Here is a 288,358-nt window from a genome sequence, read left to right on the forward strand (position 1 = left end):
GCTATGGATTTTGAAAGATATCAAAAAAAAAAAAAATAAAACGGGCAAAAAAACTTTAAAAGCGATTTTCTTAGGTTTTTAATTGGAAAAAAAGGACGACCAGAATTCAAATCTGTATATCGTTACAACCATTCAAGGTATGACCAAGGTATCATTTGAAAGCTTACAGTGTCCTCTTTCCATTAATATCAAAATCTCAATTTTTAAATTTGGGTCACTGTGACTAATTTTGCTGGATCAGTTCGGTCACAAATGTGTTTTTTATTGTAGTATTATTTTATACAGAAATACATTATAATTATATATAATATACAAAATATAACCGTGGGCGCGATTAAACAGTGTTACAATAAAACTCAACATTGTGTTTTTTAAAAATAAATTCAAATAATACAAATCCCGAAATTGAGCTAATTTTAAAATCAAACTAAAACTCATGGCTGCACAAGCATTCATAACTGTGCGCGCCAACAGCGAGGAACCAGCAGAACAGAGTGAACGTTCATTCTGTTTAGTTCAATCCTACTTAATAGGAATTTATTTAAAATGCTCGCTCTACTCCACAACATTAATGTCTTGTGCGGATATCTGTATTTTGACTTTCGGTTTTAAGTAAGCGATTTAAAAGTTCCCGAGTCCCAGCGGAGTCACACGTTGATTAACCGGTGGGAATATACACAATAGGCCTAACTGATATTGAACACAAGAGGGCAGTATAGCACTACGTATGACTCAGATTATTTTTTCTTCTTCTGAATTTTAAAACCATTCTGGCTGTTTTTGAACGTAAACATAATTCTTAAATGAAAAAAGGGAAAAACTGGTTTAATTATAATATTTGTATAATTTAATTTAGAAACAAATGATGTATAATTACATTTTTAGAAGATATGAGGCTTTTAGTGTTTACTGTTTACTTTTTTGACATTACTTTAATCTTTTGCCAAAGTTGCACATGCCTACTGGCTAATAAATGTGATGTATCTGTCGAGCTATCTGTATCTATCTATTTCAAGCAATTTCAAGCATGCTAAGAGTCCCAAAAGTATCAAAAAAGAATGTTAAAGTTTGATTTGTTGCCACAGCAACAGTATCAAAGATATCAAGAATCCATTCACAGGTCTACATCTGCTGTATTTTTACATTATACAGATGAAGTTTGAAGCAAATCGGTTAAAAATAAGAGGATGATATCAAAGCAGTTTGAAAGTGACACACTTCCTGCTGCCAGTTGGTGGCGCTATAACTCTGACTCACAATAGTCACATCCATGTGATCGTCCTCTTACAGCGAACACACTGCTGAAGTTTCATCCAGATCAGTTAATCTATGCTGAAGTTATAACACACTTCCTGTTTCACGTTTCTCGCCATAATTTTGTTTCCTCGCCACGGCCAAACCGTTCGAGATATCAAAAATCCCCTCGCAAACTTTCATCCTCAATGCCTTGACTTCATGCTGACCGAGTTTCGTGCCGTGTGTTTGAATTCTCTAGGAGGAGTATTGCACATTCCATTGCGAGCGTTTTACAAACAAACCTCAATAGCCGACTTCCTGTTTGGCTGGGGTAAAAAGTAAGAGCGTGAGGTATAGATGAAACGATGAGATCAACATGTGTACCGAGTTTCATATTATTACATGCAAGCGTGTTTGATTTATGGACCAAGTGTTCGAACCCCGTTCCAGGGGGCGCTGTCTAGCCCCCCTGCCACACCCAGGTACCATCTTCAGCCCGGCTCTGATGGCTGTGGGATCTGACCTGTGTGCAAAGTTTCAAGAGTTTTCAAACCCGTTAAGGGCCCCAAAAGCCGCTAAGAGTCTCAAAATCATAAAAAAAAAGAATTTTAAAGTTTGATGCGTTGCCACGGCAACAGTATCAAAGATATCAAGAATCCATTCACAGGTCTTCTTCTGCTATGTATTTACATTATACAGATTAAGTTTGAAGCACATCGGGTAAAAATAAAAGGGTGAGTTCAAAGCATTTTGAAAGTGACACACTTCCTGCTACCAGTTGGTGGCGCTATAACTCTGACTCACAATAGTCACATCCATGTGATCGTCCTCTTACAGCGAACATACTGCTGAAGTTTCATCAAGATCAGTTAATGTATGCTGAAGTTATAACACACTTCCTGTTTCACGTTTCTCGCCATAATTTCGTTTCCTCGCCATGGCCAAACCGTTCGAGATATCAAAAATCCCCTCGCAAACTTTCATCGTCAATGCCTTGACTTCATGCTGACCGAGTTTCGTGCCGTGTGTTTGAATTCTCTAGGAGTAGTACTTCAAATTCCATTGCGAGTGTTTTATGAACAACCCTAAGTAACCGACTTCCTGTTGGGCTGGGGTAAAAAGTAATAGTATGAGGTATATATGAACGATGAGATCTATATGTGCACCGAGTTTCATATTATTACATGCAAGCGTGTTTGATTTATGGACCAAGTTTTCGGACCCCGTTCCAGGGGGCGCTGTCTAGCCCCCCTGCCACGCCCGGGTACCATCTTCAGCCCGGCCCTGATGGCCGCGGGTTCTGACCCGTGTGCTAAGTTTCAAGAGTTTTTGAGCATGTTAAGGGCCCCAAAAGTGCCCGAATAGTCGTATAAATAATAATAATAATAATAATAATAATAATAATCCTAAGGAAAACAATAGGGCCTTCGCCCTTTCAGGGCTTGGGCCCTAATAATAATAATCCTAAGGAAAACAATAGGGCCTTCGCCCTTTCAGGGCTTGGGCCCTAATAATCCTTAGGAAAACAATAGGGCCTTCGCCCTTTCAGGGCTTGGGCCCTAATAATCGGAAGGAAAACAATAGGGCCTTCGCCCTTTCAGGGCTTGGGCCCTAATAATCGTTAGGAAAACAATAGGGCCTTCGCCCTTTCAGGGCTTGGGCCCTAATAATAATAATAATCCTAAGGAAAACAATAGGGCCTTCGCCCTTTCAGGGCTTGGGCCCTAATAATAATAATCCTAAGGAAAACAATAGGGCCTTCGCCCTTTCAGGGCTTGGGCCCTAATAATCCTAAGGAAAACAATAGGGCCTTCGCCCTTTCAGGGCTTGGGCCCTAATAATAATCCTAAGGAAAACAATAGGGCCTTCGCCCTTTCAGGGCTTGGGCCCTAATAATAATCCTTAGGAAAACAATAGGGCCTTCGCCCTTTCAGGGCTTGGGCCCTAATAATCCTAAGGAAAACAATAGGGCCTTCGCCCTTTCAGGGCTTGGGCCCTAATAATCCCAAGGAAAACAATAGGGCCTTCGCCCCTTCAGGGCTTGGGCCCTAATAATCCTAAGGAAAACAATAGGGCCTTCGCCCTTTCAGGGCTTGGGCCCTAATTATGTGCGTCATTCATCCGCTCCCATTCATAAATACCTCTGTCGTCGTCATGACAGAGCTCGACCAAACAATTGCTTTCAGCTCAAAAATATGCAGATTCTGAGAAATATTTATTGATTATCATAGGTTTCTGTCAGATTTCTGTATAACGTTAGAGAAATTATATTTATTGAATACACCAAAATGGGCCGATGTAATCATAGCGCTGGATACTCCTCGGATGTAGTGTGTTTTCAATACACACTGGCAGCCGGCGGGCGTCGTGTGCACATAATTTATAACGCTAGTACATAATATATCACGAAGAAGAGCCACATGACCTGTGACACCTGAAACCACAACGAAGTTTCCAAAGATCGCTGAATACTTGCAGATAACATGATTGCAACGATATATGACGCATTATTTGTGTTCTTCAAGCCATGCAGATAACTTCATAATATATTACATTTGTAAGTTAATGTTAATCGATATAATCTTGATAGTCCAGAATACTATAAAATACAATATTTTATGTCCGTTTTTTTATCCGAAGCCAAGTCAGATCACAGAAGGTTATTTAAAGCAATCGACATGCATTATAAAGTAATTTTGGAGCAAAAACATGGTTTTATAATCTCATAAATTGCAGTGTATTGATGTGTGCTAAGCTAACATGCTACCTAACCCTCAGTATGCACCTGCCATCTATAGCTGTTATATTTATGTTTTTTTTTTTAAATAGGATGTTTACTGAAATGTTTCTTTTTTTAATTTACAGTTGATAGCCTACAGTGTCAACAGAAGTGAAAACGGATCAAAGAAATTGAAGTGGTCAGCCTCAGCCCCTCTGTGGGTGTGTTTATTCTAAAGTGGCCAGCATTATTCACTGAAGCTCAGGTGAGAATTTCTTGTAATTTTTACTTACCACTAGTATACATTCATGTGAATACTAGTATACATTCATGTGAATACTATGAGAGCTGGTCTTTAATTTAAAATGTAAATTTTGGTCATTTAACTTCCTAGATCAAGGAGGAGTTTAGACGCATCACAACATATTCCTTGGAGGAGACATTCACACGGAAGCTTGATGAGTACTCACGAGGTCTTTTGCGGCTAATGCGCGCCAAAGGAGAAGTAGCTGGTTGCAAGATGTGTCCTCTGCTGGACACTTTAAATGACGTGTGTAATTTTATTTTTTCACAAATATGTAATTATTGATATGAGTGAATTAAAACTAAAGTAATTTGTAAACAATTGATTTGTTGTGCGCAAAGTTGAGCTCCTTACCAACTTAAACCTTTTAACATCAATGTTTGAATTCGGTCTTATCCATCTATTTTCTTTACTGCTTTGTCCGTTCGGGTCACAAGATTTTTGAGCCAACCCAGCATTTATCAGGTGAAGGGGCAGTGTTCATTCTGGATAGGTCGCCAGTCTGTTGCAGGGCCGTAATTCGGTTTTAGTATATGTAAATCACTCCCCACTTCGCTAACATTCTAACATCACTAAATTGTATCTCCCTACAGACACAGAACATTGAGAAACATGAGATGCTGTTGTCTGCTGCCTCATTAAAGACAAGACTACCTTGGTGAAAATCAAGAAGATCTTTTCCATTACTACCAGGTATGTCATATTCATAACAGATTTTTGATTAACTCAAAGGATCCTCCTCTCTTCTTGTATCCACCTTCTCTTTTTGCCTTCCACTCCCCCTCTGCTCTCCTTTTAGATAAACTGAAATATATTGAAACAGCATCTTACATTAAATAAAAATGTGCATGCTTTTTGTTTGTTTTTTACATGTAGGAATGTGAGGACTACACAGACAAAAACATGAAGGTGATTGTGAAGCACAATGTCATGGCTGAGGAGGATCCAGATTTGTCTATTGTGATCGAGGGAAACCAAGTAATGGAATCACAGAGTTTAGATACAACAAAATGTGATTGGACTTCTTCCAGTACTGCTCTGATCTCCTCGCTTCTAGTTTCATTTTCTACTCTCTCCTCCTCCTAAAACAGCAATGTTTTATTATCCAACATTATTGAAACAACATTTGATAGTCCAGTGAGTTAACATGTTCATTACTTGAAATGTTGTGTAAAGTTATTGTGCTGCACTGTATTTTAAGTGTTTCATATGAATTTTTGGATTAAAAACATTGATCTGATGAACCATGTGAATGTCTTTATTGTGGGGGGTACATTTTACCTTCTCTGAATAAGTAATTAGCTTTGATTTGAATAGATAATTTTTACCTAATTTTAATGAGTAAGTATAGCTGTTGATAAATGGAGGTAATTGTTACCCAATTTATGCAAGTATTTAATAGCTTTTTACTTCAGATAGTTTATACTCACTAATATGGATTAATTTTACCCCACCAAAGTCAATGCAAATTGTTACCTCACATTTTTTGGGTAAATTCTATAGATTAGTTTTTACAGTGTGGCAGAAATCAGATCTTGATGACATTCATAATAAGGGAAGAAAACTAGTTGATGACATGAAAGCAGAGTCTAATGGAGACTGTCAGTTTATTTATCATTTTACTAGGCAATATAATGTTTTCAATAAAACATGCAATGTAAAAGTAGGAAAGGCATTGGATGGATCAAAGCACGAGCTGTATGAGAAAATTCAAGAGATGCTGTTCAGTCATGAATATTGTTTAATGACCATAAATGGAGACACTATCGTGAGACATAACGATTTCTATGTCGTTGTAGACTGGAATGTCCGTAACGCATGTGGTTTAGGCTCTGACATTGGTACATCAGTTCTTGTTTTTAACACAAACTGGCAAGACCTAGTTTTTCACATGGATAATTTAATGACGAGCTTGATCGCAGAGAAGTTTAGCATTTGTGGTATTAATATAGACATCATCTCATCAGATATACAATCTTTTGACATTAGTGAAGTCCTTGGAGAATGTACAGTCAAAGATACTGAACAAAGCCTGCCATCTACATCAAATGAAACAGGAAGTGTTCATTGCATTCGTGGATCATTTCATCAGGCTGATGAGCAGTTCCAATGGGGAGGAAAACAGTGTGTTGCAGTTAGTTTGGCTGCAATGGCAAAGCACAGTGTACGTAGTGTGTTCTCATGGGGAAAAAAAGATTTAGATAATGTTGTGATTGATGGTGACAGCTTGTATACCAGTTTACGTCAAAATGGTTCAATCAGTGATCCAACAGAGCACAAATTGTTGTGCATTCAAGATCTTCCTCAACAATACTCTTTTAATTCAAATGGATTTCAATTTGAGTATGGTGACTTTGTTTCTAGATTTGTAGATGTGGTTGACAAAGAATTTATTTTGTCTGGTGCATGTGTAACATTACGTGATGGTTTACAAACAATGTTTTTGAAAAATATGATACATGCTTTTTAACTTTAAATGGTTACACCTGTGGTATCATTAAGCAAAATGGGCAGTTTGCTATAGTAGATTCTCATGCACGTAGTAACACTGGGATGGTTGATAGTGATGGTTTTAGTGTGGTTGTATATTACAATACACTGAGCTGTATTTTAAGGCACATTGAAAATTTGTCTGCTTGTATTGGAGGAAACCAAAAACTGTTTGAATTAAGTGGTATTTGTGTACATCAAGTTAAAAGCAGTAAAGCAACTGTCTGTGAATCACAAAAACAGCATCGTGTTGATAAGAAGAGGAAATTGCAGACTTCGAAAGAGACTTTGGAAGAAAATAAATTTGGAAGTGTGGTTGTGAAAAAACAGAAACAATGTTTCAAGGACAGCACTGAGGTTAGCAACTCAAATTTTGACATTTTTGACAATTCAGATGTAGTTTGCTTAGGAAATGGATTGAAAAGAAGGTATTCGTTTTGCTCATGTTACATTTTTTATCATTAGTTTGAATTAATTTGACAGACAGCATTCCCTGATGTGGACCAAGCTAGCGCCTTTCAGAGCTGCCAACTCTCACAAATTCACCGTGAGACACACAACTTTTCACACACTCTCACGCCACATCCATTTTGTCATGCACAGAAAAGGACACAGAGACCGATCTCAGCTCTCAGATTCTGTTCATTTTATTACGCAATTCAAACAGTTTTGATGCTTGTAAATGTTAGACGACAGATCCCTAGCGCACGTGAACGTGAACGTGATCATCTCTACTAGCTAATGGTAAAAGAACACGAACACTGTTGAAAGATATGTTACAACTTACCAAAATGTATTCCTCATGCATAATATCGACCAATCATTTATTTAACTCATCCCTGAACTGAAATTTAGTAGTGGGCTGTATTTCCACACGACATCACGACATGACATCAGGTTCAAGTACACACAAGCCGGCGCGACTTACTCGTGGTTACTGCAGTTTGGCTGGCGGTAAGGTTGCCCGCCCGCATACCACCTCCCATGGCCGAAACTGGTATTACGACACCTGCCGGGCCGGGGCTAATAATTTAGCATGCTAATTTAGGTTATATCTCGGCAGCACTATACTTGTCAGTTTTTTAATGACATCATTGCACTTATTTCTTCTCATTCTTTTGATGTGTGTAGCTCATTTTTTGGATATGTTTACCTCAATTATTCCATATGGCACCTTTAATAGACAACATGTTTTCAAAAAATGAGCTTTACAACGTTGTCAGAGCTAATGATAATATTATTAAAATTTAGCACGTTTTAAGCCCCATTTAAAATGTGGCTAGTAAAAGTACTGTGTGGCTAGTAATTTTGGAAAACCACTAGCCACATTGGCTAGTGAGCAAAAAAGTTTATGTCAAGCGCTGGTTGTAACCGATGATCAATTGATCTTCACAGACCACATTGCTAGAACTTGAAATATTTACTACTTTTTAAGTACTGGATGGATCTTTCTTTGTAAGGAACTGAGGAAAGAAAATGTCCATGCTACGGAAATTACTACGGTTATAGTAGACCATTTGGGGACTTTTGTCATCTTTCAACACACCATGCTTTGGGACACAATTATTGTAATTGCACCATGTCAGGATGAACATTGATGACATCCTGAACTGATATCAATCAATGGCAGTGATTTACATCAGATAATAGTAATTCTTTCTAAAAATAAAATTTTCATTTGGCCAAAATGTATACATTGAAACCTAAACATTACAGTTTTCATAATCCTCAGTTTCATGTGAGTTACAGGTTGCTGGAAGGGGATAACTGAAATAACTGAGGTCAGCCCTCACACCCCTAAATGCATCATTAAAGAAGAGACACATTAACGTTAAAGATTACGACATGATTTTTTATTACTTTTATTATTTTAACTAAATATATATATATATATATATATATATATATATATATATATATATATATTAAAATAATAATAATAATATGTGCAAAGATGCATAATTTATAATAAACACTGCAACATTCCATAAACAAAAACAATTGCCAATTTTAATTTTGTGGTGACTTTAAAGTGGTGGGTATTGTTGGGGATTACTACAGGGATTGAGTGCACTTGGAGATCTAAGAAATTAATTATTGACACTTGTCACTGACATGCTTTGAAGATTTAATAATACAGATAAAAAAAAAGTACTTTAAGTGTGGTAGATTTTTTTTAATTAACAGTTTTTGTGTGTAAATTAACCTGTAGGCCTTTGCCAAAACGGATGTAGGCCTATTTGTGTTCATAATGTGTTAAAAAAAATTAGTAAAGCGTGGATATGTTCATAAAAGGTACAACATGCATCAAGCTGCATAAATCTACAAATTTGGTAAACGAGGTTTAGTCATTGTTGTTACACTGAATGTAGGCTATTAAATAGTATCTTACATAAAGTAAACAATTACATAAAACATTGGATTAATGTTGGGTCTTCATATCATGTTCAAGCTAGTCACACGAGCCAATTATTTATGAATGTCCTCAAACCTTTTTGGTTTTCGAATGCCATAGAATCAAAATATCATAACATTATCAAAAAGCCCTTTTTTAAGAGTATGAACCTATCTCCTATTTTCTACATAGCTGTCCCTTTTAGGTTATACAACCGTCATATATTGAATTGAATCATTATATAAGTGCGCTATATAACACACCAATAGGACCTCAATCCTGACGTCACGTGCTTCTTACGTGAATGAGAGCGAGACAGACGGACAGACAGACGGTAATCTTTCCCGTGTTAGTGCGAACTAAATGTAACATCGCAACTGTCTCCGTTTTGTTAAAACAAGTTATTCATATTTCCAGTGGCTCGTAAAAGACATGGACATTCTCTAGAAGTATCAGAACAAAAGAGTCCCGGAGAAGGACTGCTTCGAAAGGTAACGATATTCCGATCGAAGTGTTCTCGAGGATTACCCAGAGTGCCGCTACCGGAGACATCGGGTCTTACATAAAACGAATGGGTCATCTAAACGTCGGCCATGAAAATGGTTATATATACTTTGCTATTTTTATCGTTTTCCTAAATAACAATTAGCATTTCATGTGGAGTAGCAGAAAATGGATTCTGGGATTCAAAATCACACCGAACATTATGTGCACGACCTCTCTAACCCGACCGCACCGGGTTTGTGTGCAGAAATGCTCGGGGTGGCGGACGAGGCATGCCGGGCTGGAGACTTCGATCTGGCCGCGGATATCTATTCCTCTCAGCTAGCCGAGCTCGAGCACACCGACCGTGGTCTCTGTCTGCGGAAAGCTGATGCCCTGGCCCGTGGGGGACGCATAGGCGATGCGTTGGATTCGTACTGCATCGCTGCAAACCTTCAGGCACTGAGTCCCAATGAACTGCAGGTTTTAGTTGAAGTCATAGCGCATAAGATACGTACGAAAGAGCAGTGTGACAGTAATACAATAAACGTGGATTGTAACACCGAAAACAGATGTTTTGAGAGTGACGAGTTAGAGGAAGAGCAGAACTTAGATTTGTTTTCATGTCGCCTTTGCAAGTGCTTGTTAACGGAGCCGACGTCTTTGGTGTGTGGACACACTTTCTGTAAGCGCTGTGTGGAAGATGATTTAGCTAAAGAGTGCAGAAGCTGTCGTTTAAAAACGAACAAAACACCAAGAGAATTAAATGTGGACGGACTCAGAATAAATGTTATTGTCAGTGGTTTGATTGACAAATGGTTCAAATCAGAAAGCAAAGCGAGACGATACTGGTTGGAGGGGGAATGTCTTTGGAAAAAACAGGACTTATCCAACGCCATATCGAAGTTCAACAAGGCGATGGAACTAGGTAAGACTATTTTATTCTTATGTATAAGCGGCCTTTCACCCATTTATTGCAGCGAGTATTTTATAAAGAACTGACCTACTTTCCGAGAGACGGAAGAAACAGCCACAGGGGGCGACATTGTGCACCGTGCGCTCTCAAAGATGTTTTGTAACAACGTGACTAATATAATTTAAATATATTGAATTGGGGTTCATTGAGCTGTCAGTATGGTAAAAGGTAGGTACACTAATGTCTTGTTGATTACAATTACCAAACAACAACCATTATCGTTGATTTTGTTGCATGTTATTATCAGCCCATCCCAAAGTCTTCCAAACAGTATGTCTACACATTTAATTATGCACAATAATGATTATTAGTGAATTAATGCTGACATTTTGTTTACAAATTAATTTTGTTCAGGTTGCTGTGTTAGGCTAGCCTGGCTCGCCCCAGACATATCATTGAGAATGAGACGTGGTCTGGAAACCACATGTTCATTTGCTCGTATTTGAGACGTGTGCTGTGTCTGAAATCACCCATTACTCCTATATAGTGGACTATATAGTGAGCTCGCCATTTTGTTGTGCTGTCCGAATGTATAGTGATGATTATTATACCATATATAGTCCACTCAATGTATCCCAGAATGCATTTTGAAAAGTAGTGTACAACCGATGGTCACTAACCTAAGCCCTACATACCATCATGCATTGCGCTGATCGTAAAAATAAGTTGTAACTTATTTTTACCATCAGCGCAATGCATGATGGTATCATGTATGTGTGGAGTAGCGCATTATAACAAAAACGGCCAGAAATCACCTTTTAAATTTTTGAGAAATGAGCTCAATATAATGTAATGTATTTTAGGGCTGCAAGTAACGATTATTTTGATAATCGATTAATCGGACGATTATTTTTTCGATTAATCGGATAAAAATTATATTTCATTTTTTTGTTTATTATAACTAAATAAAACCCTAAATCAGGGTTGTGACGAGCAGGGTGAGGCCTCATTGATCTGATAATCACTAATTTGTGTATTAAAATCTACTTAATACAGACAACTTCATTATAAAGAAAAACAACAAATAAAATATATATGACCATAACCAAAATATATGACAAAAATGCTATTGTAAACTAGATTAGTGGATAACTCAGCAAAACTTAGCCTAGAAAAATCACAAGTGCACAATAATTGTATAAAATCTGAACATTTAGTGAAAAAAACATTCCTTAGTGGGGAACAAATAAGAGAGACAAGAAGTGTACCACTAAATTGGTAAAACGTTACACATTGCTCTTTGTATTGTTGTAAAATAACAACGTAAAAATAAGATGCACAGCTGTTTTAAATGTAAAGCACAGCTGTTTAGTGAGGCAGCAACATATAATAGATAGGACAGAACAAGAAAGGCTATTAATAAGCTTTCATTGCGCAAAAGTATTATGACATGATTGTGAAAGACTCCAAAACAGTGCTGAACACAGCGTGAATGATGCGCTTGAAGCAACACGGAGTCACAGGGCGGCGCGCAGCTCTTCGAGTCCGCCGCTTTGAAAAGTTAAAAGCACCAAGGAAAGAGAAAGACCTATCAATGCATAGTGTATTATACAGTATCTATGCAATAGTTTATTCAGCATTTTCTTTTAACAGTTTTAAATTTAGGCTACTGCATGTGCGCGTGAAGAACAATTATAGTGTGCTGACTCTACTCTAGTGTTGTGATCTAACCAGTGACGGCTGGTGAAAAATATTGTAGGTGGGGCTGTGTGTTGTGGGGGGGTGGGGGGTCTTGGGGTTGTCAAAAAAATCTTGCGAGCGCAAGGCGCACCTGTCGGATTCTGCAATCGCGCGCAGTTGCTCTCCACAACTGCGCTGATCAAAAGCACGATGGGAAAATGACTTGCTGACGACACAGCTTAAAGGGCATATTGCAGGTTAGAGGACCCAACGAGTCAATGCATAGAAAAACAATGTAGGAACTAGATTTTCTTTAAAATATACAGTGCCCTCCACAATTATTGGCACCCCTGTTTAAGATGTGGTTGAGGACTTTTAAAAATTCTCCCTTTTTTTAAACAACATAGAACCCAAATGCAAAAAAAGAGAAAAATCCAACCTTTTATTCAAGTACATTACTTTGGTGGTAAAAAAAAATGTAAAAATTTAGAAAATAAAAACTTCAAATCCTGTGTCCCACAATTATTGGCACCCCTAACAATTCCGCTGAAAAATGTAATTGATTTTTAAAAAAAAAAATATTTTCTGTAGTTGCTAATGTTGGTCAGGATATCTAGGAACTTTTAATTAGTAATTCATGACTTCCTATTTCCCTGGGGTATAAATATGACATGACACAGAGGCCTAATTCTCTTACCCATTTGTCAACATGGCAAAGACAAGAGAACACACCATTCAAGTAAGGCAGATGTGTGATGACCTTTATAAGTCAGGCAATGGCTACAAGAAAATAGCCACTCACCTTATATTGCCCATATCTAAAGTTAGAGGAATCATTAAGAAGTTTAAAACAACAGGAACAGTGACAAACAAGGCTGAAAGAGGTCCCAAGTTTATCTTGCCACAACGCACTGTGAGGAGGATGCTAAGAAAAGTAAAAAAAAAGTCCTAAGCTCACTGTCACAGAATTGCATCAAATAGTGGCATCTTGGGGTCACAAAATCTCCAAAACAACCATCAGACGCTCTCTACATGCCAACAAGATGTTTGGGAGGCATGCTAGGAAAAAGCCTTTTCTCACTAACACTGACAAACGTAAACGTCTGGAGTTTGCCAAGCGGCACTGGGACTTCATCTGGGATCGTGTGCTTTGGTCGGATGAGACTAAGATTGAGCTTTTTGGCAACAAACACTCTAAGTGGATCTGGTGTAAAACAAAAGATGTGTATGCCGAAAAGTACCTCATGCCCACCGTGAAGTATGGTGGAGGATCTGTGATGCTGTGGGCCTGTTTCTCTTCCAAAGGCCCTGGGAACCTTGTTAGGGTGCATGGCATTATGAACGCTTTGAACTACCAGGACATTTTAAATAAAAACCTGATGGCCTCTGCCAGAAAGCTGAAGATGGGTCGTCATTGGGTCTTTCAGCAGGATAATGATCCAAAACGTGTGGCAAAATCTACACAAAAATGGTTCAGTCACAAACTCAAGGTCCTCCCATGGCCATCTCAGTCCCCAGACCTCAATCCAATCGAAAACCTGTGGGGTGAGCAAAAGAGGAGAGTGCACAAGAGAGGGCCCAGGATACTGGATGATCTAGAAAGATTTTGCAAAGAAGAATGGTCAAAGATCCCTCTCTCTGTGTTCTTCAATCTTGTGAAATGTTATAGGAGGAGATTAAGTGCTGTCTTGTTGGCAAAAGGGGGTTGTACAAAGTATTAACATCAGGGGTGCCAATAATTGTGGGACACATGATTTGAAGTTTTTATTTTTTTAAATTTTTAATTTTTTTTTACCACCAAAGTAATGTACTTAAATAAAAGGTTGGATTTTTCTCTTTTTTTTGCATTTGGATTCTATGTTGTTTAAAAAAAAGGGAGAATTTTTAAAAGTCCTCGACCACATCTTAAACAGGGGTGCCAATAATTGTGGAGGGCACTGTACGTATAAACACGCTACAGAAGCTTCTGCAGTCGTTTTTCGTGAGAGAATTTTACTTCCTCGTCTGAAAATGGGCGTGGCGGGCGTGACGCAATGAGCGGGAGATCCGTCGATTCACACAACAGGAAAACAATGAATCGCATGACATTTCGGACGCTGAGGAAAATACTCATGACGGATCAAGCCATAAAGTTATGAGCCTGCTATGCTAAAGAGATCAGGGACAGGCCAGGATAATGTCAGACAGAATGGTCAGAGAAAAATTGAGCTGTGATGTGAGGAGAACCAGTGGAGAACAGGACAGGTGCCTTTTAGGTGAGAGACGTGCTTATAGGCTATACACGTTCGCTAACGATATACACTGTGCTCACAATATTGTACAGATTATTATGATCCTATAACAGGCCAGCAGACATTAGTATGTTTAGGGTAGATTTATATACTATTAAATGTATAAAAACTTTACTTGAGTATATTTCTATACTAAAAGCATAGGCTATACTCAGGTACATTTTTAATACATATTTTTCACCTAGGTTATAACATAAACAGAACATTAAAGATTTGAGTATTTAAACAACCAATTTTGTTTTTCAATTATAAGTTCTATTTAGGGCATGACATGACTAAGTTACCTATATACCACTATTTGATGCCATTGGTAGTATACGACGATCAATATTCTTGCTTCGGCATACCATGATGTTGAACTCCATCATATCGCCGGGATGCTATAGTCATTTGATCTGAAGTGAACGCTACACACGACCGCGTTTTCCGAGCCGATGCAGAAGAGAAATCCCGTCTCTTCACCTGCTCAAACCGCACCAGGAACGAAAGATAGGCTATATAGCACCGTCACTTTTATTGTAATGGAAACTTGTGGACTCGATCTTGAAGTCCTGACAGGCTGGAGTTTTTGCAATCTCCACAAACACAATAATTTACCATGACGGTGATAAATTAAAATCCAAAAACTAACGAAAGCACACTGACTGACGAGCGCTCTCACTGAACACCAGCCTACTCTGCACTGAGCCGAGGCTGCGGCTCCCTGATATGACGTCAAATGACGCGATGTTGAAAAAAAAGCCGTTTTTACTAGCAGTCCAAGAAACGCTCACTTTATCTTCTAAATTAGTGCCCTTATGTTGTTTTAAAACATTTTAAATCCTGCATTAACTTTTCATATGGTATTTTCATACAAGGTTATCTATAAATTAAAAAAAAAAAATTTACCTGCAATATGCTCTTTAATGCTCATTGGTTTAAACAACAGTAATGAATTGTTCTCTTTTAAAATGTTTGATTTTAAAACTGATATCATGTTTTATGTGTATACATATGGGTGAATAAACTCTCTGACAAGTGCCATATGGATTATTATGTGATGTAATTTTTATTAAAACAATATATAAAAACATGTCTGTATTAAAGAAAAAATGATAACACATATTTGGAATGTAATTAAATAACAAGTACTTTGGGTGTCTTGTTCATTATATTTATTTTCATATAAAAGCAACAGAACTTAAATCACATCCAGTTTATTAGCATCACGTGCATGAGTGTGAATCCTGTGAATCCCGCGATATCAGACTTTGATCTCACAGGTGTCTGATCCACTGTGAGAACCAAGATCTGCCCGGATTGACTGCGCTTTTTTCACTTCTCCCCTCACTGCAGCCGTCTACTCTCGCATGCATTTTAGGCGAGGCAAGGCGCATCTCAAACAAGCCTAATGTCAAGGATACTTCCTTTTGCAGGACGGGTCTTTCCAAGTCATTCCTTCAGAGGCTAGCCGAGGCTCCTCCTTTCTTTTACTTTCTATCGGCTCCTCTTTAGCATTGGGAAAACATGTAAATGGAACAGGCTAGAAAGTGCACGTCATTGCGTCATTAGATCAGTGAAAGGTCTGCTTTCGGTGCTGCAAAAATGGTAGTGCAACTGGTTTGGTTGCTGTACCGCACTGTTAAAACACACTTGACAGTCCTTATTTTGTCTTGTCAGCCCTCATTGAAATAAATAAATAAAAATAAGAGATAATGTATAGCGAGACAGTTATAGCGAATGCAACCCCGCTAACGCGAAGCTGTAAAAACCGTATCCGCTGTAAAAACCGCCTCGCAACACATTTTCCCTCCAATAACATGACTACCTACCAAATAAATCACTAATTTGACCAAATAAATCAATAACACAAAATATTGATTTAAAAAGGAGTTTATTCATTTAAAAACGTTTATATTAATGTTACCGGAGTGAACAATAGGGGTGGGAATCTCTAGGCAATCTCTCGATTCAGAGGGCTGCGATTCGATGCTAAATCAATTATCTGAATCTTTTTGTGTGTGTGTGACTATAACTACTTTGCTTTAAAAGTACAAAGTAATGACCCATAAAGAATTAATGTACAATATGTTTTATTAACATTGCAAAGAACCAACAGGAAAATAAATGTGTACCTGACCTAGCAACATACTTGTTGTAGTAAATTAATAATATAACAACAACCGGTACAGTCGAGTGTTTTTCCTCTGGGTGGAAACGCGTCATATGGCTTCTCCTATTTGTCGTGTTTCCGAAATATTTTAGTTTTATTCTACAAAGCTTACAACTAGTGTGGCTCTTGTCCAGCTCCTTTCCCCCTTCAACTTCAGAAGCCAAAATATTTCCACACGTCAGCTTTTAACGAGGGTGTTTGGAATGGATCTCGTGTTTTATCAGCCATCGAGTCTCTGTTATGTGCACGCCACAGACGGTCCGGCCTCTGCACTTCCGTGCTTCAGAGTTCCGTCTTTTGCATTCTTTCAATATTACATTATTATAAACGTATCTAAAAAAGACATTTGTGAATCGATTCAGAATCATCCAAGTCTGCATCGCGATGCATCTAAAAATCGTTTTTTTCCCCCCACCCCTAGTGAACAACTGCGTCCATAGCAACATGATCTAGTTGTTAAAACACATGAAATGGTAAAATATGTGATCAACAAAAAAGGCTAACGTTATGTGAAGTAAAAATTAAAAAAAGGTATCAAAAGGTAACTTCGCGTCCGCTGCCAAGATGGATCCATAGATAGTGTTCGACACATAGACAGTAAAAGAAATGGACACAACGACCCCCTAGATTTCAATGGAGAGAATTGAAGCACAATAGGAGCACTCACTTCCTGATAGCCAAGTGTTCTGCGCAGACTCAAACTGAGCTTGACGACTTAGATGTCACGTGAGCAACCTGACTGACAGTTGTAAATCTTCTAGTAGCTGTGCCAAGACAAATCTGAATCACCGAATGTTGATCTTGCAGAGACGGCGAAGTTGTATTGAATAGATACGAAAATGACTCGAGGGGATAGTATTTTATAGTATGGTTCATAGGCTCATACTAAAGTCTTTTTTGGATGTAATTACAATATGACATGATAAAAGAAGTGCCTAAAATCATCTTTAAAATAGCTACTTTAGGATTGTAATCGTTTGAGTAGCTTATCTGCAGTTCTAGTAATTTTAGTTAATTAGTTTAGCTTATTTTGAACATGTTTATTATGTATATATCCATTAGATTAAAATATTTGGCTAGTACTAGGCTACACACACAGACACACACACACACACATATATATATATATATATATATATATATATATAATACAATCAAAAATAACTGATAAATAAATACATGGCTACATCTCAGCACAGTCTTACAAAATTATTAAAAATTATTTCAAACATAGGCACATATGCACACATACATGCATAAACGGACACATTTACAATTTTTTCCCTTCTTTTTCGTTTCCCTCTACATCAAACAGAATAATAACCCATCCAAAAAAGACTTATTAGTATGAGCCCAGGAACCATACAATAAAATACTATCCCCTCGCCTCGAGTCATTTTCGTATCCATTCAATATTACATGTTACCATATAATATTCCAATATATAAAGAATTGTGAGCTAGGTGTTAAATCATGTTAGCCTGGCTGCGCCCTCCTACGCACTTCCGCTCAATTTAATTTTCCTTCAGTACTACGTCTGTGTCACGGGGTGTGGTGGAGTGCAGGCTGAGGAAGACAGACTGAAGAGGCAGATGCTCCAATACAAATACTTTACTAAATAATTCAACACGGGTACAGGTTCAGGAAGACGGGCAGGACACTCACACAACACAGTGTAACATTAACATCGACCGACAAAGACTGAAGGAAACTGAGGGAACTAAATAGACAGGGGAATCAAACATAACAAGGTGGAAAACAGGTGTAACAGATGAACAGGACGCTGAACGGGAGGCTGATGAGGGAGTGAGTTCAGGTGTGCAGACGAGAGGATCATGGGAAGTGTAGTGCTGAAGACAAGACAGACTGGTGCAGACGGAGGACTGTGACAGTCTGGGACTGCTGTATATTATTAGGTTTCCGAAATCAACTTTTTGTAGGACCAATCAGCGAATAGAGGGAGTGGCTGAAAACAATGGCAGTGTTCAAATAAATAAAAGTTCAAAATAAGCCTATAATCAATGACGTGGAGAGTCAACATTTTTTTAACCCTCAGGTGCTCTTCGGTCATTTCTGAGCGAAGGTCATGATCCGAGCAGGCTAAGTGGTCGTAAAAAAATAGTCACACTTGTGCTCTTCAGTCAAAAATGACCGACCATAGGAAATGAATGGGAAATTGACAAAAACACAAAAACTTTGAGAATTTTTGTGTGTACAATCTACAAATCGGCCACGATGCAGAAAAAAAGTGCTCAGCATTGAAGGGGTGACACTGTAAAACATCAAGAGTGCAAAACAGACATACCCACCCCTACGCACACACATACACACACACTTTTATACACAAAAACACCAATAAATTGTGATTAAAGAAATCTGTTTTGAATATTTAAAAATCACAGCTTCTTCAGAAAATTACGAAACTTGGTGACTTTTATGGCATTGGGTATGTGAACACACAAAAAAATTGAGGTCACGATTCGAGCAATTTAAGTGGTCGTAAAAAAATGAGCCACACTTTTGCTCTTCTGTCAAAAATGACAACCCATAGGAAATGAATGGGAAATTGATACAAAAAAAAAATTCTCTGATTTTTTTTGTATGTACAATCTACAAATCGGCCACAATTCTAAAAAAAAAAAAAGTACACCGCAAGAAAGGGGTGACACTCTACAACATCTAGAGTGCAAAACAGACACACCCACCAACACACACACATACAAACACACGTTTATACACATACACACCAATAAATTTTGATTACAAAAAGTATGTTTTGAATTTTTTAAAATCACAGCTTCATCGCGATGTTACGAAACTTGGTGACTTTTATGGCATTATGTATGTGAACACACAAAAAAATTGAGGTCATGATCTGAGCATGCTAAGTGGTCTTAAAAAAAAATAGTCACACTTGTGGTCTTTGGTCAAAAATGACCCCATAGGAAATGAATGGGAAATTGTAAAAAAAAAAAAAAATTGTGAATATTTGTTTTTTGTCATTTTTTTAAATAAGAAATAGTTTTTGAGATTGTTTCAACTATATATACAAATCCACCACCAACAACAAAAATGTGTTCATAAACAGCTGGGGAATTCACATGCCTCTCAATAGAGAGCTGTACATGCCATCAAGTGGTTACACCATGATTCTACGCTTTTTCTCTATACTGTAACCAGATGGTGCTAATTTTCTTCAAAAAATATTTTTTTTCTGAAGGCCTAGACTCTATATTAAACTAAAATACTGCATTAATATTTTTTTGAAGAAAATAATATATATATAGAAAATAATATATATTTTTCTATGGCAAAAATAAACCATAAATATTGCATAAATATTAATAAATTCATTTAAATTGTCTCAAAATACTAAATTAAAAAGAATAAATATTATAGAACAAAAATAAATTGCATTGGTTTTACTGGGATGGAGAAAGTTTCATTTTTAGGTGTCCGGTCACTTTTGACCGGGAAGATAACAAGTGTGACTCCGAAACGAAGAGCACCTGAGGGTTAATCAGTTTTATTTTGATAAACATGATAAACATGACACAATATAACATCACGAATACATGAAAAGATTGTTTACTGTTATAAAAACTGTTCCCTTTCGTAGTCACTTCGAGTTACGTCAGAAGTGACGGAGATTGGGGGATTTCGCATAGAAAGCCAATCCTCTTCGAGTATTTAAACACAAGCCAATGGCATGCAATGCCTTGGGGCTGCGGAAATTTGCATAGCGTACTCCGCCCTACTCCGTGAGTATAAAATGAGGAAGTGAACGCAACCGCAGTATGTTTTCGCTTCGGAGCCAAGAGAACCTCTTCACTCCTCAAAGCTGATTCAAGACTCTTCGAGACGAGCGTCCTCTTCAGTGTTGGTGTGACGGCGGTACCCAGCGAGATTCTGCATTGCCTGCGATCTGTGCAGTGGTTTGCCAGACTTTGCGCTTCTCCCTGGTAGCCTCAGCGCTGAAAGAGTGAATTTCTCTCCTCTCTGTAAAAGAGCTGCACGCGGCACGTCTTTTTAAAGATGGTTCGCCCGTGCCCTTCTGGATGTGGTAGATTTCTATCGTCATCTGATGGTCACGAACGCTGCTTTGTTTGCTTGGGCATTCAGCATGCAGCAGCAGCGTTTGTGGATGACTCATGTTCCTTCTGTGGGACCATGACCATCTCCACACTGAGGTCGCGGCTCAATGATCTCACTAGAGTGAGAGCCCCGGTCCCCCCTACTCGATCGGCTTCCTTCACGAAAGGGGGCCCGTCGACCCGGGGACCGGGCGATCTAACGGTGACGGTGTGGGATAAAGCCCCGACGATTCCTCGGGCCACACCTCCCGCCTCAGTGCGTGAGCCAGCGGGCGCTAGTTCGACTCGGTCGGTTGTCTCTTCGGCGGCACCGGCTGCTTCGAGCAGCGCCCCAGATGATGATGCGATGTCTATCACAGCATCACTAGGCGGGCTTGATTCCTCGGGAGAGGAAGATCCGGCTGCGTTGCCTCCTTCGGGAGTCCCAGCGTTGTCCGCGTCAGATCCCGAGATGACGGCCATGCTGTCTCGAGCCGCTGGGAGTATCGGGCTAGAATGGAAACCTCCATCCTGCCCCGACCTCTCACGGATGGATAATTGGTTTTTGGACAAGGCTGCCGCTGCAAAGCCACGGCCGACTCCAATACCTTTTTTCCCCGAGCTGCATGCGGAGTTATCGCGCTCTTGGGGGGCTCCTTTGTCCACTCGAGAGCGCGATCTCTCCCCCGCCTTTCCCCCCCTCGACGGCGGGGCCGCCCGTGGGTACACTGGGATGCCCCCGGTGGAGCGCTCTGTTGCGATGCAGCTGTGTCCACAGAGCGCTTCCACCCGTGGTCCTCCTAAGCACCCATCCAAAGCCTGTGGGTTCTCGTCTGCTATGGCGGCGCGATCCTACAGAGCGGCGGGACAGGCGGCCTCCGCTCTGCATGCTATGACCACTTTGCAGGTCTTCCAAGCGAAGTTGCTCAGAGACATGCACGAGGGCGGGACTGATCCGACGGCATTCAAAGAACTGCGGTCCGCCACTGACCTTGCTCTCCGGGCAACGAAAGTGGCTGCTCGCGCCGTTGGTCAGGTGATGGCCACTAGCGTGGTTCAGGAGCGTCATCTGTGGCTCAACCTGGCGGATACGCGGAGCGCTGAGCGGACTCGTCTGCTCGACGCTCCGCTATCCCAGGTTGGCCTTTTCGGCGGTGCGGTCGAGGACTTCGCCCAACAGTTCTCCACTGCCCAGAAGCAGACGGAGGCCATCAAACACATCCTGCCCCGACGACCAGCTGCTGCCTCCACCCAGTCGTCGGCACAGGTGCCTCCCCCTGCTCGCCGCCGAGGACGCCCCCCTGTGGCTCCCCTCCCTCCCGCCCGGCCCCAGCAGCAGCCTTCACCCGGGCCCCGGCGTTGAGGAGGCCGCAGGCCGGCGTCACAGCCCCCTCAGGCCGCTCGCCCCGCTAAACGCCAGGCCAAGCGAAGATCCTGACACGGGCGGCTCAGTGTCGATCTCGAGTCTTTCCCAGGAGGCGGTAGCAGGCCCCCTCCTTCCCCCGGTGGAGGGCCGGGGGAGAATCTTTTGTTCTCAGCTCCCCGCTGCTCACCCACGGGTGGGCAGCACCCTGAACTGGTTAAAGAAAGACTTGACATCCTCACTGAGCTCACAGACTGGAGTGAGTGCCCCCGATGCCCCAGTGTGTCGGCCCACTCACTCCTCTCTGTCTCGGAGGGCGCGGAAGGGTGCGTGTGTCGTCCCCGGGCTACACCAATCCCTTCCCCCTCTCTCGCCAGACCCCCGGCAGAACGGACCCCCGTGGAACGCTCCGCTTTCCCTGGTCCCTTCTGTCGGGGAGCGGGCTTCGACGCATCCGAGCGGGGTAATCCCTGCACGCGTGCCAGTCGACCCGCCACGCTGCCCCTCCGGGGGGACGTCTGTAGTTCACATGACCCCGTTGGCTCACTTCCTGGAAGCCTGGCTAGCGCTTCCCGGGGTATCCCGCTGGGTCATCAGAACGATCAGATTCGGCTACGCGATTCAGTTCGCACGGTCTCCTCCCCGCTTCAGGGGAGTTCGCTCCACGATAGTCGGTGGCAATGCCCCAGTCCTGAGAGCGGAGATTGCGACCCTGCTGGCGAAGGGTGCAATCGAGACGGTCCCTCCAGCCGAGGTGAGGTCCGGGTTTTACAGCCCCTACTTCATTGTCCCCAAGAAGACCGGTGGGTTACGACCGATCTTGGACCTGCGCATTTTGAACCGTTCTCTCCATCGACCACCGTTCAAAATGCTCACGGCCAAACGCATTTTCGAATGTGTTCTGTATCAGGATTGGTTTGCAGCGATCGACCTGAAGGACGCGTACTTCCATGTGTCCATCTTACCTCGACACAGACCGTTTCTTCGGTTTGCCTTCGAGGGCCAGGCATATCAGTACGCCGTTCTCCCATTCGGGTTAGCTCTGTCCCCTCGCGTCTTCACGAAGATCGTCGAGGCAGCCCTTGTTCCCCTTCGCGAACACGGGGTTCGCATCCTGAATTATCTCGACGACTGGCTGATACTAGCACACTCTCGAGCTCAGCTTTGCGAACACAGAGACTTGGTGCTCCGGCACCTAGCCCGTCTGGGCCTTCGGGTCAACCGAGAGAAGAGCAAACTTTGCCCCGTGCAGAGGATCTCTTTTCTCGGCGTGGAGATAGACTCGGTCGCCATGTCCGCGCAGCTCACGAACGAGCGCGCACACTCACTGCTGACTTGTCTTCGTCAGTTCGAGGGCAAGAGTGCGGTTCCACTGAAACTTTTTCAGAGGCTCCTGGGGCATATGGCATCCGCGGCCGCGGCAACGCCGCTCGGTTTGCTTCATATGAGACCGCTTCAGCTGTGGCTTCGCGATCGAGTCCCGAGGTGGGAATGGCATCGCGGCTCGCTCCGAGTCCCAGTGACTCCGGCATGCCGGCGAACCTTCTTCCCGTGGTCGAACCTCAGCTTTTTACGGACGGGCGTCCCTATTCAGCGAGTTTCCAGGCATCTCATCGTCTCCACGGATGCATCTACCACGGGTTGGGGTGCCATGTGCAATGGGCATGCAGCCGCCGGCTCCTGGACGGGGGCCCAGCGCCTCATGCACATCAATTGCCTCGAGCTGCTGGCAGTACGGCTCGCCCTGCACCGCTTCAGAGCGTTGCTCAAGGGCCAGCATGTGCTTGTCCGTTCAGACAACACTACGGCTGTAGCGTACATCAACCACCAGGGGGGTCTACGCTCGCGCCAGTTGTCGCAGCTCGCCCGCCACCTCTTGATATGGAGTCAGAAGCACCTGAGGTCCCTTCGTGCAGTTCACATTCCTGGAGACCGGAACTGGGCAGCCGACGAGCTGTTTCGGGTCCGCCCTATCTCCGGCGAGTGGCGACTCCATCCCCAGTCGGTCCAGCTGATCTGGAGAGAGTTCGGGGAGGCACAGATAGATCTGTTCGCCTCCCGGGACTCAGCCCACTGCGCCCAGTTTTATTCTCTGACCTGGGGCACTCTCGGTTCGGATGCGCTGGCGCACAGCTGGCCACGGGGCCCACGCAAGTATGCGTTTCCCCCAGTGAGCCTCCTTGCACGGGTGTTGTGCAAGATCAAGGAGGACGAGGAGCAGGTCTTGCTGGTAGCCCCCTATTGGCCCACCAAGACATGGTTCTCCGATCTCATGCTCCTCGCGACAGCACCTCCTTGGCCTATTCCTCTGAGACAAGACCTACTCTCTCAGAGACGGGGCACTCTGTGGCACCCTCGTCCCGATCTTTGGAGGCTGCACGTGTGGCTCCTGGACGGGACGAGGCAGGTTTGAGTTCGCTGCCACCTGCGGTGGCGGCAACCATCACTTCCGCAAGAGCGTCGTCCACGAGACACCTTTATGCGTTGAAGTGGAACCTCTTCGTCAATTGGTGCTCTTCTCGCGGAGAAGACCCCTGGAGATGTCCGATCAGTGTCGTGCTTTCCTTTCTGCAAGAAGGATTGGAGCGCAGGCTGTCGCCCTCCACTCTTAAGGTCTATGTCGCGGCCATTGCCGCTTCTCATGAAGCAGTGGAAGGTAAGTCCTTAGGGAAGCACGACCTGGTCATCAGGTTCCTGAGGGGAGCGAGGAGGCTGCATCCGCCTCGTCCTCCCCTCGTACCCTCTTGGGACCTCTCAGTAGTTTTAAGTGCTCTGCAGAGGCATCCCTTTGAGCCTTTGCATTCAGTAGAGCTTAAGTTTCTGTCCATGAAGACAGCACTCCTGGTTGCATTGGCCTCCATCAAGAGGGTAGGGGACCTGCACGCATTCTCCGTTGACGAAGCGTGCCTGGAGTTCGGGCCGGCTTACTCTCACGTGATCCTGAGACCCCGGCCTGGATATGTGCCCAAGGTTCCCACCACTCCCTTCCGGGACCAGGTGGTGAACCTGCAAGCGCTGCCCCCGGAGGAGGCAGACCCAGTCTTGGCACTGCTCTGTCCGGTACGTGCTCTCCGCACCTATGTCGACAGGACGCAGTGTTTCAGGACCTCAGACCAGCTCTTTGTCTGTTATGGAGGGAGCCAGAAGGGAAGGGCTCTCTCAAAGCAACGGCTGTCCCACTGGTTAGTGGATGCCATTGCTTTGTCTTACCAGCAGCAAGGCCTTCCGTGCCCCCTTGGTGTGACGGCCCATTCCACTCAGAGTGTAGCCTCCTCTTGGGCTTTAGCGCACGGCGCCTCGCTAACAGACATCTGCAGAGCTGCAGGCTGGGCGACACCCAACACCTTCGCCAGATTCTATAATCTGCGAATTGAGCCAGTGTCCTCTCTCGTACTCGTTCCGGCCGGTACTGGACCCGCTCAGGTGTCTTCGCTTGCTCGCCACTCCACTCCCCGGACTGGATAAGTGCGATATCTCCTCAGTTCTTCCATTGAAGTCTCGAGTCCTCCAGCACCGACGATGCGGGCACCACTGCTGTTGCTCTGGATGCTAGCTAGGTGCCTCCATGCGCACGGTTCCCCTTGGTAACCGTCTCATGTGTATTATCCACTGTAAGCCTCCCTGAGCATGTGTCTTCCCTTGGCAAGCCATCTGCCACCCCTGGAGTTTAAATTTTAGCCACCTGCGGTTGGTACTCCAGTGTTTCATATGCGTTCCTATGTGGCCATATGTGTTCTTAAGTCCTCCCTTCGGTAGGCAACTGGTAGCATGTCCCCTTCGGGATATGTTTCCCAGTGTACCTTGGTAATCCTGTGTCAAAGTCGGATCCCCCCCAAAAAAAAAAAAAAAAGAGATAAAGCTCGGGGGTTCAGTCTTTCGCAGGGCACTGGAAGACAGCTTGAAGATGGCGTGATGGCACAGACCCCCAATCTCCGTCACTTCTGACGTAACTCGAAGTGACTACGAAAGGGAACGTCTCGGTTACGTATGTAACCCTCGTTCCCTGAGTGGGAACGGAGACGTTACGTCTCCCTGCCACTTCTGCTGTATCGCTGGGTAGATGCCGAGTTCAGTCTTGGCTCCTCAGCGAAGACATACTGCGGTTGCGTTCACTTCCTCCTTTTATACTCACGGAGTAGGGCGGAGTACGCTATGCAAATTTCCGCAGCCCCAAGGCATTGCATGCCATTGGCTCGTGTTTAAATACTCGAAGAGGATTGGCTTTCTATGCGAAATCCCCCAATCTCCGTCACTTCTGACGTAACGTCTCCGTTCCCACTCAGGGAACGAGGGTTACATACGTAACCGAGACGATTTGTGTGCTTTAGTATAACTAAAGGTGTGAGAATAAACAAGAAACGCACGTGATCGTTGTCATGCGGTGAATCCGGTGTTACGGTTTCTGATGACCGTGTTAACTGGTGACCAACTTCCTATCAGGTCATCCGCTGCAGCAGATTAGTCGATTCTGAAAGCACAAACTAACGTGATATTAAGCGAATTCTAGTCTAATTAACGCAGACTTGCTCGTTACATGCCTTTCGTATTCTTGTAAAGATGACAAAGTATTGCTATGATCTAAAAAAGAAAAAGGAAAAAAAAAAGTCATATTTGCATGGGTTTCGAACGTGTGCAGTAAAGAGATCGCTCCGTGAAAACACCGTGATAAACATGTTGAGCCGTCTCACTATATACTATCTGTTATTTGCAGAACGTTGGACTCAATTGACCTATGGCTAAGCCACGCCCTCAAACGCGATGAGCCAATCACAGTGCGCAGCTAACCCAATACACTCGGACATTCTCTGCCTCCACTTCCATTGAAATGCATTGGAGTTAGTCAGAGACTAACTCCATTGCAGTGAAATTTCCATTTCCATTGAAATTTCCATTTCCATTGAAATGCATTGGAGTTTCATTCGTTTTTTCTTGTTATTTTAAGTTTAAAATGGTCAAACGGTGTGCATGGGGTACATGCAACTCCGACACTAGGTTCCCGAGAGGCTGGGCGACGGTGTGTATTTCTTTTACCCTTTCCCGAGCCACATCTCAACCGAGATAAGTGTCTGCTCTGGATTAAGTTATGCGATTAAGTTATGCGGTAGACCACAACACCAACTAAACGTGGATAAATTAAACAAGGATGTCTACATCTGATCTAAGTTAAGTCAACAAAGTATTTGAACGTTATCTTTAAAATCTCTAACGTAACGTTAGTCTATATAAGTCTATATTAGAAAACATTAACGTTAGCTTCTAGCTGCGTTGTACATCATGTCACTTAGCTTAATTAACGTAACTTGGAACTCAAACATGTTAATATGTGGTTTAAACAAAACAAATTATCACTAAATTTGAGTAAAAGTAAAATGATGATATTTGGCAACAGTAACACTGAGGCTCAGGAAGCAATCCAGATAGAGGGTGTTGTTATAGAGCGGGTGCATGAAATCAAATTTCTTGGAGTTATTATAGATGATAGAATTTCTTGGAACTCTCACATTAAATATATTGCTACTAAAATATCAAGAAGTATTTCTGTAATTGCAAAAGTAAAGCACATTTTAAATATTAAAGCACTGCATACGTTATATAATTCTTTGATCTTGCCTTATTTATATTATTGTTCTATGATATGGGGAAACACTTATAAAAGCACACTAAGACCAATAGTAATGTTGCAAAAAAGAGTTATTCGCTTAATCCATAAAGTGGGGTTTTTGGCCCACACAAACCCACTATTTTTAAAATCTAAGATCATGAAGTTTTATGACATTGTTGAGTTCCAATCAGTACAGATGTTATTCAAAGCAAGGCACAAATTATTACCAAGCCAAATACAAAAAAGGTTCCATGAACGTACTGGTTGTTATGAATTACGTGATGAATTAAACTTTAGGACGCAGAAACATTGTACAACTTTGAAAAGTTTTAGCCTTACAGTCAAGGGGGTACAATTATGGAATAATTTGGAGATAGTTATAAAAAGAAGTTCAAATATTAATCTTTTTAAATACAAATATAAACAAAAGATCTTTGCAAAGTATAGAGACGAAGAAATGTTTTGTCAGTAGGGGTACTTTTACCATGACCAGATTCTTGTTGTCGCTTTGTTGTTTAATCAGGACCAGATATTTGTTGTCTTTTTGTTGTTGTTTTGCACTTTGTTCCCTTGAACGATTGTGAAATGTGAAATTGTCTTGTATGAAATTTTGGAGGGGGAGGGGGGGAGGGGGGGGCGCTAATAAGCTCTGTTGCTTCGGCCCTCTCCTTTTGAGCTGAATGGTTACAGCTCAAATAAAACAAATAAATAAATAAATAAAAATAAAAAAAACGTATCTGTAAATAACCGAGATAACAAATGTTAACAATGTTGTGTTGAATGATTCATTTAAATACTGTAGCACCAAACGGTGATGGCAACGATATGCGGTTTATCACGTTTACACTGTGACCTGTACATTTTTGCCTGGAGCTGAAGCTTTTCGTCGACCTTCTCAACAATAAAATTATTAATATAACCCTCCAATGCATAGTTAAGGCCCTTTAGGTGACTTCAAGATGATATATAATCTTTCTGTCTCCAAAAATGCCATAGCGCCCGTGCCCGAATGTTGACTGTTTGTCCGAGTGAGTGGAGGGGGCGTGGCATAGCCATCAAATCACGATTTCATTCTCAGCGTCACTTTATGCAGCTCCCCAAATCAAAACAATTTGCCTGTAGGGCTGGGCGATATGACGATATATATCGTTACCGCGGTAGAAAACGTCGTAACAGATTTTTTTATTCTGTGTATACCGCGAAATGTAAATAAGTGGGCGTGGTTAACTCCCGTGCAGCGCGCGTGAGACTGATGCTGAGATTTGTCAAAGAAACCTGGAGAACGCAGATCAAGAGGATCCACAAAGGAATTACGTTTTCTAAAGGGTTGTTGTTAACGTGGTATGTTCGGGGGAAAGGCCGCCGTCAACTAGAGCAGAGCAGCAGCACCCAGGCTATAGTCTAGAGCAGTGCTTCTCAAAGTGGGGTCCGCGGACCCCTGGTGGTCCGCGAGCTAAAGCCAGGGGGTCCGCGAAATAATTTACAACCTAACGTTTTTTTCCATGCTATGAGTCATGTTTTCTTTATCATCTGAAAACATGCTGTTTATTCCTAAGTAACTTATATAAAGCATTTAACATAAAACAATACAAAGTAGACACTTAAAGTTTTCTATAGATAGATAATCTATGTCTTTGCGTCAAGTAGATTCGCTGCTGTTGATTTTGCGGGACGTGCGCCAGAAAGGAGACAGAGAGACGGCATGAACCCGCATCCGGTTCTTTTCTGTATTTTTAAAAGGCATGACATTTTGTAGTCATTTATAATGTAGCCTATACACAAATAAAAAATGGACACTTTACCGTTTCGGATGATGCACTCTTGTCTTATCTATGACCATAAATAAGAGTATTCCTGTTTCCACTGCTGAGGAAAAATTCCCATGTAATTGCGCGCCGGCGTCTCGCGTGCGCGCACAATAGTCAGTTCTAGCACTGCTACTGTAGATTTGACATTAGAAGTCTGATTATTATCAAAATAAAAGTGCATTGTTACGAACCGTTGTGGGTCTAGGGTTGGTACCGCAACATTTATATATTGAACATACTGCTGAAAGTGGAGTGTGGTGGACAAACACATGTCAGACTCATTTTAAAGAGAAAAAATAACTGGAATTTATTTCTGTAAGCCGAAGCCATTGAGTCCAGTCAATAATAATCATAATAATAATAAGTGCCACATACAATAAATGATAGGGTGAATAAAACCAACAAACAATAAAAAGGAAAAGAACAAAAGTGGCGCCAAAAGAAAGAACACAAGATAACAAAACACTCCTTACATCTAACCTAATCTAACCAAAGAAAAATGTAGAAAATAAACCGAAATCTTCGGTGCATCCGGCACCCTAACTCACTATCTAATAAAACAAAAATACAACGGGTGGCGCTCACTTCTTACCTGGTGTTTCTAACAATTATCTGCTACGGGTACAATGTATATCGCGCTATACTTGCCTATGTTCTTTTCCCCGAAAAGCAAACAAAAGCTAACAACACGAATGAATATCACCCATTCAAAAATAGATAAACATGTCGCATAAAGCACATAATGCAACTCTCATTCCGCTAGTGACCTCAAATCACTTTACAAAGAGAGAACAGAGTTTTCTACCATAAGCTACAACAAAGGAGAGACACTGGGACAATGAACGCAACATCCTTTTAACCAGCTGGGACGATCTCCAATTAGTCACCAAGCCCCGCCTTACGGATGAATGGCGTCCGACTCGGCCAATCCCAGCAACCTATAGGCAGAGATCAGGCGATAGAGACAGAGAGAGAGTAATGGGCAGCATAACGACTAACAGGTGATAAACACATCAATATACACAGAATAACAAAACGCCACACACACACGTGGAACGTAACACTTCCCCCCTTAAGAATCAACTATATGAGAAAAAAAAAAAACAACAACAAAAAAAAACAACAACAAAACATATAGTTGTTCAGATAATTATTACAGGCCGCAATAAGCAACTCTAGATAGTGCATCAGCTATCACATTTTCGATGCCTTTCTTGTGTTTAATCACCAGATCATAACCTTGTACAATCAGAGACCAACGCATCAAGCGTTGATTCTGATTATGCATACGTGACAAAAATACCAGAGGGTTATGGTCGGTAAACACAGTGACAGGGATATTGCTCGATCCTACATACACGTCGAAATATTGGAGAGCCATTAAAAGTGCTAATGCTTCTTTCTCGATCGTCGAGTAATTCAACTGATGTCTGTTGAATTTCCGTGAAAAGTAACAGATAGGATGCTCAATACCATCTTTACCTTCTTGAATTAAGACAGCTCCAGCACCAACGGCACTGGCATCCACATCGAGCTTAAAAGCAGAATCACAGTCTGGTGCAGCTAAAACGGGTGCATTACATAATAAACTTTTGATGGATTCAAAAGCATACTGACAATCATCAGACCATACAAACTTCCTCGATGGACTAAGCAGCGAAGTTAGCGGGTGTGCGATCGTCGAAAAGTTTTTACAAAAGCCACGATAGTAGCCAGCCATCCCTAGAAATCGACGAAGTTCACGTCGGGTGGCTGGAGTAGGAAACTCATCTATCGCAAGAACTTTTGCTTCTACAGGGCGCACTTGACCCTGACCGACTTCCTTCCCCAGATATGTGATAGTAGCTTGCCCGAATTCGCATTTGGCCAAATTCAACGTCCACGAAGCTTTTTCAAGACGGTCAAAAACAGTTCGCAATGACGACACATGTTCTGACCAATTGAGAGAATACACTACTAAGTCGTCTAAATATGCGTTGCAGTTGGGCACTCCAGCCAGCACAATATTGACTAAACGCTGAAAAGTGGCAGGTGCGTTTCGCATGCCGAACGCCATCACGTACTGCATAAAACTGTCAGGTGTTACAAATGCTGAAACATCAGAAGCACGAGAAGTAAGAGGAACTTGCCAGTAACCTTTTAACAAATCTAATTTACTGACATATCGAGCTGAACCAAGGTTGTCTACGCAGTCTTCCATGCGCGGTAATGGAAAACAGTCCGGTACCGTTACCGCATTTACTTTTCGATAGTCCGTACAAAATCGCATCGTACCATCGCTCTTCGGCACTAGTACGCAAGGAGAACTCCAGGGACTACAACTGGAATAAGCCAGTCCATGCTCCAACAAATACTCAACCTCTTTCCGCATCAGAGCTCTCTTCACAGTATTCACACGATACGCGTGCTGTTTGATCGGAACAGCCTCACCCACATTAATATCGTGCTTTAACACTGTAGTACAGGAAGGAACATCATTAAATAGAGCAGGAAAATCATCAATCAACTGCACAATATCACATCTTTGTTGTTCAGGTAGATGAAATAATCGAGATGCAAAATTAGATAATACCTCTGAATTCTTCAGTCGAGCACACTGTTGATGCGAATGACGCAGAATTACCCCATCATCCTCCGGATCAGCCATCTCCACAGCAGCGCAGGCAACTAACGCCGCAGGTGACGCAGGAGTGGGAATTTCCTCTGTAGATGACACATTCTGACCAACTTCTCGATTATGAAAAGTCTTCAACATATTCACATGACACACACGAGTCTTTCTCCTTCTATCAGGAGTTCCAATAACGTAATCTGTATCACTAATTTTTCTTAACACCTCATAAGGTCCAGAAAATCGTGCTGATAAAGCAGAACCTACCATAGGCAGCAACACCAACACCTGATCACCTTTGTTAAAGGTACGAGATACAGATTTACGATCATGATGACACTTCATTTTTTTCTGAGCAACTTCCAGTGACTCTCTCGCCACCGAGCATGCCTTGCGTAAACGTTCACGGAACTTGCTCACATAATCGGTCACACTCACTTTAGGGTTAGACTCAAGAGACAACAGATTTTCCTTGAGCATTTTCAAGGGTCCTCTGACAGTGTGTCCAAATACCAATTCAGCAGGGCTGAAACCAAGGCTTTCCTGAACTGCCTCTCTGATCGCAAACAAAAGTAACGGGACACCCTCATCCCACTCTTTACCCGTATCCATGCAGTACTTCCTAAGCATTGCCTTCAGCGTTTGATGGAAACGCTCGAGCGCCCCCTGGCTCTCAGCGTGATAAGCACTAGCAACTCTGTGAGATATATTCAAACTAGACAACACCTGGGAAAAAATTCTTGACAGAAAATTAGTGCCTTGATCTGTCTGCACAATTTTTGGTAGCCCAAAGGTAGAAAAAAACTTCACAAGTGCTCTAGTTATCACAGGTGCAGTGATCTTCCGCAACGGAATTGCTTCTGGAAATCTAGTCGCAGTACACATGATAGTCAATAAAAACTGACTGCCAGTCTTCGACTTAGGCAACGGACCAACACAATCAACGATAACGTGCTCAAACGGTTCTCCCATCACTGGAATAGGTACAAGAGGAGCCCGTGGGATTACCTGGTTCGGTTTACCAGTAATCTGACATGTTCGACAAGTGCGACAAAATTGTGTGACGTGAGCTTTTAATCTCGGCCAAAAGAAATGCCTTAAAATGCGGTGATAAGTTTTCTTTACTCCCAGATGCCCTGACAAATCATGATCATGAGCTAACGTTAAAACATGTTGTCGGTAACAGGAGGGAACCACAATCTGATACACACTACTCCAGTCAGCATCATCTGTAGTACTGGAGCACCACTTACGCATCAATAAATCGTTCTCAACATAATATGCAGTTTTTCTTTCTTGCACTTTATCTGGGGGAACAGTAGCTGCAAAACACATCTGAAGACTTTCATCCTCCTTTTGGGCAGTAATAACCATCTCCCGTGTCACACGCATTGTTATTTCCGAAAGCTTCGGAACAGAGAGTCGCTCGATCTTACTCTCATCAGCTAAAACATCACTGATAAAACTAGGTGCCATAAAAGATGTAGCTAAATCACCAACTGAATTTAACTCTTTCGCTTGAGATCGCGTAACCACACAAGCGGGAAAAGTCTCAGGATAAAACTTCGCCAACTCATCAGGCTGATCGGACACACCTGGGTTATCACAAACTTCAAGCAAAGGCATAACTTTTCCACCGGCCAGATCATTGCCAAGAATAAATTGCACTCCCTTCACAGGCAAACGCACGCGGACGGCTACCTTAACAAAACCCGTGCACAGTTCTGATTCCAAATGAACTTGATGCAACGGAACTTGTACAAGACCCATCTCTATGCCCTGAATTAAGACATTACTCCCACATGAAGTCTGATCAGAAAATGGGAGTACATCTGCACTGATGAAAGACTGCATTGCTCCAGTGTCACGCAACATTTTTACTCTAATCTGCTCATCTGACTTTCCCGTAACAGAAATCAATCCTTCTAGCAGAAACGGTGCATAACTAGAATCAGGTTTATCACTAACTTCGACCTTAACAGAATCGACCAGTTTAACAAAACCAGCGCTCTTAGGTACAGAATTCGGTTGCTTTCGTTTCAACACAACACAATCAGCGATTACATGACCAACTTTGTGGCAATAAAAACATTCTCGATCCTCTTTTGATTTCACAGTAACTTTCGGTCGAAAAGAATTACCCTGATTCACATGAGACGGAACGTTAACTCTCTCAGAACGTGCAGGAATAAACACATTTTTATGCGTCAATACAAATTCATCCGCAAGAACTGAAGCTTGCGACAAAGACGACACTTTTTGTTCATTCAGATAAACAACTACACGCTCAGATACGCAGTTCTTAAAGTCTTCTAAAAGAATTAACTCTCGCATCTCTTTAACATCATTCACCTTACTTGACGTGCACCACTTATCAAACAAAAGGCTTTTCTCTCTCGCAAATTCAACAAATGACTGATTAGAATTTTTCTTGTGACATCTAAACTGTTGCCTATAGGCCTCTGGCACTAGCTCATAGGCACGCAAAATCGCAAGTTTCACAACCTCATATTTCACGCTATCCTCTAAGGACAACGTAGCGCAAACATCTTGAGCCTTACCAGTAAGCTTGCACTGCAACAGCAAAGGCCAAACCTCTTTAGGCCAGTGGAGTGTAGACGCAATTCGCTCAAATACACTAAAATAGGAATCAACTTCTGTTTCCCGAAACTGCGGCACAAGAGAAATATGTCTACTGACCTCAAAGTTGGTTCCCACTGAGTCAGACCCCGCAGAAGCATCAGCGGGCGGTAATGGTGGTACCACTGGAACAGGTGTCCCTTTGTCTGCATTCAACTCAAGTTCACGCAGCTTAATCTGCGTCTCTGCATCAATTTCAAGTCTGCGGACTTCAAGTCGAAACTCCAAATCCGCTCGACGGACTTCTGCCCGTTCGCGTGTCTCCATCTGAAGTCGCGCTATACGAACCTTCAGTCGTGCATCACCGCCTGTAAACTCATCGGAGTTTGGCGAAAAAGGATCGAAGGGCGGCAGAACGGATTTCCCTTCAGAACCCTCCAGCTCAGCCGTATCGCTCTGCTCCTCCCCCTCCGAATACCTGGTAGCACCAGGAACGCCTTCCCCTACACCTGTAGGCAACACTAAAACACCCAGTTCCACCAACCTTTGAGATACAGTAGACCTAATCTCTTTTTTAAGCCGCTGCTTCGAAACAGCAATCTGAAAATGAGCAGCGATACACAGCAAATCATCTTTTCTACATTTATCTAACTGCCCCACTGTAGGTGCACTCACAAAGGTCTCTAAATCAAAATCAGCCATACTAACCTATGTAGCTTAGGTATTAGAACTCACACCTTACTGTCTCCCTCATACAGTACAAACTCTTCAAAACAAACAAAAGAAACGAAACCTGCACATGGATCCTCCACCAACCACACCAGCAGTAGTCAATATCTCGGGAAAATAATTAAATTATCCCGGACGAGCCCCCATTTAATGTTACGAACCGTTGTGGGTCTAGGGTTGGTACCGCAACATTTATATATTGAACATACTGCTGAAAGTGGAGTGTGGTGGACAAACACATGTCAGACTCATTTTAAAGAGAAAAAATAACTGGAATTTATTTCTGTAAGCCGAAGCCATTGAGTCCAGTCAATAATAATCATAATAATAATAAGTGCCACATACAATAAATGATAGGGTGAATAAAACCAACAAACAATAAAAAGGAAAAGAACAAAAGTGGCGCCAAAAGAAAGAACACAAGATAACAAAACACTCCTTACATCTAACCTAATCTAACCAAAGAAAAATTTAGAAAATAAACCGAAATCTTCGGTGCATCCGGCACCCTAACTCACTATCTAATAAAACAAAAATACAACGGGTGGCGCTCACTTCTTACCTGGTGTTTCTAACAATTATCTGCTACGGGTACAATGTATATCGCGATATACTTGCCTATGTTCTTTTCCCCGAAAAGCAAACAAAAGCTAACAACACGAATGAATATCACCCATTCAAAAATAGATAAACATGTCGCATAAAGCACATAATGCAACTCTCATTCCGCTAGTGACCTCAAATCACTTTACAAAGAGAGAACAGAGTTTTCTACCATAAGCTACAACAAAGGAGAGACACTGGGACAATGAACGCAACATCCTTTTAACCAGCTGGGACGATTTCCAATTAGTCAATTAGTCCGACTCGGCCAATCCCAGCAACCTATAGGCAGAGATCAGGCGATAGAGACAGAGAGAGAGTAATGAGCAGCATAACGACTAACAGGTGATAAACACATCAATATACACAGAATAACAAAACGCCACACACACACGTGGAACGTAACATGCATAGTGACAGGGCCGTACCCACAACTGAGGTTGCAAGGATGCACATCGCGATGATACTGACCTTCTCGTCTGAGGTGCTTCAGCAGACTAACAACGATAGCTCGTCAATGTCAAAATGTTTGAGTCGGAGTGAACTAGGGTTGCAACGGTATGAGATTTTCACGGTATGATAATCGTCTCAGAAAATATCACGGTTTCACGGTTTCACGGTATACGATATTAAAACTATCATTATTATAATCAGCATCAGCTACAATGGCCCTTAAATGAATAAAAACAGATATTGTTTTTGGTTGAACATGGTTTATTGTAACAAAGGTTTTTTCAATAGAGTCTTTATGAAATGTATATTTATTTCCTCAGAAATTCTGGGTTGTCTGAAATAACTGATCTGGATTCTGTGATTGAATACAAAATGTATTTTTGAGAATGCAATCAGATAAAATGTAACAACTTTAGTTTGTCTACACAAGAGAAGTTTAATAAATTAAAACATGGACAAAAAAACTATACACAATAGTAATATATTTTAATCATAGGCTAAACCAAACTTTTTTTTTCCAGGTTGTAGGGGAGAGCGGGGCACAACCTAACGCTTTTTGCTTTTGGCTCAATTAATTAAAAAATAATTAGGTTAGATTAATACTTTTTTTTACACAAGCAACATGCACATCTCTGCTACAAATGAACACTTAAAGTTTTTTTTCTAGGACCTACCATTTTCGTACAGTTGGACTGAAAGTGACAGAAGTGCAAATGTTACAACTTACCCCATATGCGGGGTTAATAATTGTAACAGAGAGAGGGGTTAGTTGTAACACTTGTGTGTAACACACATAATTCAGTACTATTTTATTTGTATAGTTTGATATTGTTTGTGCATCTGTATAGACAGATATCCATACATATCCCTCATCCAATCATCCTTCTATTATGGATCAATATCATGGATAGAGACATAGAAAAGGGCTGCATAGTTTTGCAATAAATAATAATAAATAAAATTATAAATATTGTAATTGCAATTAGATTAGATTTGTGTGTGGCAGCTGCATGATGTACAATTATTATTATTAATAATAACAGTAATGATAATAGAAATTAGCTTAAAATAAAAATTTAAAGGGTTTATTGCATTAATAACAGGCCATATTTTTAATAAATAAACAAGATATCATTCATAGAACTCTAAATTTTAAACATTTTAAATCCCAACATTGTTTGTGAACGTCTAACAAAGTTAAATGTATACTCAAACCTGAAAAGTTGTGTGGCTCCATTTTCATTTGATTATCATTGTACACTTGGAGGCTTAGTTGTACCACTCTGTTAGAATTAACCCCGCTGTGTATTACATATTTTAAACCTAGCTAACAGTCGCTAGGAATTGCTGACATTTCAAAACGGTGCTATGTGTTTGAGCCAACAAGACGGTGATTAAGGCAATATAAAGTCAGATTTGGAAACGTATACACCCAACTCAGAAACCGATAAAAACCTATGATGAAAAAAATTACTTTCATGGTGTCAAAACACTCTTTGTCCAGTATCTTCACGAAATATAATCAAAACTTTCCGCAAATTCGCGGGAGACCGTCTTCTGGCAGCAAGAGAAAAATAGCGGAAAGACAGCCTGCTTGATCCTGACGAACTGTGTAAACGGTCCGTGTTACATTTAACCCCGCGTTAACACCTACTGAACACCTATGAGTTTCAGTCAGTGTATTTGATGATTATTCTTTAAAAAAATAATTATAAAGTGCACATTAAGTGTTCTCTGTCTAGATATGTTCATGTGTTCACGTCTTCGTAGTGGCTGAGACAGCTTTAAAAACCATGAGCGTCATGCGTACTTGAGTGTGTACTAGATCTACTAGACGAAACGGCGCTGCTCATTCAGAGACACGCTGAAGGGGCTTGCACACCAGTCTTTTTGCGTTGTATATTCACAGACACGCACATCGCGATTTGATTTAGGCTACTGCATAGCTATATTTTGCTTTATTTATCCATCTATCTTTTTAAATCGCACATTTTACGTGGCATCTGTTTTGTAACGCAAAAAGACGCATGTGTGCGTCTTTTTGACAGACCGGGATTCCCTCAGCATGACAGAAATAATATGGCCTTAAGTTATAAAAGTTATGAATAACCTTTATCTTCACGGAGGGATGGTGTTCCTAAATATGGGAGAACATGTTTGACGTGTTTACTCCTTTTGCAGCCACTCTTCGTCCACATATCTTGCAAACTGGATATCCATCTTCAAGGACAACATCACGATCGTTTTTCGGATATAAGTTACAAAATATTCCCATACTGCAGATTTTATTTTTATTTTTTGGCGGGAGATAGAGATTCGCAGCCTCTGTCTCGGACATTTTCAGCGCTGTACGGATATGGAGTAAGCAGTCAAGCTGAAAGAAGTTGCATGCGGCAGTGCAGGTGAATTCTGTTTTTTTTTTTTACCGCGGATAAGCAAATGTGCACGATATGATAATCGTACATGTCAATATCGCGATAAACCGTCATACCGGTATACCGTTACAACCCTAGAGTGAACTCAAAGTTCCCCGCACGACGTTTCAGTCAACGGTCATAAAGTGCGAGATAAGATGTAGGCCTTAATTAACATAAACTAAACAGCTGTTTTAGATAAAAGTTTAAAAAAACGACTGAAACAATCAGTTTGCAAAGTATTAATCAAGCTTAACTTTAACAAAGAAAAAAGCAGGTCAATAGAAACATACTGTGCCCATGAGATTAACATTATGGATTCATATATTTAACATATACTGTATGTTTTTTTTAGCTAATTACAGTAGCTCAAATTAACAACGCACGCACCTATTAAACATAATGCCATTATCATTGTATTTATAGGCTTATGGGCTTTATTTGTGTGCAGAATAGGCCTAATTATTGAAACATTTCTCTTTTAAGGCCATTCCTGATTGGAATATGTGATTGTGTTTCGTGACATCTTGACAAAAAAAAAAATGTATGCCACTGACTGACATGCTTCTACTAAATCTATAGTTATCCAATTGTGGGGCCTTAAAACACCTTAAAATGCACATGTGTAGATCAAGAACATCAAAAATTCCTAAGTGAGGGATCCTAACTAAGTGATTCCTAGCAAGATCACTTTCGTTACCTCAGTAGGCTATTTAGAAATTCCTGCATAGTACCCTGGGTGGAGACCATTCATTTTGTGCAAAAATATTTCATTTGCCCCTCACACATTAACTTTGTGCTCAATAACTGTTATAAATATGAGGGGGGTCCTTGGAATTTTTTTTCCCCTGAAAGGGGTCCCTGGCACCAAAATGTTTGAGAACCCCTGGTCTAGAGGAATGCACGTTCGCAACGGGGAAAGCATGAAGTTACTTGATAACATTCCATAGGCTCAGGCACGTGGGGGGGGGGGGGGGGCGTTGAGCACCTGCCCTTTTGCCCCTTGGTGCCCAAACTGTTTTGTGAACAAGGGTCAATTCAAAGCAGGTCTTGCTTCAAAGTTAATCCTCAACTCTGGATCATCATCTACTGTTTGCGATCCAACGTCACCTCCAGTAAGTGTATTTTATGATTTTTGAGCAAATCGTCATTTCAGTCGATGTCAGCCAATTCAACAACAAATGCGTCTAAAGTTGTTGTCGTTGTAGGATGTCACTTACAATTATTAGACATTTTTCATGGCCTTTAATGTTGTTTTTAATGGCCTTTAGAACATACAATTGGAACCCACAGTGTAAAATATTTGCATTATACATGTAGTATTGGATACATACCAACATGTAAGAACACCCTTAACAATGTACCGCTACATCACAACTAGTGTTGTTTTTGGCAGCCTGTTTTAATCAGGGGCGCAACTACCCAGTTTCAGAGGGGTATGCAGCAACAATTTTAGCCCCTTTTAGACTTTTTTTGACCAATGCATTACAACAGCACAGCGCCGCCAATTAAGCAAAAAACAAAAGAAACAACAAACAAATGGGCCGCCGATGTATGAGTTTTGTGGGCCGTTAAGACAAATAAATTAAAAAAGGATGAAATGTATTGGCTGAAAAGCACGTCGGCCCAGCGGGAATCTCCCGGTAGTCCCGGTGGCCACCGAGATATAGATAGCCTGGATGTCACATTTTAAATCCTACCTGTTGGCTTTCAGCAATGCATGCAGTTATTTAGCTGCTGTCGTATCAATTGACATGCCATCTCCTTTTCTCTCTTTCTTTTTCTATTTTTAGCCCCACAGCATTTTGTTTTATCCATCTTTTTCGACGACAACTCACTACTCGTACCTGCTCGCTCAGCGCTCACGGCGTCCCCGCCCGCTCGCGATATTACCCGCCCCCCTTCTCCATGAGGGCGCCTACTCTAGCCTGGCTGTTAGTCCTCTACAATTTTATATAACAATGAAGGAATGCAGAAATGATTTAGAAACGCACAACGGCAGCTACATATAGATATACAATATAGCCTATATATAATTTTTTTATTTTTATTTTTTTTAACCATCGATTTGGCGCCCCCCATTGTGCTGCGCCCCTATGTGCCGCATATAGCGCATACCCACTTTTTGCGCCACTGGTTTTAATTTTAGTTTTAGTCTAGTCTTTGTGTCAAGCTGACATTTTAGTTAGGGCCCAAGCCCTGAAAGGGCGAAGGTCCTATTGTTTTCCTTAGGATTATTTATTATTATTCTTTATTATTATTTTTAACATGCCCTTAACATGGCCGAAAACTCTTAAAACTTTGCACACGGGTCAGAACCCGCGGCCATCAGAGCCGGGCTGAAGCTGGTACCCGGGCGTGGCAGGGGGGCTCGTCAGCGCCCCCTGGAACAGGGTCCGAACACTAGGTCCATAACTCAAACACGCTTGCATGTAATAATATGAAACTCGGTACACATGTAGATCTCATCGTTTCATCTATACTTCGCTGTCTTACTTTTTACCCCAGCTCAACAGGAAGTCGGCTATTGAGGGTTGTTTGTGACGTGTCTTGTGTGTGTGACTACGTTTGTTGCAGTGATAAGAGTTGCACCCCTGTTAAAGTTTAAGGCCTTGTCTTTCTGGATATATATCTTCTTTTTTTTTTTTTTACAAAATATGCATACAACCCATACATTTTAGAATTATTATTTGCTTTAAATTAAATTAAGATTGTATTTTTGGTAATTGAACCTGAATGAATTTAAAATGAATGTGCTATATTTCAGATCATATATTTGTTTTTCTTAAAATTTGAACTAACCTTAACTTTATTCTCAGCTGAATTATAAATAATTTATTTCTGTATAAAATAAAAACACATTCGATTTATCTTTTTTAATCAATGTAGAATGTGTAACTGAAAAATTAACAGATTAGGGCTCTGTTCGAGGACAAGAAATTAAAACCAATGTGACATGATGAATGTCAAAAAGATGGCAGAGAGAGAGAGAGAGAGAGAGAGAGAGAGATTTTGGTTGCTTGACAGTTGTAGGTTGCAGTTTGAGTTTATAGTTTGACACAAGCACAATGTTGTGTTATATTGCAAGCGTACACAAATATATTCCAGTTTGAATAATTTCCTGTATGAACAAAAGGACAGAGTACAGTATGTTTTTATGTCTCCATTGTTCAATCACGCCTCACACAACCAGACATTATTGTTCTAATCACATCAGGCAAGTAATATCCTGTCTTTTCCCTTAAAAAATAAAAATAAAATATATATACAAGCTATATATATATATATATATAGCTGCGAGCAGCGATGAAAGGGCCAAAGCTGGTGGCACCGCCACCCCGGTGCCTTTAGGTAACTAAAGGAACCGGGGTTGCGGTGCCACCGGCTTGGGCCCGTCATCGCTGCTCGCAGCTATATTTAGGGCCCAAGCCCTGAAAGGGCGAAGGCCCTATTGTTTTCCTTAGGATTATTATTAGGGCCCAAGCCCTGAAAGGGCGAAGGCCCTATTGTTTTCCTTAGGGTTATTATTTTCTATTATTATTAGGGCCCAAGCCCTGAAAGGGCGAAGGCCCTATTGTTTTCCTTGGGATTATTTATCAGGGCCCAAGCCCTGAAAGGGCGAAGGCCCTATTGTTAGGGCCCAAGCCCTGAAAGGGCGAAGCGCCACCAACTGGCAGCAGGAAGTGTGTCACTTTCAAAATGCTTTGATATCACCCTTTTATTTTTACCCGATTTGCTTAAGACTTCATCTGTATAATGTAAACATACGGCAGATGTAGACCTGTAAATGGATTCTTGATATCTTTGAAACTGTTGCCATGGCAACGCATCAAACTTTACCATTCTTTTAGAATGCTTTTGAGGCCTTTAGCATGCTTCAAATTGCATGAAACTCATTAGACACATCACATTTATTAGCCAGTAGACGTGCAAAGTTTCAGAAACGGGCGTGGTGAGGGCTCAGTAGCGCCACCTTTTGACAAAAGTGGGGTTGTTAGTTTTATCTACAGTTACAAAAATCAGTATGTATATTGTACTCCTCGAGCCGGACAACTTTCTAATTGACACTCATTAGCTAGGACCCACAGAAAGTCAGATATGTTTGTTTGAATGTGGTCATGCTCTCTCTGAGCTTAAGTCTCTGTCTCTGTCTTTGCCTGTCTGTGTGTGTGTTTGTTTGTGTGTGTGTTTGTAGGGGGAGGGGGCTTAACCATTTCACTGCTGTGTGTCTGGCCTGTAGAAAAAGAAAATACATTTCTTAAGCCTGGTATGTTTTAAATAAGTTTTTATTTTAATTTTTTATAAGTAAAGGCATAATATAACCAGTTTAATTGTAGTGCATTGACAATAGTTTTATATAATTAGTTTATTAATTAAATTAACTTGGTCCATAAACTTGATCTGTAAATTTGGTCCATAAATCAAACACACTTGCATGTAATAATATGAAACTTGGTACACTTATAGATCACATCAGGCCAAACAACTTTCGTGCTCTAAGTTTTACGACAGTTCAAATGCAAGTCGGGAATTATGGGTTGTTTGAGAGAGACAGAGAGAGAGAGAGAGAGATAGAGAGAGAGAGAGAGAGAGAGAGAGAGAGAGAGATTTTGGTTGCTTGACAGTTGTAGGTTGCAGTTTGAGTTTATAGTTTGACACAAGCACAATGTTGTGTTATATTGCAAGCGTACACAAATATATTCCAGTTTGAATAATTTCCTGTATGAACAAAAGGACAGAGTACAGTATGTTTTTATGTCTCCATTGTTCAATCACGCCTCACACAACCAGACATTATTGTTCTAATTACATCAGGCAAGTAATATCCTGTCTTTTCCCTTAAAAAATAAAAATAAAATATATATACAAGCTATATATATATATATATATATATATATATATATATATATATAGCTGCGAGCAGCGATGAAAGGGCCAAAGCTGGTGGCACCGCCACCCCAGTGCCTTTAGGTAACTAAAGGAACCGGGGTTGTGGTGCCACCGGCTTGGGCCCGTCATCGCTGCTCGCAGCTATATTTAGGGCCCAAGCCCTGAAAGGGCGAAGGCCCTATTGTTTTCCTTAGGATTATTATTAGGGCCCAAGCCCTGAAAGGGCGAAGGCCCTATTGTTTTCCTTAGGGTTATTCTTTTCTATTATTATTAGGGCCCAAGCCCTGAAAGGGCGAAGGCCCTATTGTTTTCCTTGGGATTATTTATTAGGGCCCAAGCCCTGAAAGGGCGAAGGCCCTATTGTTAGGGCCCAAGCCCTGAAAGGGCGAAGCGCCACCAACTGGCAGCAGGAAGTGTGTCACTTTCAAAATGCTTTGATATCACCCTTTTATTTTTACCCGATTTGCTTAAGACTTCATCTGTATAATGTAAACATACGGCAGATGTAGACCTGTAAATGGATTCTTGATATCTTTGAAACTGTTGCCATGGCAACGCATCAAACTTTACCATTCTTTTAGAATGCTTTTGAGGCCTTTAGCATGCTTCAAATTGCATGAAACTCATTAGACACATCACATTTATTAGCCAGTAGACGTGCAAAGTTTCAGAAACGGGCGTGGTGAGGGCTCAGTAGCGCCACCTTTTGACAAAAGTGGGGTTGTTAGTTTTATCTACAGTTACAAAAATCAGTATGTATATTGTACTCCTCGAGCCGGACAACTTTCTAATTGACACTCATTAGCTAGGACCCACAGAAAGTCAGATATGTTTGTTTGAATGTGGTCATGCTCTCTCTGAGCTTAAGTCTCTGTCTCTGTCTTTGCCTGTCTGTGTGTGTGTTTGTTTGTGTGTGTGTTTGTAGGGGGAGGGGGCTTAACCATTTCACTGCTGTGTGTCTGGCCTGTAGAAAAAGAAAATACATTTCTTAAGCCTGGTATGTTTTAAATAAGTTTTTATTTTAATTTTTTATAAGTAAAGGCATAATATAACCAGTTTAATTGTAGTGCATTGACAATAGTTTTATATAATTAGTTTATTAATTAAATTAACTTGGTCCATAAACTTGATCTGTAAATTTGGTCCATAAATCAAACACACTTGCATGTAATAATATGAAACTTGGTACACTTATAGATCACATCAGGCCAAACAACTTTCGTGCTCTAAGTTTTACGACAGTTCAAAGGCAAGTCGGGAATTATGGGTTGTTTGAATAAATCTCCTAGGAGAAATACATCAAATTACAACACATGTGTTTACCAATCACCACCAAACTCGGTGTGCATGAAGTCAAGACATTGAGAATGCTCAATTCTGGACGGATGTTTGATATCTCGAACGGTTTGGCCGTGGCGAGGAAATTAATTTTTTGACTAAAAAAGGACACATAAAATGTGTTATAACTTTGCTCGTTTTACCTACAGTTACAAAACTTGCCACTGTACGTCCTCCATTGTTTCAACGACAGCCGGTAATGTCTCTTGGAAACATAAATGTTCTGTCGTGGACTCGTGGGTTAATCCTGTTGTTGCAGCTTAAAAGTTAATCCTCAACTGTAGATCGTCATCTACTGTTTGCGATCCACCGTCACATCCAGTAACAGTAAGTGTATTTTATGATTTTTGAGCAAATAGTCTTTTCAGTCAATGTCAGCCAATTCAACAACAAATGCGTCTAAAGTTGTTGTCGTCGTAGGATGTCTGTGTAGGCTATATAATTTAAACCTTGTTTGTATAGTGTGTAACCACACGTTTATATATATTTAAAGATATTGTATTAAAAACTGGATATATGTTGTTGTTCTGTAAGTTAGCCATCTCGTCACATTTGCCACAGAAGCACCTGTATGACAAGTAAACATGACGCCACAGGTCCCTCGCATAAATGTAATTTCGCTTGTAGTTGCAAACTTCACAGTATGTGTATGTAATTTCAGAAAAATTGCGTCAGCATTAGTGTTTGTGTGTCTGTGTGTGTGTGTTGCACATGCCCATCATTTCAAAGGGGACGCGATTACAACGCTATAAGTACATAAATGTATCAAATAACCATACCGAGACGTACTGGTCCATTCTCATTTGTGTTTATTCTGCCGGAGTCTCTTCGTACTATTTATATATTCCGATTCAAAGGTACGCTGAATGACATTCAAAACAGCGGTTTCTCACACTCTCTTAGTACCGACTGCCATTGGTATCAAGTTACGCCCTCATCCAAAGGCTGGGCGGGCATATGCAGCTCATTTGCATTTAAAGCCGTATACTCCCGAAACAGCTCATTTTTAAGAAGGCCCCAAAATGACATTTTCAAATGGTTATTATAATAAATTAACTGTGGGGTATTTTGAGCTGAAACTTCACAAATACATTCTAGGGACACCAGAGACCAATATTACATCTTGTAAAAAGGGGCATAATAAGTGCCCTTTAAATGATAGATAAAAAAATATGACCGTCTTGTTTTGTGCTCTACACAATTATGTACATATATATTTGCAACTATGTTGTTTATTGAAACGTTTTTAAAAATCGCTACTTTGCTACGCTAGGCTATGCTAACGTTACATTGCTGATTTGCACAATCAGTCCCACATTTCAAGATCACCCAAAATGTCTGGGATTCAGCTTTTGCTTTCTACAGTCGCCATTCATTATGAGTACATTATTTGGTCACTGACACGTATGTGATCAGCTTCTCAGATGATGCATTCAGCTTCAAACGGATCCCGACTGAGACGAAAACACGGGCTGAATATTATGTTGAATACTATTGTTGAATATTAGATCAACAATAGATTCAGATTCACCGATTTAAATGCATGAATTCAGTCCGATTGAAACAACACCTTGTGCATATAAACATAATGAATAGTGAAGGCAGAAAGCAAAAGCCTAATCCTGGACATTTTGACGGCATCTTGAAAGTTTCGAGAAGTTTGTGATCAACACTTGTTGCCCCAGGTGACACATACGCCAGTTAAGGACGATGTAAGATGACGTAACCGAGTGGTGTCTCATTTCATAGGGGTATTCTCTTGATTGGCGTTACATCACTAATCATGTGACCTGCATAGCAACCGTCCACGAAGGGTAAAACAAACCGAAGTCAATGCCCGAGGCAAATCAAAAAGTTATCTATTCACAGAAGTTTTATTGTGGATTATGTCAGTTATGGATACTAACGGACTACTTTGAGAATTACTGGTATACACAGATATCATTCATCATTAATACAAAGTGTGGTCCGCGGTCCGCCATCGCCCCCTAGTGGTCCGTGAAAAGATGACCTAAACTAGGCAAGTGTTTACAAAATTGTCACTTTTTCGCACGTACCAGTGTGATCAGTCTTCTTGGCTGATCCCTGGAGCGTACGATCACACCGGTGTGATTAGAACGGTCAGTGCATCACATGATCAACTGCTAAATTCAAATGTGCTTCCCCGCGTTGGCTGGCGCTGAGCCAGAGACGGGCGCACTCAGTGCTGCTGTCATATTCACGGATGCAATTTCCTATGGCAGTGGTCGGCCGGCCCCCTAAACTTCTGCCTAGCCCCCCTAAAAATTTGTGATTAATGTAGGCTAGGAATTCATGTTCGCTTCAGTCTTGTTATAATCATATTCGGCGCGTTCTTCACCCTCAATCCGCAGCGGTGCAGAGCAGAGAGCACGTCAGAAACAGAGGACAGTGTGTGTGTATGTGTGTGTGTGCGTGCGTGTTCATCTCGACACACGGTCAAGTGCGATGTAAGATGTAAGTAGCTAAACTTAACATTTCATATTTGACATTTTTTAGGTCATAAATGTTAAACGAATGACAAAAAATAATCAGGCAAACTAATATAGTTTTGTCTAATTTCGCCATTTTGAACTGAAAATTAGTAAATAAAAAATAGTAACGTGACATGTAATGTAATATTTAGTTTACTGTCATTGTTGTGAGGGGACAAGAAACATTAACAAAGCCATTTTCATCATTTTAGGCACATGAGTAATAATGAATGTATACATATTGAGAATATTTTTCAAATTGTAGCCTTTAGTACAAAGCTAAGCCTTCGGAGGGGAAGAGAAAGTGATGAAGAGACTGAGGAAAAAAGAAAGAGTGATGGAGATGAGGAGAGATTTTGACAAATAATCTACTGCCCACTGACATGGTTTTAAAGCAATTTCCTATCCTTTTTTTGGTCTTCAAACGTCTTGAAAATGCAAATATCAAAAAATGTGAAGCCCCTACCAACCTCAAATTTAGGACCTCTTTGATTATAAAGCCCTGTCTACGGCCCTGTCAGGGCCGTAGCCAGCTATGAGGTCACCGAGGTCCGGACCTCGGTCATTTTTTCACATTCAAAAATAAAATGCCATGCTCTGTGAATGATTATTTAGCCATGTTTAAACCACCTCATATGAGTGTTCGCAATTCATGTTGCTGCGAGAAGCTAGCTCAGTGAACGGGGCTCGACCTGGGCTCGACAGCCACAGCGCGTTGTGAATGAGGGTGCGAGTGCAGTCTCCGTGTTGCCAGATCCTCCTAATGGAAAGGTGCAGTAATCTCCTGGACCTGTTTTTCTGATTTCATGTGACACTTTAGGAAGTTATTAAAGTGGAAAGTTGAATATTAGGGTTAGTGATATATTCATCTTATTTCCAAAACACAAGCTTTGAACTAATTTCGTATTATTATTATAATAATTATTTTGTTTTGCTTGTTTTAGTAGCAATATCTGGCAACATTACTGTCGGTGTAAAAAAAAAAAAGAAAAGCTTAGCCTATAGACAAACTGCAATTGCATAAAGCTACCACATTCAGTAAGACAAACACAATGGTCATCGTGATTATCTGTAAGAAATGTAGGCTATAACACTATCAAAAACAATAGCATAACACAGATCTGTATGTTACAGAATGAAATTTGCCAAATAACCTTATTGGCCAGCTGGAAGACGGCTCATGCTGTTTCGGAAAGTCATCATAAATAGGTTTGTTTATGTGGTATTGTGTTATTTTAGTGTTTCACTACAATGATTAAAGCAGTGTTTCTCAACTAGCAATCTATTCAGCCAGTATAATTGTGTTTGATCTGTGTGAATTACAGAAATATAAGACTTTGCTAGACCTACTTTTATTCTATATTTCTTTGCACAAAACTCTCCAGAAAGTGCCATTTAATGGTTTATTTTTCAAAAAAAAAAAACCTGGACCCCCCTTGAGAGACTACCCCACACATAATTAAAAAAAATTAACAATTAACCCGTGTGTGTGTATATATATATATATATATATATATATATACATATAAAATGTGGGTCCTTAGCCTAACAATTATTATAGCACAATTCTTTACAGAACACCCGCAAACATTCATTATTCAAAACACCCACGTCATGTGACTACGGCTAAATGAAGCTTCTAAGTGTTTCATCAGGTGGAGTGCTCCGCTGAATCAGGGTTTGGCTGGTAGGTCGTTCGGGAAAGATCACACATAACCTTACTGATCGCGTGAGCAGTGCACACAGAATGTCTATTCTTAAAGTGCTGTTTTATGAAGGCAAAAGCCATATAATGGTTTCGATTTTAGTTAATTGGCAAAATATAATGCTAGAGACCATGTTAGTTTATGCTTTTTACATCTCATATGTTCGGCAAAAGGCGGATTCGAATTCGGGTCTGAGCGCATCAATAGCTCTTTCATGAACTACACGCTCTACGATCTACGCTACTGTATCTGTTCGTACTAGGCGTGTTTTTGATAAAAAGACCCTCCCCCTATATATATATATATATATATATATATATTAATCTGTCATATATATATATATATATATATATATATATATATGACAGATTAATAGAAAGAACAGCAGAGAAATTAATATTTTTAAATAAAAATCTATAAGAAAGTGAGACATTGTGGCTTGATTTGTTTTATTAATATTAATGTTTCATGACCAAAATAACATTATGCAATGTGAAGAGACTACAGGTTTCAAGCATCATATATTAAAAAAATACAATAATAAAAAAAACAACACATTTTTTAATGGCTCGTTGTAAAGGTTGTTTCAGATCAACACCTGCAATTGACCACTAGGTGTCGCCATGGAGACGGGTGTCGGATTGATTCGAAGCCTCGAAACAATATAGCACATTTGCTTCAACGGTTTCATTGCTTCACGAAGCCTCGACCTGCCCATCACTATGTCCTTGTCGATAAAGGCAATAAAGACATCATCAAAGTAGTCCATTTGACATGAGTGGGTTAGTTCAAATTTTTTGAAGCATCGAAAATACTTTTTGTTCCAAACATAGCAAAAACAACGACTTTATTCAGTATTGTATACGCACACCGGCACATCCGGGAACTTAACTGTCAATTTTGTCCCCGCCCCCTTTTGGGGGAAACAAACTAGACTCCCCATAGACTTCAATACAAAATAACGGCAAAAACCGTTAAAATAAGCCTATAATCAATGACGTGGAGTCAACGTTTTTTTAATCAGTTTTATTTTGATAAACATGATAAACATGACACAATATAACATCGCGACTACATGAAAAGACTGTTTACTGTTATAGAAAATTGATTTGTGAGCTTTAGTGGAACTAAATGTGCGAGAATAAACACGAAACGCACATGATCATTGTCATGCGTTGAATCCGGCGAATCGTGGAACAGCTATGACATCATCAGAGCTCATGCAGCCGCTCTTGAGAAGCTGCGCTATAGGGGATTAGGCTTGTTCGACTTCATACAGCTCTGCGCAGACCGATCGAGAGTGGCTGCATGAGCTCTGATGATGTCATAGCTGTTCCACGATTCGCCGGATTCAACCTGGATTCAACGCATGACAACGATCACGTGCGTTTCGTGTTTATTCTCGCACATTTAGTTCCACTAAAGCTCACAAATCAGTTTTCTATAACAGTAAACAGTCTTTTCATGTAGTCGTGATGTTATATTGTGTCATGTTTATCATGTTTATTAAAATAAAACTGATTAAAAAACGTTGACTCCACGTCATTGATTATAGGCTTATTTTGAAATTTATTCTAGTTCAAACAGATGCTGTATGAAGCAGTAAAGTGTTGAATGAAAATGTGTCTGAAATATCTGTTTATTTGGCAAATGTTGCATTTATTTCACTTAAGCTGTGGTAAAGCATGCAAACACCACGTGAGAAGTCACTACGGGAACCAGAAATTGTCCGACTTCACGTCTCCGTTTGCAGCTCCTCCCCGCCTGCACGCGGCTATTCTCGCCGATCGGTTGCATCCAGCCGCAGGCGATGTCGAACACACCTAGTATCACGCTGATACGTAGTACTTCCGGATTCTGTGATCTTTGTGCACTGCCACTTCCGTTGAATCACCGATCTCGCTGGCGAACTGATGAAGGACTACACTAAGTTTATTTATACGGCATCCCTGGTAAATTAATCTGATTCACTAAAGTGCCGGCTGCAAACAAACGTGCTACCTTGTTTTATTTTAAAGTTTTAATCCACTTCTTCCTTATACCAGAGAATGTCTAATTGAAGAGAATTGGCACTGGCTGGTAACTTCTGGGTTCTGGACTGGCTGCAGTAACGCGTCTCTGTCCATGCGGGGGCGCTCGCGGTCGAGTGCAGAATGAATGGGAGTCAATGGGGTTTCACCCCCAGAAATCCACTTTTCTCCAGATGTAATTTTTTGGCAAGTAATTTGAAAGTTGCATTCAAAAAGGAAGGGCTAAGAAAATACATTCAGCTGAAAATTGCTTTTTTAAGTTCACTTATTTGTTCTAAAAATCCGTTCAAAAATGTGATGACGTCACACAATAGCAAAATGCTAGCGTGTTCCGGCCAACAACAGCCTAACCTGTAAGAAATCAAAAGGACATAATTACTCGTTCATTCGACTTTTGGCCTATAATCTATATTGAACTTGTGGAATCAACAATAAAATCTATTTTGATTTAACGACAAGCAGGTGAAGGAGACACATTTAGCCGTTTAGCCCCATAGACTCCCATTCATTCTGCACTCGCCCGCGATCACCTCCAATGGAATTCTAATGGAACTGCAACCAAGGTGATGCACAATGGGGCTAATAGGAAGTGCCAAGGCTCTCCGTTGGACCGGCTCTGCTTATACTCAATTCAGTCGGGAATCCATGAAAACTTAAGTAGGGTTGGCGTTGTTGGTTAGATTTACAAGGTGGAACAGAGCAGTGACATATATAGCATTCGTCTCAGGCATTGTTGAACTGTGTCGGAAGTGGACATGCACAAAGTTGACAAATCCCGCCCATGAAACCCGGAAGCGTGATAATCCCCTATTCTCTGGCTGCGCTGGCTGAGTCCTGCGGGTACTCTCGTATCGCTCTCGCGGTACTTTGATGGCATTCATCACAGTCACGTGGAGTCAGCGCTGCATCAAGTCGGACAAAATTTCTAACCGGCATGCACTGTTTCAAGTCAGCCGCAGATCGGTTTGCGCAGAGCTGCATGAAGTCGAACAAGCCTATTCTATGACGCAGCGCCGGTTGTGCGTATTCTCTTCCGGCTCTATTGTCATTGCTCGTTCACGCTTCCGCAATGACGCTGCTGTGCTGACGTGTTATCTTGTGCGCCCGAGCCTCGTTTACAGTCTGAGCGAGATGCATGCTGTAAACAAAACAATCTTTGCAAACATGTCTAAGGATTTCGACACAGAGGAAGACTTGCATTTTTTTGCCCAGCCATATTTATTTGAACCCAAATACATGGACGCACCAGATAACACGTCAGCACAGCAGCGTCATTGCGGAATCGTGAACGAGCATTGACAACAGAACCGGAAGACAATACAATGCTGAATAAAGTCTTTGTTTTTGCTATGTTTGGACCAAAAAGTATTTTTGATGCTTCAAAAAATTCAAACTAACCCACTCATGTCACATGGACTACTTTGATGTCTTTATTGCCTTTATCGACAAGGACAGTATAAGGTACATTTGGAACAGAAAGCTTAAACTGTGTTCCGAAGATGAACGGAGGTCTTACGGGCTTGGAACGACATTTGGGTGAACTAACCCTTTAAATAATGACACAGTTACAAGGTGTGTATAATATAGGTGTGTAACTGCTTAGTCAACATTAACAGTAGCTGCTGTACGGTTTTCATACTGCTGCTCTCCTTCTAGTTACTTCTGAACTTGACACAACTGATTCTGAACGTCTCTTGATTAAAGCTCCAGGTGACCGGTTGCCAGATATCACAAAAAGAGTTGAACAAGCTCCTTAAAAAACGAAGTATAATAAGCAGACATGGCAAAAAAATGTACCGGGAAACACATTTAAACATAATAGTATTGCTAATATTATCCTACCAAATTAAAAGTAAGTTACTAAATTATTATGAATAGAATAGTTCAAAATAAAATATATAGATATTATAAACTGATTGATAAGGTAAAGCAATAACATGAGATTGAAAAATTATTCAGCAACACATTATTTAAAGTTTAATTGCACCTATGAGTTGTATTTAATATCAGTCAGTTGGGGGAAGTTCTTCTAAAAGTTGATATGTTTTTTTCACTATATTTAGCTATCAAAATAGTTTGTCAAATAAATTATTTGCCAAATAAAAGTCAAACAAGAAGAAGAACTTTTCATTTCTGAAGTATTTGGGTTTATTTAGTATACAAAGCCCTTTATGATGATTTTTGGAGAATAACTACATGTAAAAATAACTATATCGTGAAATATATCGTTACCGTGAAATAAAATTAATCATACCGTGAAACTGAATTTCTGCTATTACGACACACAATTTTGCCTGTTTATTTCATACTATCTCTTTTAATGTGGAAAAAACGCAAAATAATAATTTTTTTTTACTATGTATTGGTTTGTAATTTACGGTGGATAAGGTCCTGGACCTTAAAATGGACCTTGAAAGTGCTTAAAGTGCTTGAATTTGACCTTGGAAAAGGTATACGAACCCTGGATGGAATCTGAACTTTGATCCCGACACATCCTTGTGGTCACAGCCTGGGAATTTACAAGTTCGCACCATTGTTAATTTAATACTTTTTACCTAGTTGTCAATCGATTGTTTAAACACTTTGGAACAGCTGATCGTAATGTGCGCACTGTTGACGTTGCGGTAGTGCGGATTGATAGGAATGGATAGAAAATAGTGCCACATTAAAACACATTAGGTATAAATTTTGACCGGCGTGTTTTTTGTGTGGTAAATTAATCAAGCTTTGAAACGCAAATCATTTTTTCACGTCAAAACGCACAGTTTTGTGGCCCCGGAAAATAGCCGGGAGTACTTCCAGCGGACAGAACTCTGACCAGGGGGGTGACAACAGAGTGGGTCAGTGTGTATGCACTATAGTGCTGGTAAGGATTGCATACAACTTCATATCTTAAATGGGCGAACTAACCCTTTAAAGCTCATAACCATATTTTGTTGTTACTTGAAGAGTGCAGTGTTATGTTGCATCATGCAGTATTTGTCCTGAAAAGGCTATGAGTAAATGTCTGTATTACCTCAATAAATTTAAAGTCATTCCTATTTTTTTTGTATTTTTTATTACACTTTAATCATTAACTTTAAAAGCACATTCTTTTTACGACTAAAATAACAGTCAAGGGTTTAACGGACGCGTCAAACATGTACACGCGCATACCGTTCCACAAAGCTGGTGAACGATCTCAGCTTCAGTACGGATTAGGGCTGCACGTTTTCAAGTTTTTCATTAACCGTTAACCGAGGCCCTTATCGGTTAATACTCGGTTAACCATAGTGTGCGCGCCACAACCTCGAGATAGAGTTAATTAATTTTTAACACCTTTAATAACTGGTTGGACCCCATTTGAAACGAAATTAATTTATAGAAATAAAACGCAGTGGTAAGTTCAGAGCAGTTAAAGTAGGCACGTTTCCATCACCCTTCAAACTGAAATTGCCAATTGAAAATACGCACATTGGCAACACGTCCATTTCGCAAAAACTCCGTGTCCGCAAATAATAATAATAATAATCATCATTAATTGTAACATTTTATAGGCTGCATATGTAGAAGACGCTTTTATCCAAAAAAGGAACAAAGCACAAATAAACACAATATTTTGACGCATATCCAGTGTGTGTGCTTAGTGTGGAGGCTGCGAGACGCCCATGTGAACACTTGCAGTTTCATTGCACTTCTTTCAGTGGAAAGAACTTAAAATACTCTTTCATTTCTGGTCATACAGAAAATAATAATACATTATTCGTATTATATGTATTATATAATACATTTATTTGCGTAAACTCACAGTAACAAGAAAACATTGTGCTTTAACAAACAGGCGCGCTTCATGATCTCCGTGAACTGAAGCGCGAGAACTGAAACAGCCACAGCATTCGAATTTGTTCGTTTTAAATTTGACATTTAAAGCATTAGTCTGAGTAGACTAAAGCTTTAAATGTCCAATTTAAAATGAACAAATTCGAATCAAAAGCCAATATCTTCTGACTATGTAATTATGTAGCCTAGCTAATTATGTATTTCTCTCTAAAGGTGCATCCGGGGATGGAGATTTGTTTTTAGCAGAAACTGATTTAGAAAACAATAGTTTATTAATAAACAATTAATGCCTCGTTATTTTATATTATTTTTATTATCAGACACATTTATTATATCTTATAAATAATCTATAAATCCCCTTTCTGTAGGCTGTGGTTACGGCTCTTCTCATTCAGCACTGTGGGGAAAATATAATTTCCAGGTTCTAATTTGGCCTCAGAAAACCAGTAAAATCTTTTTTTTTTTTTCCATATTCATTTGTCAAATATTTTAAATGTTTAAAGGGGCAAAAAATCAAACAAATATCTGAAAATTCGTCGCTATATAGCCTATATATTTTTGCGCAGCATTTGACGTAGTACAGTTCAAATGAACATTTTGGTGTTCAACTCTGCGTTTTACAAAATACAACAACCGTTCATTTTTCGTTTTGCAATTAGGCCTACGAATTAAATAAGGGGAAACGAATGAACACAAAAGTACACTGACCGTTTGGATATATACGAGGCAGAGTTCTTTTTTAAAATTCATAAAAGATACAAGGAATAGCCTACTAGACAAAACCTCAAAGAAATGCCACAATCAAGACCGCGGAGCAGAAATGAGGGAGAAACACACAGAAACTCTGTGACTTTCCCTGCCATTAATGCTTGGATGACACACCACGTCTCATAAATAATAATAATGTCTAGTGCGGTGGCTGTGATATACCAACGTCCGTTGCCATTATTTTTGGAATGGCTTATCGCGAAAGGAAAAAAAAATGTTTTAGTCGCATAACACCGTTAATAGAAACGCTGTCATTTCACAATATTTTTTTATCGACAATCAGAAAAAAAAAACGCAATATGTATTGACGCCACTTAACCGAGCAAAAACGGTTAATCGGTTAACCGGTTAACCATGGACACCCCTAACGGATAGTGAGGAGCTCCTGGTCTCTGCTTCGCTCCAGTTTGCAGGTATTTGTTCGTCCTTTCTTTGTTGATGACGAACACAAACTTTCTTCTAGAGCAACAGAGTCGCGCGATGGCACGAGCGTAATCACTATGACTAGTGATGTGACATTTGAAGCGAGGCGTCGGAGCTTGTGTCGAGCAAAAAGGGGCGTGCCAGATGAAGCCGCGATTCGAGGCTTGTGTTGTTAACGTGAAAATCACGTGACTGATGACAAACGAGGCCTCGGTTTGTGTGAAAACGTCATCGGTTCGGTCTGAGTGTCGTTTGTTCGAATCTCGCGCCACCTTGTGGGTGTTGTCAGGAGTAATTGAATCAGTTGAAGTAGCGTCAGGGAGTCAGAGTTAGAGAGATGTTTCATCGTCGTTATTGTGCAATATATGTGTTAGGGCTGTATATTATTACATTATTAGGTTAGATTAGTTATAGTTTATTGTTAGTATTAATTATAGCTATATTATAGTATTGTTATATTAATTAGATAAGATTATTTTGATTGCTTTGGATTTGGACTGGACTGGTTTTTGATTTGGATTGTCCTTTTGGAATTGTTTGCTTTTTGTGACCTAATCCTTTTTTCTTGTAATGGAGCCAGCAAGAAAGAGCTTATTATTATTTTACTGTCTTGATATAGCTAATAATCCTCACTATATGGCTGTATAATTTAATGTCTAAGCCTGAACACACTTGAAAAAATTCTGTTCCTCAATAAAAATAATTTCTAATCCTTCCTTCGGTCCTCTACGTCCCCAGTCCCATAAGCACAACACAGCACAAAAATAGTAACATTTCAATACACAAAATCACCAGAAACAATTCTTAACCTTTACCACACCACACTTTTTTCTGTTGCACTTTACTTTATTACACTCCCTCCACCATAAGCACTGCACTCAACAGTGTAACTTTTATTTTTCATACTGTCACTATCCAAATCATTTATGAATAATTAATTAACTCTGTGTGTGTGAGAGAGAGAGAGAGAGAGAGAGAGAGAGAGAGAGAGAGAGAGACAAAAATTTAAAACATTGTCCAGTCAATTAACACCTTGTTTACTTTTTGTTCTTGTTAAAAAAAAACAACAAAAAAACACTACAGCACAGACAAGACTAAATTATTTTAAAAGGGGTGCAAAACACAGGTTGTCATCAATAATCTCACACAAAGCCCCCTTTGTACACCAAATCGGGTCAAAAGATACAAGATCTTTCATGGCTTTAAAGAGAGAGAGAGAGAGTTGTCTCTGTAGAAGTAAGTTCAGACAGAATATACATATTTTATTTTATTCCCAGGCAATGGACAAAAGTCTGCTCAGGTATTTGTATTATTGCAAATGAAAGGTTACAGACATTAACAGTGAGAAGAAAAAAAATAAATAAAACAGGACAGGGGACATCATAAGTCTGCTCAGGTCATCGCTTCAGAATTAAATAATTTGTTTGCTATTTCTTTGCACAGTAGCTAGGTGTCACTAGTGAGCAATACTGAATGAAGCTTCGAGTAATGAACCTTTGAGTGAAGCAATGGGCTGCGAGGTCTCAGTGGTTCAGGAAGCCTCATTTTGCCATCACTAACTATGACACACCCTTTGGTCCTGGCTTTTGTTCACACAGCGCGCGTTCTGGGACTGATTACGGCAATGTTACTAGGTCCCCAACCCGGGATCAATCCCAGGTCGTGTTTGCGTTCACACAGAAGGCGTTCTGGCAATTTCCCGGCAAGTTCCTGGGATCAACTCGCTGTGTGAAAGGGGCTATAATACTGACACAGACAGGGAATAAATACACACAGATCTAACAAGACTAACAATGAACAGCTGAGACAATGATAAAGGAAACAGCTGAGTGCAATGAACAGCTAAGTAACAGTGACAGACAGAATGCTGGGAAATGCAGTTCCAGAAGTACATGACACCGAGGGGAAGGAGGATATCTAGTGGACAAACAAGGGAACACAACCAGACACTGTGACAATTAGACTTTTTAATGAAATTATCAATGATTATACTGAAAATAATACAAGCCAATAAAGTAAAATAACCATACTTTTATATAACGCGCAAAAATTGGACAGAAATCCTCACCATGTTACAGCACAGTAGGGCTACTGCAAACAGAAATAAGTCCAGAGAAATTTCATGTTGACATTTTATTTGAGCGGATTTACGGTGATCGTGACTGCATGAGTGGAGTGTTTGGGCCGTGAATGACAAAGAGAGCACAGTGCACGTAGTGAGCGGAAACGCACAGCGCTGCCGTTTGAACGCTGGCGAGCGGATCCATGGCGTGGTTCAAATGGCGTGAATAAATGATGTGGTTCAAATGAGTAGCGTTCCACATTAGCGCATAAACATTACATTGAACAGTTATTGAACTCTTGGTGTTGTTTTATCAAGAAAAAGTACATCGTTTTAATTTTACCATATCGTTTTATCTCCCAGCCCTACTTTTAAGTTAAACCCATTCTTCTCTCTACAGAGCCCTCTATATGTTGGCTTCTTGCTCGGCGGGCAGAGCTGCTTTTGGAAATGAAGAATTTCAGTCAAGCAATCAAGGATGCAGACACCTTGTGCCAACTCCGTCCCTTGTGGCCAAAGGTAGGAATCTGTGTAAAGATGAATCTATACAAAGCATTGTTTTAAAACCTCATAAGATTAAGAACCTTTCACACAAGTGAAAATATTCAAACAAGATTTTGAATAGAAACAATGCTTTCCTATTGTGATATTCAAACCAGGGAGATTTAACCAATGGTAAACCAATTTTGTTTGTAGTGTCTTTCATTTAAAGGAACACTCCGACTTTTTGGGACTTTAGCCTATTCACCTTACCCCCCAGAGTTAGATAAGTCCATACATACCTTTTTCATGCTATAATTGCGTGCTATAAGTCTGTTTGGCGCACCCACCGCTAGCCTAGCTTAGCACAAAGACTGGATGTGAATGGTTGCAGCTTTCATACTAATCCAAATGAGTGACAAAATAACGCAAACGTTTTCCTATTTACATGTTGTGATTTGTATAGTCACATAATGTACAAATAACAAAGTCAAATGAGACAAAGACATCTTTTAACCGTATAAAACCTGGGAACTATTTTCTGAAGGCGAAGCACTGCTACTTTGGCTACTTTGAGTAATAACCGCATCACCTGAGACACGCCGTGGTGAGGAGCAGAGAGTTCGCTCAGTGTTTGGGTAACAGAGTCAGCAATTTATAAATAGTAAAAGCGTAGTTTAGAGTCATGGGTTTTCGCTCTATTGTAAATAGCTGCGACAGTAAACAGGGGAGGTAATACCATGTTTCACAGAATTCCAACTAAAAACGCTGACTGGATGAAGAAATGGCTAACTTACTCTGGATATTGATCCAAACACACCCAAGATTATCAAGGGACATTATGTTTGCTCGGTACATTTCAATGGACGACTATTCTGAAAAATGGAATTTGCCACACGGACCATAATGTGCTGAAGGATACGGCTATCCCATCGATAGCACAGACAGGACAAGTGGATCACCTGCGGCTGAGGTAAGTGTTCCGTTATGTTTTTAGATGATGACCTACTGTAACAGTGCCATTAGCCAGAGCTAATGTAACGTTAGTGACACTATTATATGACTAGGGTATGAATATGTTTTTATCTTGATGCGGTGCGGACGCGCTTGGAAAAAAACGAGCGCGTTCACCGCGTTGAACTTGCACCCTGCGCGCGGCGCGCCTAGTAGCCTAAATTTGAAATAACCATGGAAATAACGAACTTGAGCGTGCAAAAGGGTACGATAGGCTGTGAGTTCATTGTGCAAAAACAATTTGTGCTATTACTTTCCCCTTATTCTATCCTATAGTAATGCAATACTGTATTATATAGGCTAATGTTGAATACATTTGGTTCAGCTAATAAATTGCATTTAAAATATATTGATTCCTGTAATAATAATTATTTATTCATGTGATATTTATAAATCTGGGTGCGTTTTTGGTTGGAAATCAATGAAACATGGTACTGTATTACCTGGTCTCCCCTGTTTATTGTCACAGCTCATACAATAAAGCAAACACCCATGATAAACTATGCTTTTCTATCTAACGCCAACACTGAGCGAAGTCTCTGCTCCTCGTCACGGTGCGTCTCAGGTGATTGTTATCACTCTGCCCAAGTAGCAGTGCTTCGCCTTCAGAAAATATAGTATTTATACGGTTAAAAGATGTCTGTGTCTCATATGGCCTTGATATTTGCACACTCTGTGACTATACAAATCACAACATGTAAATAAGAAAACGTTTGCGTTATTTTGTCACTCGGATTAGTATGAAAGCTGCAACCATTCACATCCAGTCTTTGTGCTAAGCTAGGCTAGCGGTGAGTGCGTCAAACAGACTTATAGCACGCACGGAGATGAAAAAGGTATGTATGAACTTATCTAACTCTGGGGGGTAAGGTGAATGGGCTAAAGTCCCAAAAAGTCGGAGTGTTCCTTTAAAGGTACAATATGTAGGATTTTTCACCACCAGGGGTCGCTAACCTCGGTAACACTTTATTTGAAAGGGTGTGCATAAGACTGACATGACACTGTCATAAACATGACATAACACCTGTCATGAACATGGAGTCTTTATGAATGTTTATAATAATAATAATAATTCGTTACATTTATATAGCGCTTTTCTGGACACTCAAAGCGCTTCACATAGAAGGGGGGGATCTCCTCAACCACCACCAATGTGCAGCATCCACCTGGATGATGCGACGGCAGCCATAGTGCGCCAGAACGCTCACCACACACCAGCTTACTGGTGGAGAGGAGACAGTGATGAAGCCAATTGGTGTATATGGGGATGATTAGGAGGCCATGATGGACAGAGGCCACTGGGCAAATTTGGCCAGGATGCCGGGGTTACACCCCTACTCTTTCGAAAGACATCCTGGGATTTTTTATGACCACAGAGAGTCAGGACCTCGGTTTAACGTCTCATCCGAAGGACGGAATGACTTTTGTCATTAAGTGTAATTCGGTAAATTATGAAACTTTTAATGCAAAGTTGACATTGTTTAAAATGTATTTGTTATGACAACTTGACATTAACCAAGAAATCATAACCTGTCACAAATATGTCATAACAGGTCTTATTATCAAACTTAAAGAAGTTATTTAGCTTTGCGTTAACATTACATTACCCTGTCATATGTGGTTGGTTTGACTTTGGCCGTCATGAAACCATTATAACTGTGTCATGAATATTTTACTTGTCCTCAAGTAAAGTGGAACACATTGTACTAGTTATAAAGATGTCATTAAGGGTTATTACACTGTCAAATGCTTTAACAACAGTGTCATTAATATTTCCCCTTACCTCAAGTAAAGTGGAACATGTTGGACTAGTTATAAAGATGTCAGGTTGACAGGTTATGATTTCTCTGTTAATGTCAAGTTGTCATAATCAAGTCTTTTTTTGTCTTTGATAATGTCAAGTTGTCATAACAAAGACATTTTAAACCATGTCAACTTTGCATTAAATGTGTCATAATTTACCGAATGACACTTAATGACAAAAGTCATAAACATTCATAAAGACTCCTTCATGTTCATGACAGGTGTTATGTCATGTTTATGACAGTGTCATGTCAGTCTTATGCACACCCCTTCAAATAAAGTGTTACCCTAACCTCTTATAATAACAAAGGCATATATTGATGACGCAAAGCAATAAGCGGAATTATGGATCTTGTCGTCAAGTCGAAGTTAGTCGCGGATGTGGAGCTCTTGGCATCTCGAAATATTTTGATCTCCGTTCTACTCCTCTTTTTGTATCAAAGTCTGCTTCCCATGGTCCATAATGTTTGTACAAAACAGCATGAGCGTCCTGCTAAGCATAACCCAGTTGTCCATGTCTGTCGCCATGGTTATTATGGCAGTATGAGCGAAAACCGCGGATATAACACCATTGACTGGCGACTCCTCACCCCTGCTCACACATCCCGTTTCATTTTCCTTTCCCGATTTACAAATAGTTGTAAACATTGGGGATATTGTAAGTAATCAACTAAACAAAATATATAACATTGGCATAGTGTTTTTTGGATATTTTACTGCCAAAATCCTACATATTATAACTTTAATTAATAGATTATTCAGAAAGTACTTCATATATACGGGTGAACCAAAAATAGTCAAAAACATACTTCAATTTAAGGTCATGACACACCAAACCAACATCATAGAACTAGTGGCAACGAAAGCCAAGTGTGTTGTCACCTCATCAGTGTTGAGGTTACTCAACTCAGTGTTACTCAGAAAATGTAATTAAATTACTGATAACTGACTACTCCTTTTAAAATTGCTTTTAAATTAATTATTGCTCTGATTACTTTATTTTGAAAGGAATAAGTTACATTATTAGTTATGTTAATAGCCCCCCGTCCCCTCAAAAAACAACAACAACAACAAATAATAATAATAAAAAAAACATAATAACCTCTTTAGCCTGCTCATGAATTAACTTTATTGGGAAGTGCATACTCTCGCATAAAAAAAAAAAAAAAACATCTTAATTTTACAATATTTTTACTTGCTTTTTTGAATTTTCCACTTAGAAAATAAACAAAGCCAGTCTCTCCCGACTTTTTTAGCCCTGTAACTCATATATTTTAACATTCTTTCTGCATTTTCCATAATATAAAATAAAACCTGACATTTTAACTTAAAACATTTTAATGTTAACTGTATTATTTGTAATATTATCTGGATTAAAGGTGTTCTAAGCGATGTCGGGTGACGTCACTTCTTGTTGACGTTCAAAGTATCCACAAGTTTCCTACGCCCCATGAGGCCTTGCGTCAAAAGTGGGCGCGTCTTAACCTGCAAAATCGGCAGTGTATCAAATATTTGTCCTCTTCCTACGGTATCATGGTACAGTTCAGCCTATTATTGATTTCTATTTCCACTTCACTTTTATCCAAAGAGACGGAACTATTTGCACTGTATTCATCAATGGGACATGTAGGCCTACTACATCATACAATGCTAAAATAAATCTGTCAGCATTTAGCTCACATTAAAGGGGTTGCTTATAAGTCACAACAACATTAAATTATTTGACCAGCAACATATTTCTGCTTAAAATATTATGCGTTGTTAACATTGAGTGGTGGCTTCAGACATTAACCGTCGTGGTTTGACCAATCAGATTAAAGGGGCATTTCAGCGCCGCCCACATGAAATCTCGAACCCCTAAACCACAAACAAAAAATGAGAAATCGAACCAAAATCTCATTTTATGTTTTAAAAAAAAAAATGAATAAATAAGCTGTCTTTTCATTTCTCGTTATTCCATTCCAAACAGGAAATGAAATGATCAAAACGTACACGGTCTGTGTACTTTTTCGTTCATTCATTATTCTATTTCGGAATGAAAGATGAAATTTAAAAAAACTGTGCAACTTGGTTTTTTGTTTAAAAGAAAAAAATCAGAAATGGCTGCATTTTGTTTTCCAAATGTATTGTTGTCATCAAATAATATTATTAGAAAATTGGACGACATTTCCGATCGTTTTTTAATCTGTAATATTTATTTGTACGTTTATTGTATTTCAAATGACTCAGAGACGGTGTTGTGCCTATTTTCGACCCTCCGCCAAATTGTGCCAGCAATTGATGAGGGGGCGTTCACATTAACACATGTCACCACGGTCACCACTCTTTTGCCATGTTCAATATTATCCCCGATACTTTTTAAAACATCTTTGCGGCAAGGATGTACCAATACAAATTAATAAAACATCTCCAGTTAACTTTCAGACCATTCAATTTGTTCGTTTGTCAAGTGCTCATTGCCGAAGTAATGATTATGAATATATCAAATATAACAAGGAGACATTTGAATTGTTTTTATGTGTCCGTGTTGCCTGCAAAGATGAAGTCGACAATGCTGATCGTGATCTTCGCAGTAGTGAACGTGCCAGAGAGAAATGCACATTTCATATGGATTACATAAACAGAGAGCAGTCAGTTTTCTTTCGTTTTGAAATGTTCTTTTTAGAAGTTAACATTTTAGATATATTTATCAGGTCTGGTGCCGCTTTCAGAGCACTCACGCCCATAACAGGTTCCCCAATTAAGAATTTAGCCCATCTATTATCCACTTATCAAATGGCTATAGCACATAATAAAATATTTAATTGATGCAAACCAACAGGAATGCTTGCCTTTTCTGCAGAGGCTTCAATCACTTTTTGGCAGGTAAAATACTGCATTATAATAATTGTTGGGCCTTTACAGGTATTTTAATAGGTCAAAAGTACTGGGTGAGTAATAATCAGTCAGATTTAACCCATGGATATATAAGCAACACATTTCAGGGAAGAAATATCCTTTCAATCAATAAGTAGAGGCTTCAATCACTTTTTGGCAGTGAAATACTGCATTATAATGGTTGTATTGGCCCTTTACAGGTATTTTAAAGGGGGGGTTGACTGCTTTTTTTCTTTGCATGATTGTGTTTATGGGGTGCAATATAACATGTATTCATGGTTTTTAGTTTTTAAGAAGTCTTATTTTTCATAAACTTCACTTTTATTGTCAGCCGCGCTCTCCTCTGTCCTCGAACGAGCGGTTCAATTCCTGAGTCTATGAAACCACTCCCTCAGAAACACGTAGTGGGCTCAGATTGGTTAGCTTGGCCCGGTGTGTTGTGATTGCCTGAACTGTCGCTCACGTTGTCCGGAAAGTTAACGCTCATTACCTTTACGGGCGAAACACGCACGTCATGAGCTCTGGTCCAGATGTAAATATGCGTCGAACTGCAGTATCGGTTTGAGGCAGAATCAGACCGAGAAAGCCGTGATGAAGAGAGTCAAACAGAAACTCACCACACACGGCTCTTAATAAACGTTTCTGAATGATAATTTGCTACATTTTTTTTTTACTTTATACACGTTTAACACAATAGCATCTGACTGGCAACAATAGCAACTGACTGGCTACTAATGTTATACTCATACAGCGTTGGACTTAGTTTACGTTCTTGATCAAATCGAAAATAACGTCATAAAACATATATACATGAAAAATACATTTACAACATTAGTACTTATACAAAATTCATGTTTGTACACGTTTGTCGTAGACAGAAAATAGCATAACTAATATAGCCTTGTGGCAATAAAGCCAGCGCTGGCATTTGAAAAAAATAAAACACAAGGCTACGTCTGGAATTATACATGCAAATAGATTTAAAATGATTAAGTCTTAGCCTACTTACTGGTTGTGGCCCAACAACTGCTGTCTCTGGTTTTAAAGCTGGAACTGCTTCATGTTTTAGTAACAGTTTCTTGTTGAATCCGGTGTTGAAATCGTGGAGATTCTGGAAGCTGTCTTCTGTAAAATGCGCAGCACAGAGAGCTAGATTACGATCGCCATTTTCAGGAACATAATCAAACATAAATTGTATCCATTGTTGACGAAGTACAGCGTCCGTAGGAAGATCGAAGACATAAGACCTGACAGCTGCGTGAACAACACACTTGACGAACTGGAGCTGCTGAAATATGTGCATGCCCTTTTCTGCATATTCTGGAGGGAGTGGTTGATGCAAATGTGTAGGTTAGTGACGTACCATAACCTAGCTGTAGTCCCAATCGAGTCGTTTTTGTAGGCAATGTAGGCAAAGTAGGCGCCATTTTCGGGGCCACAACATGCTCAAAAACTCACCAAATTTGGCACTCATGTCAGGACTGGTGAAAAATTTCGTATTTTGTGGGTTTCGCGGATGGGCGGGGCAAAATGGCTCGCTAGCGCCACCTAGAAAATTGGAAATAATTAGCCCCTCGTCCATGTTCAACCTACATGCACGAAATTTGGTGGGGACGTGTATCATATCAAGACGCACAAAAAAGCCTCAAGAACCCATACCCTAAACTCGACACATTTTTGGCCATTTTTGGACGATTTACACACTCCGTACTTTAACGAACTCCTCCTAGGGATTTAGTCAGATCGACTTCAAATTTCTGCTGTGCCTTCTAAAGGCATTGACGATGTAAAGTTGTGCTATCTGCGCGTTTTCGTCGATGGGCGTGTCCGTGGCGTCGAAGATTCGCCATAAAACAGGAAGTTGTAGTAACTTGGCTGTAAATGCTCAGATCTGCACGAAATTTTACACATTTGACAAGAGTCCCGCCATGAACAAATCTACATGCCGATATTCACCCACAGTCATAGCGCCATCTGCTGGCAACAGGAAGTGACCTTTAATGAAGCAGCCCCCGCCGCTTGTTTGACCGACATGTACGAAATTTCTGTGGTGCATCTACCATGACCAGACGCACAAAAAAGCCTCAAGAACCCATACCCTAAACTCGACAGGAAGTCCGCCATTTTGAATTTGGCGACCGATTTGGGAAGATTTACACACTCCGTACTTTAACGAACTCCTCCTAGGGATTTAGTCAGATCGACTTCAAATTTCTGCTGTGCCTTCTAAAGGCATTGACGATGTAAAGTTGTGCTATCTGCGCTTCGTCAATGGGTGTGTCCGTGGCGTCGATGATTCGCCATGAAACAGGAAGATGTAGTAACTTGGCTGTAAATGCCCAGATCTGCACGAAATTTTACACATTTGACAAGAGTTCCGCCCTGAACAAATCTACATGCCGACTTTCACCCACAGTCATAGCGCCATCTGCGGGCAACAGGAAGTGACCTTTAATGAAGCAGCCCCCGCCGCATGTTTGACCGACATGCACAAAATTTCTGTGGTACATCTACCATGTCCAGACGCACAGAAAAGCCTCTTGGAGCAATGCCCTAAACTCGACAGGAAGTCGGCCATTTCTAATTTTACCGCCATTTTTGGATGATTTACTCATTACGTACTTTAACGAACTCCTCCTAGGGATTTAGTCGGATCGACTTCAAATTTCTGCGGTGCCTTCTAAAGCCATTGATGATGTAAAGTTGGGCTATCTGCGCATTTTCGTCGATGGGCGTGTCCGTGGCGTCGATGATTCGCCATGAAACAGGAAGTTGTGTTAACTTGGCTGTAAATGCCCAGATCTGCACGAAATTTTACACATTTCACAAGAGTCCTGCCCTGAACAAATCTACATGCCGACATTCACCAACAGTCATAGCGCCACCTGCTGGCAACAAGAATTGACCTTTAGTGAAGCGTTGCAAATTCACAGCCGCACCGGCTGAGCTCCAGAATATGCAACGCGGCCGCCTCACAACCCGACGCGCTACAGGTGCGAGGGCCCGTCCATCGCTGCTTGCAGCTTTAATTTTATTTTTAGGGCCCGAGCACTAACAGTGCGAGGACCCTATTGAAACTGTTAGGGTTATTAGGGCCCGAGCACTAACAGTGCGAGGACCCTATTGAAACTGTTAGGGTTATTAAGGCCCGAGCACTAACAGTGTGAGGACCCTATTGAAACTGTTAGGGTTATTTTTAGGGCCCGAGCACTAACATTGCGAGGCCCTATTGAAACTGTTAGGATTATTTTTATTTTTAGGGCCCGAGCACTAACAGTGCGAGGACCCTATTGAAACTATTAGGATTATATTTAGGGCCCAAGCCCTGAAAGGGCGAAGGCACTATTGTTTTCCTCGGGATTATTTATTATTCTTTATTATTTTTCTGCTACCTTTTGGGCATTTTTGGGGCCCTTAAAGCTGCAATACCTAAGATTTAGATGCCGCTATAGGGGGGCTACATTCAAAACAACAACAATGGCTTTGCTTGATGACGACGTGGAGGAATGCGTAATGATGGGTACTGTTGTTTTCAACTCCACCGTGGATAAATCAGTCAGACGGGAATCGAAAATTAGTTGTCATGGATGAGGTAAAGTTCGATTTCTATAAACATTGCGTTTATAAATTTTCTATAAACATTGCGTTTAATGACATGCTTGTTTTCATTAAACTGAAATAACCGCAAGAAAAGTAAGGTTTAAAAGTAAATTAGTTATCACAGATGTTACTGTACGAGTCACTGGACGAAGCTATGGTGGAGAGGGTTTGAAGGGGCAGGTCTCTTGCAAGGATTTGACGTGGCTGGTCCTCCTTGGTAACCTTATAAAAATAAAAAATCAATTTAATGTACATTTGACACATCTTTTCATGTCGTGTAAGTATTCAACCACAGCTACAGTTTCACAAAATTAACGTTAAGGGGGTCGCACACCGGACGAGAAGCTGCAGCGCTGCGTCGCACCACATAATTATTCGAACACATTATTATCTATAAGTGTACACATACCGGCGGCGCCATTCGGCGTCTGTCCGCGGCGCCCAGCAACGCCTCAATCAGGACCGTGTTCAAAATCCTGCTGCGCCACAGAGCGCCATTTACACAGTTTTATATAAAATTAGGGCCCAAGCCCTGAAAGGGCGAAGGCCCTATTGTTTTCCTTGGGATTATTATTCTTCTTTAGTATTATTAGGGCCCAAGCCCTGAAAGGGCGAAGGCCCTATTGTTTTCCTTGGGATTATTATTAGGGCCCAAGCCCTGAAGGGGCGAAGGCCCTATTGTTTTCCTTGGGATTATTTATTAGGGCCCAAGCCCTGAAAGGGCGAAGGCCCTATTGTTTTCCTAACGATTATTAGGGCCCAAGCCCTGAAAGGGCGAATTATTTTATTATATAATTAGGGCCCAAGCCCTGAAAGGGCGAAGGCCCTATTGTTTTCCTTAGGATTATTCTTTTCTATTATTATTATTATTATTTTTCTTACGACTATTCGGGCACTTTTGGGGCCCTTAACGTGCTCGAAAACTCTTGAAACTTTGCACACGGGTCAGAACCCGCGGCCATCAGAGCCGGGCTGAAGATGGTACCCGGGCGTGGCAGGGGGGCTCGTCAGCGCCCCCTGGAATGGGGTCCGAACACTTGGTCCATAACTCAAACACGCTTGCATGTAATAATATGAAACTCGGTACGCATGTTGATCTCATCGTTTCATCTATACCTCGCGCTTTTACTTTTTACCCCAGCCCAACAGGAAGTCGGCTATTGAGGTTTGTTTGTAAAACGCTCGCAATGTTATTTGAAATACTCCTCCTAGAGCTTTGATCCAAATTCGACGATACTCGGTCAGCGTAAAGTGAAGACATTGAGGATGAAAGCTTGTGTGGGGATTTTTGATATCTCGAACGGTTTGGCCGTGGCGAGGAAACGAAATCATGGCGAGAAACGTGAAACAGGAAGTTTGTTATAACTTCAGCATACATTAACTGATCTTGATGAAACTTCAGCAGTATGTTCGCTGTAAGAGGACGATCACATGGATGTGACTATTGTGAGTCAAAGTTATAGCGCCACCAACTGGCAGCAGGAAGTGTGTCACTTTCAAAATGCTTTGATATCACCCTTTTATTTTTACCTGATTTGCTTCAAACTTCATATGTATAATGTAAACATACGGCAGATGTAGACCTGTGAATGGATTCTTGATATCTTTGAAACTGTTGCCGTGGCGACGCATCAAACTTTACCCTTCTTTTAGGATGCTTTTAGGATGCTTTTGAGACCCTTAGCATGCTTCAAAATGCATGAAACTCGACAGACACATCACATTTATTAGCCAGTAGACACGTGCAATGTTTCAGAAACGGGCGTGGTGAGGGCTCAGTAGCGCCACCTTTTGACAAAAGTAGGGTTGTTAGTTTTATCTACAGTTACAAAAATCGGTATGTATATTGTACTCCTCGAGCCGGACAACTTTCTAATTGACACTCATTAGCTAGGACCCACAGAAAGTCAGATATGTTTGTTTGAATGTGGTCTTGCTTAATCTGAGCCTACATCTCTGTCTTTGCCTGTCTGTGTATGTGTGTGTGTTTGTAGGGGGAGGGGTCTTAACCATTTCACTCCTGTGTGTATGGCCTGCATAAAAAATAAATGCCTTAAGCCTGGTATTTTTTTAAATAAGTTTTTTATTTTTTATAAGTAAAGGCATATAACCAGTTTAATTGTAGTGCATTAATAGTTTTATATAATTAGTTTATTAATTAAATTAACTTGGTCCATAAACTTGATCTGAAAATTTGGTCCATAAATCAAACACACTTGCATGTAATAATATGACTTGAGTGTTAATCACATCATGTTTTCAGTTTGAATATAAAATATATAAATTATGTAAAAAAAATAAAGTTGATCCAGCTGGAGCGCAGGCTGAGAATAGCGCTGTCATGACTGGATCACGAGATCATCAGTCATGCCCTCTCATACCTTACGCACACCACGCCCACTTACATCAGATCACATCAACATGTCAGCCGGAGGGATAACGAGGGTCGTCGTCGCTTTTGGATTCAAGAATTTCTTACAACAAGATGGCAAAAGAACAGCGCTTTGCAAGACATGCAACGTTAAGATCGCGGACAGTCAGATGACAACCTCCAATTTCGTCCGTCATTTGAAGAGCCATTCTGCCCACTGTGCCCAGTAAGTGCTTGTCAATTTGTTAATGTTATCTGGTTAGCTCGTTCGTAGTTAGCTAGCTAATGTAAGTTAAAGGAGAACTCCGGCGCAAAATTACACATTGTTACCTAGTCAACCGTTATCTGAGATTTGTTTTCATGACTGCCGAATGTAAATAGTTTTATCTATAAAAACAGTTTAGCCTATAAGTGACGTCCGACATTCTGCATATTGTGTTATTTTGTTAAGCCCCACTAAAGGCATAAAAAACTGTAAAGCACAATCAAGTTTTCACACTATATTCCAAGACTTCTAAAGTCATTCAATAGCTTAATGTGTGGTAAAATTAATATTTTAGTCTCTAAGTTAAAGTTAACGGAAAGTCATCTCGCCTCAGTCATTCTCCATGCATCAGCATAGCGCGTCGCGTTCGGTTGCGACAGTAACACGACGACACTCTCTTCAAGATCAATGTTCCCAATATTATACTTTATTTGTAGATAAGGCATAAAGGTCTATGATTTGCATAAAATGACTATCTTGCTGGAGTGGAGTTTATTGCCCTTTAGAATACACTAAGCATTAGTGCTGCACGATTAATTATATCGCAGTCGTAATAGCGATCTCAAACCTATGCAATTATATAACGCAAAATGCCGCGATTTTATATGAAATAAACAAAGTAGGGCTATTAGCGCAGCATCTCTTCTTTTTTGTCATCCTTTGACTAGTGTTACAAGATCCCCCTCTTATTGGTTCAAATGCCTTTTCGCATTTTGCACGACAAGAAGTGAAAAGCTGCCTGTGAGTGCCCTAGATTAGAATAGATGAGACTCGCATAATGCGCATGCACTGACCGTGTGCCAGCCCAGAATAAACAGTTCTCTTTCGAGCTTGAACGAACAATAGCACACACAATTATGCCAAAATGTGATTTTGTCTAGTATCTTCATAACATAAGAAAAGTCTATGGATGAAAAGAGTTGTGCTATGAGGCGCGTGTGAGATCCGCGTCTCGGCAACGGGTGCTCTTAAAGGGCCAGCAGCGAATAAAGCGTTCTTTCAGTAAAGTTAAAAGAACAAAGGGAAATTAGAAAATTACTCACTGATCTTGAGTAAAGAACTTTTGTAGCTTTAATAAGGATTATTATATATATAATTTATGATTCAGGCAGCGCAGACTGTTTGATAACTTTATTCAATTTCTGTACCTGTTAAGACAGGAAGGGCACAGGTAAATATGTTTTTTATTATGGGTTTATGTGGGGATTGTTTGAAGTTCACTTAATTTAAAAGCTGTTATATATTTATTTTAAGCGTAATAATTTTTTAAAAAGTTGATGGCTTTCAATTGATGGAATCACTGTAATGTTGGTTTGGTTGATGGTTTATTGATCATTATAGGTGTTATCAATCATTTATTGTTGTTGTTGTTTTTAGTTTGAGTTGAGAAATAAACATTAATCTGTGTGTGCATTTTACTTTAGAACCAAGCAAGTTGGACTCATGAAACCATTTTATTATATCGGAGTCGCAAATCGCAATTGCAATATTGGCTCAATAATGGCAATATGACATTTTCCCAAATCGTGCAGCCCTACTAAGCATGGATTATAGATACCATCCCTTCGCTATGTTCTTTTCAATGTGAAGCGTTGCGTGCTGTGACTTGGTGTTGCTTCAAGTGCATCATTCTGCACACGGGATGCGCATGATTGCTTATAATACTTTGGGGAGACAAGGGGGCGTGGCCTAAGGGAATAGCACTCGTGATGTTAAGTGATGTTACCCCGCCATCGCTGATACAACCTTTAGCAGTCATGTTTTTGCTTCTTGAGAGAGAGAGAAAGTGTGTGTGTGTGTGTGTGTGTGAGCAATGGCGGTTCTAGGCGGGGGCCTGGGGGGGCCAGTGCCCCTGCGACAACAAGCTTGGACCCCCTTGTGGCCCCCTAAATGTGGAGTCAGTGTGAAATATTTTTTTATAGTGTGTCACGCATTGAGCATGACAGTCACTCGTTTCAGTCTTTTGTCTCACACTTCCGTCACACATTGTATTTCTCATGCGGAAAAACTATTAATAATATATTTAATATACGCAATTTCTCTGGCCGCGCCGCTCTCACGTGAGAATCAAGCGCGTTTCGCCTGGAGTTCAGCAGTCGACCCTGCTACGCATCAGCCAATCAAAAAAAGAGAAGTGCTACTACATTGGTTGTTAGTTTTATCTACAGTTACAAAAATCGGTATATTGTACTCCTCAAGCCGTACAACTTTCTAATACATAGTCATTAGCTCGGACCAAGAGGAAGTCAGATATTTTGGTCTGAATATGGTGAGCCTCTCTCTGAGCCTACGTCCCTGTATGGCAAGCCCTTTTAACATTTAAAAGCTAAGTTTGCCTGTCCGGAATTAACATTGTAGATATCAACAACGTCTTTCTGTCTAGTCGTTACACTTTGGATAGTTTGTATTATCATTTAAGATATCTGTAACATAATTGTGACTAGTCGAAATGACAGAGTATGGCAAGCCGCTTTAACATTTAATCATGAAAGGGCCAAAGCCTTCGGCACCGCCACCCGGGTGCCTTTAGGTAACTAAAGGAACCGGGGTTGCGGTGCCTCCGGCTTGGGCCCGCCATCGCTGCTCGCAGCTATATTTATGATTATTTTTCTTTAGTATTATTATTATTGTATGAGTCATACGTATGAGTCATACGTAGTGCTATACTGCCCTCTTGTGTTCAATATCAGGTAGGCTTATTGTGTATATTCCCACCGGTTAATCAACGTGTGACTCCGCTGGGACTTGGGAGCTTTTAAATCGCTTACTTAAAACCGAATGTCAAAATACGGATGTCCGCACAGGACATTAATGGTGTGGAGTAGAGCGAGCATTTTAAATAAATTCCTATTAAGTAGGATTGAACTAAACAGAAAGAATGTTCACTCTGTTCTGCTGGTTCCTCGCTGGTGGATCATATGATTACTTTGTCATAATCTATGACAAAAATGCTATTATAAACCATATTAATAATAGATAATACACATTGCTCTTATTTTTGAAAAATACATTCATGAAAAACAAGATAACAAAAATCATAAAAAAATATAGCCATGGCTGCTATAAATGTTTGAAATGCATAGGGCAGATGTTTAATGACGCAGAAACATATAATTGAAAGGCAATTAATAATCTGTCATTACGTCACTGCATTATGATATTACGGCTCCAATACGGTGCAGCACAAAGCACTTATGTGCATCCCGAGCGGAGAATGATGTGCTTGAAGCCACATGAAGTTACAGCGCAGTGAGTCCGTATTGAAAAGTTCAAAGCACAAAGGAAATACATATTTATGAACAGTGTATTATACATTATCTATCTATGCAATAGTTTATTGAGCCTTTTCTTTTAAAGGTTTTAAATTTCAGTTACTGTGTGCGTGAAGAACAATTATAGTGCTCTGACTCTAGTGTTGTGATCTAACCGACAGCGTCCGACACCCGGTAGAAAGTAACACGGTTAAGTTACAGCAATAAAGTCCAGCAAGAAAAAGTTTCTTCATTCGAAAATATAGACCTTTAGACCTTTATCTTAAAGATCCAGTATAATAGGATTAACATTCAATCATCTTGAAGATCGTTTCATCATTGACTGTAACCGAATGTGACGTGCTGTTTGAATGCTGAATGGAGAATGACTGACAGGCGCAGAGAGGGAAAAGTTTGTGTTCTTGAATTTATTGACTTAAATATTAAATTCTATATCACATAATAGCTTCAGAACACTAATAATACAGTACACAAACACTTTATGGTACTTTAGAAAGTTTTTGTGCCTTTGTGCCTAACATAGAATAGTATATATGCACAATATAGAATTTGAATCAGCCTCGTCAAAGATGGCAGTGTCAGAGCCGATACCGATCCTGAGTATCTAATCGGCGCACTTCTTTTCAACAGTCAAATTGAAATTGAAATTGAAATTGCTTGAAACTCAACAGATACATCACATTTATTAGCCAGTAGACATGTGCAAAGTTTCAGAAACGGGCATAGTGCAAGGACTAAATAGCGCCACCTTTTAACAAAAGTGGGGTTGTTAGTTTTATCTACAGTTACAAAAATCGCTATATACATTGTACTCCTCAAGCCGGACAACTTTCTAATACATAGTCATTAGCTCGGACCAAGAGGAAGTCAGATATTTTGGTTTGAATATGGTGAGCCTCTCTCTGAGCCTACGTCCCTGTATGGCAAGCCCTTTTAACATTTAAAAGCTAAGTTTTCCTGTCCGGAATTAACATTGTAGATATCAACAACGTCTTTCTGTCTATTCGTAATTACATTTTGGATAGTTTGTATTATCATTTAAGATATCTGTAACATAATTGTGACTAGTCGAAATGACAGAGTATGGCAAGCCGTTTTAACATTTAATCATAAAAGGGCCAAAGCCTTCGGCACCGCCACCCGGGTGCATTTAGGTAACTAAAGGAACCGGGGTTGCGGTGCCACCGGCTTGGGCCCGCCTTCGCTGCTCGCAGCTATATTTTTCCTTGGGATTATTTAGGGCCCAAGCCCTGAAAGGGCGAAGGCCCTATTGTTTTCCTTAGGATTATTATTATTAGGGCCCAAGCCCTGAAAGGGCGAAGGCCCTATTGTTTTCCTTAGGATTATTATTATTATTATTATTATTATTATTATTATTTATACGACTATTCGGGCACTTTTGGGGCCCTTAACATGCTCAAAAACTCTTGAAACTTAGCACACGGGTCAGAACCCGCGGCCATCAGGGCCGGGCTGAAGATGGTACCCGGGCGTGGCAGGGGGGCTAGACAGCGCCCCCTGGAACGGGGTCCGAAAACTTGGTCCATAAATCAAACACGCTTGCATGTAATAATATGAAACTCGGTGCACATATAGATCTCATCGTTCATATATACCTCATACTATTACTTTTTACCCCAGCCCAACAGGAAGTCGGTTATTTAGGGTTGTTCATAAAACACTCGCAATGGAATTTGAAGTACTACTCCTAGAGAATTCAAACTCACGGCACGAAACTCGGTCAGCATGAAGTCAAGGCATTGACGATGAAAGTTTGCGAGGGGATTTTTGATATCTCGAACGGTTTGGCCATGGCGAGGAAACGAAATTATGGCGAGAAACGTGAAACAGGAAGTGTGTTATAACTTCAGCATACATTAACTGATCTTGATGAAACTTCAGCAGTATGTTCGCTGTAAGAGGACGATCACATGGATGTGACTATTGTGAGTCAGAGTTATAGCGCCACCAACTGGCAGCAGGAAGTGTGTCACTTTCAAAATGCTTTGAACTCACCCTTTTATTTTTACCCGATGTGCTTCAAACTTAATCTGTATAATGTAAATACATAGCAGATGAAGACCTGTGAATGGATTCTTGATATCTTTGATACTGTTGCCGTGGCAACGCATCAAACTTTAAAATTCTTTTTTTTTATGATTTTGAGACTCTTAGCGGCTTTTGGGGCCCTTAACGGGTTTGAAAACTCTTGAAACTTTGCACACAGGTCAGATCCCACAGCCATCAGAGCCGGGCTGAAGATGGTACCTGGGTGTGGCAGGGGGGCTAGACAGCGCCCCCTGGAACGGGGTCCGAACACTTGGTCCATAAATCAAACACGCTTGCATGTAATAATATGAAACTCGGTACACATGTTGATCTCATCGTTTCATCTATACCTCACGCTCTTACTTTTTACCCCAGCCAAACAGGAAGTCGGCTATTGAGGTTTGTTTGTAAAACGCTCGCAATGGAATGTGCAATACTCCTCCTAGAGAATTCAAACACACGGCACGAAACTCGGTCAGCATGAAGTCAAGGCATTGAGGATGAAAGTTTGCGAGGGGATTTTTTATATCTCGAACGGTTTGGCCGTGGCGAGGAAACAAAATTATGGCGAGAAACGTGAAACAGGAAGTGTGTTATAACTTCAGCATAGATTAACTGATCTTGATGAAACTTCAGCAGTGTGTTCGCTGTAAGAGGATGATCACGTGGATGTGACTATTGTGAGTCAGAGTTATAGCGCCACCAACTGGCAGCAGGAAGTGTGTCACTTTCAAACTGCTTTGATATCACCCTCTTATTTTTAACCGATTTGCTTCAAACTTCATCTGTATAATGTAAAAATACAGCAGATGTAGACCTGTGAATGGATTCTTGATATCTTTGACACTGTTGCTGTGGCAACAAATCAAACTTTAACATTCTTTTTTGATACTTTTGGGACTCTTAGCATGCTTGAAATTGCTTGAAACAGATAGATACAGATAGCTCGACAGATACATCACATTTATTAGCCAGTAGGCATGTGCAACTTTGGCAAAAGATTAAAGTAATGTCAAAAAAGTAAACAGTAAACACTAAAAGCCTCATATCTTCTAAAAATGTAATTATACATCATTTGTTTCTAAATTAAATTATACAAATATTATAATTAAACCAGTTTTTCCCTTTTTTCATTTAAGAATTATGTTTACGTTCAAAAACAGCCAGAAAGGTTTTAAAATTCAGAAGAAGAAAAAATAATCTGAGTCATACGTAGTGCTATACTGCCCTCTTGTGTTCAATATCAGGTAGGCCTATTGTGTATATTCCCACCGGTTAATCAACGTGTGACTCCGCTGGGACTCGGGAACTTTTAAATCGCTTACTTAAAACCGAAAGTCAAAATACAGATATCCGCACAAGACATTAATGTTGTGGAGTAGAGCGAGCATTTTAAATAAATTCCTATTAAGTAGGATTGAACTAAACAGAATGAACGTTCACTCTGTTCTGCTGGTTCCTCGCTGTTGGCGCGCACAGTTATGAATGCTTGTGCAGCCATGAGTTTTAGTTTAATTTTAAAATTAGCGCAATTTCGGGATTTTTATTATTTGAATTTATTTTTAAAAAACACAATGTTGAGTTTTATTGTAACACTGTTTAATCGCGCCCACGGTTATATTTTGTATATTATATATAATTATAATGTATTTCTGTATAAAATAATACTACAATAAAAAACACATTTGTGACCGAACTGATCCAGCAAAATTAGTCACAGTGACCCAAATTTAAAAATTTAGATTTTGATATTAATGGAAAGAGGACACTGTAAGCTTTCAAATGATACCTTGGTCATACCTTGAATGGTTGTAACGATATACAGATTTGAATTCTGGTCGTCTGCCCTTTTTTTCCAATTGAAAACCTAAGAAAATCGCTTTTAAAGTTTTTTTGCCCGTTTTTTTTTTTTTTTTGATATCTTTCAAAATCCATAGCATTTTAAGGGATAAACTATTTATTTTATATAGCTTAATTTGACCAAATAGATTAACATATAAATGCAATTTAACGAGGCTGAAACTCAACTTATTTTTAATTTTTTTGAAATAAATAATTAAAAAGTCACTTTTACAAAAATGTTCAAAATCAGAAAGATTAAAGAGGAGTCAGAGAGAAATTCAGTTTTCATACGGATTAGCCCACATAAGCAGAGAGCAGTCTGTTTTCTTTCATTTTGAATGGTTGTGTTTAAAAGTAGACATTTCAATATATATGTCTGTGAGGATACCTTATACGCTGACTTTCGGTTCATGAGACAAGCTTCAGTTCACGTGCCGCGCGTAGCCGCGTCGTGATTAGGCCTAGCCTATTGTCTGCAATTTATTTCTTATTATTAAATCCTAGTAATTGGTTGATGAAACATTGATTTAAATTAAGATAATTATTTTAAAACGAAATTTACTTTAAAGAAAGGCTTTGTGCTTGCATGTTTAAGCTATGTGAAAGTTTTAGTGCTGCTTCCAGAGAACGGTCACGTTCGGATTGTTTTTCCTCATAAATGCGAACACGGAAAATAAAATAAAGATTTTATGTTCTGGAGAGAGTCAACCCTTCTTCATCCGGTGAGTATTACTTTTGGTTTGTGCAGTGTGGTTCACATAGGCCAATTTATTAAAATATTTAATTATCTGGGAATTGGATCTCCTCCATAATGCTGAAATTGCCCAATTTTAAAAAATTTAGTAATAATTTAAGTTTTGTGGTGTAAGTCTACGTATTTTATAATGTTAACTTCAAATAATACTAGGGATGCACCGAATATTCGGCCGCCGAAAATTTTCGGCCGAAAATGGCCCAAAAGTGCATTTTCGGTTTTCGGCCGAAAGACTTTTATCACCGAAACAATACGGCCGAAATGTTGTGATGACGCAAACAGAAACCACGACCTGCACGTGCTTGTCTGAAGCAACATGTCTGCGGTGTGGACGTATTTCAGTGTATCTGAACCCGCGATGAGACGGAAACCTTGTTTATCCACCTATAAATTAACAATGCGTGCCGCCTTGACGACGGACTCCGGTTGCGAGCGGATCAAGAGCGGTGCGCGCGCTGTCTGTGGAAACACGCGCTGCGGAGGCAGGCGAAAGTATAAACACAGCGCAAGTCTCCACAGACAGCGCGCGCACCGCTCTTGACCCGCTCGGAACCGGAGTCGTCGTCATGGCGGCACGCATTGTTTAGAGCAGGAAACAATTAAAAATTATAAATTAGACTCGCGCTGCGGAGGCAGGCGAAAGTAAACAAGGCAGCGCGAGTCTCCACAAACAGCGCGTGCACCGCTCCAAACGGTCGAGGCGTTTATACTTGACGCGCTCTCTGTTGTAACTGTTACTATTCCTTGAAACGACAGGGGACGACTCAAGTAACTGTCCTCTAACCATCAGGAATCGGTGAGAAGAAGACAGATAAATACATGACAATGTTTATTTTTTAGTATTCCACACCAATACAAAAATAATCATGTAAAACCCAGTAAGCCCTGAGATTATTACTTGTGACATTACAAAAAAATAGGCTATGTATATGGGAACATAGAACTAAATTAATGCTCTCTTAAATATTTTCTACATTCACTAAAAATGTTTCATTAAGTTTCATGTTTTGTATTAAACATGGACCATTGTTCATTTAAAAAGGCTTTTTATGCTATTGTATGCTACATTTTTTAAAATGTAACTAATTTAGACGTGCAAACTGGGTGCTAATGTGATGAGAAGTTTGCGCTTGGCTTTGTTTTTGAGAGAACATTTCATTTTAAAACCTTTCTGCAGGCCAGTAGATTATTATTTAGTGTACACATAAGTGGGGTCAAGTTAAACATTTTAGTTTGAATTTTATTTTATACTGTGCATTGTGCTAAATATAGCACAATGCACAGATTTATTCTTTGAAAATGTTATATTAATTTATGCAATTGCAATGCCTTGATTTTAGTAAAGTTTGTACAACGTCATAGCCATAAATGCAATGATGCTAATAATTGGCATAATTTATTTCGGTGTTTCGGTTTTCGGCCTTGGTTTCCTCTTTTTCGGTTTTCGGTTTCGGCCAAGAATTTTCATTTCGGTGCATCCCTAAATAATACTAATAGTAATTTAAAGATGTTGTAGCTAGCATTGGGTCTGGACGTGAAGGATAACTTCGGGAGTTGAAGGGACGTGTCGGTGTCGTGATTCTGTCTTCTCACACCGCGACACAGGTTCGTGGATCTGAGTGTCGCGATCGTTACAGCCTTACATAGGCTATATTCTTCTTGCAGATAAATATACTCACGCAGTTTAGGTTAGAAGCCTCCAGTGAGTTCAACGTTTCAGGGGATACCCGGGAAATGCTCAGAGGTGACGAGGGGAGTTGAGAAGAGCAATGTTTATTTCAGCTAATTTAAAGCTTTGACAACTTTAATCGTTATTTAAATACCTTTACTCAATTATCTCGACTACGAAACCCTGTGAGATTATTTTTGAATGTCTGTTCTTTGAATTTTTTTTTTTTTTTTTTTTTTTTTTTTTTTGTTATTTCATGGTTTTTCCACATAATCGGCCCATATCTTAAAATGGAAGGTTGCAACTTCCGACTCATTTCGCCAGAGCGGGTCACATTTGATTTTTATTTTTTAAACAATGTAATGTGTAACCTAAAAATAAACAGATTATTTGATAAATGGTATATTTAAATCTGCATATTGTAGCCTAATATCTGCAGGGCAGCCTAGTCTTAATAAATGTATGCTTCATTTTTCATTAGTAAATTTGATCAATAAATTCAATAATTTAGAATAATAAGACACTATAGGGCTGTTACCCTAGGTAAGGCTGATCAAATTAAATCGGTTACACAATAATGTTACGAGATTGGTTTAACAGGAGTCAATTAAAAATCGCTGTAAAGAACGATACTTTTAAACATAACCCTAAATCACCATAAGGTGTCGCCAGATGACCGTCTTAATGAACGAGTCATGGATTCAAAATGCTGAATCATTCAGTAATGAGAAAACACATTGCTTTGAGATGCGCGATGGGTCGCTGTGATCTTTGTTTAACTATTTTCTCTGCTGAAACAGAAAAAAGTCAATATTGCATCTAAAAAGTCAATATTGCATATAAAATGTAAGTGACTTGACTTGTGTGTGTGACTATGTTTGTTGTAGTGATAAGAGTTGCACCCTTGTTAAAGTTTAAGGCCTTGTGTTTTTGGATATATATCTTTCTTTCTTTTTTTTTCTTTTTTTACAAAATATGCATATAACCCATATATTTTAGATTTATTATTTGCTTTAAATTAAATTAAGATTGTATTTTTGGTAATTGAACCTGAATGAATTTAAAAATGAATGTGCTATATTTCAGATCATATATTTGTTTTTCTTAAAATTTGAACTAACTTTATTCTCAGCTGAATTATAAATATTTTATTTCTGTATGAATTAAAAACACATTTGATTTTTCTTTTTTAATCAATGTAGAATGTGTAACTGAAATATAAACAGATTAGGGCTCTGTTCGAGGACAAGTAACTAAAACCAATGCGACATGATGAATGTTTGTTTCCCAAACCATCTCAGAGTAACAGCTTACTTTTCTTTCTTACTATATTCTTTCTTACTATAAACTGTGCTGTAGAGCTTGCATCAGTCAAAGCAGGGTTACATTTTGCATGTCGTGCACAATAAACCTAAAGGCACCAGGGTGGCGGTGCCACCGGCTTCATATATATATATGTATATATACAGTATATATATATATATATATATATATATAGCTGTGATCCGCGATGAAGGGCCAAAGCCAGTGGCATGGCCACCCTGGTGCTTTTAGGTAACTAAGGAACCGGGGTTGCGGTGCCACCGGCTTGGGCCCTTCATCGCTGCTCGCAGCTATATTTCTTCTTTAGTATTATTATTATTTTGCTACCTTTTGGGCACTTTTGGGGCCCTTAACGTGCTCGAAAACTCTTGAAACTTTGCACACGGGTCAGAACCCGCGGCCATCAGAGCCGGGCTGAAGCTGGTACCTGGGCGTGGCAGGGGGGCTCGTCAGCGTCCCCTGGAACGGGGTCCGAACACTCGGTCCATAACTCAAACACGCTTGCATGTAATAATATGAAACTCGGTACACATGTTGATCTCATCGTTTCATCTATACCTCGCGCTCTTACTTTTTACCCCAGCCCAACAGGAAGTCGGCTATTGAGGTTTGTTTGTAAAACGCTCGCAATGGTATTTGAAATACTCCTCCTAGAGCTTTGATCCACATTCGACGAAACTCGGTCAGCGTGAAGTCAAGACATTGAGGATGAAAGTTTGCGAGGGGATTTTTGATATCTCGAACGGTTTGTCCGTGGCGAGGAAACGAAATCATGGCGAGAAACGTGAAACAGGAAGTGTGTTATAACTTCAGCATACATTAACTGATCTTGATGAAACTTCAGCAGTGTGTTCGCTGTAAGAGGACGATCACATGGATGTGACTATTGTGAGTCAAAGTTATAGCGCCACCAACTGGCAGCAGGAAGTGTGTCACTTTCAAAATGCTTTGAAATCACCCTTTTATTTTTACCCGATTTGCTTCAAACTTCATCTGTATAATGTAAACATACGGCAGATGTAGACCTGTGAATGGATTCTTGATATCTTTGATACTGTTGCCGTGGCAACGCATCAAACTTTACCCTTCTTTTAGGATGCTTTTAGGATGCTTTTGAGACCCTTAGCATGCTTCAAATTGCATGAAACTCGACAGACACATAACATTTATTAGCCAGTAGACATGTGCAAAGTTGCAGAAACGGGCGTGGTGAGGGCTCAGTAGCGCCACCTTTTGACAAAAGTGGGGTGGTTAGTTTTAACTAGAGTTACAAAAATTGGTATGTATATTGTACTCCTCGAGCCGGACAACTTTCTAATTGACACTTATTAGCTAGGACCCACAGAAAGTCAGATATTTTTGTTTGAATATGGCCACTCTGAGCCTACATGTCTCTGTGTCTCTGTGTCTTTGGCTGGCTGGCTGGCTGGCTGGCTGGCTGGCTGGCTGTGTGTGTGTGTGTGTGTGTGCAGGGGGAGGGGGCTTAACCATTTCACTGCTGTGTGTATGACCTGCATAAAGAAAATACATTTCTCAAGCCTGGTATTTTTTAAATAAGTTTTTTTTATTTTTATTTCTTTATAAGTAAAGACATATAACTAGTTTAATTGTAGTGCATTGACAATAGTTTTATATAATTAGTTTATTAATCAGATTAACTTGGTCAATAAACTTGGTCTGAAAATTTGGTCCATAAATCAAACACACTTGCATGTAATAATATGAAACTTGGTACACATATAGATCTCATCGTTTCATATGTAGCCTACTTCACACTCTTACTTTTTACCCCAGCCCAACAGGAAGACGGCTATTTAGGGTTGTGTTTAAAACACTTGCAATGGAATTTAAAGTATTGCTCCTAGAGCACTGAACCAAATTCGACAAAACTCGATCAGCGTGAAGTCAAGACATTAAGGATGAAAAGGTGCCAAGGGATTTTTTATATCTCGAACGGTTTGGCCGTGGCGAGGAAACGAAATTATGGCGAGAAACATGAAACAGGATGTGTGTTATAACTTCAGCATACATTAACTGATCTTGATGAAACTTCAGCAGTGTTTTCGCTGTAAGAGACCGATCACATGGATGTGACTATTGTGAGTCAAAATAATAGCGCCACCAACTGGCAGCAGGAAGTGTGTCACTTTCAAAATGCTTTGAAACCACTCTCTTATTTTTAACCGATTTGCTTCAAACTTCATCTGTATAATGTAAATACACGGCAGATGTAGACCTGTGAATGAATTTTTGATATCTTTGATACTGTTGCCGTGGCAACGAATCAAACTTTAACATTTTTTTTGATGCTTTTGGGACTCTTAGCATGCTTGAAAATGCTTGAAACTCAACAGATACATCACATTTATTAGCCAGTAGACATGTGCAACTATGGCAAAAGATTAAAGTAATGTCAAAAAAGTAAACACTAAAAGCCTCATATCTTCTAAAAATGTAATTATACATCATTTGTTTCTAAATTAAATTATACAAATATTATAACTTCCCCAATTTTTCCTTTTTTTCATTTAAGAATTATGTTTACGTTCAAAAACAGCCAGAATTGTTGTAAAATTCATAAAAAAATAATAATCTGAGTCATACGTAGTGCTATACTGCCCTCTTGTGTTCAATATCAGGTAGGCCTATTGTGTATATTCCCACCGGTTAATCAACGTGCGACTCCGCTGGGACTTGGGAGCTTTTAAATCGCTTACTTAAAATCGAAAGTCGAAATACGGATGTCCGCACAAGACATTAATGGTGTGGAGTAGAGCGAGCATTTTAAATAAATTCCTATTAAGTAGGATTGAACTAAACAGAAAGAATGTTCACTCTGTTCTGCTGGTTCCTCGCTGGTGGATCATATGATTACTTTGTCATAATCTATGACAAAAATGCTATTATAAACCATATTAATAATAGATAATACACATTGCTCTTATTTTTGAAAAATACATTCATGAAAAACAAGATAACAAAAATCATAAAAAAATATAGCCATGGCTGCAATAAATGTTTGAAATGCATAGGACAGATGTTTAATGACGCAGCAACATATAATTGAAAGGCAATTAATAATCTGTCATTACGTCACTGCATTATGATATTACGGCTCCAATACGGTGCAGCACAAAGCACTTATGTGCATCCCGAGCGGAGAATGATGTGCTTGAAGCCACATGAAGTTACAGCGCAGTGAGTCCGTATTGAAAAGTTCAAAGCACAAAGGAAATACATATTTATGAACAGTGTATTATACATTATCTATCTATGCAATAGTTTATTGAGCCTTTTCTTTTAAAGGTTTTAAATTTCAGTTACTGTGTGCGTGAAGAACAATTATAGTGCTCTGACTCTAGTGTTGTGATCTAACCGACAGCGTCCGACACCTGGTAGAAAGTAAAACGGTTAAGTTACAGCAATAAAGTCCAGCAAGAAAAAGTTTCTTCATTCGAAAATATAGACCTTTAGACCTTTATCTTAAAGATCCAGTATAATAGGATTAACATTCAATCATCTTGAAGATCGTTTCATCATTGACTGTAACCGAATGTGACGTGCTGTTTGAATGCTGAATGGAGAATGACTGACAGGCGCAGAGAGGGAAAAGTTTGTGTTCTTGAATTTAATGACTTAAATATTAATTTCTATATCACATAATAGCTTCAGAACACTAATAATACAGTACACAAAAACTTTATGGTACTTTAGAAAGTTTTTGTGCCTAACATAGAATAGTATATATGCACAATATAGAATTTGAATCAGCCTCGTCAAAGATGGCAGTGTCAGAGCCGATACCGATCCTGAGTATCTAATCGGCGCACTTCTTTTCAACAGTCAAATTGAAATTGAAATTGAAATTGCTTGAAACTCAACAGATACATCACATTTATTAGCCAGTAGACATGTGCAAAGTTTCAGAAACGGGCATAGTGCAAGGACTAAATAGCACCACCTTTTGACAAAAGTGGGGTTGTTAGTTTTATCTACAGTTACAAAAATCGCTATATACATTGTACTCCTCAAGCCGGACAACTTTCTAATACATAGTCATTAGCTCGGACCAAGAGGAAGTCAGATATTTTGGTTTGAATATGGTGAGCCTCTCTCTGAGCCTACGTCCCTGTATGGCAAGCCCTTTTAACATTTAAAAGCTAAGTTTGCCTGTCCGGAATTAACATTGTAGATATCAACAACGTCTTTCTGTCTATTCGTAATTACATTTTGGATAGTTTGTATTATCATTTAAGATATCTGTAACATAATTGTGACTAGTCGAAATGACAGAGTATGGCAAGCCGTTTTAACATTTAATCATAAAAGGGCCAAAGCCTTCGGCACCGCCACCCGGGTGCATTTAGGTAACTAAAGGAACCGGGGTTGCGGTGCCACCGGCTTGGGCCCGCCATCGCTGCTCGCAGCTATATTTATTATTATTATTATTATTTATAATAGACATGTTGATCTCATCGTTCATATATACCTCATACTATTACTTTTTACCCCAGCCCAACAGGAAGTCGGTTATTTAGGGTTGTTCATAAAACACTCGCAATGGAATTTGAAGTACTCCTCCTAGAGAATTCAAACACACGGCACGAAACTCGGTCAGCATGAAGTCAAGGCATTGACGATGAAAGTTTGCGAGGGGATTTTTGATATCTCGAACGGTTTGGCCATGGCGAGGAAACGAAATTATGGCGAGAAACGTGAAACAGGAAGTGTGTTATAACTTCAGCATACATTAACTGATCTTGATGAAACTTCAGCAGTGTCTTCGCTGTAAGAGGACAATCACATGGATCTGACTATTGTGAGTCAGAGTTATAGCGCCACCAACTGGTAGCAGGAAGTGTGTCACTTTCAAAATGCTTTGAACTCACCCTTTTATTTTTACCCGATGTGCTTCAAACTTAATCTGTATAATGTAAATACATAGCAGATGAAGACCTGTGAATGGATTCTTGATATCTTTGATACTGTTGCCGTGGCAACGCATCAAACTTTAAAATTCTTTTTTTTATGATTTTGAGACTCTTAGCGGCTTTTGGGGCCCTTAACGGGTTTGAAAACTCTTGAAACTTTGCACACAGGTCATATCCCACAGCCATCAGAGCCGGGCTGAAGATGGTACCTGGGTGTGGCAGGGGGGCTAGACAGCGCCCCCTGGAACGGGGTCCGAACACTTGGTCCATAAATCAAACACGCTTGCATGTAATAATATGAAACTCTGTACACATGTTGATCTCATCGTTTCATCTATACCTCACGTTCTTACTTTTTACCCCAGCCAAACAGGAAGTCGGCTATTGAGGTTTGTTTGTAAAACGCTCGCAATGGAATGTGGAATACTCCTCCTAGAGAATTCAAACACACGGCACGAAACTCGGTCAGCATGAAGTCAAGGCATTGAGGATGAAAGTTTGCGAGGGGATTTTTAATATCTCGAACGGTTTGGCCGTGGCAAGGAAACAAAATTATGGCGAGAAACGTGAAACAGGTAGTGTGTTATAACTTCAGCATACATTAACTGATCTTGATGAAACTTCAGCAGTGTGTTCACTGTAAGAGGCTGATTACATGGATGTGACTATTGTGAGTCAAAGTTATAGCGCCACCAACTGGCAGCAGGAAGTGTGTCACTTTCAAACTGCTTTGATATCACCCTCTTATTTTTAACCGATTTGCTTCAAACTTCATCTGTATAATGTAAAAATACAGCAGATGTAGACCTGTGAATGGATTCTTGATATCTTTGATACTGTTGCTGTGGCAACAAATCAAACTTTAACATTCTTTTTTGATACTTTTGGGACTCTTAGCATGCTTGAAATTGCTTGAAACAGATAGATACAGATAGCTCGACAGATACATCACATTTATTAGCCAGTAGGCATGTGCAACTTTGGCAAAAGATTAAAGTAATGTCAAAAAAGTAAACAGTAAACACTAAAAGCCTCATATCTTCTAAAAATGTAATTATACATCATTTGTTTCTAAATTAAATTATACAAATATTATAATTAAACCAGTTTTTCCTTTTTTCATTTAAGAATTATGTTTACGTTCAAAAACAGCCATAATGGTTGTAAAATTCAGAAGAAGAAAAAATAATCTGAGTCATACGTAGTGCTATACTGCCCTCTTGTGTTCAATATCAGTTAGGCCTATTGTGTATATTCCCACCGGTTAATCAACGTGTGACTCCGCTGGGACTCGGGAACTTTTAAATCGCTTACTTAAAACCGAAAGTCAAAATACAGATATCCGCACAAGACATTAATGTTGTGGAGTAGAGCAAGCATTTTAAATAAATTCCTATTAAGTAGGATTGAACTAAACAGAATGAACGTTCACTCTGTTCTTCTGGTTCCTCGCTGTTGGCGCGCACAGTTATGAATGCTTGTGCAGCCATGAGTTTTAGTTTAATTTTAAAATTAGCGCAATTTCGGGATTTGTATTATTTGAATTTATTTTTAAAAAACACAATGTTGAGTTTTATTGTAACACTGTTTAATCGCGCCCACGGTTATATTTTGTATATTATATATAATTATAATGTATTTCTGTATAAAATAATACTACAATAAAAAACACATTTGTGACCGACCTGATCCAGCAAAATTAGTCACAGTGACCCAAATTTAAAAATTGAGATTTTGATATTAATGGAAAGAGGACACTGTAAGCTTTCAAATGATACCTTGGTCATACCTTGAATGGTTGTAAAGATATACAGATTTAAATTCTGGTCGTCTGCCCTTTTTTTCCAATTGAAAACCTAAGAAAATGGCTTTTAAAGTTTTTATGCCCGTTTTTTTTTTTTTTTTTGATATCTTTCAAAATCCATAGCATTTTAAGGGATAAACTATTTATTTTATATAGCTTAATTTGACCAAATAGATTAACATATATAAATGCAATTTAACGAGGCTGAAACTCAACTTATTTTTAATTTTTTTGAAATAAATAATTAAAAAGTCACTTTTACAAAAATGTTCTAAAATCGGAAAGATTGAAGAGGAGTCAGAGAGAAATTCAGTTTTCATGCGGATTAGCCCACATAAGCAGAGAGCAGTCTGTTTTCTTTCATTTTGAATGGTTGTGTTTAAAAGTAGACATTTCAATATATGTCTGTGAGGATACCTTATACGCTGACTTTCGGTTCATGAGACAAGCTTCAGTTCACGTGCCGCGCGTCTCCGCGTCGTGATTAGGCCTAGCCTATTGTCTGCAATTTATTTCTTATTATTAAATCCTAGTAATTGGTTGATGAAACATTGATTTAAATTAAGATAATTATTTTAAAACGAAATTTACTTTAAAGAAAGGCTTTGTGCTTGCATGTTTAAGCTATGTGAAAGTTTTAGTGCTGCTTCCAGAGAACGGTCACGTTCGGATTGTTTTTCCTCATAAATGCGAACACGGAAAATAAAATAAAGATTTTATGTTCTGGAGAGAGTCAACCCTTCTTCATCCGGTGAGTATTACTTTTGGTTTGTGCAGTGTGGTTCACATAGGCCAATTTATTAAAATATTTAATTATCTGGGAATTGGATCTCCTCCATAATGCTGAAATTGCCCAATTTTAAAAAATTTAGTAATAATTTAAGTTTTGTGGTGTAAGTCTACGTATTTTATAATGTTAACTTCAAATAATACTAATAGTAATTTAAAGATGTTGTAGCTAGCATTGGGTCTGGACGTGAAGGATAACTTCGGGAGTTGAAGGGACGTGTCGGTGTCGTGATTCTGTCTTCTCACACCGCGACACAGGTTCGTGGATCTGAGTGTCGCGATCGTTACAGCCTTACATAGGCTATATTCTTCTTGCAGATAAATATACTCACGCAGTTTAGGTTAGAAGCCTCCAGTGAGTTCAACGTTTCAGGGGATACCCGGGAAATGCTCAGAGGTGACGAGGGGAGTTGAGAAGAGCAATGTTTATTTCAGCTAATTTAAAGCTTTGACAACTTTAATCGTTATTTAAATACCTTTACTCAATTATCTCGACTACGAAACCCTGTGAGATTATTTTTGAATGTCTGTTCTTTGAAATTAGCACAAAAATATATATATATATATATTTTTTTTTGTTATTTCATGGTTTTTCCACATAATCGGCCCATATCTTAAAATGGAAGGTTGCAACTTCCGACTCATTTCGCCAGAGCGGGTCACATTTGATTTTTATTTTTTAAACAATGTAATGTGTAACCTAAAAATAAACAGATTATTTGATAAATGGTATATTTAAATCTGCATATTGTAGCCTAATATCTGCAGGGCAGCCTAGTCTTAATAAATGTATGCTTAATTTTTCATTAGTAAATTTGATCAATAAATTCAATAATTTAGAATAATAAGACACTATAGGGCTGTTACCCTAGGTAAGGCTGATCAAATTAAATCGGTTACACAATAATGTTACGAGATTGGTTTAACAGGAGTCAATTAAAAATCGCTGTAAAGAACGATACTTTTAAACATAACCCTAAATCACCATAAGGTGTCGCCAGATGACCGTCTTAATGAACGAGTCATGGATTCAAAATGCTGAATCATTCAGTAATGAGAAAACACATTGCTTTGAGATGCGCGATGGGTCGCTGTGATCTTTGTTTAACTATTTTCTCTGCTGAAAGTCAATATTGCATCTAAAAAGTCAATATTGCATCTAAAATGTAAGTGACTTGACTTGTGTGTGTGACTATGTTTGTTGTAGTGATAAGAGTTGCACCCTTGTTAAAGTTTAAGGCCTTGTGTTTTTGGATATATATCTTTCTTTCTTTTTTTTTCTTTTTTTACAAAATATGCATATAACCCATATATTTTAGATTTATTATTTGCTTTAAATTAAATTAAGATTGTATTTTTGGTAATTGAACCTGAATGAATTTAAAAATGAATGTGCTATATTTCAGATCATATATTTGTTTTTCTTAAAATTTGAACTAACTTTATTCTCAGCTGAATTATAAATATTTTATTTCTGTATGAATTAAAAACACATTTGATTTTTCTTTTTTAATCAATAGAATGTGTAACTGAAATATAAACAGATTAGGGCTCTGTTCGAGGACAAATAACTAAAACCAATGCGACATGATGAATGTTTGTTTCCCAAACCATCTCAGAGTAACAGCTTACTTTTCTTTCTTACTATATTCTTTCTTACTATAAACTGTGCTGTAGAGCTTGCATCAGTCAAAGCAGGGTTACATTTTGCATGTCGTGCACAATAAACCTAAAGGCACCAGGGTGGCGGTGCCACCGGCTTCATATATATATGTATATATACAGTATATATATATAGCTGTGATCCGCGATGAAGGGCCAAAGCCAGTGGCATGGCCACCCTGGTGATTTTAGGTAACTAAGGAACCGGGGTTGCGGTGCCACCGGCTTGGGCCCTTCATCGCTGCTCGCAGCTATATTTATTATTATTATTATTATTTATACGACTATTTGGGCACTTTTGGGGCCCTTAACATGCTCAAAAACTCTTGAAACTTTGCACACGGGTCAGAATCCGCGGCCATCAGGGCAGGGCTGAAGATGGTACCCGGGCGTGGCAGGGGGGCTAGACAGCGCCCCCTGGAACGGGGTCCGAAAACTTGGTCCATAACTCAAACACGCTTGCATGTAATAATATGAAACTCGGTACACATGTTGATCTCATCGTTCATATATACCTCAAACTATTACTTTTTACCCCAGCCCAACAGGAAGTCGGCTATTGAGGTTTGTTTGTAAAACGCTCGCAATGGAATGTGCAATACTCCTCCTAGAGAATTCAAACACACGGCACGAAACTCGGTCAGCATGAAGTCAAGGCATTGAGGATGAAAGTTTGCGAGGGGATTTTTGATATCTCGAACGGTTTGGCCGTGGCGAGGAAACGAACTTATGGCGATAATCGTGAAACAGGAAGTGTGTCAGAACTTCAGCATACATTAACTGATCTTGATGAAACTTCAGCAGTTTGTTTGCTGTAAGAGGACGATCACATGGATGTGAATATTGTGAGTCAAAGTTATAGCGCCACCAACTGGCAGCAGGAAGTGTGTCACTTTCAAAATGCTTTGAAATCACCCTCTTATTTTTACCCGATTTGCTTCAAACTTAATCTGTATTATGTAAATATACGGCAGATGTAGACCTGTGAATGGATTCTTGATATCTTTTAAACTGTGGCCGTGGCGACGCATCAAACTTTACCATTCTTTTAGGATGCTTTTGAGACCCTTAGCATGCTTCAAATCGCATGAAACTCGACAGACACATCACATTTATTAGCCAGTAGACATGTGCAAAGTTTCAGAAACGGGCGTGGTGAGGGCTCAGTAGCGCCACCTTTTGACAAAAGTGGGGTTGTTAGTTTTAACTAGAGTTACAAAAATTGGTATGTATATTGTACTCCTCGAGCCGGACAACTTTCTAATTGACACTCATTAGCTAGGACCCACAGAAAGTCAGATATCTTTGTTTGAATGTAGAGAAAATCTTAGAATTTTGCCAGTCTCTCAGTGTCTCTCTGTGTGAGTGAGAGGAGGGGCACCTGTCAGGTTAATTAGGGCCCAAGCCCTGAAAGGGCGAAGGCCCTATTGTTTTCCTTGGGATTATTATTCTTCTTTAGTATTATTATTATTTTGCTACCTTTTGGGCACTTTTGGGGCCCTTAACGTGCTCGAAAACTCTTGAAACTTTGCACACGGGTCAGAACCCGCGGCCATCAGAGCCGGGCTGAAGATGGTACCCGGGCGTGGCAGGGCAGCTCGTCAGCGCCCCCTGGAACGGGGTCCGAACACTTGGTCCATAACTCAAACACGCTTGTATGTAATAATATGAAACTCGGTACACACGTTGATCTCATCGTTTCATCTATACCTCGCGCTCTTACTTTTTACCCCAGCCCAACAGGAATTTGGCTATTGAGGTTTGTTTGTAAAACGCTCGCAATGGAATGTCAAATACTCCTCCTAGAGCTTTGATCCACATTCGACGAAACTCGGTCAGCGTGAAGTCAAGACATTGAGGATGAAAGTTTGCGAGGGGATTTTTGATATCTCGAACGGTTTGTCCGTGGCGAGGAAACGAAATCATGGCGAGAAACGTGAAACAGGAAGTGTGTTATAACTTCAGCATACATTAACTGATCTTGATGAAACTTCAGCAGTGTGCTCGCTGTAAGAGGACGATCACATGGATGTGACTATTGTGAGTCAAAGTTATAGCGCCACCAACTGGCAGCAGGAAGTGTGTCACTTTCAAAATGCTTAGATATCACCCTTTTATTTTTACCCGATTTGCTTCAAACTTCATCTGTATAATGTAAACATACGGCTAGGGCTGGGAGATATGGCAAAAAAATCATATCTCGATATTTTTTGGTCAAATGGCGATATACGATATATATCTCGGTACTTTCTACGTTTTCTATTTAGATAAAGAAAATCTTTATATTAAAAAAAAATATATATATATATATATATATACAGTATATTCACATTCGGCCCAATGATATCCTACAAACAATGTTGATATTGAAGGATATGGAAACAAATATAATATAGGCTATGCAATATATTATGTGCAAAAAGCTTTTGTTTTTATATTGACTAAAAGCTAAACTAAAAATGAAAATAAAAACAAAAACAAAAGCACAAACTAATTATATTAGCCTGCATTTGATTACCCCATTATAATCACTTTCACTTTCATTAAAAATATATACTTGTAGGTTTAAAATTCCACATATGGCACATTTATTTTCTCCAACAACACATATTTTAGCAATATGTTTATTTTAGTCAGAATTATTGCGTACTACGTAGTACTATTCACGCGCATGCGCGCGCCGGCGCTCGTTCAAGGAAGCATGAATTTTAGCGGAGATTCACTTGCAGAAGCTCGTCCTCTTCTGACATGGACATATTTGTTGTGAAATGGACATATTTGCTTTACTTTCTAACATTTACAGATGGAGAATATGTGAAATGTAAGTTGAGCACTGAGGAAAGCACCACATCTCAAACGCATTAAACAGCGCAAGTATATCTGTCAGTCAGCAACAGTGTCTGTCAGAGCATTTGACAGGGCGGCAAGCTGCCTTAAACTTGTTAACTATATCAAAGTGATTTTGACGCAATTAATATAAGCTTGTGTCATGTTTAGGACAAATTGTACTACGTAGCCTAGCTACTTTGACTGCAGCAGCTCACACTGCAACCTCCGCTATTTTTCAGATGTGCTCATATCAAACTACTGTATCGATATAAACGGTATTGCCTCATTCCATATCGTTTCAAAAAATATAACAATACATCGTACATATTCGATATATCGCCCAGCCCTACATACGGCAGATGTAGACCTGTGAATAGATTCTTGATATCTTTGAAACTGTTGCCGTGGCGACGCATCAAACTTTACCATTCTTTTAGGATGCTTTTGAGACCCTTAGCATGCTTCAAATTGCATGAAACTCATCACACACATCACATTTATTAGCCAGTAGACATGTGCAAAGTTTCAGAAACGGGCGTGGTGAGGGCTCAGTTGCGCCACCTTTTGACAAAAGTGGGGTTGTTAGTTTTATCTAGAGTTACAAAAATCAGTAAGTATATTCTACTCCTCAAGCCGGAAAACTTTCTAATTTACACTTATTAGCTAAGACCCACAGAAAGTCAGATATGTTTGTTTGAATGTGGTCTTGCTCTTTCTGAGCCTATGTGTCTCTGTGTCTCTGTGTCTTTGGCTGTCTGTGTGTGTGTGTGTGTGTATGTGTGCATGTCTGTGTGTGTGTGCAGGGGGAGGGGGCTTAACCATTTCACTGCTGTGTGTCTGGCCTGCAGAAAAAGAAAATACATTTCTTAAGCCTGGTATGTTTTAAATAAGTTTTTATTTTAATTTTTTATAAGTAAAGGCATAATATAACCAGTTTAATTGTAGTGCATTGACAATAGTTTTATATAATTAGTTTATTAATTAAATTAACTTAGTCCATAAACTTGATCTGAAAATTTGGTCCATAAATCAAACACACTTGCATGTAATAATATGAAACTCGGTACACTTATAGATCACATCAGGCCAAACATTTTTTGTGCTCTAAGTTTTAATTTTGTGTTGTTTGAATAAATCTCCTAGGAGAAATACATCAAATTACAATGCATGTGTTTACCAATCACCACCAAACTCGGTGTGCATGAAGTCAAGACATTGAGGATGCTCAATTTCAGACGGATTTTTGATATCTCGAACAGTTTGGCCGTGGGGGGAAATTAATTTTATGACTAAAAAAGGACACATAAAATGTGTTATAACTTTGCTCGTTTTACCTACAGTTACAAAACGTGCCACGTATATTGTTCTTGTCAAGCCGATCAACTTTCTAATTAACAGTAAGAAGCTCAGACCAAAAGAAAGTCAGATATTTCAGTTTGGATGTGTATGTTGTCTCTATCAGTGTCTGTGTGGGGAGGAGGGGGGGGGGGGAGTTGCTGGTGTCTGTGTTTATGTGTGTGTGTGTGTGTGTGGCTGACTGTAGATTTTTCCTGCAAGTCCTTATCTTTTTGCATAACAATTTTGTATTTTTTTAAATAACAAAATATGCATAAAACCCTAATCTTTTAAATGTATAGTTTGCTTTAAATAAAAGTAAAATAAATTGGTAAACTACAAATTGGTAATTGAAGCTGAATGAATTTAAAATTCATGTGCTATATTTCAATATATTTGCTTTTCTTAATATTGTAAAACACTAACCTCGTTCTCATCTGAATTACAAATATTTTTTTTCTGTATAAAATAATGCTCTGATTAAAAAAGAAACATCAAACGTGTTTTTAGTCAATGTAGAATGTGTAACTTAAAAATATACAGATTAGTGATTAGTACAAACAGATTAATTTTGTTTTTCAAGGTAGCATTCTAATCAGGTAAAACAAGTAATATTCTCTGTCTTTATATATATACAGTATATACATATTGCAGAGCCCTCACTGATGCAAGCTCTTCAGCACACTTCTCTTCAACAGTCAAAGCGAGGGTTAAGTTTTTGCACGTCGTGCAGAATAACCCTAAAGGCACCAGCCGGTGGCGATGCCTTATATATATACATATATATATATACTTAAATATAGCTGCGAGCAGCGATGAAGGGCTACTATTCAGGCACTTTCGGGGCCCTTAACGTGCTCGAAAACTCTTGAAACTTTGCACACAGATCAGAACCCGCGGCCATCAGAGCCGGGCTGAAGATGGTACCCGGGCGTGGCAGGGGGGCTCGACAGCGCCCCCTGGAACAGGGTCCAAAAACTTGGTCCATAAATCAAACACGCTTGCATGTAATAATATGAAACTCGGTACACATATAGATCTCATCGTTTCATATATACTTCATACTATTACTTTTTACCCCAGCCCAACAGGAAGTCGGCTATTGAGGGTTGTTTGTAAAACACACGCAATGCAAATTAAAGTACTCCTCCTAGAGCACTGATCCAAATTCGTTCGTAAACCTGTTCTCGAGAGTGTGCCAGGATCAGCCAATCGTCGAGATAGTTCAGGATGCGAATCCCGTGTTCGCGAAGGGGAACAAGGGCTGCCTCGACGATCTTCGTAAAGACGCGAGGTGACAGAGCTAACCCGAATGGGAGAACCGTGTACTGATATGCCTGGCCTTCGAAAGTAAACCGAAGAAACGGTCTGTGTTGAGGCAAGATGGAGACATGAAAGTATGTGTCCTTCAGGTCTATCGCTGCAAACCAATCCTGAGGCCGGACGCATTAGAAAATGCGTTTGGCTGTGAGCATTTTGAACGGCAATCAATGAAAAGTACGGTTCAAAATGCGCAGATCCAGGATCGGTCGTAACCCACCGGTCTTCTTGTGGACAATGAAGTAGGGGCTGTAAAACCCTGACCTCATCTCGGCTGGAGGGATCGTCTCGATTGCACCCTTCGCCAGCAGGGTTGCAATTTCCACTCTCATGACCGGGGAATTGCCACCGACCATAGTGAAGCGAACTCCCCTGAAACGGGGAGGAGACCGTGCGAACTCAATCGCATAGCCGAGTCTGATCGTTCTGATGAACCAGCGGGATAGGCCGGGGAGCTCTAACCAAGCTCCCAGAAACTGATCCAGCGGGGTCATACAAACCACAGACGTCCCCCCGGAGGGCAGCGAGGTGGGGTGACCCCGTGCGGGTGCACAGTCGAGCCCCGTTCCCCGACAGAAGAGACCAGGGAAGGACCGGCGTTCCACGGGGGTCTGTTCTGCCGGGGGCCTGGCGATAGAGGGGGAGAGGAGTGGCATAGTCGAGGGACGACACATACTCCCTTCCGCACCCTCAGAGACAGAGGGGAATGAGCGGGGCGACGCACTGGGGCGTCGAGCACACTCATTCCAGTCTGTGTGCTCAGTGATAGTGTCAAGTCTTTTTTTAACCAACTCTCCCTCGTCCCTCCACCGGGGGAAGGAGGGGGCCTGCTACCACCTCCTGGAAAAACTCGACTCCGTCACTGAGCAGCCCGTCTCAGGAATGCCGCTTCGCCTGGCGTTTAGCGGGGCGCGCGGCCTGAGGGGTTGTGACGCTCTCCTGCGGCCTCCTTCACGTCGCGACCCGGATGAAGGCTGCTGCTGGGGCCGTGCGGGAGGGAGGGGAGCCACAGGGGGGCGTCCTCGGCGGCGAGCAGGCGGGGGCGTCTGGACCGATGGCTGGGTGGAGGCAGCAGCTGGCCGTCGGGCCAGAATGTGTTTTATCGCCTCCGTCTGCTTCTGGGTGGTCAAGCTGCTGGGCGAAATCTTCGACCGCGCCGCCGAAGAGGCCAACCTGGGAGAGGGGGCATCGAGCAGACGAGTCCGCTTGGCGTCCCGCGTGTCTGCCAGGTTGAGCCACAGATGATGCTTCCTGGACCACACTGGTGGCCTTCACCTGACCAAGGGAGCGAGCGGTCACTTTCGTCGCCCGGAGAGCGAGGTCCGTGGCAGCTCGCAGTTCGTTGAACTTGGTCAGTCCCCCCCTCGTGCATATCCCTGAGCAGCTTGGCTTGAAAGACCTGCAAGGTGCTCATCGCATGCAGGGCGGAGGCTGCCTGTCCCGCCGCTCTATAGGATCGCGCCGCCATAGATGCCGAGAACCTACAGACTTTGGAAGGGTGCTCGGGAATACCGCGGGAGGATGCTCTGCGGACACATTTGCATCGCAACAGAGCGCGCCACTGGGGGAATCCCAGCATACCCACGGGCAACCGCGCCGTCGAGGGGAGGAAAGGCGGGGGAAGCTGACGAACGTTCTCGGGAGGTCAAAGGAGCCTTCCAAGTCCGTGTCAATTCTGCATGCAGCTCGGGAAAAAAAGGAATTGGGCTCGGCTGTGGCCGTGAGGCGGCAGCCTTGCCCAAAAACCAATTATCCATCCGTAAGAGATCGGGACAGGGCGGAGGGTTCCACTCCAGCCCGATGCTCACGGCGGCCCAGACACGGGCAACGCTGGCGCTCCCGAGGGAGGCAACGCAACCGCATCCTCACTTCCCGAGGAGTCTAGCTCGCCTTGTGATGCTGCGATCGACATCGCATCATCCTCTGGAGCACCGAACGAAACAGACGGTACCTGCGAAGAGGCAGACGCCTGATGCGATTCGGTGCTCGCTGGCTCTAACACTGGTGCGGTGGGTGTGGCCCGAGGAACCAGCGTCGGGGGTTTATTCCACACAGTCACCGTCAGATCACCCTGTCCGTGAGTCGAAGAGCTTCTAGAAGTAGAAGCAGAACGAGTGGCGGACACGGGGACTCTCACTTTTTTCAGATCATTGAGTCTAGATCTCAGTGTTGCGATGGTCATATTACCACAGAAGGAACATGACTCATCCACGAACGCTGCTGCTGCATGCTGAATGCCCAGACACACAAAGCAGCGATCGTGACCATCAGAAGACGACATGAATCGACCGCACCCAGAAGAACACGGGCGAACTATCTTTAAAAAGACGTGCCATGTGCAGCTCTTTCAATAGAGAAGAGGAAATTCACTCTTTCAGAGCTGAGGCGACCAGGGAGAAAAGCAAAGTCTGGCAGACCACTGCTCAGATCGCAGGCAATGCAGAATTTCGCTGGGTACCGCCGTCACACCAACACTGAAGAGGTTGTCTCGAAGAGTTGTACTCAGTGAAAATGGCTTGAGGAGTGAAGAAGTCTCTTGGCTCCAAAGCGAAAACATACTGTGTTTGCGTTCACTTCCTCCTTTTATACCCACGAGGTGGGGCGGAGATACGCTATGCAAATTCCGCAGCCCCAAGGCATTTTCATGCCATTGGCTCGTTTTAAAATACTCGAAGAGGATTGGCTTTCTATGCAAAACCCCCCATTCTCCGTCATTCCGACGTAACTCGGAGTGACTACGAAAGGGAACCAAGTTGCACCCTTTTTAAATTTTATCTTTCATTCCGAAATAGAATAATGAATGAACGAAAAAGTACACGGACAAGGTATGTTTTAACCATTTGATTTTGTTTGTTTTTTTGGTATAATTAACAAAGGAAAAAAAACAGAAACAGGCCGTTTTTACGGGGGGGTTTTGTTGTTGTTTTTTTACCTGAAATGAAAAACCAACATTCAGTTTGATTTTTCATTTTTTTTTTCCATTTTTTAATCAAAACAAAAAAAAACAAAATTCAGCGCAATGTCTTGTTTTCCATTTTTAGTGACAAAAAAAATTTATTACTTAGGGGTGTGCGATATGACGATTTTTAATCGTGGACGATTAAAATGTCTCCACGATCTGCTTTTGAAGAAATATCGTAGTATCGTGTTACAGTGCATTCTATCAGTTCAGTTCTGGCGCCTCCGTCTCTCTGTATAATGCGACGTAGCCTACACATGATCACACGTTAATGAATAGGTACGGGACACTGCAATTCACAAAAGTTCATTATTTGCATAAGCCCTGCCGGTTAAACATCACGCGCTGATGCGCTGTTCTAACGTATGCTTTCCTGACCGCATACCCCCCGACGCTCACAGGCACTAGAAGTCTGTCAAACAGCGCCTGAATACTGGACTAAGTTATCTCTCGAGTCTTATTATGCTAATACTGTTAAATACACACAATGTTTACATAAACCGGCTATGTCTAAAGTGAAAGCAAAGATTTGAGAGAATATCTGGTGTAATATGCGTCTATATTAAACGCGTCGCGTGCTGGTCTAAAAGCGACAGGAATAAATAGTAGCCTACTGCCGCTTGTCCTTAAAGGGATAGTTCACAAAAAAAATAAATAAATCTGTCATTATTTACTCACTCTAATGTTGTTCCAAACCTGTATTAATTTCTTTCTTGTGCTGAACACAAAAGACAATTTTTTTAATGTGGGTAACCAAACAGTTGCTGGTCCCCATTAACTTCCAGGAGAGAACCTATAAAAAAACTATAAGGGGACCAGCAACTGTTCGGTTACCCACATTATTCAAAATAACTTTTATTTTCAACAGAAGAAAGAAACTTATTCGGGTTTAAAACATCTTGAGAGAGTAAATTAAGACAATTTTCATTTTTGAGGGAACTATCCCTTTAGTGTTAATAAAAAAATAAATAAATAAAAAAAACACAAGGAGAAAATCACTCACTGACAGAGAACTTTAATATAGCTTTAATAAGAATCAATTTATTCAGTGAAGTCTATATAGTGTTTTAATTTCATATTTGTTCATTTAATTACTTCAATGCTACTGCTAAATACACCTACTGCATCTGAAAAAATAAAGCACTATTTATTTAATATGAATATTAATTTGTGTAATGTTTATCTTGTCTTATTTTTTTAATAACAAAGAAAATAATGCCAAAGATTTTTATCTTCGCCACTGGCCTAAATGTATGCCTTTCTTTTTTCTTTTGTTACCTAAGGCTTTGTTTTTAACATAGGGACATTAGTTTGGCTGTAATGAACAGCGACTTGCAAAATATTAAAACCAACTTGAAAAAGAATCGTGATAAAAAATCATGATCGTGATTTTCCTAAAAAAAACGTGATATGATATTTTTTCCATATTGCCCACCCCTAGTATTACTCAAAATTTCCTTTCATTGGTGGGTGGGACTGTATCAACCCCTCGCTTCTGATTGCATAGTGTTCTCCATCAGCTGTGTCTGTGCATCAGGCTACATTTCAAAATTAAGGTTCTCCCAAATAATTTAAATGTGGTGAGAAGCATTCACATGTCTCTGTTATTAAAGGATCAAACAGCACTGATGTGGAAACCAGAAAGAAACATTGTGCCTTGAATGAACTGTCCACGGATCAGAAACACCATGGATTTACTGTAGTAACACTAAATGCAACCATGGAAGTTTGGCAGGAATAGTAAGTTAGGCTACAATGCTTTCAAGTTACGTTATGTCGTTTTTATTTCGACATTATGAATAAAATTGCTACCCTCAAATGTTAATCTGAAATAAAAAGTAAACTGTAGCTTATAACTATTACAATATTACATAACATTTTTTTCAAGGAGCAAGGAGCTGTTTTTGTTTTATATGTTCCTAAGAAGAGTCAAGTGTAGCTATAGTAAAAAAAAAATAGTATAGTAAAAATGATCATACTTTATGATGCTAGTTTTAATTTAAAAATAAAAAAAATATCGTATACAAAATCGTATACACCGAACTGTGAATTTTGTGAACCGTTACACCTTACCGTTTCTTTTGGGATGAATGATTCAATTTGGTGAAGTTCCACAATTTGTGAAGAAAAATAAAAACTCTCAAACCCAATACTGCATGTGTTTCTTTCACCTTGACTCAAATAACTTTTAATAAAAAAACAAAATACACATTCTATAACACAGATGTACAAAAAGAAATGTAATCAGATATTGGATTTGACTCAAAACACAATGATTTAGAATTCCTCCCAATAATCCACCTTGATTTTCAGTAGTAGATGGAAAATGTTGGAAAGATGAATAGATTCAGTTGAACAAAGTTCATGAATAAACCAACTCAGTTAATCAAAGTTTGTGAATCAAAGAATTCAGTTTAAAGTGTTGTGTACACTTGGTAGCTTTTCCTTTGACTAACTAGTTCACCGCGGTCTGTGAGTGTGGCCTACTCAACTAAACTCATATCAAATCAAATAATTTCTGAAATTTTCTCTCTCTGACGACACACCAGCCTGATGCATCCAAAGTTTCCATGTACACTCAATCACAGTTCCCGTTCGATAAAGATTTAAGGCCAATTTATACTTCTGCGTCGAGGGTACGACGTAGTGTACGGTGTTGGCTACGCATTTAGGTGACACCGTTGTGAGCATTTATATAATATTTGCGATAATGATATTTATCACGATATAGAAAAAATATATATGAAACAATGTTTTATTGGTGATTGCAGCTGGCTGGCAGCAGCATTAGTGCAAAAAAAAAAAGTATAACATAACTCCTTATCTGTCACAGTCCTTCGTCTGCACCATCCTGTCCGCGTCTCCAGCACTACACTTCCCATGATCCTCTCGTCTGCACACCTGAACTCACTCCCTCATCAGCCTCCCGTTCAGCGTCCTGTTCATCTGTTTCACCTGTCTTCACCTCATTATGTTTGATTCTTCCGTGTATTTAGTTCCCTCAGTTTCATTCTGTCTTTGTCGGTCAATGTTTAATGTTACCTGGTGTTACCCTGTCTTCCTGCCTAAATCTGACTTCAATTATTAGTAAATCTGTGTATTGGAACTTCTTGGACTCAGCCTGTTCTTCTGCCTGCACCCACACCCCGTGACATTATCATTTTATTTTAACAATAACTACAGTAATACATTAACAATATTAACAATTACTTCAGAAGCCTGCACAATATTGTCACCTAATAAAATTTACCTAAACTTTGAAGTACAAAAAATTTAAACAAACAGCGGCAATCCAAACAAACCTTCAAAATGTAACAGTTGCCTTGCATAGTTTTTGAATTAGCATCAAATGAGGTATACAATACCTAATTTATACAATAATTGTATAAAATCGGAACATTTAGGGAAAAAAACATTTAGTGGGGAATAAATAAGAGACAATTGTAACACTAAATCTGGTAAAACTTTACACATTGCTCTTTGTATTGTACATTCATGAAAAAAACAAGGTAACAAATCAAAAGGATTAATTATTATATAGCCTAGTCTACTATAAAATTGAGGCATGTTTAAAATGTATAGCACAGCTGTTTAATGAGGCAGCAACATATGATCGATAGGACAGAACAAAGGCTATTAATAATCTTTCATTCCGCAAAAGTATTATGATATGAAAGGCTCCAATATATCGCACAGCGCTTATGCGCATCCCGAGCGCTGAATGATGCGCTTGAAGCAACACGAAGTCACAGCGCGCACGCGCAGCGCGTCAAATACTCCGCACTGAACAGTTCAAAGCACAAAGGAAATAAATATTGATGCGTAGCGTCGTGTATAATATACAGCATCTAGCTATGCAATCGTTTATTGAGTCCTTTCTTTTAACAGTTTTACATTTCAGTTACTGTGCACGTGATGAACAATAGTGCTCTGACTGTTTTGCTCTAACAGACACCCGGCCGGTAGAAAGTAACATGATGATTTAGTTAACGTTACAGCAATAAAGTCCAGCAAGATAAAGTTGTGTTATGCGAAACCATAGACCTTTTATTTACAAATATAATAATAGTAACATTGAATCATCTTAGAAAGAGTTTAATCGTGTTGACTGTTGTACCCGAACTGTGGAAACTCTGAAGGAAGATTAGGCGAATGCAAAATGTATGCTAGTAGGGAAGTGGTGAAACGAGTTTTCATGCATATTTGACAAAAAAAAAATAAAAAATTGTGTTGTTGGAGATCTGACCTCTTGTACTCAAACAACTTCCATACTATTGAAGTAGCGCCCTTTTTAGGAACTAAATCTTGATCTGATCCGGAGGCTGACATGCTGCTGTGTTGTGCACGTGCTAAGTAACGTAAATACGCCATACTTCATCATATCATCAATATCGCGATATGACAATTTTTTATCATGTAAAATTTTATACCGGTATTATCGTGGACGGTATGATATGGCACAGCCCTACTTCTGCGTTCAGGTCTTGGTTGCTCTGCAGTACTGCTCCGAAACGCTAGTTGGCGACGGAGGATTTTAATGTTCCACTGTGTTTAGATTCCTCATAGCTAGGTTACTACAAGCAATGGGCTATATGCACGCATAAATTCCGCATTTGACGCAAAGATGCTCGTCCATTTTCGGTTGTGGAGATTAAAGTGGAGGAAAACCGAGGAAAACAGGATTATGGCAGAGTCTTCAAAATTTACTGTCCTCCAGTCTTTTGCTACGTTCACACCGGACGCGAATAAGGCGTCAGGCGCGAATGATTTCAATGTTAAGTCAATGCAAAGACGCTTTACGCGCGTGAAAAATTCCTGCGGCGCGAATGAGGCGTGGAGCGCGGCGCGGAAGACGCGAATACGCCTCATTCGCGCTTCAAGTTGGCGCGAATTGAGCGTTGTGCATTCACGCGTTTGACGCGAATTCGCGTCTGCCGCCCGAGTTGAAAAATCTGAACTTTGGCGTGAATTTGCGCCGCGTTAACCAATCAGGAGCCTAGCTGCTTGCTCACGTGGTGAAGTGTCTGGATGCTTCAATAAATTATTTTGTTAATATGACTAAATCCATGGTGGGATTATGCACAACAAAGCAAATGTTTCATCACTTAAAACATTATTTCTATATACGAGACATGTTCATTTTGTATTGAATGTTATTCATTCCATATCTAGAAATAGTATTATGTTGTAAAGACAATCAACATATGTGCATAAATTCGTGTCTGGACATGAGAGAGAGAAAAAAATCACAGGACAGGTTAATAACTTTTGAAGGCTGGCTCTATTTATCATCAAAACAAAAATAAATGACAGCTAGATTAGATGGATGAGGGCGAGGGTGATCCTCGCTCAGATGCGGGACAACAGGTCATCAAACTGGGCGCGTGACAGGCGGAAGTACCGCTGACAGCGGTCGTCATCCAGCGCAGCTCCTGGAGCGAGCAAATGGTGAAACTCGCCAAACGGTTCACCTCCGAAGGGTCCGGTGGACACAAATATACGGCGACGATGATCCCCACGCCGCTGTTCTACTCTCCAGAGTAAATACAGAGCGGTAACTCTCTTGATGAATGCTCGGTCGACATAAAAACAATGGCCGCCAACGGATTTTGATTCTGACGCGCGTCACGCGCGTAAATTTCGCTTCAAACTTTACGCGCGGCAGTTTCGCTCTTGACACGCGAATTAACACTAGTGGTCAAGCGTCAAACTAGACGCGTCAGGCGCGAATTTGACGCGCGATTCGCGTCCGGTGTGAACGTAGCATTTGAAACAAAACGTACATACGTTTAGATGTAATTTTATGTATAGTTATGTTTATTTAATATAATAATCACGTTTCTTTGTAGAAAACTTTTTTCTTTCTTTTTCTTAACTTTTTCCGACTCTCAAGTCATTTACTGGTGGTCTGGGATACCTGGGTAACAACTGTATTTCTAAAACAATGGTTCAAGCTTAGATTATAGCCCAGTGGTTTGGTCGAGTGCATAAAGACAAAAAATGTGAGAATAAGAATGTAGCCTACTGGTGAAATATTGTCTCTGCTTTGGATTTACCATTGATATTACACATTTTTTAATGAGGAAAAATATTTGTTAAACTAATTTAAGGAACATTTAATAGCACTATATATGGTAAATTGTTGATTTCGATATTTGGAATGAATGTTAGGTTTATTGACCTAACTTTGTATTGTTTTTGATTAAATGTAGTATTTGTTTTGATTGTTGGGACCCCAGGAAGAGAAGGCTAATGGGGATCCAAATAAACAAATAAAATCAGAACATAGGAAAGAACATTTACAGCCAATACAGGCAATTTACTTAGGAAAATATATTTACATTTTTTTTTTGACAGTTATAGACCCATGTCTTGCCTGATCTTTACCACTTTTTTTAGTAATCCTCAGAGTGCGTCCATATATATATTTTTTTTTTATTAAACCTTTATATTAAAAGATTATACCCTTGACTATTAAAAGTTAGTAAACTACTCTACTAAACTACTATATTGGGGAAGCTGGCCGACTAATGCCTTGTATACAAGTATGAGCCAGTGTTTGTACCTTCTTATATGAAGTGAAGGCCAACCTACCAACTCATACAACGCACAATGATGAGTGTGATATTTTGAGTTAGTTATAAATCTTAGAGCAGAGTGATAAACAGAATCTACTGATTTTAGGAGAGCTTTAGTGGTATTTCTGTAAAAAACATCTCCATAATCTAAGATAGGTAAGAAGGTAGATTCCACCAACTTTCTCTTAGCCGACTGTGAGAAACATGCACTATTTCGAAAATAAAACCCCAGCTGTAACCTTAACTTAGACAACAGTTGTTTAACATGTAACTTGAATGATAAGTCCTCTTCCAACACAAACCCCAGATATTTATAAGAGGAAACCAGTTCTATAGAGTTACCCTGCAAAGTGTAAATAGGTGGTGGAGGAGAATCAGTCTTATGTTTCCTAGAAAATACCATGTATTTTGTTTTCTTATCATTTAGGACTAATTTTAAAGAAAATAGTTTACGCTGAACTAATTCAAATGCTTCCTGCAGCTTTAAAATGCAATTTGCAATAGAAGATGCAAAGCAGTAGATAATGGTATCATCGGCATATAAATGGATACTTGCATCTGATAGATTATCACCAAGATTGTTAATATATAATGTAAACAACAGGGGACCCAATATGGACCCCTGTGGCACACCAGATTCGATGGTCAGCTTGTCAGAAAGAGACCCCTTAATTTGCACTCTTTGACTCCTATTCTTTAAATAGTTCCTGATCCAACCTAATGCGGTTCCAGAAAGGCCGATACAATGTAAACGCGACAAAAGAATATCATGATTGACCACATCGAAAGCTTTAGTCAAATCAATAAACATTGCAGCACATGATCTTCCAGTATCTAGGGCGCAAGTAATGTCATTTAAGACTTTCATAGTAGCAGTTACTGTACTATGATTTTTTCTAAAACCGGACTGAAACCTAGATAGAATACTATTTATATTTAAAAATTCCTTTAGCTGTTCGGTGACAATAGATTCTAAAATTTTAGCCACAGCTGATAGCTTCGAAATCGGTCTATAATTATTTAGAATGGTTGGGTCACCGCGTTTCAGCAGGGGTACAACCAAAGCAGATTTCCAAATATCAGGAACAATATTTTGTTCTAACGATAAATTAAAAATATAGGCTACTGGGCCAGCAATGATCTCGGCAGCCAGTTTAAAAAAATATGGCTCAATTTCATCAGGCCCTGCAGACTTCTTGATGTCTAGATTTTTTAAACCTTTTAAGACCTCACTTCTTGAAATTGGAGAAAAATTAAAAGTCAGACTATCTTCACTCCGAAGAGATGGATTTGGTATAACACTCACAGTAGTTTCTTTAAAAATAGAACTTGAAGAAATAAAATGCTTGTTAAAAATATTTACCATAACCATTTTATTATTAATGAGCATATCGTCTGCTAAAATTTGGTCTGGAAAATCATTAGATAATGTGGAGGGACACAGTGATCTGATGGTTTTCCAAAATTTTATAGGATTATTCAGATTTTGTGAGGTTTCTTTTAAATAATATTCAGATTTAGATCTGCGTACAAGAGCTGTGCATTTATTTCTCAATACTCTAAATGCTACCCAATCTCTTTCTGTATCTGAATTCCTCGCAGTGGCCCAAGCCAAATTTCTTTCATGGAGGAGTTCAGATAGTTCATTTGAGAACCATGGATTATCGCGGCCTTTTACTCTGAAAGTCCTAACAGGTGCATGTCTATTCACAATCTTCAAGAACAAAGTGTGAAAATACTGCCTATAATATATAAAGTATAAAAATACTACATATATATAAAGTATAAAAATACTACATATATATGTCAAATTTGTTGTAAATATCTCATTTCGTTTTGAACTTTAGAAACTTGTTCATATTTGGGCATTATGTCAATCGCTAAAGCTATTTGCCTGTTTTCAAATTGCCTGTTTTTTTTTTGTCTTGATCAAACAATGCCTTTGAAGATAATGTTTTTTTTTTTTTTAAGTTTTAAAGCTCTAAATGTTACCGTTACAAAAACCATGAGGCAAAACCTGGCATGTTTGGTATCATTGGACTCGGCAAGGATTCTGTATGCTCCTGTATGAAGAGGTCACTCCCATGGAAAAACGCTGGGTTGAAAATTCTTAGGCTCCTTGACGTATAATGAGTTTTTTTAGATACGCCAATGTTCTCATAGACCATCAAGGTACCCTGGACAAACAGACTCCATGCCAATTTTTATTCGACTAATGGTTGGGTGCGGTAATAGCCATTTTATGTCTTTTTTCCCTGTTATAGCACCACCAAGTGGCCAATTGTCACGATTTTTTTTCATGCGACCTCAGAATGAGCTCATGAACACGTGTCCCAAGTTTAGTGAAAATATCTCATTCCATTCACAAGTTATAACAAGTTTTAGTAAAAGTGGCTCTGGTGCCATCAAACATTTTGGTTCCCCTTAGCGACTGAAAATTGAAATTTTTAAAAAAATGTTTTTGATGATTATAAACAGGCAGATTCCAGAGAAAATTTCTGCAGTGGTTTGGTTCAGATCGGGCCAAAAATCTAGGAGTAGTTCTCAAAAGTATGTTTTAAAAAAAAACGCAATTTACTCGAAATTGGCGCCTGAAGGGTGAGCCAATCCGAGGCATGCATCTTGTCCGGTTGGAGCCAAGGATTCCAACGATGTAAGACACTTGAGCCTACGCCCGATGGTGGAGGAGTTATGAGCCATTTTTATACTTTTGCCCGCTGTAGCGCCCCCGTGAGGCCGATCAGGGCGTGCCTTGGTGACGCTGTAGGCGGCGTGAGTACTACCAGCCCCCAAAGTTTCAAGTCTCTAGGACTTGCGGTTCGTCCTGCACGGTCAGATTAACATGGAGACTGTTGCATGATCGGAAAATTAACTAACAATAGGGTTTCAGCACTTCGTGCTTGAACCCCTAATAAAAGGGGACTAAAAAGGCCTATTAAAAACCCTAGGGTCTACGCACATGAAGCTTGCGCTGCTGCGTTCCAAAAAACTTTATCAAGCCTTTTAACATGTGCCTTGCAGCGGAGAAAGTCGCTTTTTTGCCTTTTTAGCTCATTTATCATGGAAATGTGGTGTTTTATTTTTTACCTTTTAAACTGCGCCACCACCCAATCTCCATAAAACTTTGCACGCTTCCTTAGAATAATATGGCGCACGTGCCCAGCTAATTTGGTGAAGTTTTGAGAGAGCAGACCATTTTTCAGTCATTTAAATGTCATTTTGCATTGGATATTATGGAGCATTTTCCCCCTTTATAATAGTTAAAGGGCCACCGGTGGCCCGACATGCATAAAAGTTTCCAGGCCTCTATAGGGTCAGGTGACGCATGCGCACGTCTGGTTTTGTGAGGTTTTATGTAAATCAGGCAGGTAGAGGGCCACTTTCAGCCATTTCATGGGATTTGCCATAGAAAGACATAATTTTGGCACCTTTTTAACAGTTATAGCGCCACCAAGTGGCCAGTCACCCCGTCCTTTTTCACATGACCAAAGAATGAGCTCTCACACAGGTGCGTCGAGTTTGGTGCAAATATATAACCGTTGACGAGTTATAGACCATTTAGTAAAAAGGGCTCCTCCCACATGGGGCGTTTAGGTGGCCCTTAGGGACCGTGAACCCAAATTTCAACTTTTTTTATAAAGATAATTATAGACATTCGGACTCCATTAGGGATGGGCATTCAATTAAATTTTCTTAGTCGATCGTCGGAAGAATTAACGATCGACTATCGATTAATCATTAATATTTTTAGATTCAAATTTATTATTTATTTAACTTTTTATAAATTAAAAATGCAATGAAAATACAAAAATACAGCGTGTTTTTCCTCGATTAGATCTTTATTACAAGATAATCAACTTGTGGCGTTCAGTTAGGCTAAATTTGAAGATATGTGCGACGGTTCTCTAACGCAACTGAACCTGCAGCTGCGAGTTGGCCCTCGTGAGAGCCTCGTTTGTTCCAAAATAATAAATAAATAACTTAACCAAAAACATAATATTTATATCTGACAGGTTTTGTTAAAATGCAACGTTAACTCAACTATCCAAGGCACAGAGTCGAGAAAGGGTGAGAGAGATTATCCTACCTAACAATTAGGGCTGTCGCGGTTATGGAATTTCCCTTGCGGTAAGGTTGAGTGGCTCAATAGCGCGATATGCGGTATTACCGCCATTTATTTATTTATTTAATTTATGTATTTGTTGCTATATAAATAAAGTTTACCGAAACTAAACAGCTTCTACAGTATGCGCATTAAAAGACTTTCACTCAGCGCGCATATTGTTATGACAACGAACTTTGAGCGAGTCATTGAACCGTTCATTCAACGAACACGTTTAAAAAAAGCTGATTCTTTAAAAGAGATGTAAAGAAACAAGATGTTAGGCTAATTATTTTTAACTTTGAGGTTCAACTTTTCAAGGCTCAGCTGAGCAGCAATGCGTCGCATGGGCAACGCTGAAGCTGATGCTTCACTTATTAGAGACTAATATAGCATTGATTCAATGCGTGACTCGCTGATTTTATTTCACCGCGGCTTCCTTGTGCTGTGGGATGCTGACCAGCGCTGCTGCTGACGCACATTTATGGGAAAATACCCGTGAAGAGAACGTTAATGATGATGTGACAAATATTCCCTTTGACAAGCTTTTCACGACTTCAAAGACAGATGCAGGTAATTGCACGCGCTCTGCCGATCTCGCTCATTCACTGTCTGTGTGAAGCCTGTAGGCTACACATCACCATGATAAACAGTCTTGTTATCATTATGAACTTGTTTAACATTCAATACACATGCATTAAGTTCAAAACAAGAAGGGTATAGCTTTATTAAAAAAAAAAAAACGTGAATATCGCGGTTGCTGCGGTTACGTGCAATCCTCTGCGGTTGACTTGTCAGAAGCGCGGTACTACAATATTGCGGTTACCCCGACAGCCCTACTAACAATCAATTAGGCTAGGCTACTTAAAGCCTCATAAAAAATAACTCACATACAACTTCTGCTCCAGTCTACTGTTTTTTTTGAGAAAGATAAGCATGTTGATGACATGATCTGGGGTCAGTCACGACCGCAACCTGCATGGTGACCGTCAAGTCTTGTTTACACTTTCGCCTGGCTCGATCAGCGCGAGTCTCTGCAGACTGCGCGCACCTCCCCCTCCCCCTCCCCAAACGGATGAGGTGTTTATACTTGACGCACTCGCCTGATTGTTAAACACCGAATTCCGCAAACGTCATTTTTCCCGCGTGCACCTTCTTCATGCTCGTGCGGACACGTCGAGTGTAAACAAATGCTTCAGTCCAGCCGCTGAAAATACCGCTCTGATGAGGGGGACTGACGTGACCGGGATGCACAGTTAGCTCCGCGCTAACATGACCAGCCCGGGGAACACGTTCACTTTCCACTCACACTACGCAACGCAGCAGCATTAGTTTAATGATAATCGATAACAAATTAACGTGATCGACGAAATTCTTTATGATCAATAATCGATCGTCGATTAATCACGCCCATCCCTAGACATAGAATCTTGCCACATTGGTTTGCTTCCAGCCGGGCCAAACCTAGGACTAGTTCGCAAAAGTAGTTTTCTTTTTTTCTGAACCCAGAACATTCCTTTAAGCCTAATTACACAAACAAGTTACAAAGTAACAAAAAAAAATGCAGATTTATTTTTGAACATTGCTTTTTGAACATTGCAATAGTAGGTTTTACGAAAAACACAAAATACCTGAAAATGTACCCAGGGTGACGGACCAATCTGGTGCATCTTGTCCGGCTGGAGCCAAGGATTCCAACGATGTAAGACACTTGAGCCTACGCCCGGTTGAGGAGTTATGAGCCATTTTGTACTTTTGCCCACTGTTGCGCCCCCATAAGGCCGATTGGGGCGTGCCTTGGTGACGCTGTAGGCAGCGTGAGTACTACCAGCCCCCAAAGTTTCAAGTCTCTAGAACTTACAGTTCGTCCTGCACGATCAGTTTTACATGGAGAATGTTGCATGATGGGAAAATTAAAGGGGTCATATAATGGTACATGCACTTTTACAAGTTGATTGTACTGCAATGTGTGTTGTCAGTGCCTGTACACAACCATCATTTAATGATAAAAATCCATCCAGTGGTTTTGTTTTAATATCCTTATATGTTTTCCCCTGCCTCAAATTGAGCTATTCGACCGTGTGACGTCACACGGTCGCACGCCCCTCCCACGGTTGTTGGTTGACAGTAGTGTTTCAACACAGACCCGCCCTGAGCGAGCTATCATCATAGACTATAGCCCTCATTGTTGATACACTGTAGCAGAATGGCGTCTAAGCGATTGTGTTGTTCTGTTCTTGGGTGCAATAACAAACACAGAAATCATTCTGATGTTCCTAAATTTGAACCGATGAAGACGCAGTGGCTGAGTTTTGTTTACGAAGGGAATATTCCCCACGATCAACGTCAATACTTTCTTGTTTGCGCAAATCATTTCTCACCCAAATCATTTCTCACTACTTTATAAATGAGGATCAGGTTTTGCTAAGAAGCTGCTCCTGAAAAAATAATTGGTACCAACTATTTATGTTCCCTCTGCACCTAAAGTTTTATTAATCTTTATATTAATCTTTGCAAATCGCGGGAAAAGGTTTTTCATGACAATTAGTTGTAACGTCAATTTGTCAATGAATTAATGTATACATCAGTAAACACATATCTCACTACTCCCTGCCAGTGCATACAAAGATAGATTAAAGTAACATTGTTAACCAACCATTCAGAAACGTCCTCAAGCCTTAATTATCGAACTTTGCGGCCGTCATCTTGTTCCGGTGAACTCCAGTTCAAACTGATACGGTTGCACAGATGTGTCCTCAGAGACTCCCGCTGCCATTCTCTCTCCAAAACCTTCAACTGTTGTCAAGGCAACACTCCTTGTGCGTTCACGCCCGCAAAACAGAGGGGCGGGGTTTATTATTTAAAGGGATATGCACCAGTGATGCGCGGGTCAATGTATAAACAACCCGCAACCGACCGACGTTTTCAACTACCCACCCGTTCTTTTGAACCGGTTCTTTTTAGTGAACCGGTCGAACCAGTACACTAAATCGAACTGAATCGTTCGAAACAGTTCGCGTCTTGCGTCAGTGCTGATCCACAAGTTACTAAAGTTACTCACTTTCAGACATGCCTGACAGTCGCCTACGAATCGAAATAAATCAATATCCTGAATTATATTTTACTCCAGTAACTCCAACAGTTCACTGAACCGAGACATGTTGGTGCCACTGTTGAGAGAAGTGATGAGCACGAACAGCTGATACTGCGTATACCGAACGCACAGGGACAGCGGTTCTCGAATCACCAGTATAGAACCGAGAACTGTTTAGACTGAGCTTGTGTGTTATCTTCGTGCCAGTTATTCAGCCAATAATGTGTAGGGCTGTATATTTCATCAATAATTGTGTCTAGTAGCCTACTATATTAATACAAATGTTTAATTGGCATCATTTTTCAAACGACCCGACCGACCGCGACCCGAATATCATTAAAAAAATTTTTGGATGACCCGTAACTGCGGGTAACCGCGGGTGACCGCAGGCACACGCTCATTTCGGATCAACACGCGCATCACTGATATGCACTGAAACAGCTTGCTGAAAACAGAGCTGATTTTTACCAAGTAAAATAGTGTTCCCTTTCGTAGTCACTTCGAGTTACGTCTGAAGTGACGGAGATTGGGGGTTTCGCATAGAAAGCCAATCCTCTTCGAGTATTTAATCACGAGCCAATGGTATGAAATGCCTTGGGGGTGCGGAAATTTGCATAGCGTACTCCGCCCTACTCCATGAGTATAAAAGGAGGAAGTGAATGCAACCGCAGTATGTTTTCGCTTCGGAGCCAAGAGACTTCTTCACTCCTTAAGCCATTTCTCACTGACAAAGACTCTTCGAGACGAGCTTCCTCTTCAGTGTTGGTGTGACGGCGGTACCCAGCGAGATTCTGCATTGCCTGCGATCTGAGCAGTGGTCTGCCAGACTTCTCCCTGGACGCCTCAGCGCTGAAAGAGTGAATTTCCTCCTCTCATTGAAAGAGCTGCACGTGGCACGTCTTTTTAAAGATGGTTCGCCCGTGTTCTTCTGGATGCGGTCGATTCATGTCGTTCTCTGATGGTCACGGTCGCTGCTCTGTTTGCCTGGGTATTCAGCATGCAGCAGCAGCGTTCGTGGATGACTCATGTTCCTTTTGTGGGGACATGACCATCTCTACACTGCGATCGAGACTCAATGATCTGACTAAAGTGAAAGTCCCCACGTCCGTTACTCGTTCAGCTTCTTCTTCGAGAAGCTCTTCGACTCGCAGACAGGGTGATTTGACGGTGACGGTGTGGAACAAAAACCCGACGAGAGATCCTCGGGCCACACCCCCCGCCCCAGTGTCAGAGCCAGCGAGTGCTGCTTTGATTCAGGCGTCTGCCTCTTCGCAGGTACCGTCTGTTTCGTTTGGCGCTGCAGAGGATGACGCGATGATCAGAACGATCAGATTCGGCTACGCAATTCAGTTCGCACGGTCTCCTCCCCGTTTCAGGGGAGTTCGCTCCACGATGGTCGGTGGCAATGCCCCGGTCATAAGAGCGGAGATTGCGACCCTGCTGGCGAAGGGTGCAATCGAGACGGTCCCTCCAGCCGAGGTGAGATCAGGGTTTTACAGCCCCTACTTCATTGTCCCCAAGAAGACCGGTGGGTTACGACCGATCCTGGATCTGCACATTTTGAACCGCACTCTCCATCGACTACCGTTCAAAATGCTCACAGCCAAACGCATTTTCGAATGCGTTCGGCCTCAGGATTGGTTTGCAGCGATCGACCTGAAGGACGCATACTTTCATGTCTCCATATTGCCTCAACACAGACCGTTTCTTCGGTTTGCTTTCGAAGGCCAGGCATATCAGTACATGGTTCTCCTATTCGGGTTAGCTCTGTCTCCTCGCGTCTTCACGAAGATCGTCGAGGCAGCCCTTGTTCCCCTTCGCGAACACGGGGTTCGCATCCTGAACTATCTCGACGATTGGCTGATACTGGCACACTCTCGAGAACAGGTTTGCGAACACAGAGACCTGGTGCTCCGGCACCTAGCCCGTCTGGGCCTTCGGGTCAACCGGGAAAAGAGCAAACTTTGCCCCGTGCAGAGGATCTCTTTTCTCGGCATGGAGATAGACTTCAGCTGTGGCTTCGCGATCGAGTCCCGAGGTGGGCATGGCATCGCGGCTCGCTCCGAGTTCCAGTGACTCCAGCGTGCCGCCAAACCTTCTTCCCGTGGTCGAACCTCAGCTTTTTACGGGCCGGTGTCCCGCTTGAGCGAGCTTCCAGGCATCTCGTTGTCTCCACGGATGCATCTACCACGGGTTGGGGTGCCATGTGCAATGGGCATGCAGCCGCGGGTTCCTGGACAGGACCCCGGCGCCTCATGCACATCAATTGCCTCGAGCTGCTGGCAGTACGCCTGGCCCTGCACCGCTTTCGAGCACTGCTCAGGGGTCAACACGTACTGGTCCGTTCAGACAATACTGCTACAGTAGCGTACATCAACCACCAGGGTGGTCTACACTCACGTCGGTTGTCGCAGCTCGCCCGCCACCTCCTGCTATGGAGTCAGAAGCACCTGAGGTCCCTTCGTGCAGTGTACATTCCAGGAGACCGGAACCTGGCGGCCGACGAGCTGTCACGGGTCCGCCCTATCTCCGGCGAATGGCGACTCCATCCCCAGACGGTCCAGCTGATTTGGGACCAGTTCGGGGAGGCACAGATAGATCACCTCTTCGTCAACTGGTGCTCTTCTCGCGGAGAAGACCCCCGGAGATGTTCGATCGGTGTCGTGCTTTCCTTCCTGCAAGAAGGATTGGATTGTCGCCCTCCACCCTTAAGGTTTACGTCGCGGCCATTGCCGCGTCTCATGATGCAGTAGAAGGTAAGTCCGTCGGAAAGCACGACCTGATCATCAGGTTCCTGACGGGAGCGAGGAGGCTAAATCCGCCTCGTCCTCCCCTCGTGCCCTCTTGGGACCTCTCAGTAGTTTTAAGTGCTCTGCAGAGGCCTCCCTTTGAGCCTTTTCAATCGGTAGAGTTAAAGTTTCTGTCTATGAAGACAGCACTCCTGGTTGCATTGGCCTCCATCAAGAGGGTAGGGGACCTGCACGCATTCTCCGTTGACAAAGCGTGCCTAGAGTTCGGGCCGGCTTACTCTCACGTGATCTTGAGACCCCGGCCTGGATACGTGCCCAAGGTTCCCACCACTCCCTTCCGGGACCAGGTGGTGAACCTGCAAGCGCTGCCCCTGGAGGAGGCAGACCCAGCCTTGGCACTGCTCTGTCCAGTACGTGCACTCCGCACCTACGTCAACAGAACACGGTGTTTCAGGACCTCAGACAAGCTCTTTGTCTGTCATGGGGGGAGCCAGAAGGGAAGGGCTCTCTCAAAGCAGCGGCTGTCTCACTGGATAGTGGACGCCATTGCTTTGTCTTACCAGCAGCAAGGTCGACCGTGCCCCCTTGGTGTGACGGCCCATTCCACTCGGAGTGTGGCCTCCTCTTGGGCTCTAGCGCATGGCGCCTCGCTAACAGACATTTGCAGAGCTGCAGGCTGGGCGACACCAAACACCTTCGCGAGATTCTATAATCTGCGAGTCGAACCGGTGTCCTCTCACGTACTCGCTTCCACCAGTACTAGACCCGGTGTCTTCGCTTGCTCGCCTTTCCACTCCTCGGACTGGATAAGTGCGATATTCCTCAGTAGTCTTCCGTTGAAGCCTTGAGTCCTCCAGCACCCATGATGCGGGCACCACTGCTGTTGCTCTGGATGCCGGCTAGGTGCCTCCATGTGCACGGTTCCCTATGGTAACTGTCTCATGTGTATTTTCCACTGTAAGCCTCTCTGAGCATGTGTCTTCCCTTGGCAAGCCATCTGCCACCCCTGGAGTTAAATTCTAGTGACCACCTGTGGTTGGTGCTCCAGTGATCTCCATATGCGTCCCTATGGGGCCATATGTGTATTCGTAAGTCCTCCCTACGGTAGGCATCTGGTTGTATGTTTCCCAGTGTACCTTGGTATTCCTGTGTCAAAGTAGGATCTCTTGGTGATACCTGGTTTCAGGGGTCTAGACTTTCGCAGGGCACTGGAAGACAGCTGTAAGATGGCGTGATGGCATTGACCACCAATCTCCGTCACTTCTGACGTAACTCGAAGTGACTACGAAAGGGAACGTCTCGGTTATGGATGTAACCCTCGTTCCCTGAGTAGGGAATGGAGACGTTACGTCTCCCTGCCACTTCTGCTGTACCGCTGGGTAGACGCCTGAGTTCAGTCTTGGCTCCTCGGAGTAGGGCGGAGTAAGCTATGCAAATTTCCGCAGCCCCAAGGCATTTCATGCCATTGGCTCGTGATTAAATACTCGAAGAGGATTGGCTTTCTATGCGAAACCCCCAATCTCCGTCACTTCTGACGTAACGTCTCCGTTCCCTACTCAGGGAACGAGGGTTACATCCGTAACCGAGACGTTTTCTTAACCCCCTGGGTACCATGAAACGCGTCCCCGCGTTTTGATCGTTTTTTTCCACATAGCTGCAACATAGACTTAAAATACTCTGTCATTAATGGTCATATAAATAAAATCAATACATGATTATAAACTATAGAGGGTCTTCTTTTTTGTGTACACTCTTATTAATATCAAAACCTTGTGTTTTTGTAAAATAAATAAATTAAACAGGGTGCGCTTTCAGCTCACACTGTCTCCGCAAAAATCTTTCTGAAACACGTCAGAAAAAAGAGCTGTAACTCATTAAATACTTGTCACAGAGACACGAAAGATCTCTCTTTATGAAGCTGAAATTCTCTTCTTTTAAATGAAGTTGTTTATATAAAAAAGAAACTATTCTCAGTTTATGTAATATGTTTGAAAAGAGAGAGATGTCAGTATTTTCCCATTCACCTCATTACAACGAATGACGTGCTAATGTGACCCCACCCACTGAGAGCGCGTGCTATTCAAACACTAATGTTGAGGCAAGCCATGAAAACTCCCACATCGATAAAAACATACAGTTTATTACGGATCTAACCCTCGTCCTAACCTTTCGTCTTGCTGCGCAGTGAGGAGATCCTGGAAAAAAGTTACCTCAGTAACAGTTTCATTTTGAGGAGCACGGATTCAGCTGATGCAGTAAGTCATTTATTATAAGTGCTTTGTTCTAATCGCGTTAGTGTCTGTAAACTGCGCAAAGACTGTTTAAATATCAAATGCACGTCTGATAGGAAGGAATAGACGAATTCACAGACGTGCTCGCTGTGCGTTAATTCACTTTCGCTTACATTGGAACAAAAATCTCATATGACTGTCACGGGGCAGACCAAGGAAGACAAGGAGGAAGGTAGAATTAACATACAACTTTAATAAATGGAGCTCAGGAACGGGCAGACAGTTTGACAGCGTGTAGACACGAACAATACCGGACAAGGGAGTGAAGATAGGCAGGAACTTAAATAGACAGTGACGGTGATTACAAAATGACAAGCAGCTGTGCGGGAGGTGATGAGTGTCCATGGCAACAGATGAGGGCGGAGAACTCAGACGAGGGGAACACGTGATGAATCAAAACACACAGACAGTCCAAGGGTGGTGACAATGACATCCTTAAATTAGTAAGATAACATTAGTTATCTGTATAACCAAAAAGAGTGTTTAAATATGATTTGGGTGTGTGAACAGACATACGAAGGAACGCTGGACTGTTAGAGTTTCTGCTCATATTGTTTTCTTTTCAAAATGTTTTAAACCTTAAAGGGGGGGTTGACTGCGATTTCACTTTTTTCATTTTAAATAGTGTGTAATGTTGCTGTTGGTGCATGAACAGTATCTGCAAAGTTGCAGCGCTGAAAGTTCAGTGTAAGCAGAGATATGGTCTTTTAAAAATCAGGAAGTATATTGCCTACAAAAACGACTGGATTGGGACTACAGCTGGGTTATGGTACGTCACTAACCCACACATTTGCATCAACCACCCCCTCTGGAATATGCAGAAAAGGGCATGCGCATATTTCAGCAGCTCCAGCTTGTCGAGTGAGTTGTTCACCCAGCTGTCAGGTCTTATGTCTTCGAACTTCCCACGGACGCTGTACTTCATCAACAATGGATACAATTTATGTTTGATTATGTTCCTGAAAATGACGATCGTAATCTAGCTCACTGTGCTGCGCATTTTACGGAAGACAGCTTCCAGAATCTCCACGAGTTCAACACCGTATTCAACAAGAAACTGTTACAGAAACATGAAGCAGTTCCGACTTTAAAACCAGAGGCAGCAGTTGTTGGGCCACAACCTGTAAGTAGGCTAAGACTTAACCATTTTAAATGTATTTGCATGTATACAGTAATTCCAGATGTTGCCTTGTGTTTTAGTTTTTTTCAAATGCCAGCGCTAGCTTTATTGCCACTAGGCTATCAGTTATGCTATTTTGTGTCTACGACAGACGCGTACAAACATGAATTTTGTATAAGTGCTAATGTTGTAAATGTATTTTTCATGTATATATGTTTTATGACGTTATTTTCGATTTGATCAAGAACGTAAACTCGCTGTTTGAGTATGACATTAGTAGCCAGTCAGTTGCTATTGTTGCCAGTCAGATGCTATTGTGTTAAACAAACGTGTATAAAGTTAAAAAATGTAGCAAATTATCATTCAGAAACGTTTATTAAGAGCCGTGTGTGGTGAGGTTCTGTTTGACTCTCTTCATCGTGGCTTTCTCGGTCTGATTCTGGGTCATACTGATACTGCAGTTCGACGCATATTTACATCTGGACCGGAGCTCATGACGTTCCCATTTCGCCCGTAAAGGTAATGGGCGTTAACTTTCCGGACAACGTAAGCGACAGTTTAGCCAATCACAACACACCGGGCCAAGCTAACCAATCTGAGCCCACGACGTGTTTCTGAGGGAGTGGTTTCATAGACTCAGGAAGTCAACTGCTCGTTCGAGGACAGAAGAGAGCGCGGCTGACAATAAACGGGAAGTTTATGAAAAATAAGACTTTTTAAAACGAAAAACCACGAATACATGTTATATTGCATCCCATAAACACAATCATGCAAAGAAAAACAAGCAGTCAACCCCCCCCCCCCCCCCCTTTAACTTTGAACCAATTCTGCATGGCCCATATTTTTTTGACCAGGATTTGTTTCCAGGTATGACTAAAAATGGGTTTTGACTTTCATTTATACTTTGATTTTATACATGCATGTATATATATGAAGAGTTCAGATGCAAAATCCTCTAAATGCCATTTGAAATTTTCTTCTAGAATGATCATTTTTAGAATCACGCTTGTATATAAGTTCAGTAATTTCACTTAAATTGCAATGAAGACTTGGCCTGACTTCGTCATACTCATATTCAAGAGAGAATATGAGTCTGAAACTCATCCATTGGGCTTTGATTATGAGGCGTGTCGTAACCGAATCAGGAAAAAAAAAAAAACCTCTGCACTCAATTGGATAATCGGTAGACCTGGCTACAACCAATCAGAGCAACGCAGTAAGTCAACTCCTTTGCATAGCGCAATTTTCAAATACCGAACTTAGCCGAACTTTATTCATTTTAGAAGTTAAATAACGAGTGTTGCTTCTTTTACTTACTTCTCCATGAGTGCACCAAAGGAGAAACCACAACAACCACAGGCTTTTCATTACGTCCCATTTTCTTAACAACCGTCAGAGCCAGCTGATAAGTTACACTTTTCCCGAATCATGTAGGAAGGACGCCAAAAATATCTTTCCGATCGACAAATGCCTTGATTGCAGTTCTCTGTTTGTCTATTAAAATGAATGCGCTGTCGATTTTTCTTACAAAAGACGTGACAGCGGAATCTATACATCTCAATTCTCCAGCTGCAGTCATCTTTGGCAAGCGCTCTTTGATAACGTGATGATTACGTCCCTGCAGATCATCTGTCCATCATCGTATAAAGCCCGCCCTTGCAATTTGATTGGCCCAATCATTTTTTGACTGATCATAATTACTCCTCAATGGATGGAGTCCAGACCGAACTTCCCGACCAAAAAATGTTGTGGGCGGAGTTCGGGCTGGCATCCAGGCTAATGAATACTACCTATTAATAGTCATTTAAGTGAAATTACTGAACTTAAATATACAAGCTTGATAAAAATGATCATTCTAGAAGAATTTCAAATGGCACTTCAAAGCTTTTGCATCTGAACTTCCCATATATATATATATATATATGTGTGTGTGTGTGTGTGTGTGTGTGTGTGTGTGTGTGTGTATGTTGTCCTTTCAATTTTTTTCTTGTCTGACTCACCTGAATGAAAAGCTCATTATTATGCATGTCTTTGTCTCTCAGGTGAGAATCACCTAATTATTCATCATGGGGCTGGCCTGTTCACGCCCATTCGCATATTGCCTTGGCAAACAAAAAATGTTTTTCACAATATAACCCAATTCACAGTTTTATGTGAACAATTAGGAGGATGATTTTCAGATCATTGTGAAGAAAAAACCCTAGGCAACAACATCCATTAGTCAAAAGTCTTGTGGACGCATATTTAGTATGTGTTTTGTGGCCTTATTTCAGAAACTTTCGTTTTTAGTTTTTACAATAACCACGCATAAACAATATTCTCTCAAAAATACAAACATGTACAAACGTGTTGCCCATACATCATGGTTGCCCTGTTTCTGCTAAATATAGTGTAATTTCACCTCTGCCATTAATATGTTTATAAGCAGCTGAAAAAAACACATGTCAGGGCATGTCAGAACCTCTCAAGAACCCCAAATACACCTTGGTCCCCAGGGGGTTAAAATACTAATGAGAATTTTTAATAAAAGTATATTACAAAGTTTTTATTTAGACCTTAAACATTCATATTAACTTGTAAAAAATGGCATTATATGACCTCTTTAACAATAACAAAAGGGTTTCAGCACTTTGTGCTTGAACCCCTATTTATAAATAAATAAAGATTACATGACCACTATCACTCCCCTCTCCCCAGTCTGTCAGAGTTGAGTTGGTCCACAACAAGTACGCACAAATGTGTCTTTTTTTTTTTTTTTTTTAACGGCAGAAAATGAATCTAAATCAAAAATGGACAGACGTCAATTGAGTGGTTTTGCAAAAAGAAAGTTAAAGAAAGACAAGGACACTAGACATTTAGCTACAATTCAAAATGTTCCAGGGAATCGTACGTTTTTTGTTGTTGTTGTTTTTTTTTTTGTTTTTTTTTTTGTGAGAACATCACTAGCTTTTTTGTGAGAACATCACAGGAATTGCGATCACTAGCAGCGCTGAGTCTGTCAAAGCCAGAGCTAACTATGGAGACGGTAACAAAGAAATGGACTTGTAGTTGTAGTTGGACTTGTAGTTGGATGTAGTTGACACCTTTGCTTGCACAAAATCAAGGAAGAAGCAGTTTCTGCTAAACTTAATACATGAAAACGTTTTACCAGATTTAGTGCTTCACTTATTGTCTCTTATTTGTTCCCCACTAAATAATGTTTTTTTTTTCACTAAATTTTCAGATTTTATTCAGTTATTGTGCACTTGTGATTTTTTTAGACTAAATTTTACTGCTGAGTTACCCACTAATCTAGTTTATAATAGATTTTCTTGTCATAGGTTATGATCACTTTGATCACATGATTTGTTGCTTTCAGACATGAAAATCACTCACCTTTCGGCGAAATTCGCCGTTTTGGAACCAAAATAGGTGACCTACGTGAATCGTGTAGATTCGATGAGAAAATGTTTGGGGCGAGGGGGGGTGTATAATATATATGAAGCTTCTACACCAAGTTTTGTACTTCTGATGAAGTCAAATAAATAAATAAAATTAATATTTAAAAATGAAATTTTGTTCGGTGTCTAGCAACCAAAGACTACCAGAGAGTTAAATACATGTGCCTTCTGTGCATGGTTTTCTTAAAGCCAGCAGGTTGCATAGGCGCCATAGTTCTTGTGCCCATCCCAGCTGCTTGCAGTGTATTTTAAAAATTGTGGTTTTGTGTTGTTGGGCTTTAGTTACTTTTATTTACCATGTTTTCTCTTAACAGGCTCACTACATTAAGGCAACAGCGTTCAAGGGTGCCGGCCGCAGTGAAGAGGCTTTACAAGAGTATTTCTTCTGTGTGGCTTTGAAATCTGACTGGATCACTGTAAAACTGGAGGCTCAGAAGGTACATTTAACCCTTATGCTGCATTAGGGACATTTTTGGTCTTTTGTAGTTTAATTTCTTTGACCATTTTGGCTGTTTTAATGCAAATGGTATGAAATTTGGCAAAATTGTGACTTTTTGGATACATGTAAAAAATGTGATCCCATTTTGCAAAATATGTATAACACACAATGTGTAGATCAAATAGTAACACTCAGCACCATAAAGACCAAAAATGGCCCATTGAAACCCATTAAAACGTTGTTTAAATCTGAGGCTGTCAGTAATACATGAAACATGATTTTTGCACAAACATCCTTTCATTTTGAAGCAAAAGCATTATATTTGCATTATATAGTGTATTCCACCAGATGACGTCACTACATATTTATTCCCTATGGGTGGAAATGCACCTTATTTTAGGCAATAGGCAATGTTTAATAGGTGGCCATTTTTGGTCTCTAACGCGCTAAGTGGGATTTTTTGCAAAGTGGGACTGTGATAATCCAAATCTAAAGTTTTCTCTTTGCATTTAGTTTATTGAAAATAATTGAATTTTTGTGTTTTTTCCTCTTATACAAATCGATGGTTTCGCAAACAAAACTGGTAATTAAAGGGTTAAAATCCTGAAATTTAATACATTTTTGGTAGTTATGATGAGGACTGATGCTGGTTAAAAGATTTAACTTGGTAAAAGTGGAAAATAATAATAATATATAATATTTTAGGCAATGTTATAATATGTGGCCATTTTTGGTCCTTAATGCACTCAACGGTGTTAAAAATCTAATGCAGCACAAGGGTTAATCTTTGTGTAATTGCATTGTTACGACCGCTAGGGTCAGCCGCAACAAGAAAAAAAGAGAGAGTCACAATACCAGAAAGATGACAAATAACAGGAGCTTTATTTGCAATAAAGGGTTAGCATCAGGGGCAGACAAGGCCAAAGTAACATGCAAAACAATATTATTTTGGAACCTAAATGACCTCAAACGAAAGATAAAGAAAACAAAAATAAAGTTTAACTTGCCTAACTCCCTTTTCCATAAACAAGGTTAAAAAGAGGTACAAATACATTGCCGTCAAACCCCCTACATCCCTTAATCTGGCAAAATGTATTTATAAGAGTATTTACACACTTATTTACAAAGTCTCGGAAATCAGGCAATTGTCAGATAAAAGAGAATATCAGAAGTAAGATTACAATCAACAAATACACGCTCACGGTTTCACTAAACACCAACAATCTCTCTGGCACGACACTATTACTCAATTAAATGTGGATGAAATGAACAAGGGTGAAGAAGAACACAGTCTTTTTCGAACGACAGCAAAGCTCAAAGCTCCTATTGTTGAACGATTTAGAAAAAATCTAATTACGAATTATTATTATTTTATTTTTATTTTTTTTCTTATCAAAATTGAGTTAAAAGGCAATTTGTTTTTAAAAAGAGCTACAGGTTTGTTGTGGTGGTTTGCACAGCATCAAAGAAAGACTAAATTACAAACTTATCCTCGAACACTAAAATAAATGAAACCACACATTTAATAGCAAACTGTCTTTGTTAATAATCGCAACCATTAGAAAATCGCAATTTCGGTTTAGAAACGATTAATCATGCAGTGCTATTTAAGTGCTTAGTTTCTTTAATTTAATAAGTTTTCAGTGTTAGGTGACTGCAATCTGATGTTTTGCATGTCCATGCCAACATTATTGTTGTACAACTGTATCTGTGTATCTGCAGATCCTGAGTCACATGTTCTCTTCAGTCTTTGTGAATGAGGGTCTGGCTATGTTCCTACAACCCCTGCCAGCGGGCCCATCCCATCGTATCAAACCCTCATCCCTTCACAGTTCGCTTCACTCCTCTCTTCAAAGAGATGGAGCCAAAGCAGGCTGCTCCAAGGTTACTGGATTTGTGTTCACAGATGCAATTGATTTCAACAATTTGCTATAATGAAGATATCACACTGATGACCCCCGGTTTCACAGACAAGGCTTAAGCTAGTCCTAGACTAAAATGCATGTTTGAGCTGTTTTAACTTAAAGCAACTTGCACTGACAAATCTTAAAATCTTTTTTTTTTTTTTTTTTTTTTTGTGGTAGGCCTACATTTATTAAAGTTACTTAAATACCCTAATTGAACTAAGGCCTAATCCTGGCTTAGTTTAAGCCCTGTCTGTGAAACTGGGCCCGAATGTTTATAAAACCAATTTTGCTTTTCAAGGCATTTTTAGAATCATAGTATAGGACCACTTCATCATCAATGGTAAAACCATTCTTTTTTTTCCCTTAGGAACAAACACTCGGTTGCAGTAATTTCAAAGATGGGAAATCTTATATTTTGCAAAGATCTGAAAATGTAAACTCTGTTGGCCTCTCTTCACTTTTTGTTCCACCCGTCCTAAAAAGGAAATGGACAGAAAATGCTAAGGACTTTGAGCCACCCAACAAACAGCTCAAAGAAGGTATGGGGCTTAAATCCTTGAATTGTTCCACTGAAAAAAATTACTTTGAACAAATATTGTGAAGTAAAGAATTTTGTACTTAGCGCCAAGATCTCTGTGGCCGATGGTGCAAACCTTGTTTTTCTTTTGTTTTTTTCTCCATTTTCTTCATTCCCAGACAAGGTGAATTCATCCAAAACTCTCCCTACTTTTTCTTGGGAAAGGCAAGTTTCATCGCAGCTTTTGGACAGTGCAGACTTTGAATGTTCTCTCTGCATGAGGTAATAATACATTTTTTCTTGAAAATAATTCTTAATTTTATATACATCTAAACCCTCCTCACTCATTGCAGACTGTTTTATGAGCCTGTCACCACACCCTGTGGACATACTTTCTGCCTCAAGTGTTTGGAGCGCTGCTTGGACCACAACCCTAATTGTCCCCTGTGTAAGGAAAACCTCTCTGAGGTAAATATGAGGCCTATTTACACTTAATGTGTTTTTGTGTTGTGTGATTTGTTAAAACGGTTTTGTTTTCACTTGGCCACATAATGTCTTCCTAAAGTTCTCGTCACCAAAAGCAACAGATAGCCACTACAATTTTTTCATCATCAGCTTTTTTTCAAGATCAAAAAGACGTGCACAAGGAGAGAGACCTGTGCCAGTGTTAGGCTACTGGGAGCCGGTATTTTGGACCATTTTGGAGGGAGTAAATTTGACTTACATGGTCTACTCTAACATACACTTACATAAATGCATACAGTTTTCACACTCTAACATACACATACATAAATGCATTCAGAGAGCTTAAGCAGAATACAGGAAAGTAAGAAGTTGGAGTTTGTTTGGAGTTCATCAGATCAACAGCCTTGAGCAAACCTTCAGTTCAGTTCTAACACGCCTTTCTTAAAAAGGTAAGGATACTTAATGTATCAAATAATGAGACTAAGTTTAATACTTTCATGTCTTGCCCATTTTAATTGAACTATCCTGAAGCAAGGCTCCAGTTGATCTTTGGTGGTCTTGATGAGAGAACCAGTGGGAGTCAGAGGATCTTTGGTGAATGGAAAGACAAGGCCGCAGCCTGACGCAAGCTTGGGGGCCTTGAGGGACTTCTAGTTCAGCATCATCTTCACATTAGGACTTCTCAGGAAGGACCAAGAGAGTAAGAGAGCTAAGAGGATGAGAGCAAATCTTGTGATCAGTGATTTTTAAAGCGGGAAAATGTCACACCCTCTGGAGGGGCGTGAGCCAATACGAAGCAATACGAGTTTTTACGACCCTTTGAGTTCTAGCAGTTCATTTGAATGTTTGAATTTCATTGGGTGTTTACGAAAAGAATCTACAAGATTCTTATAATACTAATGCATCATGAAGTTAGCAAAATGTAAATTAACAAATGGGGGACGAAGATATGTGAAGATGCATGTATTATTTTGGTTAACCATAGTGTGCAAGTCACATCCCAGACCAAAATAGTTTAGAAGAGAAAATGAAGACATAGGCCAAACCACATAAAAGGAAAATTATGAGACGGAGAATTAGATGCATGTAAATACATTTATCACATGGTTGTATATAGAATATGGAGGGTTAAAAGGGTTAATTTCTCCTCCTCCGCAAGAATTAGAAGAGTGTCACAGACACAGCCCTTTGCACATTCCTTTTTTTGGGGGTCGTAAACTCGTAAAATTAGTCTTAAAGGGTTAGTTCACCCAAAAATGAAAATTAAGTCATTCTAACAGAAGTGCACCACAAAGTATAGAATCATCATTTTGCACTGCTCAGCAGCATTACAGTCCTGACTCAAGTCGTCAAAGAGCATCAGTCAAGCAATCATCAATGACTTGATAATTGGTTGTAACTTGCCGTTATCTATAATTGAGACTGAACACATTTGACACTTTCTTGGATATGATGTGCCCATTTCAATAATGACAATTGCTGAGTTGGAAAGGTTAAGATGATTAGATTATGATAATTTACAGGGTGGCCGCGGGTCATTAAAAAGTATTAAAAAGTCTTAAATCAATTTTCCTAAAAATAAGGCCTTAAAAAGTATTAAATTGTCTTAAATTCAGATTGGATAGGTCTTAAATATGTTTGTCATGTCACCGCAAAGATGCAGGCAAAGGCAATCGTTCTGACAGCCAGGTCGAATATTTTCTACAAGGTAACGTAATCTGTGTGTGAGACACACGGGTGCGATCAAACAGTGGAGTCATGAAAAACATCCGTCATTTTGTTCATACAGGACAACATTCAGTCTGCAAAGTGTTTACTTATATTTGTGTAAGCCTATACTCGCATTAAAACACAGTCTTAAAAGCAAAACATATTTATCCAATTCCAACCCCTGTCTGTGTGTTCTGTCAGAGTTTGAGGTCTGCCCAGATGAAGAATAAGAAAGACAGTGCAAACGAACTGGTACTGTAGTTCCACGAGTCATTTTATAGTTGCTTTCTTTCAAGTTAAGCACACTCTTCATATGTCGAAAGAGCGGATGTTAACAGGTTAAAAAAAAAAACACTCTGTAAAACGCTACAAATCGAAGTGGAAGTAAACGCATTATAATAAAACAAACCCACGATAGATCAGTCACCTTCCTCTTTGCGCAAGCATTCTCACTTTCACTGCTCACATAACAACATCACACATACAATAACGAACATGTCATGAACACTTCTGAACACTAGGTGGCCGTTACAGAGTTCCATCTTTTGAACATTCATCATATCGCATTGGTTTTCATTTCTTGTCCTCAAAACAGGGCACTAATCTGTTTATTTTTAAGTGTTTGTAGTATTCCTTTATTTGGAAATCAATTATTTATCATTCTTATGATGAGAATAAATAGGGTTAATTAAAATTAAGGAAAATAAATATATTGATCTGAAATATAGCAAATTAATTGTTATTTATTAATTAAAAGGGTACAATAACCAAACATATCTCAGTCTTTTTTTAAATCTTTTTATTTGTTTAATTAACAAACTAATTATATGAAACTATTATCAGTACACTATAAATAAACTGGTTCTAGCCTGTATTAGTAAATTAAATCTAAGCCTTTATTAATATACTTTATTATTTAAAACATACAAGGCTTAAGACATTTATAAAAATTTCTTCTATATTTCTTTTTCGCTCCACTGTACTCCACCACAGGCGACCGCACGTACGCAATTGACAATTGTATTGTCATTTCACCATATTTTTGAACAGACAGTGTGTTTACTTGGAAATATTACTGTATATTTTCAGTTTTTTAATTTAGAAGTTATATTAAAATGTCTTAAATTTAAATTGTTTATACCTGTAGCCACCCTGTAAAAATTAAAATATCAAGTGAACTCAGTCCACTCTCAAGCAGGCAGTGTCTGTTCCATCAGATTTCCAGAGAGCAATAAACAATCCTAAAATGCCTAATATGCCAGAGAAAACAAATGGGTTTTTAAAAGAGACTTGAAAATGGACAAAATCGGAGCCAATCGAAATTCCACTGGCAGCTCATTCCAGAGGCGCGGACCGATTACTGAAAAGGCACGGTCACCTCTGCGTTTAAGTCTCGAATGTGGAATTAGAAGAAGATTCTGATCTCCAGATCTTAAGCTTCTAGTGGGGATATACTGATACAGCAGGTCAGAAAGGTAGCCAGGTGCTTGAAAGTGCAAAGATTTAAAAAACAAATAGAAGAAATTTAAAATGAATTCTAAATTGCACTGGCAACCAATGAAGGGTCTTTAATAGTGGAGTGACGTGATCCCTTTTCTTCTTTTTCAAAAGAAATCTTGAGGCAGCATTTTGCACTAACTGGAGACGGGCAATTTGGGCCTTAGAAATGCCACAGTATAACGAATTGCAGTATTCAAGACGAGACGTAATAAACGCATGCACTGCCATTTCCAAGGTCTTATCATTAAGGAAATGTTTAATTTTTGAAAGTAGACGGAGCTGATGGCTGATGAAAACTGGACCCAATTACTAAAGAAATTTGTTTATCGAATTTTAAAGAGTCATCAGGGATAACACCCAGATTCCGTGCCTGCGAGGACCTAAAAGCCGATTGTGGCCCCAGGTCAAAGTTAAATGTAGTCGAATTTTCAGAAGGGCCAAAAACAATTACTTCAGTTTTATTATTATTTAAGGATAAAAAAAAAAATGAGATAACCAGGATTTAACCTCATCTAGACAAGAGGAGAGAGCAGACATGGCCAACCGATAATTTTTCCTGAGAGGTAAATAGATTTGGGTATCATCGGCGTAAAGATGATATGACACCCCATGTTTTCTAAAAATAGACCCCAGAGGGAGCATATATTAAGAAAATAGAGAGGGGGCTGAAATCAAGCCTTGAGGAAGGCCACATGGGAGTGGAGCAGGAGAAAATAAAAATTCACCTGTCCTAACCACAAATTTCCTATCAGATAAAAAATGACTGGAACCATTTTAGCACTGTACCGGAGAGACCCACCCAAGATTTCAGTCTATTAATTAAAACCGAATGATTAACGGTGTCAAAAGCAGATGAAAGACCTAAAAGAACAAGGACCACAGAGCTACCTGTGTCAGTTGCCAAATAAATGTCATTTAACACTCTCAGAAGGGCTGTTTCAGTGCTATGTACAATTTTAAAACTGGATTGAATATAATATTTAAACATTTTCTTCATTGACTTTCTGGGCCGTCAAGTTTTGATCCCTTAGGCAGCCTATGTAGCAGTGATCCACCTCTCAAATTTAATCAAAAATATCTTCATTTGTGTTCCGAAGACGAACGAAGGTCTTACGGGGTTGGTACAGCATGGGGGTGAGTAATTAATGACTTAATTTTCAATTTTGGGTGAACTAACCCTTTAAAGTGTCCTGTAACAGGACAATGGGTTCTGCCAGTGTTGGCTTGATTTGTGGGGGAAGTTCCATAGAACTTTGTTGTGAGAGTGAGTTTTTGGGGAGGGAAGTTTCACAGACCTTTCTTGGGAGAGTGAGTTTGCTGGATTATCCATTACATATAATGAATAATTAGTGTGTGTCCAGACACTACAACAGCAAAAAAAACAACATCAACAACAAAACAACTGTGAACATGCTTATATTATGAGCAATGATTTGGGGAGAAAAATCTCTGCAACTTTTCTCATTAAAAATTCGATTTAAAAATAAATAAATAAATTGTAAAGAACTGTAGATCTAAAAAACTTCTTTTACTTTCCCCATGAAAAGAGACACCAGTGATTTTGCCAAGAGATCTCTCGAATTTATTTATAATATTTATAAGACATAGGAGGAAGAGAAACAGAGGTCTTCATTCTGCATCGTTACCATCTCTTCCTACTTTTTGAACAAAGGGTCTCAGTCTTTATACCACTGACCAAGAAAAAACTGCATCACCATAGTAACACATACCTTACCACAAGAACATATGTTTCCCATTAACTATGGAATGTATATCCATCCCCGATGGAAACTATACACAACATAAACTTTCTGTCTCACCCCAACATACATTCTCTCATACAGTTTAACTTATCCCAAAGTCTCCTAAAGGCTCTCTCTCTCCTACATCTTCAAAACATTATAATCACAAAATGCAAAGATTACAAATGATAATGTGTGTATACATGTAATAAAACAGATACATATTATGAATATTAATAAAAAATAATAATAGTACTAAAAACAACATTAAATGAAGAGATTTTGAATTTTCAGAACAAAAGTTTGTCCATATAAAAAAATGACTAATAATTAAGTTGGCTTGAGAGCCAACTTACTGAAATCCTATTTAAACCTATTATTATTAGTGGTGCTTGCCAAAGCCAAGGCAACACTAGTGTTCTTCTCCGTACTTATTATTCTTATTAGTGGTGCTTGCCAAAGGCAAAGCTGTTACGTAAAGACTTCGGAAGCAATTGCAAGTAACAATGTTTATTAGAAACTCAGTACACTGTCCACAGACAAGCAGGAAGAACTCGGTACACAGTCCACAGTCAAGCAGGGTAGCGGCGCAGGGACTCGATGGTCGGATAGACAAGGTGCAGGTGAAGTGAGGTGACGATCAACAAGACAAATCCAGAACATCCACGGGGGAACAGACAGGAACAACGAAGGATACTGGAACGCAGAGGGATCTGACACCGGACATCACAAACAACGATCTGACAATGGAGATGAGAAAAGGGTGAGATTAAATAGACCGGGATGATAGACTGCAGCTGGTGATTACTGAATGACCTCGTGACAGTACCCCCTTCCTTAGGAACGCCTCCTGGCGTTCCCAGACTCCCTTACCTGTCGATTGTAATCATCGATAAGGGAGTGATCCAGGATGTCTCTAGCTGGTACCCAACTTCTCTCCTCCGGACCGTTACCTTCCCAGTCCACCAAGTACTGGCGGATTAATGCGAGCATAAAAGACGGGCTTAATTTTGGAAACATGAAAGACGGGATGGATTCTCCTGTACACTGGAGAAAGATTCAGGCGGACTGTCACCGGACTAATGATTTTGGTGACAGCAAATGGGCCAATGAATTTAGGTGCGAGTTTGTTCGAAATGGAGAGGAGAGGAATATCCTTGGTAGAAAGCCACACTTTAGAACCGACGACGTATACGGGAGGCTTCCGCCGGTGGCGATCGGCTTTGGCCTTGGTGCGCGCCCCCACTTGGAGTAGAGTCTCACGGGCTCTAGTCCAAGTGCGGTGACACCTCTGGAGGCGTGGGCGGAGGGGACCGCGACTTCGGATTCCAGACTAGGAAAAATTGGTGGCTGGTAACCTACACTACACTCAAATGGTGATAGGCCCGTGGATGACACTGGCAACGTATTGTGGGCGTACTCCTCCATAGAAAGTTGCTGACTCCACGAGGAAGGATTCTTGGACACTAAACATCGCAACGTTCGTTCCAAATCCTGGTTGGCTCGCTCAGTTTGACCATTGCTCTGGGGATGTAACCCAGAGGACAGACTGACAGTCGCCCCCAGGAGCTTACAAAACTCTCTCCAAAATTTGGATACAAATTGGGGTCCTCTGTCAGAAACCACGTCTGTCGGGAGGCCATGAATCCGAAAGACGTGGTCAACGACAATGACCGCTGTCTCCTTGGCTGAGGGTAATTTGGGCAAGGGAATGAAATGGGCCGCCTTCGAGAACCGGTCCACCACGGTTAAAACTACCGTGTGACCCTGGGATGGTGGGAGGGCGGTAATAAAATCTAGTGCGATATGGGACCAGGGTCTCGAAGGCACCGGCAGCGGTTGGAGTAACCCGTCCGGAGGTCGATTGGAAGTCTTACCCGTGGCACAAACTGAGCAAGCCAATACAAAACTGCGAACATCACGAGCCATGAGAGGCCACCAGAATCGTTGCTTGACTAAAAACATAATGCGATTGACTCCCGGATGACAAGCCACATTGGAATAACGACCCCACTGAATAATGCTGGACCGTAAACTCTCCGGCACAAACAAACGGTTCGGTGGGCAACGAGTCGGAGGCATTACCCCTTCTAAGGCCTTCTTGACCTTCGATTCGACCTCCCATGTGAGTGTAGAGATGAATAGATTCTCAGGTAAAATGCACTCGGGAGTAGACGGGCGATCGGAACGGTCAAAAATGCGCGATAAAGAATCGGGTTTGATGTTTTTGGAACCCGGGCGGTACGAGAGAGTAAAGTCAAAACGTCCGAAAAAAAGAGCCCACCGAGCCTGCCTGGAATTGAGTCTTTTAGCCGTACAAATGTATTCCAAATTCTCATCGACCTCCACCACGAACTGACGTGATGGATCAGGGGTTATCAGGATGGGAGCTGAAACAAAGCAGTTCTTCAGTTCGGCAAACGCAGCTTCTGCTGCGTTTGACCACCTGAACGTCGTTCTGGGGAAGGTCAAGGCGGTCAGAGGCGCGGCTAGTCGGCTGAAATTGCGAATAAAACGCCGGTAAAAATTGGCGAACCCCAGAAACCTCAGTAGGGCCTTACGGGAATCTGGACTTGGCCAATTTACCACAGCCTTAACCTTGTCAGGATCCATGCGCATTCCCTCAACTGAGATGATGTGACCTAGGAAAGGAACAGACTGTGCATGAAACACGCATTTCTCCGCCTTGACAAAAAGCCCATTCTCTAGAAACCTCTGAAGCACTTGTCGGACATGTTGCACATGTTCTTGGAGACACGATGAAAAAATCAATATATCATCCAGGTAGACATATATGAATCGATCGACCATGTCTCGCAACACGTCATTGACAAGTGCCTGGAAGACCGCTGGGCTATTGGACAAACCGAAAGGCATGACCAAATATTTAAAGTGCCCCCTAGGGGTGTTAAATGCGGTCTTCCATTCATCCCCCTCCCTAATGCGGACCAAATGATAAGCATTTCTTGAATCCAATTTCGTGAAGACGGATGCTCCTTGCAACCTCTCGAAAGCTGAAGACATCAACGGCAAAGGATAAGTATTCTTTACCGTGATATTGTTCAGCCCCCGGTAATCAATACAAGGTCGCAACGATCCATCCTTCTTCCCCACAAAAAAGAACCCCGCCCCCGCTGGAGAAGAGGAAGGGCGGATGAACCCTGTTGCTAGAGAATCAGAAATGTATTTCTCCATGACCTCTCTCTCTGGGACAGAGAGTGAATATAATTTGCCCTTAGGCGGAGACGTACCTGGCAATAACTCTATAGCACAGTCATAGGGACTATGTGGAGGGAGAGAATCAGCCCGAGACTTACTGAACACCTCCTTCAGATCCCGATGCTCCGTGGGCACGTTAGATAAATCCACTGTCTCCTCCTGTAACACACGAACAGAAACAGACGGACAAGCAGAGACAAGACAGGACTTATGACAAAAACTGTTCCAAGCCGCTACGGATTTGAGTTGCCAGTCTATTTTGGGATTGTGACTAGTGAGCCATGGGTGACCAAGAACTATGGGTGCAAGCGGGGTGTCCAGGATGTAGAATGAGATGGTTTCTGAGTGGTTGCCTGATGTGATGAGGATGATATCTTCAGTAACCAGAGATATGGTGGGGAGTTTCTGACCGTTGAGGGCGTGCACTGCAATCTGATGGGTGAGTGGTTTGAGGGGAACTTGGTGGTTAAGTGCAAAGTTGTGATCCATGAAGTTACCTTCGGCGCCCGAGTCCAGAAGTGCATGACAATCGTGACGGTGGTTGGACCATCGGAGTCTAACCGGAAGGAGGGTCGATGTCGATGAGGTCTTCTCGGCGGAGATCCCACCCGATAGTTTGCCTCATACTTACTACCGGGCTGGGCCTTTTAACGGGCAGTTGTAGGCAAAATGTCCCGCTCCTCCACAGTACAAGCAAAGGCCCTGGGATCTCCGCCTTTCCCTCTCCTCCCGGGAAAGCCGGGCTCGACCTACCTGCATGGGCTCGGGATCGTAGACGGGGCTGACCGCGTCCCCACCTCCAGCACGATGACCCTCCGATTTCGCCGAAGAACGGTAGTTGGGTCCTCTTTGCTCCACTCTGGCATCCACTCTGAGTGCTAGCGCGATTAAATCGTTGATTTTCGGTGGTAAGTCCATGGCATAAATCTCCTTTTGGACGCAGTCAGCCAACCCATGCAGGAACATATCTTACTGCGCCTCCTCGTTCCATTTGCTCTCCGCCACCAGGGTCCGAAATTCGATCGAGTAGTCCGACACGGATCAATGTCCTTGACGTAACTCGGCCAGCAACCTGGCCGCTTCTCTGCCTCCCAAGGCACGCTCGAAGACCCGTTTCATTTCGTCGGAGAGTGCTTGGAACGAGGTGCAGCAGTCTTCTTGGTTCTCCCACACCGCCGTTCCCCATAGTGCCGCTCTCCCAGTCAGCAGCGTCAGCACGAAAGCCACTTTAGTTCTTTCCTCCCGGAAGGTTCTGGGCTGGAGAGAGAAGTGCATGGAGCATCTGGTTAGGAAAGCTCGACAAAAATTGGGTTCACCTGAGTATGTCTCTGGGGCTGGTAATCGTGGTTCCGACTCGGAGGGGTCCACTGGTGGTATTTGGGGAATCGGCGGTGGGACCAGCGCAGCGGGAATACGCAGCTGTTGGACTTGCTGGGTGAGCCCGGACACCTGCGCCACTAACGCCTGAACAGCACGAGCGGTGTCGTTGATATTTCTCTCTTGATTCTCCATCCGCCTTCTGCTGTTATTGACGAAATCCTCCAGCGTCTCAGAATTGTCACTTGCTGCTTCCATCATGGTCAGATCGTTCTGTTACCTAAAGACTTTGGAAGCAATTGCAAGTAACAATGTTTATTAGAAACTCAGTACACTGTCCACAGACAAGCAGGAAGAACTCAGTACACAGTCCACAGTTAAGCAGGGTAGCAGCGCAGGGACTCGATGGTCAGATAGACAAGGTGCAGGTGAAGTGAGGTGACGATCAACAAGACAAATCCAGAACATCCACGGGGGAACAGATAGGAGCAACGAAGGATACTGGAACGCAGAGGGATCTGACACCGGACATCACAAACAACAATCTGACAATGGAGATGAGAAAAGGGTGAGATTAAATAGACCAGGATGATAGACTGCAGCTGGTGATGAGTGATTACTGAATGAGCTCTGATGAGCGGCCACGCCCCTCTAATCAGCACACACACACATACAACAACAGAAACACGAGACATGAATGAGACATAGGATTTACCCACCGTGACAAAAGCAACACTGTTGTTATCTGTCATACTTTATTAAATTGGCTTGAGAAAGCCAACTTACTGAAATCCTATTTAAAAATATTATAGACCCCTTTTCAGTTGGTAAACACGGTGATGTTTTTTTTTGTGGGCGCAGCTTCGGTGGAGGCAGAATGATCCCTCTGGCCGCTTCACTAACGCTAGTTAGCAAGTATTGTTAGCTTGTTTTTTAACAATGACTGGAGAAAATCTGATTTTTCTTAATGTGTAAGGTCACTCAGTGTCCAGGACCGCGATTGTTATTTACAAAAGTTATTTTTAATGGACTGAACCAGATTGGCTGACCCTGTTTTCGACTAAGGATTTTCACAGTCGAATCTGATTCGTTAGATTTTGCCGTAGTCGACTGATAGTCAAACCTTTTTTTTTTTAGATAGGTCTAGCAGCTATATTTTTTTCAATTTCAAACAAAAGAGATGGACGTATGCGCATTAGGCTATTCGTTCTGTGTTTTTTTTTTCTAAACAGGCTATGTTTAGGTAGTATTTTTCATGTTTTTATCACGCAATCATGTTTATGATGCGGTGGTGAGCTTGTAAGTTAACGCTTTAGCCAAAGGGTAGCAGCGGCGCTGCCGAAAATAAAAAGCTGTCACAAAGAATAAATATAGCAAGGAGACATTTTAATTGTTTATTAATAAAGATGAAGTTGACTATGCTGCGCGATCTTCGCATAGTGCATGCGCCAGAGAGAAATGCACAGTTCATTTCATAAGCAGAGAGCATTACGTTTTCTTTCGTTTTGTATCGTTCTATTTACAAGTAGACATTTCAATATATATATATATATATATATATATATATATATATATATATATATATGTATGTTTCAGGTCTGTGGAGTTGACTATACTTGTACGCTGAGTTGCGGTAGCTATATTTATGAGACGAGCTCCAGTTCGGTGCCTCCGTGCCTTGATTATCAGTAATTGTCTGCTTTTCCTTCTTATTTATTAAATCCAGACAATTTGTTGATGAAACATTAATTAAAATCAAGAAAAAAATAATAAAAAAGCGAAATTCACTTTAAAGAAAGGCTTTGTGCTTTTTTGAGGTCTGTGAAAGTTTTAAAGCAGTCTTTAAGTGCTGCTTCAGAGCGCTCGTTTCCGTCGGAGAACTGTCACGTCTGTAACATTGTTTTTTCCTCTGTGAACACGAAAAATAATATTTTATGTTTTGTGGAGAGCCAACCCTACCTCATCTGCTTTGAGCAGTGTAATTCACAGAATTACAAAAAATATATTTTGCCTCCTAAAACTTAAAGATTTTTTGTCACGCATGAATGCTTGTCTATTTCAGGCTAAATATAAAACGCATGTATACCGTATTTTCCGCACTTTAAGGCGCACCGGATTAAGGCGCATAAGATACTGCAGTCAAACGTTTGACTGGGTTTGCGTTATGCATCCAGATGTGCTGGGAATGTAGCGACTTCGGAGGTGAGGCGTTTATTAATGTGAGCGTGCTGGGGCGGGCACGTAACTTACATTCGCAGCCTGACTCATATGAGTATTCAATGTGCGGCGGCTTGCTGACAGCAACGGCTGGCTGTTTTGAATGAGATGACCCTGTTACTGTGAACGGGGAGCGCTTGATGAACATTCTGTGATGCGCGAGCAGCTCCCGGAGACAGTGTGTCTGTTCATGTGTCTGTTAAGAGTGAACGGTAGACACACATAACCTGATTTATACGAGGTTGAACTGGCCGTGTAGTATTCGACTATAACGTTCATAGTCGAATCAGACCTCTCCGAATCAAATCGTCGAATCCTTGACTATTAGAAGTCAGCCCTACTGAACCGTAGCCGCCTACATGCTCACTCAATGCATGGACGATCTGACACGATTAACGTTACGTTACCTCGGTTGAGTGGCCTGACTTCCACACCTACCTTATAGAGAAACCGATTGTAAAGAGAAACTGAGGGCATATAAATCTTTAGATGCCTATATGGTCCTGTACAAGACTTGTGTGTACGATCCGCAGTCCTGCCGAACCAGCGCCGAGACGACGACAATGTAAAGAGTGACATTACGGTGTGATTTTAATGATGTGAATATTTTCTAGAAATAAAAATTCCAGATACAGCATATTCATTTTTCATCAATTCTTGCACCAAACAACACAACAAGATGACATTTAATAATAGTTACAATAATTTAAGCTCCTTATTATGTAGCCGAATCTGTGCTGGTTTGTATTGGCTGCCTCCAGTTTTCACTTTGTTTTGCCTCCAGCTAGAGCCGTGACGTAACTGTGACGTCGGCCCAAAAGGGGTCTATTAGTGGTGCTTGCCAAAGGCAAGGCATCACAATTGTTATTGCTCATACTTATTATTAGTGGTGCTTGCCAAAGGCAAAGCAACACTATTGTTATCCGTCATACATATTATTAGTGGTAGTGTTGTAGTCGAGACCAACTCACTCGAGTCCGAGTCGAGACCGAGACCGGAGAGGGTCGAGACCGAGACCAGAGAGGGTCTATTACCTAATTTACTTTTATTTACTTGGTGATATTGGTTTAAAAAAATATAACAATTTAGGGCAAAAATAGTAGGTGGTGTTTAAGTAATTGTATTACAATTTGTCAGCATTAAGTGCTCTTGTCCACATAACATCATTTCATTGTACCACTATATAGATCCATATAACATTTCATTTCTAGTACACATAACATTACTGTACCATTCTATATTGTAAATTCACATAACATTTCTAGTACACACTAGTGTACATCACTGTACACTATACCTGTAACATAACTTTTAACCTTTAAGCTTAAGTGCTCTCGTCCACAAAACATTGTTGTACCACAATATACACCCACATAACATTACTGTACACTATAGAGAATAGGATCGTGACGTCAGCGGATCCCAGTAAGGCAAGGCATTGTGGGATTTTAGGACTTAGGTTGCATGAGAAACGTCAAATCATGGTCAAATCTGCGGTATGTTTTTTGTAGACATGTACTTTTGATCTATTTACTAGTTCTTTATTTATGTTTATGTGTAAGGTTGAGCACCAATATACCAAGGTAAACTCCTCGTATGTGAAAACCTGGAAATAATCCGGATTCTGATTTATTACAGAAACTAATCTAGAACATTGCAGAAACAACAAAAACAACAGCGTTTCGCCTGGAAATTACATTTAATAAAAGTAAACAACTTGACTAAAATGTTTCCTAAGTAAAAAAGAAATATATACGACGCAGAGTTTAACTTGCAGTGTTGTTATTGTTGGTGACAGAGAGGTCTGGTTCAAATGTACGCGCTCACACCACAAACAAGGTAAGAAAACACGTCAGGAAATGTTGTTTGCGGTAGCTTGTTCAGATCCTGGAGATGATCTGGTGCAATTTTGGTGAAAATCGGACAAACTGTCTAGGAGGAGTTCACAAAAGTAGATTTTTTGGAAAAAAAATTTTACGGAAAATGACGTCATAGGGTGCAATCCAAATGTGGATTTTCCACAGTTCTATTGGATCATATGGGTTATATGATTCAATAGAACTGGAAAATCCGCATTAGAACTCAATCTGATTAGCATTTTAGTTCCGGAAGGAGTGCACAAGAGTCAACAGTCATCATCGTATCTGTATTCATTTGATATTTTTTAAAAACAATATTTGGTTTTCTTTGTGACAAATTTGTCCTATGTTGTAAACAGTAAATATTAAAATAACACAGTTCAGACAAATGTAGCATGTGAGTGACTTTCTGGAAAGCAAGGTCACTAGCCCCTTTCACACAGCGCGTTGATCCCGGGAAAATGCCAGAAGGCCTTCTGTGTGAACGCAAACATGACCCGGGATTGATACCGGCATCAATACCGGGTTGGGGACCTAGTAACATTGCCGGAATCAGTCCCAGAACACGAGCTGTGTGAACAAAAGCCAGGACCAATGCTGTAAGGGGTGTGTCATAGTGATGTGCCATTGCGCAACTCTGTTGCTCTTAGAAGAAAGTTTGTGTTCGTCATCAACAAAGAAAGGACGAACAAATGTCTGCAAACTGGAACGAATCAGAGACCAGGAGCTTCTCACTATCCGCGTTGAAACTGAGATCGTTCACCAGCTTTGTGGAACGGTATGCGCGTGTACATGTTTTCGACGCATACGTTACACATCTAATCCTGACGTCATGTGTCTTTCCGGGATCTTTACGGGTTGTGTGTGAATGCACTCACAGATCCCATTCCCGGCAAATCACTGGCAGTGTGAATGAACCGAAACAATTAACACCAAACAATCCCGGGACAAATGCCGGGTCACGTTATCCATGTATTTTCCGGAATCTCTGTGTGAAAGGGGCTCTGGCGGATTGCAGGTGGACAGAGTGTAAAAAAGAAGCGAGAGCGGGCGGGTGTGGGAGAGCACATGGCGGCTGCGCGGTATGAAAATAGTAGTCCCTTGCAGACTTATAAACCAAACTAATTAGCTGTAAAAATGGTGAAATTGTATGCATATACAGAAATTATGAGTTCTTAATCTAACCTTTTTTGTGCTTTCGTTCTACATGGCGATTAAAATTGAAAGTTGTTCCCTTTGCTTCTCTAATTGAAGTACCGCAGAATGTATGTTGCAGTGTTTCCTTTTAAAAGTCTTACTGCATATGAATTCTTTGTGTCCCTTATAGGCAAACTGAACAATGGTCGATTTAGCAGACATTTTCACACATTAAATGAAGCTAGAGGCTCATGACATCCTCCTGACCTGACCGGAATCCTTCTGCCTTTGCGCTAACTAGTCTCAAGTCGTTCTTATTATTAGGGGCCAAGCACCAAAGGTGCAGAGGCACCTATTGTATCTGTTCCGGTTCTTATTATTAGTGGCCAAGCACCGAAGGTGCGGAGGCACCTATTGTATCTGTTTCCGTTCTTATTATGGACCAAGCACCGAAGGTGCGGAGGCACCTATTGTATCTGTTTCCGTTCTTATTATGGATCAAGCACCGAAGGTGCGGAGGCACCTATTGTATCTGTTCCTGTTCTTATTATGGGCCAAGCACCGAAGGTGCGGGGCACCTATTTTATCTGTTCCCGTTCTTATTATTAGGGGCCAAGCACCGAAGGTGCGGAGGCACCTATTGTGTCTATTCCTGTTCTTATTAGGGGCCAAGCACCGAAGGTGTGGAGGCACCTACTGTATCTGTTCCCTGTCCAAAATTTCTGTATCTGTCCAAAGTTTCACTTTTCTTATGCTAATAGCTTTTGAACCGTAAGGCCGATCAACAAAATTCCTGTGCTCATGATGATTGGATTGAACCCTATGACGTCTGTCATGCCGCTCTATCTGAATCAGTAGTTACGTGTGGTTTGTTTAGGTTCGTTACCATAGTAACTCAGTTCTGCGCATGTGCGGAAACAGGAAGTAAAGATCCCCATGCGGTGATCGGCTATAGTAATGTGTGAGCTCTATCTGTCGTCAGTTCTGAATCCTTCGCTTTTCCTTTTCCCCCTTTGCTAATGCAACGTCTGTGAGTATTTATCATTGTTTGACACTAAGTTACTGCTTATTTTAATTTTGTAAAATTATTGAGAAGGCTAAATTAGCTTTGTTTATTGCTGCTGGTTATTTTTACTAGCTCAATTGTGATTATCAGATAGGCTAAACTGCTATGTTTGCTTAGCCCTGCTATTTACACTTTTACTGTGTATTTTTGGCTTGATTATTAATATTGTCATGTCATTGTACTATATTGCAGTTTCACAAGATTCTCAGTAAACTTCTGGAAATTAATCATCTGTGTCCTGGAGTTTCTTGGGAGTGTTTAAGCTGAATGGAACATAGTCCATGACAGTGAAAAGACGGCAACACAGCTAACAAGGGACACAAGGATTGCCAAGCTACGGAGCAACTTAATTCTATGAGATGAGCAACTAATGCTACCCTGTCAGCTACTCACTAGCTTCCTTCTCCTGAAATTGAAAACGTGGAGTCACAATGTCACAACGTAGCAACAGTAAAAAAGGAAATGGAGATAACCAGTCTGAGACTGTGCGCTCAAGAAGCAGTCGTTCATCTGGTACATCGTCCAGCTCAAAGATTAGCATGGCCGTCGCCATGGCAAAGGCAAAGGCCGAAGCAGCGCAAGCTAGAGCGGCACATGCGTTGAAAGAAATTCAACTTAAAGTAGAGCAAGCACGAGTTCAAGCTAATCTTGACGCTTTAAATGAAGAAAAAGAAAAGGATGCTGCCATAGCGGAGGCAAATGCTCTCGTAGCTGGTTTACAAGATATGGGTTTCGAAGTATGTAGTAAAGCTAACAGCCAGGTCTCTCAATCTGTCAAAGACCAGCGCGTTGCCGCCTACGTGTCGGCGCAAGCCAGCCTATGCAGCAAGGCTCGATCTGACGGAAGAGGGAGTGACTATGTTTCGCCAACAGTTCACTCGCTACACCCTCAACCAGTCAATGTGATCCCTTCTACACCTCACCCACGCAATGCAAGTCAAACCCAAGATGCTGCCTCTGCTAAAATTATGCCACAGCAAGTTCCTAAGACCCTCAGACCAGTTTGGCACTGCCACAACAAAGCTTTAATCAGCCTCTCAACTCTGCTCCAGCTCCTCAGCTTGTTGGGAATCGCCCCCAACAAAACTCAAAACTGGATTCATCATCTCCTGTGCACCTGCCCACTCCCAGGACGCCTCATGGAGCTAGCTATGAACATTCTACGTTCACTGGCGACCTCATCAAATACCTTGCTCGCAGTAGCTTGGTGACTTCAGGTCTCACCTTATATGACGACCAACCAATGAACTATTGGGCCTGGAAAACATCATTCCTGAACGCTATCGCTGATCTAGACCTCTCTGCTGCAGGTGAACTCGACCTTCTCACCAAGTATCTGGGAAAAGAGTCATCAGAACAAGTAAGAAGGATAAAAACGGTCAACATTAAAGATCCAGCAACTGGACTGCACATGGCATGGGGGCGCCTCGACGAAATATACGGCTCACCAGAGGCCGTTGAGCAGGCTCTGTTCAACAAACTAGAAAACTTTCCGAAGGTCACAACGAAGGATCCACAGAGACTCAGGGATCTAGCCGACCTGTTGTCAGAACTACTAGCCGCCAAGGAAGACGGCTACCTTGCAGGCTTGTCGTACTTGGATTCCTCCAGAGGAATTAAGCCTATCATCGAGAAACTCCCATACAACATGCAAGAGAAGTGGCTTTACTTTGGTACAAGATACAAACAGGAACATTTAGTTACCTTCCCACCTTTCTCTGTGTTCGTAAACTTCATCGCCACGGAGGCAAGGGCTCGCACTGACCCGAGCTTTAACCTCTTCACGCAAGCTCCAGTAGAGAGAAAGAGTAAGTGGGAGAAGCCTACAAAGACGTCTGTTTATGTTCACAAGACGCAGGTCTCCGGAACTGCTAAGGCTGAGTGTAGGAAAAGTACAGAAGCAATTGACCCAAACAAACACTGCCCTCTACATAAAAAGCCACACCCTCTGAGGAAATGCAGAGGCTTCCGTGAAAAGAGCATAAATGATCGCAAACAGCTTTTGAAAGAACATTACATCTGCTTTCGCTGTTGCTCCTCCACAGAGCATCTGGCAAAGAACTGCACAGCTGAGATAAAATGTACAGAGTGTGAGAGCACTGCTCATGCGACTGCACTTCACCCCTGCCCACCTACCTGGAAATCTAAGTCGTCCCCTTCCGCTTCTGAGGATGGCGGGGAGGAGGACAGAGCAGACATCCAGGAGGTCAAGTCGACGTGCACTCAAGTTTGCGGCGAAGGATTAAGCGCCAGATCATGTGCTAAGATCTGTCTTGTCAGCGTGTTCCCAAATGGATGCAGGGAGGAGTCCAAGAGAATGTACGCCATACTGGATGAACAGAGCAACCGCTCCCTGGCGCGGTCGGAGTTCTTTGAGGTTTTTAAGATCTCAGGAAGTTCCTACTCGTATACACTTAAGACCTGTGCAGGGCGTTCAGAGACAGCGGGGAGGAGAGCAAGCGGTTACACTGTGGAATCGGTAGACAAGAAACTAAGCATTCCTCTGCCTACACTCCTCGAGTGCAACCAAATTCCTAACGTTCGAGCCGAGATTCCTACGCCGGAAGTAGCCTACCACCATGCCCACCTGAAGCACATCGCCAATAAGATTCCACCACTGGATCCAAACGCCAAAATACTTCTTTTACTGGGCAGAGACATCTTACAGGCGCACAAGGTCCGAGATCAGATAAGTGGCCCAGGAGACGCACCGTTTGCACAAAGGCTTGACCTAGGATGGGTCATCGTCGGCGATGTGTGCCTAGGAGGCGCTCATAGGTCTCATGAAGTGAGAAGTTACAAAACCACCATCTTAGAAAATGGACGTACCAGTTATCTTCAGCCATGCAACAATCAGATCAGAGTGAAAGAGATATTCGGTCAAGTGTCTAAACCTCAGCATCATCCTGCAATAACCTCCTCGCGTGACTCAGTGATGCTTAGTGGAGACTGCTTGGGGCAGACAGTCTTTGCTCGTACTCCTGATGATCACAGACTCGCTCCATCCATGGAGGATCTAGAGTTTCTGAAGATAATGGAAGCTGAGTGCCATCAGGACAGCTCCAAGAGTTGGGTTGCACCTTTGCCCTTCCGGTCACCAAGACAGCGGCTGCCTAACAACAGAAAACAGGCCTTTGACCGTCTTGTCTCACTCCGTCGTTCATTGGAAAAACGACCACAGATGAAAGCCGATTTCCTTGAGTTTATGGAGAAGATGCTCCAGAAGGCACACGCAGAAGTCGCCCCGCCAATGCAGCCTGGACAAGAGTGTTGGTACCTCCCCCTGTTCGGTGTTTACCATCCTAGGAAGCCAGATAAGATCCGCGTGGTCTTTGACAGCAGTGCGTCATGTGAAGGAGTGTCGCTCAACGATGTCTTGCTCACCGGCCCTGATCTTAATAATAGCCTGCTAGGTGTTCTTATGAGATTCAGGAAGGAACAGGTGGCGATCACCGCTGACATTGAGCACATGTTTCACTGCTTTGTCGTTAAGGAGGAACACCGTGATTTTCTCCGCTTCCTATGGTATAGGAATAACGATCCTACCGCCGACATTGTGGACTACAGAATGAGGGTTCACCTCTTTGGGAACAGTCCCTCGCCTGCCGTTGCAGTGTATGGTATGCGGCGGGCAGCTAAGAAAGCAGAAGCCGACTATGGCAGCGACGCAAGAAGATTCATTGACCGTGAGTTCTATGTTGACGATGCCTTAAAATCCTTCAGCACAGAGGAAGAGGCCATCAGCGTCCTCGGTCGAGCACAGGAAATGCTTGCAGCTTCTAACCTCAGGCTACACAAAATTGCTTCAAATCGACCGGCAGTCATCGAAGCATTTCCATCCAATGATCGCGCCAAGGACGTCAACAGCCTAGATCTCTTTGTTGATGATCTGCCAATCCAACGTAGCCTTGGATTGTTCTGGAACATGCGCACTGACACCTTCATGTTTCAAATCAAAGATGACCAGAAGCCATTCACTCGCAGAGGAGTACTCTCAACCGTGAATAGTCTCTACGATCCTCTAGGGTTCCTCGCACCCATCACGGTTCATGGAAGACTCATACTCAGGGAACTCACCATGCAGGCTGAGGACTGGGATTCACCTCTTCCTAAGGAACAGGAGACTGAGTGGACTAAATGGAAACAGTCGCTTCAAGACCTAGAGGGGCTCCAGATCCCACGTCCCTACACGTCCTTCTCTACTGCAGGCGCACTAAGAAGAGAACTCTGTGTCTTTGCAGACGCATCAGTCAAGGCGATAGCAGCCGTAGCTTACATCAAGGTAACAAGCCATCAAGAACAGGCTGAGGTTGGCTTCGTCTTTGGGAAAGCTAAGTTGGCACCCCAGCCTGCTTTAACTATCCCGAGACTTGAGCTCTGTGCAGCTGTACTTGCCATTGAGATCGCTGAGATGGTAGTCACAGAGATGGACGTAACATTCGATAACATCACCTACTTCACTGATAGCAAGGTTGTATTGGGGTACATCCAGAACCAGTCAAGGAGATTCTATGTCTACGTACATAACAGGGTCCAACGTATCCATCAATCACCTTGTTCCGGCCAGTGAAAGTACGTCCCAACACATCTCAACCCAGCCGACATTGGGTCAAGAACTGTGACACCAGCCTTGCTTAGCAGCACAACTTGGCTCAAAGGACCAGCCTTTCTCTATGATGCACCTTTGCATTCACCTGAGCCTCAAGAGATTTATAATCTTATTGACCCTGACACCGACTCTGAAGTGCGTCCCCAGGTAGTGGCAAGTCTCACGCATGTTACCAGAGACGTGGTACACCCTCAACGCTTTGAACGTTTCTCCAAGTTCAACAATCTCCTCACAGCCATAGCACACCTCATCCACGTGGCTCGCACCTTTGCTCACTCCACCAAGAATGAATGTCAGGGATGGCACATCTGTCGTCCTACAGAGAAAGAGTTGCTGAGGGCAAAAGCGTTTATTGTGAAAAGTGTCCAGAATGAGTGCTATTCAGATGAACTTAAGTGTATAAACTCTGGATCCAACATTTCATCTTCCAGCAGCCTGTGGAAATTGTGCCCTATCATGGACCAAGATCAACTTCTTAGAGTGGGAGGTCGGATTGAACAGTCAGATCTGAGCATTAATGAGACATCCTATCATCATTCCTGGCCGGCATCACCTCGCAACCCTGCTTGTCTATCACTATCACCAAGCCGTAAAACATCAAGGAAGGCATCTGACCGAAGGTGCTGTTCGAGCGGCAGGTTTCTGGCTGGTGGGAGCTAAACGCTGCATTAGCAGTCTGCTTCACAGATGTATCACATGTAGAAGGCTGAGGGGAAAGACCGAACATCAGCAGATGGCAGCTCTCCCAGCGGAACGGCTACAAGCAGCACCCCCTTTCACCTATGTAGGTGTCGACGTCTTTGGACCATGGGACATTGTCTCACGCCGCACAAGAGGAGGAGTCTCCAATTCTAAACGATGGGCTGTGATGTTCTCCTGCATGTGTTCAAGGGCAGTTCACATCGAGGTAATAGAAGCAATGAGTACCAGCAGCTTTATCAACGCCTTGAGAAGGTTCTTTGCTGTCAGAGGCCCGGCAAAGCAGATCCGCTCCCGGCACTAACTTTATCGGCGCCTCCCGTGATCTGGAGATGGTCAAGACTAATCCAGGCTTCAACAGTGTGGAAGAGTACCTACACACACAGGGCTGCACCTGGGTATTCAACCCGCCCCATGCGTCTCATATGGGCGGCGCGTGGGAGCGCATGATCGGCATTGCCCGTCGGATTTTGGACTGCATGCTGCTCGAGCAGAGGAGGTCTCACCTTACACACGAAGTTCTGACTACCCTCATGGCTGAGGTAGCTGCTATCATGAATGCTAGACCGCTCATCCCCGTGTCATCAGATCCGGAATCGCTGCTCATACTCACCCCAGCAACGCTCCTGACTCTTAAGACTGGCTCTACACCTCCTCCTCCTCCGTCAGGAAGCTACCAGGAAGCGCATCTCATCAGAGAGGAGTGGAAGCGGGTTCAGGGCCTAGCAGACACGTTTTGGAACAGGTGGAAACATGAATACCTCAAGACATTGCAGCTTCGACACAAGTGGCAAGGAAAAAGGCAGAACCTTCAAGAAGGAGACATAGTTCTCTTGAAAGACAATCAAGCAAAGAGAAATCAATGGCCAACGGGCATCATCACAAAAACCCTCTCAGGAGATGATGGATTGGTTCGGAAGATTCAAGTGGAAGTTGTCAAGGACGGAACCAGAAAGTCCTTTTCTCGTCCTGTTACAGAAGTCGTTCTGCTTCTCTCTCCAAAGTCTGATTCTGCTAATTAATGTGGGCTCTTTAAAGATCCCAAGCGGGGAGTGTCATGCCGCTCTATCTGAATCAGTAGTTACGTGTGGTTTTTTTAGGTTCGTTACCATAGTAACTCAGTTCTGCGCATGTGCGGAAACAGGAAGTAAAGATCCCCATGCGGTGATCGGCTATAGTAATGTGTGAGCTCTATCTGTCGTCAGTTCTGAATCCTTCGCTTTTCCTTTTCCCCCTTTGCTAATGCAACGTCTGTGAGTATTTATCATGGTTTGACACTAAGTTACTACTTATTTTAATTTTGTAAAATTATTGAGAAGGCTAAATTAGCTTTGTTTATTGCTGCTGGTTATTTTTACTAGCTCAATTGTGATTATCAGATAGGCTAAACTGCTATGTTTGCTTAGCCCTGCTATTTACACTTTTACTGTGTATTTTTGGCTTGATTATTAATATTGTCATGTCATTGTACTATATTGCAGTTTCACAAGATTCTCAGTAAACTTCTGGAAATTAATCATCTGTGTCCTGGAGTTTCTTGGGAGTGTTTAAGCTGAATGGAACATAGTCCATGACAACGTCATTTTCTGTAAAAAAAAAAATTGTCCAAAAAATCTACTTTTGTGAACTCCTCCTAGACAGTTTGTCCGATTTTCACCAAAATTGCATCAGATCTTCTCCAGGCAATTTATTTACTTCAAAAAGTACCATATTTTCTATGTAAATTGAATTTTCTATGTAAATGAATTACTATGTAGTTTTATTTTTTAATTTTTTTTAGCTACATTAAAATATCTGTAACACTTTACGGTAAGGGTACATGAATTATCATGAATTCATGTATAAATGAATGCATGAATTATGTACTGATAATGAAACTAATTCATTCGTACACAAGTTCAGCGTTTTTCATTCATGACTTCATGAATGAACAACACCTTATTAAAACATTAACTAAGATGAGCACATCATCATGAATTATGATTTATTACACATGATCATGATGTTTTCTTTGTTCACAGTTATGCCACCATTAATAGCACATTGTTAATCAGTGTTTCAAAGGACCTAGTCACCACTTTAGTTGAGGGGCCACACACATGATGAAGTCATTGATAGATAATGCTTAGTTAATGATGACTTCTGTATTTGATTAACAGAGTGTGCTATGAGCTGTGATTGCTCTATTTTGTTTTCTGTCCAAAGTAGTCATCATTAACTAAGCATTAATCTATTAATGACTTTATCATGTGTGTGGCCCCTCAACTAAAGTGGTGACTAGGTCACTGACCTAGACTAAGAACAAAGAAAACATCATGATCATGTGTAATAAATCATAATTCATGATAATGTGCTCATCTTAGTTAATGTTTTAATTAAGGTGTTGTTTATTCATGAAGTCATGAATGAAAAATATTGAACTTGTGTTAGTTCCTGATGATTCATGAGATATTATTGCATGAATGAATGCATAGTTCATGCATTAATTTATACATGAATTCATGATAATTCATGTACCCTTACTGTAAAGTGTTACCAAAATATCATTCCAATAAGTTCTTAGAGCTAAAACCTAAAGATGAAGTGACTTTGCTGTCACCTGGGGCCTGATGTATAAACGTTGCGTACGCACAAAATGGGCATAGAAATATGCGTACGAATTTTTCCACGCACATATTGGGATTTATAAAAAATAAACTTGGTGTAAATAAGTGCACACAGTAAGGATGCTCGGTAACACTTTATTTGAAGGGGTGTGCATAAGGCTGTCATGACACTGGCATAAACATGACATAACACCTTTAATGAACATGAAGGAGTCTTTATGAATGTTTATGACTGTTGTCATTAAGTGTCATTCGGTGAATTATGACACTTTTAATGCAAAGTTGACATTGTTTAAATTGACCCTTCGCTAAGCCACGCCCGAAAACCGCCACTGGCCAACAGTGTTGTGCAAGTTACTTCCAAACTGTAATACATTAGGTATTACTTGTTACTGTTATTTAAAAGTAATTCATTACCTTACAATATTACTGTCCCAGAATTGTAATGCGTTACATTACTCATGTATTACTTTTGAGTTACTTTCACCAAAATAACTAAGTAGAACTTAACTTTTGGGCTGTAACGATATGCAATTTGAAACCGAAATCGCGATTCGCCACACGACTCAGATCAACGAACCTACAGAATCGCGACACACCTCTTCCAACTCCAGCGTTATTCTCCTTACCGTCCATATCCAATGCTGCCTTATCTTTAAATTAGGCTATTAGTATTATTTGAAGTTAACATTATAAAATACGTAGACCTACACCACAAAATTACCACAATAAATTATTTAAAATTGGGGAAGTCCAGCATTATGGACATGACATTTGCAGTCAAAACTTGAAATAAAAATTCTCAGAAAATAAATGTATTGAAATGTATATAGGCTACTTCCTTAAAGGACTCCAGACATTAGACAAATATCAGTCTATGTTTTATTTTTAATATTAGGGAAAAGACACACATTCATGCGTGACAAAAAAAATAGGAGGCAAAATACAATTTTTGTAATTCTGTCAATTACACTGCGCAAATCGGATGAGGAAGGGTTGGCTCTCCAGTCTCCATAGAACTTAAAATATTCATTTTATTTTAGTTTTCGTGTTCGCATTTATGAGGAAAAAACAATGTTACAGACGCGACCGCTCTGAACTGGCACTAAAAGACTGCTTTAAAACTTTCACACAGTCTGTTGCCTTTAAGAAGTAAAAGCAGACAATACACTGTAATACAACTGTAATACAAGCCTCACTGAACATGTAACGAGTAAAATATTACTGAAAATTGATTAGTAATGCCTTACACTACTGCGTTACAGCAAAAAGTAATATGTTACTGTAATGTATTACTTTTGTAATGCGTTACTCCCAACACTGCTGGCCAATCATGTCTTAGCAACCGTAACTATGCGCGGGAGGTCTGGCAAGCTTTCGAACGAGGGAGCATGCTGAAGCATTGTGCGTATGGATTGTGCAAATCTGATACCGGTATACTAAAAGTTTGGACGGGGGAGAGGAATTGTTTTCCTTCCAGAAAATCTAAAAGCCAAGGGGAGAAATGATTGGCGTGATCTAGCATCTATGTGCGAGACCCATTCTGGTAAATGTCGACATGCTTAACAAAAATACCCATTGCTTGGAAATATTGACGCTTTGGTCATAATGATAATGTAAAATAAGACTATTAAAGAGACAAGACAAAGGCTCACTGACATACTTTAAAATATATTTCAGCATTTTGTTAATCGACGTCCTACTAACGTTACCCCTTAACTTAACCCAATCCGATCGCGGCTCTCCCGGTATTAGTTATTCCACAAGATTTATTGATAAGCTGTTTGATTTATAATTATTAAGATTATTTTCACATACCCTGCTGTGTATGAACATAGCTGTTCCTTAATTTGTGTTTTCCATTTGAACGGTCAGCGTATGAGGCGCTGCTGCTGGCGCTGGGACTATAACGTTAGGCTTTAACTTCAATTTTTAAGAAATCATTCTCTAATCGGTTGCATATAATGTCGTGAATATATCCCTCGAATGCATACTGTTGTCCCTTTTGTCTTGCTCTCTCAGATATTTCACTTGTTCGCCGAAAATTACTAATTATCTCATTGGGAATGTCTGACACCGGGTGCATCCACACTATAATAGATGGGCCAGTCGCGAAAGCTTGACAGGCGTAGCAACAGTAACTAGGGAGGGCGGGGCTTAGCGAAGGGTCAATTGTCTTTGTTATGACAAATTGACATTAACAAAGACAAAAATGTCTTTGTCATGACAACTTGACATTAACCAAGAAATCATAACTAGTCCAACGTGTTCCACTTTACTTGAGGTAAAGGGAAATATTAATGACACTGTTGTTAAAGCATTTGACAGTGTAATGACCTTAATGACATCTTTATAACTAGTACAATGTGTTCCACTTTACTTGAGGACAAGTAAAATATTCATGTCACAGTTATAATGGTGTCACGACAACCAAAGTTAAAACCAACCATAACATATGATAGGGTAATGTAATGTTAACACATTACAGGTTAACAGGTTATGATTTCTTGGTTATGTCAAGTTGTCATAACAAAGACATTTTTGTCTTGGTTAATGTCAAGTTCTCATGACAAAGATATTTTTGTCTTTGTTAATGTCAAGTTGTCATAACAAAGACATTTTAAACAATGTCAACTTTGCATTTAAAATGTCATAATTTACCGAATGACACTTAATGACAACAGTCATAAACCTTCATAAAGACTCCTTCATGTTCATGACAGGTGTTATGTCATGTTTATGACCGTGTCATGTCAGTCTTATGCACACCCCTTCAAATAAAGTGTTACCGGATGCTCTTGACCGTGCGTACGCACTCTTTTAGAAGAGTATGTGTTTTGGCGACACCGATGGTGAGCTGGAGTCAAATGTCTTTTTGCTTACTATTAGAAAGAGAATCTAAAGAAAATTATACATCTACAGAAAATACAGAAATATAATTCACAAACCTATATCATCACTTGAAGCAAACATCCATCCCTTAAATGACCGCACCAGCACGCGTGTTGGGTTGTTTAGTGAAACTGAAGCACATAGGCTAGCCTATAATCTAACGGCAGATGGAGTAAAACCGTAAATCTCCATTATGAGTCCAAATAAATAAATAAATAGAGTAATCCAAATCATCTCAATAACAGTTTAATGCTTCCTGTACACAATTCATTGACTGTACAAAAACACTTTATGGTTTTCCCAAACCATCTCAGTGTAGCAGCTTACTTTCCTTTCTTACTATATTCTTTTATTGTAAACAATTGAACTGTCCTGCAAAAGATTTAAATAATGTAAATAATTTTTCATAGTATTTATTGGTAAAGACTGTACAGTTAACAGCACTGGGAAAAAATCAAATAACCTAAAATGTGCTTCATTTAGTGACTTCATAACTAACTGCTTGTTTTCACAAATATGATTTAATACCAATAAGTTACATCAAGGGTCAAATAAAATATAAATGGCACATTCAAGTTAAAAGTTAAAACTGAATGTTGAATCCATTGTGTTTCTACGTGCTGTACAGGTATTTTTGCTCAGGTGGCGAAAAATGTGAGCCAAATAGAAAACATCTCAGCAAGTAAAAAAATTAAAGGGAATTGAACTGTGTTCACAACCATAGGTCCTGTCCCAAATGCCTCACTTCATATGTATTTTCAGTCTTGTGTACTTATATCATGTGTCCTTTAAATCCATGACGTCTGTAGGGCGTCTCATTTTTCATTTTATGTTTCAGAAGGTTACTCACGCATATTTTGTGGTTTATATATGCTCTCGATGCGCACTTTTGCACCCACACTGTCGAAAAGAACTGTGGTGTCGAGCTTGCATCAGTCAAAGCAGGGTTACGTTTTGCATGTCGTGCACAATAACCCTCAAGGCACCATGGTGGCAGTGCCACTGGCTTATATATATATATATACAAATAAATATAGCTGTGAGCAGCGATGAGGGCCAAAGCCGGTGGCACCGCAATCCCGGTGCCTTTAGTTTTGCCACCGGCTTTGGCCCTCATCGCTGCTCACAGCTATATTTATTATTATTATTTATACGACTATTTGGGCACTTTTGGGGCCCTTAACGTGCTCGAAAACTCTTGAAACTTTGCACACAGATCAGAACCCGCGGCCATCAGGGCCGGGCTGAAGATGGTACCCGGGCGTGGCAGGGGGGCTAGACAGCGCCCCCTGGAATGGGGTCCGAACACTTGGTCCATAAATCAAACACGCTTGCATGCTATTGAGGTTTGTTTGTAAAACACACGCAATGGAATTTGAAATATTCCTCCTAGAGCTCTGATCCAAATTCGACGAAACTCGGTCAGCGTGAAGTCAAGACATTTTGCATAACAATTTTGTATTTTTTTTAAATGACAAAATATGCATATAACCCTAATCTTTTATACACTCACCGGCCACTTTATTAGGTACACCTGTCCAACTGCGTGTTAACACTTAATTTCTAAGCAGCCAATCACATGGCGGCAACTCAGTGCATTTAGGCATGTAGACATGGTCAAGACAATCTCCTGCAGTTCAAACCGAGCATCAGTATGGGGAAGAAAGGTGATTTGAGTGACTTTGAACGTGGCATGATTGTTGGTGCCAGAAGGGCTGGTCTGAGTATTTCAGAAACTGCTAATCTACTGGGATTTTCACGCACAACCATCTCTAGGGTTTACAGAGAATGGTCCGAAAAAGAAAAAACATCCAGTGAGCGGCAATTCTGTGGGCGGAAATGCCTTGTTGATGCCAGAGGTCAGAGGAGAATGGCCAGACTGGTTTGAGCTGATAGAAGGGCAACAGTGACTCAAATAACCACCCGTTACAACCAAGGTGGGCAGAAGAGCATCTCTGAATGCACAGTACGTCGAACTTTGAGGCAGATGGGCTACAGCAGCAGAAGACCACACCGGGTGCCACTCCTTTCAGCTAAGAACAGGAAACTGAGGCTACAATTTGCACACGCTCATCGAATTTGGACAATAGAAGATTGGAAAAACGTTGCCTGCTCTGATGAGTCTCGATTTCTGCTGCGACATTCGGATGGTAGGGTCAGAATTTGGCATCTACAACATGAAAGCATGGATCCATCCTGCCTTGTATCAGCGGTTCAGGCTGGTGGTGGTGGTGTCATGGTGTGGGGAATATTTTCTTGGCACTCTTTGGGCCCCTTGGTACCAATTGAGCATCGTTGCAACGCCACAGCCTACCTGAGTATTGTTGCTGACCATGTCCATCCCTTTATGACCACAATGTACCCAACTTCTGATGGCTACTTTCAGCAGGATAATGCGCCATGTCATAAAGCTGGAATCATCTCAGACTGGTTTCTTGAACATGACAATGAGTTCGCTGTACTCAAATGGCCTCCACAGTCACCAGATCTCAATCCAATAGAGCATCTTTGGGATGTGGTGGAACGGGAGATTCGCATCATGGATGTGCAGCCGACAAATCTGCGGCAACTGTGTGATGCCATCATGTCAATATGGACCAAACTCCCTGAGGAATGCTTCCAGCACCTTGTTGAATCTATGCCACGAAGAATTGAGGCAGTTCTGAAGGCAAAAGGGGGTCCAACCCGTTACTAGCATGGGGTACCTAATAAAGTGGCCGGTGAGTGTATGTATACTTTGCTTTAAATAAAAGTAAGATAAATTGGTAAACTACAAATGATTTTTAGACTCTTAGTGGCTTTTGGGGCCCTTAATGGGTTTGAAAACTCTTGAAACTTTGCACACTGGTCAGATACCACAGCCATCAGAGCCGGGCTGAAGCTGGTACCCAGGCGTGGCAGGGGGGCTAGACAGCGCCCCCTGGAACGGGGGCCGAAAACTTGGTCCATAAATCAAATACGCTTGCATGTAATAATATGAAACTCAGTACACATGTAGATCTCATCGGTTCATATATACTTCACACTCTTACTTTTTACCCCAGCCCAACTGGAAGTGGGCTATTTAGGGTTGTTTTTAAAAGACATGTAATGGAATTTAAAGTACTCCTCCTAGAGCACTAATCCAAATTCAACGAAACTCGGTCATCGTGAAGTCAAGACATAGAGGATGAATAGTTGCGAGGGGATTTTTGATATCTCAAACGGTTTGGCCGTGGCAAGGAAACGAAATTATGGCGAGAAACGTGAAACAGGAAGTGTGTAATAATTTCGGAATGCATTAAGTGATCTTGATGAAACTTCAGCAGTGTGTTTACTGTAAGAGGCCAATCACATGCATGTGACTATTGTGAGTCTAAAGCCCCTTTCACACAGAGATTCCAGAAAATACACGGATAATGTGACCCAGCATTTGTCCCGGGATTGTTTGATTTCGGTTCATTCACACTGCAAGTGATTTGCCGGGATCTGTGAGTGTGTTCACACACAACCCGTAAAAATCCCGGGAAGACACATGACGTCATGATGAGACGTATAACGGACGCGTTGAAAACATGTACACACGCATACCGTTCCACAATGCTGGTGAACGATCTCAGCTTCAGTACGGATTAGGGCTGCACGTTTTTAAGTTTTTCATTAACCGTTAACTGAGGCCCTTATCGGTTAATACTCGGTTAACCATAGTGTGCGCGCCGCAACCTCGAGATACAGAGTTAATTTTTAACACCTTTAATAACTGGTTGGACCCCATTCGAAAACGAAATTAATTTATAGAAATAAAACGCAGTGGTAAGTTCAGAGCAGTTAAAGTAGGCGCGTTTCCATCACCCTTTAAACTGAAATTGCCAATTGAAAATACGCACATTGGCAACACGTCCATTTCGCAAAAACTCTGTGTCCGCAAATAATAATAATAATCATCATTATTGTAACATTTTATAGGCTGCATATGTAGAAGACGCTTTTATCCAAAAAAGGAACAAAGCACAAATAAACACAATATTTTGACGCAAATCCAGTGTGTGTGCTTAGTGTGGAGGCTGCGAGACGCCCATGTGAACACTTGCAGTTTCATTGCAGTTCTTTCAGTGGAAACAACTTAAAATACTCTTTCATTTCTGGTCATACAGAAAATAATAATACATTATTCGCAAATACATTTATTTGCGTAAACTCACAATAACAAGAAAACGTTGTGCTTTAACAAACAGGCGCGCTTCATGATCTCCGTGAACTGAAGCGCGAGAACTGAAACAGCCACAGCATTCGAATTTGTTCGTTTTAAATTTGACATTTAAAGCTTTAGTCTGAGTAGACTAAAGCTTTAAATGTCCAATTTAAAACGAACAAATTCGAATCAAAAGCCAATATCTTCTGACTATGTAATTATGTAGCCTAGCTAATTATGTATTTCTCTCTAAAGGTGCATCGGGGGATGGAGATTTGTTTTTAGCAGAAACTGATTTAGAAAACAATAGTTTATTAATAAACAATTAATGCCTCGTTATTTTATATTATTTTATTATCAGACACATTTATTATATCTTATAAATCATCTATAAATCCCCTTTCTGTAGGCTGTGGTTACGGCTCTTCTCATTCAGCACTGCAGGGAAAATATAATGGTTACACTTTATTTCGATAGTCACTTTAGACGTTCTACTAATTATAAGTAACTTTTCAACTACACGTCAACTAACTCTCATTAGAGTAGTAGTATATTATAGTAGACTGTCAGTAGACTGTTAGGTTATGGTTAGGTGTTAGGGTTCGGGTTTGTAGAATAAGTTTACTTGTAGTCGCCAAGTTACTTATAGTCAGTTGAATGTCTGTTGGGGGACCAACAAAATAAAGTGTTAGCAGATATTAAGATGACAATCTACTAATCCTCTAATGACAGTTAGTTGACATGTAGTTGAAAAGTTACTTATAGTTAGTAAAATGACCACAGAAACACACAGAAAATAATAATGTCTTGTGCGGTGGCTGTGATATACCAACGTCCGTTGCCATTATTTTTGGAATGGCTTATCGCGAAAGGAAAAAAAATTTTTAGTCGCATAACATCGTTAATAGAAACGCTGTCATTTCACAATATTTTTTATCGACAATCAGAAAAAAAAAACGCAAACATTTTGTGCAAATATGTATTGACGCCACTTAACCAAGCAAAAAGGTTTCACTCAGTTATGCAATTTTAAACGGTTAACTGGTTAACCATGGACACCCCTAGTACGGATAGTTAGGAGCTCCTGGTCTCTGCTTCGCTCCAGTTTGCAGGTATTTGTTTGTCCTTTCTTTGTTGGTGACGAACACAAACTTTCTTCTAAGAGCAACAGAGTCGCGCAACAGGTTAGTAGCAGTATTTTGTAATTGATACGGAACTTAATAGGTAACCAGTGTAGAGATGATAAAATCGGTGTTATATGATCATATTTTCTTGACCTAGTAAGAACTCTAGCAGCTGCATTTTGTACTAACTGTAGCTTGTTTATTAAGGATGCAGGACAACCGGCTAATAAAGCATTACAGTAATCTAGTCTCGAGGTCATGAATGCGTGAACTAATTTTTCTGCATCAGAGATAGATAGCATGTTACGTAGCTTAGCAATGTTTCTAAGGTGGAAAAAGGCTGTTCTTGTAACATATGAAATATGATTTTCGAAAGACAAGTTGCGGTCTAGTATAACACCCAGGTCTTTTACTGTAGTGGATAAAGTAACAGGACATCCGTCTATATTAAAGTTGTACTGTAAGAGGTTCTCTTACGAGAGGTTCTCTCGTATTGCGTAAGCTAGCTTACGCTACGGGAAAGATTCATCTTTGCTGAGAAGTTGAAGCCAAAAAATTATTCCATAATTTTGTAATCATTGTCAACGCAGTCTCTTCTGAGGCAGACCATGAGCGGGCTAGCTAGCGGCTCATTGGTTCGCTCAGAGAGAATGCACGAACCTATGGGAGAGCGGCGCTGAGTCCGCGGCCAATGAGCGGACGGCGCTCGCTTACTGCGTCACAGCCCGCCAAAAGGGGCGTGGCTACAGTGTATAAAGGTCGCTCTCCCAGCTCGTTCGTTGATTCTTTTTCATTCAGTGAGCTACACGCATCCGCTGTCCTGGGAAGAAGCCGCCGTCGTCGAGAAGGCACCTTCTAGCGAGCTCCGGAGTCTGAGGAAGCCGGCCGTCTGCCACCTTCAGCCGCCCAGCAAGCTAGCGCCATCCGACGCGTATCCTTTACTATTCCATATTCCTAAAAGAGCCGAGCGTCTTTTTAAAGATGCCTCGTATTTCCTGCGGCTCATGCCGCTCTCCACTCGACGAAGGAGACCGCCACCCCATCTGCGCTCTCTGTCTCGGAGTGGAACACGCAGAGCTCGCCCTCGCCAACGGAGGATGCGACCACTGCGAGGACCTGCCGCTGTCAACCCTGCGGGCTCGACTACAGGCGGTCAAAACCGCTCCAGCGCCGCCTCTCACTTCGCCGCGGAAAAAGAAACGCCGCTCCCAGAGGCCGCCGGAGCCCCGTGCGGATCCATGTGGGCCGCCGCCGCCGCCCACCGACCGCTCTCCCTCTCCGCCCCTGCCGGACTTACAGTTGCCGCCGAGTGGCCGCTCTGTCGCCTCCGATGACACCGCGGATGAGAAGGACTCTTGTTCGCTGCACGCTTCGGACAGCGAGGATTGGTCGTCGATCGGCTCATCGACGAGAGAGTCTGCGGGGACCCGCGCCGGCATCGAAGAGGAACTAACGCGCCTCCTTTCACAGGCCGTTAGCCGCCTGGGTCTCGAGTGGTCTCCTCCCCCTGAGCAACCACCTAACCGCATGGATGGGAAGTTCCTGCACCGGCGCCCGGCCCCCGCCTGCAGCCGGGCTGCACCATTCCTGCCTGAGCTTCACAGCGAGCTCACGAAATCCTGGAATGCTCCTCTTTCGGCTCGTAATCGCTCTGATGTGTCCGCTTCGATGCGCTCAGTGGACGGAGCCGCCGAGAAGGGTTATACTGCCATGCCGCCCGTCGAGGACTCGGTCGCCGCTCATCTCTGCCCGCCCTCTGCTAGATGGCGGTCTTCTCATACGCTTCCCTCTAAAGCGTGCAGAGCGACCTCTAACTTCCATGCCCGCGCCTATTCCGCCGCCGGTCAGGCCGCTTCAGCGCTGCATTCGATGTCTGTCCTCCAGGTGCTCCAGAGCGACATCTTGTGCGAAATGGCGAGCAGCGGGAGGCACCTGCCCGTCCTTTCGGATCTGAGAAGCTCTACGGATCTTTCCCTTCGCGCCACTAAAGCTGCCGCACAAGCTCTGGGGAGATGCATGGCCGCCCTCTGTGTCGCCGAGAGACACTTATGGCTCACGCTTACCGACATGGGAGAGTCAGAACGCGCCGTGTTCCTCAACGCGCCTATTTCTCCTACCGGGCTCTTCGGATCTGCCGTCACGGGCATCGTTGACCGCTTCTCCGAGGTACAAAAAGCAACTCAGGCCATGAACTTGTTCCTGCCCCGCCGCTCGAGCTCTTCGACGGGCCGCTCTCACGAGCCGCCTGCCAGAACCCCACAGCAGCGCCCGCCTCAGCAAGCTCAGCAGCCCCAGCGTAGACAGGGCGGCCGCCCTCGCTCTCGCTCAGACAGCCGCCGCAGACAGCCTCCTCCCCGGGGGCCTCGACCCAAGATCGCCTGAAGCCCGATCAACAGAAGTCTGCCTAGCACAGCTGAGAAAAAGACGGTTTTCTCCCGCTGCGGCCGGACCGCCGTCAAAGCTTCGCCCACTGTTAGTCCCCGTCTCACCGCTGACTGCAGTAGTGTTTACCGCCACAAACAAGCCGGTTTCCCTGCCCGCTTGCGAGCGACTAAAAGCCGTTTTCACGGCTACCCAGAAAGTTCACAAAAAGAGCATAAAAGCCTCAAGTGTAAAAAATGTGCCCACAAGCATGTGCTCACGTACACACACAAGCACTTTATGCCCAGGGTCTCTCACAGAGCCCATTCTCACGGAGCGTGCACTATCCGCTCCAGTAGCAGAGAACATAAGCACGCCCACGAGCCCGTGCGCGTGTCCCCCCTCTGCCCGCTCTGTCACACGGCCCATAAACTCCTCTCTGAGTGTAAGTCCCGTTGCCATCCACATTATAAGCGTGCCCACACCCAGTGTCCAGCCCGCTATGTGCAGCAATCAGGGCGAAATCGCCATTCAACCACTAGCCGCATGCTACGAAGCGTGGGATAAACCCTCATCACAGGCCATTCCTACGTTTCGCCTTCGAGGGCCAAGTTTACCAGTATGCCGTTCTCCCGTTCGGCCTATCCTTAGCACCCCGTACGTTCACGAAGTGCATGGATACAGCGCTCGCCCCCCTGCGAAGTCAGGGGCTGCGCATACTGAATTATCTGGACGACTGGCTGATTCTAGCAGATTCCCAGACGGAGCTGCTGTCGCACCGCACAGTTCTCCTCAACCATCTGGAAGCGCTGGGACTCTCTGTCAACTGGACAAAGAGCTCTCTCCAGCCCAGTCAAACTATTTCGTTCCTTGGAATAGATTTGAACTCTATCACTATGACGGCTCGCTTATCCACACAGCGCGCGCGCCGTGTTCAGCGCCTAGCCGCCTCGTTTCAGATGGGTACCCATACATCCCTGAAATCGCTTCAGAGGATGCTGGGTCATATGGCTTCAGCCTCCGCTGTGCTACAGCTGGGTCTTCTGCACATGCGCCCCCTTCAACTCTGGTTAAAGAGCCGCGTATCCCACCACGAGTGGATGACGGGCCGCCAGATGATCAAGATTACTCAGACATGTATCACTGCACTGCAGCCATGGTCAGTAAGCGAGTGGTTTCAGAGAGGCGTTACCATGGGGACTTTTTCTCGCCGGAAAGTTATCTCGACAGACGCATCCAACTCGGGTTGGGGAGCGGTTTGCGAGGGCTCACCGGCCGCCGGCCAGTGGTCGAGCCACGAGAGTTCCCTACACATAAACTGTCTGGAAATGATCGCGGTCGAGAACGCGCTGCTGTGTTTCCTCCCGCGCATACACGGTCACCACGTCCTGATTCGCTCCGACAATATGGCCGTGGTATCATACATCAACCGTCAGGGCGGCGTCAGATCCAAGAGTCTCTTTCATCTGACACGCCGCATCCTATTGTGGTCCCAGAGTCACCTGCTCTCGCTCAGAGCGAAGCACGTACCGGGCCATCTGAACGACGGTCCAGACAGGCTGTCCAGGAACCTGGTCTCCCCCGGAGAATGGTCCCTGCACTCTCAAACAGTCCATACGCTGTGGCGCCTATTCGGCAGAGCGGAGATAGATCTTTTCGCGTCAGAAGAGAACGCTCACTGCCCAATATTCTTTTCAAAGAGCGAGGACGCGCTAGCCCAGGATTGGCCCCGCCGCCCGCTCTATGCTTTTCCCCCGATTTCTCTGCTACCGCAGGTCATTCAGAGAATCAGGGACTCACGCCACTCGGTGCTCCTCATAGCCCCGCGCTGGGAGAATCAGATTTGGTTCCCGGAGCTAACGCGGCTGTCACAGACAGCCCCGTGGCCCATTCCAATCAGAGCAGATCTCCTCACTCAAGCCCGCGGCTCGATCTGGCATCCCCATCCACAGCGCTGGGCGCTTCATGCATGGGTGACCAACGACTACGCGTCGAATTGCCAGAAGGGGTTTTGAACACGATCAAACATGCCAGAGCGGATTCTACCAGAAAGCTCTATGCTGCAAAATGGTCTGTGTTCTCCAAATGGTGCACCGACAAAAATTTGGACCCACGGACGTGCGAGGTTTCGTCTTTGCTAGTGTTCCTTCAGGAGATGCTGGATAAGGGCAGGTCCCCATCCACTCTTAAGGTTTACGTGGCAGCCGTCGCGGCGTTCGTTGAATCCCGGCGCGCCCAGTCTCTGGGCAAAGACGAGCTAATCATCCGCTTCCTCAGGGGAGCCAGAAGGATGAACCCCCCTCGCCCCCCTATGGTGCCGGTCTGGGATCTTTCTATAGTTCTAGAAGCTCTGAAAGCCCTACCGTTTGAACCACTTGAGTCCGTGGAGCTAAAATACCTCTCGTTAAAAACCGTTCTTCTGACGGCTCTCGCCTCAGTAAAACGTGTGGGGGACATTCACGCGCTGTCTTCGAGCGCCGCGTGCCTAGAGTTTGGACCGAATGACTCCATAGTCATTCTAAAGCCTAGACACGGTTATGTTCCAAAAGCGATTGGTACCCCTTTCAGAGCGCAAGTGATCTCTCTATCGGCGCTGCCTGCATCCGATAGCGAACGTGACGCTGACCGCCTCTGCCCGGTTCGGGCTATCAGAGTGTACACTACACGCGTTGCCGCGTTCAGACGCTCGGAGCAGCTGTTTGTGTCGTTCGGTGGCCGCACCAAGGGACTAGCCGCCTCGAAACAGACCCTATTCAGGTGGATAGTAGACGCGATTGCCTCTGCTTATGCCGCTAAAGACCTGCCTTGCCCTCTGGGCATCAGGGCTCATTCCACCAGAGGCATGGCCTCATCGTGGGCATGGTCCTGCGGGATTTCCATTCACGACATTTGTGTGGCTGCGGGATGGGCCTCCCCCTCCACTTTTGTCAGATTTTATAACTTGGAAGTTCCAGCCTTACAGGCTAAAATTTTGGCGGTCTAGTACTCACAGCCCTCCTATAGAAGCCGCACTATCGGGAGTTCCATCACAACCGGCTCACCCCTTGTGTTCCCCTATGTGCTTATGCTTTAGCCTACACATCACGGCCCGCTTAGCCGGCCGCCTTTGGGCGTTTTTGCACTAGATGATAACGGCCGCTATGCTGGCTGCCGTATTATCTTCATCCACTTATAGATTCCCCCGGTTTTTTCCCCCTGGGATGCTTAGTGGTTACTTAGCGCGCACGGCGTTGACCAGGTGTTCCCGTAGCGTAAGCTAGCTTACGCAATACGAGAGAACCTCTCGTAAGAGAACGAATCGGTTACCTAACGTAACCTCGGTTCTCTCTAGATGAGGGAACGAGTATTGCGTTCCCGGCCGTGCTTGCGCCACTAGCGTTTCGCTTCATGCTACAGAATCAACGAACGAGCTGGGAGAGCGACCTTTATACACTGTAGCCACGCCCCTTTTGGCGGGCTGTGACGCAGTAAGCGAGCGCCGTCCGCTCATTGGCCGCGGACTCAGCGCCGCTCTCTCATAGGTTCGTGCATTCTCTCTGAGCGAACCAATGAGCCGCTAGCTAGCCCGCTCATGGTCTGCCTCAGAAGAGACTGCGTTGACAATGATTACAAAATTATGGAATAATTTTTTGGCTTCAACTTCTCAGCAAAGATGAATCTTTCCCGTAGCGTAAGCTAGCTTACGCAATACTCGTTCCCTCATCTAGAGAGAACCGAGGTTACGTTAGGTAACCGATTCGTTTTGTGAGTAGTTTTTTGGACCAATAAGTAATACCTCCGTTTTATCTGAATTTAATAGCAGGAAATTCCGCGTCATCCAGCATTTTATATCTTTGAGACACTCTGTCATTTTAGATGAGTTAGTGTTTTCATCTGGTCGCGATGAAATATATAATTGAGTGTCGTCAGCGTAACAGTGGAAATTAATTCCATGTTTTCTTATAATATTACCAAGTGGCAGCATATATATTGAGAATAGCAGAGGGCCTAAAACCGATCCTTGCGGTACTCCATAGTCTACAGACGTTATCTTTGATTTTTCCCCATTTAAACAGACAAAATGATAACGGTCTGATAGGTACGATCTAAACCAGCTTAATGCCTGTCCCTGAACACCAGTGTAGTTTTGTAGTCGATCCAAGAGTATTGTTACGGAACAGACTCCAGAGTACACAGGTGAATTGATGATAACCAGCTTTATTGGTATAACAGTAGATAAGTCACAGAGGGAATGGATGACAGTGTTGGATGGCGGATGATGGATATACCAATCGACTGTCCTTACTGGTGATGAGGAATAATGGTGTAGGTAAAAGAAGGATCTCTGATGCTTTAGTAGAGGAACGGAGAGATCGCTGGAGATCGTACGGAGATCACAGGAGCTTGGAGTGATGAATGGAGTAATCGCTGGAGATCAGGGATATCGCTGGAGATAATGGAGAGAACGCTGGATAGCAGGTAAGATAGCAACGAAGTGAGTCTGAACATCTACAAACGAGACCAGACAAAGTGACTGTGGCTGACGAGTGCTTAAATACATCCTGTGAAGAGTGTCTGATGTCGTGCAGGTGTGTGAATAATTAATACTCAGGTGAAGGTGATCTCTGTGATGATGTGGTGATGGAACCTGGCTGATCTCTGACAGTACCCCCCCCTCCACGGCCCGCTCCTGAGGGCCGTGGACCCCGACGTCGTGGTGGTCGACCTCTTCCTCGGGGTGCTGGGCGGTCTGGGTGAGTCTCGTGGAAAGTGGTGAGGAGGGTCGGATCTAGTATATCCTCCCTGGGTGTCCATGAACGTTCCTCAGGTCCATAGCCTTCCCAGTCCACTAAATACTCTAGACGACCGCCACGACGTCGGGAGTCCAAAATTTCCTTGACAGTGTAGACTGTTCCATCCTCAAGTACCAATGGCAGGGGGGGTTCTTCCACAGGTTCAGGTTCTGTTGAGGGAATAGGAACAGGTGAGTAATAGGGCTTGAGAAGTGATACATGAAAGGTAGGATGAATTCTGTAGTGTGGGGGTAACTGTAGTTGGTAAGAAACTGGATTAATTTGCCGTGTGATGATGAAGGGACCAATGTATCTGGGACTCAGCTTCTTGCAAGGCAGGCGTAGCTTGATATCCCTTGTAGAGAGCCATACCTTCTGTCCAGGCTGGTAAGTGGGTGGTTCAGCTCTTCGGGTGTCTGCCTGGACCCTTTGTCTGCGCACCGCCCTCTGGATTTGATGATGGGCGTCGTCCCAGACTCTCTCACTCTCTCGGAACCAATAGTCAACGGACGGAACATCAGAGGGTTCTCCTGACCACGGAAACAATGGAGGCTGGTAACCAAGTACGCACTGGAAGGGAGTGAGACCAGTAACAGGCTGACGTAGTGAGTTCTGTGCGTACTCGGCCCAGCCTAAGAATTGGTGCCAGGAGTTCTGATGACCATGACAGAAGGTTCTCAGGAAGCGTCCAATTTCCTGAATCTTTCTCTCCGTTTGCCCATTGGTCTGAGGATGGTAACCTGACGACAAGCTAACGGCCACCCCCAGGAGTTTGAAGAAAGCTTTCCAAACCTGGGAGATGAACTGCGGCCCTCTGTCTGAAACAATATCCTCTGGAATTCCGTAATATCGGAACACGTGGTTGAACAGCAATTCGGCTGTTTCCAGGGCAGTAGGAAGTCCTCTTAATGGGATGAGACGGCAGGACTTGGAAAAGCGATCAACAATTACAAAGATGCAGGTATTACCTTCTGAGGGTGGTAGGTCAGTAGCGAAATCAACTCCTAGATGTGACCAGGGGCGTCGGGGAATGGGCAATGGAAGGAGCTTGCCGGATGGAAGATGACGTGGGTTTTTGGTGATAGCACAGTCTGAGCATCCCTGGACGAATCTTCTCACATCCCTTGCCATGTTGGGCCACCAGAAGCGATCTTGTAGCAGTGAGAGGGTGCGATTTGCCCCAGGATGACCAGTGCCCACGGACGAATGTGCAGAGTGTATAAGGTTATTGCGTTGTGACCGAGGAACAAAGATGTGATTGGGTGGACATCCTGGCGGAGATGGGTTAGAGACACTGGAGGAGGTGATCTGTTGATGTAGAGACCATTTAATGGGACTCAGAAGAATCTTTTGGGGCAAGATGGGTTCAGGATCCTCTGTGTTTTCCTCGGGATTGTAGAGACGAGATAAAGCATCTGCTTTGAGGTTCTTTGTACCAGGACGATATGACATGTCAAAGTTAAAACGAGTGAAGAACAAAGCCCATCTCGCCTGCCGGCGATTAAAACGTTTGGCCTATCGGAGATATTGAAGATTTTTATGATCAGTGAGAACTGTGAATCGTTCCTTGGCCCCCTCTAACCAGTGTCTCCATTCTTCCAGAGCAAGCTTGATGGCTAGTAGTTCTCTATTGCCAATGTCGTAATTCATCTCCGCTGGGGAAAGTTTCTTTGAGAAGTAAGCGCATGGATGAAGACGGGCCGGGTTTCCCTGCTGCTGTGAGAGCACCGCTCCCACCCCTGTAGTAGAGGCATCTACCTCTACGATGAAAGGCTTGGTAGGATCTGGATGGGTAAGGAGTGGTGCTTGTGTGAAGGAGTCCTTTAAGCTTTGGAAAGCTAAGGTGGCTGCAGGTGTCCAAGACAGAGACTTGGGTTTCTTTCGGAGCAGGTTTGTTAGGGGTGACGTGATGGTACTGTAGTTGGTGATAAATCGGCGGTAGAAGTTAGAAAATCCCAGAAAGCGTTGTAACTCCTTGATGGTGGTAGGTGTTGGCCAGTCCCGGACTGCATTTACCTTCTCCTCGTCCATCTGAATACCATGCTTACTAATCCAGTAACCGAGAAACTTTACGGATGGTTGATGGAAAGTACATTTCTCAGCTTTGAGGAAGAGCTGGTGTTTTCGGAGACGTTGGAGGACCTCCGCAACGTGATGGCAATGTTCGGCCAGGCTCCGGGAGTATATCAGAATATCATCTATGTAAACGATAACGGAGTGATGAAGGAAATCTCGGAGCACCTCGTGCATGAAATCCTGGAATACGGAGGGGGCGTTTACTAAACCATACGGCATGACCAAGTACTCATAGTGGCCAGTAGGTGTCACGAAGGCGGTCTTCCACTCGTCTCCCTCACGTATCCGGACGAGGTTATAAGCGCTGCGGAGGTCCAATTTAGTAAACACGGTGGCCCCACGAAGTTGCTCAAGAGCTGTTGGAACCAGAGGAAGTGGGTACCTGAACTTGACAGTGATGTTATTGAGTGCTCTGTAATCTATGCAGGGCCGTAAGCCTCCGTCCTTCTTAGCTACAAAGAAAAAACTAGACGCAGCAGGGGAAGTGGAAGGTCGGATGTAGCCTTGTTGGAGTGCTTCTGCAATGTATTCTTCCATAGCCTTCTGTTCCGGAAGAGAGAGTGGATAGATTTTACCGTGGGGCACTGGTTCATCTGGCAGGAGATCTATGGCGCAATCCCACGGTCGGTGTGGTGGTAGAGATGAAGCTTTTCTAGGACAGAAGACATCGCTGAAGTGAGCATAACAGGTAGGAATTTCAAGAGACTGTTTCTCTACTGGACTCTCGATGGATGTGGAGTGGACGGAGAGAGGAGTGACGGGTCGAGGCAGACACGTAAAACAGTTATCACCCCACTTCAGGATTTCTCCGGTGGTCCAGGAAAGTGATGGATTGTGTTGTACCAGCCATGGAAGTCCCAGAACGATATCAACAGTGGAGTTCTCCAGAACCAGGAGAGAAATGGATTCGCTGTGCAGGAGTCCAACCTGTAATTGGAGGGGTCCTATGGTGTAACGTACATTATTTTTGTTGAGTGGCTTACCGATTATTGATTGAACCTGGTATTGGACCGGATTGCGCCTCTTCGGGAGGTTGAGCTGGCGGCAGAGGGAGCCGGAGATGAAGTTGCCAGCTGACCCGGAGTCGAGAAGGGCGTAGACTGGAATCGAGAGATGGGAAGTAGAAATGGTTACTTGAGTAGTAAGCGGTTTCATACTGCTGGGGAAGCTCTGGATTACACTCACCCATGGACGTGGTGGACGAATGGGGCAGACGGAAATGAGGTGTCCTGCATCGCCACAATACAAACAGAGACCCTGGGTCATCCTCCTCTGTCGCTCAGAACGTGAAAGACGGGTACTGTCAACTTGCATGGGAACTAGTTCTTGAGAACTGGTTAGTTCGGGTTGACGAGATGGAAGAGGTGAAAACTGACTCTGCATATCTCCTAGGCATGGTTGCATACGACGATCGGTGCGGATGGCGAGATGCATGAACCTTTCCAGACCAATGGCGTCGTCGTAGGCGGCGAGATGTAGTCGTAGCCCTGGATTTAAACCTTGCCGATAGGTAGTAAGGAGCGAACGCTCGTTCCACCCACTGGCTGTTGCTAGGGTTCGAAACTTAAGAGTGTAATCGGAGACTGAATCAGCATTTTATTTGAGATGATATAATTTCTCACCCGTGGTTGAATCACCATCTGGAATTCCGAAGACCTCTCGGAAATGATCAATAAAGTTGTTGAATGTACGTGTGACTGCAGTCTCTTGATTCCAGATAGTTTGAGCCCAATGCAGAGCTCGCCCCCTCAATAAGGAAATGACATACGCGATTTTCGCGCGTTCTGTGGGATAACGCGGAGACTGCATCTCCAAAGCCAGTGAGCACTGTAGTAGAAATCCCTCGCACTCCTCCGCCTGCCAGAGAAGGGCGCTGGAGTGGCTATGGGACTGACGGTGGCGTGTGGCGAAGAAGGATCGATGTCGGATGATGCGGTAGCGGCTGAAGACAGTGCATGTTTGAAGACGTCCACCAACTCTTCGAATGATTCAGGGGAACTCATATTACAGCTGTTCTTTTATAAAGGGTCTGGTCTTCTGTTACGGAACAGACTCCAGAGTACACAGGTGAATTGATGATAACCAGCTTTATTGGTATAACAGTAGATAAGTCACAGAGGGAATGGATGACAGTGCTGGATGGCGGATGATGGATATACCAATCGACTGTCCTTACTGGTGATGAGGAATAATGGTGTAGGTAATAGAAGGATCTCTGATGCTTTAGGAGAGGAACGGAGAGATCGCTGGAGATCGTACGGAGATCGCAGGAGCTTGGAGTGATGAATGGAGTAATCGCTGGAGATCAGGGATATCGCTGGAGATAATGGAGAGAACACTGGATAGCAGGTAAGATAGCCACGAAGTGGGTCTGAACATCTACAAACGAGACCAGACAAAGTGACTGTGGCTGACGAGTGCTTAAATACATCCTGTGAAGAGTGTCTGATGTCGTGCAGGTGCGTGAATAATTAATACTCAGGTGAAGGTGATCTCTGTGATGATGTGGTGATGGAACCTGGCTGATCTCTGACAAGTATTTTATGATATATAGTGTCGAACGCAGCGTTAAAGGAACACTCCGACTTTTTGGGACTTTAGCCTATTCACCTTACCCCCCAGAGTTAGATAAGTCCATACATACCTTTTTCATCTCCGTGCGTGCTATAAGTCTGTTTGACGCACCCACCGCTAGCCTAGCTTAGCACAAAGACTGGATGTGAATGGTTGCAGCTTTCATACTAATCCAAATGAGTGACAAAATAATGCAAACGTTTTCCTATTTACATGTTGTGGTTTGTATAGTCACAGAGTGTGCAAATATCAAGGCCATATGAGACACAGACATCTTTTGACCGTATAAATACTATATTTTCTGAAGGGGAAGCACTGCTACTTGGGCAGAGTGATAACAATCACCTGAGACGCACCGTGACGAGGAGCAGAGAGTTCGCTTCGCTCAGCGTTGGAATAAAGAGTCAGCAATTACTAACGTTAGATAGAAAAGCATAGTTTATCATGGGTGTTTGCTTTATTGTATGAGCTGTGACAATAAACAGGGGAGACCAGGTAATACAGTACCATGTTTCATTGATTTCCAACCAAAAACGCACCCAGATTTATAAATATCACATGAATAAATAATTATTATTACAGGAATCAATATATTTTAAATGCAATTTATTAGCAGAACCAAATGTATTCAACAGTAGCCTATATAATATACAGTATTGCATTACTATAGGATAGAATAAGGGGAAAGTAATAGCACAAATTGTTTTTGCACAATGAACTCACAGCCTATCGTACCCTTTTGCACGCTCAAGTTCGTTATTTCCATGGTTATTTCAAATTTAGGCTACTAGGCGCGCCGCGCGCAGGGTGCAAGTTCAACGCGGTGAACGCGCTCGTTTTTTTTTCCCAAGCGCGTCCGCACCGCATCAAGATAAAAACATATTCATACCCTAATCATATAATAGTCTCACTAACGTTACATTAGATCTGGCTAAAGGCACTGTTACAGTAGGTCATCTAAAAACATAACGGAACACTTACCTCAGCCGCAGGTGATCCACTTGTCCTGTCTGTGCTATCGATGGGATGGCCGTATCCTTCAGCACATTATGGTCCGTGTGGCAAATTCCATTTTTTCAAAATAGTCGTCCTCATTGAAATGTACCGAGCAAACATAATGTCCCTTGATAATCTTAGGTGTGTTTGGATAAATATCCAGAGTAAGTTAGCCATTTCTTCATCCAGTCAGCGATTTTAGTTGGAATTCTGTGAAACATGGTTACCTCCCCTGTTTACAGTCGCAGCTATTTACAATAGAGCGAAAACCCATGACTCTAAACTACGCTTTTACTATTTATAAATTGCTGACTCTATTACCCAAACACCGAGCGAACTCTCCGCTCCTCACCACGGCGTGTCTCCGGTGATGCGGTTATTACGCCGTCAAAGTAGCAGTGCTTCGCCTTCAGAGAATAGTTCCCAGGTTTTATACGGTTAAAAGATGTCTGTGTCTCATTTGACTTTGTTATTTGTACATTATGTGACTATACAAATCACAACATGTAAATAGGAAAACGTTTGCGTTATTTTGCCACTCATTTGGATCAGTATGAAAGCTGCAACCAGTCACATCGAGTCTTTGTGCTAAGCTAGGCTAGCGGTGGGTGCGTCAAACAGACTTATAGCACGCACGGAGATGAAAAAGGTATGTATGGACTTATCTAACTCTGGGGGGTAAGGTGAATAGGCTAAAGTCCCAAAAAGTCGGAGTGTTCCTTTAAGATCAAGTAGGACTAGTATTGAGATACAGCCTTGGTCAGAAGCTAAAAGTAAATCATTTGTAATTTTAACTAGCGCAGTTTCTGTACTATGATGCGGTCTGAATCCTGACTGGAATTTTTCATAGATATCATTTTCTTGCAAAAAAGAGCACAATTGAGCGGACACAACTTTTTCTAGTATTTTGGACATAAATGGAAGATTTGAAATGGGTCTGTAATTTGCCAAGTTATTTGTATCTAATTGCGGTTTCTTAATGAGAGGTTTTATTACTGCCAGCTTGAATATTTTTGGAACATGGCCTAAAGATAAAGACAAGTTAATAATATTGAGGAGAGGCTCTTCCACTACAGGTAATAGTTCTTTCAGTAGTTTAGTGGGTATTGGATCTAATAAACAAGTTGTTGGTTTAGAAGCAATGATAAGTTTATTTAGCTCCTCCTGTCCTGTCGTTGTAAAGCGGTGTAGTTGTTCTAGAGGGGCCATAATTGAAGCTGAATCATAAGACACCATAGAGGATTGTACATTTATAATTGTGTTTCGGATGCTTTCTATTTTCTCATTGAAGTAATTCATATAATCATTACTACTAAACTGTAACGGTATATTTTGCTCTGGTGATGTCTGTTTATTTGTTAGTCTAGCCACGGTGTTAAATAAAAACCTTGGATTATTTTGGTTATTTTCGATTAGTTTGCGGAGATGCTCAGCCCTGGCTGTTTTTAGTGTCTTTTTATAACGTGACATACTGTCTTTCCACGCGATTCTAAAGACCTCTAAATTAGTTTGTTTCCATTTACACTCTAAATTGCGAGTTTCTCTCTTGATAGCATGCGTAGCACTGTTGTACCATGGTGCTTTAGTTTTCTCTCTAACCTTTTTTAATCTAATTGGTGCAACAATATCTAATGTACTAGTAAAAATGGTGCTTAAGCTGCTAGTCATTTCCTCTAATTCATCTGTTTGTTTGGGTTCACTTAGCAGCTTAGATAGATCAGGTAAGCTATTTGAGAATCGATCTATAGTGGTTGGAAGGATTGTTCTGCCTGGTCTATAACGTGGCGCAACATGACATATTTCAGCAGTACATATTATGCAAGTCACCATGTAATGATCAGTGACATCATCGCTTTGCGGTATAATATCTATATCAGTTGGATCGGTTCCATATGATATAATTAAATCTAGTGTATGATTTAGACGGTGAGTGGGACCACTGACGTTTTGTTTGACCCCGAAGGAGTTTAATAAGTCTGTAAACGCAGCCCCTAAAGCATCATTTGTATTATCTACGTGTATGTTAAAATCTCCAGCAATTATTGCTTTATCGACATTCACCAATAGATTTGACAGAAAGTCTTTTAGGAATTCAGCATATGGCCCTGGAGGTCTATATACAGTAGCCAGGGCTAGAGATATGGATTTCCTTCTTACATCTAAGAGCGTAACATTTAGCACAAGTACTTCAAATGAATTAAACCTGTGACCTGTTTTCTGAGTAATATTAAAAATATCTTTATAGATTGTTGCAACACCGCCGCCACGACCGATCAGGCGAGGCTCATGTTTATAACAGTATCCTGCCGGAGTAGATTCGTTTAGACCGAAATACTCATTTGGTTTAAGCCAGGTTTCAGTAAGGCACAGAACATCAAAGTTATTATCTGTGACCATTTAATTTACAATAACCGCCTTAGGTGTGAGCGATCTAATGTTTAGAAGACCTAGCTTTAGAAATTGTTTTTGTTTACTGATATTTAGATTTTCTGGTTTGATTACAATAAGATTTTTGCTAGATCCTGCACTAGATTTATTATTTGGCTTCACTAAACGAGGAATAGACACAGTTCCTATATAATGTTCCACACTATGCATATTAGTTAAGTTTGGACCGCAAAGGCTGTGATTTGGACTTTGACTTACTAGTCATCTGGTGCATAACGTCTTGGAGATGTTGTCCGACAGCACAGCCGCTCCGATTCTGCTGGGATGGAGTCCATCTGCACGGTACATCCTGGGTCTCTCCCAAAACAAATGCCAATTATTTACAAAGAGCCGCTTCTGTTCATTACACAATGACATTAACCATTCATTTAATGCAAATAGTCTACTGAACCTTTCCTGTCCTTGTCTGTACGTGGGAAGCGGTCCAGACACGATGATCGCTGCTTTAGGCGCTGTGCCGCGTACTGTCTCGATCAGGCTCCTGTAGTCCTTCTTGAGAACCTCCGTCTGCCGCAGCCTGATGTCGTTCACTCCCGCGTGCAGCACAACAGCTCCGACACGCTCGTCACCATTCAAGATCTCGGGAACCTGTGCAGCGACATCAAGAACACGAGCACCAGGAAAGCAGTGAGTGCGCACCTTACCTTTCCCCGAAGTAGTAGCGCGGACATGACGGACCATGGATGTGCCGATGATCACGGCGTCGTCGCGTTCCGGCTCGCGAAGAGGGGAGAAGTGGTTCCGGGTGGAGATCTCGAAGACCGGGAGGGGCGGAGAGGCAGCTCTGGTCCTGGCTCGTGTCTTCCGCTGTGTGATCCATGGTCCATGTTGCTGTTTCGGTGCCGGAGTGAATGAAGCCCGAGATGATCGCGATGATCGCTGTGGCAACGCATCAAACTTTGAAATTATTTTAGGATGCTTTTGAGACTCTTAGCATGCTTGAAATTGCATGAAACTCAACAGACACATCACATTTTCAGCCAGTAGACGTGCAAAGTTTCAGAAACGGGCGTGGTGCAGGAACTAAATAGCGCCACCTTTTGACAAAAGTGGGGTTGTTATTTTTATCTACAGTTACAAAAATCGGTATATACATTGTACTCCTCAAGCCGGACAACTTCTAATTCATAGTCATTAGCTCGGACCAAGAGGAAGTCATATATTTTGGTTTGAATATGGTGAGCTTCTCTCTGAGCCTACGTCCCTGTATGGCAAGCCCCATTAACATTTAAAAGCTAAGTTTGCCTATCCGGAATTAACATTGTAGATATCAACAATGTGTTTCTGACTAGTCGTAATTGCATTTTGGATAGTTTGTATTGTCATTTAAGATATCTGTAACGTAATTGTGACTAGTCGAAACGACAGATAGAGTATGGCAAGCCGTTTTAACATTTAATCATTTTAACCTACTAGTCTCTATTTTCATGCTGCCATTGTAAAGAACGATACTTAACCCTAAAATAAACATAACCCTAAATCGCCATAAGGTGTCGCTAGGCGATCGTCTTAATGAACGAGTCATGGTTTCATTCGTTCAAAATGCTGAATCATTCAGTAATGAGAAAACGCATTGATTTGAGATTCGTGATGGTTTGCTGTGATCTTTGTCTAATAGCTGCTGAAACAGAAAAAAGTCACTATTGCATCTAAAATGTAAGTGATGTGTCTTGTGTGTGTGACTACATTTGTTGCAGTGATAAGAGTTGCACCCCTGTTAAAGTTTAAGGCCTTGTCTTTCTGGATATATATCTACTTTTTTTTTTTTTTACAAAATATGCATACAACCCATATATTTTAGATTTATTATTTGCTTTAAATTAAATTAAGATTGTATTTTTGGTAATTGAACCTGAAGGAATTTAAAATGAATGTGCTATATTTCAGATCATATATTTGTTTTTCTTAAAATTTGAACTAACCTTAACTTTATTCTCAGCTGAATTATAAATAATTTGTTTCTGTATAAAATAAAAACACATTTGATTTTTCTTTTTTAATCAATGTAGAATGTGTAACTGAAAAATAAACAGATTAGGGCTCTGTTCGAGGACAAGAAATTAAAACCAATGTGACATGATGAATGTCCTAAAGATGGCAGAGAGAGAGAGAGAGAGATTGAGAGAGAGAGATTTTGGTTGCTTGACAGTTGTAGGTTGCAGTTTGACGAGAGTTTATAGTTTGACACAAGCACAATGTTGTGTTATATTGCAAGTGTACACAAATATATATATATATATATATATTAGGGGTGGCACGGTACATGAAAAAACACCCGAACCGTTCGGTTCGCTTGTCTCGGTTCGGAGCATGTGTGCGTCTCACGGTTCGACGCATGCGCAATGTAACCTCGTGCCCGTATGTGACGTGTGTTTTCTTTTCGCGCGACATAAGCTTGTTCGACTTGGACCGGCGCTGTACAGAGCGATCGGTGAATAACATCAAACTAGCGCGAGTCGGCTCCGTATGCATTCATCACTTTCGCGGTATTTGATGTCATTACCGATCGCTCTGTGCAGCGCCGGTTCAAGTTAGTAAACAAGCCAGTAAAAGTGGAGTATGGAGCGCTGCAGGAAATGGCAAGTGGGAGAGATGAGGGAGTTGGAGGATGCGCCAGCGTCCTATAAGTCTATAAGTCCGGTGTTTTCATAACATTTTTGATTTGATGTTATGGTATTTTAATATAACGTTACAGTGGCACTTTATGTTTAGATAAGAGCTTCAGTCAAATGTTTCCAAATCCTGCACTTTAATTTAAACTGAAAAAAAGGTACCCTCACTTTTTGGGAATAGAAGCATTGTTGATACTGTTTTTTGTGTTGAGGTTGAACTTTTCACTTTATGTTTATGGCCTTTGCTATTTCTATAGCCTAATTATAGGCAATGAGGTTTCATGTATATTGACTTATTCATAAAAGACAGTGTAGTTCCTCTTTTTTTCTTTTAAAAGATAGAATTTTTGTAAGAGCTACAAAAGTTGTCAGTTCATAAATGCAAGTTAATTTCTTTGTGTAAATAAGATTTGTGTGATAAAAATGCACAAGTTCTTGTAGACATAGTGATACACATTCTCCTTTTTTTTTTTGCCAAATAAACGAAAAGCATGTCAATTTCTTCTCTCTTGCTGTATCAAAATCTCACCTAGCTTTCCTCTGAGATAGTCCCAAAATGTGCTTAAAGTCAAAGAGTCAAATTCAGTTTGTGCATGATTGCATGAATATCATTTTTTTATACTGTATCCTAAAGTGTGGATAATTAAGCTATATATCACATGCTGAAGTACATTTCTGGAGTGTTAAAGATTAAAAGAAAAAAATAACAAGAACCGTACAGAACCGAAAACCGTGACACTAAAACCGTGATACAAACCGAACCGTCGGTTTCGTGAACCGTGCCACCCCTAATATATATATATATTCCAGTTTGAATAATTTCCTGTATGAACAAAAGGACAGAGTACAGTATGTTTTTATGTCTCCATTGTTCAATCACGCCTCACACAACCAGACATTATTGTTCTAATCAGATCAGGCAAGTAATATCCTGTCTTGTCCCTTAAATATAAATAAAATATATATACAAGCTTTTTTATATATTTGTTATTTATATATATAGCTGCGAGCAGCGACGAAAGGGCCAAAGCCGGCGGCACCGCCACCCCGGTGCCTTTAAAAGGAACCGGGGTTGCGGTGCCACCGGCTTGGGCCCGTCATCGCTGCTCGCAGCTATATTTATTATTATTATTTTTCTTACAACTATTCGGGCACTTTTGGGGCCCTTAACATGCTCGAAAACTCTTGAAACTTTGCACATGGGCTAGAACTCGCGGCCACCAGAGCCGGGCTGAAGATGGTACCCAGGCGTGGCAGGGGGGCTTGACAGCGCCCCCTTGAATGGGGTCCGAAAACTTGGTCCATAAATCAAACACGCTTGCATGTAATAATATGAAACTCGGTACACATATAGATCTCATCGTTTCATATATACTTCATACTATAACTTTTTACCCCAGCCCAAACAGGAAGTCGGCTATTTAGGGTTCTTTGTAAAACACACGCAATGGAATTTGAAATACTCCTCCTAGAGCACTGATCCAAATTCGACAAAACTCGGTCAGCGTGAATTCAAGACATTGAGGATGAAAGCTTGTGTGGGGATTTTTGATATCTCGAACGGTTTGGCCGTGGCGAGGAAATGAAATTATGGCGAGAAACGTGAAACAGGAAGTGTGTTATAACTTCAGCATACATTAACTGATCTTGATGAAACGTCAGCAGTTTGTTCACTGTAAGAGGCCGATCACATGGATGTGACTTGTGAGTCAAAGTTATAGCGCCACCAACTAGGAAGTGTGTCACTTTCAAAATGCTTTGAAATCACCCTCTTATTTTTAACCGATTTGCTTCAAACTTCATCTGTATAATGTAAATACACGGCAGATGTAGACCTGTGAATGGATTCTTGATATCTTTGATACTGTTGCCGTGGCAATGCATCAAACTATAACATTCTTTTTTGATGCTTTTGGGACTCTTTGCATGCTTGAAATTGCTTGAAACTCGACAGATACCTCACATTTATTAGCCAGTAGACATGTGCAACTATGGCAAAAGATTAAAGTAATGTCAAAAAAGTAAACACTAAAAGCCTAATTTATTCTAAAAATGTAATTATACATCATTTGTTTCTAAATTAAATTATACAAATATCATAACTAAACCAATTTTTCCCTTTTTTCCATTTAAGAATTATGTTTACTTTCAAAAACAGCCAGAATAGTTGTAAAATTCAGAAAAAATAATAATAATAATCTGAGTCTTACGTAGCGCTATACTGCCCTCTTGTGTTTAATATCAGGTAGGCCTATTGTGTATATTCCCACCGGTTAATCAACGTGTGACTGCTGGGACTCTGGAACTTTTAAATAGCTTATTTAAAACCGAAAGTCAAAATACGGATGCCCGCACAAGACATTAATGGTGTGGAGTAGAGCAAGCATTTTAAATAAATTCTTATTAAGTAGGACTGAACTAAACAGAATGAATGTTCACTCTTTTGTGTTGGTTCCTCACTGGTGAATCATATGATTATTTCGTCATAATCTATGACAAAAATTCTATTAGAAACTATATTAGTGCTGCATAATACACATTGCTTTTTGTATTGTTGAAAAATACATTCATGAAAAACAAGATAACAAAAATCAAAAAGATCAATTATTTTAGATATAGCCCTGGCTACTATAAAATTGACCCATATTTTAAAACATGTTTTAAATGTATAGCACAGATGTTTAATGAGGCAGCAACATATAATTGATAGGACAGAACAAGAAAGACAGTTAATAATCGGTCATTGTGTTACTGCATTATGATATTAAAGGCTCCAATACAGTGCAGCACAAAGCGCTTATGTGCATCCCAAGCGGAGAATGATGTGCTTGAAGCCACATGGAGTTACAGCGCGTCAAGTCTGCATTGAAAAGTTCAAAGCACAAAGGAAATACATATTTATGGACAGTGTATTATACATTATCTGTCTATGCAATAGTTTATTGAGCCTTTTCTTTTAACGGTTTTAAATTTCAGTTACTGTGTGCGTGAAGAACAATTATAGTTCTCTGACTCTAGTGTTGTGATCTAACCGAAAGTGTCCGACACCTGGTAGAAAGTAACACGATTAAGATACTCATGCACAAATGCATGTGTTTTTCCTACTATGGTAAATTGCATAGGGATTTTGTATTGAACATAGCTCTGAATCACAGTGACATAGAGACAGGGGGGCGGGCTCATTTTACTCAGATGACCAATCAGTCTCTCAGGATCATTGTGAAGCTATTAAGTCACAGCCCTTGCAACCATTTTGAGCACCTTAGCAACAAGTTCCATAGACTTCCATTGAAAGAGATTAAAGGGATATTTCCGGATAGAAGTGTCATAGAAACGTGAGGGTGGTCTCGTTTGACTCAGGGTAGCAAACAGCCAATCATGAATCCCCTCAACAATTTCTGGCCATGCCTTAGCAACCATTATCGAGCACCTTAGCAACCAAATTCTAAAGAGGGATATTTTCATGAAATTCATAAAAGTTGATTTATATCATTCATAATGACAAGCAGCCATTGGAGATTCATCATTGGCAGCTGTCAAGCCACTTCCTAGCAACTATACATAGTACCCTAGCAACCATTAAGCAAGATTTATATATCTGCATCAGAACATCGTATAGAGATGGGGGTTGGCTCTTTTGACTCATGCTAGCAAACAGGACTTCCAACATGTTACAAATGCTAGCTGTGAATAGCTTCATGCTAACAGTGATTAGATAAGTGTTAAATCATGCCAAGAAAATGCTAAAAACTCCATTAGTAACCATATCACAACTACCAACCACCTAGTGACACCATAGCAACCACCCAGAATACCATAGCAACCACCCTGGCAACTGCCTAGAAAAGCTAATCATGTTAGCATCTAGCTAAAAACATGCAAGCAACATGTTAATCATGCTAGCATGATACTAGCAACATGCTAATCATGCTAGTCATACTAATCAAAGTACGAGGATGCATTGGCCCAAACCTGGCCCAGCCCCCCTCTTTATGCTTTCCCTCTGGTCTCTTTGTTACCACAGGTAATCAAGAAGATCAGGGAAATGCGCCACATGGTGCTCCTTATTGCCCCGTGATGGGAGAATCAAATCTGGTTCCCGGAACTGATGCAGCTGTTACACAAAGCCAATTGGCCGATTCCGGTGAGGAGAGATTTCCTCTCTCAAGCCCGTGGCTCAATCTGGCATCCCCATCCAGAGCGCTGGTCTCTGCAGGTATGGGTAATCAACAGATACTCGTTGTCCAGCAAGAAGGAGTGATGAACACGATCACGCAATTCAGAGCTCCCTTTACGAGGCGGCTTTACGCATTTAAAAGGTCAGTGTTCTCCAATTGGTGTGCTGATAGAGATCTGGACCCACAAATATGTGGGGTCCTGTGGTTGCTTGGCTTCCTTCAAGAGCTGCTGGATAAGGTCAGGTCCCCATCCACGCTTTAAGTATATGTGGCGGCCGTTGCAGCGTTCATTGAGTCGACGCGCGGTCAGTCAATAGGAAGAAACAAGCTCGTCATCTGCTTCCTTACAGGAGCCAGAAGGGATATGGGATTCCCATATGGGATCTTTCTTTGGTCCTAGAGGCACTGAAAGCTTTCCCCTTTGAACTAATGGACTCCATGGACCTAAAGTACCTCTCGTTCAAAGCCGTTTTTCTGACAGCTCTGTCATCAGTTAAATGCATAGGGAATTTACATGCGCTGTTAGCGCAGCATGTCTTGAGTTTGGGCCAAATGACTCAAGTCATCCTCAAGTGATCCTATAGTGATTATATAGCATCCTATAGTGAGGGCGATATTAACCATCTCTGCCCTATCAGGGCGCTGAGGGCCTACATTACGCTTCTTTCAGGTGTTCGGAGCAGCTCTTTGTTTCATTTGATGGGTGCACCAAGGGTCTCACCGCCTCAAAACAGAGCCTGTCCAGATGGATAGTGGAAGCTATCACATCTGCTTATAGGTGTAAAGGTCTGCAATGTCCCTTGGGCATCAGGGCGCATTCCACCAGAGGCGTGGCCTCGTCGTGGGCTTAGTCCAGCGGAATTTCCATTCAAGACATATGTGAGGCGACAAGTCACGCAATACTCGTTCCCTCTTCTAGAGAGAACCGAGGTTACGTATGTAACCGAGTATGTTATCACACACTTACAAATAATGAAGTTGTTTTAGCATTTAATAATTTTACTATACAGACCTGATCTGTATGAATAACATTTTATTTTCTCCTCAATGAAATGTTTTCACCCATTTCAGCATAAATGTATCATTGTTTTGTTTTAATTGACTTATTCAGTTTAGTGAGATTAGTCATTTAGGAGATACTTTCTTATCCAAAGTGCACATATCTTTCATTTCTACAGTATCTGGCCACTAGAGCGGACAACATAACTCTTCTAATAGAAGAAGTATTGCAGCGCTACTTTTATGACGAGTTGGCAGAAAGGCGAAAAGTACATGAAGAAGAGATGAAAGAACTGTCAAAGTAAGTTGGCTTTGGATATAGTGCTTTTCCTAACACTTTTCTGACCTTTGCTGTAACATGTCTACACACTCACTTTCACGCATTCACACCTAGGTTTTGACCACTTCTGAAAAGCTGTTATCTTTGTTATACCATGAACAATTAATGATTTATCACAAAGCTATTTGTTATCTATATTGTAATTGTTCTCCATTGCTTGCCAGGACATTGGTATCATCTATTTCGGGTATTGCACTTTCTTCTTGTTTCAGCTTGAACCAGGAAGTGCCCATCTTTGTTTGCACCATGGCATTTCCCACCATTCCCTGCCCACTGCATGTTTTTGAGCCTCGATACAGGCTAATGATACGCAGATCTATGGAAACGGGAACCAAACAGTTTGGCATGTGCATTGCTGATGAACTAAAAGGGTAAGAGGCCTTGCATAAAATTTTAAGTGTGGGTCTACATTTATTTACTGGTTAATAAAGGGAAATCTATTTGGTATGGTATTGCAATTCAAAAGGTGAATACATAAAGTAACTAGTAAGAGTTTGTTCACCTATTTTTCACCTTTCACCATGTGGTCGACCAATTAAAGGGTCATGAAATGCCCTATTTCAGAGCTGTCTAGTTCTCACCAGTTTGGAAAAAGGCGTGGTAAGTGGAGCGGAAGGTGAAGAAAGGAGACTTACACTCCTAAACCCTTTTCGGACAGGATTAGTTTAACTTGGAGAGGTCTTCTCAGTGATTGAAGTCCCGTCCAAATGTGCCATCTCAGCCCATAGTCTGTAATGCCATTTCATTACAGGGTAACACGTTATTTGAAGGGGTGTGCATAAGACTGACATGACACTGTCATAAACATGACATAACACCGGTCATGAACATGAAGTAGTCTTTATGAATGTTTATGACTGTTATCATTAAGTGTCATTCGGTAAATTATGACACTTTTAATGCAAAGTTGACATTGTTTAAAATGTCTTTGTTATGACAACTTGACATTAACAAAGACAAAAATGTATTTGTTATGACAACTTGACATTAACAAATACAAAAAATGTCTTTGTTATGACAACTTGACATTAAAGAGCACCTATTATGCCCCTTTTTACAAGATGTAATATTGGTCTCTGGTGTCCCTAGAATGTATTTGTGAAGTTTCAGCTCAAAATACCCCACAGTTAATTTATTATAACCATTTGAAAATGTCATTTTGGGGCCTGCTTAAAAATGAGCTGTTTCGGGGGGTATACGGCTTTAAATGCAGATGAGCTGCACATCCCCGCCCTGCCTTTGGATGAGGGTGTAACTTGATACCAATGGAAGTCGGTACTGAGAGACTGAAAGAGACCGCTGTTTTGAATGTCATTCAGTCCTTCCAGAAAAACGCTGAGTTTTTTTGTGATTGTTGCGGGCAAAAATCCTTGATTACGCGGCCCGTTTTCTTTAAAAATGCGATGAAATATGCGGGACGTTTATGCAATTTTATGCCATGAAATTGCGGGAACTTGCAAAAATTGCGGGAACTTGCAAAAATTGTGGGAACTTGCAAAAACTGCGGTTTGATGAAAAAGAGAAAAAAAGTGATTCCCCCAACACCCTGTTCTTACAAGGCTACTACCTTAATGTAAAGAGTCATTTCTTATTACTTCATTTGGTAAGCAAGCATACTACATCATAGAAAGTGCTGGGAATATTTAATTTCTCATCTTGTTTTATATTTAGGCCTATTGAATTTTGATATCAAGTTCTTGACATTTCTTTTACACATTTTCTGATAAGTATAACATCTGATAAGTAAAATTTGAGACAACAATAATTTGGGGAAAAAAAGAAAGAAAAAAAATAAAGATAGAGGGGATCACAGACATATATTAAATTCCTTTAGCAGAGATACAGATCTTTGGGCTTTTCGATTTTTTTTTTACATTTTACAGACTCAAAATACATTTTAAAGGCTGTTTTGAAATTAGCAAAGTTGGGTTTTGAGTTACTACACTTAGTTTGATGAATATGACATTTTCCTAATAATAGAAACAATTCGATAACATACATTTTTCTCAAAATCATATGAAGTAAGACAGATGACAAATTTAAGACAAGGTTGCAATTCATTTTAAAACCTAGAAAACCTAGATCTCATTCCAAAAGATTGAAGATTAGGATCATTCAAAGAATAAGTGCACAATAGACTCTCTTTCAAAATTACAAAAACAGCAATGTTTTATTTCAGACTGTAACGAGTGAAAATAAGGTGTGGCCCCTTTAAGAGCTGCGCGCTCCCTGTTGAACTGTGTGTGCCTCGAACACCCCATGTGTGCGGGTAATTTCTGTTTGATGCTTCTTCTTTTATCTTATGTTGTTTATTAAGTAACGATGTGACGGTAGAACATGTAACAGACAGTTATACGAGTTAGATTTGTGAGATGTCAATCGCCTCCGTGAGTCTGTCTGGCCTCTGCAATAACTTCAGCTGTGATTTATCCCGTCGCGTAATTGCGTCACTTCATAACGTTCCCATGGAAACGGGGGGAAATGGCTGCTCTTGTGTGAAGCAAACGCAACATTTTTCAACTTTCTGCTAAGATATGTGACTTTTTTTGCAACGAAAATGCGAGGAAAAATGAAATCATGCAAACCCCGCATATTTTGCACGGAAATCGGCAATTTATGCGGCGAAAGTGTGGCGTATTTGAAAAAATGTGGCCCCCGCAAAAATATGCGGACTTTGGCTGATTTTGCGTTGAATTCAGTGATCGCATAATCGTGTTTTTCTGGAGGGACTGGTCATTCAGCAAACGTTTGAATCGGAATATATAAATAGTACGAAGAGACTCCGGGAGAATAAACACAAATAAGAATGGACCAGTACGTCTCGGTATGGTTATTTGATACATTTATGTACTTATAGCGTTGTAATTCGTCTTTTCATTCGTCTTCATCATTCCCCTTTGAAATGATGGGCATGTGCAACACGCACACACAGACACACACACACACAAACACTAATGCTGGCGCAATTTTTCTGAAATTACATACACATACTGTGAAGTTTGCTACTACAAGCGAAATTACATTTATGTGAGGGACCTGTGGCGTCATGCTTACTTGTCATACAGGTGCTTCTGTGGCAAATGTAAGGAGATGGCTAACTTACAGAACAACAACATATATGCAGTTTTTAATACAATATCTTTAAATATATATAAACGTGTGGTTACACACTATACAAACAAGGTTTAAATTATATAGCCTACACAGACATCCTACGACGACAACAACTTTAGACGCATTTGTTGTTGAATTGGCTGACATTGACTGAAAAGACTATTTGCTCAAAAATCATAAAATGCACTTACTGTTACTGGAGGTGACGGTGGATCGCAAACAGTAGATGACGATCCACAGTTGAGGATTAACTGTTAAGCTACAACAACAGGATTAACCCACGAGTCTACGACAGAACATTTATGTTTCCAAGAGACATTACCGGCTGTCGTTGAAACAATGGAGGATGTACAGATCACCGAGGGCGGGGTCTATGCCACAACCACACTGTCAATCAAACTCCTTTCTCACTTTCTACGTCACAAAGAGCTGGATCTCAGAACAGCTCGTTCTGAGGCAGTGCATATGATTTATTGAGATCCACTGGGTGGATTTTTATCATTCTAGGGTGGTTTTGCTCACACACTGCCAACACACATTTATGTTCAAACACCATGTAAAAGTGAATTTTCCATAATAGGTACCCTTTAACCAAGACAAAAATGTCTTTGTTATGACAACTTGACATTAACCAAGAAATCATAACCTGTCACAAATATGTCATAACAGGTCTAATTATCAAACTTAAAGAAGTTATTTATCTTTGTGTTAACATTACCCTATCATATGTTATGGTTGGTTTTAACTTTGGTTGTCATGACACCAATATAAGTGTGACATGAATATTTTATTTGTCCTCAAGTAAAGTGGAACACATTGTACTAATTATAAAGGTGTCATTAAGGGTTATTGCACTGTCAAATGCTTTAACAACAGTGTCATTAATATTTCCCCTTACCTCAAGTAAAGTGGAACACGTTGGACTAGTTATGATTTCTTGGCTAATGTCAAGTTGTCATAACAAAGACATTTCTGTCTTTGTTAATGTCAAGTTTTCATAATCAAGACATTTCTGTCTTTGTTAATGTCAAGTTGTCATAATCAAGACATTTTTGTCTTGGTTAATGTCAAGTTGTCATAACAAAGACATTTTAAACAATGTCAACTTTGCATTAAAAGTGTCATAATTTACAGAATGACACTTAATGACAACAGTCATAAAGATTCATAAAGACTCCTTCATGCTCATGACAGGTGTTATGTCATGTTTGTGACAGTGTCATGTCAGTCTTATGCACACACCTTCAAATAAAGTGTTACCCATTAAGGACTATGGGCCCTAATTTAATGATCTAACCGCATGTCTAAAGCGCACTGCGCAAGTACAGTTAGGGCATGTTCGAATCCACTTTTGCTAATTTAACAGGAAAAATGGTCGGCGCCAGGCGCATGGTTTAAAAGGTTTGTTCCTATTCTCTTAACCCTCTGGGTTTTCGCGTTTTGCTCAATTTGCTCTTTTTTTTAGCAGCCAAATAGACTTAAAATACTCTGTCATTTATGGTCATACAGAAATTCAGACTGTTAAATGTCTACTTTTTATGTGTCCACTTACAAGCGAAACAAAACATTGTGCTTTTTTTTTCACAAGAAATAAAGAAACATTACAGGCTACAGGCTACAGGTTGTGCTTTCTGGCTCTCAGTCACCGTGAACTTTTTTTTGGAGCACGTCTTTAAACTTAAAGGTGCAATTTGTAATATTTCTGAGGATCTATTGACAGAAATGCAATATAAGATTCATAACTATGTGTTCAGTGGTGTATAAAGACCTTATTCAATGAACCGTTATATTTTTAGTACCTTAGGATGAGACATTTATATCTACATAACCGCGTCTATGAAAGGAACACTCCGACTTTTTGGGACACCACTGACAAGGGAAAAGTCACTACCCACAGTGTCTATGGCTAGCTTCTAGCTTTCTACGGCTTCTCTTTCAAGGTATGAACGAAATGTTCATACCTTGAAAGCGCTTTTTGTTCGCTGTCGGCTACGCTAGAAACATGACGTAACAATATGTCGACCTTCAAGGAACACTCCGACTTTTTGGGACTTTGGCTTATTCAGCATATCCCCCAGAGTTAGATAAGTCCATACATACCTTTTTCATCTCTGTGTGTGCTGTAACTCTGTCTGACGCACCCACCGCTAGCCTAGCTTAGCACAAAGACTGGATGTAAATGGTTGCAGCAGCATACTAATCCCAAATAAGTGACAAAATAATGCAAACCTTTTCCTATTTACATTATGTGATTTGTATAGTCACAGAGTGTACAAATAGCAAAGTCATATGAGACACAGCCAACTTTTAATGGTATATATATTAGGAACTATATTCTCAGAATGCGAAGCACTGCTACTTGGGCGGAGTGATAATTGCATCACCTGAGACGCACCGTAGGGAGCTGAGAGTTCGTTCGGAGTTGGAGTAATAGAGTAAGAAATTACTAGTTTGTAAAAGCATAATTTACAATCATGGGTGTTAGTTGTATTGTAGCTGCAACAATAAACAGGGGAGACAGTTTTTCAAACCAAAAACGCATCCTGACTAATAAACATCACAGAACATGATTAAAGAATTATTACAGTAATCAATATATGTTAAATGCAATTTATTACAGCTGAACCAAATGTATTCAACAGCATATAATACAGTAATGTTAGATAATTGCTAGGGGTGGCACGGTACATGAAAAAACACCCGAACCGTTCGGTTCGCTTGTCTCGGTTCGGAGCGCGTGTGCGTCTCACGGTTCGACGCATGCGCAATGTAACCTCGTGCCCGTATGTGACGTGTTTTCTTTTCGCGCGACATAAACTTGTTCGACTTGGACCGGCGCTGCACAGAGCGATCGGTGAATAACATCAATCTAGCGCGAGTCGGCTCCGTATGCATTCATCACTTTCGCGGTATTTGATGTCATTACCGATCGCTCTGTGCAGCGCCGGTTCAAGTTAATAAACAAGCCAGTAAAAGTGGAGTATGGAGCGCTGCAGGTCACGGCACGCGGAGAAATGGCAAGTGGGAGAGATGAGGGAGTTGGAGGACGCGCCAGCGTTGTATAAGTCTATGGTATAAGTCCGGTGTGTGGGAACATTTTGGATTTCATGTTATGATATTTTAATTTAACTACAGTGGCACTTTATGTATAGATAAGAGCTTCAGTCATACGTTTCCAAACCCTGCACTTTAATTTTAAGTGGAAAAAAGTACCCTCACATTTTGGGAATAGAAGCATTGTTGATACTGTTTTTGTGTTGAGGTTGAACTTAAATTTCACTTTATGTTTATGGCCTTTGCTATTGCTATAGCTTAATTATCTATAGGCAATGAGGTTTCATGTATATTGACATTTAAAAGACAGTGTTTTAAGAGTTGCTCTCTTTTTCTTTTAAAAGATAGAATTTTGGTAAGAGCTACAAAAGTTAGCAGTTGATACATGAAAGTTAATTTCTTTGTGTAAATAAGATTTATGTGATAAAAATGCACAAGTTCTTGTATGATAGTGATACACATTCTCCTTTTTTTTTGCCAAATAAACAAAAAGCATGTCAATTTCTTCTCTCTTGCTGTATCTAAATCTCACCTAGCTTTCCTCTGAGATAGTCCCAAAATGTGCTTAAAGTCAAAGATTCAAATTCAGTTTGTGCATGATTGCATGAATATAATATATATATTTTTAATACTGTATCCTAAAGTGTGGATAATTAAGCTATATATCACATGCTGAAGTACATTTCTGGAGTGTTAAAGATTAAAAGAAAAAATAACAAGAACCGTACAGAACCGAAAACCGTGACCCTAAAACCGTGATACAAACCGAACCGTGGGTTTTGTGAACCGTGCCACCCCTAATAATTGCATTACAATAGGCTAGAATAAGGGGAAAGTAATAGCACAAGGCAAATGGTTTTTGCAAAAAAAGTTACAGCACGCACAGAGATGAAAAAGGTATGTATGGACTTATCTAACTCTGGCCAAAGTCCCAAAAAGTCGGAGTGTTCCTTAAAGGTCGACATATTGTGACGTCATGTTTCTAGCTTAGCTGACAGCGAACAAACAGCGCTTCACAGGACATTTCGTTCATACCTTGAAACAGAATCTGCAGAAAGCTAGAAGCTAGCCATAAACACTGTGAGTAGTGACTTTTCCCTTGTCATGTAGTTGGATTGTTTAATGTTACTTAGTTCTTCTCCCTTGCTGTGTTATGGCTTTGACAATCAGCTGATTAGTACTATTGACCGTAAAACAGTAACGTTACAGGAGTGACCAACCTGTTGATCACGGTCAACAAGTCGATCTTGGATGCGTTTTAAGTCAATCACGAAGAGTTTTCAAAACTAGAGAAAGAAAAACTACTCGGTTACGTATGTAATCCTCGTTCCCTGAGTACAGGAAACGGAGACGTGTTGTCGGGGAGTTCCCTGGCGAATTGGAATTGTGATCACGCTAGGGAGCCTAATTGCCTCTGATAGAATTAAAAACGAGCCAATAAAAATTGGCATGCAATCTTTGCATTCAGCGAGCCGCCTACTAGCGCGGATATAAAAAGCGGAAGTAAACATTGCATTGACGCTTTTCGCTAAAGAGCCGAACAGTCTAGACCTCCGCGAAGGTACAGCAACATGGCGAAGGGATGACACGTCTCCGTTCCCTGTACTCAGGGAACGAGGGTTACATACGTAACCAAGACGTTCCCTTTCGTCCTGGGAACTCCAACGTGTCGTCGGGGAGTTCCCTGACGAATTGGGATCCCTAATAAAATGCCATGGTGCTGGCACCTTCCAACGCCTAGCTACGCTACCCACGCAGTTTCAGAACAAAGGGAGCTAGCTAGGGAGTCACACTGCTGTTCCGCAAGACCCAATCAGTGGACATTGGATAACACTGGGAAAGCATGCCCAACCGAAGAAAGGCCTGGAATACACATGTACTAACCCAGGGGGATAGTGAAACATATGGCAGTCCCTGAGGTAGTCCTAATCCAAGGGAAGTGGGAGCGTACTCAACAGGGACGACAGAACGAGTCTGTCAAGGGGAAGACACAGCTGGACTGTACGTGGTATAATGGGTCACCTAAGAGACCATTGGACATAACACCCGGTCTACACAACAACTCCCTTAGAGGTAGTAGACCTGGCGGTCTGCCACGCCTGGCACCGGAGGGGTGATGGAGGAACTCAAGAGGCTAACCAACGCAGGGAGGAAAGACGCACGTATCTGGCTGAGGCACGGAGTGGCGTAGCAAGCCGACACAACCTATTCCCTCGCACCACTGGCCGTAGCCAGTACTCGGGAGGAAACAGGTTCCACACGTAGGCTATATAATCTAGCGAACGTGCTCGGTGTCGCCCAGCCTGCAGCTTTACAGATCAAGGTCAACAGTGTGGGGTTACTTTGACCCGGAACGTGCCGCTCTGCCACGCCCACCTCGGGACTCGATCGTTAAGCCAGTGCTGGAGCGGTCTCATATGTAACAGGCAGAGCAGCGTTACTGCGGCTGCCATATGCCCCAGGAGCCTTTGAAATTGTTTCAATTGTTTCAACCGCTGTCCTGCCGTCCTGCGTTCTGTCAATGTAAACCCGCAGGGTGCAGACTGGAAAAAGAAAAGCTAGGGCTGGGTCTGCCTCCTCCTGGGGCAGTGCTTGCAGGTTCACTACCTGGTCCGCGAAGGGATTGGTAGGAACCTTGGGCACATATCTGGGCCGGGGTCTCAATATTACGCAAGAAAGGCCCGGCCCGAACTCTAGGCACGATTCTTCGACTGAAAAAGCTTGCAGATCCCCGACCCTCGTAAAGAGGCCAGTGCCAACAGGAGCGCTGTCTTAATGGACAGGATATTCAGCTCCACTGTCAGCAAAGGCTCAAAGGGAGGACTTTGGAGAGCTCTCAGTACCAGAGCTAGGTCCCAAGAGGGTACAGATTGCAGAATCCGAGGCGAATTTAACCTCCTAGCACCCTTAAAGGGTACATATCATGCTTTTAAATCATTCATTATATAAAACATAACTGCAATGCTTGGGTCTGAATTCCTCATTATTATAGCTCCACAGGCCCCTTTTCTACCCCTTTTATGATGTGCGTCTTTGAGCGACCCGTTTCAAACGCGGCCCCTTTAAATAAAAAGGAGATGCGTCATACCCCTCCCGCTCTCCAGGTTAATGAGTTCACGGTCAGTTCAACTCCCCACGTTCGGCCATTATTGTAGTTTGATTAGAGATATACGATTATATACGATACCTTCAAAGAACATTTTTATTCACACGGTAATAAGATGTCAACAACAGAAGACTTGTCCATCAAGCCTTACATATTCGAGCCAGAGTGAGCGAGTTGATAAAGAAGACGAACCTGCATATGAACTTGCCGAACCATATGGATGTATTGGTATGAGTTAACTGTTTTGTGTTATTAGTGAAAGTCGACTATTTCTCTTGTTAAAACAAGCACACTGACAAGAAAATTACTACGGTCTAATCTTACCACAAAAAAATCTGTATTGACAATATGATACGTTTAGAAAAGCATCAGAAGGGGGGGCGCCACTGAGCAATGACGGAGTAGGACGCGTCTTTAAGAGCTCCGTAAGCCAAATCCATTAAAAACTACTTTCAAGAGCCAAAAACTATGTAGATTTCATGCTTTCAGAACGCATTTACTTTTAAAATAATAAGACTTCAAGCCCGACTGGATATTTCAACATGAGCAAACAAAAAACCAAGAAACAGAAATCGATTCAACCAGGCCTCAGCCAACCCCCGGCCTTGCCTGGTAACGTTACACAGACTCCAGCGGTGATGAAGATGATCCATCTAACCGAGCGCTACTCGCTGCCATTACAGCACTCAGAGGTGAAATGACCAATATAAAGGACGACATCTGTGAGAATTTGGACAAACGCATTGAACGTGTGTATAACGACTTGAGAGAGGAGATTGTTACGGCTAACAACGTCGCTCAGGTGTCTATTGCTAATCTTGAAGCGAAATCTCAGATGCAACAAGCTAAACTCACTGACATAGAAGAGGCCACCACTACACACTCTGATAGCATTAACCAACTTGAACAACAAGTGGCTAATCTCAGTGCAAAAGTTGTCAGTCTTAAACAGAAGAATGAAGATTTAGAAGGAAGGTCTCGTAGAAACAACATCAGAATTACGGGTGTACGAGAGGGCTCTGAAACAACAAAACCGAGGGACTTCATTGCCAACTTGTTGAAAGACCCACTATCGTTGGACGAGGCCCCGCTCATTCACAGAGCCCACAGAACCCTTCGACAACGCTCGAACCCCTCTGACCCACCGCGCCCATTCGTAATACGCCTCCATTACTACCACGTCCTGGAAGACATCCTCCGTAAAGCTGCCGCTATGAGAAACCTCCAATATCAAGGTAAAGCCATAAGCATCTTCCCCAATTACCCTCCTTCAGTGGCAAAGCGAAGAGCGCAATTCAACAGAGCCAGGCAACTACTGCGCAATCAACAAGGTGTCAAATATGGCTTGCTTTACCCAGCGAGACTCCTTGTGACTCACAACGGCTCCCAGTCATCCTTTACAGACCCGCAGAAAGCCGAGGAGTATGCTGAACGTCTCACGGCAACAACACAGGGATCAACCGGAGGAAGTTAGGTCAGAGGGACTACTCTCCAGTCCTCTTGTTGTCTCCATGGGGGTGCCTCAGGGTTCAATCCTCGGGCCGACTTTATTTTCTATATATATCAATGACGTTGCTCTTGCTGCAGGAGACTCGATGATTCACCTCTATGCAGACGATACCATCCTTTATACAGTTGGCCCGGTGTTGGACACTGTGTTAAACAACCTCCAAGAAAGCTTTAATAATATACAACACTCTTTCTGTTCCCTTCAACTGCTTTTAAATTCTAGCAAAACAAAAGTTATGCTTTTTGATCGATCTCACACTGTACTTGATTGTTCAAAAAGTATCATAACTCTAGACGGGTTTGCAATAGAGTGGGTAGATACCTATAAATACCTAGGGGTCTGGTTAGACTCTTCACTCTCCTTCCAGACCCACATCAATCAGCTTCAAGCTAAAATCAAATCTAGGATTGGATTTTTATTTCGTAATAAAGCCTCCTTTACTTTCCCAGCCAAACTTGCCTTTGTGAAAATGACTATTCTTCCAATTATTGATTTCGGTGATATTATTTACAGAATCGCTTCAAATTCTCTCCTTAGGAAACTGGATGTTGTATACCATAGTGTCATCCGTTTTGTCACCAATGCTCCATATAACACTCACCATTGCAACCTTTACAGTTTAATCGGCTGGCCTTCATTACATACCCGGCGTCAAAAACATTGGTATCTTTTTATCTATAAATGCTTACTGTGTAAAACCCCACCCGATCTACAAGCATTAATTTCGAGAGCGATCCCCACTATGAACCTTCGTTCTAGCAGGTATATCACTCTGGTGGCTACTAAAGCTCGTACTTCGTTTGGACGCCTCTCCTTCCAGTTCTCTGCTGCTAATGATTGGAATACACTTCAAAAATCTTTGAAACTTGAATCCACTGTCCCACTAATCACTTTTAAATCATTGTTAGCAAATTTACTGTCAGACCATTGTACATGCTAACCTGATCTGTGCACTTGATCTACGGATCTGTATTAATCTTCTATGTTAATTATGTACTACTTTGTCTTGTAATTTTATGTGTAACTTATGTTTTTTGTACCTCGACGCTTTTTTGGCCAGGTCGCCATTGTAAATGAGAATGTGTTCTCAATGTGCTCACCTGGTTAAATAAAGGTTAAATAAAAAAAATAAATAAATAAAATAAAAGTTAAAAGTCCGATAATACATCATGTACCCTACTCCAACAGGGATCCTTACAAATTGTGGTAAGATAACATGACAAGGAAGACAAGTGGAGAGAGACTTTTATATCGTCAATAAGCTACGAACGTTTATTAAAGTTAAAATTTTCTTTTCCCTCTATGGAGTACCTACTCGGTTCAAGTGGTATCCAGTAAGATTAATATATAAGAATATATTGTTAAGTTTACAAATCCTCTACAACATACGATTACTATACAGGTTTTATTTATTTTCTCTTTTTTTTATTTTCAAATATAACCTTCAAACATTTTGTTCTGTGTTACAAATGGCCATGGCTTCATAGTTAGGCTTGAGGGGCTTCCCCCAAAAGGAGTAACAGCCTTTATAAGTTAGTTACTCATATAGGGAAGCTTCGTTTTTTTTTTTTATATACTTTTATTTTTATTTATTTTTATTTCTTTCCCCGTTAACTGTTTTCCTGCGGCTACTTTATTAGCCTAATGGCCCATACACACCGGGACGAATATCAGCGCGCGTTATTCGTCAGCGTTTTTCAACGCGTTTTTTGTGTTCACACCCAAGCGTTTTTCGCTGACGATGAGCTGAGTGAACATGCAAATTCATTCCCTGACATTAGATGGCGCTTAATGTAAAACAGAAATAATAATAGAATACTATACTAGGGTGATCATATTCATGTCTCAATGTAATGTTTTATTATGACAGATAGAAAAAAACGAATGAAATAATGATAGAAATAATGTCTTCTGTATTAGAAAAATAAATATATAAATAATAAATAACTAAAAGAAATGCCTCCAAATGTAACAAAAAATAGCTCTCACAAACTTACAAAAACGAACTAACAAAATCTATTTATAAATATAAATATCTTTAGTTTTCATCCTCTTTATCTTGTTTTTCTTCCTCGTCCACCTTTTTTGCCCATCTATATTTTGCTGTTGAACTGATCTTTCCCAGCAGTTTTTTTTTTAAACCAGGACATTTTCATCACTTAAAAACAGTCAGGACAGGACGTGGAAACAGGACATGTGTAACGCAAAGTGGAGATGTTGCCCAGAGATAAAAACATACCAGTTGTCGGATGAACAGATGCACGAGAGACGAGAGTTGTCGTATTTCCCCACGTTTAATAAAACCACTCAAACGTTACACTTGTCCTCCTCATACACGGGGATCGAGCGAGAAAAAAAAACACAAACAAACATCTGGTCACAATAGAAAAATAAAATAAAAGAAAGAATACAAAGAGTCGGCAGAGGTTATCTATCTCCTCTCCTCACTTGTCAAAAATCTAACTGACACACGCACATATGCGCAGTTCTCATCTCAACTCAGATTTCTATAAAGCACAAAGTGACCGTTTTACACATGTCCTGGGAAAAAACAGGACTATTAGTCACCCTATACTATACTATTATTACAGAAATACTAATATAAATATTATCATACAGCTCTTTATGCTCCGAGACCAGCAGCGCAACATTCATCTTGCCCATAGGTATCTTATCTCTTCTTCGCCGTATGTGTGCTCGGCAAGACCGTTTTGTGTTCGCGCGCCCCCAAGTTGTGTTTTACTGTAACTCCAGAAGTACCAGACACGTGAGCAAACCCGCCAATCTCGTTGGTCGGATAGGTTTTGACGCGGCGCGTCAAACCAAAAAAACGAACCCGAGGCGTTTTTTTTAAAAATGACGCTTTTACGCGTGGCGTTTTTCGCGTCGGTGTGAACACTCACATTGGCGCCCATTGTTTAGTCACGAGGCGTTAAACGTCGACGAATAACGCGCGCGAAATTCGTCCCGGTGTGAACAGGCCTTAAAGGGTTAGTTCACCCAAAAATGAAAATTAAGTCATTAATTACTCACCCCCATGCTGTACCAACCCCGTAAGACCTTCGTTCGTCTTCGGAACACAAATGAAGATATTTTTGATTAAATTTGAGAGCTGTATAACTACCACATTGGCTCCTAAAGGACTGCCTCTTGACGGCCCAGAAAGTCAATGAAGAAAATGTTTAAATATCCCAAGTGACTACCGTGGCTCAACTATATGTTTATCAAGCGACGCGAATACTTTTTGTGCGAAAAAACAAACAAAAATAACGAGTTTATTCGACTATTTCTTTTCTTCCTTGTAGGCCAGAACGAGACTTCCTTAGATTTCCACGACGCATGCGCGAGATTTGCGATCTGCTCACATCAGCTTACACCACTTCAGATCGCAATTCTCGCGCATGCGTCGTGGAAATCTAAGGAAGTCTCGTTCTGGCCTACAAGGAAGAAAAGAAATAGTCGAATAAACTCGTTATTTTTGTTTGTTTTTTCGCACAAAAAGTATTCGCGTCGCTTGATAAACATATAGTTGAGCCACGGTAGTCACTTGGGATATTTAAACATTTTCTTCATTGACTTTCTGGGCCGTCAAGAGGCAGTCCTTTAGGAGCCAATGTGGTAGTTATACAGCTCTCAAATTTAATCAAAAATATCTTTATTTGTGTTCCGAAGACGAAAGAAGGTCTTACGGGGTTGGTACAGCATGGGGGTGAGTAATTAATGACTTAATTTTCATTTTTGGGTGAACTAACCCTTTAAGGTATTTAAGTTCATGTTGTTCATTTATTTGTTGTTCAATATGTGTGTGTTTGTAAGTACAAACACAAGAATTACAAATTTTGTGCAGCAATAGAAGATGGTTTCTTTCACTATAATGCATATAGATACTTGATTTATTATTTCACTCATATGCCTATTTTCCTTCCTGTTACATATGACGGATGTACTGAATGTTAAAAAGGGACTGACATTTACAAGTTGGAATATACGGGGTGCAAACAACCCGGTGAAGAGAGGTAAAGTTTTGAATCATTTAAAGTCACTACACTCAGACATATCCTTCTTACAAGAGACACATTTAAAAAACAATTTTCATAACAGATTGAAAGCTAAATGGGTAAAAGAGGTATACCACACGTCCTTCTCCACAAAAGCAAGAGGCGCAGCCATTATAATAAAGAAACGAGTCCCCTTTATCCATAATTCCACCATAGCCGATAAAGATGGTCGCTATATCATTGTCTCTGGAGAGATATACAACACATCTCTAGTTCTCGTCAATATATACGCTCCCAATTTGGATGACCCTGCATTTTTTAAGAAAGTCTTCAGTTTACTCCCCAATCTGTCACAGACTATGTTAATAATAGGAGGAGATTTTAACACACCTTCAAGGCCTGTTCACACCGGGACGAATTTCGCGCGCGTTATTCGTCGACGTTTAACGCCTCGTGACTAAAAAATAGGCGCCAATGTGAGTGTTCACACCGACGCGAAAAACGCCACGCGTAAAAGCGTCATTTTTAAAAAAACGCCTCGGGTTCGTTTTTTTGGTTTGACGCGCCGCGTCAAAACCTATCCGACCAACGAGATTGGCGGGTTTGCTCACGTGTCTGGTACTTCTGAAGTTACAGTAAAACACAACTTGAGGGCGCTCAAACACAAAAAGGTCTTGCCGAGCACACATACGGCGAAGAAGAGACAAGATACCTATGGGCAAGATGAATGTTGAGCTGCTGGTCTCGGAGGATAAAGAGCTATAAGATAATATTTATATTAGTATTTCTGTAATAATAGTATAGTATAGGGTGACCAACAGTCCTGTTTTCCCGGGACATGTGTAAAACGGTCACTTTGTCCTTTATAGAAATCTGAGTTGAGATGGGAACTGCGCATAGTGTGCGTAATGTCAGTTAGATTTTGACAAGTGAGGAGAGGAGAACCGCTCTGCCGACTCTTTGTATTCTTTTATTTTATTTTTCTATTGTGACCAGATGTTTGTTTGTGTTTTTTTTCTCGCTCGATCCCGATGTATGAGGAGGACGAGTGTGACGTTTGAGTGGTTTTATTAAACGCGGGGAAATACGACAACTCTTGTCTCTCGTGCATCTGTTCATTCGACAACGGCTATGTTTTTATCTCTGGGCAACATCTCAACTTTGCGTTACACATGTCCTGTTTCCACATTCTGTCCTGGCTTTTTTTAAGTGATGAAAATGTCCTGGTTCTCAAAAAAACTGCTGGGAAAGATCAGTTCTACAGCAAAATATAGATGGGCAAACAAGGTGGACGAGGAAGAAAAACAAGATAAAGAGAATGAAAACTAAAGATATAAATAGATTTTGTTAGTTCGTTTTTGTTAGTTTGTGAGAGCTATTTTTTGTTACATTTGGAGGCATTTCTTTTAGTTATTTATTATTTATATATTTTTCTAATACAGAAGACATTATTTCATTCGTTTTTTTCTATCTGTCATAATAAAACATTGAGACATGAATATGATCACCCTAGTATAGTATTCTATTATTATTTCTGTTTTACATTAAGCGCCATCTAATGTCAGGGAATGAATTTGCATGTTCACTCGACTCATCGTCGGCGAAAAACGCTTGGGTGTGAACACAAAAAACGCGTTGAAAAACGCTGACGAATAACGCGCGCTAAAATTCGTCCCGGTGTGTACAGGCCTTTAGACCCATTTCTTGATCGATCATCACCCCGTAAAATACCCAAAAATAATTCATGTGTTCTTTTAAATTCACTCCTTAAAAGTATGAATTGAATAGATTTATGGCGTTTTAACAACCCATCTGGCAGGGATTATTCCTTTTTTTCGGCAGTCCACAACTCTTATAGTAGAATTGATTACTTTCTAACTGATGCCCGGCTAGTTCCATTCACAACTGATGTGAAATATCACACCATATCAATCTCAGACCACCGCCCATTAACATTCAATTTATATTTGGAAGGTATGGAGCCACCCAGTAGATCTTGGAGATTAAACCCTTATTTATTGACAGACAAGGAGTTTTGTGAATTCATTGAAGCTCAAATAAAATTATATTTTGAAACCAATGATACCCCAGAGGTCACATCATGCACTTTATGGGAGGCTTTCAAAGCCTATCTGAGAGGTTGTGTAATCTCATATGAAGCTGCCAAAAAGAAAAAAGAAGTAATTCAATGTAAACATCTTGAAGAACAGATACAACAACTAGATAGACAGAATGCTTTAAATCCCGCCCCCGACTTACATAGAGAAATAACTCATCTGAAATATCAACTCAATCAACTTCTCTCTAAAAAAATTACTTCAGCTTTCTTATTCAATAAACAAAAACACTTTGAATTTGGAGAGAAACCTCACAAATTGCTAGCTCGTCAACTTAAAAAAATAGAAGCCGATCGAACTATTCACAGGATTAGAGATGACAAGGGACATATATTACTTAACCCAAAAAAGATAAATGCGCGTTTTTTACAGTTTTATTCAGACTTGTACACCTCAAAATGTAATAGTGACCCTAATACCATTAATACATTCCTAGACGAATGTAACTTATCACAAATCTCACCTGAAGACTCGGAAAGACTTAATACAGATATTCACCACACAGAAATACAAAAGGCAATAGCCTCCCTTAAAAGCGGAAAATCCCCAGGCCCCGATGGCATACCGGTTGAACTCTATAAAAAATTCGGTAATATTCTCACACCATTTCTCCATAGAATGTACAACCAGGCCCAATTAGATGGCACCCTACCACCAGGCAATAATCACGGTTATTCATAAAAAAGGTAAAGACGAGCTAAATGTTGGCTCATCCAATTTCCCTATTAAACATAGATTATAAAATATATGCAAAAATCCTGGCCAATAGATTAACTCCTCTAATGAATAAAATAGTTCACAACGATCAAACTGGCTTTATATCAAATAGGTCCTCGACTTCTAATTTACGACGACTGTTTGATATTCTATATACTGACAGAAAAATTCACAAAGACCTAGCCATATTGACCCTCGATGCAGAAAAAGCGTTTGACCAGATAGAGTGGGAATATCTGTTCGAAGTACTTAAACGATTTAATTTAGGTATGAGTTTCATTAAATGGATAAGACTCTTATATACAAACCCTAAAGCACAAATTTATACAAACTGCAATAAGTCTTCCTCATTTAATCTGTTTAGAGGAACACGGCAAGGATGCCCTCTGTCGGCATAAATTTTTGCTCTTGCTATTGAACCACTTGCACAAAGTATCCGTTTAGACCCCCAAATATATGGTTATCAGACTAAGACCACAATAAATACAATTTCGCTATATGCTGATGATATTCTGTTATATGTGACCAAACTTCCCCTCTCTATTCCATCCATTCTTAAAAAAATAGAAATATTCGGGAAATTTTCAGGATACCGGATAAATTGGACCAAGAGTTTACTAATGCCTGTTCATGACATCCCTCAAACAACGTTAGTTAGTTTCCCCTTTAAGGTTACGACTGATAAATTTGCATACTTAGGCATAGAGGTTACAAAGAAATTTTCCTCTCTCATGCAATCTAACTTTCCGCCTTTATTGGAACAACTTAAAAACAAAATTAAGTTTTGGAAAACCTTGCCAATATCACTACTCGGGAAGATAAATGCCATCAAGATGATCTTTCTACCACAAATTCTATACTTGTTTCAAAATATTCCTGTTTTCTTAACAAAATCCTTCTTCAAGAAAATTGATTCAATTATTCAACCCTTTCTGTGGGATTACAGAACTCCAAGAATTAACAAAAAACATTTAACCAAATCTAAAATGAACGGAGGTCTATCCCTCCCAAATTTCATGATGTATTACTGGGTATGCACTTTTAAAAGTATAAACTCCTTCAACACCACTTATAACACACTCCCCACTTGGTTAGCTATTGAAATGGAAGAGTGTGATCCATATTTACCTGCAGCCCTAATTCTCTCACCAATGGCGCTTGACAAATCAAAAGACGTTCAAAACCCAATCATACATAATTTATTTCGTATATGGAAGCAAATCAAGTCGCATTTTGCCCATAAGACATTGCCTCTTTCTTTACCAATTGCAAAAAATCCATCCTTTGCCCCTTCCAATTTAGATCTGACATTTTCTGAATGGAGAAAATTAGGATTATGTTCTATTCGTGATCTATATACTGAAGGTAAATTTGCTTCCTTTGCACAATTGCAGACAAAGTTTAAACTAAATAGCAATAATTTCTTTAGATACCTACAAGTCAGAGATTATATCCGAAAACTCATGCCAGGTTTCGAGACACAACCACAATCTATGCTAGATGAATGTTTCACTATACACCCATATAAAGATAAATTTATCTCTATTATATATAACAAACTACAAACAATGTCTTCCCCCTCGTCCAACAAATATAAAGATAGCTGGGAGAAGGACATGGGTATCCATATCCCTGATGACATCTGGGAAGAATCTCTGAAATACATTCACTCCTGCTCTAATAATACGAGACATTGTCTTATACAGTTCAAAATAATACATAGGCTTCACTTCTCAAAAGTAAAGATCCACAACATTTTCCCGAATGCTTTATCAAACTGTGATAAATGTCAGTCCCTCAATGCAACACTTTTTCATGCTTTTTTTTCTTGTCCTAAAGTTGCCACCTACTGGTCTGATGTATTTAAGGTATTGTCAAGAATTTTTAAGATTACATTATTACCGGAACCATTGTTGATTATCCTTGGCACATCACAGTTCTTTAGAAATTTGACTTCACCCCAGCAGCAGTTCATTTCCTACTCTCTTATTACTGCTAAAAAGTTACTCCTGATGTCATGGAAAGGGCCAGAAATACCCACGGACAAAATGTGGCTTCGGGACATGTCCAATACTCTACATTTGGAAAAAATTAGATATTTGTTGAAGGACAATCTCTCAGGTTTTTATAAGATCTGGCAACCCTTTACAGATTTCTTACAATCAGTATCTGTATAAATATGTATTTCCTTTTACTTTATTTATATAAATTATTATTGTACTTTCTGCTACCAAACTTTATTCTACTTCTGCTTTGTCTGTTTTTGTTTTTGTCTATATGTACAGTTATATAAAAATATTTGAGCCTCTCCTGTATTGTTGATCGAAGACTGTATAATGTATATATGCTCAATAAAAAACTTTACAAACTAAAAAAAAAATAAAAAAATAAAAGCATCAGAAAACAACGCAGCTAAATGACCATTGATGAAACTCAAGAACAATAATACTGCAGACGTGTAACGTTACTTCAAAACCAAAACAGAGAAAGACAAAGGTATTGCTAAACCATGACCACCATGTGTTTTAAGAAAGTAAAGTACTTTATTTAACGATATTTACAGCTTATCGAAATGCTCTGTTCGTCGTCTCCAAAGATAGAAGGAATTTACCTCTCATTCAGACGAAGTCAATCGGCAAACCCTTCTTTATACTGGCGGAGGTTGTTGAAGTGGGAATCCTTGAAGTGCTTCAGGTCACTAACGTACATCCAACAACCGAACATTTTGACTTGCCCTCTCGTAACTTCTGCATCATTGAGCTAAGACTACAAAATCGGAACGAGAAATAATAATGGTGGATTGCTCGAAGTGTTGGACCAGTAGTCAATGTCCTTATTTGGCAGTGCCGCTGCAAATACGGTGACGCACTTGCTCAAAAAACGTCATAGAAGACAGAAAAATCTGAACAGGTTAAAAAATATGACCAAAACAGAATATAAAGATATAAACGAAGCACCTGAAGAGAATAATTTCATCTTTTCTGTACTTATAAACTCTCCAAATATACAACAAAATGCATTTAAGGGCTAAAAAAGTGGATTTTGTATGATATGTCCCCTTTAAGGAATCTGATGATCAGGTCGTGCTTCCCCACGGACTTACCTTCTACTACATCGTGATGTGCGGCTATTGCGGCAACATACACTTTGAGGGTGGAAGGGGACAGCCTACGCTCCAACCCATCTTGTAGGAAGGAAAGCACGACTCTGATCAGGCAAGGTAAAATGAAGGTAAAACAGTAGCAATATTTGAGAGCACGTAGATGTGAATTTGAGAACTTGTACAATAAATATTTGTACTTGTATGTGAACATTTACACTCACAGCTCCGATGTGAAAACCTGTAAAATAAAAATCTGAAGTTGAACGCTGAGATTTGCACTCACAGACAACAGTCACAAACCTCTATTCTGAATCTGAAGCTGCAGACAAGCAGTCACAAATGTGGAAAATATATTTGCACTTCTTCTAACATTCAAATTCGCAAATTCAAAATTACAACCTCAAATTGGCACTTGTAACTTCTCAAATCTGTCACTGCAAGTTCAAATTTCGCGCATTGACTTTTGCTACTCTTTTCACGATATATGAGGTGCAAAACTGATTTGTGCACTTGTAGCTTAGGGGCGGCGAGAGAGAGAGGGGGGCGGAAGCGGGGTGTTCAAACGAGCCGTGTTATTGGTCTGCCACCTAGCCAATGAAATGGGACTTCTATTGTACACGAAGATGTCACGAAACCCGCCTCCTCGTGGATGTTCTGAAACGCTAACATTAATGCATTAGACTGATATTAAAAGAAATAAATGATATTATCACACTTAGTAAACCACCATACTAATAATGCATACTACAGAAAAGCAGATGAACACAAAATATGAACGCAACATGTTAGATTAAGACAGTGGTATTAATACACCAAACTCAGGAAACACCATAAATAAAGCATACAGAATAACAGATGAGCAGAATATGAACGCAACTCGAAAACCAAGAAAACGCTTAATGAGGCTTAATGGACCAACAGTTATAAAAATAAAATAAAAAACAATTCACATAATTCATTATACATTATTAATAAAACACAGGCAGCTGGTTTATTTGCACTGAACACAAATTTGCTTTCTTTCGTCATATTCTGTGTTCATCTGCTTTTCTGTAGTATGCATTATTAGTATGGTGGTTTACTAAGTTTGATAATATCATTTATTTCATTTAATATCAGTCTTTGTTTTGTGATTACATGTTTATTATTACAAACTCTCTGGAGACAACAGCAAAAAAAAAAAAAAAAACAGGCCAGGCATCAACAAAAAGCAGATTGACAATGAAAAAATAGATAAACAAAAAATAATACATAAAATAAGGCATAGTTTTCAAATAAATAATGTGTTACAGGATCAAAAATTCTTTTTTTAAAACAGTTTACATTTGGCAATCGTTTTTTTCCATTTATTTTTGTGAATGTGTTATTTACCCACAATGATGATAAGGTTAATCAAAATTGAAATGTCCCTCGTTATTTTAGAGTTATAAATAAGAATATCTTCGATTGTAAATTGTTCAAGTTCACTAATTTTATTTTTCAACCAACTGTGGACCTCTTGCCAGAACTTCCTGCTAACTGAGCAAAGGAAGAATAAATGTTTCGTTCGTTCTGGGTTTTCATGACAAAAGGTCAACTTCAAAACCAAATCTACCCCTCAGTGTCTCCGCAGATGGATAGTAGTTGTTAAGAATTTTAAATTGCATTTTTTACTTTGGGTGCAATTGGCCATTTTATAAATTTCCAATGTTTTTCTGTAATTGTTGGATTATCTTCCTATCATAATCATGATGTATATAACCTTTGAAAGCTTTATTTAAATATTTGTTATCACATTTTTGTCCGTCATGTTTAATTCTCCTATCGTTAAGTTTGGAAGCTTGATTTGGACATTAGAAAAAATAATTGTGTTTTTTATCTGCTGTATCAAATTCACTGGGATAGCTTTACAGATTGTCCTATATTCTTTAAGAGAACATTATTAAATTTGTTTTTGTTTTTTAGATCTTGCAGCTGTAAGATTTCACTGTTTATAAAAAGTTATGGTTAAAATAAAAGTTAAAGTTATGGGTAAATACCATCTTCCAATAATGCAAAACCTGTTTGTGAAACTCAGATAATTTCTAAGTCACATTTCAAGAGAAAGTTTAACCCGCCAAACATCTTGAAAATACTTTTTGGAATGTGTTAATATCAGTCTAATGCATTAATGTTAGCGTTTCAGAACATCCACGAGGAGGCGGGTTTCGTGACATCATCGTGTACAATAGAAGTCCCATTTCATTGGCTTGGCGCCAACCAATAACACGGCTCATTTGAACACCGCCCCCCCCCCCCCCCCTCTCGCCGCCCCTAAGCTACAAGTGCACAAATCAGTTTTGCACCTCATATATCGTGAAAAGAGTAGCAAAAGTCAATGCGCGAAATTTGAACTTGCAGTGACAGATTTGAGGTTGTACTTTTGAATTTGCGAATTTGAATGTTAGAAGAAGTGCAAATATATTTTACACATTTGTGACTGCTTGTCTGCAGCTTTAGATTCAGAATACAGGTTTGTGACTATTGTCTGTGAGTGCAAATCTCAGCATTCAACTTTAGATTTTTATTTTACAGGTTTTCACATCGGAGCTGTGAGGGTAAATGTTCACATGCAAGTACGAATATTTATTGTACAAGTTCTCAAATTCACATCTACGTGCTCTCGAGTATTGCTACTGTTTTACCTTCATAGTCCTCCTGGCGGGCACCTAGAGGCACCTCATAGATCACCTAGAACCTCTGCGTCCCGTCTAGGGATGGGTATCGTTAAGGTTTTATCGGTATTACTACTCTTACCGATACCGCTTATCGATCCGGTACTTTAACGGTATTCTTATCGGTTCTTTTTGGTGTTTTTTTTTTTTTTTAAGAATTAAGAACATAATTAAACTCTATATTTTGAAATGTAAAATAGAAAAAGCAAAACGAAGAAAAATATATTTTTGTTATGCAGCAATGTGCAGGCTTTTTTGTTTTATATACAAAAAGGACACATAAGAAAAAAAAACAAGTACAAACACAAGAATAAAATCAATCAAAGATACAAATTATATACAAAAGTGCTTTAATTTCAGGAAGGTGTACTAACATATCTTTTCAGGTAATTGTTTCTGTCTGAAAAGAAACCTAATTTAGTAATCAAATATAAAATAGCACTGTATAGTTTATCATAGATAGATTAATGCTTATTAAATTAAGTTACTTATTCAAAAGCTGTGAGTGATTTTCTCTGCCTTTTGTTGTTTGATTTGCATTAATGGCTGAATCGTCAGCAGGTTTAGGCTATTAGACTGCTGCCCCTTTAAGACCGAGAGCAAATCTAATCGGTAACCGGTAACTGAAGTGCCATCAATTTCTCCCTATTATTTACGTCCATTTAAGACATAATTGTGTTTAAGTGAATAAACTGTGTTTAAGCGAATCTCAGAGCTGGTCATTTTGACATTTGTATGTATATTTGATAGTTAAGGAGGACACACAAAGCCCAAAGTATAGGCTACTTTTCTTGTCGTTTGGGTTTTAGGAAGAACTGACAGCGATCCGCAGTGCTGTGAAGTTAAGGAAGTTAAGCTGGACAGATCATGCGTGTTGTTTTTTAACGGTTTTATCTCAAATATCTTCTTTTTATAATCTTTGGAAGCCGAAATACAAAATATATTAGAATAATATCCCACATCTAAAGTGTAACCACGTTGAATGTTTAGTTCTGTCCTCATTGTCACTCATTAAGCAGGGCTGTCATGTTCCGCGTGCTGTGGCTTTGCGTGAGAGATCGCTCTCTCTCTCTTCTCTCTCTCTTTCTCTCTCTCTGCTGACCTGCGAATTTCAAATTTGCATCACAGACAAATGGTTTAATTAAAATATAGTTTATATATAGAAAAGGCTGGCGATATAAACATGTTCAAGATAACGTCTTTATAGGAATGATAAATAATTTCTCCAGTACCGACAGCAGAACCGATAACGTCCGAGCTTATCGATACAGCGGTCTTTCAAAATTCAGCACCGGGGCCCGTTTAATACCGGGTTTCGGTACCCATCCCTAGTCCCGTCCAGGGACCAGACATGGAGTTTCCAGAGGTCTGGACGCAGGTGCCATAGAGTGCCCTGTCTCTGAGAAAGAAGGTCCTTCCTCAGAGGAATTTGGCCAAGGAGGGGCTGTCGCGAGGAGTATGAGTTCCGTGAACCAAGTCCTGGTGGGCCAATACGGTGTCACTAACAGGACCTCCTCCTAGTCCTCCCTGACCTTGCACAGAGTCTGTGCAAGAAGGCTCACTGGGGGAAACGCATACTTGCGCTGGTCCCGGGGCCAGCAGTGAGCCAGGGCGTCCGTGCCGAGGGTCCCATCGGACAGGGAGTAAAACCACTGGCTGTGGGTCGTGTCCGGAGAAGCAAACAGGTCTACCTGTGCGAGTCCGAAAACACTCCAGATCAGCTGAACCGTCTGGGGGTGGAGTCGCCATTCTCCTGGTGAAAAAAACGTGAAAGCTCATCTACCACGTGGTTGAGCTCCCCTGCACCATGTGGCACAAAGCGACTTCAGATGCTTCTGACTCCACAGGAGGAGGTGGAAGACGAGTCGCGACAAGCGGTGGGAGCGTAGACCACCTTGGCGGTTGATGTACGCAACGGTCGCAGTGCTGTCCGTACGGACCAGTTCGTGCTTGTAACTCTAGGCAGTTGATATGCCAATCCAGCTGGGGCCCCGTCCACAGACCCGAGACTGCATGCCCTTTGTACGTGGCCCCCCACCCCATGGCAGAGGCATCTGTGAAAACCACAGCATGCCTGGAAACCTGAACTAGGGGCACTCCAGCCCGAAGAAACGCAGGATCCGACCACGGGGGGAAGGTTTGGCGACAGTGCGGGGTTACCTTGACCCAGAACGTGCTCTGCCACCCCCACCTCGGGACTCGATCGTTATAAGCCAGTGTTGGAGCGGTCTCATATGTAACAGGCCGAGCGGCGTTACTGCGGCTGCAGCTGCCATATGCCCCAGGAGCCTTTGAAATTGTTTCAATTGTTTCAACCGCTGTCCTGCCTCAAAAGGAAATATGACTCTCGCGATGCTACGTTCAAGACTGAGATCCCTGAAAAATGGGGGAGTCCCTTCAGATAATGTCCGATCTAGTTCGTCTGCCGGTTCAGTTCAGCAGTCGGCTACTTCGGTGATTCCTCTTGGTGAGCAAATGAGGATCACCGTGAGAAACGCCTCACGCCTCTAGCTGCACGCTGCCATCGGCGCTTCCGGTGGAGCGGCCGGAGCCCCCACGGGCGGTTCCGGTTGTTTCCTTTGGCGCGCCACCTGAGGATCAGATGTCTATCGCGGCATAAGAGGAAGAGCGGTCCTCAGGCAGGTGAGCACTGACTGGACGTGTCCGTGAGGTGCAGGAGGGGAGTGAAGGGGCACCCTGCCAGGTGGAAGCGGTCTTCGGACACAGTTCTGTGGAACTGTCTTCCAGCGAATATAAAGACCTTAACTAAACTGTCCACCATCAAAAAACTAACAAAAGCCTGGTTCATACAGCAGCAGCAGTGTGATCATGCTATATGAAATTGTATATTGTTGTGTATGTGAGGTGTGTATCTGTGTGAGTTTGAGTGAATGTGTTTATTTACTCATTTTTATTGGTGCTAACTGGTTTCTTGACATTTTATTGTATTCACTGTCATTTTTTTTTTTTTTTTTTTTTGTTTCCTGTGTTGGCTATAAACACTATGATACAGGTATTGGATTGTTCTTTATGTAATAATTATGTTTTTTTGTATCTGTCCCTATTCAAATAAACAGTAAATAAAATAAATAAATAAATAAACAGTTGCATCGCAATAGACCGCTCCACCGGGGGGATTCCCTTCCCTTGCCAGTGATGCGCGGGTTGATCCGAAATGAGCGGGTGCCTGCGGTCGGTCGGGTCGTTTGAAAAAAGATGCCAATTAAACATTTGTATTAATATAGTAGGCTACTAGACACAATTATTGATGAAATATACAGCCCTACACATTATTGGCTGAATAACTGGCATGAAGATAACACACAAGCTCAGTCTAAACAGTTCTCGGTTCTATACTGGTGATTCGAGAACCGCTGTCCCTGTGCGTTCGGTATACGCAGTATCAGCTGCTCGTGCTCATCACTTCTCTCAACAGTGGCACCAACATGTCTCGGTTCAGTGAACTGTTGGAGTTACTGGAGTAAAATATAATTCAGGATATTGATTTATTTCGATTCGTAGGCGACTGTCAGGCATGTCTGAAAGTGAGTAACTTTAGTAACTTGTGGTTCAGCACTGATGCAAGACGCGAACGTTTCGAACGATTCAGTTCGATTTAGTGTACTGGTTCGACCGGTTTACTAAAAAGAACCGGTTCAAAAGAACGATTCGTTCACGAACCGGCCATGTCTATGATCACTACAGTCTGCAGAGAGATGGAGGCGGCAAGAGAAAAGGTGAAGACTGGGAAGTGGAAGCTCCGCAAATACACACATAGAAAGAGTAAAAGTGTGGGAGACATTTGCTGAAATAATGAAAGATGATGACCAAAGTGCTGGCTTTGCCTTTGTTATGTGTAGGCCTACGTCTTCTTGCGATGCTGTGTTGTTACACGTCTATGGCCCAATAACGCTCCGATGAGCATTTACTACTTTTAAAAAATGCGGTCAGGAAGCGGGTCGGGTACAATATTTTTTTTTACTTTTTTTTGCGGTCCGAGTTGCGGGCGGGTAGTTGAAAACGTCGGTCGCTTGCGGGGTTGTTTATACATTGACCCGCGCATCACTGCCGTGCGCCGCCCCGCTGTCCAGAGTGGTGAGGAAGGAGGAGCGAGGTTGCCTCTGCCTGAACACCAGGGGCGCCGACCAAGACTTCAACTCCTCATGCACCTCGGGAAAGTAAGGGACTGGAGCAGGCTGTGGGGCAATAGCACGGCCCGCCCCAAGACACCAATCATCTAGCCGTGAAGGTTCGGGACCCGGTGGAGGGTTCCACACGTGCCCGACATTTGCGGCCGCCCGCTCGAGCATAGCGGCCATTTCCAGGTCCGACTCAACTGATGCTACCACACCCGAAGGGGGCAGCACCGCCGAGTCATCGCCAGAGGACCACTCTTCCTCTTATGCCGCGATAGACATCTGATCCTAAGGTGGCGTGCCAAAGGAGACAACCGGAACCGCCCGTGGGAGCTCCGGCCGCTCCATCGGAAGCGCCGATGGCAGCGTGCAGCTAGAGGCGTGAGGCGCCCGACAGGATCTTTCACCAGTCGCGTTTCTCACAGTGATCCTCATTTGCTCACCAAGAGGAATCACCGAAGAAGCCGTCTGCTGAACTGAACCGGCAGACGAACTTGTTTAGATGTTTGTTTGTGATTTTTTTCTCGCTTGATCCCCATGTATGAGGACGAGTGTAACGTTTGAGTGGTTTTATTAAACGCGGGGAAATACGACAACTCTCGTCTCTCGTGCATCTGTTCAACCGACAACTAGTGCTATGTTTTTATCTCTGGACAACATCTCAACTTTGCGTTACACATGCCCTGTTTCCACGTCCTGTCCTGGCTGTTTTTAAGTGATGAAAATGTCCTGGTTTTCAAAAAAACTGCTGGGAAATATCAGTTCTACAGCAAAATATAGATGGGCAAACAAGGTGGACGAGGAAGAAAAACAAGATAAAGAGGATAAAAACTAAAGATATAAATAGATTTTGTTAGTTCGTTTTTGTAAGTTTGTGTTAGCTATTTTTTGTTACATTTGGAGGCATTTCTTTTAGTTATTTATTATTTATATATTTATTTTTCTAATACAGAAGACATTATTTCTATCATTATTTCATTCGTTTTTTTATTTGTCATAATAAAACATTGAGACATGAATATGATCACCCTAGTATAGTATTCTATTATTATTTCTGTTTTACATTAAGCGCCATCTAATGTCAGGGAATGAATTTGGATGTTCACTCGGCTCATCGTCAGCGAAAAACGCTGATGAATAACGCGCACTGATATTCATCCCGGTGTGTACGGGCCTTAATACTTTCTTTATTTCTAACTAATCTTTATTTCTTTCTAAGTAATCGATCTTTCTTTATTTCTAAATAATCTATCTATCTTTCTTACTAATCCATCTTTCTTTGTAACTAATTTTTTCTTTATTTCTAACAAATCCATCTTTCTTTCTAACCAATCCATATTCTTTCTTACAAAACCATCTTTCTTTCTTTCATTCCAACTAATCTTTCTTTATTTCTGACTAATCTTTCTTTATTTTTAACTAATCTATCTTTCTAACTAATCTATCTATCTTTCTTTCTAACTAATACTTTCTTTCTTTATTTCTAACTAATATTTATTTCTTTCTAAGTAATCGATCTTTCTTTATTTCTAAATAATCTATCTATCTTTCTTACTAATCCATCTTTCTTTCTTTCTTCTCTAAAGAATCAATCTTTCTTTCTAACTAATCTTTTATTTCTTTCTAACAAATCCATCTTTCTTTCCAACTAATCTTTCTTTCTTTCTAAATAATCTATTTTTATTTCTTTCTAACTAATCTATCTTTATTACTTTCTAACTAATCTTTGTTTCTAACTAATCTTTCTTTAATTCTAACTAATCTATCTATCTTTCTAACTAATCTATTTTTCTTTCTAACAAATTTATCTTTCTAACTGATCCATCTTTCTTTCTAACTAAACTTTCTTTCTAACCCATCTTTCTTTCTAACTAATCCTTTATTTATTTATTTCTAACTAATCTTTCTTTCTAACAATCTATCTATCTTTCTTTCTAACAAATCCATCTTTCTTTCTAACTAATCTTTCTTTATTTCTAACTAATCTTTCTTTTCTTCTTTATTTCTTTCTATCTTTTTTCTTTCTATCTTTTTATTTCTTTCTATCTTTTTTTTATTGTTCTTTCTTTTAACTTATCTTTCTTTCAAACTAATCTTTCTTTCCTTCTAACTAATCTATGTTTCTTTCTATCTATCTACATGTTTATCTATCTTTCTAACTAATCGATATCTATCTTTCTTTCTAACCAATCCATCTTTCTTTCTTTCTAACAAATCCATCTTTCTTTCTAACGGATCCATTTTTCTTTCTAACAGATCCATCTTTCTTTCTAACTAATCTATCTTTTTTTTCAAACTAATCTTTCTTTCTAACTAAACCATCTTTCTTTCTTTCTTTCTTACTAATCCATATTTCTTTCATTCTTTCTAATAAATCCATTTTTCTTTCTTTCTAACAGATCCATCTTTCTTTCAAACTAATCTTTCTTTCTAACTAAACCATCTTTCTTTCTTTCTTACTAATCCATCTTTCTTTCTTTCCAACTAATCCATCTTTCTTTCTAACAAAACCATCTTTCTTTCTTACTAATCTTTCTTTCTAACTAATATTTTTCTAACTAATCTTTTTTTGTTTCTAACTAATCTATTTATATATCTTTCTTTCTAACAATCCATCTTTCCTTCTTTCTAACAGATCCATCTTTCTTTCTAACAAATCGAGCTGTCTTTCTAACTAATCTATATTTCTTTCAAACTAATCTTTCTTTCTAACTAAACTATCTATCTTTCTTTCTTTCTAACTAATTTTTCTTTCTTTCTAACTAAACCTTCTTTCTTTCTTTCTAACAAATCCATATTTCTTTCTAACTAATCCATCTTTCTTTCTAACAAATCCATTTTTCTTTTTTTCCAACTAATCCATCTTTGTTTTTCTAGCAAAACCATCTGTCTTTCTTTCTTTCTAACTAAACATTTCTTTCTCTCTTTCTTTCTTTCTTACAAATCTATCTATCTTTCTTCATAATTAATCTATATTTCTTTCTAACAAATCTATCTTTCTTTCTAACAAATCCATCTTTCTTTCTAACTAATCTTTTTTCTTTCTTTTTTTCTTACGAATCTATCTATCTTTCTTTATAACTAATCTATCTTTCTAACAAATCCATCTTTCTTTCTTTCCAACTGATCCATCTTTCTTTATTTCTTTCTTTCTAACTAATCTTTCTTTCTTACAAATCTATCTTTCTTTCTTTCTAACTGATCCATCTTTCTTTCTTTCTAACTAATCTATCTATCTTTATTTCTAACTAATCTATCTATGTTTCTTTCTATTTATCTATTTTTATTATCTATCTTTCTTTCTAAATATTCTATCTTTCTTTCTTTCTCAATATGAATATATAATTTGCTGTTTTACTATACTAAATCCATGGAAATTATGGTGATTTGCAAATTGATGAGCCTTTTAACTGGATCATTCATGGCAGAGTGTTTCTCGTGTTTGTATGTATGACTAAAGGTCATTGTAACAAGGTTCAGGGAAGAAGGAGGCAGGAACCGGATCACAATAAAAAATAAAACTTTATTTTAATGAAATAAACAAATTACCTACCCAAAATAAAACATAAATACCGGCCAGCAGCCCCTCGCGGATGACTGCTGGCTTACCAAAATAAAGTATAAAACACAAACAAAAGCAGGCCTGTTCCTCTCTCGATCATCCACTCCGTCACTCCCCCTTTATGCCTCCGCTCCTTCGTGAGAGTTACGAGACTTTCTGTCATGTCCCTCGGCCGTCCTGCTCACCACAGTCATAAAGTTCCGTATGACCTGCAAGAGTTTTCACGGCTGTTTGTGTTAAAAGTTTTCTTTTAAACATGGTACTTTTCTTTTTGTGAAAAGTACAAACATTTAAAATGTTTTGGCACTTGAGCAAGTAATAAATAAATCTGTATACAGCCATGGCCAAAATTATTGACAGTGACACAAATTTAAGTAAAAAATATCTTTATTCGCCAGAAAATGTTATAACTTTTATCACAAAATCCCAAATACCGCTGTTTAAAAAAAGAAAAATTATTATATATTTTTTCCCCTGGCACAAAATGACCAGCTAACGTGTCACACCTCTCTGAGTACAAGCACGAGCAAGAGCGCCTCTGTTTTCAAGAAATGGCTGAGAATGCATATTTTTGTGTCTACCTCCAAAACAAGAAAGACTGTTTAAATGCAGTCTTAGGAAATAGGAAAAGGATCTACTGCCTGTAGTTGATTTTGATATTGATTTTGACAGCACCTGCGTATTTTGAGACCCCAGAGGACATGAAGAACTATAATGCTATAGGGGCTCACTCAAGTAATGAGTAGCTGCAGCATTTAGAGCTTTATAAGTAATCTGCAATATTTTAAAGTGTATACAATATTTAACCCTTGTGCATCCTTAAGGACATTTTTATCTTTACTTTTTTTTTGATACATTTAAGCAGAATTGTTTTTTTTTTTTATTGGAATTTTATACAAATCTCTTTTCCTTTTATAAATACTGTACTTTACACTAGGTACATAAAAGTTACACATTGGATCTTATGGACAAATATGTCCCCACTAAAATGTCAATTTTGCAGTTATTTGGGTTGTGAGTTGGATTTTAAAAATAGGATTTCATCCTGTTCACTAAATGGCACCATTTTTGGGGTTTGGCCTGCAAAGAAAATATAGGATATAGGAAAATAAAGAATATAAATACAGCTTGTTTCTGCTGTATTTAAAGCCAATTCAATAAATTATGCAGTTATAATTGTGTAGTTATGTTGGTATGTCAGAGTGTGGTTTGTAAGTATGTATTGTTACTTTGAGGCTTTTTATCTAACATCTTTAACCTTATGATTATTCAGGTAGAGTAAGGATAGTCAAATCCAGCTTGAACCATACAGTACTCACCTGCTTGTACTCATCTGTTTGAAGTTATTCAGAAATCCCATAGAAGACTCTATTGTGTTTTTTGTTTGTTTGTTTATTTGTTTTTGTGGTGTTTTTTTAGTTTTTTTAGGCTCAGTTTGTAGTTATAAGTCCCACAGGTGGTAATCGTAACCACAACAAAAAAACGTATTGCAATTACCAAAGCAGTTACAGCAAAACAATAAATAAATAAATCAACTAAGATAAGAGCTCTATAATCAAGCACTAAACAGTCTCCCTTTTTTCACCATAAATGTATTCCCACGTGACATGCCACTGCCAAACCATTCTAAATATCAAAAATCTGTTTTCAATTTATCTTCAATGTTTTGGTGTAATGTTGACAAAATTTGGTGACAATCTCATGAATCTCATGAAGTAGGAGTATTTAAGAGTTCACTTGATTCACTTTCAACTAAATCTACAGTAAAATAGCCGACTCCCATTTGGGTGGAGCATGTGACAAAGCACAAAAGATTTTTGGCTAAATAGGAATTATATGTTCAGAGTTTCGTTCATATAATTTCATTGTTTTAGCCCTTGGTTAAGAATTGTTAATGTGTTAATAAAGTGCATAACATTTTAACATTGCATGGAGTTAAATGGGTGAGGTCTATGATTTGCAGGTTTGCAGACCATGGCTGTATGCTGGAGGTGAGAGATGTCAAGTTTTTTCCTGATGGGCGCTCTGTGGTGGACACGATAGGCATTGCACGTTTTAAAGTGCTCAGTCATGGGCAGAGAGATGGATACCACACAGCCAAGATTGAATATTTGGAGGATAAGAAGGTATAGAAATATTTTTGCATTGTACGAGCACAAGAAAGTCCAAATTCAAAAGTTGTATTATGTTTGTGTATGAAAGAGGGAGAAAAAAATCACCTGTCTTCCACTCTGACCTAATATGCATTTTTGTGTTTAGGTTGAAGGAGAGGAGTTGACAGAGCTCCTGAAATTGCATGACTCTGTCTATGATCAGGCCATGGCCTGGTTCACTTCACTTAAAGATGATATGAAGAATCAAATTATCAGCCACTTTGGGCAGCTACCTGCCAAAGACTCTGACCCACAGGTGAATGTTTGCACCAAATCTGTCTCACATTTGATCTAAATGCTTGCAAACTGTCTGTTGTGTAACATACCTGTGTATACACATTTAAATTCCTGTTGTTTGCATTTATAATCTAATACATTCAGTACCTAAGTTTGATTCTGGTCTTGTTTTTCCCAGGGGAACCCCAGTGGTCCTGCATGGTGTTGGTGGCTGTTGGCTGTGCTGCCCCTGGAAAACAAAGCCCAGCTGACCATCCTCGCCATGACCACTCTTAAGGACCGGCTGATTGCCATTCGCAGGGTCCTTATTTTTGTGACTCGCAAGCACCCTCGAAGATGAATGATAATATCGTTATCTAAATTAACCCATAGCTTGGGAATGCTGCTTCAGGCTGGGGTCACTAAGGTGTCTTCCAGCATCCATCTTGGTCTGTCATTGCATTATGCAATCCTCACCAATTAGTGAAATTGTGCAATAAAAAGTCTGTCTTAATATGGTAGTTTAAGCTCATCAATTAGCAATTAGCAGTGGCAAGTTATATTGAAGTGTGGTCACCGAGCTTATCACTGATGGCCTACATTAGGAAGCTCTCATTTAGTTCAGGTGCAATCACATCGTTTTACAGTAGCAACAAACACTAATGAAAACAGTGCAAACTTTTTTCTTAAGCACTTTTTGTTCTTTGAAAATACCACCTCTGTTTTGTGCCTAGATGGTGTGTAAAGCTGATTAAATGCTTCCCATAGGCTTGCAAGTATCAATACTGGCCTTATTGTGTAAAAAAAAAAAATTTTGGAAATGATCAGCCACCTTATTTCCATATTGTAAAATATGACAATTAAAGTAAAACTTATTTTGAATTAATATACAGTAGTCAACATTTGAAGTGGTTCAAAACCTTTCATCAAAGTTATAGATGCATTTTGAACAATACCTGCTCTTGTCTTAGGACAACTTTAATTTAAAGGGGTGGTAAAAAACATTTTTTTCAAAGGCTTGATTATGTTTGTGGGGTGCACTGTAACATGTATTCATGCTTCATTTTTAAAAAATGTAATTATTTTTCATATATTTTACCTTTATTTTACATTGCTCTGTCCCTCCTTGTAAAAACGGTCTGGTGGTTTCTGGGTTCTTTGAAGCCAGTTCCTTCAAAATACGCAATGGGCTCAGATTGGTTCGCTGGCCCAGTGTGTATTAATTGGGCCAATAACTATTAATTATTAAAATGAACACTAAACATTGACTTTACTACAGTAGCCAAATCAAACACAGAACCATGTTTAGCGTGCCTGTAGATAAACATATACATAAAAGCTCTAACGTTAATCTAATTCCAAGTTCGCTGTTGAGATTTAAAAAACAAAGTTTGTAACGTTAGGTCACGTCAGATAACGTTAAGTATGAATGAGCATTTAACGAACTGGTTTGCAGAGCCAAACAGCGATGTCATTTGTTTTTACTTCCTTACTACAACGTACAATTAACAATACAAACTATTACAGGAAAACACATCGAAGAAAAATAAATCATACTTACTGTGGTCATGGCCCATAAACAACAGCTTCTGTTTTTAAAGTTGGAACTGCTCCATCTTTCAGGACAAGCCGTTGTGCGAATCCTGCATTGAACTCGCAAAGATTGTGGAAGCTTTCCTCCGTAAAATGTGCTGCACAGATAGCACACGTGAGATTTGGGTAATAATTATGAGGTTAAAACCGAGTTAAAAATAAAATGTAACCATTGATCCCTAACTCCCCCGTCCCCAGGAAGGCTGAACAAAGTGGACGTGCAATCTGGATGAACAAGAAAATTGCGGCAACAACACTCCAGCCTACTATACCACAACAACTCTTCTCCAAAGCAATATAAAATGGACTCACGCTCTTTATTTAGTATTCTCGGAGATGGAGTTTATGTAAATATTGGGGTTAGTTACATCAGCAACCCTGGAGGAATGTCGTGTAGTCCTTATCGGCCGTTTGCTGTAGTTCTTAGAAATTTATTTCTTTAAAAGCAAATAAATGTTGAAACTTTGCAGATGTTGTTTGTTTAAACAGCAACATTACACACTAGCTTTTTTGATCCACTTAAAATGTTGACTACTGTAAAATAAGTTGTATTGTAACATGTTTTCTCTTTTTCTCGTCTTTATTTCTTCTATGCATTTTGATGTCTAGTTAATTAAGAACCATAAATTCAGTCATAAATTGCAATGTTCTGCTGATGTCCATACATTTTTTCCCCATTGGTTTAAAATAGTCTTATGGGTCATACTCTACAAGCTTGGCCTGGCTGTATTCACAGCCTTAATGATATTTAGTAACAACCACAGGTGTGTGTTTTATTTTTCAGGAGTTGAATTGAAACTAGGACATTGCAAATTGGAGTCAAATTGTGGCAAGTCATACTGTCATTTCTAAGTTGGAATAGGCACTCTTGTTTTAATGTGATGTGTAATATACATGAGTGTGATGTGTGGATGGTTGGCTTATGTCTATATAATAATGTATAGACATACATTATATTATATACTATAAATTATAGACTACTGGAGGGCTTTGAACGTTCACATTCTTTTTCTTCTCATTGTTCTTTCTTTGTGATGTGCATGTCTTGTGTTTGTCCTTTATCTACACTTTCCTGTGCAAGTTACTATTTAGATGCTGCATTTTTCATGTAAATTTGTACATCAAAATGAAATAAAACACATTTTATATTTTAAAGCAACAAGTGTTATGTTTCTGTGTGTCTTTTCTAATTGAATTAGTCTACCCAAAAATCACAAATACAGCTCTTACACCTGATTCACAGAGGATGCGCAAACAGAGCGGAAGCCGTGCAGAAGCCGTGCATATTGAGAGAGGGAGCAGCACGCATGCATTGTGCTTTCACACTGGCGGCATTTGTTGTGCACAGCTGAATCGCGATTTGGTCTTGCTGGCATTGTCCATTCACCGAAGACCACTCCCATATTGAATGATTGCAGAAAAAATATATATATATTTTGAAAGCAAGATTATTGAACTGATGGAGCAACAGATTTTGATGGAAAATAAATCATAAAAGTGGTTTATTTTGATTAAAAATCTTATAAATGTATGAAGTGGCAAGGTCGGCCAACCCAACACATGGGGTAAAAGGCTCACCAGCATGGGGCAAAAGTCATATTTATACAAAAAAGTGCACTTTAGTGTACTTTCACAAACAATATACTTAAAAAGGAATACACTGAAGTGTGAAGTGTTAAATGCAATTTTTTCGGTGCACTTAATGCATATTGTATGTAGCCTAATTGATTTTAAATGTTTGTAATCAATTATGTAATGTCTCAGGGGGAACCACGCGGTGCGATTTCTTCACCCCGAGATGAGGATGGAATTGGATGTCTATAGCATTGATGTGGGATATATATATATATATATATATATATATATACGCAGCTAGTTAACAAACCATTTAATATTGTGACAATAGAACATTTTGTTAACAACGAAAATACATACATATAAAATCAACGATGCACAACTAGAATCAATAGTGTTCTTTAACAATGAATGGTTTTCATTTAAAATGAATTATTCAAACAACTCTATAGTTAATGCTTCTTGTTTATTCCTGTAATTTACATAACAAACTTTACTTTACACATGTGGTGTTCAGTGTATCATTATTAGAAACAATACTTTCTACTAGAGTAGTATCATAGTGGTTGCTTTATTAATAATACAACTTGAATTTTTTGTAGCAGGTCCTCACTCCAAGCACAGGCTCAACACTTCACCAAAATGGTAACCCCCAAAAATACTAACATAACATAAACGTTTAAATAACAACATAATAATAGAACATTAAACATTCTCTCCGTTTTCTCATCTTACTAAAATAATTGCATAAAATATCACTTAATTTCAAAATTTACATTTCAGCCTTGTGCAAAGCATGATGGGAAGTGAATGTATGAATGGGTTACTAGATTGAAACATATTTCAAAGTTAAAACATCAAGTGAAGTCAACCATTTCAAGTTACACTCTTAGAAGAAATGGTTCTATTTAGAACCAGAAATGGTTCCATCCCCCGCTTCATATATGGAACTCCAAAATGGTTCTATATAGAACCATTTTTTTGGTAAAAGGTTCTATTGGCCAAGTATGGAACCCCAGGGTTCTATATAGAACCCAGAGGAACCCTTTTTTTAAGAGTGTATAGAATCTTTTAGGGGTTCCAAATATGTAGCGCTGATAGAACCTTTTAAGGTTCCATATAGAACATTTTCATCTAAGATTGTAGTTTAACATTAACTAATCACATTTTAACAAGAAACCCGATTCAATGGTGTTAAAACATAATTAAATGTTTAAATGATATATTAATATATGTACTGTATGTGTGTATCCAAGTAATGCAGGGGTGTATTCCAGAAAGCAAGGTTAACTTACCGTCAGATAAACCTTGAACTCTTGGTTGATTAACCCCAAACTTGCTTACTCTGGGCAAAGAGTATAGAAGAACAAGAGGCGAAACTCTGATGCTTTTTTGGTAACAGCCACTAGATGGCGCTTCGGTAGCATGGCAGCCATATCGGGGTAAAAATTCCAACTGGAGTTACTGGACAACAGCACAGACAGTTTTTTGAGGTAGTTTTTTACTTGGATTAGTGAGTATTTCCATTGTATGCAACTTTACACTTTTACTACTATTATTAGTTCTACCAGAAAGACTCGGGAGATAAAATGATGTAACAAAGCATCCATTTATTGACAACCCAGCAAGTAATTATTTTCAAGTTCTTAAGTTCTTTGGCGTAGGCCCCCGTCCATAGATCGTAATCCGAGGGTAGCGGATCAGCATTTCCTGCCTGAAGACGAAGGCAGGGGCGCAGCCGACCCCCCGGGAAGTGTAGACGGGACCAACCTGGTGGTGGTGGGGAGGGTGGAGGTTGTTGTCGCGTCGGCATCTGCGAACTCAAACATGTGTAAGTACCGATCTTTTATACCACAAGAATAAGAACATGATTGGATAACCTGAAGGTAACGCGTGACGCGGTAATTAAGTCTTCCTGGCAGAACTTATGCTAAAGCTTTCATTTCTACCAGAAAGACTCGGGAGATAAAATGATGTAACAAAGCATCCATTTATTGACAGCCCAGCAAGTAATTATTTTCAAGTTCTTAAGTTCTTTGGCGTAGGCCCCGTCCATAGATCGTAATCCGAGGGTAGCGGATCAGCATTTCCTGCCTGAAGACGAAGGCAGGGGCGCAGCCGACCCCCCAAAAGTAGGTGGATTGTAGATCCATCGGGACGGGGCCAGCCTTCCCCCCAAAATTGATGAACGAAAGTATACCCACCGGTCATGAATCCTAAATGTTCCTAAAAGAAAAGGGAGATACCATAATTAGCATGATGAACATTAGTCATATACCTATGTGTACACTAAGTAGACCACATGGATATGATCATGATAATCCAGACATGGACGGGTCTCGATAGACCACAGATACAGGCATAGACAGATCTTGATAGACCGTACAGATACAGCCATGATAGCCAACATACAAAAGTCTTGATAGACCACGGATACGCCATGATATGCCAGACTTCGACTGGACTCTACAGTATAGTTCACCAATCTCTGCCCCGGAGGGCCATCAGAGCCCAGCTCCGACCCCGATCAAAACACACGCACCTGTGAGTTTCTACTGATCCTGAAGACCTTGATTAGCTTGCTCGGGTGTGCTTGATCAGGGCCGGAGCCAAACTCCGCAGGGACGGCACCCCCCCCCCCCCCCCCAGGACTTAGACCGGCGAACCCCACGATAGACTGTAGATACAGCCCCAAAAGCCAGACGCATACTGGTCTCGTTAGACCACGCAGATATAGCCACGATGGCCAAACATGGACAGGTCTTAATAGAACACGATAAAGCCACAATAGGCCGGACATAGACAGGTCTCGATAGACCACAGATACAGCCACGATAGGCCAGACACAGACAGGTCTCGATAGACCACAGATACAGCCACGATAGACAGACACAGACAGGTCTCGATAGACCACAGGTACAGCCACGATAGGCAGACGCAGACAGGTCTCGATAGACCACAGATACAGCCACGATAGGCCAGACGCAGACAGGTCTCGATAGACCACAGATACAGCCATGATAGGCAGACGCAAACAGGTCTCGATAGACCACAGATACAGCCACGATAGGCCAGACACAGACAGGTCTCGATAGACCACAGATACAGCCACGATAGGCAGACACAGACAGGTCTCGATAGACCACAGATCCAGCCACGGTAGGCCAGACACAGACGGGTCTCGATAGACCACAGATACAGCCACAATAGGCCAGACACAGACAGATCTCGATAGACCACGATACAGCCACGATAGGCCAGACACAGACATGTCTCAATAGACCACACATATATAGCCATGATGGCCAGACATAGACAGGTCTCGATAGACCACAGATACAGCCACGATGGCCAGACATAGACAGGTCTCGATAGACCACAGATACAGCCACGATGGCCAGACATTGACAGGTCTCGAAAGACCACAGATACAGCCACGATAGACCAGACATAGCCACGATAGGCCGGACATAGAAAAGGTTTCGATAGACCACAGATACGGCCACAATAGGTCAGACATAGAGAAGTCTCAATAGACCGCAGATACAGCCACAATGGGCTCTATGCACGGCGGGATTTCCGGTGAAGGTTTAAGGATGCTCAATAACTTCCGCCGATCGTAGAGTCCAATGCAGTACCGAAAATTTATATTGAATTTTTATACTCCATGTTTTTACAAAAGCAACATTAGTCACGAAAACAGATTTTTTCAAATTAAATAAACATAACTATATAAAATTTACATTTGAACATATGAAGGTTTTGTTTCAAAGATTTTGAAGTAAATTTTGAAGACTCTGCCATAATCCCGTTTCCTCGGTTTTCCTCCGCTTTAATCTTCCCAACCGGAAACTGAAATGCGGAACTTATGCATACATATTGCCCATAGGCCAGACATAGACAGGCTCGTTAGACCACAGATACGGCCACTATAGGCCAGACATAGACAGGTCTCCATAAACCACAGATACAGGTGTAGACAGGTCTCGATTGACCATAGATACAGCTACAATGGGCCAGACAAAGACAGGTCTCGTTAGACCACGCAGATATAGCCATGGTGGCCAGACATAAACCGGTCTCGATAAACCACAGATACAGGTATATATAGACGTTTCGATGGACCACAGGTACAGCCACAATAGGCCAGACGTAGACAGGTCTCATTAGACCACGCAGATATAGGCATGATAGACAGATCTCGAGAGACCACAGATACAGCCTCGATAGCCAGACTTAGACTGGACTTGATATACCAGATACGGCCATGATAGCCAGACATAGACAGGTCTCGATATACCATAGATACAGCCACGGAAGCCAGACACATACCAGTCTCATTAGACCACACAGATATAGCCACGATGGCCAGACATAGACAGGTCTCCATAGACCACACAGATATAGCCATGATAGGCCAGACAAGACAAGGTTTAATTGTATATGAATAAATATATGGCTACGCTGCCGCTTGAAGACAAGGCCACGCGAGAGCTTGCTGGGCTTCAAGGATGATTGGATCAGCTCTTAGTTATGACTCGAATGCAGAGGAAGACCATCTGTCGAGGATTTTGATGGCTGCAACAGAACTACCAAGTTCGGCCACTGTCATGGCAGCCCCAGTCCTGTAGGAATGGCAGTACACGGGGAGGAGGATAGACTGCAGCTATTGAGGTCGGAACTGACGAGACCCGAACCAGGTTAAGAAGGTAGTGCTCCGTTAGTTATGATAAATCGAAATTTGACCATAGATGAGAATGGACAGAATTTGCAAATTTATAAATTGATAATGTGATAGACCTTTATAGTCATTCTTGGTTCTTGAGAAAAAGAGGAAGGAAATAAGGGATAAACGTAATTAGAGAAGACCATGGGGAAAATCGGAGTATTAACTCCTGGAGATAATCCCCTGAATGTATGAGCCATGAACGCTGTAATCGAAGGGGTTGAATGGATTTTGCTTCTGACTTGGAGTGTAATAATGCCGTTCAAGCATAACCAACAACTGCAAGGTTACACACTCGAAGTTAAAAGAGTGAGAAAAATTAATTTGAGAATTACTTTTAAAGATAATAACAGTGCTGGTAGTTAGTGAATCACAAACTAAATTTACATTAATCCTGCCAACAGGACATGATTTACAATATAGATGATGAGACAGAATAACCTAATCGGTGGTGACTAGAGATAGCAACCCATGAGCTACATACAGGGGTTGGACAATGAAACTGAAACACTGGCCAATGTTGGAGGTTTCACATCTATATGCCTGGCGGCCAATCTTCAGAGTGAAGCACGGGTGGATCAGTGATGGTTTGAGCTCCAATATCATGACAATCCTGATTGTATTTGATGGACACGACACTGCCGAGGACTACCAAACCCTTCTGGAGGATCATGAGCACCTGATGCTCAAACCGTGTATCAGCATGATCATGCACCAACACACACAGCAAGACTTGTGACAGAAGGGTTTGATGAAGATGAAAGTGACGTTGAACATCTTCCATGGTCTGACAGTCACCAGATCTGAATATTATTGAGGTGTTTTGGAGGAGCGAGTCCACCAGCATCATATAGTGACCTGGACACTGTTCTGGAAGAGGAACTGCTCATAATCCCTCTGGTCACTGTGAAGGACTTCTATCTTTCAATTGGTGCTGTATTTGGATGCAAAATGAGGCCCTCACCATTCTAACAAATTATTGTGTAGTAAAACCAGGTGTTTCAGTTTTTTTGTCCAACCCCTGTATTTCATCGATGGAATGATGACTTTGTTGACACTTCTTGAGACTCTATCCTGTGTGATTCTGATTGACAGAAAAAGTTTTAAATTGCGGTGATAGTTAATCGAAGCTGCAAACGTGCTGTTGAAACTTTGACTACTTTTCATAGGTTTTTGCTATGCCTTAAGCAACAGAGCTTAGTCATAGGTTTGCTATGCCTTAAGCAACAGAGAAGGTACAGTGACCAGACTTGAAAAAATTTAGGATTAAAATACTTGCGTGAATTTGGATGCCTGAAAACGAACTATGAGTGGACAAAATAATACATTACAATTTTCATAATTGTATACAATGAAGGAACAGCCGGCCATGATCGGTACATGAAAGAGACTCTAAGTGATACATGATCTGTTGTCTCTTGATTATGGAATCCTTTTCTCAGGTGTGAATTATGACTGACATGGCTCCTGAGTTGCTCTTGCAGAAATAGCCCCATTCATTCAGGGAGATCGCTGGCCACAGCCAGTTGAGACTCTTGAATAGAATGATGCATGAAAAAGTAAATCATACAGTTGAGCGAAGACAATGTCACTAGAGCCTCCTTCACTGACTTCTCGTAAATAATACTACGGTAATATGACTATTAGTTCTACTGAGTTAACAGTTTTGAGTTTTGACTAAGTATATGTGGCTTTAACCAGAGCCACGCAGCTGCCTTGATCCTTAGACTGCATTTCTCTGAAAATTAATGTGAAAGCACCCCTCACATTAATTCTTATTCCGATCACACATTTCAATGGATTACGTAGCCACCAGAAAGGTTGAGTATTACAGCGATTGTACACAATTCAAATGTTGTACAGTCATTAAATATTAAATGACTTAATATGAATTTAAAGTATAGCCTAATATGGTGAAAATAGTTATTTGTGAATTATTCTTACACAATTAATAACTTGCTGCCATTGTAGATATGATCACTGCAGAATAACGGCGAAATGATAAACTTGCTGTCTTTCGCTCAGGTTTATTTATTTATTTTAATTAAACGCACACGCAACCGAACTCTGGTAAGTGAGCAGACGTGATGACGAGCGTGACCCGTGATATTGCATAAGTATAGAACTCAAGCAGTTACTTGATTTTTTAAATCAGTTACACAGATGTTAGTAGGTATTTGTAAACTGCAAATGAGAGCGTGGTATTGACAACGCTGATATTATTAGATCACGACTGAAATGTGGAATATCAGACTGACGGAAACGCAAACTTTGCTTATACACTTGGTACGAGCATTAAGGCGAGCTATCCGGCCCGTCTGCAGTGTGCAGATCAGCCGTAATGATCAGATAGCGCCACGTCATCGACATCGTAGACGCCAATTTTAACCATGATTTCAGCTCGGACGTGTAGGAAGCCATGGAGAAATACTTACCTGAATGAAGTTTAATCAGAGGACACATTAACAGTGCTGGTGGAGGTGCGGTGCGCTGCCTACCAAAACGAATGGAAAGCCTTGGAGGGGAGTTTGAACTTGAACCAGTGAGAGCTAGATCGTCTTGTGATTTGCAGAGTTGTTGATTCATGTCGGTGGGTCTGTGATTTGCGGGATAATAATGGCACCTGTGCAGACAGCGCGGTTCTGTAGTGCTTTAGCCTAAAGACAGCCGGAACTTCTCGGCCTTAGCTCATCAAAACTCTCCGAGGGCCGCTGTGTCTACGGGAAGATGCGAAGACTGAGCGCAGGAACCTCGACGTGCGGTAGGTAATAGGGTGGGACATCGTCGGATCTCGCAAATTGTAAGCAAAATATCCTGAAACATGTTGCCTGGCGACTGAACGAGAGCATGAATAAATGCGACAGCATCTACTTGTTGAAGCGTCGGCATCTGCGAACTCAAACATGTGTAAGTACCGATCTTTTATACCACAAGAATAAGAACATGATTGGATAACCTGAAGGTAACGCGTGACGCGATAATTAAGTCTTCCAGGCAGAACTTATGCTAAAGCTTTCATTTACCAACTCCACTAGGCCTGAAATATATTTTGGACGTTTTAATCCCCTAAATCATGCTACAAACATGATGATCATTGATGCGCTGTGTCCGTTATCCTATAACTAAATGCCACTTTGGACATTGGCTGTGTTTTTTTGTTTGTTTACATGGTTTTGCGTCATTAAAGGTGGAATACCTAAGATTTTATGCCGCTAGAGGGCGCTACATTCAAAACAACAACAACGGCTTTGCTTGATGACGCCGTGGAGGAACGCGGCATGATGGGAACTATTGTTTTCAACTCCACCGTGGATAAATCAGTCAGACGGGAATCGAAAATTAGTTGTCATGGATGAGGTAAAGTTTGATTTCTATAAATGTTGCGTTTAATGACATGCTTGTTTTTCATTAAACTGAAATAACCGCAAGAAAAGTCAGGTTTAAAAGTAAATTAGTTATCACAGATGTTACTGTACGAGTCACTGGACGAAGTGACTTATTTTTGTCTCAAATCATTGCTAATGGATCCTGACTTCGCCCTATGCTGCAATATGCATTTAGTTTTGCATTCATTTACAGAAATCAACTGCTTGAATAACAATAGCTGATGTTATTAGATTTTTCAGGTGAGATTCTCAATTCATTCAGTTAACGGATGCTCTGAGGTAAAGTTTTCAGAATGCAGACTCAGCAACGATTGTATTTAATTGAACAGTACAATAACATAGAACAGATATTATCTTCCTTTCATGTCATTAAACTAGGGCTGTGAATCTTTGGGTAGACAGCGAATCGTTTCGATTCACGATTCATAGGTTTTCGATTCGATTCAAGAACGATTTTTGCAAATTCAGAACGATTCAATTTGATGCGATTCACATCCAAATTCGATGCGATTCGATTAATTCGATTCGATTCTTAATTTTTTATATGCATTATAGTATTATTTCAATGCTTCACCCAATGGGTCTTTGTCTGGGGTTTGAATTAGCCTACACAGCGGCCTTCGGGGGTCAGATGGTGGGGATTTTGTCCATTGTTAATGTTAGTTCATGTTTATTTTTAATTTTAATGAATATATTATTATAAGGCAAGGCAAGTTTATTTATATAGCACATTTCAGTGCTTTAAATGGGAGAAATTAAAATAATCAAAAGAAATCAGAATAATTAAAACAGTTTAGAATAAAAAATCATAATAATAAAAATAAAATACAGTAAATAATTAAAACAATATAGAATAAAAAATAAAATGAAGTACAGTAATAGTCGGACGAACAGTGGCACATATATAAAACAGTGGTGTCACAGTCTGCGTCTGCACCATCCTGTCTTGTCATTAGCACTACACTTCCCAGGATCCTCTTGTCTCCACTCCTGAACTCACTCCCTCATCAGCCACCTGTTCCTCGTCTTGTTTATCAGTATCACCTGTCTTCATATCGTTATGTTTGATTCCTCCCTGTATTTAGTTCCCTCTGTTTCATTCAGTTATTGTCGGTCAATGTCTAAAGTTAGCCTGTGTTGCACCTGAGTTCCTGTCTTCCTGCCTGTTTTGAATATTAAATATTATCTTCACCGTTACTCCGGACTCCTCGTTCCTCTGCCTGCACCACAACCCTGACAAGTGGCACATTTATAAAAAAAATGAATGGCCGACAAATTATTTGTAGAAACCTAGTAGCCAATATTTTGAAAAAGGCGTTTAAAGTATTGCAGTAAATGACTACATGCACAAATTAATGGAGATGTTTTCATTAGTTTCATTTTGCATCCTCTCAGTGCACTTGTTAACATCTTTTCACTGGATTTTGCTCGCGCTCGGTCCCATAGCTCTCATGTAACTACAGATTTTTAAGCAGTCCATGTTTGAGCTCTCCAGCTGAGCTCTCTATTGAGAAAGCAATAGTTTTGAGGCAAACCGCTCAAGCCATTGATAAAGCTGCCATGCCATTGCGTGGGCACTATGAAATAAAACGCTTTCATTCATTTATTATATGGAAAGACTCTCCGTACACGCAAGGTGGTCTCTCGCTCGCTTTCCCTCTTGCCGAGTGCGTGCAGCCATGTGTGCACACGCGACACGCGGTTTGGAGCACAACCTCTGTCTCGTATGCACGCTCGCTCTAGATTCCGGGAGATTTTAACTTATTTGTGGTAATACAAGCTGATCACGACTCGAGTAGCTCAACGGGTAGAAAGATAAACTCATCTTTCAGGCATTTGACCAACCGGGCTTCAGCGTGAGACATCAGGGGTGTGTGAGCCCGCCTGAAACCAATCAAATGCAGATGTCTTATGACGCCAATGCGTGAGGAAGCTTGTACCAGGAACACTTTAAGGTTGTGTTTATATAGTTTAAACCACTGAATCGCTATAAAATCGCGATTAATTCGATTCTTAGCTTTTTAAATCGATTATTCACGTAAATAAACGATTCACGATTCAAAATACATGTTTCAGGATCGATGCATATGCATCGTCAGGTTTTATAATCGATGCATCGAGAAAACGAGTGAATCGTTACACCCCTACATTAAACATAACAATATTGCTGGCCATACACTGATGAGAAAGTGCGCGTCCGGTGTGCGATAACGTTACCTGGAGTTGTCCTAGACGTGGCGCGGCGCTTCTCGTCCAGTGTGCGACCCCCTTTACAGCCAACAGTTCACATTCCGAGAATAATTGAAAAGAATAATTGTGCTCCATTCCATAACAAATGCGCGAAAGCTGACGTTTGTTGCTTTATAGACGCTAACGCACAACTACAACTTCCGCATTTGTCCAGGACTACACGTAGTACGAGCGGAAACCGATGTAACGCGGATATGACGCGATTGACTGGCGACTCCCAGCTCACCCCTGCTCACACGCCCCGTTTCCTTGGTTAAAATCTAAATTTTCTCGCGATTTAAACATTGTTTGAAACATTTGGAATATTGTAAGTTATCATCTTAACTAAATATATAACCCTATATAAATATATAGCCTTGTGATTTTGGGATATTTTAATGCAAAAATCTTAGGTATTCCACCTTTAATATAAGATAGGCTAGTACTGCAAAAAAAACTGTTTACTGTAAAGCTATTCTATTGCTGTTATATATTTATTGTCAAACATTTACATTTTAGTACAACATTTATTTGCTGAATTTATTTCATTGATAACTTATTTTTGTAAGTAACATGTGTACCTCCCGGGAAACGGTCTATGTTATTATAACTTTATGAACTGATATCACTTTATTCTTACCTATCACACTTAATGTGGAGAGTAATATAATGAATTAAATCCTCAAACTTCCCTGTCTCAAGTTATGTGGGGGTAAAAGCCCGGTTAAGTAGCAACTTCTTTTTTAACTGCTATAAAGTTAACTGTTGTGAGTTAAATAATCACCTAGCCTAATTATTAACCTAAAAATGATCTCTGCACTGGACTAAATATATATGACTGCCGAGTCGCTTTCACCCCGAAATGGCGGAAGCGTAGGGCTGCTGCTGGGCGCTGGTGTTGCAATAGAACGTTCTATTGGCTTTCACTTCTTGTCAATATACGTTCTTTGCTCTGGGTATGTCGGTGCCAAAACACCTGTGAGGAGTTAAGCCTGTTTTATGCTTCTGCGTTTTATGCCCCTATCCGTCGACGCGAACCCCTCTCCGACCCCTCCGCCGTAGCTCGACGTGCACCTCCAAAAATTTGTAACTACGCGTCGAGGCGACGCAGACAGCAAGGGCTTTGATTGGTCAGATTATACATAATTTCAGCAGTGTAGCTTTTCCGATTTCCCCCTCCCGCTATTAGCGCTATTTTTAACATTTGCACCCTCGTTCTGATAATTATAATACTCTTATAAAGAAAGTAAATAAAGAATTAATCTAAAAATAAACTGTTTTTTTTATTTAATTGTTAATATGTCTATTCTTTTCTTTCTCTTTTGCTCGCAATAAACTTCAATCAATCAATAAATCAACGTTTGTTTTGAAACACAGTTTGTTGTTTATTTTCAATACAATGTTCACGGTTACATCATTGATAATACAGTACTAACCAAGTCTGCCACGGGACACATTATCCTGCATAGCACAGTTCCATGTGGAGACTGAAAAAATCCTTCAGGAAACTTCCTTTCGGAATTCTGCCCGAACTCAGAGTACTCCCCCCGTATGTAAGTGATTTTTTAGAAAGAGGAGTGTGGAGAACTAGTAGTGTGGAGAAGGGGTGGAGGAGGGATGCTGCAAACTGCCAATGGATCGAGGTAAGACTGCTGAGTCTATATATACCCTCTTCTCAATGGTTGCTGATTGCTGATTGCTGTCCACTCGTGTTAATTATCTGAACGTGCTCCTCCCGAACTTAGTTAATAAAACTTCATTTCACGAGTTCACACTTACATATAATTTTGAGTGAGTGAGATTCAATGCGTATTTGGCGTGCTGTCTGGAGGGAGGGCTCCAAGCTCATAATTCTGCCCGAACCCAGAGTACTCCCCCCAAAAGGCTAAAGAGCAGAGGACAGCCGCCGGACTAAAGACCCCCCAAAGAGTGCCGAGATTGGCGGGCTGGCATCTCGAGAAAGGGCCTGGATGCTTTGTTCAGGGAGGCCCGTGATGGTGGCTCGCTGCCTGGACTGACGGCCCCTGTTGACTGCGAACAAGGTGCAGTTGTAGTGTACTTGTCCAGGATGTTTTCACGCTGCATCCGCTGTGAAACCAAATGCTCGCTGAAATGAAAGAGAAAAAGTGAGTGCACTACCGGGAAACTTTCTTGCTCCATCCGCTTTGAGACAATCTTCGCTGGATGAAAGAAGAAAACTGAAAAGTGGAAAAATGAGTGCTTGCCCAGGAGATTCTCACACTGCATCCGCTGTGAGATCAACTGCTCACTGGATGAAATAGAAAATATAAGTGCTCTACTGGGAAAGCTCCACTCAGTCCGCTATGAGACCACTGCTCACTGGAAAGACCAGGAAAGAGGAAGACTGGAAAGAGAAAAATGAGTGCTTGTCCAGGAGATTTTCTCATACTCCGTTCGTTGTGAGACCAACTGCTCGCTGGACGAAAGAGAAAATGTAAGAGCTCTACTGTGAACGCTTTTACTCCATCCGCTGTGAGACCAATGCTCGCTGGACGGAAAGAGGAAGACTGGAAAGAGAAAAATGAGAGCTTGTACAGGAGATTTTCTCGTACTCCGTCCGCTGTGAGACCAACTGCTCGCTGGATGAAAGAGAAAATATAAGAGCTCTACTGGGGAAGCTCTCACTCCATCCGCTGTGAGACCAATCCTCGCTGGACGGAAAGAGAAAGACTGGAAAGAGAAAAATGAGTGCTTGTCAAGGAGATTTTCTCGTACTCCGTCCGCTGTGAGACCAACTGCTCGCTGGATGAAAGAGAAAATGTAAGAGCTCTACTGGGAAAGCTCTCACTCCATCCGCTGTGAGACCAATGCTCGCTGGACGGAAAGAGGAAGACTGGAAAGATAAAAATGAGTGCTTGTCCAGGAGATTTTCTCATACTTCGTCCGCTGTGAGACCAACTGCTCGCTGGATGAAAGAGAAAATATAAGAGCTCTACTGTGAATGCACTCACTCCATCCGCAATGAGACCAATGCTCACTGGAACGGAAAGAAGAAGAGAAAAATGAGTGCTTGTCCTGGAGATTTTCTCGTACTCTGTCCGCTGTGAGACCAACTGCTCGCTGGATGAAAGAGAAAATGTAAGTGCTCTACTGGGAAAGCTCTCACTCCGTCCGCTGTGAGACCAATGTTCGCTGGACGGAAAGAGGAAACCTGAAAAGAGGAAAAATGAGTGCTTGCCCAGGAGATTTTCCTCACACTGCATCCACGGAGAGACCAACTGCTTGCTGGATGAAAAAGAAAAAATGTAAGTGCTCCACTGGGAAAGCACTCACTCCTCTCACGAAATGATGGCGGTTTCTGAGTGTCTAAGAAAACGAAAAACTAGTTTAAACATGGCATCGAGTGTGTGAGCGGAACTGAGGGGCTGGTAGCCTGTGCGGAAAGCCTGAATACCTTTGATGAGAATGTCCAGTGTTATGGGTTGTTCGGCGTCGGAGCGGGTGGGCTAGGATCTTAGAATCTTTTTAATCAGGGTTTGTGAATTGTTTATCTCCACGGAAAGAGTGCCGTACATCAGTTTATAGAAAAAACTGGATGCCGTTCAGATAACCTTTAATGGACCCGATTTGTAGGCTCTCAATGATATTAAGGTAGGAGATAAAAGATTTGATTGAAAAGAGAAAGATCAGGGAAAGGCCAGTTATAAGAGACATTTTTATCGTTTTCTTTCTTTACATTATCTCCAAGCAGTAACATAGGATATAAGGGTCCTGGGAGATACTGCTTGGAGGATAACTTTGATGCATGCAACGTCCGCTTGGAGACCAATGCTCGCTGGACAGAGAAAATAATCAATTAGGGGTTTTAGCAGGAGTTATAATTCTGAAAAGTGATGTACTGGAGAGAAAACATCACTGTTATAGCAGTGTAAAAATTAGCCAGAGAACAGAAATCCTGTGGGAGCAGAAGAGACATCACTGCTGTAGCAGTGTAGGAAATTATCCAGATAAAACAGAGCTCCAGTGGGAGCAGAGGAGACATCACTGCTGTGGCAGTGTAGAAAATTAGCCAGAGAAACAGGGCTCCTGTGGGAGCGGAGGAGACGACACTGCTGTGGTAGTGTAGAAAATTAGTCAGAGAAACAGAGCTCCTGTAGGAGCGGAGGAGACGTCGCTGCTGTGGTAGTGAAGACAATTAGCCAGGGAAACAGAGCTTCTGTGAGAGCAGAGTAGACGACACTGCTGTGGCAGTGGAGAAAATTAGCCGGAGAAAGAGAGCTCCTGTGGGAGCCGAAGAGACATCACTGCTGTGGCAGTGTAGAAAATTAACCAGAGAAACAGAGATCCTGTGGGAGCAGAGGAGACATCACTGCTGTGGCGGTGGAGAAAAATTAGCCAGAGAAAGAGAGCTCCTGTGGGAGCCGAGGAGACATCACTGCTGTGGTAGTGTAGAAAATTAGCCAGAGAAACAGAGATCCTGTGGGAGCAGGAGACATCACTGCTGTGGCAGTGTAGAAAATTAGCCAGAGAAAGACAGCTCATGTGGGAGCCAAGGAGACGTCACTGCTGTGGCAGTGTAGAAAATTAGCCAGAGAAACAGAGATCCTGTGGGAGCAGGAGACATCACTGCTGTGGCAGTGTAGAAAATTTGCACAGAGAAACAGAGCTCCTGTGGGAGCAGAGGAGACATCACTGCTATGGCAGTGGAGAAAATTAACCAGAGAAAACAGAGCTCCAGTGGGAGCAGAGTAGACATCACTGCTGGGGCATTGTAGAAAATTAGCCAGAGAAACAGAGCTCCAGTGGGAGCAGAGGAGACATCACTGCTGGGGCAGTGTAGAAAAATAACAAGAGAAACAGAGCTCCCATGGGAGCAGAGGAGACGTCACTGCTGTGGCAGTGCAGAAAAATTCGCCAGAGAAAAAGAGCACCTGTGGAAGCAGAGGAGACATCACTGCTGGGGCAGTGGAGAAACGTACCTGTGCAAATTGAGCTGTGTTGTGAAGCTGAGCGAAGGGGGAAGTAGATCATCTTCTTGAGCGTAATCAAGGACGCGAAAAAGAGGGGAGATTAAATCTTTCCAGGATTATGCGCATCTTTATTAATGTTTGAAAATGGCTTAGGGAGCTTTCACCCTGGCGGTTAAGTCCGTAACGGGGCACGGTACGCACTAAAAATCGCTAATGTGAATGCCGTTATGGGAAACGGGTGCGCACTGGGGTACCGAACCCAAGACTACCTGGAGGAGGTGGTCTTGCTCCCGAACCGTGCCGCGGTTTGCGTGTATGTGAAAGCAGCACGGACTCGGGTGCGCACTTGTTCAGGAAGTATCCTGCGAAAGCGTTTTTAGCTTATGTGATGTATTCAGTTAAAATTAGTAAGGGATGATATTGTTGAGGAATTACCTTGGATACGAGCGAGAGTGAGCCTGCAGTGTATTCGAGCATTGTGCATGGAATCAGAGCAACACATTTGGAAATCCACTGTCTCCTTAAGAGTCCGTTTGCAAGTAGCAGAAGTCCACCTTATGAGACACACGCACAATAAACCTGTACTGTTCACTCAACTGCGCATGATAGCAGCAAATTAATGAAAATAAATAAATTAATTAAAACAAAACACGATATTACTCACGTTCTGCTTTCTATCACGCGCGTGCACGACACGTTTGTGATGACGTAAGATGCACGCAAACGCACCAGATCCGATAGAAACAAGTTCTCTTTCATCATCTCGTGTTCAAGATCCACCTATGGGAAGGGCATCCGTACCTGACCTCTGCAGAAGCATCCAATTGCACCAAGTCTGGCTAGACAGACAGAAGCGCGCGGCCAGTGCCCGATGAGGCCACACCCCTCACCCACGGGCATATAACATCTGGGCGCGCTGCTATTCCTCAGTTGACATTCGCTTCTCGCGACCTCTGCACTGACACAGTTCGGTTGGATTAACGTTACGCTGTCCACTTTCGAGTCTACAGGAGGACATATCGCCAGATCAGCCTCCGCCAGACGTAAGTGACAGTCGTTTTTCTTCAGCCTATCCGCTGTGTATTTTGCATCCGGAGCCGCCGAGCTCTCACTGTCCTTCACCTGCTCCTCCTTACATGGCTGCCCGCCAAGTATTTTCCGAGTTCTTCACCGCTGGCCCACCCATGGCTATGTGACCGTCTAAACAGCCGCTTCCCCTGGGGAACAGTCCATCACGACGAGCCTGCCCGGCCGCGTGTGGTGCTCTCATCGCCGCTAAGGACCCTCTCGTTCTGTGCGGTCCGCTTGGGCTTAGCACGCTCAAGAAGCTTTGGAGAACCCGGAGAATTGCGGTCATTGTAATTGCTGCCCATGTAGCTTTTTACAAAGCCGGCTTTAGTTGCACTATCCAACGCACCGTGCTTGGCATTTCTTACTCGGATGGGGGACACGGTGATGATGACGCGCTACCGGGGGACTCCCGGAGCACCACAGATAAAATATTTGAGCGGTATTCAGCCCAATCCGCATTCCCTGAAGTGGACATCTTCGCGGGAAAACCTCACTCTCGTTGACGAACCGGTCGGTTCCGGCGACGAGGATGACGCGGTCTTTCTAACATTACCCTAAGCTAGCGCTCACACGGTTTTGCCTCAGTCGATCCTCCTGAAAGTTTGTGAGCGAGCGGCCGTTCGTCTCAACATTGTGTGGCCAGCTCCATAGAGCGCCACCGACCAGGATAGGAATATTTACGACGGGTAAACGCGGGTACCACCGCCCAGCCTGAGGAAACAACTCTTCAACGTTTTTTCCAGTGTTCGCGAAGCTCTCAAGCGCGCCTAGAGCCTCCCGCTAGACTGTTAACACTGTCTCACGGGCCTTGATGAGTAGGAAGGCGGCCCTGAACGCTAGCAGCCCGCCTGGGAGTTCCACCATGGGAGCCTCCAGCCCGCGTTCACGGGCCACGAGCCCTCCGTATTCTCCCGGTCCCGGAACCCTTGTCCGAAAGACACGGGGTCTCCCTCGAACGGTCGGGTAATCCCGTCTCGTGGCTACCAAGCCACAGGGGGGCTGTTGTGAGTACATAAAGTACATAAGCAGTGTTACCATACCGCACACACTTGGTTCCCTCACCCAGTTATTAAAGGCTTGCCCCAGCCCCAGTGTTTCCCAACACAAAACACAAACTATTATTAAACGAATCAAATGAATTCGTGCAGATTTTTTATATCTGTGTCAACATAGAGAGCAAATCTCTCTGATCCCTTGCATGTCGCCCCGAGTCCAAAAAAAAAAAAAAAAACAGCTCAGTTGCGGCTGCAAGCCATGTGTTTCTAGTGCACGTTGTGTGTGTGGAAGGCTTTGGTCATTGTGTTTCCCAACACATAACTAAATACACGTTTAAACAAACTATTCTTATATATCCTTAAAAATGGATAGTATTTTCTGCCTGCACTTGAGACTGCCCAGTTCATGTGTTCAGGAGATGTGTGTTTTCCCCCCAATTTCAGGGGGCTCCTTGTGGGTGAAAGTTTAGCACAGTGTACACCACACTATGTTTGCCCAGTTCACGCAGTGTTTGCCCAACACAAAACACACAAAACACAAATAATAACGAATCTAACAAATTCGTTTCGGAGGGAAAACCTCTTTCCGCAGAGAGAACCTTTCTCACTGCAGAGAGAGGAAACCCCTCCGAACCCCCGCATGTCGCCTCTAGTGTGCCCACGAGATGGCGCCATTGCATCACAAATAATTCTGTTGGTCCCAAGACACAGCTCTGCTCTGTCCCGAGCGGGGACACTCGCGAGTCACGAAGCGGCTTGGCGAACCGTTTCGGCTCCCGAGTGGGTTATGCGTACAATAATGCAGGGTTACAGATTGCAATTCGCAGTAAAACCCCCTCATTTCAACGCCATTCTCTTTTCTCACACGGAAGAGAAAGCTTCTCACATTCTGGAAGAGGAAAATTCATCTCTCTTAAACAAGGGAGCGATTCAGGTGGTACCCCCCAATCTGATGAACCAGGGTTTTTATTCCCGGTATTTTCTGGTTCCAAAGAAAGGCAGCTCTCTCCGCCCTATCTTGGACCTTCGAGTGTTGAACAAACATTTGAGGAAATACACCTTCAGAATGCTGACACAGGGCGCACTCGCCCGTGCCATAAAACAGAACGACTGGTTCACATCAGTCGATCTGAAAGATGCTTTCTTTCACATAAGCATTTATCCTCCGCACAGGAATTTTCTTCGTTTTGCCTACCAGGGCATATGTTGCGAATTCACAGTTCTTCCGTTTGGACTCAGTTTGAGTCCCCGGTCTTTCTGTCTGTGCGCGGAGGCGGGCTTAACGCCTCTGAGAATAACAGGTCTGAGAATCCTGATAGACGATTGGCTCATCATAGCCGAATCGAAGGAGAAGGTGTTGCAGGACACCGGCCGTGTGCTCGCACACACCACATCGCTCGGGTTCCAAGTGAACGTGGGCAAGAGCAATCTCACGCCCAGTCAGAATGTCAATTTCCTGGGTTTGGAGTTGAACTCGGTTGAGATTTACCACCCCCACCCGGACAGGTTGGCTCTCTGGGCCTGGCCCGTGAGAGGACGAACCTGAACGCACTTGGGCTTTCGCCGTGTGTGGTTACCACTATTCAGAATGCCAGGGCCGTCTCTACACGGCCCTTATATGGCTGTAAGTGGCAAGTGTTCGAGGGGTGGTGTGATGGGCGCGGTATCACATCTTATCAGTGTTCAGTTCCTGATATTTTGTGTTTCCTTCAAGACCTCATGGATAAAGGCAGGTCCTTTTCCACCATTAAGGTCCACTTGGCTGCTATTTCAGCCTGTCATGTGGGTTTTGAGGGCTCGACCGTCGGTCAGCACCCTCTAATCCGCAGATTTATGAAGGGTGCACACCGCTCTTTGCCAGTCGTCAGGAGAACTTTCCCGGAGTGGGACCTCTCCATGGTGCTGGAAGCTCTGTCTCAACACCCTTTTGAGCCTTTGGATAGTATATCCCTTAAGCTGCTGTCTCTCAAGACAGCTTTGCTTTTGGCCTTGGCATCTGCTAAACGTGTCAGTGAGCTACATGCACTCTCGGTTCATCCCTCGTGCTCTAAGTTCTCTCTTAGTGGAGATAAGGTCTTCCTTAAGCCCAACCCGGCCTTCATGCCGAAGTGCTTCCCTGCGTTCACTTCGGAGGTGTTGGAGCTGTCCGCTTTTCACCCTCCACCTTTTACCTCTCTAGAGGATCAGAGGCTGAACGCTCTGTGTCCAGTCCGTGCCTTACAGGCATATATGACCAGGACGAATGCTTTCCGGAAGAGCGACCAGCTCTTTGTTTCATGGGCTCCCCCTCACTTAGGGAGTCCAATTTTGAAGCAACGCCTCTCACATTGGGTTGTGGATGCTATTACCATGGCTTAAAAAGCAAAGGGAGTGCAGCCCCCTAGGGGCATCAGAGCTCATTCCACAAGAGGTTTAGCCACCTCTTGGGCTCTGTTTAGGGGAGTGTCACTGCAGGACATCTGCTCCGCTGCCAGTTGGGCTTCTCCTCATACCTTCGTGCGCTACTACCGGCTGGATGTCACCAGTACCTCGGTAGCACATTCGGTTCTAGGGGTCGGGTCGTCTTAGCCCCTCCCTGCTGTAACCCTGTTGGGATATATATACCATTAAGAGTGAATGGGCTGACTGGCCATGTTCATTCCTGTCACCTATCATTTCTTCCCCTTTCGGGTATAGATTATGTCTTGGTGGGTTGGGGTTACTATCTCGCATGTGTCCCATGCGTATTTCATGTCCTGCTTGTCCACATTAGTTAGGTGTGGTTTCACCATCGCAGGCTCATGATTAAGGGACGTGTCAGGCACCGCCTCCCTGAGGTGACCGTCCTTCTCTGGCTTCAGAACCTCACTGTGAGTGTATTGGGCAATCGGGGAGCTGTCCATGTCTCTCCCATAGGTAGATCTCGAACACGAGATGATGAAAGAGAACAATAGGTTACTGTCGTAACCCCGGTTCTCTGAAACATCGAGTGGAAAGAGCTACCAGCTTTGCCCCGCTTGCCGCACGAGAAGCGAATATACTTACTGAGGAATAGCAGCGCGCCCAGATGTTATATGCCCGTGGGTGAGGGGTGTGGCCTCATCGGGCACTGGCCGCGCGCTTCTGTCTGTCTAGCCAGACTTGGTGCAATTGGATGCTTCTGCAGAGGTCAGGTACGGATGCCCTTCCCATAGGTGGATCTCTCCACTCGATGTTTCAGAGAACCGGGGTTACGACAGTAACCTATTGTTTTGTGTGATAGAAACAAGTTTTGTGTGAAAACAGACCCACGCTGCGGGGAGCGTCGGGAACGAACGCGCTCAGACCGCAGCAAACGAGCCCTGTGTAAAAGCCCCCCTTATTTTCTCATTTTATTTATTTGTCATTTAGGGTCGCGTTCCCAGCCGATTTATTCGTTCTTATCAATAATCAGTAAAACCAAATTGTGAAGCTGTGGGTTTGAATTAGTCTGAACTTTATTTATTTATAGGTGACATGATTGTATTGACAAATATAATCGGTTACAAGCCGCGGTTTGAGTTAAAATCTTAAAAGAGGATTCGATTCCCTTTAATGGAATCGATTCCAAACTTTGGAATCGACTCTCAATCCCTAACGCCTCGGAATCGAGGAATCGATTCTTTTTTGGATTCGATTCCCAGTTCTACTGTTTACATGTGAGTTTACGCCATAACCAAGCATCGAGTTTAAGGAAAGCAAATAATTTGTACAGAAACCATTTAAAACGTGTGATCCTCCGATCGCAATTATTACCCAGATAGCATAACTTGCTCGTCATTCAACAATTGAAGCGATGCGAAGTTCAATCAGGGACACAAAAGTTTTGAGCTAAGCACTCACAGAGTTGACCCGGCAGATGTTTGAGAGTGTGGATCAGCCGGGACTGAATCTGCAGCGTGGCTTAACTTACGACCTGTTGCGGCAGCCTGATGCTGTAGGAAGGCCCGTTCCTTGCGTTAAGAGGGCAGCATAGTTTTGTCCATTTCTCTATATGGCAGTAATTATTGAATGGTCCGGTTTAAAGAAAGACGCGGAAGTAAACGTTAGATTGCGGATGTTTCGCCCGTTTGTTTGCCCTGACGCCCATGAGAAAATGACGTTACCATGTTGTTGCAAAGATTTCTAATTCTGAAGGACGAAAGATTCTTTATCGAAACGGGAAGAGCTAGATTCGGACATGGCCGAATGCTGCAAACTGCCAATGGATCGAGGTAAGACTGCTGAGTCTATATATACCCTCTTCTCAATGGTTGCTGATTGCTGATTGCTATCCACTCGTGTTAATTATCTGAACGTGCTCCTCCCGAACTTAGTTAATAAAACTTCATTAAAGTTTGTGTCGTCTTGTTATTCAACGTCGATTAGCTCCAGCTGGCAGCTGCAAAAACAACATTCTCTCTCTTTCGCTCGCGACGCACGGAACCAAAGAGATTCGCGAACCCCTGTTCTGGCAGTGAAATGCACCGAGATGCACCACAACCTCACGCAGAAGCATACAACGGCCACGACGCCGTAGCAGTGACGACGTAGCTACGCCGTGGAGTTGACGCAGAAGCATAATGAGGCCTTTAGTTTAATCAACCTCCTATTGGTAACCCAGGGTTAATGTGCGCGCACGGCGAGTTCATAAAGACATTTTCAATGGATCGCAGATTTCAGGAGTCACCATGGAAACGAAGGGACAAAAAACAAGCTACATACTTGAGTGAAACTGAGTTGGAGGTTTTAATGCTTGCTTATGAAGAGTACAAGCCATAACTTAAAAAAAACAAACAATACTGCTGCATCAGCAAAAGAAAGAGAGTTGGCTTGGCAAAAAATAAATTCTAAATAAATTCTCAAAAAATTCTGTCATTTGGCAAAAATTATTTGGGGCGTGTGAAAATAGACAAGTAGCCTATTTACTTGTTGGCCTCCATACATTTCTTAATATTACGGTAGTAATGCACATAATTGGCTAGTTATATGTTAGGTTTTTATAAGGTGTAATCCTTCTGGAGCCAGAAGAAGTGAGAGCCAAGTCAAAATGAAACACAAAAACATTCTCCTGCAAGGTGATATTTTCTAAACTTACTAAACTTGTTACTGAGGCCATGTACTTTAGTATCTAATGTAATTTAGTTTTCTATGTAGCCAATAGAAAGAAGGCTGAGGCCCGTAAAACGGGTGGGGTCCGCCTCCGCCTCCCCTCACCCCAGCTGAGGAGCTGGCACTGTCCCTGAATAAAGGGCAACCTGTGGGCGATGGGGTACCAGGGGGGCAGTTTGTCAGACTCAGCTACAGTACCAAGACAAGTGGCAGTGTGCATGCTGCTTTGACTGCATATACTGTATACTGTAATCTTATTACTAGTACACTTAGATGTTCCTAATGTCCTTCTTTTATAAGAATATACACTGAGTATTGAATATGCATGATTATCTTATTGGTTTAATTATCTTGCAGTTGCTGATGGCCACATTGTATTATTGGATCCTCCTGCAACCCCACCCTCTGTCACAATTGTAAGTGATTATTGTCTTTAGGTTTCTGTTTGCTAGCTAGACCAAACATCCTTCCTTATTTTCACTGAAGGATGACGATGAAGAGACCACTTCTGCTGTGACAGAAACACAAAATGTGGGTAGACCCATAGAGGTATGATGAATACAATGCATTCCCCCTTTTTTACAAAAGAGAATAAATAAATTGTCATTTGACAGAAAATGGCAGGAGATTTTAATAGAGCTGAGGGTCCATCTACCTCCACAAAGAATCTTAGCAGTGTAAGAAATGTTCTGCAGTTCTCCTTCCTCATTTAAATATTTGGTCTGTGTTTGTATTGCAGACTTTTTCAGTCATGTTTAATTATTCTGTCTTTCTAGTTGCCTGCCAAAGAGCTGTATAAGGCCCACCTTCAAAAGCAAATCAGAAAAAGTGACATGGAGATGGACCTTATAAAGCTTCAAATGGAGGAGAAAAGGCTGAACCTAAAAAAGGCCAGACTTGAAATTGAATTGCTAGAGCACCAGCTTAAAGTCCCCGTGAAATCAAAATTGAACCTATTTACTTTGTTAGCGCATATTACTAGTCTTGTGGTGAACAATTAATCCGTGCAAGTGAATATATATTAAAAAAATGTTTTACCTTAGTAATCTTTAATCAAAATCTGAAAAGTTACTTCCGGTCTGGAACGGTTTCTTTTTCTGATGACGTAGGTTTCACAGTTTGGGTGGGGAAACGCTTAACCACTCCCCTCAAACCGTTAGTTTGCTATGGGCGAGAGATGGAGAGGAGGTGCGCTAGAGTAAAACCCTGCCCTCTGTTCAATATTCCGTTTCACTTGGAAATACGTCACAGCACTGGAGAAAAATCGTTTGCAACTTCCGGTTCACGGGGACTTTAAGGTGGGAAACAGTATGTGAACATTAATCTGTCATTTGTTGTTGAATGAAATCTAAAGCAATAAATACAAATGTCTTCAAAAGAAACAAAAGAAACAATGAACAACACTTGACTGTTAACTGGTTTTAATTAAAGTAATTTTGGCAAATCATGTCTCGTACTACCCTGCCATCTATTTGGTCTGCTGGGTTCACTGGGGGTTCCTCTTGGCCATCCTGAAACCTTAAACTGAAACCTTGCCTTCAGGATGCCTATGGTCATTTCCACCTTGACCCGTGTTCTGCTGTGGGCCATGTTGAATTGTGCCTGCGGTCCAGGCTCTGGTTCAGGGTAGGGTGTTATCAAATAGGGCAGACGAGGGTACCCTCTGTCCCCCAGCAAGTAACCACTGAAGTGTCCTATAAAGGTATTTAAAGTGTATAATTGCATACAAATTAAAAAAAAAAAAAAAAAAAACATTGTGTAAAGCAAAACATACCCTGTTGAAATTTGTGGCACAATGATGACTTCTATAGAATATCCTGGCAACGCAACGCATTCTCACCCCAAGGCGTCACCTTTGACCATGCTTCAATATTTGACGTTTTAGGCGCCCTTTAGCGTCACTTACATGACGCGATCCTACGGCGTCATCTAACTGACGCTAAAGGAAAGCGTCAGTTAGAGGACGCGGTTAGGTTTAGGTGTGGGGTGGGGGTAGGGTACACGCGATCCTAGGGCGTCATCTAACTGACGCTAAAGGGCGCCTAAAGCGTCAGATATTGAAGTCCAAATGCTTCCCAAGGCGTCAGTTAAGTGACGCCTTGGGGGTGAGAATGGGCTGGGCAACGTGTACAGACCCTGGCCATTTGGCTTCAACATTAGTGATGATGAGGTGGGTTGCATCACATATTACCTATTTAGTTGGGACCAGTAATGAGGGTGATTCAATGGTTTAAACACCCAAACATTTAGCACCCAAAAAAATCTATTGTCACCGCACATGATGGATTGACTTCCTATTAACATAGTCTCCATTGACTGAAGGACCTTTTTTAATGCATGAATGTGGGTTCCATCAATGCACCAAATCACATTTGGGAACCCTGAAATTGAAAGTTATCTAATTAGAAACATTTAAAATGATTGTGACTGTAACTAGCATGAATAGATTAAGTAAATGGTCTGCCATAGAATATCATAAAATGGGCAAACCCGCCACTCTATTTTATATATATATATTTTATTTTAATCCGTATTATCAGTGCATTCCACATCTTCAAAAGGATACGCCATGCTCCGTCACCTCTTTGAAACTGAAACTCTCTGAAGCAGGTTATCCTCAGAGAGTCAGTTGCTATGGTTACTTACATAACCCGAAAGTTACCTCCGTTTTTGGAACCGAAAGCAGAGGTTATCCTCTTACTTACTCCTAAACTTACCTGGGTAAGTCACATAACCTGCTTTCTGGAATACACCCCAGGTGTCTTCTTTGAAGCACAAAGTTAATCTGAAGTTAAACCTGCCTCCTGGTAGGTTTAATTTAAGACTCAATTTAGTCCTGGAGTAACTGTAGTCTTCCTCCAGGAAATCGGCTAATTTAACTCTGGACTAAACTAAATCTAGGACTATTTAAAGCCATGACATAGAAAGCAGATTTCTGTTAATCAGGTTTAAAGGGCCATTTTATTCTAGGACTAGGCTTAATCTCTGTCCGGGAAACCGCCCCCTAGAGTTATAACATTTTAAATCATGATCTTAAAACTCATTGTGCTATGACCCATTCACTTCTATAGTCTTTTTTTACCAACTACAAAATGAAGAATGGTTTTACTAAGATAAATAATCTTATTATAATAGTTAGTTAATATAATTAATATATGATAGTAAATCATATATGAAGCCACGCTTAAAGCAGTTCATTTAAATATAGACACACATGTACTATATATATACGTATATATATATATATATATATATATATATATATATATATATATAACTATAATAATACAATTATTTATGACATTAAGATTATTCTATTAAGAGCATGGTTTTCTTATACAAAACTATATTATATATCATGGTTACTGTATTTTACTACAAAAACTATGGTTCATTTTATGGTTACTATGGTTTTACTACAAAAACCAAGGTTCATTTTATAGTTACTATGGTTTTACTACAAAAACCATGCTTAAACCAAGGTTATTGTAGTAAAAACCATGGTTTGTTTGTAGTTACTATGGTTTTACTACAAAAACCATAGTTAAACTATGATTCATTTTGTAGTTACTATGGTTTTACTACCAAAACCATAGTTAAACTATGGTTCATTTTGTAGTTACTATGGCTTTACTACAAAACCCATAGTTAAACCATGGTTACTACAAAAAAAACCATAGTTACTACAAAAAACCATGGTTAATTTTCATAAGGGGGGAGCCTGGTGCTGAGCCTGAGATCCCTGTGTGCCTTGCTGTTGTACTTGAAGTTTCCGTGTGGCTACTGGTGGTATTCTCAGGTCTCATTCTACTCTGCCATTGCTACTCTCCAGCCTACAGACATCTTGTGCAGTTATCAACGGCAGCTCGGCTAGCTTCAACTTTTGTCTTTGTGTCATCCTTGCCTATTGTCTGGACTGTTCACCTCTCCCACCACATCCTGTCATCTGTCTGCTGTCTGTCAATAAATCTAATAACACTGTTAAATCTGTTAATTCTGCATTTGAGTCCTCCTTCATACACCCGTGACACACCCGGTCCATAAGGTGGTCTTTCTGCCTTGTCTGCCTTGTCCAATGTTTTGTCTTTGAGTTTGGAGCTCACAAATGTTTGTTCAGAAATAGCGGACACATCTGCTCCGGAGTCTAACTTGAAGGTCACCTTATGTCCGCCCACATTTATGTCCGCCAGCCATGGTTCTTCTCCAAAATCCACCTCACCCAGAAAAAGTCCAGCTGCACTGTCCGAAACCTCGTTCACCGATGTGCTGGACTTACAAACTCTACCATAGTGACCACTAGGGGTGTGCAAAGCAGCCGCTATTTGTATTTGTATTTGTATTTGTTCAGGGAGGAAAAGTATTTGTATTTGTATTTGTATTCGAGTAAAATTCAAAATAGGCATAAAAATCTTTAAAAATAGGCCTACTTTATAGTGTATGGATTCTTTAATTATATCCATTATAATAATTATGGATATGCAATATTGGTTGATTTTTTCTATAAATCCAGCAATGAACATGTAACAAGAAAAGTTGAAAAGAAAATAACAGTCAGCCATTACCTCATGAACCATGGTTAAACCAACAACTAATAAAATACAATTGTGAACATTATGAACCCCAACACCACGGTGGAGGACGCTGTGCAGACACAGAATAAGTTATATGGATAATTTATAGTGAGGAGGTTGATTATGAGCCCGACGCGAAGCCTGAAGGGTTTTCGCTATAACTACGCCTCGCTCTACATTACCCCGCTTATTACATGGCTACCTACCAAATAAATCAATAATTTGACTCAAAATATGGATATAAAAAGGAGTTTATTGATTTAAAAAACGATTGTATCGCTCCCGCTAAAAAAGAAAAATAGTCCGTTCTGTCTCTACGTTTAGAATCCATGGCAACGCTCTGTTTTTCATAGCAACGGTGTGTTATACTTATAAGCAGCGGCCTGTTATAATAACAGACCGCATTCTACATTGGAATTCAATCAAGCCATGAAACAAATACCGTTACCGAGCTAACAGAGCTACGTAAACAGAGCGAACATGAAAGCACCCGTCTGCAGACGTCAATAATGGAATATACTCCCGATCAAACTCCGCTTCCCAAAAGTTATAAACTGCCACCGGAACATAGTTAAGGTACAAACATCTATTAAACAAAAATAGTGATGCAGTTAAGTGTTTTTTTTTTTTCGCTCAGCCGAGCCCTCTCTGTTGCTGTGTGGAGCAGCCTGTGTCAGTCACCTCTTCCTGAACGTCACTCACTCAACTCGCGCACTGACTCAAGTCACTCAACTCGCGTCTCGTGAGGAACGCAGCTTTTTGATATAAAGTATTTCTTGTTCCCGAATACAAATATTTTTTTAAGTATTTGTTCGGAATAAGTATTCGTAAAAAACACATTATTTGTACCTTTCCGAATACCGTATTCGGATTCGGCTCCACCCCTAGTGACCACGTTTTCCACAGTTATGGCATACAGCATTTTTTGCTGGGCATTGTACTGCTGCGTGTGCGGGTGCTTTGCCACACTTGGAACATGCTTTGCTGTCATGTTTGGTCTGCTGAAACTTCAGAGACATAAACTGTTTTTGCTCTTTGGTTTTGAACTTGTTCAGCTTGGCTTTTCTAACTTGTACTGCATCCATCGCTGTTTTGCTAGTGATAACTTCACCTCTCAGGTAGGTTTGCTGTCTCTTTATTTCTTCAGATTGTCTTGCCATAGTGATAGCTTTAGCTAGGGTAAGATAGGGATATCTTTATCTTAAGATAGGGTATCTTTGTCAAGCTGCATTCTTTCTGACAGAGACGAATCTTTAAGACCCACTACAAGCCCATCTCTCAAAAGATCATCATGAAGTACTCACAGTTTTCTGCTAGTGCATAAAGAGCTGTAATAAATGTGTCCACAGGTTCTGATGTCTGTTGTACTCTCTTATTGAATTTTGCCCTCTCGTAAATCACATTCTTTCTTGGGACAAAATGTCTGTTTTGACTGCATTGTATTGCTGACGATGCATGGTTGTTAGCTCGAGCCCCCTTAGCACGTCGTCAGCCTCGTCTCCCATAGAATAAACCAGAGTATTGACTTGGTTTGCTTCCGAGGAGCTATTCAGGTTTAATCTGGCCCTAGCCAGATGAATTTCGCTCCGCCTAGCTCCACTCATCCATCTGGAACCGATCCATTGAAATGGCGTTTCAGAAGGCTGGGCCTTATCAAAAATCCTTGCATATGATTGGACAAGCCACTTGTCTGTCATCTTTATCGACGTGCTATTTCAACCACTCACACCGAAGCCAACCCGTGACGCTGATGAGAGCGACGCAGGAAAAAGCGACGCTTGCCAAATCCGGTCGGGAGAAGGGCGAAAACATCGTTTCCACCAACAAAAGCCTTCAGAGCCGTTCTCTGATGTTCTTTTAATGAAACAATATTAGGTAGATTGGACAACACGGATGAAATAGCAGCATCAATGTTAACGCTTGCTTCCTCGATGCGAGCCGCCATTGTTGTCTGAATCAAAACAGTCTCACGGTCGCTTCTCCACTACGTCACATCTATGAAACTCCCGCCCTGCGTCCTGATTGACTAAGCCATAAAGTTGGTTGGAGAAATCACTCTCAATGGAAGAGGTTCCAGATGGATGTGAGTGAAGCTAGGCGGAGCTAAGCGAAACGACATTCATCTGGCTAGGGCCAGGTTAATTCAGGTTACTTGCCAGTCTAAAACGCTTGAACCGTCTACTCCACCTTTCCCACTCTTGAGGCTTTGCAAAATCAAACGGCTCCGGTGGATTGATGGTGAAGGTTGCCGCCGCCATTACAGGACCCGCCGCCGCGGCTGCTCGCGCTGCTGAGGCACCTCTCTCTTGTTCGTCCTCGTTCATAACAACTAGCCGGGCGCAAAGCTGACTTCTTTCTCAAAGCACAGCCACTTCTGACATCATGTTGGTTCTTTTACAAATAAAGACCTATTCTCTTGGTTGGCGTTACGTCACTAATCATGTGACCTGCATAGCAACCGGCCACAAAGGGTAAAACAAACCGAAGTCAATGCCTGGGGCAAATCAAAAAGGTATCTATTTTCAGAAGTTTTGCTGTGGATTATGTCAGTTATGGATACTAACGGACTACTTTGTATTAATAATGAATGATATTTGCGTATGCGGATGTATGTCGGTGGTGAGAAGTGAATAATGAAACACTCATGTAAAAAAAAGGCTTTGTGACTTGCTAACGTTACATGTCTGTGAAAGGCGCTAGCAGCTATATGAATTTATATCTTCTTCTTCTGTTATTACATAATGTCGTATCAATATATAGACAGTCTTCTAGCGCCTGCATTGACCAGGTACCACAGAAAGCTGTCGCTTGTAGGTTTAACATTACAATCTTGTCCCTATCGGCATCCAGCTGAGTCTTGGTAGAACAACCCAAAAGCATGGCCCACCTCATCAAATCCCCTGAACACCATGTGTATACCATGTGTCCTACACTTGCAGTCATGTTTAAATACCAATCAAGCATCGATTACATATTAACTATGTTATCGATTTTTTTATTCTTTAAAAAAAAATGTTCATTCAAAAGCACTGTGTTACAAAGTGGCGTTGCTGTAATGAGCTCAGTCTGTCAGTGGCACAACTTGTAGCTACAACAATGTCAGTGAGGGACACAGTTCATTCAAAAAAGCCAAAAAAGGCTAACTGCATAAATGTAGTCTATCTTTTTCCCCACAAAAATAGTGCATTTTATTGTTGCTTATCGGTGTAGAGCTGCCGACCATTATGCATAGCAATGTCATAACATAGAAGAAAATTGAGTGGCAATCCCTGCAGTGGTATTATTTTGTTATTCTTTGATTTGTCCCTCAATTTGTCCATTCATTTGAGACTACATTTCTATTTAGATTCATTTTAGACGCTTATTCATCTTCCGCTTTCGTGTAGCTTAATGGCGGGGGCTTGTTTGTTTTACCCTTCGCCGCGTTGCTATGCGCGCACAGGAGTAAAAGTCCCGGATGTCCGACCTTGAGAATGCTTTGAGCGTTCACTGAGCTGCTTTATTAACAGGCTGCAACAATAATACCAAGTACGCAAACTTCGGACTTGTGTCCTTGGTAGTTCGGACTTGCCAAGTTCGACTCCAGAGAACGAACTTCCGAGGACGAGAGGACGCAAGTCCGGTTCTTCTGCAAATGGAACAGATCGTACTTCAGCGTACACTCAGCACGCTCTGGCTACTCCGGTTATCTCTTTATTTATATTTTAGGCAACAATAAAACGAAATATGCTACAAATCTGCCTCTTTTCATCAACAATAAAACGAAATAATTTTATAAAAATATTATAAAACACCACTCTGCCTCTTTTCATTAAAAAAAAAAATCAACATATTAGCAGTGGTGGAAAGAGTACTGAAAAAACATACTCAAGTAAAAGTACCATTACATTCCAAAAAAGTTAGTGTGAGTAGAGTAAAAAGTACTTGTCCAAAAAACTACTTGAGTAAGAGTAAAAAAGTAGCTTATTTAAAAGTACTCATGAGTATTGAGTACTGAGGTGCGGACTCTACCCCTTATAATAAACATTGTGCACTACTATTTATAAATTAAAACAAAAATTTCACATACTGTAATTCACATTATATTTTGTTCTTTGTAAAAAAGATTGAAGAATATCTATCATCCATCTTTTTAAAATGCATCAAATCAGTACACTCATCACCATTTAAATCATATTATTTGGGGGGAAAGCATTTAAAGGGGGGTTGACTGCAATTTCACTTTTTTCATTTTAAATAGTGTGTAATGTTGCTGTTGGTGCATGAACAGTATCTGCAAAGTTGCAGCGCTGAAAGTTCAGTGTAAGCAGAGATATGGTCTTTTAAAAATCAGGAAGTATATTGCCTACAAAAACGACTGGATTGGGACTACAAGCTGGGTTATGGTACGTCACTAACCCACACATTTGCATCAACCACTCCCTCCGGAATATGCAGAAAAGGGCATGCGCATATTTCAGCAGCTCCAGCTCGTCGAGTGAGTTGTTCACCCAGCTGTCAGGTCTTATGTCTTCGAACTTCCCACGGACGCTGTACTTCGTCAACAATGGATACAATTTATGTTTGATTATGTTCCTGAAAATGACGATCGTAATCTAGCTCACTGTGCTGCTGTTACAAGGCTGGAGACGAGATAGGATCCAAGTGCAGCTTTAATAGAGAGTAGTTGAACAGGCAAGGGTCAGAGAGCGGCAAAACAGGGTATCCAGAGAGTGAGCACAGAGAATCGTCAGTTAACCACAGGCAGAAGATCGGGGCAGGCAGCAAACAGGCAGAAGTCAGGAAACAAACCAGGATCAAAACCAGAGAAACAAGAAACAGAATAAACGCTCAGAAATTACAAGCCGTGGCAATGCAATACTTCGCAAGGAGTCCTTGTTTGAGTGTGGCTTATATAGGCAGTCTGAAATGAGGTGCAGGTGTGTGTGTAATCAGTCACAGGGATGAGGCATTATGGGAAACGGAGTTCTGGTGAAGTGATCAGTTCTGATGTGGAGTGCCCTCTGGTGATTCTCTGGGGCACTCCAACTGGTGATCGTCACATAGCCCCACCCCAAAGAGCGGCTTCCAGACGCTCAAAACAAACAAAACTGTCCAGGTGGGCGGTGGAGCGAAGGCGGATCTGGGGGTGGGATGGAGGGCCAGGTCCGTGGAGCAGAAGAGGAGCAGGCGACCAGAGCATATCAGGCTGAGCAGGCGACCAGAGCGGAGCAGGCTGAGCAGGCGACCAGAGCGGAGCAGTCTGTGCAGGCGACCTGGGCGGAGCAGGCTGTGCAGGCGAAGGCCAGGGCGGAGTTGGACGAGGCGAAGGCCAGGGCGGAGCTGTCGGACCCTCGGGTGTCCAAGGCGAAGCAAACTGTGGGCATGGCCAGGGCAGAGCAGGCTGTGGACGTGGCCAGGGCGGAACTGTGGGACCCTCAGGCGGCCATGGCGGTGAAGACCCCTCAGGCGGCCACGGCGGTGAAGACCCCTCAGGCGGCCACGGCGGTGCAGACCCCTTGGGCGGCCACGGCGGTGAAGACCCCTCGGGCGGCCACGGCGGTGAAGACCCCTCGGGCGGCCACGGCGGTGAAGACCCCTCGGGCGGCCACGGCGGTGAAGACCCCTCCGAAATGAGGTGCAGGTGTGTGTGTAATCAGTCACAGGGATGAGGCATTATGGGAAACGGAGTTCTGGTGAAGTGATCAGTTCTGATGTGGAGTGCCCTCTGGTGATTCTCTGGGGCACTCCAACTGGTGATCGTCACATAGCCCCACCCCAAAGAGCGGCTTCCAGACGCTCAAAACAAACAAAACTGTCCAGGTGGGCGGTGGAGCGAAGGCGGATCTGGGGGTGGGATGGAGGGCCAGGTCCGTGGAGCAGAAGAGGAGCAGGCGACCAGAGCATATCAGGCTGAGCAGGTGACCAGAGCGGAGCAGGCTGAGCAGGCGACCAGAGCGGAGCAGTCTGTGCAGGCGACCTGGGCGGAGCAGGCTGTGCAGGCGAAGGCCAGGGCGGAGTTGGACGAGGCGAAGGCCAGGGCGGAGCTGTCAGACCCTCGGGTGTCCAAGGCGAAGCAAACTGTGGGCATGGCCAGGGCAGAGCAGGCTGTGGACGTGGCCAGGGCGGAACTGTGGGACCCTCAGGCGGCCATGGCGGTGAAGACCCCTCAGGCGGGCACGGCGGTGAAGACCCCTCAGGCGGCCACGGCGGTGCAGACCCCTTGGGCGGCCACGGCGGTGAAGACCCCTCGGGCGGCCACGGCGGTGAAGACCCCTCGGGCGGCCACGGCGGTGAAGACCCCTCGGGCGGCCACGGCGGTGAAGACCCCTCGGGCGGCCACGGCGGTGAAGACCCCTCGGGCGGCCACGGCGGTGAAGACCCCTCAGGCGGCCACGGCGGTGAAGACCCCTCAGGCGGCCATGAAACAGGAGCAGGCATCCACTCAGGAACATTCATCGGTTGTTCTGGAACAGACCCTGGTTTAGGACTAGGAACTGATACCTGCTCAGAAACAGAAGCAGACACAGGAACAGACACTGGATCAGGCTTAGGAACAGACACCAGCTTAGATGCGGCCATATTGTCTGAAGACACTGGCTTGGAGGCAGCCATCTTGTCCGAAGACACTGGCTTGGAGGCGGCCATCTTGTCTTTAGACATTGGCTCGGAGGCGGCCATCTTGTCCTTAGACAATGGCTCTGAGGCGGCCATCTTGTCCTTAGACACTGGCTCTGAAGGAGTGACGTGAAGCGTCTCAGGCTCGGCAGGGCTGACGGTGAGCGCAGGCTCGGCAGGGCTGACGGTGAGCGCAGGCTCGGCAGGGCTGACGGTGAGCGCAGGCTCGGCAGGGCTGACGGTGAGCGCAGGCTCAGCAGGGCTGACGGTGAGCTGTCAGGTCAAACTGTCCAGGTGGGCGGTGGAGCGAAGGCGGATCTGGGGGTGGGATGGAGGGCCAGGTCCGTGGAGCAGAAGAGGAGCAGGCGACCAGAGCGCATCAGGCTGAGCAGGCGACCAGAGCGGAGCAGGCTGAGCAGGCGATCAGAGCGGAGCAGTCTGTGCAGGCAACCTGGGCGGAGCAGGCTGTGCAGGCGAAGGCCAGGGCGGAGTTGGACGGCAGGGCTGACGGTGAGCGCAGGCTCGGCAGGGCTGACGTGGAGCGCCTCTGGCTCGGCAGAAGTGACGTGGAGCGCCTCTGGCTCGGCAGAAGTGACGTGGAGCGTCTCTGGCTCGGCAGAAGTGATGTGGAGCGTCTCTGGCTCGGCAGAAGTGATGTGAAGCGTCTCTGGCTGGACGGGCTCTGACTGGACGGGCTCTGGCTGGACGGGCTCTGGCTGGACATGGTGAGGCTCTGGAAGCTCTGCTGAGACGTGGCGAGGCTCTGCTGAGACGTGGCGAGGCTCTTCTGGAAGCTCTGCTGAGATGTGGCGAGGCTCTTCTGGAAGCTCTGCTGAGACGTGGCTGAAGTGAGCGATGGTTCTCTTGGTAGCACGAGCTGACATTAGCGGGGGGTCAGCCACGCTGGAAACAAGTCCTAGATGGCCATAGACCGATCCGATGGCTGGGTTGGTGGGTGTGATGTGAAGAAACTCGGTCCGTGGGGATACTGTGGGTTCACGGAGTTCCTCATCTACCATACCCACCGTATACACTGAGCCACTTAACAGAAGGGCCAGTTCAATATAGCTCTCTAATGTCCCATTAGGCTCATGCAAGGGCATGAATGAACTGAGCGGTTCTGATAGCCCTCCTCGGAACAAGATCATCAGGCAGTCCTGGCTCATAGAGGTGAAAGGTGCTAGCTTGATAAAATCTTCTACGTACTCCTCAATCAAACGATTCCCCTGACGGAGACACAGAATTTGGGCTGCTGTGTCCATGGCTGGTATCCACAGGGAAAGCCGCTGGATCTTTGTGTGGTGAAGTATTCTGTTACAAGGCTGAAGACGAGATAGGATCCAAGTGCAGCTTTAATAGAGAGTAGTTGAACAGGCAAGGGTCAGAGAGCGGCAAAACAGGGTATCCAGAGAGTGAGCACAGAGAATCGTCAGTTAACAGGCAGAAGATCGGGGCAGGCAGCAAACAGGCAGAAGTCAGGAAACAAACCAGGATCAAAACCAGCGAAACAAGAAACAGAATAAACGCTTAGAAATTACAAGCCGTGGCAATGCAATACTTCGCAAGGAGTCCTTGTTTGAGTGTGGCTTATATAGGCAGTCTGAAATGAGGTGCAGGTGTGTGTGTAATCAGTCACAGGGATGAGGCATTATGGGAAACGGAGTTCTGGTGAAGTGATCAGTTCTGATGTGGAGTGCCCTCTGGTGATTCTCTGGGGCACTCCAACTGGTGATCGTCACAGCTGCGCATTTTACGGAAGACAGCTTCCAGAATCTCCACGAGTTCAACACCGTATTCAACAAGAAACTGTTACATAAACATGAAGCAGTTTCGACTTTAAAAGCAGAGGCAGCAGTTGGTGGGCCACAACCTGTAAGTAGGCTAAGACTTAACCATTTTAAATGTATTTGCATGTATAATTCCAGACGTTGCCTTGTGTTTTAGTTTTTTTCAAATGCCAGCACTAGCTTTATTGCCACTAGGCTATCAGTAATGCTATTTTGTGTCTACGACAGACGCGTACAATCATGAATTTTGTATAAGTGCTAATGTTGTAAATGTATTTTTCATGTATATATGTTTTATGACGTTATTTTTGATTTGATCAAGAACGTAAACTTGCCACCGCTGTTTGAGTATGACATTAGTAGCCAGTCAGTTGCTATTGTTGCCAGTCAGATGCTATTGTGTTAAACAAACGTGTATAAAGTTAAAAAATGTAGCAAATTATCATTAACTCTTTCCCCGCCAGCGTTTTAAAAAAAAGTTGCCAGCCACTGCCAGGGTTTTTGACGATTTTCGCTAAATTTGAATGCCCCGCTGAATATTTTCTTCCATGAATATATGAAGATGATATATATAAAAATAAAGATCTGAGCCTCTGCTTTTAGGCAAAAAAAACGTTTTTATTTTATCTTCATCTGTTCTTTTTTTTATTGCCTCTTGAACAGAGGTAGGTTTTGTCAAAAACACAACATTTTGGACAAAAAACTGAGAAAAAGGTATTTTTATCAAACAAGTGCATTTAAAAGCAGAATACATTCAGATGTTGTTTCCTTCATATATAAAACTTTCCAAAATAAATTAAAAACATAAAATAAATGTAAAATATATAAAATTTCCCAGGATGTAAGGGAAATGTAACTTTTGCAATAAAACTTCTGCCCTTTGCCTCTCTGTGTTCTACCTGTGAATAATGAATAATTGGAATTACAATAAAAAGGCCTAGACACACACACACACACACACAAATACATATTACAATGTGGTAAATGTGCACAAAGAGAGAAATAATTTGACAATTACACCTTCATATTTAGACAGCCACACATAAATGCCTGCACACACACATACATATTATAGTGTCATAATATTATACGATCTATCTGCGGCACGTCCATGGCTAGAACTTTCTGTGACAACATGTGCATCTCTCTCACTGACTACTTCGTCCCGATCAGATTCAGAATTATCAAATTAAGAGTGATCGGACTCCGAGTCCATTAACCTCCAGTACTTCAGCCATATACCTCTGCATTGTCTGTCTGATACATCTCACTACTCCACTGTTTGAGACGATTGCAATCTGTTTCGCATATTTACATCTGGACCGGAGCTCATGACGTTCCCATTTCGCCCGTAAAGGTAATGGGCGTTAACTTTCCGGACAATGTAAGCCAGTGGTTCTCAAACTGGGGGTCGCGACCCCTCGGGGGGTCGCGGAATGATTTCAATGGGTCGCGAGTTGGTTTGAAAAATTTATTTATTTTCAGATTACAATAAATATTTTTCAATACTGAAAAATTAATAGTACAACTAATTTTTTCTTAATATTTTCTTATTTTTAAAGACTGAAGTGATTAGGTTTCAATTAAAAAAATATATATATATTTCTTGACTCGAAGATATGACGTCACCGTGTGGCGACTGATCGCTTGTTATCAATAGCGCACGCAACTGCACGTGGAAACTGCAACTTCAAGAATGGATAAATTTGTAATTCGCAAGGTTAAAAAAGTTGAGGAAATTGTGGACAGTCTGCCTGAGTCATCTGAACCGTGTACATCTACTAAACACAAGAGCAAGACCCCTTCTGACCAATGTAGGAAACGTCGGAAATATCAAGAGGAATTCATAAAGTATGGATTCACTTGCTCTACTGTCAACGACGTGGACCATCCTCAGTGTGTAATCTGTTCAGAAGTGCTTGCCCATGAAAGTATGAAGCCAGGAAAAATGCAGAGACATTTGGAGACAAGACACCCTGCTTGTGTTGAAAAACCTATAGACTTTTTTCGCAGAAAAGAGAAGGAATTACAGAATCAAAAACGCACACTCGCACAACAAACCCAAATTACCGCTAATGCTCTGAAGGCATCTTATGAGGTGGCATACCTGATAGCACAGTCCAAAAAGCCACACTCGATCGGTGAAACCTTGATTAAGCCCGCAGCTGTGGCTATGTGTCGGGCCATGCATGGCGAGAAAATTGCAAGTGAGCTTATGACTGTCCCATTGTCGAATGACACGATTGCTCGCCGTATTCATGATATTTCAAAAGACATAAAGAGTCAATTGATTAATAGGTTAAATGGAAAGAAATATGCGTTACAGCTCGACGAATCTACAGATGTGTCTAATTCTGCTCAGTTGCTGGCATTCATCAGATACACATTTGATGGAAAACTGCACGAGGAAATGCTTTTCTGCTCGGTGCTGGAGGGGACTTGTACGGGCAGTGACATTTTCAACAAGCTGGACACCAGACTAAAAGAGATGCAACTTTCATGGGATAACTGTTGGCGTATGTACTGATGGTGCAGGTGCAATGGTAGGTAAAAATAAGGGACTGAAGGCAAAGGTTTTAGAAGTGGCTCCTCATGTTAAGTTTACGCACTGCATCATTCACCGTGAGTCTCTTGCTAGCAAAGCACTTGGCAGTGAGCTTAACAGTGTTCTCAAAAGTGCAATAAAAATTGTAAATCACATAAAGTCACGTCCAGTAACCAGTAGACTGCTAGCCACCCTTTGCAATGAGATGGGCTCGCAGCACGAAGCGCTACTGTTTCATACCGAAGTCCGGTGGTTATCTCGCGGGAAGGCACTCGGCCGGCTTTACGAACTGCGTGACGAAGTGCACTCGTTGTTGAAAGAATCTAAATCTGAATTCGCGCACCACCTGAAAGATCCAGATTGGTTATCAAAACTTGCTTATTTGGCCTGTATATTTGAAAGGCTTAACATGCTTAATCTTTCATTACAAGGTCCAAACACAAACATCTTGACAATGAATGAGAAAATTGATGCATTTGTGAAAAAGCTGGAAAGATGGGCTGAGCGAGTTGAACAAGGTAATGTGGAGATGTTTCCTGAGCTGGATGAACGTCTGGAGGAGAATGGACTGAGTCTCGGGAACTTGAAAACACACATCACTGGTCATCTCCACTGCCTTTTGGAACAATTCCAGAAGTATTTTCCAAAAGAGACGCAACCAGAACTGTATGACTGGATACGACAACCATTCACTGAAACTAGGACTAATCTCCCCACAAAACTGGAAGATGCTTTGCTGGAGCTGTCCAGTGATCGGACATTTAAAACTTTATTTTCCAATTCCACACTACCTGAATTTTGGATCGCAGTGGCAGAAGAATACAGAGAGTTATCCGATGTGGCTATGGATGTACTGCTTCCGTTTGGATCTACGTATTTGTGCGAGAAGAGTTTTTCCGCTGTCACATACATGAAAAATAAATACAGATCACGTCTTGATGTTGAGGACGATCTGCGAGTAGCCGTATCCAACATCAGGCCACAGATTAATCTTTTGTGCACCGAAAAACAAGTGCACCCATCCCACTGAAAGGTACAGTAAAGCTGAAGTTATGGAAGCACAAATTTCAGCCACATAAGAAAACATTTGATAATTGCGATTTTTTTTATCTACAAATTGAGTGTACATTCTGACTTGTTTTCTCATAATTGTGGAAAATAAACTTGCAGTGAAAGTTATAAGAATTGCATGATACCTTTTTTATGTTTTATTCAAGGTCCATAGGAAGTGGATTTAAAACCACTTTTTTGTTTGTTTATTGTTTGTGTATGCTGTGTGGGTCGCAAGATCTCCTTGATGTTAGTTTAGGGGTCGCTGGCTAAAAAGTTTGAGAACCACTGATGTAAGCGACAGTTTAGCCAATCACAACACACCGGGCCAAGCTAACCAATCTGAGCCCACGACGTGTTTCTGAGGGAGTGGTTTCATAGACTCAGGAAGTCAACTGCTCGTTCGAGGACAGAGGAGAGCGCGGCTGACAATAAACGTGAAGTTTATGAAAAATAAGACTTTTTAAAAACGAAAAACCACGAATACATGTTATATTGCACCCCATAAACACAATCATGCAAAGAAAAAAAGCAGTCAACCCCCCCTTTAAAATTAGGCGAAAAGCCACTGGGCCTGAGCATGCTATTGTTGCACATAAAATATCAATATTCATAACTGTGCAAAGAATTCAAAAACTTTTAGAAACTCATATGATAGTTCAGTATCACACACCAAGAGATGGGTTAAATAGAGAGATTAAATAAAATACCCAATTTCTCTTCAAAACGGTACCAATGTTAGTGTTTTGAGAAATGAGAATCACTAATATTATCAGATTACCTCAACTAATGCACTGAAAAAGGCTAAGATAGTGAGCTAACACTAATTACACACTTTAATTCCATGCTATTAAATATGTTACAATTGAAACGTAAATGCACATTGTTCTAGAAGGGTGGCATCATCCCTTACATTTTACACGGCTACATTTACTCACATTATAATTGTAGAAAATTCTGCTGTGATCTGATTGGCTGATTGAGTCTTGATGAGATCACCTGTTGTCACTAACTAATCATGCTTCAGTCTCAACCTGTTTGTATGTAAGAGACCGTCTCCTCATTCATTCATTCATGCATTCAAGCTCTGTGTGGAATTGTTGTGTGGTTGAAAATGAACCAACAATTACCACCTAGAAATGTCTACTCCTACTTGTGAAGCACAATAAACTGGGAAAAGCAAATTGATGATTGAATGAGTTTTAATGGAACCACCATTCCAGTAGCAACAGCTAAATCAGCCTAAAAGTCCTGCTAGTTTTTTCAAGGTCCTTCGAGCCGGAGAGGCTGCTGGAATGGAGACTGGAGATGACTGTGTGAGACCTAAACGTTCATCTAGGATCATAAAACCTCCAAAATGGCACCAAGATTATTTGATGGGTCAGTCAAATCCTTCAATTCATCCAATTGGACAATTCTCAAACCAGCCAGAGGATTTGAGTCATTTCGTTGCATCACAAGGAGCTACTATTACCGCAACTCAAATTGAGGTGAAATCTTTGTCTGAGAAGATTAAACAAATGAAAGGTATGTTGTTGGATGTTGGACACATGATGAAAGATCTGCAAAGGTAAAGAAGTTCTTCATTTTCTACAAGCTCTGAATGCAGTTCTATTCCAGCATCCCCAGTTCATAGCCCAACGCAAGCAAAGCAGCAAGAGGTGAATGCTAGAGATTCTATTGTGGAGGAGTTGAGTGAATGTATGCGACAACATCATTCCAAGCAGGACAATGTGCTTCCTTCACCACCAAAGGTTCAGGAACAAAGTAGTTTGCCCCCAGCTCAGTATGTTCAGTCTACTTCCTCAACAGCAACCACTAGAGGGCCAGCAGAGAGACAACACTAACTGCTTTCTGATCCATATGTGCCTATTAGGATCAGAAAACCTCAGGTCACAACCTTAAATGGGTCCCATTGCAAGTGGTGACAACTTAAACCAGCCACAATGTAATTGTCCTCCATGGCTATCTTCAGTCAATCATCAAATGAATCCCAGTTATTATCCAAGTGATCAACAAGTAGGAAGGGATCAAAGTCTGATGCCATCTGATCAAATGCAGGCAAATGCATTTTGTATGCCCGGTCTTCCATGGATGCCTCCAAGTTGGCCGACCTTCTTTCCAAGTGGAGGCTGGTTAAGGCCTCCATACCTTCTGGATTACCCTTATCCACTGTTATATCCATCGCATAGCCAAAATGCTCCATCTAATTGGGTTCCTTCCAGAGTTGCCACGTTGCCTCCTAGAGATTTATCAGCTGGATATCCTTATGCTTCTCTTGGTCATCCACATCAAACTTCCTTAGAACAGCAGACCACTAGAACAGCTGAGCAGCTGCAAGAAAATCCTCCCCCTATGTTCCCACAGAATCCTTTGACACCCAGAGTATCAGCGCCATCAGGGCAGCAAAGAAATGTGAATCCTATAAATACATTTTCCTCAAATGGAATGCAAATGATGGTACCTGATCAGCATATCCCTATCCCTTCAGCAGTAAATGTGCCCCATCCAGTTCTGCCAGCTCTACATCCTCCAAGGTCTGCCCGTATTGAAAGACTCTCATTCCCTAATTTGAAGAGTGATGACCCCCAAGAGTTTGCCATGCTGAATATGGCTTTGAAGAATTTGTTACCCTCAGAGGAGACTGAGCAATACAAGTACCATATTCTTCTGGATCATTTGAAGTTGGATGCGGCTCAACTTCTTGCCTTGGCTTATGCCCATCATTCCCAGCCTTATACTATGGCCTTAAAAGCTCTACAGAAAATATATGGTCAACAACCCCAGTTGGTGCTCCGAGAGATTGCTGCAATTAAGAACTTACCTGCTGTACGTTCAGGAGAACGTATTCTGCTGGATTTGGTGAATTTGCTGTACGAGTTCAAGCTCTTGTGGGAATGCTTAAATCCTGGGATCATGAAGAAGGAGCAAAAGAGTTATCTTGTGCATCCCATCTCCATCAGTTACTCAGTAAACTTCCAGCTCATCAGGTTGCCAGTTTTGCAAGATATGCCAAAACTACCCGACCAGACCAATCCTACAACTTAGTGGATTCTCTGTTTGGTTAGAAGAAGAAGCAGATTGTCAGAATCTGGCTACCCAAGTGTTTGAACAATCTAAAGGTATGAAGAAGTTCCAGGTAAAAGATGGAAGGCCTCCCAAAAGCCAATACCATACAGTTACTTTCCTTCATGGTGTGAGTCAAGAAGTTTATCCCACTCAAAGGAACACTGAAGCTGGAAACCCAGAAAGTATCCAATGGCAGGGCAGGAAGGAGGGCTTTAAACCATCATGTGCATACTGTGCCAGTAATAATCATCATCTCAATCATTGTCCTGAATTTCAGAGCTGTGATATGGTAGCCAAACGGAAATGGATTGTTGACAATAATCGTTGTTGGAGATGTGGTTGGGCCCATAGATAATCGAAGTGTGACTTAAGAGGAAAATGTCCATTGTGTCAAGATCGTCACTTAGGAGTACTGCACGAAGTAAATGCTCGAAAACCAGATTCTGGGATATTTTATGTGAGCCGAGCAAGTGGCCTTAACTCTGTTCTTTTGAAAATTGTGAAGGTAGTTCTGAGTCACAAAGGAAATACTTTGGAGACATACGCCATCTTAGATGATAGTTCGGAAAGATGCATGCTCATGTCTTCTGCAGCAGAGAGTTTAGGTCTTCATGGGGCGGCAGAATCATTGGTTCTTCGAACCATTCGGCAAGATACAGAGAAAATTGAAGGTGCAACAGTTTCCTTCTCCATATCTCCAGCTTCTCATAAGCAATGTAAATACCAGATCCAAGGTGCCTTTACTGCTCAAATGATTGATTTACCTGAACAGACTTATCCTGTGCAAATCCTTCAGCGACGCTACCAACATCTAAGAGGCCTCCCTCTGGAGGAGTTTCAGAAAGTTAGACCTTTGTTACTAGTGGGAGCTGATCATCCTCACCTTCTTACCTCTAAAGAGTGAGTACGTTTTGGTCCACCTGGAAGTCCAGCAGCACTGCATACTCAACTGGGATGGACATTACAGGGACCAACATCTTTGGGAGAGAAGACGAATCCCACGACTCAGTGTTTCTTACAAGCTTCTCGCTCAATGGATCAGTTGCAGAGCAATGTGGAGAAGTTATGGCAAGTTGATTTACTTCCTTTCTCTCAGAATTCCAAGCATGTTCTGCGTTCTAAGCAGGATAAGGATGTTATCAAGTGTCTAGACCAGAAAACAAAGTGTGAAGAAATAAATGGAGTCAAAAGGTATGCGACTCCTTTACTTCGTATCAAGAATGCTCCTGTCCTTAAAGCATCTCCGGAGGCAGTGATGCCAGCTTTGCGTCGAATAGAGAGACAGCTGACAAAGGATCCCAAACATGCAGCTATTTATGAGCAGGAGATTCAGAAACTGATTGAAGCTGGATGTGTAAAGAAACTGAAGTTAAATGAGATTGACCTCGGTGATGAATCTTGGTACATTCTTTACCATCTGGTGGAACATAATGGCAAGCATCGTGTGGTATTTAATTGTTCCTATCAGTATCAAGGTGAGAGTTTGAATGCCTATCTGTTACCTGGACCGGTACAGGGCCCTTCCTTGATCTGAGTTTTACTTCGATTTAGAGAACATCAAGTTGCTATAAGTGGAGACATTAAATCCATGTTTCATCAAGTCAGCCTTTTGTCTTCTGATTCTCTTTTGCTACGTTTCTTGTGGCGAAATCTGAGAAGGAACAATTCAGTCGATGTCTATGAGTGGCAGGTTTTGCCTTTTGGTGCAACATGTAGTCCCTGTTGTGCAACATATGCACTCCAGAAATGTTTTCAGGGCGTTCCTGTTGAGTTTAAAGATGTGCAATCTTCTGTCATGCAATCCTTTTATGTGGATAACTGCCTACAAAGTTTTCCAACTACTGAAGAGGCCAAGGACATGCTGATGAAATTACATTCTTCTTTAGCTGAAGGAGGTTTTGAGATTCGGCAGTGGGCCAGTAACCATATCTCTGTGATTGACCACTTACCAAAAGAAGCTCGTTCAGTAAACACTGATTTGTAGTTAAGTCACAACGGCACAGATCCATGCGAAGGTACTCTTGGACTCATTTGGCATTGCTTACAGGATACTTTGAGCTACAAGCACCGTCTAGTGGAGTATCCTGTCTTAACACTGCGGGTTGTGTATCGGGTACTTGCTAGTCAGTACGACCCTCTGGGTTTCATTATTACATTCACGACACGTGCTAAAGTTCTTTTGCAACAATTATGGATGAAACCTAATAGAGAATGGAATAATCCAGATATCCCAGAAGGGATTAAGACCGCCTGGATGGCATGGGAAGGAGAGTTGCCAGATTTGGTCAAGGTCCAAGTACCTCAATGGTATGGTCAAAAAAACGACTGGGAAGATCCATGCAGCAGAGCTTCACATATTCTGCGACGCATCAGAAAAGGCATATGGTTCAGTTGCCTATATGCATCTGAGAAATGGAATTAGTGAGGTCTCTATATCCTTCATCATGGCTCGTTCAAGGGTAGCACCGAAGAAGACCATTTCTATTCCTCGTTTGTGCTGTGTGCTGCTCTGACTGGGGCTCAGCTAGTGAACCTGTTGCTAAAGGAACTTACCTTGGATGTTCATAAAGTTACCCTTTGGTCTGATTCTACAACAGTGTTGACCTGGATCCAATCCGAATCCTGCCGGTACTAGGGGTGGCACGGTTCACGAAACCGACGGTTCGGTTTGTATCACGGTTTTAGGGTCACGGTTTTCGGTTCCGTACGGTTCTTGTTATTTTTTTCTTTTAATCTTTAACACTCCAGAAATGTACTTCAGCATGTGATTTATAGCTTAATTATCCACACTTTAGGATACAGTATAAAAAAAATGATATTCATGCAATCATGCACAAACTGAATTTGACTCTTTGACTTTAAGCACATTTTGGGACTATCTCAGAGGAAAGCTAGGTGAGTTTTTGACACAGCAAGAGAGAAGACATTGACATGCTTTTTGTTTATTTGGCAAAAAAAGGAGAATGTGTATCACTATGTCTACAAGAACTTGAGCATTTTTATCACACACATCTTATCTACACAAAGAAATTAACTTACATTTATCAACTGCCAACTTTTGTAGCTCTTACAAAAATTCTATCTTTTAAAAGAAAAAAAGAGGAACACTTAAAACACTGTCTTTTATAAATAAGTCAATATACATGAAACCTCATTGCTTATAATTAGGCTATAGCAATAGCAAAGGCCATAAACATAAAGTGAAACTTAAGTTCAACCTCAACACAAAAGACAGTCTCAACAATCCTTTTATTCCCAGAGAGTGGGGGTACTTTTTTTCAGTTTAAATTAAAGTGCAGGATTTGGAAACATTTGACTGAAGCTCTTATCTAAACATAAAGTGCCACTGTAGCGTTATATTAAAATATTATAACATGAAATCCAAAATGTTCCCACACACTGGACTTACACCATAGACTTATACGACGCTGGCGCATCCTCCAACTCCCTCATCTCTCCCACTTGCCATTTCTCCGCGTGCCGTGACCTGCAGCGCTCCATACTCCACTTTTACTGGCTTGTTTACTAACTTGAACCGGCGCTGCACAGAGCGATCGGTAATGACATCAAATACCGCAAAAGTGATTGAAAAGCATACGGAGCCGTCGCTCTCGCACTAGTTTGATGTTATTCACCGGTCGCTCTGTGCAGCGCCGGTCCAAGTCGAACAAGCTTATGTCGTGCGAAAAGAAAACACACGTCACATACGGGCACGAGGCTACATTGCGCATGCGTTGAACCGTGAGACGCACACACGCTCCGAACCGAGCAAGGTTATAATCGTTAACGAAAACTAACGAAAAAACGAAAACTAGATGGGAAAAAACATTGTCGTTAACTGAAATAAAAATAAAAACGAGCCATTACAAAAAAACTATAACTAACTAAAACTGTAATGTGTGTTTGCAAAACTAACTAAAATAAAATAAAATTATAGAGCAAATGTCCTTAGTTTTCGTCTTTAACACTATTTAAAACACGCAGTGTATTCGTTGCATTTCATTTCCCTGTAACGCTCTCTCCCTCCGTCTCTCTCTCAAATGCACGCACACACACAGCCCAGCCCCTCCCCTCCGTGCAATGCACACCGCGTCTCTATGAAAACGAGGGTTCGATCAATGTTAAAAGCAAGTTCGCGAAAGGTTGGTATCTCATGATGAACATTTTACACAATCACACATTAAAAGGTGGTGTAAAAATATGTTAAATTCTTAATACAATTCTGTAAGTGTGTTAATGTCAACCTGAGAAGCGATTGAGCCTTCGTTAGAAAGTTACTGACTTAGTTGCAATTTTGAGGTAAAATGCTGCTGGGCAGTGGGCATGGCCGTGGCTAACCAGTCCGGACCTCGGCCATTTTTTTTTACATTTAAAAATGGAATGGCATGATTGAATGATTATGTGAATGATTAATTAGACATGTTTAGACCACCTGTGTGTTTGCAATTCATGTTGCAGCGAGAAGCTAGCGCAGTGAAGGGGGCTTGAGAACGCATTGTGAATGAGGGCGCTAGTGTAGCCTCTGTGTTGCCAGATCCACCTAATCGAATGGTGCGGTAATCTTCTGGACCTGTTTTTCGGATTTTTTTGTGACACTTTAGGAAGTTATTATAGTGGAAAGTTGCATGTTAGTGTTAGTGATATATTAATCTTATTTCCAAAACACAAGCTTTGAAGTAATTTCGAATTGTTATTATATTATTTGCTTGTTTTTCGTAGCAATATCTGGCAACATTTTACTGTCTGCGTTAATAAAAAAAGCTTATAGACAAACTGCAATTACATAAGGCAACCACACCAAATGCAATGATCATTGTGATTATCTGTAAAAACAATAGCATAATACAGATCTGTATGTTACAGAATAAAATTTGCCAAAATAACCTTACTGGCCAGCTGGAAGACAGGTCATGCTTTGTTAACGTTTCACATAGTCATCATAAATGCAATAATTAAAGTAGTGTTTCTCAACTAGCAATCTATTCAACTAGCAATTTATTTAGACCTACTTTTATTCTGTTTCTTTGCACAAAACTCTCCAGAAAGTGCCATTTAATAGTTATATATATATATGGTAAATTCCTTTAAAAAATCCCTTCATGTCCATGGGGAAATGTGGGTCCAATAGCCTAACCATTATTATATTACTAATTATTGTGAGGTAATTATTAACCATTATTACCTCACTAGTTTTCAGACCCTGGTTGCAGCCTTGCTGCTTGGTTGTCGGTGTCAAAACTCTATAAGCTGTGATTCAAATATTAAATAATGTTATGTCATTATTTTACTCTTACACTGACTGTTTGCTGCTTCAGTCCAGATTAGTGTTGTATAGGGTAAATTTAGTATAAGGTGTGGAAATTGTAAAGCTGTGGGATTTTTTATAGAAGATATCTAGATTGTTACGGTAAAGGATTTTCACATTGTAGGCTTCATTTTATGTACTGGTTTTAATGTTGAATAGATATTTCTAAAATTGTATGATGTTTTTGTTGAGTTATTATTACACAATTCTTTTTCTGACCTTTTTCAACCTTGCCCCTGACAAATAACCCAAACTACAAAAAAAAGACTAAAACTAACACTAAAACTAATAAAAACTAAACTAAAACTAAGCATTTTCAAAAAATAGAAACTAAACTAAACTAGCAAACCCACTTTTAAAACTAATTAAAACTAAACTGAATTTGAAAACAAAAATTCAAAACGAAATAAAAATAAAAACTAATGAACAATGCAAAACTATAATAACCTTGGAACCGAGACAAGCTCACCGAACGATTCGGGTATTTTTCATGTACCGTGCCACCCCTAGCCGGTACAAGATCTTCGTGGCAAATCGCATTACAGAAATTCTTGAGTATACGAGACCGGATCAGTGGAGATATGTTGACACTGCAAGTAATCCAGCAGATGACATCACTAGAGGCAAGAGACTTGTTGAATTGTCTGCAATTAGTTCCTGGTTTCAAGGACCTACCTTTCTATATTTGCCCCATGAGCAATGGCCAAAATCTCCAGCTTTAAGCACAGAGGAGGTTGGGACAGAGCTAAGAAAACCTTTGTTTTGTGGACTTAATCAAGCACCAGTTAACTCTCGAAAGTCTGGTGAGTCTCAGTTTAATACCTGGTCAGAGTTGATTGCAGCAACTGTTGAAACCCTTTCATTGGACTTAGGAGCTAAGATCAAACCTTCTCAAACGGAAGCAGAAATATACGTCCTGCAGCAAGCCCAGATGGAAGACTTTCCTGAGGAATATAAACTACTTAAAGATGGTCATGGAGTCCCTTCACACAGCCGTTTAGTTGGTTTGGCACCAGAGTATGATCCTGTTACAAAGCTGATAAGAGTGGGTGGACGACTTCGTCAAAGCAAGGATTTGGATCTTGAAGCTATGCATCCAATTGTCTTAGACCCTAAGAATCATGTTACCAAACTTTTGGTTGCTGACTATGATGCAACTCTGTATCATCCTGGACCACAAAGAGTGTTCGCCCAGCTTCGCCGGAAATACTGGGTTCTGAGAGGGCGACAGTTAATCAAGAAGATCCAGAGATCATGTCTTGAGTGTAGGAAGTGGAAAGGTGTGCCTTCAGTTCCCAGAATGGCTGATCTACCAGTGATCTACCAGTTTCCAGACTTCGCTTGTATAAGCCTCCCTTTTGGTCGACGGGTATGGATTGTTTTGGGCCTTTAACCATCAAAGTAGGTCGCCGACACGAGAAGAGGTGGGGCATTATATTTAAATGCCAGACGACCCGATGTCTTCATTTGGAACTACTTTCTGGTATGGACACTGACAGTCCCTCTCATGAAGATTTGTAGCCCGTAGAGGTAGGGCCTATGAAATGTTATCTGATCAAGGGACTAATTTCAAGGGAGGAGACAGAGAGCTCCGGGAGGCATTTTCACAGCTTAGTCCCTCTCTTCAGGAGATGCTTGGTCAACAGCAAATTAAATTCTCATTTAATCCACCATATTCTCCCCATTTCAGAGGTATTTGGGAGAGAGAGATACGGTCTGTTAAGACGGCATTACGAGCAGCTTTGGGAATGCAAGTAGTCTCTGGGGAAGTTCTGTATACTGTGCTCGTTGAAATTGAGGAGATGTTAAACTCAAAACCTCTCGGCTATGTGTCTTCAAATCTTTCAGACCCTGATCCAATTACCCCAAATATCCTGCTGATGGGGCGGTGAGATGCATCTCTTCCTCAAGTGATGTATGCAGATTCAGAACTACTTACCCGTAGAAAGTGGAGACACAGTCAAGTTCTTGCGGATCAATTCTGGGTCAGTTTTGTTAGAAATTATCTTCCAAGTCTTCAGACTCGTCAAAAGTGGGAACTTGATGGTAATCCTATTGCTCCTTCTGCCATTGTTATGATTGTGGAACCTCAGCTTCCTTGTGGACACTGGCCTATCGGGACTGTCAGTGAGATTTTTCTAAGTCCTGATGGAGGAGTGAGAGTTGCTGAGATTTTCAGCAAAGGGAAATATCTAACTCGTCCTGTCAGCCGTCTTATTGTTCTTTCTGAATTGAATGATACTGATAATTCAATTGAATGAATTTTCTGTAAATGCAAATATGTCAACATATTTGGGGGCAGCTGTAGAAAATTCTGCTGTCATCTGATTGGCTGATTGAGTCTTGATGAGATCACCTGTTGTCACTAACTAATCATGCTTCAGTCTCAGCCTGTTTGTATGTAAGAGACCGTCTCCTCATTCATTCATTCATGCATTCAAGCTCTGTGTGGAATTGTTGTGTGGTTGAAAATGAACCAACAATTACCACCTAGAAATGTCTACTCCTACTTGTGAAGCACAATAAACTGGGAAAAGCAAATTGATGAATGAATGAGTTTTAATGGACCCACCATTCCAGTAGCAACAGCTAAATCAGCCTAAAAGTCCTGCTAGTTTTTTCAGTAATGCTGATAATATAATTTGTAAGGAAAATTGTGCATTAAATAGGGAAGTTATATCCAGGAAACTTTTACAAAAGAAACAAACAAACACACTTTGTTTCTTTGTCTGAAGTCTCGGCGAAGCTGTTTTATCAGCAGCAAATGTTTTTGCGCAAGTGCACTTGCCAAATGAAGACGGATCGTATAATGGATCAATTAAAAAACGTTGTTTATTAACGAGCTGTGCTAATTTCTTATTAAGAAATGCAGTTCAAGTTAACGACCTGGTGCACTGATTCTGAATCTGGCGGCATGGCGAGCGCGAGACACGGCAGTGCACAGATCGCGACGCGCGTCTCTATATGCTACGTTCACACCGGACGCGAATAGCGCGTCAGGCGCGAATGATTTCAATGTTAAGTCAATGCAAAGACTCTTTACGCGCGTGAAAAATTCCTGCGGCGCGAATGAGGCGTGAAGCGCGGCGAGGTAGACGCGAGTGCGCGAATGGCGCGAATTGAGCGTCTGGCACGTTAAGCGCGAATGATTCAGTTAGTGCCATTTGTGCATTCGTGAATTCGCGCCGCGTTAACCAATCAGGAGCCTAGCTGCTTGCTCACGTGGTGAAGTGTCTGGATGCTTCAATAAATTATTTTGTTAATATGACTAAATGCATGGTGGGATTATGCACAACAAAGCAAATGTTTTATAACTTAAAACATTATTTCTATATACGAGACATGTTCATTTTGTATTGAATGTTGTTCATTCCATAGCTATTACATGAAATAGTATTATGTTGTAAAGACAATCAGCATAGGCCTATGTGCATAAATTCGTGTCTGGACGTGTGTTACGAAGCTGGAGACGAGATAGGATCCAAGTGCAGCTTTAATAGAGAGTAGTTGAACAGGGCAGGCAGCAAACAGGCAGAAGTCAGGAAACAAACCAGGATCAAAACCAGAGAAACCAGAAACAGGATAACATGCTCAGAAATTACAGGCCGTGGCAATGTATTACTTCGCACTGAGTTCATGTTAGAGTGTGGCTTATATGGAGAGTCTGATGAGGTGCAGGTGTGTGTGTAATCAGTCACAGGGATGAGGCATTATGGGAAACGGAGTTCTGGTGGGAGTGATCAGTTCTGATGTGGAGTGCCCTCTGGTGATTCTCTGGGGCACTCCAACTGGTGATCGTCACATAGCCCCACCCCAAAGAGCGGCTTCCAGACGCTCAAAACCAACAAAACTGTCCAGGTGGGCGGTGGAGCGAAGGCGGATCTGGGGGTGGGATGGAGGGCCAGGTCCGTGGAGCAGAAGAGGAGCAGGTGACCAGAGCGTATCAGGCTGAGCAGGTGACCAGAGCGGAGCAGGCTGTGCAGGCGACCATATCGGAGCAGGCTGTGCAGGCGACCAGGGCGAAGCAGGCTGTGCAGGCGACCTGGGCGGAGCAGGCTGTGGAGGCGAAGGCCAGGGCGGAGCTGTCGGACCCTCGGGCGTCCAAGGCGAAGCAAACTGTGGGCATGGCCAGGGCAGAGCAGGCTGTGGACGTGGCCAGGGCGGAACTGTGGGACCCTCGGGCGTCCACGACGGTGAAGACCCCTCAGGCGGCCACGGCGGTGAAGACCTTTCAAGCGGCCACGGCGGTGAAGACCCCTCGGGCGGCCACGGCGGTGAGGACCCCTCGGGAGGCCACGGCGAAGCAGGACGAGACGAAGGCCATGTCTGCATCGCCTCCATGGCCCTCACAAGGGACCTACTGCCCCCCCCAAACAATACTTGGAGAAATCCACAGGGAGTTGAAGGGCACAGCTTAAAAAGAGCTTGAAGGGCACAAGCAGGGCGAGGCGCAGAGGCGGGGCCGGCAGGGCGAGGCGCAGAGGTGGGGCCGGCAAGGCGAGGCACAGAGGCGGGGCCGGCAGGGCGAGGCGCAGAGGCGGGGCCGGCAGGGCGAGGCGCAGAGGCGGGACCGACAGGGCGAGGAGTCCTGGTATGCTCACCGAAGCCTGGTGAACCGAACAAGCCCTTTTTCTCCTCCTGCGGCGGCGTTTCACTTGAACTGAAGACTCAATCACATGAACTGAAGACTCATCATGACTCACTTGAACTGGATACTCATAATCACTCACTTGAACTGGATACTCATCACTCGCGAGGCTTGAGTGAAGTGCATGCTCGTCAGGGCTGACGGTGAGCGCAGGCTCGTCAGGGCTGACGGTGAGCGCAGGCTCGGCAGGGCTGACGGTGAGCGCAGGCTCGGCAGGGCTGACGTGAAGAGTCTCTGGCTCGGCAGAAGTGACGTGAAGCGTCTCGGGCTGGACGGTCTCTGGCTGGACGGTCTCTGGCTGGACGGTCTCTGGGAACGCCCCCTCAGCCTTATCCTCAAAGCCCACAGTAAATGATGAGCCGCTAATCCTCAGGGCGAATTCAATATACTGACATAAAGTCCATTGAGGGGTATTATCAGGCATGAGATAATCTATTATGTCCTTAAGTCCATATCGGAAAGCATCTTTTAAGACTGAATCGTCCAAGTCTACCCCATGGCATAGCTCACAAAATTCCTCAACATATTCCTCTATAGAACGATTACCTTGGCTGAGGCAGAAGAGACTAGTAAGTGGGTCCATGGTGGATCTCGGTTCTCTCTTGGCTGCTGGATCTGAAGTGGCGAAGTATTCTGTTACGAAGCTGGAGACGAGATAGGATCCAAGTGCAGCTTTAATAGAGACTAGTTGAACAGGCAAGGGTCAGAGAGCGGCAAAACAGGGTATCCAGAGAATGAGCACAGAGAATCGTCAGTTAACAGGCAGAAGATCGGGGCAGGCAGCAAACAGGCAGAAGTCAGGAAACAAACCAGAATCAAAACCAGAGAAACCAGAAAAAGGATAACACGCTCAGAAATTACAGGCAGTGGCAATGCAATACTTCGCACTGAGTTCATGTTAGAGTGTGGCTTATATGGAGAGTCTGATGAGGTGCAGGTGTGTGTGTAATCAGTCACAGGGATGAGGCATTATGGGAAACGGAGTTCTGGTGGGAGTGATCAGTTCTGATGTGGAGTGCCCTCTGGTGATTCTCTGGGGCACTCCAACTGGTGATCGTCACAACGTGAGAGAGAAAAAAAATCACAGGACAGGTTAATAACTTTTGAAGGCTGGCTCTATTTATCATCAAAACAAAAATAAATGACAGCTAGATTAGATGGATGAGGGCGAGGGTGATCCTCCCTCCGATGCGGGACAACAGGTCAAACTGGGCGCGGGACAGGCGGAAGTACCGCTGACAGCGGCCGTCATCCAGCGCAGCTCCTGGAGCGAGCAAATGGTGAAACTGTTCGGCTCCGAAGAGTCCGGTGGACACAAATATACGGCGACGATGATCCCCACGCCGCGGCTCTGCTCTTCAGATTAAATACAGAGCGGTAACTCTCTTGATGAATGCTCGGTCGACAAAAAAACAATGGCCGCCAACGGATTTCGATTCTGACGGGCGTCACGCGCGTAAATTTCACTTCAAACTTTTGTTTTTACGCGCGCCAGTTTCGCTCTTGACACGCGAATTAACACAAAGTGGTCAAGCGTCAAACTAGACACGTCAGGCGCGAATTTGACGCGCGATTCGCGTCCGGTGTGAACGTAGCATTAGTGCAACAACTAATGTGATCACATTGCAGCCCTAATGTGATTAGGGCTGCAACAACTAATCGATAAAATCTATTATAATCGATTATGAAAATCGTTGTCAACGAATGCCATTATCGATTAGTTGGTCTGATTACGTCACAGGGATTGTTTACATGCAACATGCGCTTCTTACATGCGTTTCATGAGGCACACACGCAGTCTCTCTCCCTCGCCGCTCTACCGTCTCGCGCGTGCAACACGCACGGTTTGGAGCACATTATCTTCTGTCTCGCATGCGCGCTCTTGATTCCGTGAGTTTGAACTAATTTGCGGGCATCAGGAAACCGCTATCAATATGCAGCATACACGAAAATCATTCACCTTTCGGCAAGTTCGCCATTTTGAAACCAAAATAGGTGACCTACGTTAATCGTGTATACTTTATGAAGCCATACTATAGTATAATGTGAGATAGAAATGTATATTTAAGTCATTAAATTCAAGTTAACCTAAGCTTTTCCCTCCACTGCGGCTGTCAGTCATTCTCTATTCGGTCACGGTGTTCAAACAGCGCGTCGCGTTACAACATTTAACATGATGAAACTCTTTCCAAGATGATTCAATGTTATTATTATAATTGATCCGTAGATAAAGGTCTATGATGGTTTTTCTATCTTGCTAGACTTTTATTGCTGTAACTTAATCACTTTCTACTGAGTGTCTGTTAGATCACAACACTAGAGTAGAGTCGGCGCACTATAATTGTTCTTCACGTGCACAGTAGCCTAACTGAAATTTAAAACTGTTAAAAGAAAAGTCTTAATAAACTATTGCATAGATACTGTATAATACACAGTCAATATGTCTTTCTCTTTCCTTGGTGCTTTTAACTTTAATGCGGCAGACACTGAAGAGCTGCGTGCCGCCCTGTGACTCCGTGTTGCTTCAAGCGCATCATTCAGCGCTCGCGATGCGCATAAGCACTTTGTGCAGCTCTTTCATGATCATGTCATAATACTTTTGCGCAATAAAAACGTATTAATAGCCTTTCTTGTTCTGTCCCATCTATTATATTTTGCTTCCTCACTAAACAGCTGTACTTTACATTTAAAACAGTTGTGCATCTGATTTTTACGATGTTTTTCATGAATGTATAACAATACAAAGAGCAATGTGTAATGTTTTACCAGAGTTAGTGCTACACTTATTGTCTCTTATTTGTTCCCCACTAAGGAATGTTTTTTTCACTAAATGTTCAGATTTTATAAAATTATTGTGCACTTGTGATATTTCTAGGCTAAGTTAAGTTCACCGCATTATGAACTCGTCACGCAATACAAGCTCAGACCAAATGTTAGGCCCTGTAGACAGGCCAGCCTATATAAATATCATATTAAGCAGAAATGTGAAATGTACCATAGCATATTAGAGGAAGACGCTGTCGCTGATATCTGGATTGAATTGATGCGTGAAGAATGCAGTAACAGTAACAGCACGAATAGGCGGTTAAAGTTTTCTATGCTTAATTTGATTTGATGACAGTCACAAGACCGATTACTCAATCCAATCACGTTGATGGATAAAAATTAAATTAAATTAAAACAAGCATGTAACGAGAACGAGCCACAAACAGAAGGAAAATAGCGGAGAAAAAGTACCAATACATCACTTAAAATGTACTCAAGTAAAAGTAAAATTACACATTTTAAACTTACTCAAAAAAGTACAATTTCTGAAAAAAAAAACTACTTAATTACAGTAACGTGAGTATTTGTAATTCGTTACTTTACACCCCTGCATATTAGTCTAATGGCCATGTGGTGCAGGCAACGCGATTCTCTCATAGGATTCTCTTGACTGCATTAAATATATGAACACAATCTTTTTGTTTTCATTTTAAAAATATGAAACATTGATTTGTATTTACATTTATCAAACAGAGACAGGGTTGAGTCATTTTATTTTATTGTTCATATAGTGAAGGAATATGAAGGAATACTTTTTATGAGTGTTTAAAAATTGGAAATGATGTAAGTTCTAGAAGTAAAATTGCAAAACCGTGTTTTGAGCATACTTCAGGTATGAATGTATATTTTATAGATCAAGTTTTATAACGCATATGTTGTATCATATTTGTCATTTACATTGACATATAAAATGTAAGTAAATAAATAATCATCAATACACATAATAATGAGTGTATACTTTATATAAATTATATAAATTATATTATATAATATATAATATATTATATAAAAATGCTAAATAAATGTATTGATCATTAACATCAATATTCAATTTCATTCACATTAATAAAGTAGGCAATAATACTGTATAATAAAAAATCAAATTATATATATATATATATATATATATATATTACATATTCAAATTAACAATTAAATGTAAAAAATGATGTATGAAATAATTAACATTAAAACAAAAAATCTAATTTAAATTAATGTAAATCATATATAGGCTAGGCCTACAAACATTAAAGGGCACCTATTTTGGAAAATTCACTTTTACATGGTGTTTGAACATAAATGTGTGTTGGCAGTGTGTGAGCAAAACCACCCTAGAATGACAAAAATCCACCCAGTGGTTTTTTTTACAATCTCAATAAATCATATGCACTGCCTCAGAACGAGCTGTTCTGAGATCCAGCTCTTTGTGACGTAGAAAGTGAAAAAGGGGTTTGATTGACAGTGTGGTTGTGGCATAGACCCCGCCCTCGGTGATCTGTACATCCTCCATTGTTTCAACGACAGCCGATAATGTCTCTTGGAAACATAAATGTTCTGTCGTGGACTCGTGGGTTAATCCTGTTGTTGCTTAACAGCTAATCCTCAACTGTGGATCGTCATCTACTGTTTGCGATCCACCGTCACCTCCAGTAACAGTAAGTGCATTTTATGATTTTTGAGCAAATAGTCTTTTCAGTCAATGTCAGACAATTCAACAACAAATGCGTCTAAAGTTGTTGTCGTAGGATGTCTGTGTAGGCAATATAATTTAAACCTTGTTTGTATAGTGTGTAACCACACGTTTATATATATTTAAAGATATTGTATTAAAAACTGCATATATGTTGTTGTTCTGTAAGTTAGCCATCTCCTCACATTTGCCACAGAAGCACCTGTATGACAAGTAAACACAGGTCCCTCGCATAAATGTAATTTCGCTTGTAGTAGCAAACTTCACAGTATGTGTATGTAATTTCAGAAAAATTGCGCCAGCATTAGTGTTTGTGTGTGTCTGTGTGTGCGTGTTTGCACATGCCCATCATTTCAAAGGGGAATGATGAAGACGAATGAAAAGACGAATTACAACGCTATAAGTACATATATGTATCAAATAACCATACCGAGACGTACTGGTCCATTCTCATTTGTGTTTATTCTCCCGGAGTCTCTTCGTACTATTTATATATTCCGATTCAAACGTACGCTGAATGACCAGTCCCTCCAGAAAAACGCGATTATGCGATCGATTGCGATGAATTCAACGCAAAATCAGCCCAAGTCCGCATATTTTTGCGGGGGCCGCATTTTTTCAAATACGCCGCACTTTCGCCGCATAAATTGCCGATTTCCGTGCAAAATATGTGGGGTTTGCATGATTTCATAATCCTCGCATTTTCGTTGCAAAAAAAGTCACATATATCTTAGCAGAAAGTTGAAAAATGTTGCGTTTGCTTCACACAAGTGCAGCCATTTCCCCCTGTTTCCATGGGAACGTTATGAAGTGACGCAATTACGCGACGGGATAAATCACAGCTGAAGTTATTGCAGAGGCCAGACAGACTCACGGAGGCGATTGACATCTCACAAATCTAACTCGTATAACTGTCTGTTACACGTTCTACCGTCACATCGTTACTTAATAAACAACATAAGATAAAAGAAGAAGCATCAAACAGAAATTACCCGCACACATGGGGTGTTCGAGGCGCACACAGTTCAACAGGGAGCGCGCAGCTCTTAAAGGGGCCACACCTTATTTTCACTCGTTACAGTCTGAAATAAAACATTGCTGTTTTTGTAATTTTGAAAGAGAGTCTATTGTGCACTTATTCTTTGAATGTCCCTAATCATCAATCTTTTGGAATGAGATCTAGGTTTTCTAAGTTTTAAAATGAATTGCAACCTTGTGTAGCAAATGCAACATTTAATAATATAGCTGCGAGCAGCGATGGCGGGCCCAAGCCGGTGGCACCGCAACCCCGGTTCCTTTAGTTACCTAAAGGCACCGGGGTGGCGGTGTCGCAGGCTTTGGCCCTTTCATGATTAAACGATTAAATGTTAAAACGGCTTGCCATACTCTATCTGTCGTTTCGACTAGTCACAATTACATTACAGATATCTTAAATGATAATACAAACTATTCAAAATGTAATTAAGACTAGTCACTTTTGTCAAAAGGTGGCGTGTTGATATCTACAATGTTAATTCCGGATAGGCAAACTTAGCTTTTAAATGTTAAAAGGGCTTGCCATACAGGGACGTACAGTAGGCTCAGAGAGAGGCTCACCATATTCAAACCAAAATATCTGACTTCCTCTTGATCCAAACAAATGACTATGAATTAGAAAGTTCTCTGGCTTGAGGAGTACAATGCCCCCCCCCCTCTCTCTCTCTCTCTCTCTCTCTCTCTCTCTCTCTCTCACAGACACACACACACACACTTCGACGCTCGCGCCTCTCTCAAGCCGGAGTGTGTGTGTGTGTGTGTGTGCGTGTGAACAGTGGAAACAGGAAACATAATCCGTTATTTTGTTCATAAAGGACAACATTCACACTGCAAACTGTTTACCTATATTTGTGTACACTCGCAATAAAATAACATCCTCTGTCACATACGTAATAAATATAGAAAAATAATGACACAAGAGTGCATTATAGCCCTATTTATGATTTTGAGTTTAAACTATCGCCCGAAGTGATTCTGAAAGAATGGTAAAGTTTATGCCACGGCAACAGTTTAAAAGATATCAAGAATCCATTCACAGGTCTACATCTGCCATATGTTTACATTATACAGATGAAGTTTGAAGCAAATCGGGTGAAAATTAGAGGGTGATTTCAAAACATTTTGAAAATGACACACTTCCTGCTGCCAGTTGGTGGCGCTATAACTTTGACTCACAATAGTCACATCTATGTGATCGTCCTCTTACAGCGAACACACTGCTGAAGTTTCATCAAGATTGGTTAATGTATGCTGAAGTTATGACACACTTTCTGTTTCACGTTTCTCGTCATAAATTCGTTTCCTCGCCACGGCCAAACCGTTCGAGATATCATAAATCCCCTCGCAAACTTTCATCTTCAATGTCTTGACTTCACGCTGACCGAGTTTCGTCGAATTTGGATAAGAGCTCTAGGAGGAGTATTTAAAATTCCATTGCGAGCGTTTTACGAACAACCCTAAATAGCTGACTTCCTGTTGGGCTGGGGTAAAAAGTAAAAGCGCGAAGTATATATGAAACAATGAGCTCGACATGTGTACCGGGTTTCATAATATTACATACAAGCGTGTTTGAGTTATGGACCAAGTGTTCGGACCCCGTTCCAGGGGGCGCTGACGAGCCGCCCTGCCACGCCCGAGTACCAGCTTCAGCCCGGCTCTGATGGCCGCGGGTTCTGACCCGTGTGCAAAGTTTCAAGAGTTTTCGAGCATGTTAAGGGCCCCAAAAGTGCCCGAATAGTCGTTAGAAAAATAAAATAAAAATAAAAATATAGCTGCGAGCAGCGATGGCGGGCCCAAGCCGGTGGCACCGCAACCCCGGTTCCTTTAGTTACCTAAAGGCACCGGGGTGGCGGTGGCGCAGGCTTTGGCCCTTTCATGATTAAATGATTAAATGTTAAAACAGCTTGCCATACTCTATCTGTCATTTCGACTACTCACAATTACATTACAGATATCTATTAAATGATAATACAAACTATCCAAAATGAAATTACGACTAGTCAGAAAGACGTTGATATCTACAATGTTAGTTCCGGATAGGCAAACTTAGCTTTTAAATGTTGAAAGGGCTTGCCATACAGGGACGTAAGCTCAGAGAGAGGCTCACCATATTCAATCCAAAATATCTGACTTCCCCTTGGTCCGAGCTAATGACTATGAATTAGAAAGTTGTCCGGCTTGAGGAGTAAAATCTATATACCGATTTTTGTAACTGTAGATAAAACTAACAACCCCACTTTTGTCAAAAGGTGGCGCTATTTAGTCCCTGCACCATGCCCGTTTCTGAAACTTTGCACATGTCTACTGGCTAATAAATGTGTCTGTTGAGTTTCATGCATTTTGAAGCATGCTAAGGGTCTCAAAAGCATCCTAAAAGCATCCTAAAAGAAGGGTAAAGTTTGATGCGTTGCCACGGCAACAGTTTAAAAGATATCAAGAATCCATTCACAGGTCTACATCTGCCATATGTTTACATTATACAGATGAAGTTTGAAGCAAATCGGGTAAAAATAAAAGGGTGAGTTCAAAGCATTTTGAAAGTTACACATTTCCTGCTACCAGTTGGTGGCGCTATAACTTTGACTCACAATAGTCACATCCATGTGATCGTCCTCTTACAGCGAACATACTGCTGAAGTTTCATCAAGATCAGTTAATGTATGCTGAAGTTATAATACACTTCCTATTTCACATTTCTCGCCATAATTTCGTTTCCTCGCCATGGCCAAACCGTTCGAGATATCAAAAATCCCCTCGCAAACTTTCATCCTCAATGCCTTGACTTCATGCTGACCGAGTTTCCTGCCGTGTGTTTGAATTCTCTAGGAGGAGTATTGCACATTCCATTGCGAGCGTTTTACAAACAAACCTCAATAGCCGACTTCCTGTTGAGCTGGGGTAAAAGTAAGAGTGTGAGGTAGAGATGAAACGATGAGATCAACATGTGTACCGAGTTTCATATTATTACATGCAAGCGTGTTTGATTTATGGACCAAGTTTTCGGACCCCGTTCCAGGGGGCGCTGTCTAGCCCCCCTGCCACACCCAGGTACCATCTTCAGCCCGGCTCTGAGGGCTGTGGGATATGACCTGTGTGCAAAGTTTCAAGAGTTTTCAAACCCGTTAAGGGCCCCAAAAGCCGCTAAGAGTCTCAAAATCATCAAAAAAAAAGAATTTTAAAGTTTGATGCGTTGCCACAGCAACAGTATCAAAGATATCAAGAATCCATTCACAGGTCTTCATCTGCTATGTGTTTACATTATACAGATTAAGTTTGAAGCAAATCGGGTAAAAATAAGAGGGTGATTTCAAAGCATTTTGAAAGTGACACAGTTCCTGCTGCCAGTTGGTGGCGCTATAACTTTGACTCACAATAGTCAGATCCATGTGATCGTCCTCTTACAGCGAACATACTGCTGAAGTTTTATCAAGATCAGTTAATGTATGCTGAAGTTCTGACACACTTCCTGTTTCACGATTCTCGCCATTATTTCGTTTCCTCGCCACGGCCAAACCGTTCGAGATATCAAAAATCCCCACACAAACTTTCATCCTCAATGCCTTGACTTCATGCTGACCGAGTTTCGTGCCGTGTGTTTGAATTCTCTAGGAGGAGTATTGCACATTCCATTGCGAGTGTTTTATGAACAACCCTAAATAACCGACTTCCTGTTGGGCTGGGGTAAAAAGTAATAGTTTGAGGTATATATGAACGATGAGATCTATATGTGCAGCGAGTTTCATATTATTACATGCAAGCGTGTTTGATTTATGGACCAAGTTTTCGGACCCCGTTCCAGGGGGCGCTGTCTAGCCCCCCTGCCACGCCCGGGTACCATCTTCAGCCCGGCCCTGATGGCCGCGGATTCTGACCCGTGTGCAAAGTTTCAAGAGTTTTTGAGCATGTTAAGGGCCCCAAAAGTGCCCGAATAGTCGTATAAATAATAATAATAATAATAAATATAGCTGCGAGCAGCGATGGCGGGCCCAAGCCGGTGGCACCGCAACCCCGGTTCCTTTAGTTACCTAAAGGCACTGGGGTGGCGGTGTCGCAGGCTTTAGCCCTTTCATGATTAAATGAAATGTTAAAACAGCTTGCCATACTCTATCTGTCGTTTCGACTAGTCACAATTACATTACAGATATCTTAAATGATAATACAAACTATTCAAAATGTAATTAAGACTAGTCACTTTTGTCAAAAGGTGGCGTGTTGATATCTACAATGTTAATTCCGGATAGGCAAACTTAGCTTTTAAATGTTAAAAGGGCTTGCCATATAGGGACGTACAGTAGGCTCAGAGAGAGGCTCACCATATTCAAACCAAAATATCTGACTTCCTCTTGATCCAAACTAATGACTAAGAATTAGAAAGTTGTCCGGCTTGAGGAGTAAAATGTATATACCGATTTTTGTAACTGTAGATAAAACTAACAACGCCACTTTTGTCAAAAGGTGGCGCTATTTAGTCCCTGCACCATGCCCGTTTCTGAAACTTTGCACATGTCTACTGGCTAATAAATGTGATGTGTCTGTTGATTTTCATGCAATTTCAAGCATGCTAAGAGTCTCAAAAGCATCCTAAAATAATTTCAAAGTTTGATGCGTTGCCACGGCAACAGTATCAGATATATCAAGAATCCATTCTCAGGCCTTCATCTGCCATGTATTTACATTATACAGATGAAGTTTGAAGCAAATCGGGTCAAAATAAAAGGATGATTTTAAAGCATTTGGAAAGTGACACACTTCCTGCTGCCAGTTGGTGGCGCTATAACTTTGACTCACAATAGTCACATCCATGTGATCGGCCTCTTACAGCGAACACACTGCTGAAGTTTCATCAAGATCAGTTAATGTATGCTGAAGTTATAACACACTTCCTGTTTCACGTTTCTCGCCATAATTTCGTTTCCTCGCCACGGCCAAACCGTTCGAGATATCAAAAATCCCCTCGCAAACTTTCATCCTCAATGCCTTGACTTCATGCTGACCGAGTTTCGTGCCATGTGTTTGAATTCTCTAGGAGGAGTATTGCAAATTCCATTGCGAGTGTTTTATGAACAACCCTAAATAACCGACTTCCTGTTGGGCTGGGGTAAAAAGTAATAGTATGAGGTATATATGAACGATGAGATCTATATGTGCACCGAGTTTCATATTATTACATGCAAGCATGTTTGATTTATGGACCAAGTTTTCGGACCCCGTTCCAGGGGGCGCTGTCTAGCCCCCCTGCCACACCCAGTTACCATCTTCAGCCCGGCTCTGAGGGCTGTGGGATATGACCTGTGTGCAAAGTTTCAAGAGTTTTCAAACCCGTTAAGGGCCCCAAAAGCCGCTAAGAGTCTCAAAATCATCAAAAAAAAAGAATTTTAAAGTTTGATGCGTTGCCACAGCAACAGTATCAAAGATATCAAGAATCCATTCACAGGTCTTCATCTGCTATGTGTTTAAATTATACAGATTAAGTTTGAAGCAAATCGGGTAAAAATAAGAGGGTGATTTCAAAGCATTTTGAAAGTGACACAGTTCCTGCTGCCAGTTGGTGGCGCTATAACTTTGACTCACAATAGTCACATCCATGTGATCGTCCTCTTACAGCGAACAAACTGCTGAAGTTTCATCAAGATCAGTTAATGTATGCTGAAGTTCTGACACACTTCCTGTTTCACGATTCTCGCCATTATTTCGTTTCCTCGCCACGGCCAAACCGTTCGAGATATCAAAAATCCCCTCGCTAGGCTTGCCGCGATAGACGGTGTTGACGGTGTTACCGGTTTTAAGCCCCATCACCGGTGACATCACTTTCCCACCGTGACACCGCGATGTCTTGACTTTTTTTTTTTTAAAGTATTCGTTTTTGCTAAAATATTTATTTGAATTAATTAAAAATAATAATTTTCAATTATTTAGTTCTGAAGAGAGCATTATAATTAAAAATGAACTGCGCAACGCGTGCCGTCACGTCACAGATCAGCAAGCATCAGGATTCCATTTAGCACGTGTGGAGACGAGAACGAGTCAAATTACAGAAAAGCAAGATAATGGCGGAAGATTTGGTGTCAAAACGCAATGCAAAAGCGCCTGTTTGGCAATATTTTGGCCAATATATATTAATGTTAATAAATGCCAATTTATAGTGTTTTACTTTTTTTTTAGAGTGCTGTCATTTATGTAGGCTAAGGTCCTTTTTAAAGTTTTTATTTTATATTCGTCTCTTTTTATTTGGTTTTATCTTATTTAAACTTTGTTTAATTTATTTAGGCCTATTTTGTTTTCTTATTCGTTAATAAACGTTTTATTATTTTTTTTTGGGCCCACAGTTTGCCGATTTTCACTTTATTTTTATTCGTTCGTTATGCTAATAAAAGTTCTGTCTATATTTTATTCGTTTATTATTCTAATAAAAGTGCTGTCTAAATAAAAGTTTATTGTCAGCGAGTTTTTTTTTTTTTTTTTTGTCCATTCCAGCAATTGACGCTGAATTGCAATTGACGCTTATTTCGAAAGTGAAAGTATGTCATTTATGTAGGCTAAGGTCCGTTTTGAAGTTTTTATTTTATATTCGTCTCTTTTTAATTGGTTTTATCTCATTTAAACTTTGTGTAATTTATTTAGGCCTATTTTATTTTCTTATTCGTTAATAAACGTTTTATGGTTCTTATTTGTTTGGGCCCACATTTTGCCGATTTTCACTTTTTTCAGCCTATGCATGGGGTTATTTTTATTCGTTCGTTATGCTAATAAAAGTCTATAAATAAAAGTTTTATTATCAGCGAGTTGTTTTTTTTTTTTTGTCCATTCAAGCAATTGACGCTTATTTCGAAAGTGAAAGTATAACGCGCACGCATTTAAAAGCTATTTAACCCCCCCGCCCTGCCCTCCACGGTGACACCGGGATTACCGGTGTTGTCACACGTCGATTAACCGGTGGGAAATTTTCCTCACCGCGGCAACCCTACCCCTCGCAAACTTTCATCCTCAATGCCTTGACTTCATGCTGACCGAGTTTCGTGCCGTGTGTTTGAATTCTCTAGGAGGAGTACTTCAAATTCCATTGCGAGTGTTTTATGAACAACCCTAAATAACCGACTTCCTGTTGGGCTGGGGTAAAAAGTAATAGTATGAGGTATATATGAACGATGAGATCTATATGTGCACCGAGTTTCATATTATTACATGCAAGCGTGTTTGATTTATGGACCAAGTTTTCGGACCCCGTTCCAGGGGGCGTTGTCTAGCCCCCCTGCCACGCCCGGGTACCATCTTCAGCCCGGCCCTGATGGCCGCGGATTCTGACCCGTGTGCAAAGTTTAAAGAGTTTTTGAGCATGTTAAGGGCCCCAAAAGTGCCCGAATAGTCGTATAAATAATAATAATAATAATAAATATAGCTGCGAGCAGCGATTGCGGGCCCAAGCCGGTGGCACCGCAACCCCGATGCCTTTAGTTACCTAAAGGCACCGGGATGGTGGTACCGCCGGCTTTGGCCCTTTATCGCTGCTCACAGCTATGTTTATATTTAATATAAAGCCGGTGGCACCGCCACCTTGGTGCCTTTAGGGTTATTCTGTATGACGTGCAAAAACGTAACCCCCACTTTGACTATCAAAAAGAAGTGTATTGTAGAGCTTGCATCAATGCGGACTCGATGCGCTGTGCGCTGTAACTCCATGTGGCTTTAAGCGCATCATTCTCCATTCGGGATGCGCATAAGCGTTTTGTGCCACACTGTACTGAGCCTTTCATATCATAATGCAATGACAGATTATTAATTGCCTTTCTTGTTCTGTTCTATCTATTATATGTAGATAATAGATAGGCCAGAGCACTAAAAGCACTAAAAACTTAAGCTGTTTGCTGTGTAGTCTGAGAATGAGCTGTTTGATTTGCACCCTCTTCCTATTCACTGTCCTCCATAAAAACCAGCTATTCAGGTCCATGTTGTTCTAGAAAGTTTGTATGTTGCTGCCTCATTTAACATCTCTGCTATACATTTAAAATAATTATCTAAAATAATTTATCTTTTTGATTTTTGTTATCTTGTTTTTCATGAATGTATTTTACAACAATACAAAGAGCAATGTGTATTTACCACTAATATAGTTTGTAATGGCTTTTTTTTGTCATAGATTATAATCATATATTTTTTGGATTTGTTATTTATCTTTATAATGAAGTTGTCTGTATTAAGTAGATTGTGTTTAACACGCAGTGATTTATCAGTTCAACACATAGTTATAGAAATTCTACTTTATCTAAAAAAACCTGCACTTTATACACACACACACACACACACACACACACACACATAAATACATGTAAATAAAAATACAAAAAGAAACATCAAATGTGTTTTTAGTCAGAGTATTATTTTTACAGAAACAAATATTTGTAATACAGAAAAGAATGAAGTTAGTGTTTTAAAATCTTAAGGAAAACAAATATATTGAAATATAGCACAAGAATTTTAAATTCATTCAGCTTCAATTACAAATACAATCTTACTTTTATTTAAAGCAAACTATACATTTAAAAGATGGGGGTTATATGCCTATTTTGTCATTTAAAAAAATACAAAATTGTTATGCAAAAAGACAAGGAGTTAGAGACAAGGACTTATAGGAAAAATCGCAGCCAGCCACACTGTGTGGTTCAAACATACATAAACACAGACAACAGCCCTCCCCTCCCCCCCCCCACACACACACATCCACACACACACACACACACACACACACACACACAAACACAGACAACAGCCCTCCCCTCCCCACACAGACACACACACCCACACAGAGAGAGAGAGAGAGAGAGAGAGAGAGTGAATCGCAGGGGAAATAAATCCATTCAAACTACAATATCTGACTTTCTGTTGCTCAGAGCGAATGACTTTAAATTGGAAAGTTGATCGGCTTGACGAGACCAATATACGTGGAAAGTTTTGTAACTGTAGGTAAAATGAGCAAAGTTATAACACACTTTATGTGTCCTTTTTTAGTCATAAAATTCATTTCCTCGTCACGACCTGACCGTTCGAGATATCAAAAATCCGTCCGGAATTGAGCATCCTCAATGTCTTGACTTCATGCACACCGAGTTTGGTTGTGATTGGTAAACACATGCATTGTAATTTGATGTATTTCTCCTAGGAGAATTATTCAAACAACCCATAATTCCCAACTTCCTTCTTAAAACTTAGAGCACGAAAGTTGTTTGGCCTGATGTGATCTATAATTGTACCGAGTTTCATATTAATTCATGCAAGTGTGTTTGATTTATTGACAAATGTTCGAATCCCAGTCCAGGGGGCGCTGTCGAGCCGCCCTGCCACGCCCGGTTACCAGCTTCAGCCCGGCCCTGATGGCCATGGGTTCTGACCCGTGTGCAAAGTTTCAAGAGTTTTCGAGGATGTTAAGGCCCCCGAAAATGCCAGAGAAGTCGCACACAGCAAATAAAGGGTTAAAATGAACCTGACAGGCGCCCCTCCTCTCACTCACACAGAGGGACACTGAGACACTGGCAAAATTCTGAGATTTTCTCTACATTCAAACAAACATATCTGACTTTCTGTGGGTCCTAGCTAATGAGTGTCAATTAGAAAGTTGTCCAGCTCGAGGAGTACAATATACATACCGATTTTTGTAACTGTAGATAAAACTAACAACCCCACTTTTGTCAAAAGGTGGCGCTACTGAGCCCTCACCACGCCCGTTTCTGCAACTTTGCACATGTCTACTGGCTAATAAATGTGATGTGTCTGTCGAGTTTCATGCAATTTAAAGCATGCTAAGGGTCTCAAAAGCATCCTAAAAGCATCCTAAAAGAAGGGTAAAGTTTGATGCGTCGCCACGGCAACAGTTTCAAAGATATCAAGAATCCATTCACAGGTCTTCATCTGCCGTATGTTTACATTATACATATGAAGTTTGAAGCAAATCGGGTAAAAATAAAAGGGTGATATCAAAGCATTTTGAAAGTGACACACTTCCTGCTGCCAGTTGGTGGCGCTATAACTTTGACTCACAATAGTCACATCCATGTGATCGTCCTCTTACAGCGAACATACTGCTGAAGTTTCATCAAGATCAGTTAATGTATGCTGAAGTTATAACAAACTTCCTGTTTCACGTTTCTCGCCATGATTTCGTTTCCTCGCCACGGCCAAACCGTTCGAGATATCAAAAATCCCCACACAAGCTTTCATCCTCAATGTCTTGACTTCACGCTGACCGAGTATCGTCGAATTTGGATCAAAGCTCTAGGAGGAGTATTTCAAATACCATTGCGAGCGTTTTACAAACAAACCTCAATAGCCGACTTCCTGTTGGGCTGGGGTAAAAAGTAAAAGCGCGAGGTATAGATGAAACGATGAGATCAACATGCGTACCGAGTTTCATATTATTACATGCAAGCGTGTTTGAGTTATGGACCAAGTGTTCGGACCCCATTCCAGGGGGCGCTGACGAGCCCCCCTGCCACGCCCAGGTACCATCTTCAGCCCGGCTCTGATGGCCGCGGGTTCTGACCCGTGTGCAAAGTTTCAAGAGTTTTCGAGCATGTTAAGGGCCCCAAAAGTGCCCGAATAGTCGTAAGAAAAATAATAATAATAATAATAATAATAATAGAAAAGAATAATCCTAAGGAAAACAATAGGGCCTTCGCCCTTTCAGGGCTTGGGCCCTAATAATCGTTAGGAAAACAATAGGGCCTTCGCCCTTTCAGGGCTTGGGCCCTAAAAATAAAATAATCGGAAGGAAAACAATAGGGCCTTCGCCCTTTCAGGGCTTGGGCCCTAATAAGAATCCTAAGGAAAACAATAGGGCCTTCGCCCTTTCAGGGCTTGGGCCCTAAATATACATAAAATGTATTTCAGGGGGCCAAAGGCCAATTTAACTCAAAGGGAAATGATTCATTGATTTGCAATGAATCTATGGAACCGAATCACTGAACCGAGCAAATGACTCGTTTGGAGTTCATTTGAACGGGCCGTAATTTGCAAGGATATAAATACCAAATCTATAGTGAAACACTTTGTCTTATAGCAAGGTAACTTTAGATCGAACAGTACAAGACATTAAATGTGCAAACACAACACAAGGCAATTATCTTTTCAAATATATGGAAGACTTTATTAGCTATTCTAAACAAACTAAGGTCTAAACAAAATCACGCACACACACACATTCATACAGTCGTGAGAGGGAAAGAGTGAGTTGGAAAGAGTGAGAGAAAGTTTCAACTTTCTATATGCACGTAAGACATGACCTGATAGGACCACCAAGCCTTAATTTGAACCTTCGTTTCTTAGAGAGGTTATTCAATTTACATTAAAGCACCAGTTCAGCTAAGAGTCTGGAGTACTTGCTTGTGTCTTTGCGTGGCTTAGGGGATTCCTTTGTTGCGTTGCATGGAAGGGCGGTTCCCCGGGTCCTTGTGGCGGGTTGTCTTTGAAGTGCCTGGATGGAAGATCCTGAGCTCGCCGGTCACGTGTGACCAGTAGCGGTTCTAGGCACGGGCGAACCGGGCAGTCGCCCGAGGTGGCATTTCTTCATGTCACATGGGGGGCGGCACGAGCAGTTAAAAAAAATCCTAATAGTTTTTCTATTTTTTATCATTTCGATTCAATTATTGGCAATGGCGCCCTGCTTGCTGAGAAGGTGCCGTGCGCAGAAGCGATCGGATCAAGGGGATCTCCTGATTAGTTCACGTATCGCGTCTTTTGCGCGCTCGTGGTCGTTATTTCAAATCCTCTATGTTTCAAATAGGCTCACGGGAAGCGCGCTCATAAACTTTTCAGTATGGGAGTGCACGTGCACCCAAACACTTGGGTATTTTTTTCTCTTCTCCGTAAATAAATCTTTTAGCAGAGCTACAGCAAGCGTTTTTCTGTGGTGGAAATACATTACTAAAACTTCTTTGTCGTTGTAGAGAGCGCAGTGTAATGAGTGCATGGTTCTATAGCAACGACAGCCATGGGAAAATTGGTACGAATTTTACTATTAATAATAAAAGATAAGCTGTGCATTATAAATGTCAGGAATCTATCTTTGTTGACTCATTCTTTTTATAGAGATGATTTAAATGCTGAAATATGAGGTTTATCTTTATATAAAACCTTTTTTGTGTTAACCTTTTTTAAAGTTTAGTAGGTAAGTGTCACGGTGCGGGTGCAGGCAGAAGAACGGGCGGAGAACAGAATCTCGATCAAGAGACATTTAATTCCAAAATACAGGCAGGAAGACGGGGTTTCACAGAGCAACATACAACATTGACCGACAAAACTGAATCAAACTGGACTGAACTAAATACACAGAGGAATCAGGGTTAATGAGGTGAACACAGGTGAAAAAGATAATGACAGGACGAGGAACAGGTGGCTGATTGGGGAGTGAGTCCGGGAGAGGAACAAAAGGATCCGGGGAAGTGTGGTGCAGATGACGGGACAAAACAGGTGAAGACGACTGACTGTGACATTACTCCCCCCTCCCGGAAGGCGTGGCCTCACGCCATAACATCAATGGGGAGGGGGGGTGGGCACCCTGGAGGCTGTGGAGGGCGTGGTCAGGAGGAGGGAGCCCCCCAGGGCGGAGCAGGATGAGGGCGAGGCCAGGGCGGAGCAGGCTGAGGGCGTGGCCAGGGCGGAGCAGGCTGAGGGCGTGGCCAGGGCGGAGCAGGCTGAGGGCGTGGCCAGGGCGGAGCATGATGAGGGCGAGACCAGGGCGGAGCATGATGAGGGCGAGACCAGGGCGGAGCAGCTGGAGGGAGGACCCCTGGTGGAGCCGATGGTAGTGGGGCTGACAACACCAGGGGGCCGACTGACAGGGGCGGAGCGGATGGGAGAGGAGACCAGGG

At 41.5% G+C, this 288,358-nt stretch overlaps 2 protein-coding genes, 1 long non-coding RNA gene and 3 pseudogenes across 3 annotated transcripts; 5 read left to right on the forward strand and 1 right to left on the reverse strand.

The window, feature by feature from the left end:
- Positions 1-4,061: 4,061 nt before the first annotated feature.
- Positions 4,062-5,469, forward strand: LOC120486944 (uncharacterized). Its single transcript, XR_005624333.2, has 4 exons — positions 4,062-4,220; positions 4,350-4,505; positions 4,853-4,952; positions 5,136-5,469. It is a non-coding gene; the product is annotated as an uncharacterized LOC120486944 (long non-coding RNA).
- A 3,965-nt stretch (positions 5,470-9,434) lies between these two features.
- lonrf2 (LON peptidase N-terminal domain and ring finger 2) lies at positions 9,435-217,539 on the forward strand. Its single transcript, XM_089132253.1, has 12 exons — positions 9,435-10,555; positions 58,831-58,949; positions 123,068-123,190; positions 124,915-125,076; positions 125,467-125,638; positions 125,796-125,898; positions 125,970-126,084; positions 181,145-181,266; positions 181,518-181,676; positions 214,379-214,541; positions 214,675-214,824; positions 214,984-217,539. Exons 1-12 carry the CDS (start codon positions 9,817-9,819, stop codon positions 215,143-215,145), a joined length of 2,289 nt encoding a protein of 762 aa, XP_088988379.1. The 5' UTR covers positions 9,435-9,816; the 3' UTR covers positions 215,146-217,539.
- A 2,003-nt stretch (positions 217,540-219,542) lies between these two features.
- On the reverse strand, positions 219,543-221,223 carry LOC148978547 (uncharacterized; annotated as a pseudogene).
- Positions 221,224-235,106: 13,883 nt separating this feature from the next.
- On the forward strand, positions 235,107-238,180 carry LOC148978548 (uncharacterized; annotated as a pseudogene).
- A 1,214-nt stretch (positions 238,181-239,394) lies between these two features.
- Positions 239,395-241,954, forward strand: LOC148978549 (uncharacterized; annotated as a pseudogene).
- A 13,075-nt stretch (positions 241,955-255,029) lies between these two features.
- LOC148978550 (zinc finger BED domain-containing protein 5-like) lies at positions 255,030-255,860 on the forward strand. Its single transcript, XM_089132814.1, has one exon. The coding sequence runs from the start codon at positions 255,030-255,032 to the stop codon at positions 255,858-255,860; it is 831 nt and encodes a 276-aa protein (XP_088988940.1).
- Positions 255,861-288,358: the final 32,498 nt, after the last annotated feature.

Source organism: Pimephales promelas, chromosome 6 (genome assembly GCF_988280905.1).
Source record: "Pimephales promelas chromosome 6, fPimPro1.hap1.1, whole genome shotgun sequence".
Taxonomy (NCBI): Eukaryota; Metazoa; Chordata; class Actinopteri; order Cypriniformes; family Leuciscidae; genus Pimephales; species Pimephales promelas.

Coding starts and splice junctions, on each gene's coding strand:
- lonrf2 (XM_089132253.1), top strand. CDS start 9,817: ATGGATTCTGGGATTCAAAATCACACCGAACATTATGTGCACGACCTC. Junction 10,556..58,830: donor CAACAAGGCGATGGAACTAG/GTAAGACTATTT, acceptor TTCTCTCTACAG/AGCCCTCTATATGTTGGCTT. Junction 181,267..181,517: donor GAGATGAAAGAACTGTCAAA/GTAAGTTGGCTT, acceptor TTCTTGTTTCAG/CTTGAACCAGGAAGTGCCCA.
- LOC148978550 (XM_089132814.1), top strand. CDS start 255,030: ATGGATAAATTTGTAATTCGCAAGGTTAAAAAAGTTGAGGAAATTGTG.